The sequence below is a fragment of the Lissotriton vulgaris genome, chromosome 1_1, assembly GCF_964263255.1.
Source record: "Lissotriton vulgaris chromosome 1_1, aLisVul1.2, whole genome shotgun sequence".
Taxonomy (NCBI): Eukaryota; Metazoa; Chordata; class Amphibia; order Caudata; family Salamandridae; genus Lissotriton; species Lissotriton vulgaris.
In genome coordinates this window covers 798,653,503-798,941,860 of record NC_141685.1, presented here as the reverse complement: position 1 = coordinate 798,941,860, position 288,358 = coordinate 798,653,503, and positions in this window count along the sequence as shown.

The window sequence follows — 288,358 nt, the reverse complement described above, 5'->3', positions numbered from 1 at the left end:
CTTCCTGTGGAATTTTACGCGGCCTATGCCGACCTCCTGGCTCCGAGACTGGTGATTGTTTATAGAGAGGCGAAGAGGCTTGGCCGACTGCCTGGCTCGATGTGCGAGGCACTGGTGGTTCCCCTCCTCAAGCCGGGGCGGGACCCAACCGATCCGGCGTCCTACCGTCCCTTATCGATGCTGACGGTCGATTATAAGATTCTGAGCAGCATTTTGGCCTCGAGACTGCTGGGCCACATGGCCTCCCTGGTGCATGAGGACCAGGCTGGGTTCATCCCCAAGCGCAACACGACAATGAACATCCGTAGGTTGTTCCGCTTGCTGGGTGAACCGCTAATGGATGCTCCGTGCCCGGTGGTCCTGTCGGTGGACTTAGAGAAGGCGTTTGATAGCCTGGAATGGGACTACCTACACACGGTGTTGCGGCGGTTCGTCCTCGGAGAGGGCTTCATCAGGTGGACCGCGGTCTTATATACCTCCGTGTCGGCCAGGGTTCGGGCGGGTCCGTTAATTTCCTCGCAGTACCCGGTAGAAAGAGGCACGAGACAGGGCTGTTCGTTATCCCCACTTCTCTTCGCGCTGGCGGTGGAGCCCCTCGCATTGCTACTCCGATCGGGGGCGCATTACAATGGTTTCTGGACACCTTCGGGCCCGCACCACGTTTCGTTATATGCCGACGACCTGTTGCTCTTCCTTGAGGACCCAGTCGAGGCCCTACATGGAGCTGAGACGGCGCTCACGGCGTTTGGGGAGGTCTCGGGCCTACGAGTGAATTGGGCCAAGACATGCCTTTTCCCGGTTCGCAGAGGCACCCCTAGTCCAGTCCTCAATAGAGAGCTTAGATGGGAACCTGACTGCTTCAGGTACCTGGGAGTGTACATCTATCATGATCCATCTGACCTCCTGGACGGGAACATTACCAGATGCAGTCGAGCTCTACGGGGGAATATGGACTTCTGGGCTACGCTACCGCTTTCGTTGGCGGGGCGGGTCGCTCTCCTCAAAATGGTGGCTCTTCCCCGGCTGCTGTACTATTTCCGGGTGCTACCAGTTTGGATCCCACCAGCCACATTTAGGCTCCTACGGTCGATGATAGTCGGATTCCTCTGGGGCTCGGGCCGCCGTAGAGTGGCCCTTAAGACCCTGATGAGGCCGAAAGCCGAGGGTGGACTCGCGGTGCCGGATTTTGAGAAATACTATCTGGCAGCGCAGCTCCAGACCCTCACCCAGGAGGTTGCCAGGGAATTCCGAGGCCCGGAGGACAGGAGAGGTATGGGGATGGCCAGGCATGTCCTATCCTTCATAGCTCTACGCCAACGTTTGACCTTGCAGGACCTGACGCTGGAGGAAAAGACCATTCGCCTGTGTTGGAACCGGGCTCACGCCCGGGGCCAATTGCGGATACCATATGCGCCTGAAATACCATTGGGGATGTTGACGGCCTTGCCCCATGGCGGTGATTGGTCACGATTGGCGGACTGGGAGGACGCGGGGTTGCAGTTGGTGGGGGATCTTTATGAGGCTGGGGTACTCTTGCCCTTTCAGGAGCTCATTGACCGCTTCGGGATTCCCCGCGGAGACTTCCTGTTGCACTCGGCCCTGGTCCGTGCGATCCAGGCGCATTGGAAAGGCGGACAGGAGGAACCTCCTACGTCTCCGGTGTGCCAATACGTCATGATGTCTGCGGGCACGGTGAAGGCGGTCACCTGCCTCTACGGTAGATTGATCAATGAAGGGCTGACCCCCCTTACGACCCTGAAGGCCCGTTGGGAGGCAGACATAGGCAAGGAAATCCCGGAAGCGACCTGGTCTCAGCTCGTGCGGCGAGCTTGGAAGGGGACGCGCCACGCCCGTTTTCAGTTGGTCCACTATTATGTACTCCATCGGGCATACCTGACCCCGGCGAAAATCCAACAGTACTTCGCCACGGGCTCGGCAACCTGCCCCAGGTGCCCGGCGCCGGAGGCGGACCTCCTCCATATGTTGTGGGCCTGCCCGGGTTTGTCCTCCTACTGGGTGGAAGTGGAGAAGACCCTGACGGAGGTGACGGGGAGACCCCTATCGGTCGATGCAGCGGTGGGTCTTTTGCATTGGTTTCCACATACCCCCAAAAACAAAATTTCCAGTAAATTTATTGATTTAGGGCTTCTCTTGGCCAAACGAGAGGTGACCAGGAACTGGAAGGCACGAGCTGGTCCGACTGGGAGCAGGTGGCATAGCGAACTCTTGAAGTGGGCGGCGGGGGAAAGTACGCTGAGATACCAACTGGCTGGGAGACAGCGTAACGAAAAAGCACAGGAGGCAGCGCTAGAATGGGAGACACTAGTGCAGGCCCTCAGAGACTATTGCGCCCCCAGCGACTCTGATAGTGAGATTGCAGCGCGCCCTGAGTCCCGATAGGCGATTGCGTTTTCTGTTTCTGATACGCTCATCTTGGGTCCTCTCACGAATCCTTTTGCGGCTGCTACCATACACTGATGGCGGGGTTGGGTTGGGGAGGGATTTCTTTGTAAGTTAGTGTTTTGTGGGTGGGACTTTCTATTGGGTTTTGGGGCTTGTTTAGAAAAGCAGATGACGGACAGTGGATTATCCGGACCAGCCTTGCGCTCCTGCTGAGCCCCCACTGGATTTTGTCGCCCGACCTTTGAACTGTGGGCTGAATGATTATGTATGAAAACGTGCTGCGGGGGGTGGACGGGATGCAGTTAATTGATTTCAGTGGATTTCCGATGCTGGTCATATATGTAACAGTTTGCTGATTCCTGCAATAAAAATATATTTAAAAAAAAAGAAAGTCTGGTGTGTGATTCAGTTACTTCATAATCTACTAATCAATTTGAAATTTGAGTTATTAATTTGTGAGGTGTTGTATGTGGTGCCTTTGTTTTTAATTAGAGCACTGTGTTTCTCCTACTAAAGTCCAGGGAATAGTCTTGGTTGTCTAGAATCACACTGTGAGTCTGTGTGTACTTGTGCAACCATTGTGGCAGAAGCATGTGGTTACTTCATGTCTTTGCTGAGACATGAGTCCTTAAAAAGCTATCCTGTTGTCAAATTTCAGTACTATTAGAACTGAGTGATTACTTACTCATTCGCAGAATGAATAAGGCATTCACACTATCAGTGCAGTAGTGAAATGCATAGAATGTATGCAGTCACCTGACCCATTTCAGAGTAGTGAGTTTCTCCTACTAAAGTCCAGGGAATAGTCTTGCTTGTCTAGAATCACACTGTGAGTTTGTGTGTACTTGAGCAACCATTGTGGCAGAAGCATGTGGTTCCTTCATTTCTTTGCAGACACATAAGTGCTTAAAAAGTTGTCCTGTTGTCAAATTTCAGTAGTATGAGAACCCAGTCATTGCTTATGCATTCGCAGAATGAGTCAGGCATTCACACTAGAGTGCAGTAGTGAAATGTGTAGAATGTATACAGTCACCTTATCCCTTCCAGACTGCACAGGGGAGGGCGTTCCTGCGCAGGAACGCCTCCTAAAAGTGGCTGAGTGAAATCTACAAGATTTCACTCAGTCACTTTTAGGCCAATGCTGTGTCAAAACCCTGCGCCTGCTTGAAGCAGGCACAAGGCTTGACGCAGCATTGGGGAGATAGGGCCCCCAAGAGCATTGCTAGAGCTGCGTCGCGCTTGCGACGCAGCTCCACAATGCGCTGCTTTTACAGCACAGATGTGTGATGCATCTGTGCCATTTTTGCCACATGGTGCGCCGCATTGTAAATGCGGCGGACCATGGGTGGCGGAGCTGTGGCGCACAATAACTGGCGCATCCCTGGGGATGCGCCAGTTATTATAAATCTGCCCCTATACATTTAGCCAATGAGGGAGCACTTACTGATTAGACAGTAGAAAGTGCTCCAGTTGAGTAGAGGTATTGCACAAAACGGTGGCATCTTCGTGGACATTCATTCTGCCATCCTGTTAGACTCATTTTCTGTGCCCTTCTGCCCTTTGTTAGAATCGTTTTTCCCTTGTTTTTCTGCCCTTCTGCCCTCTGTTAGACTCGTTTTCCCTTGTTTGTTTGCCCTTCTGCCCCCTGTTAGACTCGTTTTTTATGCGCTTCTGCCCTCTGTTAGACTCATTTTTCCCTTGTTTTTCTGCCCTCTGTTAGACTCGTTTTTTGTGCCCTTCTGCCCTCTGTTATTCCCTTGTTTTTCAACCCTTCTGCCCTCTGTTAGTCTCGTTTTTTGTGCCCTTCTGCCCTCTGTTAGACTTGTTTTCCCCTTGTTTTTCTATCCCTTCTGTCCTCTGTTAGACTCGTTTTTGTGCCATTCTGTCCCCTGTTAGACTCGTTTTTTGTGCCCTTCTGCCCTCTGTTAGACTCGTTTTTCCCTTGTTTTTCTGCCATTCTGCCCTTTGTTAGACTGCTTTGTGTGCCTTTCTGCCCTCTGCATCACCACATCATCACTCTGCGCTACCCCAGCATCACTCAGCACCACCACATTATCACTCAGCACCACCACACCACCACTCAGCACTACCACAGCATCACTCTGCTCCACCACATTATCACTCAGCACCACAACAGCACCACTCAGCACCACCACAGCATCTCTCAGCACCACCACAGCATCACTCAGCACCACCACAGCACTACTCAGCACCACCACAGCATCACTCAGCATCACCACAGCACCACTCAGCGCCACCACAGCATCACTCAGCACCACCACATTATCACTCAGCACCACCACAGCACCACTCAGCACCACCACAGCATCACTCAGCACCACCACAGCATCACTCAGCACCACCACAGCACCACTCAGCACCACCACAGCGCCACTCAACGCCACCACAGCATCACTCAGCACCACCACATTATCACTCAGCACCACCACAGCACCACTCAGCACCCCCACAGCATCACTCAGCACCCCCACAGCACCACTCAGCACCACCCCAGCATCACTCAGCACCATCCCAGTATCACTCAGCACCACCACAGCCCCACTCAGCATTACCACAGCACCACTCAGCACCACCACAGCACCACTCAGAGCCACCCCGGCATCAATCTGCGCAACCATTCAACCACAACTGGTTCAAATATGTTCTCTTAATGTTTCAAGCTTTATTACAAATGTCACAAAAAGATGTTAATATCTCACTTCTGTTCTTGGATTTTCATCACAATAAAATACACTGAACATAATCTTCACAAAAGTTATTTACAAAAGTTTAAGCTATTGCCATTATAAATTAAAATCACTTTTATTTAAGTATTAATTATTTTAAAAAAGTAAAAGCCATTGTAATTTGTAATATCAATACATCTAAGTCTCGTAAATACAAAACATGTTGCATTACAAATGCTATAGGTGTCACATTTGCACAAGGTATAACTATTGGCATTGTAAATGACAAAGCTAGTAATTTAGCTATTTTCAAAACCAACACATAAATTAAAAAAATTGTCATTTACAAGACCAATAGCTCAAACTTTCCTAATGCGAGACCTATTGCATTGCAAATGCTTGTTTTTATATCTGTCAGTGCTTCCTGTTGAGGTTTAATTTTCGTGGCAGGCGCCTCATTGCCTACTTGTAACTATTCTCTGACCCTGCTTCAAGGGTCAAAGCAGGGTCAGAGAATACTTGCAAGAAGGCAACGAGGTGCCAGGAAGCACTTACAGGCTTACAGCAGCAGGTGCCCAAGTTGAAGTTAATTTCTTTGTAACCCTTTTGTAAAAGGTTACAAAAATTAGCTTCAACTTTTGCACCTGTTGCTGTAACCCTGTAAGTGCTTGGCTGAAAATTCGTCCCACTGATTCATGGATTTTACCGCAATTTCGTGAGATTCGCGGATCGCGAAATCGCGGAAAATCCGCAAATTTCGCGAGCGGAACGAATTTTCAGCCCATGCTTAATTGTGACAGAAGCATGTGGTTACTTCATGTCTTTGCAGACATCTAAGTGCTTAAAAAGCTGGTTTTGCAGAGTTCCCTGAGCACAAAAGTATATGAGTGTATCTGTTAGATTTACAGATGATATCAATTTAAACAATGAAAGTCCATATCCATGTATCCAAGTTTGAAAAAAAGTCCTTATTTTATTTCTCTTCCAGATGATCACGAAGACTTGTGGATAAAGCATATCACTTGCAACACGCCGTCCAAACGATACAGACCGTACGCGGGAGCATGAGATATACTTGATGTTCTCAAGATATACAGGCTTATTTTGCCTATCGTTTTTACAATGAGATTGGTAGACTCTTGAAGACACTAGTGAGGAATAAAATTACGATACCACTCAAAGGTGGATTGCTCTATATAATTTCCTGATACTCAGCCGCTCTTACATCTGCAAGTGATATCATTCTTTTGCCCTGAGGAAGTCATTGGGTGATGCCCCTTGACGAAACACGTGTTGGCGTTTGGCTGTTGTAAATTATATCAGGACTGTACTGCTGTATCCACAAGTCTTCGTGATCATCTGGAAGAGAAATAAAATATGGACTTTTTTCACACTTGGATACATGGATATGGACTTTCATTGTTTGAATTGATATCATCTGTAAATCTAACAGATACACTCATATACTTTTGTGCTCAGGGAACTCTGCAAAACTTGTTATTGTGACAATAATTATGATTGTAATTTACTGTCTCTTGACAGCGGTGGGTGGTAGCTGTCTGTGGTTCCCTTGATGCCCCATTTTGAGATAGTAAGCTGTAAACGTATTGCTACATAGGCTATGCGCTGTTAAAACCTCACTACCCATCGTTCGAAGTGTGCTTAAAAAGCTGTCCTGTTGTGAAATGTCAGTAGTATTAGAACCCAGTGATTGCTTATACATTGGCAGAATGAGTCAGGCATTCACACTAGAATGCAGTAGTGAAATGTGTAGAATGTATGCAGTCACCTTACCCCTTCCAGACTAGTGAGTTTCTTTTGGTAAAGTCCAGGGAATAGTCTTGCTTGTCTAGAATCACACTGTGAAACTGTGTCCACTTCTGCAACCATTGTGACAGAAGCATGTGGTTACTTCATGTCTTTGCAGACACATACGTGCTTAAAAAGCTGTCCTGTTGTGACATTTTAGTAGTATTAGAACCCAGTGATTGCTTATGCATTCGCAGAATGAGTCAGGAATTCATACTAGCAGTGCAGTAGTGAAATGTATAAAATGTGTGCAGTTACCTTACCCCTTCCAGATTAGTTAGTTTCTCCTGCTAAAGTCCAGGGAATAGTCTTGCTTGTCTAGAATCACACTGTGAGTTTGTTTCCACTTCTGCAACCATTGTGACAGAAGCATGTGGTTACTTCATGTCTTTGCAGACACATAAGTGCTTAAAAAGCTTTCCTGTTGTGACATTTTAGTACAATTAGAACCCAGTGATTGCTTATGCATTCGCAGAATGAATCAGGCATTCACAGTAGAGGGCAGTAGTGAAATGTATAGAATGTATGCAGTCACCTTACTCCTTCCAGACTAGTGTGTTTCTCCTGCTAAAGTCCAGCGAAAAGTTTTGTTTGTCTAGAATCACACTGTGTGTCTGTGTGCACTTGTGCAACCATTGTGGCAGAAGAATGTGATTACTTCATGTCTTTGGAAACACATAAGTGCTTACAAAGCTGTCCTGTTGTCAAATGTCAGTAGTATTTGAACCCAGTCATTGCTTATGTATTCGCAGAATGAGTCAGGCATTCACAGTAGAGTGCAGTAGTAAAATGTGAAGAATGCATGCAGTCACCTTACCCCCTCCAGACTAGTGTGTTTCTCCTGCTAAAGTCCAGGAAATTTTTTTGGTTGTTTAGAATTACACTGTGAGTCTGTGTCCACTTCTACAACCATTGTGCCAGAGGAATGTGGTTACTTCATGTCTTTGCAGACACATAAGTGCTTAAAAAAACTGTCCTTTTCTCAATTCTCAGTAGTATTTGAACCCAGTTATTGCTTATGCATTCGCAGAATTAGTCAGGCATTCACACTATAGTGCAGTAGTGAAATGTGTAGAATTTATGCAGTCACCTTACCCCTTCCCGACTAGTGAATTTCTCCTGCTAAAGTCCAGGGAATAGTCTTGCTTGACAAGAATCACACTGTGAGTAGGTGTCCACTTCTGCAACCATTGTGACAGAAGCATGTGGTTACTTCATGTCTTTGCAGACACATATGTGCTTAAAAAGCTGTCCTGTTGTGACATTTTAGTAGTATTAGAACCCAGTGATTGTTTATGCATTTTCAGAATGAGTCAGGCATTCACACTAGCAGTGCAGTAGAGAAATGTATAGAATGTATGCAGTCACCTTACGCCTTCCAGAGTAGTGAGTTTCTACTGCTAAAGTGCAGGGAATAGTCTTGCTTTTGTAGAATCACACTGTCAGTCTGTGTGAACTTCTGCAACCATTGTGACAGAAGCATGTGGTTACTTCATGTCTTTGCAGACACATAAGTGCTTAAAACCCTGCCCTGTTGTCACATTTTAGTATTATTAGAACCCAGTGATTGTTTATGCATTTGCACAATGAGTCAGGCATTCACACTAGCAGTGCAGTAGTGAAATGTATAGAATGTATGCAGTCACGTTACCCCTTCCAGAGTAGTGAGTTTTTCCTGCTAAAGTCCAGGGAATAGTCTTGCTTGTGTAAAATCGCACTGTCAGTCTGTGTGCATTTGTGCAACCATTGTGGCAAAAGCATGTGGTTACTTCATGTCTTTGCAGACACATAAGTGCTTAGAAAGCTTTCCTTTTGTCAAATTGCAATAGTTTTTTAACCCAGTCAGTGATTATGCATGTGCAGAATGAGTCAGGCATTCACACTATAGTGCAGTAGTGAAATGTGTACAATGCATGCAGTCATCTTACCCCTTCCAGACTAGTGTGTTTCTCTTGCTAAAGTCCAGGGAATAGTTTTGCTTGTCTAGAATCACAATGTGAGTCTGTGTCCACTTCTGCAACCATTGTGACAGAATCATGTGGTTACTTCATGTCTTTGCAGACACATAAGTGCCTAAAAGGCTTTTCTGTTGTGAAATTTTAGTAGTATTAGAACCCAGTGATTGCTTATGAATTCACAGAATGAGACAGGCATTCACAGTAGAGTGCAGTAGTGAAATGTGTACAATGTATGCAGTCACCTTAATCCTTCCAGACTTGTGAGTTTATCCTGCTAAAGCCCAGGGAATAGTCTTGCTTGTCTAGAATCACACCGGGAGTCTGTGTGCACTTGTGCAACCATTGTGGCTGACACGTGTGGTTACTTCATGTCTTTGTAAACACATAAGTGCTTACAAAGCTGTCCTGTTGTCAAATTTCAGTAATATTTGAACGCAGTGATTGTTTATGCATTTGCAGAATGAGTCAAGCATTCACACTAGCAGTGCAGTACTGAAATGTGTAGGATGTATGCAGTCACCTTACCCCTTCTAGACTAGCGAGTTTCTCTAGCTAAAGTCCAGGGAATAGTCCTGCTTGTCCAGAATCACACTGTGATTCTGCAACCATTGTGACAGAAGCATGTGGTTATTTAATCTCTTTCCTGACACATAACTGCTTTCAAATCTACTGCCCTTGTGCTCCCCTAGTGAGCCATTCAGCACCATGTACTAATCCATTGACTGCGCCAAAAGCCAACCACTTATAAATTCACCTAGGCACTCTCCTTGCAGTATTTTATTCATTCAGTCAGTACTCAAGTACTCATGCAGTGACTCAGGCCTTAGCACATAGGCTGCTTCAAACACCTATCCACTATGCATGCAGTCCTTTAACCACCTACACATTTGTCTTTCACACCTTCAATTTGCCAGTCAGTGTCCAAAGACTCCAGGAGCACCCTACCACTTCATTTGCACTCCACTAGTGATCCATTCAGGACCATGTACTTATCCATTCACTGCGCCAAAATCCAAACACTTATAAATTCACCCTTTGCAGTATTCTAATCATTCAGTCAGTACCCAAGTACTCATGCAGTGACTCAGGCCTTAGCACATAGACTGCTTCAAACATCTATCCACTATGCATGCAGTAATTTAACCAGGTACACATTTGTCTTTCACACCTTCAATTCCCCAGTATCCACAGACTCCAGCAAACACCCTACCACTCCCTTTTCACTCCTATAGTGATCCATTCAGAACCATGAACTAATCCATTCACTGCGCCAAAACCCAACCACTTATAAATTCAAGGAACAAAACCCCCCAGAACTCCAACCATTCCGTGTACAATTTATATATAAGTATCTAAAGCAATGGAAACACCATACTAATGAGAGAAACTTTCCGTCACAGGAATTATATAAGAAAACCGAATTTGATGATTAGTTACAGTGGTTTATTTTCCAATAAATCTCAAAACACATTTATTTCACAACCATAGTCTTAACATTCACAAAGGACAGATTCTGTGATGTGCTTAAAATTCCAGCCAACGCGCGTTTCGTCACCACCGTGACTTCCTCAAGGCTTGAATTGCAATAACACAGAAGCCTGAAAAACATTTTCTTTTTGGCTCTGATATCCCGAAATATGGACAATCCTTAGTCCTCACTCTAAACTTTGTATAGACGGACTAAAGAAGCTCACTCGTAATAGATGCTTTGGATCCCCTTCGTCTCTTCGCACCCTAGTACAGCGCCTCAGCAACGTCGGAATCCAGGACAAGGCGCTGGAATGGATCATCTCCTTCCTCGACGGAAGACCACAGAGAGTCCACCTACCACCGTACAAGTCAGAGGCCACCGAAGTCATCTGCGGCGTCCCTCAAGGATCCTCACTGAGCCCCACCCTCTTCAACGTCTACATGAGCCCCCTCGCGGCCATCGCACGCCAACACAACCTCAGCATAATCTCCTACGCCGACGACACCCAGCTGATCCTCTCCCTGACCAACGACCCCGCCGCCGCCAGAGCCAACCTGCACAAAGGGATGAAAGAGGTAGCCGAGTGGATGACGACCAGCCGCCTGAAACTGAACTCAGACAAGACGGAGGTCCTCATCCTGGGCTCTTCACCCTCCGCCTGGGACGACTCCTGGTGGCCTCCCGCCCTGGGCACCGCACCCAAACCGACAGACCATGCACGCAACCTGGGCTTCATCCTGGACTCCTCCCTCTCCATGACCAGGCAAGTCAACAACGTCTCCTCGGCGTGCTTCAACATCCTACGCATGCTACGGAAGATCTTCTGGTGGATCCCCACCGAGACCAGGAAGACCGTCACCCAGGCCCTCGTCACTAGCCAACTGGACTACGGCAATGCCCTCTACGCCGGTACCACCGCCAAGCTCCAGAAGAGACTCCAGCGGATCCAGAACGCCTCAGCCAGACTCATCCTCGACATCCCACGAACCAGCCACATCTCCGGACATCTGAGAGACCTTCACTGGCTCCCCGTCAACAAAAGAATCACCTTCCGCCTCCTCACCCACGCACACAAAGCCCTACACGACCAAGGCCCGAGCTACCTCAACAGCCGAATCCACTTCTACGCTCCCAAACGCCACCTCCGATCAGCCAACCACGCCCTCGCCGCTGTCCCCCGCATCCGAAGAGCGACTACAGGAGGAAGGTCCTTCTCCTACCTGGCCGCCAAGACCTGGAACTCCCTCCCGACCGACCTGCGCCTGACCCAAGACCACCTCTCCTTCAGGAAGAAGCTGAAGACCTGGCTGTTCGAGCAGTAGCGGCACCCCCCCCCCCCACCCCCAGCGCCTTGAGACCCTACGGGTATGTAGTGCGCTCTATAAATGTCATTGATTGATTGATTGATTGATTGATTGATTGATTGTTGTATCCTAGGCACCGAAGTTTGGCTTCCCATATGTTTAATAGGCCGCAAATACTTGAACTACAGTAAAATATTTATCTCCTTGACTGATCTTTCATTAAACATAACTGGCAGTAAACCACAAATTCTAATCGTTTCGGGAAGTTAATATTGGAGAATTCAATAAACACAATTTAAAGTCCACATTGTGATTGTCATCCGACAGTTAGATGTTCAAATCGCTAAAATACCATAGTAAGACCATTAAAAAAATAAGGTTTATCTTTGTCTTATTCTGGAGACAAGTGAGTCGCAGTATTCAGGGTGCTGTGATAAGAACCAGTAGAGGTTTCCGAAGCGACCCCAGCAACCAGCGTCTGTCTATTTTGCTCAGGCATTCTCCTTGCAGTACTCTAATCATTCAGTCAGTATCCAAGTACTCATACAGTGAGCCAGGTCCTAGCACATGGACTGCTTCAAACCCCTATCCACTATGCATGCAGTCCTCTAACCACCTACACATTTATCTTGCAAACCTTCAATTCCCCAGTCAGTGTCCATACACTCCAGTAAATACGCTGTCACTTCCCTTGCATTCCTCTAGTGACCAATTCAGCACCATGTACTAATCCATTTACTGTGCCAACACCCAAAAACGTATAAATTCACCCACACAGTTTCCTTGCAGTATTCTAATCATTCAGTCAGTACCCAAGTACTCATGCAGTGACTCAGGACTTAGCACATAGACTGCTTCAAACACCTATCCACTATGCATGCAGTCCTTTAATAACCTACACATGGGTCGTTCATGCCTTCAATTCCCCAGTCAGTGTCCATAGACTCCAGCAAACACCCTACCACTCCCTTTGCACTCCACTAGTGATCCATTTAGCACCATGTACTGATCCATTCACTGCGCCAAAACCCAACCATTGATACATTCACCCAGGGATTCAAATTGCAGTACCCTAATCATTCAGTCAGTACCAAAATACTCATGCAGTGATACAGGCCTTAGCACATGGACTGCTTCAAATCCTTATCCACTATGCATGCAGTCCTCTAACCACCTACTCATTTGTCTTTCACACCTTCAATTCCCCAGTCAGTGTGAGTGTCCATACACCCCAGAAAATACCCTGTCACTCCCCTTGCATTCCTATAGTGACCCATTCAACACCATGTACTAATCCATTCACTGCACCAAAATACCAAACACTTATAAATTCAACCAGGCAGTTTCCTTGCAGTATTCTAATCATTCAGTCAGTACCCAAGTACTCATGCAGTGACTCAGGCCTTAGCACATAGACCCCTATCCACTATGCATGCAGTACTCTAACCACGTACACATTTGTCTTTCCTACCTTCAATTCCATAGTCAGTGTACATACACTCCAGCAAATATCCTGTCACTCCCCTTGCATTCCTCTAGTGAACCATCCAGCACCATGTACTAATCCATTCAATGCGACAAAACCCAAACACCTATAAATTCACCCAGGCACTTTACTTGAAGTACTCTTATCATTCAGTCAGTACCCAAGTACTCATGCAGTGACTCAGGCCTTAGCACATAGACTGCTTCAAAAACCTATCCACTATGCAAGCAGTCCTCTATCCACCTTACATTTGTCTTTCACATCTTCAATTCCCCAGTCAGATTCAACAGACTCCAGGAAACACCCTGCCACTCCCTTTGCATTCTTCTAGTGACCCATTTATCACCATGTACTAATACATTCACCGCGCCAAAACACAAAACCCTTATAAATTGACACAGGCAATTTCCTTGCAGTATTCTAATCATTAAGTCAGTACAAAAAAAACTCATGCAGTGACTTAGGACTTAGCACATGGATGGCTTCAAACAACTATCCACTATGCATGCAGTCTTTAACCACCCACACATTTGTCTTTCACACCTCCTTCAATTCCCCAGTCAGTGTCCATACACTCCAGGAAATACCCCGCCACTCACTATACATTCTTCTAGTGACCCTTTCAGCACCATGTTCAAATCCATTCACTGTGCATCAACCCAAACACTTATAAATTCACCCAGGCAAGTTTCTTGCAGTAGTCTAATCATTCAGTCAGTACAAAAAGTACTCATGCAGTGACTCAGGATTTAGCACATAGACTGTTTCGAAACCTATCCACTATTCATGCAGTCCTTTAACCACCTACACATTTGTCTTTCACACCTTCAATTCCCCTGTCAGTGTCCGTAGACACCAGCAAACACCCTACCACTCCCTTCCCACTCCTCTAGTGATCCATTCAGCACCATTTACTAATACATTCACTGTGCCAAAACCCTACCACTTATAAATTCACCCAGGCATTCTACTTGCAGTACTCTAATCATTCAGTCAGTACCCAAGTACTCATGCAGTGATACAGGCCTGATGCAAACCCCTATCCACAATGCATGCAGTCCTATAACCACCTACACATTTGTCTTTCACACCTTCAATTCCCGTCAGTGTCCATAGACTCCAGCAAACACCCTACCACTCCCTTTGCACTCATCTAGTGATCCATTCAGCACCATGTACTAATCCATTCACTACCCAAAACTCAACCACTTATAAATTCACCCAGGAATTCTCCCTGCAGTACTCAAATCATTCAGTCAGAACGCAAGTACTCATGCAGTAAACCAGGCCTTAGTACATGGAATGCTTCAAACTCAATTCCATAGTCAGTGTACATACACCCCAGCAAATACCCTGTCACTCCCCTTGCATTCCTCTATGGAACCATGCAGCACCATGTACTAATCCATTAGAGGCACCAAAACCCAAACACCTATAAATTCACCCAGGCACTTTACTTGCAGTACTCTTATCATTCAGTCAGTACCCAAGTACTCATGCAGTGACTCAGGCCTTAGTACATAGACTGCTTCATACACCTATCCACTATTCAAGCAGTCCTCTATCCACCTACACATTTGTCTTTCATATCGTCAATTCCCCAGTCAGCTTCAATAGACTCCAGGAAACACCCTGCCACTCCCTTTGCATTCCTCTAGTGACCCATTCAGCACCATTTACTAATCCATTCACCGTGCCAAAACCCAAACACTTATAAATTCACACAGGCAATTTCCTTGCAGTATTCTAATCATTCAGTCAGTACAAAAAGTACTCATGCAGTGACTCAGGATTTAGCACATAGACTGCTTTGAACACCTATCCACTATGCATGCAGTCCTCAATCCACTTACACATTTGTCTTTCACATCTTCAATTCCCCAGTCAGATTCAATAGACTCCAGGAAACACCCTGCCACTCCCTTTGCATTTCTCTAGTGACCCATTCAGCACCATGTACTAATCTATTTACTGTGCATAACCCCAAACACTTATAAATTCACCCAGGCATTCTCCTTGCAGTACTCTAATCATTCAGTCAGTACTTAAGTACTCATGCAGTGAGCCTGGCCTTAGCACATGGACTGTTTCAAACTCTTATCCACTATGCATGCAAGATCGGCGTCTTGTTATTACCAGCAGTGCCGCGATGGAGGATTACATGTGTTACTAATAGTTTTGGGTACGTACCTGACTCAACGTAACATAATTTGATATTTTGGAGCTCCGGTTGAGGGCCCTGTAACTTAAATTATAACGCTTTTTTTTAGGTTTCTCGAAGCTTACGCTCCGAGGACTGATGGGTGGAAGCACTTTACAGATTTAGGTGAGAGCCGATTTTCGGCTTTTCATTCATCAAGAACCCACAGTTTGTGCTTACAAACATTGACAGTCTTCTCGTTTATGTTACATAGAGTACTTACCTTCTGTGAAACCTGTCGGAACCAATAAGCTTTTATATCTGTTGTTTGAGCAAACGATCTACTGTGATTTTGGGAATATCACAAGGCAAGCTTACATTTTATGCCCCTTTACCACCTATTAGTTTACGTTAGATCTTTGGTGAGGCGTCCTTGACACATTGTATTTAAAACGCATGATACACACAAAGGGGTGACTTCTTAATGTCTGGATCTATGAACCTACGTTCTATATTTTTCCACCTCATGAATAGTATGACCACAACTATTTTCCTACTTTTACTTTTAACTTTCACGAAACCTTCTCATGAGCACCCATACAGTTCTTAGAGTGCAAATCCTATGTTACTGGATGCAGTAGGCTTACTGCGTTTGTTATGTTGTAGATTACTGTGGATTGGATCGACATTTGGAAGACATCACTTTTGACAGAATTGATTCCCCCCTGAAGAAGGGTTCTGATTTCGAACCCGAAATGCATTGGGATTTTTAAAGTCAAGGATGTTTTTGCTTATTTATATATTTATGTATAATGTCATGCTATTCATTGAACAAAATAATGAAATATTTGTAACAGTGACATATGACTACTAGTATGTATACAATATTGGTAGACATGGGTTCATGTTTCATTGTTAAATGATGACTCTGATTTGATAAAACTTTTTTTGCCTTTGAGCATTTGGATTACTTTTCGTGAAAAATAATTTTAAATTTCACTTGAGACATTCTTGTCTAATAGCTGTGCACTCCTTTTACTGTGGGCATTCCACAGTCTACTCTAGTATCTGATCCAGGCCTTAGCACATGGACTGCTTCAAACCCCTATACACTATGCATGCAGTCCTCTAACTACTTCCACATTTATCTTTCACACCTTCAATTCCCCAGTCAGTGTCCATACACTCCAGCAAATACCCTGTCACTCCCCTTGCATTCCTCTAGTGACCCATTCTGCACCATGTACTAATCAATTCACTGAGCCAAAACCAAAACACTTATGAATTCACCCATGGAGTTTCCTTGCAGTATTATAATCATGCAGTCAGTACCCAAGTACTCATACAGTGAGCCAGGCCTTAGCACATGGACTGCATTTGTCTTTCACACCTTCAATTCCCCTGTTAGTGTCCATTCACTCCAGCAAATACCCTGTCACTCCCCTTGCTTTCATCTAATGACATATTCAGCACCATCTACTAATCCATTCACCGTGCCAAAACCCAAACGCTTATAAATTTACACAGGCATTCTCATTGCAGTACTCTAATCAATCAGTCAGTACCGAAGTATTCAAGCAATAATTCAGGCTTTACAACATGGAGTGCTACAAACCTCTGCCCAATGTGCATGCAGTCCTTTAAGCACCGATACACTCATCTTACACACCTTCATTTCCCCAGGCAGGATCCATACACCCCAGAAAACACCCTGTCACTCCCCTTGCTTTCCTCTAGGGACCCATTCAGCACCATGAACTAATCCCTACGCTGCGACAAAACCCAAATACTTATAAATTCACCCAGGCAGTTTCCTTGCAGTATTCTAATCATTCAGTGAGTACCCAAGTACACATGCAGTGACTCAGGCCTTAGCACATGGACTGCTCCAAACCCCTATCCTCTATGCATGCAGTCCTCTAACCACCTATTCATTTGTCTTTGACACCTTCAATTCCCCAGTCAGTGTCGATAGACTCCAGCAAACACCCTTCCACCCAGGCAATTTCCTTGCTGTAGTCTAATCATTCAGTCAGTACCCAAGTACTCATGCAATGACTCAGGCCTTAGCCATAGACTGCTTCAAACACCTATCCACTATGCATGCAGTCCTTTACCCACCTACACATTTGTCTTTCAGACCTTCACTTCCCCAGTCAGCCTCCATAGACTCCAGCAAACACCCTGCCTCTCCCTTTGTACTCCTCTAGTGATCTATTCAGCACCGTGTACTAATCCATTCACTGCACAAAAACTGAACCACTTATACAGTCACCCAGGCCATCTCCTTGCAGTACTCTAATCATTCAGCCAGTAATCAAGTACTCATGCAGTGAGCTATGCCTTAGCACATGTACTGCTTCAAACCACTATCCACTATGCATGCAGTCCTCTAACCATGTACACATTTGTCTTTCACACCTTCAATTCCCCAGTCAGTGTCCATACACTCCAGTAAATACCCTGTCAATCCCCTTGCATTCCTCTAGTGACCCATTCAGCACCATGTACTAATCCATTCACTGTGCCAAAACCCAACCGCTTATAAATTTATCCAGGCATTCCCCTTGCAGTACTCTAATCATTCAGTCAGTACCCACGTATTCATGCAGTTATCCAGGCTTTACAACATGGAGTGCCTCAAATCTCTGTCCAATGTGCATGCAGTCCTGTAATCACCTGTACACTTATCTTACAAACCTTCATTTCCCCAGGTTGTATCCATCCACTCCAGCAAATACCCTGTCACTCCCCTTGCGCTCCTGTAGTGACCCATTCAGCACCATGTACTAATCCATTCACTGTGCCAAAACAAAACCACTTATAAATTCACCCAGGCACTCTCCTTGTAGTACTCTAATCATTGTTTTGGTACCCTACTACTCAAACAGTGAGCTAGGCCTTAACATGCACTTCTACAAACTCCTGTCCACTACGCATGTAGTCATCGAACCACCTACACACTTGTGTTTCACATCTTCAATTATGCAGGCAGTACCTATACACTGCAGCAAACACTCTTTCACTTCCTTTTTTTTATTTTTTTTATAAATTTTTATTGAGCAGGTTCGAGAAATGCATAATTAAATACATAATCAAAAAAGATAATATTGTACTATACATAACAAAAGGCAAAAAGATAACACAATTCATAATAACGGTTAATGATCAGTGTAAGGTACCTTCGTTTTTCGAATCTTGAAAACCATAACACATTATAAAAATAATAACATTTACATGCATTATACTAATGTAAACTGAATTTTGATTTTAATCCCTCAGTTGTTCATACCAGCTGGCTATTGATGACCAAATTAGTTCCCCAGTTGATCGAGATTTTTTCCCTCTGGTTCTGTAGATGGCCACTTCTTGTTTATATATAGCTAGAAGTCTATTAAGCCATCCTTGAAATGCTGGGGTTTCAGAGTCCTTCCATCTGGCTGCTAGGATGAGCCTATAGATAGCGGTACCTATGTAAGTGGTGAAAATTTCTGGGTTGCTTAAATCTAAAGAGCTATCATATCCTAGCAGAAATAAAGTTGATGAAGTTCTAATTTCATGACCAAAAATATCAGCCCAATATTTTGTAATGCTTTTCTTAATTTTGTCTAATTTGGGACAGTCAGAGAACATGTATATCAAATTTGCAGGTCCATGTGTACATCTAGGGCATTTGTCTTGAGTGACTTTACCCCATTTAAACAGTTTGGAGGGTGTATAATATAAATTGCATATAGTTTTATAAATTTGGGCCTTTAAATTGCTTGCTAATATGACTTTAGAGGATAATTGTAAGGACATATCTATGTCGACATTAGGATTATTTAATTTATTGGCCCAGCTAGTTTCTATAGTTTCTAGGTTGTCAGGGTGATTACTCAAGAGAATATCATATAAATCACTTATCCTGGTTGTTTGTTTCTGTAGGAGATCCATAAGTGATATGGATTTTAAATCTATATTTAAGATGTTTTGTCTCAGTGATGTGTAGACTTGAATAAACTTTAGGTAGTCTGTAGAGTAAATATGATATTTAACATGTAGTTCGTCAAATGTTATTCTGCCATCTAGATTTAAGAAGTCGCTGATAGTAATTAGGCCTAAGTTCTCCCAACGCTTAGTTATGTTGTCGTTAAGATATTGGGGTATTACTGAGCTGTGCCAAAGTGGTGTATATTTGGTGTATTTAGGAATTGTCATTGATTTAGTGATTCTAGTCCAGGTTTTAAAGGCATCTGTAATAATTTTGAATTTTATCTTTTTGAAATAGTACGGTTCAATTTGTCTTAGTGGTAGACCTCTAGCTGTACTTCCCAGTGTTAATTCATAGATGGATGGTATGTGTTGTGGTAATTCATTACGGTCGTTGCGACTAGATGTAAGCAGAAATGTCATTTGCTGTAAGATGGTTGCCCATAAATAGTATGCTAAATTTGGGACCGCAAGTTCACCTCTGGAAGCTGGTAATGTTAACTTAGGTAGGGCTCTTCTTATCTTCCCGTAATTCCAGATAAACGAGGATATTGCTTGGTTTAACGTCTTCATGGAAGTATTATCGATTAAAAGAGGAATTGCTCGAAATAAATATAATATCTTTGGGAATATTGTCATTTTGACGTAATTGCTCCTACCAATTATGGACAGGTGAAGGTTGTTTACTCTAAGTAGATCAGTTTTTATTTTTTTAATTAGTGGATCGTAATTTAGAGTATTAATATCATTAGTATTTGAAGAGATATTTACTCCCAGGTATTTTTCATTTGTTACTCTGTATGGACTTATAAATGGTGTATTCTCGGTGCATATAACCATAGTTTTATCTTGGTTTAAAGAGTATCCTGAATAGTGCCCGAAAGATCTGGTGGTTTCTTCTATTTCGAGCAGGGCCTCTGTAGGGTTAGCTGTTACAACCGCTACGTCATCAGCATATGCAAGTACTTTAGTGTTATAGCTGCCAATTTTAATTGGTACGATCACTGACGAAGTTAGTAGTTTAATGATTAAGGGATTGATATAAAGCGCGAATAACAGTGGAGAGCACGGACATCCCTGTCGCATGCCTCTCTGAATGTTTATATTCTCGGATTCACAACCACCAGTCAGAACTCTTGCCTTTGGATCGATGTAAAGGGCTTTTATTGATTTTATAAATACCGGGCCGATGTTATTAATGGCTAATATTTCCCAAAGATACTGCCAGGAAACCCGGTCAAAAGCCTTTTTGGCATCCAATAAAATCATCGACATCTGACCCCTCTCCACTTTCATGATATCAAAAAGAGAAATTACTCTGCGCGTATGATCTGTGGTGCTTTTGCCTGGTATAAACCCGTGTTGCCAGGGAGACACTAGACGTTCAATAATCTTCCCTAGGCGATTGGCGAAATTTTTGGCATATGTTTTTGAATCTGAGTTAATCAGTGAGATTGGTCGATATGATGTTGTTAATTCAGGTGGTTTATCCTTTTTCCTAAAAATAGCTATATTGGTTTGTTTCCACGATTCAGGGGGTTTTCCGTGCCACTGAATCCCTAAAAAAAGGTCATACAGGAATGGGATAATTACTTTGCCCAATATTTTATATAGATCTAGGGGTATCTTGTCTGGTCCTGCTGCTTTCCCTGCAGCTAATTCAGCTATTGCCAGCTCTACCTCTATTCTGCTTATTTCCTTATCTAGCTCTTTCTTTGTGTCTTCATCTAGGGTTTCTATCATATCTGTCTCTCTTAGCCAATTACCTAGGAATTCTTTAGTTTCATCAATCATTCGTTTATCTTCATTCTGATATAGTTTTTGTTAGTAATCCTGAAAACATATAGCTATATCTTTCTGGGTGGTGTATCTCTGGTTACCATAATCAATGCCTTGTATGAAGTTGCGAGATTGATTTTGTCGAGTTCTTAAAGCAAGGTGTCTCCCTACATTTCCCCTGTCTCATAGATTTTATCTCGATTGGCTTGGAGAGTTTCCGCAGCTTTTTGAGTTAGATCATTATTTATCTCGGCTTTGAGTATTAAGATCTTTCTCAAAGTATCATCAGCCTGTATCCATTGATGTAATTGGTTAGCATGTATGTGTTCTAAATTTATTAGTTTGTTAGTTAGCTGCGTATATATCTGTTTTCGTTGTTTTTTATAGCTGGCAACAAAAGTGGCTGTCTCCCCCCTTGATGCAGCCTTGAAGGAGTCCCAAACAATCATGCGTGAAGCACTGTATTGATTTATATCGAAAAACTCTTTGGTCCATTGTGTGATATGTGCTATGTATTCTTGATTAACCAGTAGTTTCCGGTCGAATGTCCATTGTGGATAAACTCGGTTATATCCAGGAGCCTCGAATGTAATATGGAGAGAATTATGATCTGATATTGTCTTGGGGGCTTTAAAAATAAGAGCATTCAGGGCAATATCCATGGTTGTAAATATATAATCTATGCGCACATATTTCCTATGAGGATACGAAAAGTAAGTGTATCCCGGATCGCTTATATTTTTTAAAGTCCATATATCTCGAAGATTATGACTACGAATCAAATTTAGTAATGCCCTGAATACTCTCGGCTTCCAACCTGTGTAGTTATGATGACTCTGGTGGTGTTGTGGTTGATTGAATGTTAAATTAAAATCTCCACAGAAAATTAAAGAACCTGACCATGATGCTAATTCTAATTCTAGCTCGGTATATAGTGCAGGGTCATCAAGATTATTCATTTCCCCAGGCAGGATCCATACACCCCAGAAAACACCCTGTCATTCCCCTTGCTTTCCTCTAGTGACCCATTCAGCACCATGAACTAATCCCTACGCTGCGCCAAAACCCAAATACTTATAAATTCACCCAGGCAGTTTCCTTGCAGTATTCTAATCATTCAGTGAGTACCCAAGTACACATGCAGTGACTCAGGCCTTAGCACATGGACTGCTCCAAACCCCTATCCACTATGCATGCAGTCCTCTAACCACCTATTCATTTGTCTTTGACACCTTCAATTTCCCAGTCAGTGTCGATAGACTCCAGCAAACACCCTTCCACCCAGGCAATTTCCTTGCTGTAGTCTAATCATTCAGTCAGTACCCAAGTACTCATGCAATGACTCAGGCCTTAGCATATAGACTGCTTCAAACACCTATCCACTATGCATGCAGTCCTTTACCCACCTACACATTTGTCTTTCACACCTTCACTTCCCCAGTCAGCCTCCATAGACTCCAGCAAACACCCTACCTCTCCCTTTGTACTCTTCTAGTGATCTATTCAGCACCATGTACTAATCCATTCACTGCACAAAAACTGAACCACTTATACAGTCACCCAGGCCCTCTCCTTGCAGTACTCTAATCATTCAGCCAGTAATCAAGTACTCATGCAGTGAGCCATGCCTTAGCACATGTACTGCTTCAAACCACTATCCACTATGCATGCAGTCCTCTAACCATGTACACATTTGTCTTTCACACCTTCAATTCCCCAGTCAGTGTCCATACACTCCAGTCAATACCCTGTCAATCCCCTTGCATTCCTCTAGTGACCCATTCAGCACCATGTACTAATCCATTCACTGTGCCAAAACCCAACCGCTTATAAATTTATCCAGGCATTCCCCTTGCAGTACTCTAATCATTCAGTCAGTACCCACGTATTCATGCAGTTATCCAGGCTTTACATCATGGAGTGCCTCAAATCTCTGTCCAATGTGCATGCAGTCCTGTAATCACCTGTACACTTATCTTACAAACCTTCATTTCCCCAGGTTGTATCCATCCACTCCAGGAAATACCCTGTCACTCCCCTTGCACTCCTGTAGTGACCCATTCAGCACCATGTACTAATCCATTCACTGTGCCAAAACTAAACCACTTATAAATTCACCCAGGCACTCTCCTTGTAGTACTCTAATCATTGTTTTGGTACCCTACTACTCAAACAGTGAGCTAGGCCTTAACATGCACTTCTACAAACTCCTGTCCACTACGCATGTAGTCATCGAACCACCTACACACTTGTGTTTCACATCTTCAATTATGCAGGCAGTACCTATACACTGCAGCAAACACTCTTTCACTTCCTATGCACTCCTCCAGTCAGCCATGCAGCACCATGTACTAATCCAAACACTTCACCAAAACCCTATCACTTATACATTCACCCAGGCACTCTCCTTGCAGTACTCTAATCATTCAGTCAGTTCCTAAGTACTCATACAATGTCCCAGGGCTTAACACAAACACTGGTAAAAACACTTGTCCATTACACATGCAGACCTCTAACCACCTACACACTTATCTTTACATCTTCAATTACAACTTCAATTAGTGATTATAAAAGAAAGTGGTTATTTTTTTTTATATACAATGTGTTTGTATAGTAATAGAAAAGTATAATTTATGAATGTATTACAATAAGTTCATTTATATTTATTTTTTACAGATATTGTTTATCATCAATAAAATAAACTTATCATGCCTGAAAAATCAAGAAAGAGAAAATGACAGAAAAAAGACAATTATTTGAAGAAAATTCAACAACAAGTATTGGATGATCAACATAATTTGAGGAAAAACAATAACTGCTCCGGTAAGAGGACCAAAGATTTTATCAAAAAACTTTCTAAGCCTACAAACAATGTGCACATTGATGAAAGTACAAAGAATGCTTCAACAACTAAAAAGTATAATAAGGAAAGAAATGTAAATAAAACAAAATCATATTCAAAAGACACAATGTATTGTAAAAGGAGGAAAAGTCAGTATGCAGAAATTACAAAGAAAATGTTTTACAATAGAGTTGTTTCTAATTTGTTAACTAATGTTTGTGATTTTTATTGGGTGAATAGAAAGACAGTTCAAGTTCAGAACCTTTCTTTAATGAAGAGAGTTATTTTCAGACCAAGAATTTATTGCATGCAGTTGATACCAGTGGTCGAGCTTACAAGGTTAGAAATGGTTGTCCAATTGACAAAGAGAAGATGGTTCCCAGAAATGCAGAAGAGGTGATAGCTGATGAAGTTTTTAGGCAATTTCTTATGAAAATATAGTTTAAAAAAGTGTTCAACAAAAGATTAAGGTGTTGCAAGGAATAGATCCTTGCAGAGTGAGAAAAAATACTGGTTTGCAAGGTCATTCTCTGGCTTGTCTTTCTAGAAAAGTATGTCAAATTGTTTTTCATCATTTAAGGATGTCAGCAGTACATCATTCTCAAATGCGGAAGTTAGTCAGAAGATTGTATCACGCAAAAAGTGCAGCATTAATGTTAAATGAGTTGAACAGTGCTGCTCTTTTGCGTAGGTCAGTATCTGATGTGAAGAAGGTTTGTGAGGAAATTGAGTTTTGTTACTTTGCTCCTGGACACGAGAATGTAGAAACTGACACATTAATAGAGGAAAATGTTGAGAAGAATGTGCAACATACTACTACAAAACTTTTTGAAGAACAAATTACAAAGTTTAAGGTGATTTCAGGTGAAAGGCCAAATTATTCTTGTATTTGTTGCCGGCGAACTCACAATAAAAATCAGACTAGGACTGTTGATCTGTATTTAAAAAGTGAAAGAGAAAATAAATTATAAGTGGAAGGAGTTTGCAACTTATTTGTTGGTAGAGAATTGTTTTGATTTGGGTTCTGACCAGCGTATTTGCAAATATTGTTATAATAAATTAGATGAGAATAAAATGCCGGCTAGAGCTATCCATAATAATCTAGAGTTGGTAACTATTCCTCCAGAACTGATAGATTTAAACAACTATGAGTCTATTCTGATTCAAGGTGTGCACCCATTTCAAGCTATTGTTCGTATGGAGCCTAAAACAGGTAAATTGCCTCCTTCAGATTTACAGAGAGGATTAAAAGGAAGAGTTGTATATTTACACCTAGATTTAAAGAAAAATATTGAAACTATTGGTGTAGAGAATGTAGAATGGAATCACTAGTTATTCTAGTTAATGGTGTTCCCACTAAGAGTAAGAAAATCTGGCAAGAAATAGTGGATGTTAGGAAAGTGCAAAAGGCAACATTATATCTCATGAAAAACAATGAGTACTACGAAAAAGTATATGTGGAAGAAGAAGAAATACTGTTAGAGATGAAAATGAAACGTCAAGTGGTCAAATTGTAAAAGTGGACATTTCCAAAAGTGAAGAAATCTATGAACATTATAGTTAAGGCTCCCGGTATTCCGTTTATATGGATTTATACATATAAATACAGACGGAAAATATTTTTTCCCGTCTGTATTTATAAATAGAAGCCGAAAAATACAACCAAATTAGATTCTCTGAGCCCGAGAATTGTTTGGCAATCCCTGCTCCAGCCAGGGTTGCCTGCCACAACCCTCTTCCTGATTGCCGTTTATGACTGCCTCATTAGCACCTGCTGGGCCATTAATCACTCTCTGCTAGGCACGGGAATTTCCTTCTGCTCTTCCTTTGACATCTCCAGCGCTGAGCCTGCACCCCAGTGAGTTTTAGGACACAGGTTAAGCAAAGGGTGGGGGGTGGACCTGTATTTCACTGTTGGAACTACTACAGGTGTTAACATTTGAGGAGGTGTGGGCGTTGTTAGCAGCGCGAATACTTGGAGCTAACACTGGCAGAAATGTGTGACCCAAAGAGGTCAGATAGACCAGCAGAATAAACACATTAAGAAAATTAGGTTGCATTCACTTTCAGGCCTTAAATTGAAACTTTCCTCCGTGACTTGGTGCAGCATGAAGAAACATTCCTGAGAGACAGAGACAGCTGGGGCATATCTGTAAGCCCCTTTTCAAGTTAAATTGTTTTTTTTCGCCACTGTGTGAGGAAGAACTGTGGCTGCAGCTACACTGTGTGGGATTACAGCTTTAAAGTAAATTGTTCAAATGCTACGGGGCAGTATAAAGTAAAATAAGGGAAGTGATACAAGCCCAATGTCTTCAAAGCAGAGACTAGTTAACTTATGGAATAAGGGTTTTGCATTAGCAAAGGACTTACTTTTACAAAAATGTGAATCAAAAGCTGCCCACTCACGTGGCTGTTGTTGGATATTTTAGGCTTCATGCTTCAGGATTGTGAGTGAAATAGAGCCTGCAGGACTAATGCAAGGGCCTTTATTTTTTTCTGAATTGAGAGCTTGCTGCTGTCTTTGGCCAGGTCACTGAAAGTACCCAGGTACACTTGTCTAAATTCTAAATGTTTTTACATTTAATAAAAATGGCAAGTTGACAGTGTTTTCAATATTGCAACACAGCATCAGATCATTAATATTATCACAGGTAATCTCTGTGACACCACTCCCATTTCTCATATGTGAGTTCCTGTTTTGATCTAACAGAAAAGTTTTTGGTGGATGTTGCATGAAACATATTTGGCACATATATACATATATACATATAGCTAAACCTATAACAACCATTTGCACTGTCTATTTAAATAAATGTGGAAAAATACTAGCGGCAACGTCTTTTTTTGCTTGCGACAACAATAAATACAGATATATACAGATAAAATGACATAAAAAAAATATGGATAAATACAGACGGAAATGTTAAAAAAATAAATACCATAAAACAGGGAGCCCTAATTATAGTGTACATCCACTTCATTCAAAAGAAGTATTGGGGAATACTACTGAATTATTCCAAATGAAAAAAGCGTAGGGAAGTCCCATGAGTGTATGGGAAACAAGTTTGGAAGCTCGTTTTCCGCAGCTGTTCCCAACAGGAAAAGGTGGACGATATGATCAACGACGTGTGCAGATTCCTGCATCTGAATATCGAACAACAAGATTGTATGCAGAAGATCCAAGATTTCGACAATGTATCCCATATATATTTCATCTTTTGTTTGAGAGTGACATGTCTGTACTTTCATATGCAGTCAACCACATTTTGAAAACAGGAGTACATCTTCAAAATGTTTCTGCAAAGGAATTTATGGATAAAGTACATCAGAGAGATCAGCATTTAGAATCTCAACTGATTAAATTGATGGCATGTCAGCGTGGTACTAATGAGTATTGGTACCGTCGTCATGGAGAACTTAAATATATGCTAAGGAACTTAGGAACTCCTACGTGGATTCTTACCCTAAGCTGTGCTGAATACGCTTGGGATGATTTACTTAAATTTCTTTGAGAGGCAAATTCTAAAAAAAAAATATTGAATACAAGACACCTGGTGAATTGTGCTTTTTGGTTCCTGTTAATGTATGCAGATATTTCAATCATAGGTTTGAAGCTATGATTTCTTTTATCTGCAATAAAAAGAATCCTCCTCTTGGAGAAGGACTATCAAGCTCGAAGTGCTCCTCATATACCTATGCTGTTATGGATTAAGAATGCACCTACATTTGGAACTGATTCGGATGACACTGTTTTGTCTTATATTGAAGAATATGCGACAAAAAGAACAGATGAAAACACTTTAAGGCAACAAGTGTTACGATCCAAAGTCATCGACGTGGAAAATACTGTCGACGAAAGTAAAAGTCTAAGGAAAATTTTTATAGCAAATGTCATTTTGGATTTCCACGTCCTGTAATATCCAAAGGAAGAGTTTTATGTCAGCAATGAGACTGGAACATCTCCCAAAAATATGTACAATTTGAGAAGAATTGAAGAATCAAAGTATATAAATGATTATAATGCAGTTATTCTCTCAATGTGGAATGCTAATATGGATATTCAGTATGTTGCGGATAATTTCATTGCTGTTGCCCAGTATGTCACATCCTACATTACAAAATCTGAAAAGACGGAATTAAAAGAAATGTGGGAAGAAATTTCTCAGGAGAAGAGTCTTAGTAAGAAATTATACTGTTTCAGTTTGAAGATGTTACCCCATCGAGAAATTGGAGCGTATGAATGCTCAGATCAGTTATCATCTGCAAGTTTATACTCAAAATCTAGAAAAATCATTTGGGTGAGTATAGGTCTTGCTGCAACGCGAAATTGAGTACTTAGCTCTGTACAAGAAATCGAATATTTAGCAGAAAAAGATCCTGAAAGTATAGATATTGTCAAAACATACATGTTGGACACATATTATCCAAATAGAAGTCATCATCTTGAGAACATATGTCTCTATGAAGTGCTGCAAAACTACACTTTTAAACGGAATACTACAGAAAGAATAAATGATGGAAAAAATGCAGTGATTGGTTCCAAAGGATGTTTGGTAAAACAAAGGAAAGGAAGTTTGATTAATCACAAAATGCTGAGTTGTGATACTCCTGATAAAATGGAATTTTACTATTTAGCACTTTTGCAACTGTTTAAACCGTTGCGTACAGAATTGGAATTACTTGGAGATTTTCAGAGCTATGAAGATTCCTTCAATGCTTGTAAAGATGCCATACAATGTACAGTTTTTGCAAATGATCTGAAAATGTTAAAAGGTGAAATTGACCAAGAAGCTATTATAGCAGCGGAGATTGCTAGAGACAGTTCTCAAGACAGTCAAAGTTCTGCTCCAGTGAGTCAAGATCCACTAGGACAACCAATTCTTGAAATGAAGCGGCAATCGCGATTAATGAAGAGTAAACAGTAATGCATCAAGCTCAAGAAGATATTATGGACTTAGGAAACTTGGAATAACAACTAAATATTGAACATAAAGAAATATATCAGCAAGTGAGACAACAGATTGACCATGGATTTCTTCATGAAAAGAAAGAATGCACATGCTCATCATTTCAACCTATCCGAATGTATGTCAGTGGTCAAGCTGGAACAGGAAAAAGTTTCTTAATTAAAGTTTAGACCAGTTATCTACAGAAAACAACTGATTCACATTTAACTTGTGCTGTAACTGTTGCAACAAGGTTGGCAGCACACAACATTAAATGAATCACATTACATTGTTTACTAATGCTACCTGTACAGCATGATAACAAATTGGAATATCACAAGCTATCTGGAAAAGCGTGTTATGAAGTTTCAAGAGTGCTGACGAAAATAAAACTTCTGATTATTGATGAAGTAAGCATGGTCTCAAACTTAATGCTTGCTTTTGTGCATTTAAGAATGAAGCAAATTCTTAAAACAGAATAGGATGTCTTATTTGGAGGAAAACTTGTCATAGTTTTTGCAGATCTACTGCAACTTACTCCCGTAAAAGGACAACCAGTATTTAAAAAACTTATGCATGAAGACCCCAGAAAGTTTTTGGGAAGTGTTGGAAACGTTAATATTTGGTCATATTTTGAATACAAAGAACTCATTACAAATATGCGACAGGCAAATGATGTTGATTATGGAGCTATTCTTCAAGATATAAGAATTGGAGTACTGACAGAACATGGCAAACAAGCTTTGTAAAGTTGAGTACTTACAAATTTGTTTCCAAATGAAAATATAGTTCCTGAAAAAATATATATGAAAATTGCAGAAAGTAAATCTATAGTCTGATTAGTACTAACACTGCTCGAGTGTTCTATATTCAATGAACAACTTTTGAAGCTACAAAATGAAGAAATAATAAAAATGGTAGCCATTGATAAAATATAGCATGAAGGAATCACTATTATTTAGACGGAAACATTGAAAACAAAATTGGATTGTTTAGAAAAATAGATATCTAAAACTGCTGGTTTAGAAAAGAATCTATATGTATGTATAAACTGTCGGGTAATATTAAGGCATAATTTGGATGTAGAAAAAGTTTTAGTAAATGGAGCAATGGATAAAGTTGTTTATTTTGTTAATTATCAAAATAGAGATGGAATTAAATTTTTTAAAATCAAATTTGATCAAATTGAAGAAGTAAAGCAAATTGGTCGTTGTTCAGTTCGTTTTTTGCATGTTAAAGATTTAAATGTCTGTAGAAAACAGTTTCCACTTTCTCTGGCATATACAGTGACTATTCATAAATCTCAAGGATTAAGTGTAGACAGTGCTTTGGTGAACATTGGAAGTACCCTGTTTAAAGAGGGTATGGCATATGTTGCTTTGTCCTGAGTCATCACTTTATCTAGATTGTTTTTGATTGCTTTTGATGAGAGAAAGATTATTGCAGATGAAAACTGTAAATATACAATAGGTTAAGAAGAGTGTATGCTCCTAATTTAGGTGAATATCCTGTGCTTGAAAAGCGTGTAGTAGGTCGAAAAAGAAGATATTAGAATATCTGTAGTGAAGTTGTAGAGAAGGAAAAAAATCGAGATAATATTGAGATTGTAAACAAAAAGAAAAAGAACACTATTGAGGAGATTGTTGGTTATCAGTTAGAAAATAGTTCAGGTATCAACTGCTATGCTAATGTAGTGGTCAATGTTGGCTTTTTTCTTGAAAGTTTGCGACAGCAAATTATGGAGGATTGTGAAAAAAGATTTTGTTCCTTGTTGCATTGTATTTATAAAAAATTGAGAACTGATAAAAGTAAAATGCAAAGTGTTTCTGATATTCGTAATCTTTAGGATGTATGTTCTGGTTCTACACAATTTACGCTGAATATTCAACAAGATGCTCAGGAATTTTTTATGTATATGCTTTCCGTATTGGAAAATGAAGGAATAGAAATTGAAAATCTTTTTGGCCTTTGTTTTGAATGGGAACATCAATGTGAAAATTGTATTTTTCCATATAGCACTAACATAGATACTGAAAGATTTAGTTATTTGACTTTACCAGACTGTAAAACAGTGTCTAACAAACTAGTTAAAGTAGCAAATCAAAACATGGAGTGTAGCCAATGCAAATCAGAAATATTATCAACAATATTTACACAAAGATATGGACAATATATAATGTTAATGATACAACGTTGTACAGCTGAAGGAAGAACATTGGAAACTTTAATTAAATATTTTGTAGCAAGTAAAGTATCAATATCAGAAAGAACTTTTGTAGCAGTAGCAATTATTTTCCATGATGGTCCTTCAACAACATCTGGAAGTTACACTGTCTATTTAAAATGAAGTAAAGGATGGACATATTGTAATGATGCTCAAATGGCTTTTAAACAACGTTTGTCTAGCGAATTGCCCAATTCGTATCCAATATTTTTAAAACCAAAGTTTTAAGAACATAATTTAGCTTATGAGGAATATGTCAATAACACCGGCATCCGTGGGATCGCCCTTGAGTGGGTTCGCTCCTTCTTACACGGCCGCTCCCAGGCTGTCCACCTCTCCACTTTCTCTGCCCCTTTCTCTCCCCTCACTTGTGGTGTTCCCCAAGGTTCAGCCCTCTCCCCGCTCCTTTTCAACTTATATATGCAACCACTTCTGGCATCCCTTTGTCACTCCCCAGCCACTATTTACAACTATGCTGATGATTTGCAATTGATTTTTCCCCTGGACACTTCCCCTACCTCCTGTCTTAACATCCAAACCACAATGTTACGTATTTCTGACTGGATGGCTCATAGCCAACTTAAGCTGAACCCGTCCAAAACGGAACTCGTTCTGGTGGGCGGTTCCACTAACCCCTGGAACGACAACTTTTGGCCATCTTCCCTTGGTGCCCCCCCCCCCCGTCCAGTTAGTACTGTGAAAAGTCTAGGAGTGATCATCTCAGAGGATCTATCCATGAAATCTCAGATCTCTGCCGTCACATCGTCCTGCTTCTTCCAGCTGCGCAGGATTCGCAAGATCTGTAGATTCTTAACCAGAGAGGCACTCATTCTTACCATCTTAGCCTTGGTCATTTCCAGGGTTGACTTTTCTAACATCTTGTATGCGGGGATTCCCGCCTACCAGCTTCAAAAACTCCAGCTCATCCAGAACCAGGCGGCTCGCCTGGTGTTTCGTCAACCCAAACATCAGCACGTCTCCCCTCTCCTGAAGAGCCTTCATTGGCTCCCTGTGGCCAAACGGTGCTCCTTCAAACTTGGCTGCACCGTATTCAAGTCCCTTCACAACCACGCCCCCGAGTTCATTTCCTCCAAATTCAGGCGATACCTCCCATCCCGCAACCTTCGATCCTCTGCCGACAATCTCCTTTGCATTCCTTCGATTCGCCGAAAAAAACACGGTGGCCTCCGGTTCTCCTTTCTGGGCCCTACTTTCTGGAATTCCCTTCCTGTGCCCTTCCGTCACTGCCCTACTTATGATTTGTTCCGTAAAACCCTGAAAACCCACCTTTTTAAGCAGGCCGTTGAGTAATGCTCCCTGCCTCAGTTTGTTATGTCTGTTATGAGCGCCAAGAAACCGTATCGGTGTACGTGCGCGGTACAATTTTTTTAACATAACATAACATAACATGTTAAAAAGTAATAATACAAGTTTAAGTTCAGAAAGCTTTATTCGGTTTGTTTCACACAACCATGTAAGCTGAACATTTTTAAAAACATAAAAATAAAATACCAATACATATTTGCCAAATAAGCATCACAAGAACAGGTATATTACGCTCTACTTACAAAACAGTTTATAAGGGGTTATTCCCCGAGCCGACTCTCATAGTGACTTTAGTACCGAAACGGAGAACACTATTATATAAATACTTAAAAACAATTACAATAAATACTCCATTTTAAAGTGTGTAATGCTAATCTTACCCTAGAGTAAAGTGACTTGTGCATAAATACAAATTTAACCCTAAAGCAAGATTTTCGCTTAAGGTGCATTTCTTAATAGCAGCTCTGACATGTTCCTTCGCACTATTAGCAGTACAATATAAAGTGATATATGCGTAAGTGCAAAAATGCAAAAGTGCAATTATAACCAGACAGTAAGTGCAATATCACAATATTGATTTTCTAGCTGCCCTACATTTCAACAAATAAAGTGCGACATGAAAACAAATGTCTGGACTCTCAAGAGAGCATATTAAGTTCATAGCATCTACTGTCAAACGAGTATTATATTTTAAAAGGATAGGCTTCAAATAACATTTCCTCAAAGATACATAAAATTTACAGAATAGTAGGAAATAGCAACAACTCTGCTTGGATATATCATCACAGAGGCATTTCATGGTAGAGCCTTCCCCTATTACAGGGAAGGATACAAGATGGTGGACAATGTCTAACCTTAAACGTATTAAAAGAAATCGGTGTGAAGGTCTGGACACATCCGCCAAATATGATTGAAACCCACTTTTCAGTTCGAGTTGCCGATAAAAAACAGAAGTCTTTTGAGTCCTAGTCAATTTGGTTCGTTCTTCCCTCTAGTATAACAAAAACGAATCTTTTATTTTCTTCTTAGACAAAGGTATTACAAATTCAGACTCCTTAAGAATATTAAAATCAAATAATGTGCCATACCAATGAATTATGTAGCTTAACCATGAGATGCGTGAACAATGATCTAATTTAAGACAATCTCTAATATTGGACTGTGTGAACTCAGTTTCGCTCTTATGCCAGATGGATCGCCATAGGAGTAAGGGGCGTAAGGCTGCCAAATCTCATAAATAATTGAGACCAGTTTCCTGATGGATTAAATCAGCGGAAGCTGAGGCCGGGGCACACAGCAACCGTTTAAGAAAGCTGTTTTCATCCCTTTGAAGTTGAGCTGTAGATGAATAGCCCCATAGTCCAGCTCCATACAGAGCTGAGGAAAACCATCTTGCATTATATATATGGCAACCATGTCCCTTATTCTGCGGTCTCCCAATTTATACATTGTTCAACAGTACCTAAACCTCTCCTAAATCCATATTGGACTGGGGTTAGGACTTTGAAATCGGAAGCCCAGGTTTCCAATCTTTTTAAAAGGACCCTGCTCAGCACCCTTATAGAGGAGTCCAGTAGAGATATCGGGCGGTAATTACAAGCTTCGGAACGCGAGCCCTTTTTCTATAATGGGACGATTAGTGATTGGGCCCATGTTGTTGGGAAATTCCCCATAGCTGCAGCGCTAAAAATCCTTGTAAGAATGGGTGCCCATAAATCCATTACATTTTTATATAGATCCATCTTGACACCGTATGGGCCCCGTGCCTTTCCCCCTTTACTGTTTAGCAACCCTTCCTCCACCTCTTCGACATTAATCAACAGTGGTAAAATAGGCCATGTAAAATCATCAGTTAGAAAAGAAGTTAAACGCAACCTATCCGGGTTAAAAATATTAGAAAAGTGTTCAATCCATTCGGTGCAGTTCACATGAGACTTCAGTTTGGGTATACAATTATCCGTTAGAAAGGGACTATTAACAGTTTCCCAAAGGAGTTTACTATTGTTTGTATCAGCGGCCATACTTAGTTTATCCCAGGCATCTGATCTCAACTCTTTTTTATGTAGCAACATAGCTTGCTTGTATTCAACTGGAAGCTCATGAACTAGCAATTGGTTACAAGGCTACCAGCCTGATTCATGAAAACCGGAATCTGCGATTTTCAAATTGCGATTAACTGCAAATCGCAATTTAGAAATCGCAGATCGGTATTCATGATTTATGATTTGCGAGAAAAAAATGCGATTCGCACGCGGCCGCATAAAGCGTTTGCGATTATCGAAAATCGCAGAATAATCGCTATTTTCGGCAACATCCGTGTAGGATGTGCGATATCGCAAATAGCGATATCGCTAATTGCGAGATCGCAAAAAGCGAGATCACAAAATCGCGAGATCGGGAAAACGGGAAGTCGCATTTCGAGCACAGTGATGACATCACAACCAGGAAGCAGCCAGTTCCCACCCCCATTCACCACAGTGAGGCAGACCTCGAGGCAGCAACTGAGTCAGCTCCTGCAAGGACACCTGCAAACTTGGATTACCACCCCCTATCTCACTGCAGCAATGGCAGAGGAGGCTGTACCTGGGCCCAGCAACACCGAACAGGAGTTGGAGCACCTCATCGAAGGGGTGGTGGAGAACCACTCTAAACTGTTTGGGAGAGAGTCAAGGAGGGTGCCTGAGCAGGAGAAGCGGAGAATCCGGGTCGGGATAGCGGCTACAGTGAACTCCGTGGGTGTGGCAGACAGGTCACTTGAAGAACTAAAGAAGAGGTGGTACGACCTCCGAGGTCGTGCCAAAGAGAAGGTTGCCGAGAGGCTGAGAGAGTCCCTGGCCACTGGAGGGGGAGGACCTACAGTCCCTCCAAACACCCCCATGGAGGACCGCGTCGAGGACACGTTGGAGCCCGAGGTGTGCATTGGAGTCACCAGACTGGACTCAACCCGCCTCACCCAAGAGAGCCAAGGTAAGTGGCATGCGACTGCGACCCTGTCCCCTATGAATGAATGGCCATGACCCTATAGCCTCCCATAATGTTCCAAAGTCATGCCATCGTTGCACATTAGGTAATGCCCTAAAGCATTGTGGGACATGTAGATTGGCCACAATGTACAAGTACCCCAATGCAGTCAGACAGGTTCCAAAGTACGCAATGCCACAGTCAGTCAGGGAATGTCATCCAGCATGCACGTAGCAACTGCACGTGTGCCAGATACATGCAACTAATGAACGTCCATTTCCCCTCACAGGTGGCGCAGACAGCAGCGGCAGTGACAGGCTGCTCATCGATGAGCAAGCACTGGATGCCGAGGAGGTGCCGTTACGAACACAGCCTGCACCAACAGGCGCAGCACCTACCCCTGCAGCCAGGCCCACAACATCAGTGCCTCCACCGTCTGGCGCAGCACCTACCCCTGCAGGCAGGCCCACAACATCTGTGCCTCCACCGTCTGGCGCACCATCTACCCCTGCAGCCAGGCCCACAACTTCTGTGCCTCCACCATCTGGCACACAATCTACGCCTAGCTCAACTCCACCAGCAGCTGGAGCATCCACATCTGGTCCAGTGACACAGCGGCAACCCACTGTGGCCAGCCAGCTCGCCTGCAGAACAATGCACCCAGCGCCAGGAGGGGGATGGAAGTGCGCTTGCCGAGCATGAGTATAGAGCGTAGAATGCTACGCATTCACCAGCTGCAGGCACGCCGGCAAGGGGCCATACAGATGCAGCTGTATAATATTGGCCGCAATGTGGCAGGTGTGGGGGAGAGGCCAACACAGCTGCTCTGATATCCCAGCGCAACACCGCCCGCCGCCGCCACCGGCAGCTACTGACGCGGCTGTCGGCTTACACTCGATCGAACTACATGATCGGGAATGCCACATCGCAGCTATCGCGACGGTCCCTGGCGCAGCAGCAGCAGCAGCAGATAATTCAATGCTGTGAGGATGTGGCCAGAGTATTAGAGCACCTCACCACTGCCGTTATGGCACTTCATCCCGCTCTACCTGGCAATGTCGGGGGGGACGTTGCCAGCGAGGGCACCTCAAGTGTGAGCAGCCAGTCTGCCTCACAGGTAGCGGTGTTGAGACGTAGCACCAGGCCCACTGCAGGGTCACGTGCGGTGGCAGAGGAGGAGCCGGAGAGGCGTTTGGGTGCTTCGCGCCGGAGGCGCACCTGACTAACATGTACTTTTACATGCACAGGCTGACACGATAAGCCTGCCCTGTGTTTTGGACGCAGCAGTATGGGGCAATACTGATTGCATAGGAAGGATGGCAACTTGCACTATTATTGTGAATCAAACAATAATATTTATTATAGCATCACACATTGGCATTCTGTCATTATTTCAATTTGCATGAAATTGTGATTTGTTGGGTGAGGGGAGAGGGTGCACTAGAAACTGTTCATTGAGATGTGGTTGCGGCGTCTGTGGCCTTCAGCTGGGTTCTCCCCGCGTGCATGGCGCACATGTGCAGGTGGCAGGTCGTCCCCTTCCGATTCACTGCCAGCGATGTCTACAGGTATCTGGCGCTTGGTAGCATGTTGTGTAGTATTGCACACACAGCCACAATTCGGCAGCACACATCAGGACTGTAGTACATGGCCCCACCTGTCTTATGAAGTATGCGGAATCTGCTCTTCAGTAGCCCAAAAGTCCTCTCAATGCAATTCCTTGTGCGTATGTGTGATATGTTGTAACGCCGTTGCTGTGGTGTAGCAGGGTTGAGGTATGGGGTGAGGAGGTATTCACGCAGGGCGTAGCCACTGTCACCTGAATGAGAGGAGCAGAGGGTGAGTGCCTGTGCAGCGCAGCTACTTTATCGCAGTGTGACATTGTGGGCAAAGTGTACTTACCAAGTAGGTGTCCTTCCCTGAAGTCTCCCCTGGCCAGTCGTGTGTGGAGGCCGCTGTGCCGGAATATGAATGAGTCATGTGTACTCCCCGGGTACTGTGCCACTATGTCCGTGATGTATGTCTTAGCATTGCAGACCATCTGGATGTTGAGGGAGTAGTAGGACTTGCGATTGCGGTACATGTACTCCATTGCAGCTGGTGGGCAGATGTGGATGTGGGTACAGTCAATGCATCCTATCACGTGTGGGAAATGGGCGACATTGTAGAATTGAAGCTTGGTCTCATCCAAATCCTGATGGCTTGTTGGAAATGTGATGTGGTGGTGTAGCTGGGTCAGCATTGCATCAAGGAAACTCCCTAGGCAGGGGGACATGGTGGGCTTAGATATCCCCCCAGCAGCCGCAACGATCCCCTGGAAGCTCCCGGAGGCCAGGAGGTGCAGGCTACACAATACCTGGACATGTGTTGGCACGGTATTAGTACGCCTTGTTGGGTGCTGCATCAGGGGGTCAAGGTCCTGAATTAGCTTGATGATCATTGCCCCATTCAGGCGGTACTTTGCGTATATTTGCTCTCTGGTTTGGCCCAGCAGGGTGACCCGCTGGCGGAATATCCTGGCCTGGATTCTGCGTCTCCTCCGTGCTGCTCGCTGTAGCCTTCGCCGCCTGACCACCATGTACATTCCTGGCATTGTGACACTCCATATGCTGATGCTGCTTCTCCTTAAATGTGTTTGGTCAGGCCAGCACCAGTTGCTGATTGGCCAACGGTTTTTCAATTTTTTTTTACTATGGGTTTGATGGTTACCACCTGCTTTGGGTTGTCCTTAAATTGCGCCTCGCAAACTGCGATTTTGTTTTTTTTTCGCTAATTGCGATATTTCATGAATCCCGATTGCGAGGATATTGAGATTTCGCTATTTTTTTCGCAGAATCCATGATTTCTCGCTATTTCCGAATCGCAAATGGTCTACTGCCGTGATTCTGCGAATCTTTTAGCGGATTCACAATTCTGTGTTAGCGAATTCGCTATTTTCGTGGTGAATACCGATTAGGGAAATTGCGCCCGCGATAGCATTTTCGCAGCTATTGCGAGCGCAATTTAGCTTCATGAATCAGGCCTTTAGTCTCCAGTGCCAATTTCAATTTATGTAATGTCTGGGTACATTTAGAGTCAAACCTCCTCGTGCCAGCCTGTTTCATACCTTTGGTATTCCTAGTTAAGACATTTTTAATTATATTATTTATATCAGAAAATGTAGTCAGTAACATTTCAGGGGTAACCTCTTCACTTAGACAGTAATCGATAGCTTTCCTGCCTCTAGTGACCACTTTGTTGTGAATGTATCTAGGACCCTAATTAGATATTCCCGATTTATGCCCTTATGTGATTATAACAAATCATATCCTTATAAAGGCATGAGAATCATATCCATATTAAGTCATAGCCAATGCAGTCCAAATACGGCAAGGCTACTCCCATAGACTCCTAGAAAGTACAACGCGTTCTTAAACAAACCAAGCCTCCAGCAGCCCGGGAATTCCCCCTGCTTCTGTTTTGATTTGTCCTAGAACTCCTGAGAGTCTTGAAAGACCTGCCAGTGCTTAGTGACGTCTTATGTCCAACCTTACGTCAAACTCGGCACATTCCAGGTATAAATATACCAACATCTGCCTTAAGCAATACACAGTGGTTTGAAGCAGATCGGCTATCTACTCGCCCGACGCCTGCTGATGCGAGTGCCGAAGAAAGCCGACCCTCCCTGCTGACGCACTGAGAGAGACGCTGTCTTTTTTCCTGCCGAGAAATCCAGCTCCAGTGTTTCCCTCATACCCTCGCGGGTTACTGGGAGACTGAGTCCTGAAAGAGAGATACAAGACCTCCTTCATTCTATACCCAAGGTACGGAGCTGATTAGACCCATAGAGAATTCTTGATTCAGATTCTTGGCAAAAACTGTAACTCATCTTCTCCTTCCCTGTACTAGGCTTATACATTGGGGTAGGTGTATCTTAGAAACACCAGTTGAGTATGTTTAGTCATTATTTTATCATTGTATGTATTTTATCCATTTTAAGTATCTTATGGCTTAGAAACCATATAAATGCTTTTTCATAATACTCCTTTTACTGTACGCACTTTACTTTATGACAAGTATTGCAATTGTGGCAATTCATTTCTCTTACATGAGAAAGAAGACTGCTCAATAAATAAACCTTTTATTTAAAACGCCCGTCTCTCTATTTCTCTGCATCTCTGGTGAAACGAAGCATGCATGGTTGACTGAGTAAAATAGCTATCTATTGTTTCCGCGACTCAGGAGATATATTCCTTATTGCAGGGGGAACAAAGTTGTCATGTAATATGGTTGTCAGAAGCTAATCCCTTCTTGTCTATTCAGGAAAGCTAAACACCTTCCTGTTTACTCGAGAACGTTTTTAGTGACCTCTGAGCTAGCTGGCACACACCATTAAGTTTAACATATTCAATAAAGACCTAGTCGACCTCAGTCCTACGTCTAAACTATCGTTTATGTTATTCAATGCGCAGAGCCTATTGGGAATATAGGAACTACATTACATGGCGCCCAACGTTTGGTAAGGCGATAATTTAACGCTAGATACTAGAGTAACTCAGTCGTGCTTTTCACACAGATCCCTTTTTCCCGTAAAAACTCCAATAGACGTCTGGAGTGGGTAAAAGGTTAATATCCGCCACAACTTAGTAGGAAGAGATTCCTATGTATTAGTTTTTAGTTTAGTCAACGTTGAAGGATACAGTGTTCCAAAATATTGGGCACCTAATCTTTTTTTCCTTGAAACTTGATCTACAAATTTTCAGTCAGTAAAATGTCAGAAGGTGACGACGAAAGGGAGAGAGCTAGACTAGCAGCTCAACTTTTGACGGAAGACACAAGTCTCCAACAAGATCAACCTGATGAAATACTCATCTCGGTAAATGTAAGGAAAACCTTAACTATAAAACTTTTGGAAAATGGAGTATCATCAAGAGGTGGATAGTCATATTTGTTGTCGAGGCACATGAATATCGGCAGACAGAGGTATTCTATTCATGGATAATTTTTCCAGCAGCAAATGCTGTAACACACGAGTTCCACTACTACGAAGCAGGGGAACCTCCAGCGGAATACGTTCCTTTTGAGGAAATTGAAATTCCAATAACTTACCAGGAGCATGAGCTCTGGTTTAATGGCGCCCTAAAACATCAAAATCTCATTACCAGGCTTGGTCCACTAGGTAGACCAGGAGCCACATGGCTGGTTCTAGCCAGCTATACACCACATCCTGACATTAAAGAAATGTCAGACAAAGAACTCTTAGTAAAACTAAAACAATTAATTAAAATACATAGACAATTGGTACAATATGTCATGCAACCAGCAATAAAAATTCCACAGCACACCCCTCACCAGGGGAACACAAATAAAATTACACCACAGACTATTCAATCAGTCATTGGTAAAATACCCGCAAAACTGGAACAAATTCCGTTCAGCTCAAAAAATTACTCAGATAGAGGCAGTATTTCCTGATACTACCCCTCACGAAAAACACAGAATTCTGACAATCTGCCTGCCAATGGGGATTGCACCACATGTGGAGGACTGCGACACTTGGGGAACAGTCTTTGCTTTAATCTACACAAAAACACATGGTGTTCCGTATATGGCGGTTATACCAGATGCACTAAGACAGATTCAAAATGAATATGGTCCAGAACCTGCTTTAACTATAGGTATGAAATTACTGGAAGACTTTAAGCAAGTCTCGGCTATACTACTAGCCAACATAAAAGGAGAAGCAGCATCCGTGGCAATCCGCCAGAAATGAAAAGAAACAGATATAGCAGAACAACCTTTTGAACTTGCCAGAATAATTGAAAAATCCTATGAAGAATTAGGTAGAGACAGTTTAGGTGGTAAACCACTAAAACCACAACTAACTGAAAATCCTGAAAAGACTTTCATTAAAAAAAATCTCAATTCTCAAAAGAAGAAATGGGAGGGTAATAAGCAAACCTCTCCCAGAGAAAAACATTTTCAAACCAAAGGAAGGTCTCCCCAACGAAGAGAAAGATCTCTGGAAGGGGGGGACAAGTCTCCACAATGGGAGCCCTCTGAAACAAGATATAACCTTAGAAATAGGGAAAATTTGAGAAAACCTGACAGATTTTAAGATATTGATACACGTCCCTCTCGATCTTTTCAGACTTCCTCACAGAAATTGGAAAGAAGAGGACGGTCAGAACATAAAGAAGAGCGCGTCAAGTCCAAAGACAAAGGACCTGCTCATCAAAGTAAAAAATTACAATTTCCCAAAAAGAAGGTAGCCAGTATTAAAATAAAACATGCCGAGGATCCTGAGGACACAACTCAAGAACGGAGAGTGGGCCCAAACAATGCTAGACAGCGCAGCAGAAGTTACCATAGCTCGCAAGATCCTGATGCATCTTCTGGAGACAGTGGACACGAATGAATACATTCAGGTGGAAACTGCAGACACCAGAGTTAGCGTGCCCCATAAACTATATGAAATAACATTACGTATAGAGGGAGATAAAACTAGGAAAATAAAAGGACTCTTCTGGGAAAAACTAAAGGTTATGATATCCTTCTAGCAGAAAAGGACTGGCCACCAGAGTTTGTCAGGGAGTGCCCACATGGCAAATAATGATTATGCCTGCCTTCTCAAATCACATTCCAATTCATAAAAAATACACATATGCAAGAAAATGGGCAGTGGCCCAAGCTACTGCATTATATAAAAATCACGTAGGATGGGATGAGAATTCTCCTCACCATAGAATCCAGTTAAAAAAATCAACCAACTGCACAAACTCAGTATCCTGTTAAGCAAGAAGCTAAAAAACAAGTCAGAGAGATCTTAGATCAACTAGACTATCAAGGGGTGATTGAAACATGCACCTCACAAATGAACAATCCTTTGTTTCCTGTCTCCAAGCCAGATGATTCATATCGTCTAGTTTTGGACTACAGACACCTAAACTCTTGTAAAACATTTGCAGTACAAAACTCACACAGTGCAGCACTAATGAATAATATTGTGCGCAAAAAATATAAAACAACATTAGATATTTCAAATGTTTTTTTCTGTCAAAACATTGCACCAGAAAGCAGGTATTTGACCGCTTTCTCCAACATTGGAGCCCAAAAGCAATTTTGTCGTCTCCCACAGGGATTCAAGAACAGCCCAGGATTATTTTCAGCCAAGGTAACAGAGTTACTACAAATGTATGATGATGAGGCATTATCCTATGTCGATGATATCTATCTCACAGACATTGAGCTGGAGACACACTTGAAAAGAGTGAACACTATCATACTTGGGTTCGCATCTGAAGGGTACAAATTTAACTCTAAAAAGTCACGAATTGCCCACCAGACAGTCCTATTTTTAGGATACGAATTATCAAGTGGAGGCAAAAGCCTAGCAGACAACTTCTTAGAGAAGTGTGCAGTACTCCAAGCTCCGAAAACGCTGAAAAACTTACAATCAATTCTAGGTTTCCTAAACTTCAGAAGAACTTACATTCTAAATTATGCAGAGAGGGTTAAACCACTTTACGAATTAATAAACCTGATTTCAAACCAATTAATTGGACTCAAAAACACACAGAAATTTTACGATCATTACAAACAGACATGTTAACTAAAACAAAACTGCAAACACGCGCAAACGAACACAACCTTATAATCCAAGTCATCCCAGGAAGATGCGGATTTACATACCTGACCTCTAATGAGGGAGAAACGGTACCAATAGCTTACAAATCACACTTGTACACACAAGCTGAAATGAAATTCAGTTCTACTGAAAAAGTTCTAACTGCGATACAAACTGCTGTAGCAAAAGAAAGAGCCCTCGCACAAGGTAAACGTATAATAATCGTTACACCAGTACCTGCTTTAGAAGCAGTAACAAGAGCAAGCATTCCAAATGCTAAAGCGTTACATCCGAGTGGCAGGAATCTTATTTTTGTTCCTTCTGCTCCGATATGGCAAGTCAAGTCACAGACAAAACTCAGGCTACAATGGAAGACACGATCCTAGCAATTCAATACCGAGAGCGAATCACTTAAGTCCTCGGCTTGGCTCGGCTAAGAGATCTGAATACTACCTGGTTTCCTTCATTCAGACCAATCTGGCAAGATTGCATCCTACCTGTTCTACGATGCTTGCTTTGCGGAGAAGAATGCATGTTAGACGTCTGTCTCACACTCCCATCAGCAGTACCTATGGATGTCGATACTTTGCTTGGTTCGGTAACAGCTCATGGAAAGTGTTGTCCCCAGCGGCTACCAATTCTGATGACGGCATTCGTTGAGACCTCACCATTACGAGTAGGTGGCGGTGAGGTACGAGATGAAAGCAGCACACAGGTACAACCTTCTGTGACCATTGCTGATCTAAACACTGATGATGACAATGCATCGCACATATGCACTATTTCCACTTTTTCAAATCTTGCCCAACTTTCTCCTACTGTTGTAGACAAATTTTTTGCCAGCCTATCTAAGTTAATGTTCTCTCCTAACAACAGGATTAATATTTGAAACAGCAAGGACACAGCGTTCCCTGAACTTTGAATTCGGCCTTCAGTTTTGATAAACAGAACTTCTAAAAAACATTGGAACTATTTTTCTTCCCGTAAGCAAAATTATTTTTCTCCAGTTCCCAAAATAGTTACCCTTTTTTTTGGCACATGATACTCTGCTTAAAGTAGAACTATTCTTAGAGAACAAGATTTCTATTTTTAAAATACCTACAGACAATATTTTGATTTAGCCTCTAGCACATGTACAATCTTGTATAAATATGTGATGAAATGGTCTCGACCTTCTCTTCTGTATTAAGAGTAAGGGTGGGCGTAAAATCAGTTTCACAGGCGAATTTGCGAATTTTCCGCGATTTCGCGATCCGCGAATCTCGCGAAATTGCGGTAAAATCCGCGAATCAGCGGGGACGAATTTTCAGCCAAGCAAGGGTTACTGCAGCAGGTGCAAAAGTTGAACCTAATTTCTTTGTAACCTTTTACAAAAGGGTTACAAACAAATTAACTTCAACATGGACAACTGCTGCTAATTACTTCCTGGCGCCTCGTTACCTACTTGCAACTATTCTCTGACCCTGCTCTGACCCTTGAAGCAGGGTCAGAGAATAGTTACAAGTAGGCAACAAGGCACCTGTCCAAGGAATTAAACCTCATCAGGAAGCACTTACAGATATAAAAAACAGGAAGAAGGGAGAGGATGGCAAATACACCCATTTTGAGTTGTCAGGAGGGGTTAAACTAAAAGAGACCTTTACAGCACAATTTTTATATGCATTTTGCTAAAAATAAAAAGCTGTATGTTCTGTAGGGGCAACTCAGGAATCTGGCCCTTCAGAGATCCGGCCTCTCTTTCTTTCTCTCGTTCTCTCTCTCCCTCTCTCTTTCCCTCTCTTTCTCTCTCTTTCTATCTATCTATCTATCTATCTATCTATCTATCTATCTATCTATCTATCTATCTATCTATCTATCTATCTATCTATCTATCTCTCTCTCCCTCTCCCATAAACGACTGCATGGGTAACTTCGCTATGCAAGCGGCTCGCGAAGACGCAAAAATCCCTGCGAACATGCAAAAAACCCCGCGAACACGCAAAAAACCCCGCGAACACGCAAAAAAACAAAAATCTGCAAATTCGCCTAAATTCGCGAATTTTGCGGATCGCTAATTCGCAAATCTGCAAATTCGCGGATCGCGAATTCGCAAAATTCGCCCATGCTTAATTAAGAGCTATTTCATAAATGTAAATTTCGTGATTCATTCAGTCAACATTCTAAATGAACAAAATATGCATTATCTGAATGATACCACTGCTTGAAAATGTACAGTATTATACTCATTTTTCGTGTATACACCATTTCAAATGCAAACTATGTATTTTGGGGTGGGCTGGAAAACACATGCATTGTTATATGTTTAGTATTGCTTAGTATTTAGTAATGATGGACATTATAAGTGGAGTGGGTGTTGTGAATGTATCTAGGACCCTAATTAGATATTCCCGATGTATGCCCTTATGTGGTTATAACAAATCATATCCTTATAAAGGCATGAGAATCATATCCATATTAAGTCATAGCCAATGCAGTCCAAATACGGCAAGGCTACTCCCATAGACTCCTAGAAAGTACAACGCGTTCTTAAACAAACCAAGCCTCCAGCAGCCCGGTAATTCCCCCTGCTTCTGTTTTGATTTGTCCTAGAACTCCTAGAGTCCTAAAAGAACTGCCAGTTCTTAGTGACGTCTTATGTCCAACCTTACGTCAAACTCGGCACCTTCCAGGTATAAATATACCAAAATCTGCCTTAAGCAACACACGGTGGTTTGGAGCAGATCGGCTATGTACTTGCCTGACGCCCTGCTGATGCGAGTGCCGAAGGAAGCCGACCCTCCTTGCTGACGCACTGAGAGATACGCTGTCTTTTCTCCTGCCGAGAAATCCAGCTCGAGTGTTTCCCTGATACCCTCGCGGGTTACTGGGAGATCGAGTCCTGAGAGAGAGATACAAGACCTCCTTCATTCTATACCCAAGGTACGGAGCTGATTTGACCCATAGATAATTCTTGATTCAGATTCTTGGCAAAAACTGCAACTCATCTACTTCTTCCCTGTACTAGGCTTAGGTTAGGTACATTGGGGTAGGCGTATCTTAGAAACACCAGTTGAGTACGTTTAGTCATTATTTTATCATTGTATGTATTTTATTCATTTTAAGTATCTTATGGCTTAGAAACCATAAAAATGCTTTTACAGTATTATTTCATAATACTCCTTTTACTGTACGCACTTTACTTTATGACAAGAATTGCAATTGTGGCAATTCATTTCTCTTGCATGAGAAAGAAGACTGCTCAATAAATAATCCTTTTATTGAAAACGCCCATCTCTCTATTTCTCTGCATCTCTGGTGAAACGAAGCATGCACGATTGACTGAGTAAAATAGCTATCTATTGTTTCTGCGACTCTGGAGATATATTCCTTATTGCAGGGGGACCAAAGTTGTCATGTAATATGGTTGTCAGAAGCTAATCCCTTCTTGTCTATTCAGGAAAGCTAAACACCTTCCTGTTTACTCGAGAAAGTTTCTAGTGACCTCTGAGCTAGCTGGCACACACAATTAAGTCTAATATATTCAATAGAGACCTAGTCGACCTCAGTCCTACGTCTAAGCTATCGTTTATGTTATTCCAATGTGCAGAGCCTATTGGGAATATAGGAACTACACTACAACTTCTGTTTGTATCTTAGGGGGGTCCATGCCATCCCACTTTATTCTCATCCCGTTAGGCCTAACAGGGATAATATCTGAAAGTTAACCCACAGTAAGCATGGGCGAATTTTGCGAATCTCGCGTTCGCGAATTTTGCGGATTTGCGAACTCGCAATTCGCAAAATCCGCGAATTCTGGCGAATTTGCGGATTTTTTTTTTTTGTGTGTTCGCGCGGGTTTCTGCCAGTTCGCGAGGGTTTTGTACAATTTCGCAAACGCGAACTTACCTGTCGGGTCGCAAGTTTTGCGAACTTGTTGTTTCTACGTGTCCAGCCTGTTTGGGACACTCTTCTTCATCACTGCCACTCTCTGTCACCACTGCCACTCTCTGACTACTCACGCCACCCTCTGGCCCACCCATGCCACCCTCTGTTTCATCACAGCACCCTCTGGTTGTCCAGTCAGTGTACATTATTGTGGCAAAGAAAGCACACCTTCCCTGCCTCAAGTGACCCGAATTAATTTGGGGCTGATTAATGTGTCACAGAATATTTTTTTAGCTGGCACCTGCTTCCTTAGTGCTTCCTGATTAGTGATCTTTTGCACTTGCTAAGTGCTTTCATTGTTGCATAATTAGTTACAACACCTGCCCTGCCCCAACTGAAAATAATGAATTAGGGGCTGATTAATGGATTTGAACTTCCAGCCTGGCTCCTGCTTGTCTCCCTTAGCTGTAATTCAGGACCTTTGTGGCATATGTGTAACTATTCTGAGGTTCAGAGCAGGGTCACATAATAGTTGCAACTGGCAACTGAACTCTGGAGGGGCCCCTCAGGAAGAACTACAGGAAATGGCTACTAATGATGAGCCTGAACTTTTGAACCTGGTAAGTAGTTTCAGTTTTGCTCAGATCGTATTTCTGCAATTTTGCGCTTATTCGCGGGGCGCGAAGTTGTACTGGGAAGCCGCGAACTTACGCGAACAGTGCGAGCAAGCCATAAAATCCGCTGCTCGCGGATTTGCGGATTTTGCGGGAGATTCGCGAATCTCGCGGATTGCGAATTTACCGAAAATCCGCAAAATCCGCGAGCGAAACGGATTTTCCGCCCATGCTTAACCCACAGTATTAGTTATTTTATTACCCCAATCTAGTAATACCATGGAAATACTGTTGTGGTCACTAACCACCTGCTCTGATATCCAAAGGTCAGAATAGGAACTATCCTACGAGATTAAAATATGGTCTATGTTTCTGTTCGCATTTCTCCCAGTGAAAGTTGGACATTTAATGTGGCCCTGTTTCATGGAACAACATAACAAATCAAGGTCAAATTTTGCCATTATTATATTTAGGGCCATGCCATATCCGCAATGTGGGAAATGTAAAAAATCATCATCAGACCCATTGGTAGTAATGTGGGCCATCATGTATCCGCATTAATTGGTTAGGGTCGCTGGGCAGACCCAGATATTGAAATCCCTAGCCCACAGGATAACTGCAAGTTTATTAGATAATTTCAATACCCTATCTATCTCCTTTTCTAATAAATCTAGCGGTGCATCCCTGTCCTTGTTAAAATTATTATTATAATAATTGATTAAAACCAAATCCTTACCCTTTGGGAGCGTTAACCTCAGAATTTGGCTATGCTCGCCTAAAGATGAATAGCTTGTGATTTTACACCCATTTAATTTAGTGGATATAAGCAACAATAATCCACCCTTTGCTCTACCTGATGAAGAATGTACAGCATTTAAGCAATGGGATGTATAACCTTCCACTGCAACCACATCAGTACTCCAAGTTTCCTGGATACAGATAATGTTGCTTCCATGAGTGAAAAAATCCTGCCAAAAAGGCGAATCTAATTTTTTCCCAAGTCCTGCTACATTCCAGGTAGTTAATGTATACCCTTCCTGCATTATAATTTCTGTTCCTTGGTTATCATTTGGATTTAAATTTGGTGGGTCTACTAAATCCAGTAAAAGCCCGGGTTTTATTATAATTAGATTATCCATCTCATCATTTCCAGCACTCGCATACACCATATTGGGTTCTATATTTTGGGGTTGGGTATTACTTAGATTGTCTCCCCTACTAGTTGGTCTATGTATTACCATCTGTTCTAACTCATGTATAGAGGGTACCCCTTCTGGTTTGATATGTCAATCGTTGTCCTCCAACCTAGACAAGCACTGGAATCTATTATACAAAGGGATGGGAAACCGCATTGGGTGTGCTGCTGATGGTATGGGCATCCAGTTAATATTAGGATGGAAGGTCGTATGATCTGGGGCTAAATTATTTGTCAATAAATGTTTATAGAAAAACCTCAGTGGTAATAAAGTTGTATTAAATTCCCAACTTGAGGGTGGGGGGGCTCTAAGTAAAGTTTTGCGTGCAAAATTCGGTGACCTAAAATTATTTATCTTCTAATCAAAAATGGGGGAGATGGAATGTTGATCCATTCATTTTCCAAATTGCATACGCTAATCAAATGAGAAAGGATCACTTGTCCTACACAACCTTAGGTATGAAGGAAGAGCGGAGGATGTCCCAGTATAAAAGACCCTCATGCACGTGATGGGTATGATGGTATCTGAAGCGGTATATCTTGGTTCTCCGCTTTTGGATCACGTGTGTGCATAATCATTAGGTCTATCAGGTTATGCAGCCTCCACCAGGAGGTTCTTACCCAAGGTTGATGCAGTAGTGAGCCAGTGATAAGGAATATAAAAAGACCACAAAGCCAGAAAAGTAAATTTATTTGGTCTGAGTTTGGGTCTGGTAAACTCTATGGTAGTGCATCTTGTGAACTGAATTATGAGTAATAGATGCACTCTTCTCTAGTGCGCTCACCCTAACCAATCACACGCGAGTTCATTAAACACACCACCGGCGTATCCGCTCGTCACCTAACCTCCCAGGGGAAATACTTTCAACCGACTCGGCCCCCGGATTCTAGTGAACAGCGTCTTCTACTTTATGTAAGTGAAGCCCCCGTTTATCATTCACGGCAATACGAGGGAGCTCAGCTCCACTAGTGCATATTGTAAGACTCGATCTCCATCCTGTTTTTTTAGAACTACGTTAATTCTGACCCGTTTCAAGTCCACATCGTGAGTGTTCATCTAGCAGCTTCTAAATTATGTACCGCCACTATTAACCCACCGGTTTGTTTTTACGCATGGTAGCCTTGTTTTTTTGCATGGTAGCTTTATTTCCTTATGCTTTACCCACGTTTCGATTGATGTCTCTGAGCACTTTACATACCGCCTACTAATTCGGATACCACACTGTACTCGTTATTTACTATCCTGTGTTTTTCACCACCATTCCTCAGCGCAAATCACCCGTTTGATTTATCCACCTCCTTCCAGCATGACTCAGATCCTCACATTTGTTTTTTGTTCAGGCACCTCACCGTTAGTAAACCTTGAATTCACATACCCTCCATTTACATTATGGTAATTGATTACCCATTCTTCTTCATCCCTTGTAGATACCCCTTGACAAAGGGCTCCGCCCGAAATGCATAGGGAGTGGAATTAATTAACCCATATGCAATTACAATTGACCAGTGTTTGAATCTTCACATGCTGGTCAGCAAGTACACCATGGCAAAGGAGGGCCATTTATACTCGGCCTTTATGGACCTCTCTTCGGCCTTTGACTTGGTCAACAGGGCCAAGTTATGGGCTATATTGGCTGACATTGGTTTCGATCCTCCTCTTGTAGACTTCTTGGCCGCACTCCATGAAGATCTATCAGCCAGTAAAGTCAAGTCAAAAAGGCTTTATTTCGATAAAAGAATTATCATAAAAGCAGCACGTAAATCACAGTACAACAATTTGTAAAATCAGAAAAGCATATGTAAAACGTTCTCACAGATTTACAAAGCAGTTCATTAAGGAAACAACTATATTTTAAAAAGGAATTAAACAGTCAATTTAAGCCTTTTGGTGCGAATGGACCAAGCCCAGGATAAAAATTTGGCTAAGACACAAGCATAGGTGGCACAGCTATCAGACATTAAAATCCTGATTGCAGTCACATGACTCCTGGTACCCAACTGCCGACATACATTTTTGAGCCAGACCCTTCTTGGATTTGTATACTCACTACACTCGAACATAAAATGCGCCAATGTCTCTGGTTTGATTAGGCACGCTGGGCAAAGGTCAGAGGTTTGTTCGCGTGATTTCCAACTCGATGTAAAAGAATGAAGGGGAAGGGTTCCTGCTCTGAATTTAAAATATAAAGCCCTATCAAAGGGTTTTTCAATAATGTCAAGATACACTTCCCGCTTGGGTTCGTCTTTAAACTTCAAGAAATCCTCCGTAAGTCTGCCCATAGTAGTACTAGTGTTTCTTTTCGTGGAGATCCAGTCCCAATATAGTTTCTTGAGCGTTAGCTTCGGGGGTGAAGTTCTATTTGACCACGCTTCATTGAGGCCCAGATTGAATAGTAGCAACTTCATGTCTCTTAACCATTTAATTTTGTGCCACCCTGGTAGTGACATGATTTCTGCAAGGCCTTGAGCATATTTGCTGAGTTCCTCCACACGCCAAAGCCGCGCCCAGAGCAAGAGTGGACGAAATTTTGCGAGGTCATCAATTGGGCGACATCCCAGGTCCAACATTAGCGGGACCGTGGGAGTTCCCTGCGGTAAGGACATAATCGCTCTACAAAATTTCATCTCTGATCTTGGTAGAGCATCGGAAATGGATGACCCCCAAAGTTCGGCCCCATAGAGAGCAGAGCTGACACCCTTAGCCGAGTATATTTCTAGGACTGTAGCTATAGGTCTTATTTTGCAGGAGCGTTGTTCTTTCAAGAGAGCTCCTGTTATTCTCTTGTGGGTTAGAAGCATTTTGTCCAAGTGTGGTGTCCAATCCATTTTATGTAAAAGGCGTATCCCAAGATAGTAAAAAACTTCTACCCTCTCCAGTGGTTCAGCATTCAAGATAGGAGAGCGAACTGGTTTTTTGGGAGGGTTCAGAACAAGATATTTTGTCTTGCTTGTGTTGATTACCAGGCCGCGATTAGCACAGAAAGATTGAAAGTTATTTAAGAGTCTTTGGAGGCCTATTGGGGTCTAGATATTAAGAGCGTATCATCCGCGAAGAGGAGGGTTGGTATGCGTTCGCCAGCCAGGGATGGTTCATCTGAGGGGTGTTTCCGAAGATGCTCAACCACCCCATTGATGTAGAGGGAGAAAAGGGTGGGAGCTAACACACATCCCTGGTGGACACCTCTCTCTACCGGGATACTATTAGTTTTTTCCCCCCCTGGGCCCCACCTAATCTGGGCAAAACTATTTTCGTGCAGCCTAACAAGCAACACAAGCAGGTAATGCGGTAACCCATATCGGCCAGTACGCTCCATAGGGTCTCTCTAGGTACAAGGTCAAAGGCAGTCTTTAAGTCGATAAACGCGAGATAAAGACTGCCCTTGCCTATAACCACAACTTTCCAGTAGACCATCATAAGCCTAAAAGCTTGCTCGATTGTCCCAGTTCCCACTCTAAAGCCCGCCTGGTAGTCAGTAAGGATTTTATTTTCGTCTACCCAATTAAGAATTCTTAGCAGTAGAACCTTGCCAACTACTTTTTGGCTGATGTCTAACAGGCTAATGGGCCTATAATTTGACGGATCATCCCTGGGGCCTTTTTTGTAAATAGGGACCACCTCCGCCCCTTTCCACGAGGAGGGGACAGGGGCGCCCCTACAGATAGCGACGAGTAGGGAATGGATCAATTTTCCCCACTTTGAAGTATCTGATCTTAAAAAGTCGCCGGGGATACCATCCGGGCCAGCCGCTTTTTGGGGAATAATAGTGCCTATTGCGTATTCGACCTCCTTGATGGTAAAATCAAAGTCGCTAGGCTGGATGTTCCAAATTGGAAGTAGCATGGATGAGCCCCCGACCCCCCCTTGAGAGTCGCTCGTTTGCAATTGATCAGCTTGGCGGGTGTAGAGCTTGGAAAAGTGTTTGACCCACGCCTGACTAGGGATATTACAAGTTATTAAATCACTATCAGGCCTGTTCCGAGCTCTAATAGTATCCCAAAATCTTTTTGGATCCCTCTTGGAGCTAGCTTCTTTAAGAGTGGACCAGTAAGCCTCCTCCCACTCCTTTTTTGCTAGACCTAATATTCTCTTATGTTCTTTCCTGGCTAACTGTATTTGGGGTTGAGATTTGCCTTTAACAGCTTCAATTAGCCAGGACTTTCCTGCAAGCTGCTGTATACCAGTCGTGCTTACCCTTGGTTTTATTTTGGGACGTGAACCTCCCTGCATTGCCATTTACCCAAAAGACTTCCCCTTCCCCTTAACAGCAGCTTCAAAAATGGGTGTTGCCCTATCCACTGCCGTGGCTAAGTCAATAGTATCAAGTTCTATTTGTGAGGCCGCAAGAACCACCTCTACGTTAGCAAGTTTGTCAGGATTACTGGCAACTTTGTCCCACTTTAGACGCCTTCCGCAGGAGGAGACAGTGACCTTTTGTGAGCATTTAGAAGGTGCTGACAGTGCCTCGTTAGACCAGGGATTCATGATAGTTAGGGAGAGCGAGTTATGGTCGCTCTCGACGGTCGGTATGACCGTCATGTCTTCGACTCTGCTCCAAAGCCCCAGGTCCAACAGGATATAGTCAATCCTTGAGGTATGACCAACCCTGTTGAACGTCGGGGCGCCCATCCGGTCGGAAGGTGTACGGCCATTAGCGGCTCTTAGCCCAAACTCAAGAGTCAGTGCATTTAGCTGTACTGCACTGCTGGTCCAGCGCCTAATCGGAGGGATGGAAAGTGAAGGGATGCCCCACCTACTGTCATCTTCACCCAAATCAGGGATGCCATCTAGGGGGAGTGGCTCATAGGTGCAATTGAAATCACCTGCTACTAGGGTATGGTCAGCTTCTTTGCAATCCCTGAGCTGCACCTCCAGATCTGATATTACGGGTGAGGTGTGCCCATTTTTTGTGCCTCTAGCATAAACATTGTAAAGAGCTAGAGTCAAACCTCTACATGGAGTACCTAGTAGGATACCTAAAATGTCTGGATTATTTATCTGCTTGGATGTTATTCTACAGTTCAGGGAGATGCTTACCCAAGTAATAAGACCCCCCGAAGGGCGCCCTTTCCCATTCATAGGTTTCTCTGCTGGGATAAAAAAGGTGACAAACCCAACCCGGTGGAGTGGTTCTGTACTCCAGGTCTCTTGAAACATACAGATCTTATGTGCTTCAACCAGATCACTCCACTCAGGCAGATCCAGTTTCCTATGGATGCCCGCAAGGTTCCAGCTAAGGATTTTTATTTTATCCTTGGTGGTTTTCCCTCTAGTACCATCGATGTCTCTAAAACTAGGGGATTCTGCACATTCCCACTCTAGGGCAGGGGATGGTGACTTAATCAGGCTAGCGGCTGTCTTAGTTGGGGAATTAGAACATAGTGGGTAAGACATGACTGGTGAGCCCTTCTCCTCACCCCTATTAATGAAAAAATGCATGGGGAGAGCATTAGCAGAATTAAGTCAGTCCACCTCTTCTAGCGCGCTGAATCTATTCCAGTGGGCAAACTGAGATACAAAGGGGTCAAAAGGAGGAGGTGGACCTTGCCATGGTTGCTGCCACTGATGGATAGTATGATGTGGAGCAGGTATATACCCTCTATTTATTGGAAAGCTGAATTGGGGCTGATATTGTCTGGGGGGCATGGGTAGAAAGTAGGACAAGGGAAGTGGGTGGATTTGAGTAGCCGGACCACTATTAGGTGAATTACAAATATAATTCACTACCCCTACATCCCTAAAGTTGATAGTTATAACATCACCTGCTATGGTCTTGGTGTTTCTACCCACCCAATCACCTCTTCTAACTGCGTGTATTTCGCCACACACGTTATTGGGCAGTGGTTTATGCAGGTGGAGCCACTGAGCACATTTATTCTTTAATTCGACAAGGGTTTCTCTGCTACCCTCCTTCAGTGGTGGCACCCCCGTCAGTACGACCACAAAGGGTGAGACTTCCGGCGGCAAGTTGATTGACTTAAAGCGAGCCGGCCTTGTTTTAGAATCATAGGGCTTGTTAAGGGAGGTAGTTGCTGACGAAGTGGTGGCTGAGTTTTTGGGACCCTTTGCAGATTGATTAGATACCTTTTTGGAGCCAGAGGGTGTTTGAGGCTTTGCAATAGGGTCTACACCGCTAGGAGTTGGTAAGGGCGCAGGAACTTTTTCCCCCCTTTGAGCCTGATGGTGCGGTACTGCTCCTGGTTTGTCAGATATAATTTTGGCTTTTACGGTGGGGTCTTTAGGTAGGTTGCTATTGATGTTATTCACCAAGGTCACTTCTTTGGTTTTCCCTTGTAACTGAGTGGTCACATTTCCACTTGACTTATTAGTCCATTTAGTGTTGATTAAAGATGTTAGTCTATCAATTTTTGACATTAAGGGCTTGATTTGAGCCGATATTGTAGCTTCAAGATCTGATTTTAAGTCTGCTACCATATTTTCGACCCAACAAGGAATGCCTAGAGTTGAAGTTGGGGCTGGTGACACAAGATTATGATTTCTGATGTTGGTTTTAGGTTTTTTCTTGGTCTTAGGCATATTCCTTGGTCCTGACGATACAGGAATGCCTCCTTCCCCTGATACTTGAGGACAATTTTCTTTGGTGGGCTCTGGCCTTTCAAGTGATTGGCAAGCTTCAAGGTCTGGAGTGGCCTCTAGGTCAACAAATGATGAATCAGACTCTAATTGAGAGACTGATAAGTCAACTAAATTTGGTACTGTAAGTGGACCAACAGCAGGTTGAGGTAATGGAAGAGAGCGATTGGATACAGTTTGCTGGGGAGGTGAGCTTGCAGTTGATAAAGGGCCCAAGGACGAGCGTTTAGCGTTCATAAGGTCCAAGGATACTCTTCGTTCCAGTAAAGAGATACTGTGATCGATTGTCTCGTTAACCCGGGATATGAATTGGTCTATAGGCCCAGTGATTTGGGCTACGGCCATCGCTGTTTTAGTTTTACTTCTTGTTCTTCCGGGCATAACAGACATATATAGAGGCTTGCGAGGTGAATATTAGGACGGTGTGAGGTGCCAAGAGAGATGGCCCGGTCCGGTCTCTACCGGGCACTAACGGGCAACAACGGGCCCGCCCTTGGCCCGGGCTTCACCCCGGGCTGGGACCCGCGCGCGTCCCGCGGTGCGCGTCACAGATCTGGCTAAAGTACTCCTGGGTGGAGAGGGGGCGTGGCTCACCCGGGAAGAGGACACAGCTGAGGATGTTGTAGGCTGGTCCTCGCAGTCCCGGGGCCGCGCCTCTCGCCTCCTCTGCGGCCTCGCGGCTGGAAACTCCTCTCACCGGCAAAATTCACAATCAGGAACAGATGTCAGCTACTCCAGTAGCATGAACAGGGTTGTGGCAAGAAGACTCCTCAGAGCGAGCGGCACCCCGATCTATCAGCCTCCATTAGAATCACTCGAGAAGGAAACACCACCAGACCTTTTACCTCCAGAAGAGGTGTGAGGCAGGGCTGTATTTTAGCCCCGCTTTTGTTTACTCTTTACATCAACTCCCTGGATAAACCCTTGGAGGGGTGCACACCTGACATTCTGCATGTGGGGGGTTCCGCAGTGCCTGTTCTGCTATATGCGGACGACGCGGTCCTCCTAGCTCGCACGGGCGTGGGGCTACAAAGGCTTCTGGACGCGTTTGGCGACTTTAGGGCAAAGTTAGATCTCTTAATCAATAATAAAAAATCACATGTGATGGTGGCTGGGAGGCGGCTAAGGCCGAAAAAATTAAAATCTTTTACCTGCTGTGGAGAGGGGGTTTCAAGGGTGCAAGTCTTTACCTACCTGGGTGTGATCTTTGAGGAGAAGGGCTTGTGGAAACCACAGGTGTCGGCAAAGTCACTAGCTGTAACAAGATCAACCTCAGCCTTGTTGAGTTTCGCTAAGGGACTTGGCTCACGCCCAATGGAGGCATTACTGAAAATCTATAAAACTAAATGCCTATCCATAGCCACTTACGGTGCACCGCTGTGGGGCTACTCCTCAACTGGTGATTTGCAGACCGTGGAAAACCAGTTTCTCAGATCTTTATTAAGTGTTCCACAATCCACACCAGTTTTCTCATTACACTCTGAGCTAGGTTTAGGTTACATTACTGACCTGCTTCTTCTGGCACCACTGGTATGTTGGGCCAAAACCTGGCTGAACAATGACATTACACTTAACCACACTATCCTTAGGGACTGCATGGCTCTGGATAACGCTTCAAAGATCCCGTGGCTGGCTTACGTAAAAGGTGCTTTGGGAAGCCTTGGTAGGCCCAACCTCTTTAGCCACCCAAACACAATTTGTAGGGGGGACGTGAAATGGATTAAGGATAACTTCTTGAGGAGGGCATCTCAAACGCGGGAGAGTGAGGAACTGACTAAACCGAGAGCGAGAGCAAACTTCCTCCTCCTGACTACGCCCTCAATTGAACCATATCTAAAATTTGTAAGCCGCCCATACCATCGACACTTGCTTATTAGATTTAGGTTCAACTTTATACAATACTCCGTAGGCGACTTTCCCGTTTGGGGGGTCCCAGACGAGTCAATCCCATGCAGCTGTGACAACTTTTCAGAGCAGTCCCTTATGCATTTTGTAATGTTTTGTGATTACTATAAGAAGAGCAGAAAGCAGTTCTTGGTCCCTATTTTAAGGGAAGCAGGTTTTGTACAAGTACGCCCAGCACTATTTTACTTACAGCTTCTAGGTAGCTCTAGGATAGCCTTCGGGGTTGCTAGCTTTCTGGTCGCAGCCATGCGTACGAAGTCCAGGAAGCTATCCCCGAGGTTCCAGGAGGGGTGACCTCTCCATTTTGCAGCTTTTATTAATATTTTTAAGTTAATTATTCTCTTTTTTATTACATTGCGAGTGTAACTGTCTTCGTATCAATTTTTAACTATTTGAATGCACTAGACATTATTACCGGGTTCGACTCATTAATGATTTTAACCACATGAATTAGATGATCTGCCATATTTTTAACATGTATTTTTATTTTGAATTTGTATTGTCTTGTTGCTTTTATGATTTTAAGTAATCGAATAAAGCTTGCTTTTGACTTTGACTTTGAACCCATATGCAAGACGCTTGTAAACATTACATGAACTTGATATGATGTGAATATCAAAAAAACTTTTCCTTCATGAAATAAATTGCAAAGAAGCTATCATAAACTTGATTGGAGTCTAACTCATTTTGGAACCCCATGGTGTGCCTCCATCCAGGGATGCACTCACATTAATGCGTGCACATAACTTCATTGTACTTTTCAGCGTCATTGGACGGTGACGCCACCTGGGAGAGCACCCTACCAATCTACCAAGCTCAAGCCTAAACCATTGATCAACATTGTAGTGCACCTCCCAATTCTTGATTGATAGTGAGAGTAGAGCCACAACTGTTTGGTAGCCAGGTCCAACAGACACCATTAGCCACGAGGACACAAATGGGGGAAAGAATAGTCCAAATGATCAATGCTGTAGGGACCACCCTAAGATCCAAGAAGGAGATCCTGAAGCAGTGGCATGATCTCAAGAGGGTGGTCAAAGAGAAGAGGAGCAAGAACTGGCATCTGGCGAACGTGACTGGCAGTGGCCCTCACATCCCACCGAAAACATTCACACCATGGGAGGAGAAGGTGCTTGCCATACTGCATCCTGAGAGTCTCACAGAAGTAGCTGGAAGAACAGAGGCTGGTAAGTACAAACAAATGGCAACCAACACACTGAGAACTACTCCCTTGCACAACCCAATGCCCATTACACTGTCCACCCACACCCAACAGGTAGCTAACCATCTTGCATAGGAGGCCTGTATGGGGGAGGGAGGTCTGTACAACAACTCACACCATTTCCCCTCTACCACAGCCTACCAAGATGTATAACCCCCCAACACCACCCAGAAGCATGTGTCAGCCATTGCACTGTTCAATAAAAAGACTTACAGGTAGGTAGCCATCTTGTATTGGAGCACTGTTTGGGGGTGGGAGGCCTGTTTCACTACTCCCAGCATGCCCCCTGTCCCACACTCCAGCAGTATTGAGGCCTCCCCCACCCAGGAGCATGTGTCAGCCACTGCACTGTTCAACAAACAGACTTACAGGTAGGTATCCATCTTATATTGGAGCACTGTTTGGGGGTGGGAGGCATGTATCACTACTCCCAGCATGCCCCCTGTCCCACACTCCAGCAGCACGGAGGCCTCCCCCACCCAGGAGCATGTGTCAGCCATCGCACTGTTCAACAAACAGACTTACAGGTAGGTATCCATCTTGTATTGGAGCACTGTTTGGGGGTGCGAGGCCTGTATCACTACTCCCAGCATGCCCCCTGTCCCACACTCCAGCAGCATGGAGGCCTCCCCCACCCAGGAGCATGTGTCAGCCATCTCACTGTTCAACAAACAGACTTACAGGTAGGTATCCATCTTGTATTGGAGCACTGTTTGGGGATGGGAGGCCTGTATCACTACTCCCAGCATGCCCCCTGTCCCACACTCCAGCAGCATGGAGGCCCCCCCCACCCAGGAGCCTGTGTCAGCCATCGCACTGTTCAACAAAAACAGACTTACAGGTAGGTAGCCATCTTGTATTGGAGTACTGTTTGGGGGTGGGAGGCCTATATCACTGCTCCCAGCATGCCCCCTGTCCCACACTCCAGCAGCATGGAGGCTACCCCACCCAGGAGCATGTGTCGCCATCGCACTGTGCAACAAACAGACTTACAGGTAGGTATCCATCTTGTATTGGAGCACTGTTTGGGGGTGGGAGGCCTGTATCACTACTCCCAGCATGCTCCCTGTCCCACACTCCAGCAGCATGGAGGCCTCCCCCACCCAGGAGCATGTGTCAGCCATCGCACTGTTCAACAAACAGACTGACAGGTAGGTATCTATCTTGTATTGGAGCACTGTTTGGGGTGGGAGGCCTGTATCACTACTCCCAGCATGCCCCCTGTCCCACACTCCAGCAGCATGGAGGCCTCCCCCACCCAGGAGCATGTGTCAGCCATTGCACTATTCTCCCTCAGCTAACAGGTAGGTATCCATCTTAACTCTTTGTAGCGACCTGGGACAGTCACAACAGCAGGGGTGGATACAAAGTTCGCTTAACCAAAGGTCCGATACCACCTCTCATTCATTATACCCCCCACAGAACGTCAACAGTGATTTTGGTATACAAGAAAAGGAGACGGATCACTGGCCCTTTAATGCAGACTGGAACCAAAAGTGGGAGGAGTCAGGACAAGAGGGAGAGACGTCATATACCCGGAACGACGAATCACAGGTGTGCTTGTTCACCCGGAGGGAGCAGAGCGGAGAGGAGAGTGAGAGCGGAGAGGAGAGGAGTTTGGCGGAGTTCGAGACAGCGGAGACGAGAAGCGGAGAGGACGAAGCGAAGGGAGAGAAGCCAAGAGGCCACCGACACAGCGGATCGCCCAGCCATACACCCGCGGGAGGTGTATGGCTTACACAGGTACGCGACAAAATCAAGGGCTGGGTCAGTCGTAAAGGAGGGATCTTCGAATACCCCAGTATCCCCACCTCCCTGGTATCGTGTCCCTATCCTGAGCACTGATCCTTCACATCGGCACTTTTACTAGACGTGTGGCAAGGGTGGTTATTCCCTCACTCCCTTCCCCTTAGAATAGTAACTCGCCTGGACATCCGACTCATACATTGTATTTCTCCTTCTATTTGGGTCGAGAGACAAAACGGAGCCAGACGAGACATCACCTCGACGGACACCCGAGAGAAGCGGTCGAACAGCAACCGCCGAGTCCTGTGTTAAAAGAACCGCGAGAAGCCGGTCACCACGAGGAATTGTAACCAGAGGAAAGAAAAGCTCTGATATACTGTTTGGTAAAATAAAACCTAGGAAGACTAAAATTAATGTATTGCCTATTCATCCCGAACCTGTAACAGTGGTGGAGAATGCGGGCATAGGCACCATCTCTGGAAAAAAGATGGAAACGGTAGTTGAACAACTCGTAAAAGGTCAAGGAAGACTCGAATGGGCATTAGAGCAACATCTGGTATCCGCCCAGGCAGATAGAGTGGTAATAAAAAAAGTATTTGAGGACAAAAGCGAACAACCCTGGGTTGACCCCGTGGTTAGGGGTGGATCAACGGAAAGAACCATGTCACATGGAACACCAGCCATCTCTCTACAAAAATATAGAAGCGGAGAAGATCCTGATGCTTTTTTATTAAATTTTGAAAGAGCAGCCCGAGCTTGTGGCTGGCCAGTAGCTAAATGGCCTTTCTTTTTAGCACCGCTATTGGGAAGAGAGGCTCAGGCCGCTTGTCAAGTGGCAAATCCAAACGGAAATACTGCTTACGTCGAAATAAAAAGAATTATACTGGACCATTTAGGTTTAGATCCAGAAGCATATCGTCTGCGCTTTCGCAAAGAGAGAGGCGCAGTGGGAGAAAACCCCAAAACCTTGTTTGTAAGGTTAAAAATGGCCACCGATAAGTGGCTTACACCTTCTACTAGCAGTAAAGAAGAAATACTCGACCGAATATCTTTAGAGCAATTTCTAGAGGCACTCCCCTACGCCACACAAAAGTGGCTTCGACAACATTATAGTCTAACCACTGCTCAAGCAGTTGAGATGGCCTCTTCATTTTCCAGAGCACAACCGAAAAATTTTCCGTTTGATTTGGAGAAAGAGAAAAAAATGGTAATCCGACCGGAAAGAAATTTTCCTAAAGGAAGAGAACCTACACGACCTCGTACACGGAGAACAGAGAACCCAGGAACATCAGGACCGCAATGTTTTGATTGTGGACATTGGGGACACATTGCTAGATTGTGTTCGAAAAAGAGACTGGAAGAGGAACCTATGGAAGTTGGGTATTTCCCTAAATCTGTGCTTTACTCGGCAGAGCTGGGCGGATCATTCCGAGTAAGTGTGAAAGTTAATGGGCAATCTCTGCTAGCATTGTTAGACTCCGGCTGCCGCCAGTCTGTTATACAATCTCAATATGTAACCACAAAGCAATACATTCCTAAGGGGACTGTTAATATTAAGTGTGTCCACGGGGATGTCAAACTATACCCTATAGCCAACATCGCTATAGAACCCACAGCAGGGACTCCACACACAGTGAGGGTGGGAGTAATGTCAAAGCTGCCTGAAGATTTAATCATTGGGACCGATAATCCCGATTTCTTGCATATGTTTAAAAAAACCTTAGAACCTGGTCATAAAGATAGACTTAAGGAACTACACACCACAAGGGAGGAAGGCAGGGACCCATCTGTACAACCCCGGAAGGTCACTCTTAAGTTTGTAAAATTGTCTAAAAATGCAACTTCCCCCACCAAGGGTTTGGCTAAAGCAGCCGGATATGATTTATGTAGCGCATAGGACTATGAAATACCAGCCAAAGCAAAAGCATTAATTGAAACCGACCTGCAAATCGCAGTACCAACGGGCTGCTATGGCAGGATAGCTCCCCGTTCCGGACTGCCCGCGAAACACTTCATAGACATAGGAGCTGGCGTCATTGACGAAGATTACAGGGGTAATGTAATGGTTCTCCTATTTAACCTTGGAACAGAAACGTTTCTAGTACACAAAGGAGACCGAGTGGCACAATTGAAATGCGAGAGCATAGCTTCCCCTACTCTGCAAGAGTTAGATGAATTGGACATTACAGATCGGGGCTCCAAGGGGTTTGGGTCCACTGGGAAACAAGGTGAAACAATACAAGCAGTTCTTTCACCCGACCCTTGGGTTCTCAATAAGAGTTTAAATTTGCACAAATAAGTGACACCACTCTTTTCAATGCGTGGGAACAGGCCCACCAAAGAACCGCTGAGTCTAATGCATATCCAGCATTCGTAATTCAAGAGGGGTTACTGTATAGGATAGGAAAGGAGGGAGACTCTCCTCAACTCCTGGTGCCCGGGTCTTTCAGAGAGCAGGTCCTTTTTTTTGGGCATAGCCATCTAGTTGCCGGACATAGCGGCGCAGAAAAAACTACCCAAAATATCCTCAGAATTTTTTTTGGGCCCGGGATATATAAGGACACTGAAAAATATTGTAGAACGTGCGACATATGTCAGAGATTAAACATGAGCAGACCCCCGGCTGTCCCTCTTCAACCGTTGCCAGTCATTGGGAAACCCTTCGAACGTGTCGGAATGGACCTTATTGGGCCATTGCCTAAAACTCAAAAAGGTTTCCAGCACATATTGGTCGTGGTCGATTATGCCACGAGGTTCCCTGAGGCATTTCCCTTATCTATGGCTAATTCCAAACAGGTGGGTGATAAGATGGTCGAACTGTTTAGTCGGGTGGGATTTCCAAAAGAAATTCTGACAGACCAGGGCACTCCGTTCGTTTCTAAGTTAATGAAGGAGATATGCCACAAGTTGCACATCCACCAGATCCGTACCTCTGTTTACCATCCTCAGACGGACGGACTGGTGGAACGTTACAATCGTACCCTGAAAGCCACCCTCCGTAAAATGATGGAAGTCAGCGGGGCTGATTGGGACAGGATGTTGCCACTAGCGTTGTACGCTATACGGGCTCAGAGACAATCCAGCCTGGGTGTATCGCCCTTTGAGCTCCTCTACGGGCGTCAACCCCGCTCCCTTTTGGAGATGACTAAGGATGCTTGGGTTAATGAAGCCTCGGAGGAAACATCATCAACTCTTGACTATGCTCAGAGTCTGAAGTCAAAAATTGGTAAATTGAGAGCACTAGCGGTGGCCACCTTGAGAATAGCCAACATAGACAGAAGGTTGCGTATAAGCATGGGCGGAAAATCCGTTACGCTCGCGGATTTTCGGTAAATTTGCAATCCGCGAGATTCGCGAATTTCCCGCAAAATCCGCAAATCCGCGAGCAGCGGATTTTATGGCTTGCTCGCACTGTTCGCGTGAGTTCGCGGCTTCCCAGTTCAACTTTGCGCCCCGCGAATAAGCGCTAAATTGCAGAAATACGACCTTAGCAAAACTGAAACTACTTACCAGGTTCAAAAGTTCAAGCTCATCATTAGTAGCCATTTCCTGTAGTGCTTCCTGAGGGGCCCCTCCAGAGTTCAGTTGCCTACTTGCAACTATTATGTGACCCTGCTCTGACCCTCAGAATAGTTACACAAAGGTCCTGAATTACAGCTAAGGCAGACAAGCAGAAGCCAGGCTGGAAGTTCAAATCCAGTGACACATTAATCAGCCCCTAATTCATTATTGTCAGTTGGGGCAGGGCAGGTGTTGTAACTAATTTTGCAACAATGAAAGCACTTAGCAAGTGCAAAATATCACTAATCAGGAAGCACTAAGGAAGCAGGTGCCAGCTAAAAAAATATTCTGTGACACATTAATCAGCCCCAAATTAATTCAGGTCACTTGAGGCAGGGAAGGTGTGCTTTGCTTTGCCACAATAATGTACACTGGACAACCAGAGGGTGCTGTGATGAAACAGAGGGTGGCATGGGTGGGCCAGAGGGTGGCATGAGTAGTCAGAGAGTGGCAGTGGTGACAGAGAGTGGCAGTGATGAAGAAGAGTGTCCCAAACAGGCTGGACACGTAGAAACAACAAGTTCGCAAAACTTGCGACCCGACAGGTAAGTTCGCGTTCGCGAAATTGTACAAAACCCTCGCGAACTGGCAGAAACCTGCGCGAACACACAAAAAAAAATCCGCAAATTCGCGAGAATTCGCGGATTTTGCGGATTGCGAGTTCGCAAATCCGCAAAATTCGCGAATGCGAGATTCGCAAAATTCGCCCATGTTTAGAACTTGCGTATGACCGGGGGAAGAAGTGGAGACAGCTCCAGATCAATGACTGGGCATTGGTTCTCCTACCCTCCTCATCTCAGAAATTCAAAGCCGCATGGACAGGTCCATATAAAGTAGTTGGGGTGATTGGTCACACTAGTTATAAATTGCAAGTCACTCACAACAAACAACAGTCTTATCACATCAACCTTTTGAAAAAGTGGTTGGGTCCCCCGCCAGCCCAAGTAAACTTGACTGATACCGCCTCGCCTCTGGGGTCTACGTGCGAACAGCTTGTCCATAATGAGGAACTGACTATGGGGCAACAAAAAGAACTGAAACAGACTCTAGAGCGTTACGCTGGTGTCTTTTCTAATCGACCAGGGCGTACTTCCCTGGCTGAACATTGTATTGTGACCCCCCCTGACAAAAAGATTAGAATTAGACTATACCGAGTCCCGGAGGCTAGGAGGGCCGCTATTAAGGCTGAAATTGACGAGATGCTTCGCCTTGGGGTTATCCGACCTTCTAAGAGTGATTGGTCTAGCCCCATCGTCATGGTCCCTAAGCCTGATGGTAGCAGGAGGTTTTGTATGGACTTTCGTGCCCTTAATGATATCTCACTCTTTGACGCCTATCCCATCCCTAGAGTGGATGAATTAATTGAGAAACTGGGCAACTCAAAATACATCACTACCCTGGATTTAACTAAGGGATATTGGCAAGTTCCCCTAAGACCAGAAGATGCCAAAAAAACTGCGTTTTCGACAGATGAAGGACATTTTGAGTTCACTGAACTCCCCTTTGGGCTCCATGGGGCGCCTGCGACGTTCCAACGCCTAATGAACACTTATTTAGCGGGATTGTCCGAGTTCACATCCGCCTATCTGGACGACATTTTAATCTGCAGTCCGGATTGGCAGACTCACCTAGAGCACTTGAGCGAGGTACTGATGGCTCTCCAGAAAGCAGGACTCACTGTTAACGCGAAAAAATGCAAAATGGCTTTTCAAAAGGTGAAATATCTTGGCTATGTTCTGGGCCACGGGTTGATTGAACCGCAAATTGAGAAGGTTCGTGCAATTGCAGACACTCCTTTTCCCTCGACTAGAAAAGAACTGAGGTCTTTCCTAGGACTTGTCGGTTATTACCGGCGGTTTATTCCACAATTTGCGGACATAGCCACCCCCCTTACAGATGCTCTGAGAGACACCGGGAAATCATCCACGCCGGTACATCCTTCAATAAGATACTGAAGTCGATTATAACATCTACTCCGGTACTCTCCTCCCCGGACTTTTCTCGCCCTTTTTCATTACATACGGATGCATCTGATTACGGTATCGGGCTGTGCTATCCCAAGTAGGTAGCGAAGGTCACGACCATCCGATACTGTATGTCAGCAGGAAACTGTTTCCTCAGGAGTTAAAATATGCTACAATTGAGAAGGAATGTCTCGCAATAAAATGGGCTATTGACAAACTGGCTTACTATCTAGAAGGACGACGGTTTGACCTTTTTACGGATCATGCCCCGCTACTATGGATGGCACGCAACAAGGCTAATAATGCTAGGGTCCTGCGCTGGTTCCTATCCCTACAGCCTTACATATTTTCGATTCATCACCAAAAAGGCATTGATAACGGGGGTGCTGACTTTCTATCTCGTCACCCACTCACCGATCGTGAGTGTCCTGGGGGGGGAGGTGTGTAGCGACCTGGGACAGTCACAACAGCAGGGGTGGATACAGAGTTCGCTTAACCAAAGGTCCGATACCACCTCTCATTCATTATACCCCCACAGAACGTCAACAGTGATTTTGGTATACAAGAAAAGGATACGGATCACTGGCCCTTTAATGCAGACTGGAACCAAGAGTGGGAGGAGTCACGACAAGAGGGAGAGACGTCATATACCCGGAACGACGAATCACAGATGTGCTTGTTCACCCGGAGGGAGCGGAGCGGAGAGGAGAGTGAGAGCGGAGAGGAGAGGAGTTTGGCGGAGTTCGAGACAGCGGAGACGAGAAGCGGAGAGGACGAAGCGAAGGGAGAGAAGCCAGGAGGCCACCGACACAGCGGATCGCCCAGCCATACACCCGCGGGAGGTGTATGGCTTACATAGGTACGCGACAAAATCAAGGGCTGGGTCAGTCGTAAAGGAGGGATCTTCGAATAACCCCAGTATCCCCACCTCCCTGGTATCGTGTCCCTATCCTGAGCACTGATCCTTCACATCGGCACTTTTACTAGACGTGTGGCACGGTGGTAAATCCCTCACTCCCTTCCCCTTAGAATAGTAACTCGCCTGGACATCCGACTCATACATTGTATTTCTCCTTCTATTTGGGTCGAGAGACAAGACGGAGCCAGACGAGACATCACCTCGACGGACACCCGAAAGAGGCCGTCGAACAGCAACCGCCGAGTCTTGTGTTAAAAGAACCGCGAGAAGCCGGTCACCACGAGGAATTGTAACCAGAGGAAAGAAAAGCTCTGATATACTGTTTGGTAAAATAAAACCTAAGAAGACTAAAATTCACGTATTGCCTATTCATCCCGAACCCGTAACACTCTTCCTGATGTGTGTGTGTGAGACCTACATCCCTACACAAAGCAACATTTTCACGCAATGCATCGACACCTGACATGTATGAGTAAATGATGTTCCTCTGCACTATGAAATTACACACAGTTTAGCCATCAATAATACTAGTGGAGACTTCATAATTGTGTAGTGTACAGGTAGTCAATGAAACAAAGATGATACAATACTTGCACAGTGCACAACACTGACCATTCCCCATCTAATCCACAGGTGATGAAGAACTCACTGCTGAGGACTAGAACATCGACCAGCAGAGCCAGTCTCCACCCCCGGTACATGGACTCTCAGACGTTGACTCCCAGGACAGTTTGGACGATGAGCTCCGGCCCGGCCCATCTGGTGTGCCACAGACCCAGAGGTCCCAGGACCCCATCCTCCCCACCACCACGTCTGCTGCACTACCAACAGCTCAGCAGACCCCTGCAGTCACGGCCTCTGCCTCCACCACCACCACCACCACCACCACTACCACCACCACCACCAGTACCACCTGCAGCACCTCCCCTGTCCCAGGGGATGACCAGGCCAGACCAGCAACTGTGGAGGGCAGGGAGAATGTGCGTGGACCCAGAGTGGCTAGGCAACAGGACCGTGGCAGCAGGGCAGGTGGGAGGGCAGGGTCACCACCAGACCTCGGGAGGAGCGGACACCATCCCTGGATCACTTCACCAGAGTTGTGGAGGCATACCAAGAGGTACAGGGACAAAGTGGCCGGTCCGATGAACTATTAAGGGAGCTCATCCTGCTGATGAGGTCCATCGTCAACTGCCTTGGACAGATGGTGGACCTCATGGGCCAGCAAGTGGCGTTGCAGAGGGACAGGCCTGTGTCCCAAACAACACCACAGTCCCCTCCTGTTGTGCCGCAGGATGACAGTGCACCATCCTCACCAGCGCCAACAGAGAGGGACGAGTGCCCTGATGCCGCTGGCCAGTCAGCAGACCCCCCACCACCAAAAAGATCAAGGGGGCGTCCAAAGAAGAGCCTGGGAGTCTCCGGGGTCAAAGCACCTGACACATGCCAGTCACGGAGCCAGCACTGATTGCAACCCTCTTCCCCACTGCATTGACTGTTTGGACTGTCTTTCCCCATATTTCCTTGGCAATGGTACTTGTTTGTTTGACTGGGTCACCACATCCATGTGGTGTCTACTCTTGCATATCATCGACCATGACTGTCAACTCACTGCTCATTCCCCACCTTCATGTAAATATTCACGCACAAATCACATGTCCACTTTACCAATAAAATACCTGACACACCAGATTTTGTGCAGTATCTTTTTTAGTACAACATTTTCAGTGCTGCCAATGTCCATGATGTGTCCAAATGATGTTCTGTATGTAGGGCAGGATTATTCTGAAGCACCTAGGGAGACACAACAGAACCACAGTCACGGTGTAATTTTGGCATCACAGACAGAACACTACACAAAACATACACAAGACACTACTGGCATACAAGACAATGGGCTGCAGGTGTGAACAAATAGAGGCTGTCACGACCGTCGCCTCCTCACTATCAGGGTGATGCTCAAAAGGGGTCCACCTCCAGATTACCCTACAGTCTGACTGATAAACAAGACACAGAGCATAAAGGGAATACGGTGAGGGAATGATACGGAAGGGTCTGGAACGGGAACGATAGCTGAAACGAGAAGAAAACACCAGGGTAAGTACATATAACTCTTACTACTCTCATAAAGTCTCGCTAGAAATTCAAGTACCAAAAGCGAATGTATGTAGACTGTCCTTTCCCTTGGAGGTAGGTAGCAGATACGTCTCTCTATACCTATCACTTCTTTTCTACAATACAAAACCACAGATTAATGATCATACATACTTTCTCCACACAGTGGTTATGATATCACGCGAAAAAAGGAAATATATGAAGGAGGGTCTAGGGAATAGTATTTATAGACAAACTAAACTCCACACCCCTAATCACAGACACTTATAACTACGGGGAGAATGTCAGTCTATAGAGTGACAAAAAAACCTCAAATGCTCAAAATAAACTTCTCACCTGGTCAACTTAGTTTGCCCAAACATTAGCATGAGAAAAGTCTCCATCAGCCCACCCATTTGGCCGAGCATCGTCATCTGGAAGACTAAGAGAGGAGGGTCAGATGTAGCCAATGTTGCTCTAACTCTAACATGAATGGATACTTGACCTAATACTCTCAGAAGTTCTCAGCCACAGTTGTTGTTCAAAATATGGGACCCCTGATGGAGTGCAGTGCAGGTGATAAGTGTGTGCGGGATAGAAATGACTAAAAGGACAAAAAATATGTTTATTAAGTATTGTCCTAATGCCATAAATAAAAACCGCCTGATAGTTTTGGAAAAATTAACTATCTCCTGGCAAAGAGTGAGGTCGACATGTTTCAGCCATACGGCCAAATTGCCCGGCTTTCTTCACGACCTAAATGATGTTAATTGCTAATTCAGGAAAATATTGATAAGTGAAGTATATTATACATCTGATTTTTCATAAAGAAGAAAACAGATCAGTGGTGTATTACTACCCTGCCAGGTACAAATCCAATGTATACGAGGATGAGATCTATCTCTCCATTCCTAGAATAAAGAAGGGGGTTTAGTACAGTACAAAAACCAGGTCATCCCAGTAGTGGCGAATAGAAATACTCGGAGCATAGAGGTAAAGAAGTTAAAAAAAACGATTACACTTTGTGATCGACTGTGCCCCTTCATAATGTAATTCTAATAAGGCAATAATAATTTCAAAAAAACTAGTGAGAACTCACCCCACTTTTTGTGGGAGTAGGCCTCCCCTCACCCGGCAACTGCTCGGTGGTTGAGGCCCGCTCTATTTGTAGGTAAAGTAAGGGAACAAATGGTAATGGCATCATCCATCTTATGTCCCCTTATTATACTCAGAAATCAAATTTAAAAACCGAAATTCAAAAGACTAAGACCGTAACATTCGACACCATGTGAGAAAAAAGGATGGCGCTCAGCATCAAGAATTGAAGTAAATCAGTTTCTTAATGTAGTATTTTTCTTTATATATTAATTGTGATTCAACATATAAAGTTTTTAAAATGAGAGATGATGTACAAGGTGTATACAAAACACTCTCTCACTGAAGTACCCCAAATTTCTGAAGACTTGGCTGAATAGGGGCAAAAAAGCCCATGAAAAAAGATGTTCTTTCATAAGTATTGTCAGCCAAGAACCTAAATCAATGTGTAAAACTATGGTTTAACTTATGGCTTAAATTACAATGTTCCCCATGTTCTCATTTGGCTAAAGGTCTAAAGGAGCAAAACCAGAATTAGAAGTTTAGCAAAAGTGAAGGTGTGAAAGTCCAAAATAGCAGAGCCATCGAGGGTCATCTTACTTGTCCGTCGGTACCTCTTAGCAATCCGGAAGCAGTGTGGGAGGTACCGAGGAAGGTTCGATGTCCTCTGTTATAGTGGCGCTAATTGGCTAATTGGTTTCAATTGGTTCTTTAACCAATGAGTGTCTGCGTTATAACGGTGTGTTTAAGGTGTATTCAACGCATATAATGGCTCGCCTTGCGTCATGCTCAGACGCTAACTTTGTCTATTCGACTGTCGTGCTCATGCGTCAACAGCTGGCCGCTCTTTGCGCATGCTCAGTCCTTCCATGCAAGTGACACACCATCGAGAACGTCTCTTTCCCGCACATGCGCGTCGCTGTCCAGCTGGCGATGAAGTGCCCACATGCGCACAGCTTCAAAACCCAAGAGGCAGCGTCAGCACAAGTCGCAGCATTTTTGTATAAAGATTTGAAAGGGAAGAATTAGGACTCATCGAATCCGACTGCTCTCCCCCTACATCAAGTCATAGTGGAAATAGCTATATTGATAACCCGATGTGCATCTCAAGGTACACTGTCAATCATTGGATAGGGTTTTGTCATTGTAAATGGGCAGATTTATAAAATGGCAAGCATGTACCATTACACGCAGTGAGTGTTGCAAACACGTTCAAAGGTGCCATGTCTGGAGTCTTATAATTGGCTGTCAAGAAAACTACCACCATAAATCAAACAACTAGGATCACAAGAAAAGACCCGGATACTGATCATTAATTGCATGCGATCTATCTGCTAGTTGTGATGTAGTGTTACTCATGAGTTACAGTAGAATGACCATGGACTGAAAGATGTAGTTATCACTATATATTAAAAGTGATTTGGAATTGTCAGCAGGAAACACGACAGCTGCAGGATGTGTTACAAGTAGATCAAGCCTGATCTACCAACTAGCGCTGGCGCAATATATACTGATGGCCAAATGTCACTTTACAACACTGATTTAGATTGAGACCCATGGAATATTATCATTCAGGCTTTCTGTATCGGTTTTGTTGAGCAGTTTCTGTGCACCCTCAGGCACTAGCCTACAGGAAGGTTTTCGCACAGGGCCTGAGGGTGGTGACTATCAAAAGTCAGCAAGGAATTTCTTGACATGGGTTTTTTAAACAATTCACATTGTACCTGTCCATTCTCAAGGAAGATGAAGATATCCAAGAATGCTAAACGAGATTCACTGTACTCAACTGTAAACCTCAAAAACTGGGTTTGTGGATTAAGCCAAGCATGAAAGGCATTATTATCATGAGTGGTGCCTCGCCAAATCACCAGCACGTCATCTATGTACCTCTTCCACAGCAACACCTGATGGAAAAATGGGTTGCTGTGGTTGAGGACATGATGCTGTTCAAAAAGATGAACGTACAAGTTGGCAAGGCTTGGCGCAAATACTCTGCCCATAGAGGTGCCCGAGATTTGAAGAAAAATCTGATCTTCAAATCGGAAGTAATTTTCCATCATGGCTATCCTGGCACACTCCATAATAAAGCTGACCGGAGTGATGCTTTGAAGATCCCGAGCCTCAAGTAAACTCCTGATGGAATCTAGAGTCTCTTTTTGAGGGATACAAGTGTATAACTACTCTACGTCGAAGCTAGCTATCAAGTCAGTGGAGGCATCAAACTCAATGTCAGGCAGAATTCGAAGCAGATCTGCAGTATCTTTGAGATAAGTAAGCATTTCTGCTATCAACGGTCGTAGAAAGAAGTCAACAAAAGTGGATAATGGCTCTAACAATGAGCCAATCCCAGAGATGATGGGACGTCCCGGTGGTGGTCGTTGGGTTTTATGTATTTTCGGCAAGCAGTAAAAATACGGCATCACAGGATGGATCGTGATCAAGTACCTGGCCTCTAGTGGTGTAATCCAGCCTTCAGCTTCTGACTCCTCAACCAGTTGTTTAATCTCTAAGACTAACCTGGGAGTGGGATCTGTGTCTAGTAATCGGTAGGACTTCACATCTTCCAACTGCCTACGGCATTCTGCACGGTATATCTCCATATCCAGCAAAACTGTAGCACCCCCCTTATCTGCTGGCTTAATGATGATTGAGTCACCTTTCATTAGGCTCTGGAGAGCCAGTCTGTCCTGGTTGGAAAAATTATGATAGTCCTTTCTTTCTGAGTTACATAATGTCATCATATCATGGGTCACTGCCTTCTCAAAGGTGGTTACTTGTGAAGGGACTTTATGTGCTAGCGAGGTGAAAGCCGATTTAGGACGCAATCCTGTATTGCCCGCATTCAGTTCTTGTGTATCGTTGTCATTTTCTTTATTCTTGAAAAAGAAGTGTAGTCGAATTTTCCTGAAGAACTTTTCGAGCTAACACCTAAGTTTGAAGGGGTCTCCTGTATGTGTTGGAACATACCCTAGTCCTTTATTCAGAACTCTCTGTTCATCTGTTGTCAGAATGCGGGAGCTAAGATTAACCACTAAGTCCATCACTCCGCAGTTTGATCGGTCGTTTGCTGTTGGCCTCTCCTGCTCCTCGTGTTCGGGAAGGATGGGTCCGCTTCCCAATGAACTGTGGGTGTTCTTCTTCTTTTCCCTCGACTGCAGGCACTGCCCTGGCCTAAAAAAGGCTGGGCTGGGAAAAATTGTTGGGGAGGATATGCTTGCATATGTGGTGCAAATGGAGGTGGTTGATAACCCCATGGACCCGGTGACCACCATTGGCCCTGGTTCTGGTAGAAACCCTGCATCCCTCGTCTCTTGTTAGATCTACGTGTCATTCCTCTACCTCTCATGTGGGGTATCCCAGTGTTAGATGAATCTGAATCACTAGATCCTGGGTCTGATCCTGATGTAGAGTAATTGGACCCTTGGCGTCTCCCTCTGTTGTTATACTCTGGGGCCACATAGGTGTCACTTGTGTAGGGACCAGGGAAAACATAGCCAAGTCTTTCTTGAATTTTTCTATCTTATTCAGTAGGATGTTCTCTCTGTACTCTTTGTTGGTTTTATTGGTTTCATCCATTTGTTTTTTATAAGCAGTACCCTTAATTGTTGTGTTAATTTGTCCCTCAGGGATCTGAATTTCTATCAGGATAGCATCTGCCTGACGTTTGGCGGTACTTATTAGGAGAATTAACCCATCACGAGTACATCGCCATGCTATTTGTGACCAGTCTCTCAGAAAGATCTTGTCAGTGAGAAAAAGTCGTGGTGTATTGGTTACGATCAAGCCAGTAGGGGCACACTTGTCCCGCAAATACTCAGCCATAATGACACCATGAACCGAAGTGCGTGAATGAGATTTTTTCAGATTTAGTAAGGTGAGCCAATCATCTTTGGCACCTATTGTTGTTTCCGGTAAGGAGTCTAAAATACTTGGATTATTAGACAAAATGGTGTTAAGAACTTCATCGTCGAACGCCAAGCCTGCAAAATCAGCCATGGTGGAACGGCTCGATCTCAGATAATGATAACGGTGAGTGTACAATATAGGCTTCTAATAATCTTTTAAGCCTTCAATGTGACCCGCAGCTGTAGCTGCTCTAAGACAAAAAAAGGAAGATATATGAAGGAGGGTCTAGGGGATAGTATTTATAGACCAACTAAACTCCACACCCCTAATCACAGACACATATAACTACGGGGAGAAAGTCAGCCTAATGAGTGACAAAAAAAACTCAAATGCTCAAAATAAACTTCTCACCAGGTCGACATAGTTTGCCCAAACATTGGCATGAGAAAATTCTCCATCAGCCCACTCATTTTGCGGAGCGTCGTCATCTGGAAGACTAAGAGAGGAGGGTCAGATGTAGCCAATGTTGCTCTAAGGCTAACTTGAATGGATACTTGACCTAATACTCTCAGAAGTTCTCAGCCACAGTTGTTGTTCAAAATATCAAATGGAAGATGTGAAGTCCTACCGATTACTAGACACAGATCCCACTCCGAGGCTAGTCTTAGAGATTAAATAACTGGTTGAGGAGTCAGAAGCTGAAGGCTGGATTACACCACTAGAGGCCAGGTACTTGATCACGATCCATCCTGTGATGCCATATTTTTACTGCTTGCCGAAAATACATAAAACCCAACGACCACTACCGGGATGTCCCATCATCTCTGGGATTGGCTCATTGTTAGAGCCATTATCAACTTTTGTTGGCTTCTTTCTATGACCGTTGGTAGCAGAAATGCCTACTTATCTCAAAGATACTGCAGATCTGCTTCGAATTCTGCCTGACATTGAGTTTGATGCCTCCACTAACTTGATAGCTAGCTTCGACGTAGAGTGTTATACACTTGTATCCCTCAAAAAGAGACTCTAGATTCCATCAGGAGTTTACTTGAGGCTCGGGATCTTCAAAGCATCAATCCGGTCAGCTTCATTATGGAGTGTGCCAGGATAGCCATGATGGAAAATTACTTCCGGTTTGAAGATCAGATTTTTCTTCAAATCTCAGGCACCTCGGGGCGTGGCTAGCAGCCGATCATGTCGGCAGCATAAGGGACGAGCTCCGCAGCTGAAACTGCCTCTTCGTCAATCCGACATATCATCCGACGCAATTCTCAAGCCCTATAGGAGGGTACCAGAGCCCAGGACCGGGTGGTGTAAGCAGCGACAAGCGGCGATACGATCCAACGTCTGGAGACCGAGATACGTCGAGGCTGCGGTTCGGCCTACTCCGACCTCCTAGGCCGGGGCCTCCCCTGGTCGAGTGGCCCAGCAGGAAGTGCAGGCAGACCTGGGATTCTGGACCGGAAGTGCCCGCGGGGCGCGGGGGAAGGCAGATCGAGTGCTTCCCGGACAGTCAGAAGTAGCGACACACGGGCCACGGGAGTGTGGTGGACAATAGCACTGTCGCCGGTGCTCCGGCCGTCCCAACTGTCGAAACGGGCGGCTCTTAGTGTAAAGGAACCGGTGAAGACGGGGACACCCGCCATTTTCTAGATCGAGGAAGGTGCTGCGCACTTGGCAAATACTGGCGCTCTTCACCCTACGGCACACCCTGCTGAGGCTTGGACATACTATAATTGGACTGGGTGGTGCGTTCACACCGCTCCGGACATCCTGGAGCGTAGGGGCACGAGGAGCACGACATCCAGCGGTATGGCGGGGAAAGGTCCCAAGGGCGGCGCCACACAGACCCGCATCGAACGGTATACCTCCGACAAGCCAACCGCCTTCCCGGCGGGAAAAGATCTGGGAGGCAAGACGGCTGACACCCCAGGTGGTAAGAAGGCGACGCTCGACGATGTAATGCATGCTCTGGCTCAGTTACAAATGACCGTGGGCACGATTTCCACGGACGTCACCTTGCTCAAAGCGGACCTCCACAAAATGTCGAAGAAGGTTAAGAACATGGAGGTGGTCACGAAATCTCTAGTGGAGGACGTCTCCGAACTCCAACGGGAGATGGGGAAGATGGCGCAGGATAATAAAATGCTCCGGGAGAAACTGGATGAACAGGAAGGGCGTTCGAGGCGGAACAACATCCGTATTATTGGGGTACCGGAGTCAGAAGGAATTAAAGCCATGGATCTCTTTGTGGAGAGCCTGATCACGGATGAACTCAAGCCGAAAGGGCTATCAAACATTTTCTCCGTTTAAAGGGCCCATCGGGTACCAGGAGGCCAACCAAAGCCAGGGGCAGCTCCGCGGCCCATAGTAGCCCGTTTGTTTAATTTCCGTGACCGGGACGCCATTTTGCAGGCGGCCAGAACTTCTCCTCCTCTTAAGATTCAGAACGCTACCATCGCCATTTTCCCCGACTACACAGCGGAGGTCGCACGTCGGCGACGAACGTTCTTTGATGTAAAAAAGGAACTGAGGTCCAGAGAACTACCGTACTCCATGCTCTTTCCTGCAAGACTTAGGGTGGTAGCTGAGAATAGAAGAACGTGGTTCTTCGACAACCCGGAGAACGTGCAGGAATGGTTGGAGGGTTGGAGGCCGGGTCAGAATCCACGACGGACAAATTGACCCAAGAAGGATCGAAATGGGGGTCACCGCCAGGACTCCCAGGCTTCGGGAGGTGGGCCAGAAAGTAGCGACTCTTTAGGGGCAGAAGGCGGCCAAGAAGAGAACGAGGAACAATGAACATCAGACTTTGTTTTTGTTACAGACATTTAATGCCGCGTAAGCGCTTCCCGCCATTGGACACTGGGTGAAGGGCCTCCGAGGGTGTGAATGAGAGGCCGCCGGCAGCGGAGAGTCCCTCACCCAAACGCGCAAGTACACTGTTTTGGGGATGGGGTATGCACTCTGCTCAGTTGGGGGGGCGGGCAGTTTTGAGTCCGTGCAGCAGGGGGGCAGGGAGGGGGGTTACGAGGGGTTTGGGAAGGTTTGCAATACAGGACCCCTTGGTCCTGCGAGTTCTTGTTTTCTGCACACATATGTTTACTGGTATGTTTCAATCTACTGAGAGCATCTGGTCTATTTGGGACGATGAGGAAATGGAATGTTGGAAAGACCCACATCTACCCTACCCCTGTCTCCGCACGCCACCTCGCCTCCGGCGAGGGGGCCTCATGATGGTTCACCGTCTTTCTCATGGCTGGAACAGTTAACCACACCACGCCGAACCCATTGCTTGTCATGTCATGGAACGTTCGAGGTCTGGGGGACAAGATTAAGAGGGGTCTGGTGCTACAGGGAATTAGACGACAGGGGCCTGCTCTTGTTCTCTTACAGGAAACACACCTGACGGGAGCGGCCACGAAGGCCCTAGATAGGCGAGGTTATCAAATGATAGTGCATGCGGAATTTACTTCAGGATGCCGTGGTACGGGTATTTTGCAGAAGAAATCCTCTCAATTTATTGTGAAGTCAACAGCAGTCGATGCCCATGGCCGCTTTGCGGCAGTTCATGGTCAGTGGGAGGGGAAATTGTTAAATGTAGTTTCCGTATATATACCACCGGCACTGCACTCCGTAGCCCTGCCGGACCTTGGCAGATTCTTGTTGGACCTCCCTGATGGGGACTTACTCATAGGTGGGGACTTCAATATGACACTAACGGACACCCTCGACCGATTTCCTTCCCGAGCACACACAGACGGTCCCAGCAGGCTCCAGACCTTTCTAGACGCACAGGGATTGGTGGACATATGACGCACACTACACCCTAGCCAGCAACAATATTCATACTACTCGGCCACCCACAATAGTCTCTCCAGGATCGACTACTTTCTTGAATTGGGCAATGGGCATCTTACTGTGGCCGAGACAAGTATACAGCCGAGGGGCATCTCGGACCACTCTCCACTCACTCTGACAATCACTACCACAGACACTAAACGACAGCGGTTATTCCCGATCTTCCCTGGATATCTTAAAGTCCCACAGATAAGTAAGGACCTAAAGAAAGCTACCCGGCTTTGCTTTGAGGAGAATCGGTCCTCGGTAGACTCCCCCTCCACGTTATGGGAAGCGTATAAGACCGTGTTTAGGGGCCAAGCCATTGCCATTGTTGCGAATCACAAAAAAGCACACAGGAGGGAGGCACTAGACTTAGAATTGGGCCTCGAGAGGGCCAACACGGCCCATATGGCACATCCTTCGGACGATACACTCCACAATCTACAGGTCCACCAATGTCGCCTCACCGACCACTTAAGGAGGGTCACTGGGGCGGATATTGCCGCGACTCAACACAGGGTCTACGACATTGGGGACAAAGCTAGCAAACTCTTGGCGTGGCTAGATAAGAAGCAGGGGGGAGGGAGGAATATCTTACAGCTCACTGACTCATGTGGCGTCGTCCACACCCGCCCTGGCGAAATAGTGGAGGTCCTAGCTGATCATTTTAGTGAGGTATACACCCCTACGACAGTGGTGACGGAAGATGAGGCTCGAGATGCCCTCGAACATGTGCCTCTGCCAAAATTGACGGACGAGGCGTCGAAGGACATCGACGCACCCTTGACTGTGGATGAGGTCCAGCTAGCCATTGGTTCCCTTCATTCGGGTACAGCCCTGGGCCCCAATGGAATACCCATTGAGTGGTTTAAAATCATGTCAGAATCCTTAGGTAGGCCCCTTATTCAGATGTACGAGGAATGCAGGTTGAAGGGGATGTTGCCGCCGGACCAACGGATGGCGACTATTGTAGCCATCCCGAAACCGGGTAAACCCCCTAGTAACTGCTCGTCATATAGACCCATCTCCCTTCTGAACCCAGAGGCCAAAATTATAGCCAAAGTGTTAGCAAATAGGCTTTTGCCGTGCTTAACTCAATTGATTCACCCTGACCAATCCGGCTTCATGCCGCATTGAAGTATGGCCCTAAACCTTCGCAGGGTGCATGGGGTTGTGGCGAGGCTCTCACTACTGCGGGAGCCAGCTGCGATCCTCTCACTGGACGCCAAGATGGCGTTCGACATGGTGGAGTGGAACTACCTCTTTGCAGTGCTCGCACGTATGGGCTTTGGTCCGGTGTTTATCTCCTGGATACGTATGCTCTACAAAGACCCCATCGCCAGAGTGGTAGCTAATGGCCATATTTCTAGAACCATACATCTGGGACGTGGCACGCGGCAGGGATGTCCGCTTTCGCCCCTCCTGTTTGCTCTGGTTCTGGAACCGCTGGCGGTTACTATTCGCACCACGCAGCTCCTGAAGGGGATCCAATGGGCTCCGCAATGGGAGGATAGAGTGTCCCTATACGTGGACGATATGTTGATCTACCTCACTGACCTGGAGGACAGCCTTCCTAACCTCCTGGCTCTCTGTAATGCACATGGGCGAGTCTCGGGCTACACCATTAACTGGGCGAAGTCGATAATTTTCGAGCTCAAAGGGCCACTTCCGCCACTCCCGGACTCCTGTCCGCTAGAGATAGCGCCCACCTCCTTTAAATCTTTGGGGGTCCATATTACCCGCGACGAGGCAGAGTTCGCACGGCTTAACTTACAGCCTCCCTTGCTCCGACTCCGTAATGATGTGCTACATTGGAAGGAACTCCCATTGACACTACTGGGAAGGGCAGCGCTCTTTAAAATGATGGCCCTGCCGCGCTTTTTGTATATTCTGGAAAATGCTCCACGTTTGATACCGGATAGCTTCCTCCAAAAGATAACAGCACAGATCACGGGCCTGCTCTGGGGGAACCGGCCAGCCCGGATCTCGCACATAAAGTTGAATAGGAGTTGGTACGATGGGGGCATCGCGTTGCCCAACGTACGGCTGTATTACTGGGCGGCCCAGCTTAAGATCCTTAATCAATGGATCCACGCCCCGCAAGAGGATCCAGCGTTCAAAGCAGATAGGGCACAACTGGGTACGAACAGTCTGTTAGCCCCACTGTACCACCGCGGTATTGCAGCGAAGCTCATTGGGCCCACGAACCACACTGTTCGCCTATGGTACAAGGCGCAAGCAAAACTGAAATGGGGTGGGACCATCACAAAACTCACACCTTTATGGGACACGAAAGCATTGGGACATTTACGACGCACTAAGGGCTTCACCCAGTGGGATAACATCGGGATCTCAACTGTGGGGGACCTATGGATGAGGGAGGGGGTGATTCCTTTTGCAACTCTACAGGAGCAGTATGAACTGGGGGATAACGAGCTATACAGATATATACAGGTTAGACACGCCCTACAAGCAGCAATTCCACCGGACACATCCCCACCAGAATCCTCTCCGCTAGAGGACCGCCTGCTCACGGACTTCCTACAGGAAGGGGCGACCTCGATGACCTACAGCAAATTGATTAACAACATGCCTGACCCACTAGAGAAGCTGAAAGACAGATGGACGACGGATGTCGGAGACTTAGATGAATCCGACTGGAACGCAGCCATGGCGTCCCCTCGTGAGGCAGGCATTTCCTCCAAATTCCGCTTAGTACAGTTAAAGATCCTGCATAGGATTTACTACACTCGCACGACATTACATAGACTACACAGAGCAGATCATCCCTATTGTCTCAGGGGTTGCGGGGCAGAGGGCACGTTTATACACACGTTATGGGAATGCCCGTTGATTGTTAGCTATTGGCAACGGGTTCTACGTACCATAGCCCAGACACTACACACCTCACTCACCTTGGACCCACGGATGTGTCTGCTGAATGTATGGGGGCCTACTGACCTTACCTTTTATGCAAGGGCGTGGACCACGATAGGGCTGGTCACGGCCAAACGAGACATAGCACAGAAATGGGGGTCGGCTGATCTCTCCACACTGCCTCAATGGATCCGAAACATGGACATGCTCATGCTGACTGAAAGAGCAGTATACAAATTAAGGGATAATCCTCGTAAATGGAACGGGGTCTGGCAGCCTTGGAATTCCTATAGGGGGGACATATGTGAGCCGCTGGATGAGGAAGATCTTGAGGGTTCCGATGACGAAAAAGAACACTGATTGGGAATGGGGCTGGTTGATGGGCAACGTATATGGGAGTGGGATGGTTTTGTGCTGGGAGTTTACTGAGGGGGGATGGGGTGGGGCTTAGGGTGTGGGAATGTATGATTGGTCCCTCCTATGACGACTATGATGCTAGATGCTATCGAAGCTACCTCAATGACATGCCGATGCATGTATGCAGTTTTTCTAGGTTATGTTCACTGTTATATAAAAAATACAAAACGCAAATTGTAATTTCTACGATGTAATTATACGTCCCGTTCATCGGATCACCTTGAATACTGTCATCGCTCACGATCAGTAAGGACTGTCAAAATACGTACTGTTTCACATATACCTTATGTCATAGACAGGCCTTAAGAATGTAAGCTTTTATGTGACTGATGATGACGATACTATTTGTATTTTGCAACAAAATTTTTTTTTTTTTTAAATAACCTCAGGCACCTCTATGGGCAGCGTATTTGCGCCAAGCCTTGCCAACTTGTAAGTTCATCTTTTTGAACAGCATCATGTCCTAAACCACAGCAACCCATTTTTCCATCAGGTGTTGCTGTGGAAGAGGTACATAGATGACGTGCTGGTGATTTGGCAAGGCACCACTCATGAGATTAATGCCTTTCATGCTTGGCTTAATCAACAAAACCCGTTTTTGAGGTTTACGGTTGAGTACAGGTACAATGTGAATTGTTTAAAAAACCCATGTCAAGAAATTCCTTGCTGACTTTTGATAGTCACCACCCTCAGGCCCTGCGCGAAAACCTTCCGGTAGGCCAGTTCCTGAGGGTGCGCAGAAACTGCTCAACACCAGCACTTTTTGATAAACATGCTAGAGAACTTTCCCTACAACTCCAGGCCCGAGATTATCCCACACATCTTGTACGTAGAGCCTGGAAGAGAGCTTGTTACACTAGCCGAGATGCCTTACTTGATTATAGTATTATCAAACCTGCAACCAACAGATTGACGTTTATTAATACTTTTTGTACACTATCTAATAAAGTCCAGAAGACAGTACGCAGACATTGGCGCATTTTGAATGTTGCCACCTAAAACATCCCTCTACCACTCTTTGCATTTAGAAGAGGTCCTAGTCCGCGTGACAGCCTAGTACATACTCGACCCCGTTTGCAATCCAAACAAGAGTCTAACACCCTCTGGGGGCTTCCCCCTGTAGGTGGCCACCATCCATGTGGGTCATGCAGTGTGTGCCCACAGACCATCAAAACAGATTCTGTGGATATTGGAACTGGTTGACCGTGGATCCTGGAAAATTACACAAATTGTAACACAGATCGTGTGATCTACATGATCACATGTCCTTGCTCACTCAGGTACATTGGTCGCACCACCCGCAAAATCAAGCTGCTCATTAGTGAGCATAAAAGTACTATACGCTGTAATAAGCAATCCACGTGCCTTATCAACCATTTCTTATGCTTCAAACACCAAGCAGACGACATGAGATGGCTGATCCTTGAACATCCCATGATCCCCCAACATGTGACTGGCATATCCAGGTTTCTGTCCATTAAGGAGCAGAAATTGATTTTTAGGCTCAAAACCGATACAGAAGGACTGAATGATAATATTCCATGGGTCTCAATCTAAATCAGTGTTGTAAAGTGACATTTGACCATCAGTATATATTACGCCAGCGCTAGTTGGTAGATCAGGCTTGATCTACTTGTAACACATCCTGCAGCTGTTGCGTTTCCTGTTGACAATTCAAAATCACTCTTCTATATAGTGAGAACTACATCTTTCAGTCCATGGTCATTCTACTGTAACTCATGAGTATCACTACACAACAACTAGCAGATAGATCGCATGCAATTAATGATCAGTATCCGGGTCTTTTCTTGTGATCCTAGTTGCTTGATTTATGGTGGTAGTTTTCTTGACGGCCAATTATAAGACTCCACACATGGCACCTTTGAACGTGTTTGCAACACTCACTGAGTGTAATGATACATGCTTGCCATTTTATAAATCTGCACATTTACATTGACAACACCCCATCCACTGATTGACAGTGTACCTTGAGATGCACATCGGGTTATCAATACAGCTATTTCCACTATGACTTGACGTAGGGGGAGAGCAGTCGGATTCGACGAGTCCTAATTCTTCCCTTTCAAATCTTTATACAAAATGCTGCGACTTGTGCTGACGCTGCCTCTTGGGTTTTGAAGCTGTGCGCATGTGCGCACTTCATCACCTGATGGACAGCGACACGCATGTGCGGGAGAGAGACGTTGTCGACGGTGTGTCACTAGCATGGAAGGACTGAGCATGCGCAAAGAGCGGCCAGCAGTTGACGCATGAGCACGACAGTCGAATAGACAAAGTTAGCGTCTGAGCATGATGCAAGGCAAGCCATTATATGCGTCAAATACACCTTAACCACACCGTAATAACGCAGACACTCATTGGTTAAAGAACCAATTGAAACCAATTAGCCAATTAGCGCTACTATAAAAAAGGACATCGAACCTTCCTCGGTACCTCCCACACTGCTTCCGGATTGCTAAGAGGTACCGACGGACAAGTAAGATGACCCTCGATGGCTCTGCTATTTTGGACTTTCACTCCTTCACTTTTGCTAAACTTCTAATTCTGGTTTTGCTCCTTTAGACCTTTAGCCAAATGAGAACATGGGGAACATTGTAATTTAAGCCATAGGTTAAACCATAGTTTCACACATTGATTTAGGTTCTTGGCTGACAATACTTATGAAAGAACATCTTTTTTCATGGGCTGTTTTGCTCCTATTTAGCCAAGTCTTCAGAAATTTGGGGTACTTCAGTGAGAGAGTGTTTTGTATACACCTTGTACATCATCTCTCATTTTAAAAACGTTATATGTTGAATCACAATTAATATATAAAGCAAAATACTACATTAAGAAACTGATTTATTTGAATTCTTGACGCTGAGCGCCAGCCTGTTTTCTCACATGGTGTCGAATGTTACGGTCTTAGTCTTTTGAATTTCGGTTTTTAAATTTGATTTCTGAGTGTAATAAGGGGACATAATATGGATGATGCCATTACCATTTGTTCCTTTACTTTACCTACAAATAGAGCGGGCCTCAACCACTGAGCAGTTGCAGGGTGAGGGGAGGCCTACTCCCGCAGAAAGCTGGGTGAGTACTCACTAGTATTTTTAAAATTATTATTGCCTTATTAGAATTACATTATGAATGGGCACAGTCGATCACAAAGTGTAATCATTTTTTTTACTTCTTTACCTCTATGCTCCGAGCATTTCTATTCGCCACTTCTGGTCTGACCTGGTTTTTGTACTAAACCCCCTTCTATATTCTAGGAATGAAGAGATAGATCTCATCCTTGTATACATTGGATTTGTACCTGGTAGGGTGGTAATACACCACTGATCTGTTTACTTCTTTATGAAAAATCAGATGTATAATATACTTCACTTTTCTTTATTTTTCCTGCAGTAGCAATTAACATCATTTAGGTCCTGAAGAAAGCCGGGCAATTTGGCCGTACGGCTGAAACATGTCGACCTCACTCTTTGCCAGGAGATAGTTAATTTTTCCAAAACTATCAGGCGGTTTTTATTTATGGCATCAGGACAATACTTAATAAACATATTTTTTGTGCTTTTAGTCATTTTTATCCCACACACACTTATCACCTGCACTGCACTCCATCAGTGGTCCCATATTTTGAACAACAACTGTGGCTGAGAACTTCTGAGAGTATTAGGTCAAGTATCCATTCATATTAGCCTTAGAGCAACATTGGCTACATCTGACCCTCCTCTCTTAGTCTTCCAGATGACGATGCTCCGCAAAATGGGTGGGCTGATGGAGACTTTTCTCATGCCAATGTTTGGGCAAATTATGTCGACCTGGTGAGAAGTTTATTTTGAGCTTTTGAGGTTTTTTTTGTCACTCTTTAGACTGACTTTCTCCCCGTAGTTATATGTATCTATGATATCATGCACCCTTGTTCCAAACATACCTTCCAGTCTTCCCAAACAATTATACAGATTAAGCAACCCTTCTCCAATATCCACTGTAAAACATTGCCAAATAGCAAAGAATGAAGTATCAGTAACTGCAGTAAGTCTTGCAATAAAGAAAATGAAATATCCAAGAGGATCCAGGAAAACAATGTAAGAGTCTCGGGTCTACTCAAGGCTATCCTCAATGGCAAATGTCACGATCGCTAATGTTCATGACAGGAGGTGCATTCAACATTTCTCATCCAGGAATAACTGCACCACGATATTCCTCTATTGAAAAGTACAATCCTGAAAAATCCATGAAGCACATTAGGCAAGTCATTAGCAGCCGCAGACTTACAGGATCCAAATTTGCCGATAGAATGACACCCGGCAGCCGCCGACCTTTCTGCACCAAAACCTCCGGAGCTTGGTGTTTTGCTTCTCCTCTGAGAAGGCCAAATAGGTCAAACAGCTGACCATTGTGTCTCAGCCGAGAACACAAAAAGGAACTCCACCACTTCAGCCGCCGATGGTGAAACACAGGAAACGGGAGCGTGAACAGCAAGATCACAATGTCTCAGCCGAGAGTGCTGTCGTTACACAGTACCAGGATTCAAACAACAACAGATCCGATCAAGATACAACAAAGAATCACGTACAGCTTGCGTTGTGATAAGTCCTTCCTATATGTTCTTATTAGCCCCTTCCAAGCGCTGAGCCGTCTGGGTTTCGTAGTTTGGCAGGCGAGACTTACAGATCATGACAGTATGCCCTCCTCCCAAGTGCCTCCTAGCACCAGGCTTCTCCAGATGGCGAGCATAGAACCTCCGCACCGCACTGGGGGCATGGACCCCTGAGCAAGGTTCCCACGAATCATCCTCCGCAGTGTAACCTTTCCATGGTACCAAGAACCAGAGCCTGCCTTGACGGTACTGAGAATCCAAAATCCGACGCTCCTCATACTCCAGTTGCCCATCCTTCAATACAGGAGGCAACTCCTTGCGATGAGCAGACCGGGCAGGTTTCAGCAAACTACAGTGAAACACGGGATGGATCCTCAAAGATGCAGGAAGCTTCAATTTGTACGCCTCCGGATTCACACGACGAACAACAGTATAAGGCCCGATGAAACGAGGATGGAATATACTGTGGAAACGGAAGCGTATGTTCCTAGTGGAGAGCCACACCCTGTCCCCCACCTGATACGATGGTCCTTCCATACGATGTCTGTCCTCCCATTTTTTGTAGGATATCTTTGCCTTATCCAAGTGTGCCTGCACTCTCCGATTAATTCTCAAAAGGGCCTTCACCTGACATGCCACCGTGGGATGGTTCAACACCTCACTTGGAATCGTCACAGGCAGTGTATCGGCATGGAAACCAGAGTTTGCCCTAAAAGGCGTCTCACCAGTGGAACTGTGCCAGGCGTTATTGTAGGATAGTTCAGCTAACCACAACAAAGATACCCACGAGTCCGCTGCTTCATCAGCATAACAGCGCAAATACTTCTTGAGAGTCTGGTTCAACCTCTCTGTTTGTCCAACGGACTGAGGATGGAAGCTTGCATCCTGCTGAAGTCTCAGGGACAACAGACTTCAAACCCCAGCTCCCCAGAGTTCTTTGGAAGTGCCTGCTGCTGTTTGGGGCCTTTTGAGGGACTGCGTGTCGCAAGGAGCTGGAAGCGCAACTCAAGAGGAATAAGCGTGTCGCAGTCGCTGCTGCTGCCATCGCAACTCCGAAGGAGGGTTTCGCCGCTGTAGCTGTTGTATTGCACCGTATCGAGAGAAGCGTCTCACAATGAAGAGGAAGCATGTCGCCATTGCTACCGGCGCACCTCCGAAGGAGGGTGTCGCCCCTGTAGCTGTCATATTGCACCACATCGAGAGAAGTGTCTCGCAACGAAGAGGAAGCATGTCGCCGTCACTGTTGCTGCCGTCATGAATGTCGGCGCTGTATCTGTCGTATTGCACCACATCGAGAAAAGTGCCTTGCATCGCCGGAAAAGCGCACCACCGTCGAAGCTGCTGCCGTCGCATCGTGGATGTCGGCACTGTAGTTGTCGCATTGTGCGGAAGCTTCTTGCAAATGTCGGAGAAGAGTGCTGCCACCAAGGCTGTTGCCGTCGCATCGCTGAACAAGGGTGTTGCCACTGCTGCTGACGCATCAAACCGAGACTTCTCGCATCCCTGGGGAAGCACCCCGCCGTCGGAGCTGCTGCTGTCACATCTTGAATGTCAGCACTGTAGTTGTTGCATTGTGCGTAAGCTTCTCACATCCACGGAGAAGCGTGCTGCATCTGGAAGATCTTCACATCTTTATTTCTTTGCACCAGAACTTGGCAGCATTTCCATCGCTGCAACATTACTTGTTGTCGAAGCGCAACGCATCGTAAGGTACATTGAAGCAAAGTGTTACATCTTAAGAACTGAACTGAATTAAGCTAAAACTACCATCTTCAGTATAGTATTGTGGATTTTTGTTGTTTAATGGTCTTGTGTTAAGTCTATATAAAGAGTACTTATTTTTGATATAAACCTTGTGTGGAGTCCATTTTTAGTGTTGTCACTGGGTTACTGTATGTGGTCACAAATGCTTTACACACTGCCTCTGAGATAAGCCTGTCTGCTCATGCCAAACTACAATGTGGGTGAGCAGGGGTTATTTTATGGAATGGGATCAGATGCTGAAAACGCTAAAGGCCATTGATCCGCTGGTGCCCCCTCATAATAAACGACCCCCCCCCCTCTACTGAGGTTTGAAAAACTGAGTCCATACAGTACCATACAGTACCACACTCTGCAAAATGCCATCCAATAGGGAAATTGTTGATATACACAATAGCTAGAAAACAGCAATCACATATAGATAATGTGTAACATGTAACGTGTAACTCTCACCCGGGATTTAAATTACATGGGTGAGCCAGGAAGAAGGGGGGAAGGGGGGAAGAGCAAATTCGAAAGTCAGGGTATGTTAGATTATTTTTGTTTAGATTCTTTTATAGTAGTAACACCAAGAATTATAGAAACCTATAATTACCAAGGTGGACTGAACACTGCACAAATAAATTGTCAGATGTTAGAGGGTGCAAAAGTAAAATACTCCTACAATTAGGAATACGTTGTTGAGATACAAATTATAAAACGCTCTAATGTTTTCTGCCAACAAATTATTGCAATAATATGTTGTAAGGTAACTAATAAAAATTAATAAAATTGTGTGTAAAAATAAAAATACGGGGGTACGGAGCACCTGCCACTGTTGAGCACGATTGGGGTGGATGTTGCCAGTAAAGACCAAATTGTCAAGACCAACTTTCACCGTAACGGAAGGCCAAAAGGGCACGCTGATTAGTTGTCACACCGCCGAAGATCTAGAGCTCGTGTTCTTTGCAAAGGAAATACATGACTCATTTGCAGAAGACCTTCTCAACGATTTCCCTCAACTATTCCAAGTGCAGGGAACACTGAAGAACTACCAAGTCACTCTACACCATGGGTACTTACAAACTTTCCCTCGGGGCCAAATTTACAGTTTGGTTTGTGTCCGAGGGCGGCATCGGTGGGGGGCGGGGCTAGAGCAACAACATAAAACTGACCATGAGGTTGAACACAGGTCCCTGCAGCGGACGCCTTCGTCCACTGAGCCGTCCCGGCATACACACGTCTCTATCTCTCTTTCTCTCTCGGTCTCCCTCCCTCTCTATAGCTCTCTCTCCCTCTCTCAAGCTCTCTCTCCCTCTCTCTCTCCTATCTTCCTCTGTCTCACTCTGACTGTCTCACTCCCTCTCTCTCACTCCCACTCTCTCTCTCTCTCTCTCTCTCTGTCTCTCTCTCTCCCCCTCTCTCTCTCTCCCTACCTCTCTCTCCCTACCTCTCTCTCACTCTCCCTCTCACTCCCTTTCACTCCCTTTCCCCTCCCTCTCCCTCCATTTCCCTTCCTTTCCCTCCCTCTCCCTCCCTCTCACTCCCTCTCCATCTCCCTCTCCCTCCCTCTCACTCCCTCTCCCTCCCTTTCACTCCCTCTCCGTCTCCCTCCCTTTCCCTCCCTCTCACTCCCTCTCCGTCTCCCTCTCTTTCCCTCCCTCTCCCTCCATTTCCCTCCCTTTCCCTCCATCTCACTCCCATCAGTCTCCGTCCCTTTCCCTCCATCTCACTCCCCATCAGTCTTCCTCCCGTTCCCTCTATGTCATTCCCCATCATTGTCCCTCCCTTTCCCTCCCTCTCACTCCCTATCAGTCTCCCTCCCTTTCCCTTCCTCTCACTCCCTCTCTGTCTCCCTCCCTTTCGTCTCCCTCCCTTTCCCTCCCTTTCCCTCCCTCTCCCTCCCTTTCCCTCCCTCTCTATCTCCACTTCACTCCCTCTCCCTCCCTGTCCGTCTCACTCCCTCTCCCTCTCCCTCCCTCTCACTCACTCCCTCTCTCTCACTCTCTCCATCTCACTCCCTCCCTCTCACTCCCTCCCTCTCACTCCCTCCCTCTCACTCCCTCTCCATCTCCCTCCCTTTCCCCACTTCTCCCTCTCCCTCCCTCCCACTCCCTCTCCCTCCCTTTCCCTCCCTCTCACTCCCTCTCCGTCTCCCTCACTTTCCCTCCCTCTCCCTCCATTTCCCTCCCTCTCCCTCTATTTCCCTCCATCTCACTCCCCATCAGTCTCCCTCCCTTTCCCTCCATCTCACTCCCCATCAGTCTCCCTCCCTTTCCCTCCATCTCACTCCCCATCCCTCTCACTCACTCCATCCCTCTCACTCACTCCATCCCTCTCACTCACTCACTCACTCCCACTCACTCACTCCCTCTCACTCCCTCCCTCCCTCTGACTCCCTCTCACTCACTCCATTCCTCTCACTCACTCCATCCCTCTCACTCACTCCCTCCCTCTCACTCCCTCCCTCCCTCTCACTCACTCACTCCCTCTCACTCACTCCATCCCTCTCACTCACTCAATCCCTCTCACTCACTCAATCCCTATCACTCACTACATCCCTCTCACTCCCTCGCACTCCTTCCCTCTCACTCCTTACCTCTCACTCCCTCCCTCTCACTCCCTCCCTCCCACTCCCTCCCTCTCACTCCCTCCCTCCCTCTCACTCACTCACTCCCTCCCTCTCACTCACTCCATCCATCTCACTCACTCCATCCCTCTCACTCACTCCATCCCTCTCACTCACTCACTCCATCCCTCTCACTCATTCCCACTCCTTCTCCCTCACTCACTCCCTCCCTCTCACTCCCTCCCTCCCTCTCACTCCCTCCCTCTCACTCCATCCCTCTCACTCACTCACTCCATCCCTCTCACTCTCTCCCTCCCTCTCACTCACTCCCTCCCTCTCACTCACTCACTCTCACTCACTCACTCCCTCTCACTCACTCCATCCCTCTCACTCACTCTATCCCTCTCACTCCATACCTCTCACTCACTCCATCCCTCTCACTTTCTCCCACTCCTTCCCTCTCCCTCTCACTCCCTCCCTCTCACTCCCTCCCTCTCACTCACTCCATCCCTCTCACTCACTCCATCCCTCTCACACACTCCATCCCTCTCTCTCCCTCCCACTCCTTCCCTCAATCACTCACTCCCTCCCACTCACTCCCTCCCTCCCTAACTTCCTCCCTCCCTGCCTCCCTCCCTCTCACTCTCTCCCTCTCACTCACTCCCTCTCACTCCATCCCTCTCACTCACTCCATCCCTCTCACTCACTCCATCCCTCTCACTCACTCCCACTCCTTTCTTCTCACTCACTCACTCCTTCCCTCTCACTCACTCACTCACTCCCTCCCACTCACTCACTCCGCCAGGAAAGGCTTGCCGGGCCGCCCCAGGCCCGCGGGCTGTACTATGAGTACCCCTGCTCTACACATTGACAGAATTATCAAACCCACAGCACTCAGGCATAGGTGCGTCCTGTTCCATCTCCGCCCCCTGGTTGAGAAGGAGTTGCAAGAACTGGAACGCCAAGGGGTCATCGAGAAGGTGTCGACACCCACCCTGGTCATTGTGCCGAAACCAAAACAGCCTTCGCCATCAGGCGCTGTGTGGACATGATGCTTCCCAACGTGGCTATCCGGAGGGAAAGACATGTGACCCCCACGATCTATTTAGGGCACAGTGGTTTTCTATGTTAGATCTAAAATACGGGTACCACCAGCTGGAGCTGGCACAAGAAAGTACCTACATCATGAATTTTCCACACACATGGGACTTCGGTGGTACACCAAACTCAGTTTTGGTGTCTCTTCAGGAGTGGAGGTGTTCAGAATGCCATCAGAGAAATCCTTTCAGGGCTGGTGGGAATAATTAACTTGAGTGAGGACATCCTCATATATTCACAGAGCTTGGAGGAACACCATGAGCGGCTGCGTGCCACACTACAGCGTCTCACGGATTGTGGCCTCACCCTCCATCAGAAAAAGTGTTCATTTTATCAGAATTCCATTGATTTCTTTGGATACATTTTCTCCCGTGAGGGTATCCAAGTCTATCCCAAGAAAGCGAAAGCCATCCGGAGTGCAACTGTGCCACAAACCCGACAGAAGTGCGTAGTTTCATCGACATGGCCACATTCTGCGGAAGATTCATACCCAGCCAGGCCACATTATTGGAACCACTGCACCAACTCGTGAAAACGAGCGTGCCATGGGGGTGGCGTTCCAAGGAGGAGGTCGCATTTCATAACATAAGGAAAGGACTATTAGACCCGACCACAATGGCCTACTTCCACCCACGGAAGAGAACCAAATTGGTTGTCGACACCAGCTTCGTGGGGCTTGGAGCAGTTTGCTTGCAGGAAAATGCTCAAGGGGAGTGTGTCCCCGTGGCATACATGAGCCGAGCTTTGTCGTTGAAGGAAACCAGGTATCCACAGATAAAATGAGAAGTGCTGGTCATCAAATGGGCATGCCAACACTTCCACCTCCATCTATGCAGTCACCCATTCATGGTAGTAACGGATCACAAGCCACTCCTGCCGCTGTTCAGTGGATCATCCTGCTTGGCTCCCCCACTGATAGATCGCTGGGCCATACAAATCCAAGTATATTCTTTCCAGTTATTGTGCAGGCCCGGAAACAACAACCAAGCTGACTTCCTGTTGCATCACCCCTCACCACACACCCAAGGAGAAAAAATCCTTGTTGAGAAACGCACAGCATGCTTTGTGAACATGGTGGAGACTCATGCTTGCCCAGTTGCTGTCACCTGGGAAGAAATAATGGAAGCCCTGACATTGACTAAACCCTCCGGAAGATGAAAGAAGTCTTGGAAAAGGGACAATGGCACAAGTTCATTGAAGGATCCAAGCTGATGGTAGCGGACAAAGAAAACGCGCATCACCAGCTCTGGAGGGTATGGCATGTATTAAGCATGAGTGGATCCGGCCTGGCTCTGCGAGGGCAGAGGATCGCCGTCCACAAGAGCCACCAGGGTCGAATGATCACGCTCACCAATTAAGGCCACCAAGAAGCAGCCAAGACCAAGGCTAGGCTCAGAGCAAAGGTGTGGTTTCCTGGCGTGAAGGAAGAACAGGCACTGTCACCCATGCACCATCACTGGGAAGGACCTGGCTCCAGCATCCGTACTGACTGAAGTACCGTGTCTCACTCCATGGAAAAGGGTCAGCATCGACTTTGGGAGTTTTCCCGATGGGCGGAACACTCTGTTGATCATAGACTCATTCTCCAAGTTTCCAGTAGTTGAGTTAGTACCCTTCACTGCTTTCGCCCAAGTGCGGTCTGCGCTAGAGAAGACCTTCTTGATGTTTCGCCTACCCGGGAAAAGTGAAGAATGACAAGGGCATTTGTTTCAGGAATTTCTGGCACAAAAGGCAGTCCACCACCCGAGAGTCACACCCCAATGGCCGAAGGTGAACAGGGAGCTGGAGAGATTCATGAGGACACTGAATAGGGGCCTCAGGATTGGAGTCGACCAGAACCAAGACATTGAAGTGTGCCTTCATCAGTTTCACCTGGCCTACTGGCAGACCCCATCCTCCACCACAGTTGTTCTCCAGCAACCCTCCTGTTCTGACACCCGCCCAGGGATGTCATTCCACAGGATTCCGAGTGGGTACCACAGAGCATGGATGAGGAAAAGGTGCAGGGAAAGCGACAACTAACCAATGAGAAGGCCTCCCAAGATCGCCATGTGAAGCTTCAATGGAGTTGGCCTAACGGCTAGGGCAGTCACCCTCGAATCTGGGGAACTGGGCTCCCGATACCTTCTGGTCAAGGTTGCGCTATATAAAACTCCGTAAAATAAAAAAAATTAAAAAAATACAAGTGGGGACACAAGCGGTAATCAAGGACTGCCACCCAGGGTGGAAGTTCCACACACTTTGTGAACCTTAGGTATGGACATTGGTACAGGTCAACGAAGCCATGGTAACCGCCAAACGAGGCCGACACTCGGTCGTGAGGAATGTGGCCTGTTTCAAGGAGATTCCCTCAAACACCTAGCCCACCGTCATGGGGAGGTGAGTAGAAAGCAGCTCAGAAGGCGAAGAATACTCGCCCAGTGTGTGGCCGATGAAGCTAGAGCACCGCTCACTCCCCAGATGGCGACGCGAGGGCCATTGAAAGACTAGGGACTTAGCAGTCAGCCATGAGAGAGTCAGATGACATGTCCCAGGAGTGCTTCTAACGAAGATCCCACTGGTTAGCAAGAGCGAAGTTTGGCGCCTAGAAGTCAGCATTATCAACTGTGCCTGAACCCGGCACCCAGCTAGAAGCTAAGAGGCTTTTGTGTTTAAATGAGTGTAATAGTTTGTTTATATATATATATATATGCTTTGATTAAAAAATTAGGGGAATGTAGAGAGCCACCCGGCCTCCCCCCGATAATGTATCTTTTCACACCCTTCGTGACTGGGCTTGGTCCAAGGGAATAAATAAATAAAAGAGCAGTGATCGAACGTGATCACTTGACGAGCGAGACACTACGGGGCATATTATCAACGGCATGCGTGGAATATCGCAAATCGGGCTTAGTGCGAATTTGATTATCACCATCTATCGATGGATTACATCACCTTGTTAGCGGCGTATTAGCAATGCTTAGCTCACAGGCGATGTACAAACCAGAGATAGACGGCGATAATCATCATTAGCGTGTGAAATCAAGCGAAGATTTCACAGCGCTAATAAAAAGCTTGTTAATATAGGACTATGGACTTAACCTGTCAATCCACCTCCCATACTAAATATTCTTAAATGAGGTTTTGACCAGACGTTAGGATCCAGCAATGACTTTTAATATCGCTTCGCAAGACTGTGGCCGCCTTGTAATACAGCGCTGTTGTGTTAGCGCCCTCTTTCATGTAGTATTTTTGAAGGAACGCCTACTTGGCATCTCATCAGCGATGTTTATCGCTGGCATGAGATGCGTTAAAAAATCGGCTGCTAACATGCGCTAATGCATGTTAGCCACGCCTTGTAAATAAGGCGATAAAAATATCGCCGCTTTAGCGGCAAAAAGTGCAGCTAAAGCGGGCAACTGCCCTTGATAATATGTGTGTGTCGTCTGTGGAGAGTGGGCAGAACAGGTGTAATATGTGGGAGAGGTCCCACAAAGGGTAAGGCAATGCAGTGTCCTCCATCTGGCCACCCACTGCAGGTGGAAGGCCAGGTAGTATTGCTTGAACTGCGGTACGCCCAGGCCACCTCGATCAGTGGAGCTTAGAGAGTGCCACTCGGCGAGCACGCTGATTCCTCATGAGACACCCCCCAGTCGCGAGGCAGGTGGTGTAACAGAAATATGATAGGTTAGAGAAGGAAATAAGCTTTAAAGAAACTGGCCATGGGTATTAATGACCAGGTAGACTGAGCACTGAAACTGATATACCGGGGTTGTTATAACAGATTGAGCTGTTTCTCATTTCCCTCATTTTCTTTTTTATTCATAAACTGGCAGTCACTTCTGTTCACTTTTTTTCAAGCTGCCCTCACTGGCTGACCATTTCCTTCGTCCACCACTCCTGTTTTTATGACCCGGGCTACCGCGATAAATTCGACTTCAAACAGTAAGCCAATCACTTGCTACATATAATCATAACAGCGGCCTGATCAGGCGGCCAAAAATGTGCATCCAAAGCCATCCAACAATTGCAAAGATGATCTTTATCAAACATAAATACAAGTCCAAAGCTGGAACGCTGCAATCAACCAAATAGGTAGACGATGACGTACATATACAAAGTACATACAAAGAGAGCAAAATGCAATAAAGCTCAGGAGAGGTCGGCACCAGGGAACATCTACAATCTAACGCCTAAAAACATATTACTGAACAGCAGGCAAGCCACTCTACTCCAGGGCGTAACTGCTGCACCAATGCGGCCAGTTTCAGCCAGAACCTACAACATAAAATAAACGACACCAGACAATACAAAATGTGAGGGCACACAATGCTCGCCCAGGACTGATCCTAATGATTTCAAAATGTTCCCCTCAAAGAAATGCAAAAGAAATGCGGATGTGCCCCAAAACTAACTTAAGTGTCAGTCCACAGAATGCCCCCCACCCCCCACACACACACACGTGTCTGAGAAGTCTAAAGCATTATGAAATTAAGACTATGAAACACTCACATTATCACAACATGAAAAATCAGACAGCAAAAAAATATAAGAAAAGGTATCCCACTCATTCCTATATACATCAGTACTGACATGGAAGGCACATGACATTATCATCAAAACAATTGACATGAAATGCCTGAAAACATAGGGAACAGGTCTGCCATCACCATCCACATTCATTGGTAGTGCAGGATACAGCATTACTGAAGGGCATGTCCCATTAAATGTACCTTAAAATGTAGCAACCACAGACCTCGACCACTTCAACCCCAGCTGCTTGACCAGGATGAAACACCATGACAGCGGAAAGAGCTAACAACCACAAGTACTAAGGTGACACCCAGAACCTCTAGACACCCCACAGAAGAGTATCACTGACAGCAAGGCCTGCAGCCCAGTCCAGACCACATCTGACATGAATCCGCATTTCCTCAAAACCTTTACTTTAAAAAATGATGGTTCCAAACACAAAGGACATGCCTCGAAAAACAGGAAATTCAGCTGCAGCCGTTCCACACTCATCTCAGGAGAAACGACATTAAAATGCAGCAGCTGACCTTTGAAGCAGACAGTGACTCCAGCAGCTGCAACAAACATCCTGAAACTGATACTTTCAACTCTTCCTCTAAGCACTGCCACACTCAGCTCAGGCCAGCCACGACCTGATAAATAAGTCGCAAGAGATTGAGAAGCAGCGCAGGCTGCCACGCTAACTCCGCTCCCAGAAAGCTGATATTTTAAAACTGTATACTGTGTTTTTACTTTGAAATCTGATTAATAGATTATCTTGTCTGTGCTCTTTATCCCGCTCGGACTCGATCCGCCTCGGCTTTTGTGCCGTTAGAGCGGCGAGTTCCTGGAAGCGGCACTTCCGCCCTTAGCACTACGGGGCAGGTGATTGGGCTAGCCGCCCTCGCCTCTTGGCTTCCCATTGGCTATTTAAGTCACGTGATCGTGACCGGGCACATCTAGAGATTGAAAAGCAGCGCAGGCTGCCACGCTATCTTCGCTCCCAGAAAGCTGATATTTTAAAACTGTATACTGTGTTTTTACTTTGAAATCTGATTAATAGATTACCTTGTCTGTGCTCTTTATCCCGCTCGGACTCGATCCGCCTCGGCTTTTGTGCCTTTAGAGCGGCGAGTTCCTGGATGCGGCACTTCCGCCCTTAGCACTACGGGGCAGGTGATTGGCCTAGCCGTCCTCGCCTCTTGGCTTCCCATTGGCTATTTAAGTCACGTGATCGTGACCGGGCACATCTAGAGATTGAGAAGCAGCGCAGGTTGCCACGCTAACTTCTCTCCCAGAAAGCTGATATTTTAAAACTGTATACTGTGTTTTTACTTTGAAATCTGATTAATAGATTACCTTGTCTGTGCTCTTTATCCCGCTCGGACTCGATCCGCCTCGGCTTTTGTGCCGTTAGAGCGCCGAGTTCCTGGAAGCGGCACTTCCGCCCTTAGCACTACGGGGCAGGTGATTGGACTAGCCACCCTCTACAGAGGACTATTTAACATGGGGGAGTGGCGGAGGCGCAGCGGACGGGCGCAGCGGCGGCGCCGACTTCGCGCCGAAGTTGCGCCTAAGTTAAGCCCGTCTGCGCCCGTCCGCGACCAGACGGGACCAGGGGCCACCCCCCCTGCTCCGCACCCCACTAACCCCAGGCTCTACTATTCTAGCCATGCCTGGCGATCTCTCCGTCCCCCTATTAACATCACATGCCCCTGTCTACGGGCCATGGACGCCCCTACATCATGCCAGGTCTGCACCCTGGCTTTAACCTCAGTACCCTCACTTACCCATATCCCCAGCTCTATGTTTTGGAACCCCCCCCCCGTCAAGTCATCCCGTCCCCCACACACCATTCCACCGATTTTACTTTTCTGAGTTTGAACTGCAGGTCCCTGCCTAAGCATAAGAGGGACATCTTCGATCTCTTGGTTTCCGACAGTCCGGCGGCCCTGTTCTTGACAGAAACCTGGCTGAACGACTGCACGGGACCTGACATTGCCACAGCCCTCCCTAACAACTACACCTATGTTAGCCGTAATAGACCGGGCAAGGAGGGTGGTGGCATTGCCATCATATACAAACGGACTTACTCATGTAAGTGGGAGGACTTAGCCATACCTAATTGCGAAGCTGGTTGCTTCGAACTATTACTGAACCCTAACTACACCTTGTCAGGCGTTCTATTCTATCGTCCCCCGGGCGCTGCTGGCGCATGGGCTTCTTCTCTATCGGAAAACTTAGCTCCTTTACTGATGGAAACCTCGAATTTTCTTCTCCTTGGCGATCTTAACATCCACTTTAACAACACACTCTGCCCCATCTGTATACACCTTCTTCAAGACTTGGCCGCTCTTAATCTACATCTTCACAACACTGGCCCTACACACAAGGCAGGTAATCTACTTGACCCCATCTTTTCGAACCTTGACGTCATCACCTGCCTCCCTCCCAAACCTATTATCTGGTCCGACCACTACATTGTCAAATTTAACATCATGACTAGTGCCATTGTCGGTCCACCAGTTCACATTCAGACCCTCAGACCGAATAGAAACTGGAAAAAACTTAATCTGCCACAATTGAATCACCAGCTTGTCACAACTCTACCCTCTCTACCCAACAATATCACTACCAAAGATGAAAGTTTAATTAACACATGGCTTTCCTCAGCCATTGACATCTGTCTCCCTGCTCGAAAAGGAAAACACAACTTTACCCATCCCCCTGCCCCCTGGTTTAATGACCAACTCAAATGCGCCAAATCTAAGTGCAAAAAACTCGAACGCATATGGAGATCTGAGTATTCCCTCAACGATAAAGAAATTTATAAAACAGAGCTTCGATACTACCACTCCCTGTGCAAATCTGCCAGGGCAAACTATGTAAACACCTCACTTCTATCAGCCCAAAACCGCCCAGAAGCTCTTTTTAGAGCAGTCCAAGAACTTTCTAGACAATCAAGTTCGCCAAAAGCCCCCTGTTTGGACACAGTCCAATGCAATACACTTGCTAAATTTTTTACGGAGAAAATAGACCGCATTTACGCCGGTATTGAGGCCTCCCCACGAGCCTTGGACAACTCCCCCAGTACAGATTCGGACACTATCTTCCCCCAGGATACTACTATTCTTGCCCCTCACACTTCCATTGACAAATGGGACCCGATCTCTATAGAACTTTTCTTTAAACTCATGGCCAAAATTAAATCTGGCTCCCCACTTGATGCCATGCCCCCTCAAATTCTAAACACCCTTGACACTCCCGCTCTTTTACCTATCCTAGCCCTCTTGAATGCATCTCTGTCGGAAGCCATTGTTCCGGCAGCTTGGAAACACAGCATGGTGGTTCCCCTTCTCAAAAAAACTAATGCAGATCCCAATAACCCCTCTAATTTCCGTCCCATATCCCTACTCCCTTGCCTATCCAAGGTATTAGAAAAACACATTAACCTCTGTCTCTCCTCTCACATCGAGGCCACGAAATTTTTACATCCTTCCCAGTCGGGCTTCAGGGCTGGATTCTCCACCAAATCCACCCTCTTGGCTGTCACAGAGACTATCAAACGGCAGGTGGATAGAGGGGAGACGGTGGCGCTTATCCTGTTGGACTTAAGCGCCGCTTTCGATACCGTCTCCCATGACATCCTCCTATCCACCCTAAAGGCCGCCGGTATCCATGGCACTGCCCTGGCCTGGATCGCCAGTTTTCTGTCCGCACGCACTTCTCAGGTCTTTTCCTCCACTTCTTCCTCCACTGCCCTCCCCTCCCCCCACGGTGTACCCCAAGGTTCTATCTTAAGTCCTCTTTTTTTCAATATCTATGTTAGTCCTCTCGCCTCTCTGGCAGAACAATCTGGTCTTTCTATTTTTTCATATGCGGACGACACCCAAATCATTTTTCCCTCTCTTCCAATAAACACGCCCCCATTTCATCTCTCCGATCTGGGCTCACCAATATTGCCAACTGGATGCAGACCAATAAACTAAAACTAAACGGCGATAAAACCGAACTCCTTCTATTCGGTCCTGACACCACTCTCTGGGGCCCTAAGCACTGGCCTCAGCAAATGGGTCCCCTGCCGGTTCCATCCACCAAGGCTCGTAACCTGGGAGTTACATTTGACGACCAACTGTCCATGAAGCAGCACGTTGTGAAAGTCTCAGCCACCTGTACAAACATCATGCGGTGGCTGAGAAAAATAGCATGGATGCTTCCGCCAGACACTCAAAGAACTGTGGTCCAGGCCTTAGTAACCTCCAGGTTAGACTACGGTAACGTACTCCTCCTTGGGGCAAGCAAGGAGGTAACACGTAAATTGCAGGTGGTGCAAAATATGGCAGCCCGCCTGCTCTGCAACCTGCCCAGAACTGCCTCTGCCATCGTTTCCCTGCGCAGCCTTCATTGGCTGCGCATCGAATCAAGAGCGAAATTCAAAGCCCTCTGCTATATGCACCGGATAAAAACAGGCAACCCCCCCCCTATCTTTCCACTTTAGTTCAACCGTACTGTCCAGCACGCACCCTCAGATCCTCCTCTCTTGGCACCTTCTCCGTGCCCCGTTTCAAACGCACCAGAGTTGGTGGTCGCTCCTTTTCCTATCTGGCGCCATCACTCTGGAACACACTCCCCATCTCTTTGCGCTTTGAAACCTGCTACCTGAAATTCAGGAAAGGCCTGAAAACCTGGCTGTTCTCTGCTTAATCCTCTCCCATTTTACTGTCTCCCTGCTTCTTTTCCTCTGTCAGCGCCGGGAAACCCCTGGGTATCTGCGCGCTTTACAAACCCAAATATAATATAATAATAATAAGGTCGCACAGTGGCCACGATTAGCACAGAAGACAACTACCAACACATGCTCAATAACAAAGGACCTCTATGCGACAGCAACCACAATGGCCATGAAAACGAGACAGCTGCACAGGAGATATGCTTCTATATGAAGTTGCTCTACTCTTCTGGTAAAAACAGGTCCCCAGTAAACACATAGGAATGCTATGCAGACAATTGTGCCCGGGTCCCCCACAATCAAATGAGTCTCTCTGACATGGATAACAGCCAGTAACACTTCACCACAAATGTGCACTAACTGTGGGAAGAAGTCAGGAAGTCCACTTTCACAATGAAATAAATAGCCTGAACCCCAATGGCTGACATGTTTACAGTACTAGTTTTAGAACAGAAGTAAGGGTCAGGATGTTACTGATAATTAGGATTCTTGTCACTTGATCTATTCAATAAGAGTTGAACAAAGAGACAGAGGGCATTTCATCAGGGGGGAAGTTCCCATGCAGGCCTGGATTTTGGACATTGCACCAAGTTGCAACCAGAAAAATAAGGTTGGCTAGGCATAGGTTATGAGTTGGGATGCACCTGCTCAGGACTAAAGAGAGGTGTACAGGGTGTAGCCATTTATCTTTTTGATGACAAAGGTCTGTAACTTTTAGACAGCTCTAATCTTAGCCATCTTGGTAACAGAAGTTAGAGGTAGTAATGTTGTTTTGGAAGAAATAATCACTCCGTTGACAGATATCACTACCTTTATATAACATATACTGCATGAGAAAAATATCAGTTTTTTAAAGTGATGAACATTCCTCACATTTGTCAGCAGGTATTCAAAATATTATGAGTTTATACACCTTTAGGGCTAGCTTTGAAACAGTACTGTAGCAACAGAGTTCATTGGCAACAAATACAATTAGGTTCTGAAGGATACTTTTTTATGTAGTTCAGACTTCAGTGGATTTCAAAAGAAGTTCAAGACAATCTCCAAGTTTTCCATGAGCTTTGTAAATGAGGTCCTGGCTGCAGTAACAATAGATCCTGATTGCCTAGCAAGGAACAAGAGAAACTTACAATCGGTAACTTCAAAGTGCCCACTGCCAATCACAATACTCATGACATTACTATGGATTAATGCAAACTTTATTTTCTCTCATAATCTCATGTAGTGCTTCCTTTGAAGTTGCAAAGGAGGCAGCCAACATTCCATGATCAGCCTTTCCTTCCTTGGAATGCATGCACTGCTTAACAGTTTAAGATTATGGGGAACTAGATTTTATTTTACCAATCCTTAGAATCTGCGGTCGACTGAATCTTTTTGTCTGCTAAGAAGTGTAAAGGGAAGATCACTAATTTCATACTTATGACAAATTTTACACAACCAAATCCATACCAATTCGAAGAACCACTGACTACGAAGTAAAATTGAAAAGATTTATTACAAAGCCAAAAATAACTGGACATACAAACACCTCAGCAAGAGGTTCAGAAAATAAACCGGCACTAAAATTAACATGATCCACCACAAGAGTCATATACGACTCAAGATAAAAATCAGCGTAAGCTCAAGAAGCATTAGACATACAATTACAGTTCCTGCTTGACGTCTCGACTGCATTTAACAAAAAGAAAGAAAAGGTTAGTCTGTCCCTACACTAACTCTAAGGTGACATCCCTACTTAACACCCCTCCCAAGCAAGAGAAAAAGGTGTCAGCAGTGAAGACTTCCTAAGAAGTACACTCACTTTCCATAGGTAAGTAGCCTAAGCTACAGAGCTCATTCTAAGATGCTCCTTCCTACCTGTCTCCTGCCTGGTTTTCCCCAAATCTGCTCCAAGTCTACATACTGCCTCAAGATCTGCTCTAAAGTCTACCCTCCATCATCTGCTCATCTGCTCTCCTCTACACCTCTGCTCTCCACCCTCGGTGCTGTCCCTAATACAAAACCCCAAAGACAGTAAACACACCCAAAACACACCCCTCTGAGCAGGTGCTTCATCCTGGGTTTTTCCAGCAAGACTTCATCTTCATCCTAAAACCGTTGCTGTGTCCTTGGGTCCCGAGCACCTTCTCTGCCAAATATAGCATCTCCGCAGTCCGATCTACTCCCTTTGTTCTCACTCCTACCAACCTAACTCCTAAACAATGGATTATTCTACCTAACAAGATTCGTGTCCTTGCACTTGCAACAGAAATGCATGAGAAACAACCTTGCATACACTCCAAGTTGCAATCTGAAATTCAACTGCGAACAGGAGCCTTTTCCCAAGGAAAAATACAATTTAGCCCATAACGTTTTAGCTAAGGTAAGAAAATATAATTAGGCCTCTGCTAGCTTTTTCATGTCTCAGGCCTTTACACGTTTAAATGCGTTTCTAATACTACAACATAAGCATTACATTAATCATGCCAAAGCATTACATTTCATTATATTTCAAAGGCATGTTCCTTCTCATGTTAGAGCATCACATGTTTTCATTAATAAGCAACTTACACATGCAACTTCTAATATGGCAATATTTTAAACACAAACCAATTATTCCTGCATTACTTAAAGAATATTCTCGGTTAAAGCACTACATTAGCCTCCAAATAATATGAGCACGCTACTACATGTTCCAACATTCTCGGCCTAATACTACATTTCTAATAATCACACATTAACATGGCCCTCTAAATATGTGGGTGCTAGCTACTGATGATTATAATGCACCCCTTCAATTTTCAGAATAACATGGCGCTCTATCATGTAATTCAGACTTCAGAGGAGCTAACATGCACTACACTATTGCTTGACATTCATTGCTCTGTTCTGTGCGGCTGCTCGCTGATCCCTGCTCTCGAGGAACCTCCCACTGCTCTCCATTCTGTGTACGGACTTCCGGATTCCTTAACGCCAGAGGAGGCGATCGTCTAACAGGAAGAACGAGGTGAATGAGGTGAAAACGCAGACGCAAACGCTGAACCTCGGAGCCTGAAGGAACCGCACCGGGAATTGAAAACGGCAAGAAGTGCGGATGCAATAGCGGGAGCGGAACGGGCGGGTGAGCCGCACATGGTGAACTTGGTGGCCGGCACTCCCCCCACGAGCTGTATATTATGAGGCTGGGGGCAGGTGGATTTAGCATTCTTAAGCCGGCCGGCAGCCCGCAGCTGAAGCGGCCCTGGGCCGCGGGCCCTTTAAAAGTCTAACCAAGTGAAGGCATCGAGGATAGCCACTTCTACGGCACGGCCAAAGCGGTATACCCTTGTGTATCCTTGTGTGGCCGTGTTTATAGGCTAAGAGACAGTACCTATAGGAAATTGCGGTGCAGTGGTGCAGTGGTGGAGGTGAGAGCGTGGGCCCACAGAACAGAGGTAAGTGAAATCTTCCCCACCCTAAGAAACGTTAAGAGGAGTTACACTGAGGGTATTAGGAAAGGGGGTGGCTGTGCACCAGAAGCCCTGGGGAATAGAAAAGGAAGTTAAAGAAGGACAACTCCCGAAAAGTCGTTGCACCCCGGAAAAAAAGGAGTAAAGGAGGCTGAAAGGGATGGCTTTGGGAAAAAATAAGCCACGCAAGATTCCAAAAAACCCCAAGAAAACAGGAAATAAAAGCTCTGGGGCAGAGGACCTGACTGAAATATCAAGAAGTGTGGAAAAGACTAGTAGGGACGAGGCAATTTCCGTCGTCAGTAAAACGCCAGCGAGAGGGTCTACCCCCCTGCCAGGACAAAGCTCAAAGAAGGTGGGGGAGTCCCCAAAGAAAGTAGGCGTATTAGGCGGATCGGCAGTCTCAAAATCTATCAAGGACTTCCTAGGTAAACACTTTAAAGCGAAGGAAACGCCAGAAAAGGAGCCAAATGTGGTTGACTCGCTGCTTCCTACTGAGGACCAGGCAGCTAAAAGGGTGGAATCCCTAGATCAGACTGATTTCGACATTGCTGAAATACCGCTGGAACCCCGCTTGTCATCTTCCCCGCGGTTATTTCAGTCGTTAATAATTCAGGAAAAAGAACTAGATGTGGAGGGAGAAGGAAAGGAGAGACAGAGCACTACCTCGGGTGAGGGGGGTTCGGCCCAGAAGAATTACAGCCCACACGTTGATATAATAGGAGAAAACCTCTATGCTGCTCGCACTGACTTGCTAGGCATTACCGCACATAGTCTGGAGGTGACAGGATCATCCAGTTTATCTATGCTCGAGGTGATGCTAATGCTCCAGAAAACCTTACAGGGCATTCTAGAGGTTTCAGTGTTAAATAATGAAATTCTAAAAACGCATAGTAATCATTTCAAGAATATAGAAGGGGAACTAACCCAGATTAAAGCCTTAATGCCCACTTTAGTAAGAGCAGTGGAAAGTCAGGAGGATTTGGAAGAGGATGGGGAGGATGATGGGGTAGGAGAGGAGGAAGTGGTAAAGGAGGATGAAGCGGGAAGGGAGGAGGAAGTGATAAGGGGGAGCAGACCCAAAGAAGAGGAACCAACAGTATATATCTCCCGTTGCCCGATGATTATAAAGAGATATGGGAAAAGGAGGTCTATAAAACAAAAAACACTGAAACGGCAAAAGGGTAAAAAGGCTCCATGTACTTACCACCTGGAAGAGGTTCAGGAGGCTGGGAAGGGGACATCCCCAGACCCAAGGATTCGAGAGAAGTTAGTGCGACTAGAAACGAAAAAGTTATCCTTTGCAGACAACAGAGAAAGAGCCCATAGCTCTGAGGGCTCTAAAAAGGATCCAGGAAAAAGTAAGGTAAAGAATACCAAGGCCCCTTGGAGGAACCACCCCAGAGGAATGGTGAATGGAAAATCAGAAAGTGGGATTGAGACGCCTATATGTGTAGGATACAGCAACCAATCACCTGACTTTAGCTGCAGGGCTATCGATAGAGAAGAAGTAAATAGGAAAGGAAGGGCTGATGAAAGATCCCAATCCCTACAGCAATCTAGGATGTTGGACACATGGTTATTTGTAGAACCCATAGGGCAGGAAAAGGGGGGGAAAAGAGCAAAGAAACTAAAGCCCCTAAATCGGTCCCAGCTGCTTGTATTATTTGCAAAATGCCCTAGTTTAAAATATGTTAGCACAGATGATCTCAAAGAAGTAGGGTTCCTGAGTAACATCAGAGGGGATGAAGTAACAAAGGTCCTCCTTCACTCAGCACTAATAAAAGTTGCTATGGAAAAAGCAGAGGCTGAGATGATAAAGGAAGGGATTAGAATATTGAAAAGAGAAGAGGTGATGTTGGGGAATCAAGGGAAAACATTCCTCAGGAACCATGCGGGGCTAGGAGAACGACAAATAAAAATGATTACATCTGGTCGGGGTACTAAGGATGCCCTTGAAATTACGATAATCCCAAAAAATTTAGACTGGGAGGATGAGGATCTTCTGATGGGAAATAGATACAGAGAACTGGCATATATGGGCCATGAGGAAGAGGGGTATCTGAGCAGCAATGACTAGGAAACTGGGTCGTCGCACAACCTATCTATTGTGTCCTGGAACGTAAATGGATACAAAAGAATAGTGTTAGAAGAAGGTTTTAAAAATATCCTTGGGAAGTCTGACATTGCATGTTTCCAGGAGACTTGGCTGTGCGACGAAACCCCAGCTACCGAAGGCTTTGCACATCATGTAAGGCCTGCAAAAAAGAATCATGTAGGTAGGCCATCAGGCGGCCTGATGACCCTTGTGTGAACAAGGATAGCAAAAGACATACAATCACTCCAACTTAAATGTAATTGGGCATTAGGCAGCAGGGTATTGATATCAAACAGTTTTGCAGGTGGGGGAGGGCTATGCATAATCAATGTGTACATACAGAAAGGGAAATTAAAAGAATATAACGTGGAGCTGGATTGCCTAAAGAAGGATTTGGAAGGATTGTATGACATATATCCTAAAGATGTGCTCGTAATATTGGGCGATTTCAATCATAGATTAAACCCCCATAAAATTGACTCATGGCAGAGTGACGTGCTAAGAGCCTATAACATAGAATTTGCAAATTTCTCTTACAGTGATAGCTCTACCCAAGATGTAAAGCTTGGGCAGCTGTTGGGAGCTATGGGCCTGATCTGTGCTAACGGAAGGAAAGAAACGGATCGACCCGCTAAACGTACTTTTAAGATAGGGAAGCAGTTGTGCCCCATAGATTATGTATTTATTCAGGCTTGGTGCTTCTACTTAATAAACCACTTTGAAGTACTTGGGGTGGAGGGTAGTGACCATTTCCCACTGCTGATGGAATTACGGATAAACAGGGACCCGCCGAGACAGAGGGTGCTACAAATTGACGTGGATTACCCAAAGCGGCTTACAACCCGGATTAGTGAGGAATTTCTAAAGAAACTGAGAGCTCTCCAATTATTAGTTGGGTTAGAAAACCCCCTACCAGGGGAGGCTTTATCCTGGTATGAGGATACAATAAGTCAAATGGTGGAATGCCTTAGGATAAAAATCAAACAGGGAAAGTATGAGAAAAAAAGCAGAGTTAGGGCTCCCCCAACTAATAACCCTTGGTTTGATGATGAATGTCGGTATTTAAAGGCTGCTATCAGGAAACACGAAAGAGGCCTTAAGGGTAATAATTATGATATTTCATCATCAGAACTAAAAAACCTAAGATTAAAATATAAGACGACCATTAGAGATAAAAAAAGGTTATTTAAGGAAAAATGTTGGATGAGCTTACTCGAGACTATTGAAGAAAAAAATGTTAAAGGATTCTGGAAGCTGATTAAGGAATGCACGGGTGAGGTGGCGGGATCCATGCTGTGCTCCGTCCCAGAGGTCAAGTGGGTAGCCTACCTAGGGGAAATATATGGTATGTGGCCGAGCAAAGGGGAAATAATCTCATCAAGCTGGCCAGAAGTGAGGGATGACATACTAGTGCATTTCACCTCAGGAAATATTAGAAATGTAATAGCTGGCTTAAACCTAACCCGAGCGGCCGGACCAGACAATTTACCAGCAATTATCATAAAAACTAACTCAGAATGGTGGGCTGAGTTTTTTTCAAATATGTTTCAGGGGATATTAAAGACTGGTATCATGCCAGAAAGTTGGAAAGGGGCAATCATTAGACGGGTTCATAAAAAAGGTGATGTAAATTCCCCAAAAAATTACCGCCTAATAAATCTCCTCGATATTGGGGAAAAGGTATTCTCCAAGGTAATCCTAGGCCTGCTAAAGGATTGGGCAGAGGATAACCAGTTAGTACCCCCAGAACAGGGTGGGTTCAAAGAAGGGCATTCGACGGTGGACCACTGCTTTGCTCTCTGGGCCATCGCGCGGAAGTCGATAGAACAGAGGGGTAATTTATTCTGCTGTTTTGTGGACTTCCGCGCGGCTTTCGATCTTGTGGGTAGGGAGCAGTTATGGGCAACCTTGGAAGGATATAATCTACACGGAGACCTTTTGGCCATTATAAAAGCCTTACACACAGAAAACTGGGCCCAGATAATCTTGGACGAGGAGGGTGGATTGTCTGGGAAGATCCAGATTGGAAATGGCTTGAGGCAGGGTTGCGTACTCGCCCCACTGCTTTTTTCTCTGTTTTTGGCCGACCTACCAGCAAAACTAAGTGAGGTTAAAGGGGCGAGTCCAAAATTGGGAGGAAATCATGTTTCGTGCCTACTATACGCGGACGATTTAGTGATTATGGACCTGACACAGATAGGCCTCCAGAGGAAATTAAACATGTTCAATGAATACTGCCGGAATAAAAAGTTAACAGTGAACATGGATAAAACTAAAATTTTATGCTTCGGTAGGAATAAAACTAGCTTCCGGTGGTACCTGGATACAAAGCCACTCGAAAGGGTGAACGAATACAGATACCTGGGAATCTGGTTTAAGAGTGACCTTAAATGGTATACCCATCTGGAGGCTCTCAAAATGAGGGCATCTGCCTCTGTGAAGGGGCTAAAAAGATTTAATAGTGTGTACGGGGAAAATTCAGATAGGCCGGTCATAAAAGCCTACCTAGCAATGGTCCCCCCCCAATTCCTGTACGGGGCAGAAGTGCTCTATTTAAGTGGGAAAAAAGGGTGGGATAAAGAGGAGGGAAATATTTTTAAAAACCTGTTCTCTTTGCCTAAATCTTCTATGGTACATGCTGCAAGACTGGAGCTGGGAATTACCTCATGGGCAGTAACTGCCTGTATGGCACTAATCCGCTTTTGGCAGCGCCTAGGGTCTGGAGAGCACCTAAAAATTTCACAGTGGTGTAAAAGTGAAATCGTCGCTAGCGAACTGACCTGGGCGAAAGAAACAAGAGCCGCACTAAGGGAAGCCTATGGTGTGTTGGGTTTAAAACTATGCCCGGAACTGAGTCATCCACATATAGCTAGGAAGGAATTGAGGTCATTGGGAGCCGAGACGTCCCGCACATATGATAGAGAGTATCTCTCGCAGAAAGTTTCGGTGTCATATATGACCCTGGCCTGGGAACTTAACCAACAGTACCCCTATTTAGACAGATTGCCCAGCTACCGCCTAAGACGTGAGGTCCTAAAAGTGCGAATGGGGATAAACCCCTGCTATGGGAACAAGGAAGCCAAAAATTTTATGTTGAATAATAATGGAACCTGTACTTGCAGGTTGGGTACCCACTGCGATATTGTACACATTTTACTAGATTGTATGATGTTTTTAGATTTACGAAAAGAAATTTTATGTCCGATTTTTAAAAAATACAGGATCAGAAATAGGATGCAAGCTGCTAGCCTTATAGCTGAAATGAGGTATCTAGATATTGCTTGTGCTATGGGGAAATTTTTGTGTAAAGTCAAGTTGTTTCTAAAGTGTTCAGAGTAAATACCTTAGGCGGCGCTCATGGGGGGAGGATGAGCCTGTACATGTAAAGGTTAACGCTGTGATTTGGATCCTTTGGAATTGATTTGAAGCTGATGGAAATTACCTGACTTAATTACCCCTAGGGGTATTTTTGTATTTAGTACGAAGGAATGTACTATTTTACGGGAAGTACAAATGCCATGTTTTTAATATGATCTTGTTCAAGTTTTAACAGTAATTTTATGTATAGGGTATACTTTTAAGGTTGTAATTAACCAAATAAAGTTTTCTTACTGACTGACTGACTGACTTCAGAGGATTTCAAAAGAAGTTCACGAACAATCTCCAAGTTTTTCATGAGCTTTGTAAATGAGGTCCTGGCTGCAGTAACAATGTATCTTAATTGCCTAGCAAGGAACAAGAGGAACTTACAATCGGTAACTTCAAAGTGCCCGTTGCCAATCACAATACTCATGAAATTACTATGGATTATTGCAAACTTTAGTTTTTCTCATAATCTCATGTAGTGCTTCCTTTGAAGTTGCAAAGGATGCAGCGCCAACATTCCATGATCAGCCTTTCCTTCCTCTGAATGCATCCACTGCTTAACAGTTTAAGATTTTGGGCCTGATTCACAAAGGTAAACTTAGACCAAAAGTCTAAGTTTAGATCTGAAGTCTAAGTTTAGACCTAAAGTCTAACTTTACTACTAGTAAAGTTAGACATTTGGTCTACGTTCAGACCAAAAGTCTAACTTAGACTAAAAGTCTTACTTTATTATCACTAAAGTTAGACATTTGGTTCAAGTTTAGCCCAAAAGAATAACTGAGACTAAAAGTTTAACTTTGCTTCTACTAAAGTTAGACTTTTGGTCTAAACTTAGACTTTTGGTCTAAGTTTACCTTTGTGAATCAGGCCCTAAGTGTTCAATCACCTGCCAAGACAGAAGAAGTGAGTATAGGCTACAGATCATGGCAAAACATCTTGCACGATAATGGTAAAAGATTATTTCTAGAAGAAAATGTCTCTCAAAAAGAAATTTTATGTAAGAGCCAGATTTCACTGGCATCTCGCAAGATGTTTTATGCGTGATCTGTGTGCGCTTAAAAAAGTTAGGCAAAATTGCATAATGTAAAATGTTGACAAATTTCCCAAATCTCATTTGATGCAAAATTTGAGAATTTTGTGGAATCCACTGGCATAATTAAGTTTTCATTCAAACCTAAGCCATCCAGTGATGAGTTGATGTCAGGTAGTTTGAGATCAATGTAGTTGGGGAGTGAATTGTGGGAAATGATATACAAATTTTGGATGAAACAATATACGTGGTCAACCCAGTAACCCTAAGAACCAGGGTGAAATATTGTATGAAAAAACTGTGGTTCACTTGGGGGAGGTACAAAATAAAGAATAGACAGAACCCAAGGTAAGCCTAACAGAAAACAACAAATGCCAACAATATTAATAATAAACCCTTATAAATTACCTACATGTACACAATAGATTATTAATACAATTTATTGTTACAATTATTCAAAACAAAAGAAACAAGACATTTCTGTAACCAATCAAGGAATTCAGGTGTGATAAAGACAAACTGATATATAAATCATAATAATAGGCTGCAAAAACTGACTCAAACAAATACTTTTTTCAAAAAAGGAGATATCACATATTCATCTTAAATCATACATTGTACAGCTTAAATCAATTTAGCCAGTCCTAAAAGAAAGTCGACGTTTCATCCCAAAGGTGAACTTGGCCAGGGTCTTCATCAGGACAAGTTGATGTTTGGAAAAAAGATGGCGTCACTGCACTAGTGTTGTGCCAGAGCTCCCCCCAGAGACTACTGACCAAGGATGAGGTGTAGCCTGATGCAGGTCTAAGTTTTTCCTGAGACTGCCCTGTCTTGCTCATTGTGGATCTGCGCTGGGGCATTTATCGGTGTTGCCGATGTGTTGGGCGGTGGCTGCTGCCTCGAGATGGAGGGGTCCGGACCTCAGGAGGCAGTGACGGGTTTGTCTCTCACTCCCCTCTTAGCGCACATGTTTGGGGAATCTCCTGTGAGCACTGGAGAAGGTACCCATCTCGCCTTGCCTACGGGGTGGGTCCATCCAGCACGGCCACTGAGAGCACTGTTGATTGCTAGTTCTGGGGCTGCCTAGAGGTTATTGTAGCACCTTCTGAACTTTTAGCCTTGGGAAAGCAGTGTCAGGATGTTCCAAGTACCAGTCACCACTCCTTACCTCCTTCAGACGCCGGGCTTAACTGACATTACCAACAAAGGCTTATAAATGGTATGGTGGCTAATTGAGGGGCAACCTGTCAGCTTCATTGGTTGTGGCTTGGGCTGCGTATTTCAGTGCCATCAGGGAACACTGCGCTCAATCCCTTTAACAGCCTGTTGTCTTCACAAAACTCACTGCAGCTACTTCTTTGGTTGCTGGCCTTCATTAAACAACAGCAGTCCTGTTTCCATATTTTTTCACCAATGCCTCCTAAGTCATATGTTCGAGGGGTGGGCCCCACCAAAACACAGGCACTTTGCTAAAATCTGATTCAACTCAGGGTGAGGTGAGGACAAAAAACCAGCATGGAAACAGAGATCCGGGCTCAGACCTGGGGAACGGCTGGATCTATCTGGGGGACAACCTGATACTAATACCTGACTGCACCTCTAAGGGGGTTGCGCATCCAGGGTGGGAACGGGCATTTGTCCTTCCATGGGTTTTTCCTTCTACATCTCAGAGGACCCTGGATAAGTTTATTGCCACTCTGCAACCTGGTATTTCTACCAATGTAGACAGATGGGAAGTCACCTCCATGAAGAATTTGCTACAATCGTAGATGCTAGTGAAAAGGGGTCTCTGACTGCATTTGTGGGTGTGGTGGATGTGGTGGGCTCTGTACGCCCCCAGTCTGACTCGGATAGTCCAAAAGGCTAGCAGCAACGGCCTGAGGTGCTTGCATCTGTAATCGCTCCGACAGAGCCACCCAAGACCTTCGTCTCGCTCTCCAACTCTGGGAGTCTGTTGGAGTCAGGCTCTGACACAGAAAATGTTAATGACGGAGGAGCTTTGGCATCCAAGATTAAGATCCAGCCTTTAATTAATTGTTTAGATGCAAGAGCAATTTCAAACAGAAATAAGCACGACTCAGCAGACCCCAGTTCCACGGCCTCTGCATTTAAGCCCTGATAACTAAAGTCTTTGTGCAAGGTATACTGGATCTGGTGACTGCATCAGAGGAGGAATTGCTTTGGGACATGGACGGCATCAAACTTACTTCAAAAAATTCACTCCCACCAGCCTCTGATTCCAGCAATGCTCTTGTTTCAGCCCCAACACCAACAGCAGTGGAATCTTGGGGTCCCCCCTCTTTTGTCCACTTTATCTACTATCTCACTCACCAGTGGTGCTACGTTTGATCCCTAACCTGGCGGCTAGTTATATTCTTTTGCTCCAACACAGGGAATAGTATCAAAAGTACTCTCTGGCTTTAAAAACCGCTCACTTAAAGACAAAAGTACTCCTAAGGAAGCTTTCGAGAACTATGGACACTATCAATTCTCGGCTTGGGAAGTTGAGAAAACACAGGAACATTTTCAAACTAATGTCAGTGCTGTCAAGACACAGGTCTCACACCAGGAATCTCAGATGACCATTCTCTCATCAAGAGTCGAAGACCTGGAGAATTGATCTATCCAGAACAACCTCAGGGTCCTGGGGGTTCCTGAAGAACTGGGATTTAAACCCAGAGGCGCCAGGGGTACACCCAAAGTCTTCGGGTTCACCTGTCTTAGAATACAGAGACACGCGATACTTCTTGGTGGCGTCAAAGATCAAATTTATTAGCTGCAGCCAGTAACAGAGGTCCTAGAAGTAAAACACGATGTAAGTTCTCAGGAGACTGCTCAACTTTACAAAGCAAGCCATCCCTTTTTATACAAAAAATTGTGCTTCAGGAAACATTCCTTATTTACAGTTTGACCACTCACATGTTGCCACGACAAAAGCATTGCATGATGACAAACCCATTTTTCAGTTTGTCCAGCCCATAATTAATCATTAAACAAACCCAAGATAAACATTCTTCTTTAGACAAGCCAGACAAACCCATAATAAAAAGGACCACAACCCACATCATAAATAGAGTATAAAGAAGGAAACAGAAACAGATAGAAGTAGGATAAGGCATGTTTGTGTGTGGTAAAACCTTAGGATGATCCTTAATCTTGATCAGCTAAAGGGCAAGAACTGGTTTGGCAAGGTCAGCTTCAGGCAACAGGGTCAGTTCACTCAGGTCAAACAGAAGTCAGCACAAACTCAAACTAAGGTGTATGTGTCCAAAAGACTCGTTTGGCCACAGTCATCAGCCTATGTGAGGGCAACCACAAAATTGCTGCCATGCACAAAATGGAACCCGAGGGTACAGAACGAAATCTTCAAATACACAGGGAATCCATCGGTGTAACATGACGAAAACACTCATACTTGCTAAACTCACTGTTTACAGTTCGCTGTTACCAAATTCGTAACAGAACCTCGACCTTTATGACCCAGGTTCAGAATTCATGGAACCTCAGACCGGAGGGGGTGGAGGGGATGACCCCAGAGGCTTTGTAGCTTGTTCAGGGAGGCCTTTCCTGCTTTTAGTGACTAGGATATGGAAAACGTGATACAAAGAGCCCATCACTACCCATTCTGTCCTCCTCACGAGGGATCACATCTTTGTTACCCACGGGCTATCCTGATATATGAAGCTTCCTGCTCCGAAGGGTTGCTAGTCCTAAATCACCAGCTGGAGTAAATGTCTCCATCCGATCAGTGTTTTATCGTGAAACTTTGGTTTGCGGTTGGCAACTAAGAGAACATATCCCAACTCTTCAAAAGCTTGGGGTCTCAGTCTCACTACTGGAGCCTGCAATCCTGCACATTTGTTTTGAGGGGCAAACATATTCATGTTTTGAAGCCCCAAAGATCAAGGAGCCTCAGACCAAGTGGCAAGGTGGAGTAAAAGAGAATGATGAACTTGGTTGCTTGTGTTTTGTTCTTTCCCTACTTCTTGTCCTGGATGAAAGCTATTGTGAGCCTCCTTGTTATGCCATTTCCCAGACTTATTGAGTTCTATCTAGCTAATCTTTGCACCACCCTTTCCCTTTCTCTCTCCATCTATTGTTCTTCTCTTCCTCTTTTTTTCCTAGTATCTTGGTTAGGGGTCAGCGCTTAGTCAAGAGAGTAGTCAGCCTGATATGTTAGTCTGCTCAGGCTCGACCCTAACATTGGAGGGCATTTATTGGTCTCTCGGGCTGTCTCTGTTTTGTGTTTCATTTGCAAGACTATCCTTTTGTATGTCTCTATCCTTGGTTTGCGATGCTTAGTGGGGCGGGGCAGCACTCATGTCTCCTGTGGTGCCTAAAGCTCTTTTTCGGTTGGGGGTTGCCCTTTTCATGGGCTTTGTTTTGGGGGCTGGGCTCCTGGGTTGGTTGTGATTCGGGAACTGGTGAGTAGGTTGAGGGAAGATAGAGGTATTTTTCTCTTCTTTTGGATTCTTTTTTGAGGAGAGTTGGGAGGGAATTTGTAAGAAAATGAGGTTCAATCAGGCCAAGTTTGATTCTGTTTTGCTATTTTTTCAAAGGGTGTGCTGGATTTCTGCTCTGGCATGTCATCTGCTAGCTAGGGGGTGGTCCTGACCAGTGGATTAATTTTCTCTTATGGACTATCAACTGTTTTAATGCTTCTGACACGCGTAAATTAATCAGAGAGGAGATACATTATCTTCATCCACATATTGTGAGTCTTCAGGAAGCTCATCTCTTGAAAACACAGGTCTCTCTCTTGCACGACCTGGGCTACCAGGTCTTGGCTTTGGCCTGTTTCTCCTCTTCACAGAGAGGGATTTCCCTACTGGCTAGGGATAAGAGTTCAGAACTTATCAACCACAGTTTCGATGCCGCTGGGCGATGGCTTCTCGCTATGGTTGAGAGGACAAATGCTCTTTACAACATTCATACTTTATGGGACAAACACTGATGATCCTGTGGTATTTAACAATTTATAGTCTGAGCTACACCAATGGCCGTAACCTTTCATTATCTGTGGGGACTTAAATTTAAGGGGGACAATTACCTCTGGGTGGATACACATGAATGACTTATAAAGCGTGCAGCTACTCAAACAGAGTGTCCCAGCACTCAAGGTCCCCATCTATCCTACCTAACGCCCCAAGCTGCAGAGAAAACCGGGTTTAGGTAGTATCATAAAACTTCAGTGTCAGTTGGGAAATAACCAGGTTTTAAGCAGCTTCTTGAAAACGGTGAGGCCTGTAACAGTTCTGAGGGATAGCGGAAGAAGATTTGAGGATTGGGCTCACATAAACCTAAAAGAACTACCTCCAGACCTGGCACGGTGTATTCTAGGGACGGAGGCACAGCCCACTGAGGCTTACCTCAAGGTTCTCAATGGTGTGTATTTGGAAACTCTACTTCTGAGATACACCCTGTCACTCCCATGCAGAGCCTTAAAGAAAAGCACTCGCGTCTTAAACTTGATCCTCTTTTTTACTGGAAGCCAGTGTGGCGCCTTGAGGTGCGGGGATATATGAGTCCTGGGCTTAAAGCTAAGTACCAATCTAGCAGCTGCATTTTGGGCCACCTGCAAGCGATTGATTAGGCAATCGGGGAAGCTCAGGTACAGTACATTAGCATAATCAAGTCTAGAAGTGACCAGCGCCTGGACCACAGTTTTTCTGTAGTCCACTGGTAGAAGGGGAAGAAATTTCCTCAGCATGCGCAGGAGGCGGAAGCAGGTGCCTACAACTGACTGGACTTGTGATCTTATCAAGAGAGTGCCATCCATCATAATGCCCAGATTTTGTACAGTATTTTGAACAGAGAGGGGAAGTGACATATTCGCCACCCACCAGCATCTCCACTCTACATTTCAGTTGATTCCTCCTTAGCCATGTAAACACCTTGGTGAGGCAAGTTCTAATCTTGTAACAGGTCAAGAGAAGCTGTGCATCATAGGTATATGAAATTATTTTTGCCCCATACTCTTCCGCCAGAGGGGCCAAAGGGGACAAATATAAGTTGAAAAGAGTGAGGCTCAATACAGAGCCCTGAGGAACCCCCACTTTCAGGGTAGGGATGGGGCCACAAAGGAAGGAATCAAAACGTCCTGACTTTTGGTATAAAGACAGGAGGTAAGCCATTCTAACACAGAGCATCCTATTCCAAGTTCTCGGAGCCTCTCCAGGAGCCTGTCATGCGGGATAGTATCAAAGGCCGCCAATAGATCTAGTAGAATTAGTACGCCTTTGCCCCGCTGATCGAGCTTCTCCTTGACATGTTCTGAGACCTCCAGCAGAGCAATTTCAGTACTATAGTTCGCTCTGAAGCTAGACTGACTGATGTGAAGAAGGTTATTTTTTTCAACATTATACGCAACAACTGAATTCACAAAGTTCTCCAGAAGCTTAGAGAGAAAGGGCAGAAGCAAAATAGGCCTGTAGTTTGCTAGTACTTTAGGATCAGCAGAGGGTGTCTTGAGCAGCGGCAACATTTTAGCATGTTTCCAAATGGAAGGCATATGACCAGCAGCTAGAGAGGAATTGAGTTCCTTATTGACCAGTGGATTTAAGACCCTGGCCACCGAATCCAGCAATTTAGCTGGACAAGGGTCAGCAGGGGAAACTGACTGTAGACCCTTGATGATATCAGGGATATTTTCGTCAGCAGCCGAGGGAGCTGCAGGAGAGCAGGAATATCTCTTAAGTGGAGCTCTGCACCAGGGGCTACTCTGTCAGGATCATCCTCAGGAAAGCCCCTTACGAAGGAGTGCTAAATAGTCATAATTTTCCCTTGAAAGAAAGTCGCTAAATGGTGAGTCCATTCTGTGGAATGAGGGCGATCCCTAGCTAGGGATGATGAGGCAGAGAAGGTTTTTACGATTTTAAAGATCTCCTTGCCTTTGTTAGTACAAGACTCAATTTTATCTTTCAGATAGCTTTTGTTTAGCATTATGGACTTTAGTGTAATAGGACTTCAAGGCCAGCTTATATTTGAGTTTATCGTCAGGTTCTTAGTATTTTCGCCATTTCCTTTCTAGATGTTTGCAGGCACTATTGCTTGTTTTCAAAAGATAATTAAACCAGGGGGCGGAGGATTTAACTTTCTTAGTAGTAATTATAGTCAGCGGAGATAACTCATTGGCACTATGATGTACCCAAGCATTTAGTTGAAGTGTATCCTTCTATGGATTCCCTGAGAGGTGGGGGGGTAGAGGTTTCAATAGCCTCCCCTCAAGCTGACGGTAGAACTCTGCGATCAGCTCTGAATCTGCTGTCCCTTACCTTAGCAGGATTTTGACAGCGCCTCCCCTTACTAAACACCCCAAAATTTATGAGACAATGGTCTGAACTTACTATAAGAAAAGGCACATCAACCTCCAGTCCTACATTAGAAAACATCTGTTCGATGGTGTGGCCAGCACTATGCGTTGGATGAGAGATACAGGGAATCAGGTTAAAGACTTAGAGAGACTCAGTCAAGGAAATGACTTCAGACTCCAGGGGATTATCCATATGGATGTTGAGATCACGTAACACAAGAAAGTGACTGTATCTGAGAGCCTGGAGTGCAATCACCTCATTAATGGATCTCAGAAATGCACCAACAGGGCTAGGGGGCATACATATAAGTGCACCTGCCAAGGATTGATGCGCTGAGAAGGAACAGTGGAAACCAAGGCATTTCTCATCGTCCAAAACTCCTAATGGAATGTGGGTGCAGACTTATTATTCTTTGAAAATAATGGCTACTCCCCCTCATTTTCCAGCCAAACTGTCGTTTCTCAGAATCTTATAACCTTGAGGAATAGCCGTGGTGAGGGTAGGATTCGAAACTTGTGACAGTAAAGTTTCTGTTATTAACATTAAATCTGGGTCATGCAGAAGGTCACTGACCTTCGTTTCATTTTCTGCAGCGAGCACGTGTTCAGCAGTAGTGCCTTAAACTTCCCCTTACCCCTGACCTTAACTTAACCCCTTCCCTGTGTTGCGAATTTCGCCGCGGTTCGGGGAATGAATTTAGGGGGCGTAACCCCTTGAATGCTAAGGCATGTGTGCAGGACGGCCAGGGGCGGTCCGAACTCCGCCCACTAATTAATTCTCCAGCGCAGATGTGGAATTCGTGCCACACTGGGGAATCATCGGCGTTCAGACATCCTGAGCACATGCCCAGTTTGACTAGGACAGTCGCCCGTCCTGAACACGCAAGTGGTTAACGCAGTCCCTAACACTGTTTACTACCCCTGTGTGTGACTCTTTATCCGGCCAGAAAATACCCTGTTGCATTACCCACATTTGAAAACTTCCCGCTCCTCCCACTCTGGAACACTACATTGGCAATGTCGGGCCATAGCTAATTTGAGAAGCATGGCTCCATCATACTGTCTTCTCTGCTCAGAGCCCCTGCACAAACAGGCAGAATTGCAGGCAGCATGGCCGGCACCGAATGCCTACGGAACAGGACATGGCTCAAATAAATTGGCCAGGGCTGCCTTGCTACAATTAATTAATCTTAAACTTTAGTGGACGTCTGGTGCTTCACTTGGAGGAGAGACCACAGGTTTACTTATTTCCCTGTCCCTCATAAACCATTTTCCCGGATAAATATGTTCTTAGCTAGCCATTCTCCTATTTCCTATCTTGGTATTTCCCTGAATCCTAGAGTTTTTCAGACCATAATTCATTGTCTCTTTTTATTTGGGCTGAGAGTGTTTTATTTAACTCACAGCCACGTCCATGGATGTTCGAGTGGCAACTCCTCTTAAAGGAAGCTTTTATTCATTTTTTGAATAAGGAGGCAAGGTTTTTTATGGAGTGCAATATGGGTTGGCCTTCCATTCTCTTTGTCTGGGGTGTCTTCAAAGTCTTTTGTAGGGTCACACCAGAATGTATTCCTCTTTTCACAGGAAACAGTTCACCCAGATTGAGGCCGACACACAGGGTACTCATACCCATTTAGATTCTGATATGGCTAGCTCTGCAATTGCCCAAGATTGGGAATTATTCGCTTCTCTGATGGATCAGTTTGTGACAGCCCAAGCTTCTTTTTGGGAGCATATGCTTGGTAATATTATTAAGAAGGCTAGGGCTAAGCAAAAATAACAAGGAAATAGTCTGTGTCCTTTCCTTTTGGGTCCATGATCGAGCTAGCGCATCCGTTATCGCTGGAATTAAGAACTCTCATGAGGAAATAGAGACCAATCCAGCTCTAATCCAAGAAGAATTTTGTTGCTTTTATCAAAAGCTTTATGATGAGGAAGTTGGTCCCTCCGTTGAGCAAATTGCCCAGTTTTTACGAGTTCACTATCATAGGAAGTTGTCCTCCTCACAGCAAGATAGGTTAGATGGTACTATATTGGCTTTGGAAATAGAAGCCTGTATTAGACAGTTGGCACGAGGTAAGGCTTGTGACCCTGACCAACTCCCTCTAGAAGTTTATGTTAGATTATCACATCTATTAGCCCCTGTTCTCTGTGAACTATTTAACTCTTTTGTACTACGTGACAGGTTCCCGGGTCCTGGATGGAAATTAACATTGTCATCTTTCCAAACAAAGGGAAATACACTTATCTTTGTGGATCATATCAGCCTATTTCTTTGATTAATGCCTATTATAAAATGTATGCTCGTATTTTGGCTAATACTCTTACTACTGTCATTTCAGACCTTGTTGATGAGAACCAACATGGCTTTGTTCCAAGGCGCAACACCAACGCTCACGTTACCACCCGTCATCACTGAATTAGAGGTAGGTTGTTCCTAAGGAAACACAGTCGGTATGATAATGTTAGATGCTGAAACAGCATTTGACCGGCTTTCCTGTTTAAGCTCCTTGACTGAAATAATCCAGATTAACTGTGGTACTTGTCAGGGATGTCCACTATCACCACTGCTCTTTGCACTTTATATTGAACCGTACATTCAAGCCTTGAAGAGTTTCTCAGACATCGCTCTGCTTCAGATTAACCACCTCAAGCTTAAAGTACTCACCTACACAGACGATCTCACTATCTTGACCTCGGCCCCAGAAGCTTCCTTAGAAGCTATTGAAAGTATACCAAGCAAGTTCAGCTATCTCTTAGTACAGACTCTATCTTGACAAGAAAGACCTTGGTCCTAGCTAATATTGCTCCTTCTTGAGAGGCCAGATGGTGGGTTAAATCTGCAACCTACTTGGGGGTCGAAGTGTCCCTGAATATGAATGAGGTAATCAAGCTCAATTTTGGCGCACTCTCCAGCAGAATCATGGATATATTTAGCAATTGGCATCACTTACATATCGGATTTATTGGCCGATGTCATTGAAGCAAAATGATTATCCTTCCCAATTATTTATATTTGTTTAATTGTATACCCTTGTATTAAGCGAAAGGCTTTTTTGCACAGATGGAGGGCAAATGGCAAAAATTCATCTGGGGATATAAAACGCCTAGGGTCAATATTCGAAAGTTGCATGGACTGTATCTGGAAGGTAGATTGTCTTTACCCCATCTGCATATTTTCTAGTAGCTTTCATGACTCGACTAGTTAAGGTGTTGGGGTTTGAACCATGGGGGCGTGGACGACTGTTTCCTGAATATGTCCCTTGGGGGGCAAACATTACTCCACATACTGGTTTTATCGACATGGTCTATTTTAATAGGACTCATTTTAAGACACTTAAAGTCTTCTATTCTATCTGGGCCCTGCTGAAAACACAGATCCCGGGTATTACTCTTTTCAATGTATACTCTTATTTAGGTTACAATCCCAGGTCCACAAAAGCTTCATTGATTGTTTTCAGGTATCTTACATATTTACACTAGGCTCCCTTTAAGAGGGCGGTAGTATTCTTTCCTTTAAGACATTGACCTAGCAATAATCCTTTTCCCACTCTGGCTTTTTTCTTTATTTGCAGATTCGTCACTTTATAAGGGGTCTAAAGGAGAGTGATGTAGACTGTTCTACTAATGCTTTTCTGGAATATCTATGACGGGGTTCACCCAAGTAGCGCATTAGGCGGGTCTCTAAAATTATCCTAGGTCAAAGGTTCAACAACTGCCGGACATTTTCCAGACTTTGACTGACAAATGGAGCCAACATCTCGAAGTATTTGTTACCCCGATGAAATAAGTCGTACTACTGTTTTCTCTCAACAGGGCCGTTTCTACCATTAGGCAAGACTAGGCTGCTGCCTAGGGCGACAAAAGGGCTAAAACAGCAAAAGGAAGTTGGGATATTTGCCCTTGGGTGCGAATAATTCATGGTTTCCGTGGCGCCCACAGATGTCTGTAACAATCACAGCTGTCAATCATACATAGCACGATCGTGCTACTTATGACAGCCTTGTTTCTGGCCTACCCCCAGAGAGAATGGACCAATGATCTAATGAGGGGCAGGCCTGTCATTTTTTTCCACTTTTGAAACCCTGCATTTGCCTTGGCGCGGGCAGTAGACCCTGAGTTCTGTTATCTGGAGCTCGAGAGAGGTGGAGTCAGAAACGTCAAGGCAAGGACTGGTTGGCCTACCCTGCAGCCTGTTTCTGTTGTGCGTGGGAGTCCATAGGTGCCCAGCAGGTGTATTAAGGTAAGATCAGTGGTTGAAGTGTCCACTTTTCCTGCTCTGCTGCTGTCAGGTAGGTGCCCCCTCTCTTTCTTCCTCTTATTCCCTTCCTTTCTGTCTCTCTCTCGCAGCTCCTCACTTGCTGAAAACCATGCTTCAACCTGTTCCTGCCACACTTGCTTCTCAAAAGGGGCCGCTTCATGGACCACAGCCTCTAGCTGTCAGCACGAGCCCAGGAGGACGGCGCCAATGACTGACCGGCAAGCACAGTATAGTGCGCCAGGCTCCGCAGGCACGCAACGTGCACACGACGGGCCCAGGCAAGTGCCTGGGTTAAAACTGGGACAAAAGTGGGCCCTTCTGCGGCTGGGCAAGTTTGGGCTGGGCCCCCCTCGCGGCCCCTAGATTCTCCCTCAAGAATCACAATAGGGAAGCGCTAGTTACCGACACCTAAGGCACAAGGTAAGCCCAGATCTTCAATATCGAACTATCCAATAAATACTATGGGTGCCCTTGACAAAGAAATACCCTGAGTAGAACAGAGTCTAGGTTCCTGTAACCGCATGCCATGACATCAAAAGTTTCCTCCACATTGACACCCTTTCCTCCACTGGCTCTGGGGACATTTCTGGTTGTGCGGTTAATGTAGCTAACAGGTGTGTTCACCACCCTTCAGATGCAGTTCATTACATTTCTCTCTCCGAATCTTTCACAGACCCGCCTCTTAAACGCATATAACACCCGATCCCAGCTTCAATAAACATCTCTTACCCTCTGTTTGCTATACTTTCTTCATTCGTTCCCCTGTGAAATGGATCCAAAGATGGAAGAAACACTTTTGCTGGAAATATCCTAATTTTCTTAAATTTTTCTGTTCCAAAGGGCAGCCTCGGGACCAAGTGAAAAATAGGTGCAAAATGCAAAAAATAAATAAAAAAATAAAGCATTACAGAGTGGTCGCAAAGTGGCCAGATTGGTTTTATTCTCACCCAAACACATTAGTACCACTTTACAGAGTTTGCCAGCTATGCGCTACTTTCTTTTTCTCATCATTCTTTGAACAGCATTGTATTTCCCAGGTGTGGAAGTTCACCATTCCTGGAAGTTCTGCAATACCTGGTTGATGACTGGAGTGGAACACTTTTAATGTGATCCTTATCAGCCCTTTTCCTTATTTTAGTTTATAAAATGTGTACTGCTGCTCTTTGTTCAGGGATGTTGTCATTTTAAACTATACTGCTTATGTTTTGTAAGGATTTAAGCAATGGACTTTGAAACTGTTAAAAGGAAGGAGGCAGCATTTTTCAGTTTTCGCCTAGGGTGGCAACACACGTAGAAATGGCCCTGTCTCTCAAACAACGTTGAGCGTTTTCCGGGTCAAATCTCATCAGTTTAAATTTATCAATGATTTCTATTTTACTCCGCATCGTCTATTTATCATGAGGCAGTATTCCAAGTATTTCCCGCGTTCTAGCGATCTGGCTGACTCAGTTCACATCTTTGCCACTTTTCCTTCTATTTTTCACTATTGGCAGACAAGTTTTTGTAAGCCTAACTTGCTCTGTTCAAAAACTTTGAGGTGGGATTCTAAATTAATTATATTAGCCCTCTCGCCTTCCATACCTGGCCACTTAAGCAATATTTACTTTTTTGCTATTGCCATAGCTCATTTAATTCTGGCCCGACACTTGTTACTTGCTCAGGCTCAGTACGCTATGATATGGTCGCATGGATTATTAACATAAGTCTTCTTGAGTGCCTGATCATAGATAATGATGAGCGACGCATTCAGCTCTTAGACCTGGGAGCCATTTAGGAGATATCTCTCGCTATAACAGGCTGGTCACGACCACCTGTGCCCATATTCTGTATTTCTTTTGTTTTTGTTTTTGTTTTTCAGTTTCATATTTTTTTTTACTTGATACAATGCATCCAGGGGCACCCTCAGTGATGTTATATTTCTCAATCTCTGCCTTCTAATTGGTAAATTTTTGCTATAATATTGTATTACTGTGTCTTATTCATGAACTCAATAAAATACTAAATTAAAAAGGACAAGATGTCAAAGGACATTAAGTAGACAGCTACCTAAGGACTTCCATGATGAGTACGAAAAATAAAGAAAAGCAAAAAAACGCAAGCCAAGGAATGGCTTACTACTTGAAAGAGCAAAGACCAGCCAAGCAATGAAAATAGTGCTTTCAAAGGACATGCCACTATGTAATTACACTTATGGTTGGGGACAGTTGTAGAGGCAGTCAACGAAAAACGAGCCCTACTTAATAGAAGGGACCCCAAGAGAGTTGTTAAACCTGGAATCCTTGGCATATTTCCCATAACTTTTTGCCTTCTGACCTCCCGTTTTTGACTTTTTTGCTGACTTATTTTTTGCTGATTTTAGGACTCTCTTACTTTACCACTGCTAACCAGTACTAAGTGCATGTTCTCTTTATCTAAAACATGGTAACAGTGGTTGATCCAAAGTTGGTATATTCAGTTTACTTATTCATCCCTAGAAAAGTGTGCTATCTGTGACCAAGGTCTGTAAATTAAATGCTACTAATGGGCCTGCAGCACAGATTGTGCAACCAACTTAAAACGTGTCTCAGGCCTGCCACTACAGAACCAATGTGTGCATTTTCAAACTGCAATGTTGACCTAAAAGTTAACCTACTTACCAGGACCAAAACTACCTTTTTACAAAATGAAGGTCACCCCTAAGTTAGGCCCTGGACAGCCCATGGGCAAGGTGCAGTGTATGTAAAAAGAGGGACATGTACCTTTAAGCTTTAAATGTCCTGGTAGTGAAATACTCTTAAATTAATTTTCCACTCCCATAGGATGACATTTGAACTGATATATTACAGTTTATAAGTGCAGTTTACAATTGGGAAAAGACAGTAAAACAAAATTTTGGGTCTCTGGAATCACAATTTAAAAATATAACTTATGGTGAAGTTGGTTTTTAAATTGTAGTTCTGAAAATGCCACTTTTAGAAAGTTGACATTTTCTTACTTTAACCATTTGATGCTTTCCTGCCTGTCTCTGGAATACATGTCTGGGGTAGGTGACAACTGGCTTTCTGCATTCCCTCTAGACAGTCACACACAAAGGAAGGGTAGAGGTGACTGCCTTGTCATCTACATGTTGATGGGTCATCCTAAGCAGGAGGGGAGGGAGGAGCTGACACTCTGCACCTGAAAAAGCTGCCCCCCCCCACACAAAGGATTGCATACCTTCCTGAAGTGAGGCTTGGGCCAGGGCAGGAAAGGTAGGGGCTTGTGCACTTCAAAGTCTCCCTACTTTAAAGGTCAAATGGGGTATAAGTACTGGGCTTCGGATCCCACAAACTCAGAACACTGCTGGAACTGAGGATATTCTGCCAGTGAGAAGAGCTGCTGTGCTATAGGAGGGACTGCCACTCTGCCAAACTGCTTTGCTGTTTTGGCCTGCTTCACGCTGATTGCTGTGCTGTAGGATGGACTGCCACTTTGCTAAACCTCTTTGCTGTGTTGGCTTGCTGCCTCTTGCCTGGAAGTGAGAAGTACTGGAGCTGCTCTCTACATCCTTGATCATAGGTTTCTCCAAGGGCGTGTTGGCTTTCCTCCTATTGCTCAAGTATCAGGGATATCAAAGACTTCACCTTTCATCTTCAACCCAGCACCTAGAATTCACATGCTGTAAGTCTTGCTCTGCCAATTGGTGCCAATTCAGTCCAGGGCTCTTGGAACTGAGTTTGAAGTGCTACATCTGCCAAGAACCTGCCCATCGATACTGCTGCAGGGACTTGGTTTACCATATATATTTCAGAACTGCTTTATCACCATCAGAACCAATGCATTGCCACCACTGTATGGAGAAGATTGACAGATCGCCCCTTCAGCATGGATTACCCCAGCGTAGCACCTTCGGAACCGTCACACTCAAGAGTCGATGTTTCACCAACGGAACCAACGAATGTCCACTACTACATTCTGCGTTGTGACCAGAATTAAGGTACTTTGCTCAGCGGGCCATGCGTCAGTCCTGTTGGCGGCCTGCCCTCCATTACAGGCGGTCTGAACTCTTGACTTTGTCCCAGTTCAGCGCAACCACTTTGCCCCCTTTAAGCGCTATTTGCTTCTAAGCGCTATTTTGACATGTATTCCTTAAAAATTCACATCTTGACTTCTACCTATTGGATTTTTATTGTTTTGGTCTTGTTTTGCTTAGAGTCAGACTATAATATTCTATTTTTCTAAACAGGCATGGAGTCTTTTTGTGGTATTTTTACCGTGGGTCATGTTCACAAATACTTTACACATTAGCCTCTTAAGCTAAGCCTGACTGCTCTGTGCCAAGCTACCAGAGAGTGAGCATAGGTTAATTTTTGCTGTGTATCTGACTGACCTTGTCTAGAATTGTGGTTCCTGCTTGGACAGGGAGTATCCTCTGCCAACCAGTAACCCGATTTCTAGCAAAGGTGTATACCTTAATCTGCCTGGCGTGGAAAGAGCATGAGAAGGAAAAATCGTCAAAGCAGCCGCCCAATCACTTCGAGTCAGCAAGCACCAAACCAGGAAGTAGCTACTTCTCTCCCAAGTGAAAAATAGTTTTTTGATACAATAAAGATTTGGGTGCCATCTGCATATTGATGATAGGGAAAGACAAAAGAAGACATTATTTGGTTGAATGATGATGTATAGAAGGAGAAGAGAGGAAGGTGCTGGGCCAAGCCTTGAGAGATGTGAGAGATTGGAGGATGGAGAGCAAAGAGCACCACGAGACTATAAAAAAAACAATCAAAACTAAAGGATGAAACCAGTTTAATAGTAAGGTCCTTATTTAAATCTTGGTGGATGGGTTACTCCATCACAACGATGATGGCTATCCCTTCCGCCGAAATATAAATCTCATTATAACCTACAGGATTTATATTTCAGTGGACGGGAAATCCACCACCATTGTGACGGAGTGACCCAGGGGCCAAGATCTAAATCAGGCCCTAAGGCTATGATGCAAAGCTTGAATGCCATGTGAAGCAGGTTGGAATGATCAAAAATATCAAACATTAGCATAGAGATGAAAATGTATGATAATAGAAGAGAGGCGATTGTGAGGAGCAGAAATTATGAAGTTGGACGTAAGAAAAAGGGCAGTCTGTAAAATCGAGAATAAAAACAACTAGATTGAAAAGGGTCATGAGGATATGAGTTGTGAAGGAGGTGGATAAAAAAGAGAGATGACAGGCAACATGGGACATTAGCGGAAAGAATCAGGGATGTGAAGACTTGAGCTCTGAAGTGGTCAGATGGGGAGCACGATTAGTTGGCATCTTTGAGTTAGGATATTATTTCATTGTGAAGTGAAGAGAAGTCAGTGGGCCTAAAAACCTCTGGACTAAGTGAGCTGACTTACACCATTTAAATGGAGAATGGCAAGATATGGCGGGTCTCATTTATGAGGCTGTGCGTTACTTTTATGCCGCCGGTGCGTAAAAAATGTGCCTTGTTGCACCATATTTACAAAGTGACACATCTAGGTAGATGCGTCACTTTGTAAACCCCTGCGCTACATTATACCTACGCCAGGTATAATGTATGCAGGGGGGGGGGCATTCTGATGCAAAAAAGGGTCATAGAAGTGACGCAGTGAAATCTATAAGATTTCACTGCACCACTTCTAGGACACAAATGTGTCAAATTCTTACACCTGCCTCACAGCAGGCATAAGACTGACGCAGGCCCTTTCACATGGGGCTTGCCCCATGTGAAAGGACACATTGCTGGAGTTGCGTCACTTTTGTGACACACTCCAGCAATGCGAAATTTTTGCGCCATACAGATACGTCAGAAATACTGACGTATCTGTAACTCCTTGCGCCATGATGCGTCATACTGTAAATATGACGCATCATTGGTGTCCCAAGGAGGGCGCAGTGAAAAGTGGCGCATCGCTGTTTTCACGCAGAGATGCGTCACTTTTCATAAATGAGGCCTGGCATATTTGTAAGATTGTATGACTTCTTACACAGACAAATTAAAGCCATTTAATTCCTTGTGCATATTATTTAAAATATATTGTTTTAATTTTCAGAGTAACATCAACCTTCGCCATGCTTAATCATGTACAGTCGAAATAAAGCATGGATTACAGTCGTGTTGCATTTCAGTTCAGGACAAGATAATTGAAAACCGTTCTAAGGTGTTCACATGTCATTTGCATTTTTGCCTATTCTTTCTGCTTAGTGATCTATGTGCTAGTGTATATTCCGATATTGTGCATATTGGTAGTTGTACTGGACACACTATAGGTGTGTGGATAGAACTGTGAGCCATTGGGGAGCACTTTTTTACCCCACATTTTCGTCCATTCACAAGTTTTTCTCACCTTTTACTATAAGCAGGGACACTGGAATTATGCGTCCGGGAAGGACGAAATTGTGCAGCAAGGTTAAGTAAATTAGATGGCAAGAAAATCCAAATTATACGGCTTAATAGGACACATTTTCTGATAGTATCATTTAATTAGTTTTCATTATTCATGAGTTTAACCACTAAATACAGCAATAAGCAATTGAAAGATAACCATTCAACTTTTGCAAAGAGCCTTCCACTGCTCTGGAACATATGTTGCAACATTTTTTGGAGATTTTGGATCTATTTGAGCAAGAAACTCATTTTTACTTTAAATGTGCAGATTATGCAACAAATGGTGGATTATGTGGCAAATGCTGGTGATCTAAAAGTATGTGAAAAGCACTGCGGTCGCAGTATCACAGAATTCCAATGGCCCTGCCAATAAATCAGTTAGCAGACCCCATGTACCTTGTTTGTGCTTAGGTCTTTAGTATTGCCAGTTCACAACCTATGTGGTACTTGCTTGCATGCCCCAGTACATGGTCTTTCAAGATGTTTTGTGTCATTCCTGCATACCATTTTCAGGAATATTCTATCCCAAGGAGGGTCTGGGCAGGTTTTCTGCCCCCTGTGTTGAACAAGATTAAGGTTTTTGTAAGGAAATACCTATTTTTGCATCTTCACTCCCACATTTTTGGACGGATCCTGCAGTATTTTTTACTCTGAGAGTGCACTGAGGCTTGCCATCCAGACCTCAGTGGCAGTGTTCTAACCCTACACCAAAGTATGTTACAATGGCTACCCCCAAATAGTAAGACTGACTTACTTATAAGTCCATTGTATCTGATTCTTAGGGTACCAAGGGCATGTAAGGCAGAGTGTTCACACAGGGCTGCAGCACTGTTTCTGCCACTCTGCGTGTGACGGAGGCAAAATGAACCCCAGCCTGCCACTGCAGACTGACAGGGCAGTGTTTTACACTGTTAGTTCTATTTTGCCAGTACACCCAATGACAAAGTAACCACTTCCCTTAAGGATATATGTAGGTCTCCCTTAAGGAAGGCATTTGGAGCCCTATGTCAGGGAGCTGTATATTATTAAGTAAGAATTATGATTTACAATAACTCTTGGCAGCAACACTTCCAGATTGTCATTTTGCTGTGGAAAGATTAGTAGCCCCATTGGCTAATGAAGGGTTATCGGCGGGCACTCCAGCCGTGATCACTTTTGAATGGGACTACCTATCAAGGTCTAATAAGGTAGCAAATGAATTGTAACATCAAATCCGACCTGATGCTCGGGCCAGATTTAAAGTCACTAGTAAATTTGAGTAACTTTTAGAAAGTTGCCACTTTGCACTCCAACTAGTCCAGTGGCCTCACAAAGGCACTGCCACTTAGAAAGGTTTCTGACCACATGGGGAGACGTGTGAATGACTTCCTGGTCCGGCAACAAAGGCAGTTGACACAGAGCAAGGTGTCACCTCCTCTCCCAGGATTGCCTTTGAAGGGCCAGTTGTGACAACATCCCTGAGCAAGATGCCTTTCCTTTCCGCAGACAATTAGGAGACAGAGCTAAGGGAAGGAAAGCTGTGTCTAAACCGGTTTTCCCGTGGGCATGTAGCAACCTGGGGCCTCATTTATGAAAAGTGACGCATCGCTGCGTGAAAACAGCGATGCGTCACTTTTCACTGCGCACTCCTTGCGACATTCCTGATGCGTCATATTTAATGTATGACGCATCATGTCGCAAGGAGTTACAGATACGTCAGTATTTCTGACGTATCTGTAAGCGCAAAAGTGACGCATTGCTGGAGTGTGTCACAAAAGTGACGCAACTCCAGCAATGCGTCCTTTCACATGGGGCAAGCCCCATGTGAAAGGGCCTGCGTCAGTCTTACGCCTGCTGTGAGGCAGGCGCAAGATTTTGACGCAACAGCGTCCTAAAAGTGACGCAGTGAAATCTCATAGATTTCACTGCGTCACTATTAGGAGGCTTTTTGCGGGGGAACGCCCCATCTGCATACATTATACCTGACGCAGGTATAATGTGGCGCAGGGTTTAAAAAGTGACGCATCTACCTAGATGCGTCACTTTTTAAATATGGCGCAACAGGGCGCATTTTTTACACCGCTGGTGCGTCACAAAAAGTGACGCACCGGCGGCGCAAAACTGACGCAAAGCCTTCATAAATAAGGCCCCAGGTATCCACACCCCTAGGGTGGGCTCCCCTGCTTCTGGTGACTGATGAAGGGTTGTGCTACCTTGAAGGGGGCAAGAATAGAGCACTCTGGGATAGCCAGATGCCACACAGCACAGGAAATTCATCACTACAGAGGAGGAGACCCAGTAACCCATTGGCTACTGACCATGTGGTCCCCTCAGGGTACTTTCCTGGGATAAGTAGGGCACCCCTGGCACTCTGCCCCTCAGTTCACACTTCAGAAGAATTTAGGACCAAAGATGGACTGCCCTGCTACCCTTGAATCGCTCAAAGGGAGGCTGCGTCACTGAGAGGACTGCACATGCTGCACTTTTGGGGGTAGTTGGACAGGGACTGTGCCTGCGACTCCTGATCTGGGGAAAAAGTGATTTCCTGCCCTCCCCAACAGCAGTGACTCTGAGGATAAGTCTCCCAGAATCATTTCCAGGACACCGAGAACTGAAAGAGCCCAATCAGACAAAGTAGTAGTCACCATATAAGTTTTGCCGCTACCAGTCGCTGGGCACGACTAGAGACTAATCCTAGATAGCCAAAATCTGCACCCTTGTCTTCCATGCTATTAGAGTCTGGATTAGTCGCATCTAAAGGACACCAGACCCCACCAAAGAGTCTGCACCCAACCACGATGCTACAAGATCAAGAGTTCATCATTGGCTGCTCGAATGATGTAACAGGGAACTTAGCATGCATTTCCCATGCATGCCTTTATTTCGCAGCCAGTACCTTGACTGCATCATTACCATATGTTCCTTTACCATGCAAAACGTTACAAACAACTTGCCTTATGGGGGCGCTGGACTTTGGAATAGTATCAATTGCTATTCCAGCTCCAGTCAGTGTAACAGTAGGGAAGGTGTTAGCCTTCAAATCCAACACCAGTCCAACAATGCGCCCCCTATAGCAAGTCATTATAACGACTTGCGTGGTAAATGAAAGCGTGGTAACGTCACTGTCGGGTAGTGACTGCAGAGTAGTTGAGGACTTTGAGGGACCCGATCTCCATGGCCAAAGTTGCACCATAACACCCTTTGTCCGAGGTACCACCACTGAGACATCCCAGTCGACCCCACCACAATCAGAGTATCATTAAGAACATCTGTGCCTGCATTCCCGAGCATCAGGACCACTCCATTGCCTTCTACGGCGGTCATGTTGCAGAGTTTGGAACTTGCTCTAAAAACACTCTGGTGGCCAGGTAACTGTCCAAAGCATCCATACTGGCCCCCTAGATATCGTTCCTTTTCAATTTGGTCACCCACACTAACTTTTCCAAACTTTTGAAAAGTTTACAAACTTTTTGTGGACCAATGCTTGTTTCCGGTTGCATTTAAAAGTGATAAAAACCTCTAAAATCTGTATCTCCAGAACATTCTGTTGGATTTTAATGATCAAGGTCTCTAAAATGTCATACAAATATGCTCTGTTTGTATAAATTGTTGTTGTGTTATTTTATTGGTGTGTGATTTTCTTATTTCATTATTTGGTACTGTTAAATGCTTTACACAAAGTTATTTTTCCAATCCATACTGCTCGCAGCCAAAGCTACCCAGGATTGAGCTGAGGTTAAGTAAATGATACAATCTGGACCCAAGATGGTGTCTGTGAGGTACTTCACGTTAAAGCCCCACAGCCATATCATATAGTGCACCCATCACATGAACAGCCATTAGATAAGGACGAGTTGCAACTTTTATATGTGCTGCATTCTGCAGCACACATAGAAATTACATTTGGAATTAGTGATTGTTCATGTCCAGGAAGGGACACCTGCACATGAACAATAATTCCCTGCAACGCAGGCACCCTTGCACTATGGTGCCAGGGTGCCTGCATTGGCACAAGGCAGCTAAATTTAGAGCTACTGAAAATGCAGGCGTGCGCCTTATTATTTTAAATACGGTGCATCCCTGTGCTTTCAGAATGTCGGAGCACGGTGTTACCAACTATGGCGTAAAACCGTGCTCTGCCATTCTGTTTTAAATACGCCCCTACATGTTTTCTGTGAACTTGTACATATTGCTAAACGCTTCCCTCTGAGGACAGTCTGCAAAGCAACATACGTATTGTGTCATTAACATACCAGCAGACTCTCTGAAACTGAACTGCATGATTAAAATGTTCCATCCATTAAGGAAAGAACAGTTTGTGATAGTAAGAAATAGCAGGATGTGGCTCTATCAATGCTTCCTCAAGATAACGCGATAAAGTCTGTGGACAATGAGCATTTTGAGGTTTCAGCACCTCTTTCCTGTGGTTCTTTACACTGAGTATCCTGGGGAGGTGTTGGTGGGGGCTATGTGGAGAAACTTACTTTCTAAATCAATCAATCAAGCAGGATTTATATATTGCTGCCATTCACCTGCATGGGTATCCAGGCGCTGGAAGTCCAGCTGCTCGGGTGAAATCAGTTGAAAAGCCAGGTGTTCAGTCCCTTCCTGAACTCTTGAAGAGAGAGTGAGGTCCGGAGGTGAAGCAGGAGGCTGTTCCGGGACTTTGTGGCAGAGTGGGAGAAGAAGCTTCTTCCACTGTTGCTTCGGCAGATGCAGGGGGGTTGAGCAAGGGAGAGGGAGGTGGCGCGCAGGTGTCTGGTTGGTTGGTGGAGTCTCAGATGGTGGTTGATGTACACTGGCCATTGATTGTGCAAGGCTTTGTAGGAGTGGGTCAGCAACTTGAATTGACATCTCTTGTGGATAGGGAGACAGTGGAGTTTCTTGAGGTGTGGGGTGATGTGGGTTTGTTTGGGGAGGTCGAGGATGAGCTTTGTTGCTAAGTTCTGTATCTTCTGTAGTGTCTTCAGGATGTGTCTGATGATTCCTACATAGAGTGTGTTGCCATAGTCCAGGTGGCTGGCGAAGAGGGCTTGAGTGACGGTGCTAACTAGGAGCCATTTGAAGATCTTTCGGAACATGCAAAGAGTGAGGAAGCGAGCAAAGGAGACTGCATAGATTTCATTTTTTGCTGTAAGTTTGCTGTCCAGGATGATGCAGTGCTTCTGGGCGTGCTCTGTGGGAGTGGGTGAGGGTGTTAGTTCAGCAGGCCACTAGGAAGCTTTCCATGGGGATCTATTATTCCTGAAGATCTGTACTTCTGTCTTGTCTGTGTTGAGTTTGAGGGTGTTGCTTTGCATCCATTCGGCGATGATGGTCATGCACAAACGGAAGTTGACCCTCATGTTTCATAGGTCTTCAGACAGAAAGAGGATGAGCTGGGTGTCATCTTCATAGGATAGATGTTAAAGCCCTGGGTTCTGATGATGTTGGCCAGGGGGTCATGTAGGAGTTGAACACAGTAGGGCTGAAGGATGAACCTTGAGGAATGCCGCAGATGATGTTCTTTGGTTCCGAAGTGAAAGGAGGAGGTGGATTCTCTGATTTCTTCCACTGAGGAAGGATACAATCCATTTGAGGGTGTCCTCTTGTATTCCGATGTGATGAAGCCTCTTCATCAGGGTGCGGTGGGACACAGTGTTGAAGACTGTTGAGAAGTCAAGTAGGACCAGGGTGGCTGTTTCTTCCGATCGAAGAGGGTTCTGGTGTCATCAGTGGCTGTGATCAGGGTGGTTTCGGTGCTGTTATTCGTATTAATTTCTGATTTGGATGAATCCAGAAGATCATAGTTCTCTAGGTATTCCGAGTTGGCAGTTGACAGCCTTTTCGAGGACTTTGGTGGGAAAGGGGAGCAGAGAGATGGGCCAGTAATTCTTGGGATAGTTGTGGTCGGCAGATGGTTTCTTGAGGAGGGGTTTGACTTCAGCATGTTTCCATTCTTCTGGGAATTTGGTTGAGGTGATGGATTGGTTGATGATGGTGGTGAGCTCGTTGCTGATGGTCCTGTTTCTGAGGTTGAACATGTGGTGGGGACAGAGGTCCGTGGGTGCTCCTGAGTGGATGGAGTGCATGATGGCTGTGGTGCTCTGCGTGGTGAGCTGGTCCCAACCAGTGATCCGTTGGTTGGAGTTTGCATCTGTGGGAGCCAATGGGCTAAGGATTTCAGAGGTGGCGTGTTGGGGTCCGAGGTGCTATAAGGTGGAGATATTATTGTGGAAGAAGTCCGCCAAGCATGTCGCAGAGTTCTTAGGATCGAGTGATGTTGTTTTCGGTTGCTGAAGTGTTCGAAAACTCCTTGACAATGCTGAAGAGTTGTTTGCTGTGAATGGACCTGGCTTTGATGCGTTTGAGTAGGATGTACATTTTGACTTTCTGAGGGTGGCTTTGCCATTCCTGACTGTTCTATATACCCGCCTCTCTCCCAGTGATCCACAAGGATCTCAGTTGGAATCTGGGTATGCCACACTCTGCCAGCTGTGCGAAAGGAAAGTCTGCGAGCTCTAAACAGGCAAGAGGGGTGTTTGAAATCGGATTTCAGATTGGCTAAGGCTTGCGCCAAAGCCAGGAAGAAGCCACCACTCTAGTCAGAGCAAGGGAGTTACACGCTGAAGATAACCTCTGCTCACGCCCCTGGCAGCTTGACACAAGCAGTCAGGCTTATCCCAGAGGCAATGTGTAAAGCGTTTGCGCAACACACACCCACAGCAGCAACACACTAGGCACACTACAAAAGGAACTCCACACAAGGTTATGTAAAGAAATAGCCTTTGTATTGTCATAAACAAATTAGAAACATAATCACATAATATACACTGCCAACTGGCACTACGCAATATTCACAGGGGATTATATACAGGACCGGGCCAATCGGGCCACGGTCAGAACCATCAGATCAGGTAAGTAAATGCAAACCACAAGCAGTGACTACTAATACCATAATGATCTAAGCATTATCACATTAGACATAAAACACATTAGGCCCAAACCCCGTACACATAAATACATTACACAATAGGCCTCATAACTATATGATACCTTCCTAAGCATAAACCCCTTACACACTAGGACACCCGCAGCCCAAACACATTAGGCAATAAACATGGAGCATTTATCACATTAGGCCTAAACATCACACTATGGCATTAGGCATCATAAGCATAAATCACATTACACAATAGGCCTCACTAGCCCGGATAAAGTGCACACAGCACCTTACCAACTGCCCCAGGCCAACTGGCTTTTTCTCTGGGTTCAAATGCCCTATGTCCACTTTGGGCTGCCAATGCAGCAATGTGTTTGTATTTATATAGCGCACTTCTACCCTGAGGTCTCGTAGCGCTGTATTCATACCACTGTGAAACCCTTCCTGGCTTTCCAGTGAGGTGTCCACTCCTGGGCACCCCCAAGGTTAAGCCAGGCATCCAAGCACTGCTGGGGCCGTTGTGGAGATTAAGCAAGCTATTGCCCAGAGTCACAGAGTGGAACCCATGATTAGACTAGGCACTGAGGCGAAAATTATCAGGCCCAGGGAGATTGAGTCCAAGAGCCGCCGAGGCGGGAATTGAACCCTGGTCCCGGGCCAGACCTCTGCATCAGGGTCTGCCGCTCTAACGATTGAGCCACGCTTCTCCGCGCAATCTCCCCAAATGGTGCACAAATGAACAAGCCTAAACGTAGCAGCTGCCCACTAATTGCTGGGCAGCTGTGATCACCAAATGGCACCACTGTGCCCTCCTGTCCCACTCAGGGACTCTCATCATCAATTCTGGCCAAATGGCACAGGCCCTGCAGGGCACTCGGGACTCCCCACTGGGGCCCTAAAACAACTGTGCCCTCATTGGAGCCATACGGGCTCTGAACACCAAAACAGTCCCAACAACGTGGGAGCAGCCCACTCGCTCTCTGGCGGGGTCGCTCAGGCACCAACTCGGTACCTTGGGGAAACAACAATGGGGCAGACAGTGATAGTGTGCTTCAATATGCCCCAAAACACTAAATGCCTCGTTGGAGCAGCCTGCTGACAGACGGGGCCGCTCAGAATCTGAGGCCAAGCCTGTGCCTCGACCGGCACCACCAAATGGAGAAGCTCCTACTCACCGGGCTCTTCTAGGCACCTCTCTGCTCCGCCTCCTGGTTGGGCAAGCTCCCTCTTCGTGGCGCCTCTCACTGTTAATGACTCCTCTGATCCAGGCGGGTCTCAGGACTTCATTGCGGCTGATACCGCGGGGCTCTCCCTTGCACAAGGCAGCCCCGCTTTAGAGCTGCCACACACAGGAGAGTCCCCGCTCCTCTGGGACTCTCTGTCTAGCCTCCCTTGACCCAGGATTTCTATGTGGAACTCACAAGGCTCCAGCCGGCACTTCTGTGGGCGTGGGGCTTCTCTCGAGGAAGCGGAAGTCCGGCCCCATGTCAGGCATCATGCTGCCTGACTTCCTGTGAGGCCGATCGGCCTCAGCGGTGAAACACGGGGTGGGCTCCCGCAGTGGTAAAAAATGCTGGTGGGGCGGGCACCCGCCAGAACAGGCAGAAATGTGGGGTGGGCACCTACATTAAAAGCAGACAGGAAGCGGCCAATAAAATATCATAATAAGTGGGGTGGGCACCTGCCGCTCTAGGCATCACGGGGGAATACCTCTCGCTGGGATTCCCTCTCTGAAAGGAGCTGCAGGGCCGTGCTGCGAAGCCCCTACTCTCTTCCTATGGGAAAGATAAAAATGCAGCACTCCCAGGGCGCAAGAGGTCCCAGCAAAGAGGTCCTCAGGGGTGAAGGGGCAGTGCAGGTCCCAGGGAGGCAAGCCCTCATGGCAGGCCCCCCAGGGTCCCAGCAGCCGCAGGCCCCCGGCAGGATTCTGGATCAGAACTGAACATTTTTCTATGGTCACAGCCCCTATATTTATATTAGCAAATCCTTTGTCTCAAGTGCAGGGCATGAGAGAAACAGACACAACTTGCTCAGGGGGGATTAGGAGCACTTGTTTTGCCAGCTCCTATTTCCCTTTGTCAGGTGGGGGCTTAGTGATCAGACACGCCACAGGGGGCGGAGCCGGCATTGTACTGCCTGGGTACAGTCCTATTCAGAGTCAGGGGATTACCCCTACCACCACTCTTCCTCCAGGTGTTCCATTCAGCTCAGCACTGACTCACCCTGCCCCTCCTGGAGCCACCCACACCTCTCAGCCCCTGTCACTCACAAGCCAGACATGCAATGCACATTAGGCAGGCAGATACATAGCACACAGAAATGCCAACTTCTAAAAGTCGCATTTCTCCAACAGTCACCATAAATCTGCGCACATCATTGTGCAGCATTTATCCTCACGAGTTCATACATACTAAACTCGACCCTGCACTCCTCTCATACCAGGATTTACCATGGACACACTTATCCCCCATGCATTCCTATCGGAGGGCAGGCCCATCTCACCACACGTACACAGAGAGTGCACAAACTTTACACTGTGCCACAGTGCTAAAGTGCTCAGAGGCCTAAAATCACCAACACAAGGTTACAGAAAAAGGATAGGAGAATGCAAAGAGTTTTGGGGTGAACCTGCCAAAAGGGCCAAGTCCAACACAATCCCCTTCCAACCAAAACACAAGGCAGACCAATCACTCCCTTGATGGGCTTCCCTGCTTTGGGCGATAGAACACGGACGCGGGCCCGCGACTGCAGGGACACCATCCGGTACTATGCCACTCTGACACATGTGGTTCCCTCTAAAACAAACTCTCAGGCCTAACTTGGCTACCCCCTAGTTTTCCACGGCCAGGACCAGGCCCTAGACCATCCAGATGTCACGGGTCCTTGCCAATCCACAGTGTGGGGGTAGTAACCCCTGGCACACAATAGCCATTCTCCACTCTCCCTCTCAGTGTAGTTCCAAACTACCACTGATCCTTAAACCTTGGGTCCGCACCCTCAGGCTGACCCGATGTCATGGGCAAAGCGTCTCCTCACCCTACCTCTACTTCTGGGGTTCCGCACTCTCCCAGGAAAAGCACCCTCCAGAACACAACTCTCCCACCAGTTCAGGACCTCTCTCCATCAACTGGTCTACCACCTGGGATCTGGAGACTCTTGTCTTCATAAAAGCAAAGCACACAGCACAGTTCCTCTTCAGGCAGGAGGGACACAGCACACAGCAAAGTTCCTTAGACTTCTTCCTCAGCAGAAACATAAAACTATAGGTCAGTCCCCAGACACACAGCAAATGCAGCACTTTTCCTAAGTCTATTCAGCTGTTCTCTTTGGCAGGGATTCCCCCGCGATCACGAAGTTTCCAAGTCTCCCAACCTAGGGTCTAAACCCTCAGGTTACACCGGGGTCAGAGGCGAGGTCCCCCTCCCTCTGCACTGTAGTGTAGTTCCTATATTCCCAATAGGCTCTGCAATAATATATCCTATAGAATTGACGTAGGACTAAGGTCAACTAGGTCTCTATCGAATATACTAAACTTAATTGTGCGTGTGCCAGCTAACTGAGAGGTCACTAGAAACTTTCTCGAATACACAAGAAGGGATTAGTTTCTGACAACCGCATAAACATGACAACTTTGTTTCCCAAGAATAAGAATAAATCACTCAGAGTCGCGGAAACAATAGATAAGTATTTCACTCAGTCAATCGTGCATGCTTCGTGTCTACACAGTTGCAGAGAAATAGTGAGACAGGTGTTTTCAATCAAAAGGGTTTATTGAACAGTCTTCTTTCTCATGCAAGAGAAGTGAACTGCTACAATGGTTATGCAGACTGCAAAGTATAATGTGTACAGCGGAAATAGTAATATGGAATAATACTGTAAGAGCATTGTATGGTTTCTAAGCCATATAAAAATACATACATAAATAACATTGACTAAAATACTCAACTGGTGTTTCTAAAATACTCCTACCCAATGTACCTAACCTAAGTCTAGTACGAGGGAAGAAGTAAGTATTGTGTAGCATAGGTTTCGTTTTTGCCAAGAATCTACCAAAGGTTTCTCTAGGTTCTAATCAGCTCCATACCTTGGTTAGAAGGAAGGAGGTCTGGTATCTCTTTCTCGGGACTCGATTTCCCAACACCTCGCAAGGGGAGCCGGAAACACTGGAGCTGGTTTTTCGGCAGGAAAAAGGCAGCTTCCTGGTCAGTGCGTCAGCTGGATTGTCGGCTTCCTTCTGCACTTGCTGTAGCGAGCTGCGTCGGGCAAGTAGGTCTTCGAACTGCTCCGAACCACCGTACCTTGCTAGAGCAAGTGAAAGTATATTTATACCTTGAAGGTGTTTAGGAATGCCATAGTTTGATGTAAAGTCGGGCATATGAACGTCAGGAAAGAACCCCTAGGGAATAGTTGTTCTTTGTAAAGTAACTGAGTTCTTGGACAAATCAATATTCAAGCAAGGGGAAGTTCCCTGACTGCTTAAGCTGGTTTTCCAAGAAATCGTTGTGACGTTTGGTACGGGTAGAAGAAGCCATGCCTATATTTGGGTAGCATTGGCTATGCCTAAATAAGTGCTTGATATCTATGCCTATATAAGGGCAATGTGAACTGTACCTATATAAGAAGATGAATCGGGAAAATTCACTGGGAGCTTAAAACCACACTCAACACCCACTTCACTTAACTTTCTATGTATAACATTACAAGTTCTAAACACATAAAACATATCTAAACATGATGTGTTAAAACCCACCCAAAATACATAAAAATGCATTGGTACTGGTTGCACACAAAAAGAGCATTTGTGCTGTACGCATTTAAAGCAATGTTTCATTCAAAGCATATAGGTGACATTTGAAAATGCTATCCGAATGAATCATGAAAATACATTTATGAAATGGCTCTTAAGTACAGAAGAAAAAGTTGAGACCATTCCATGGCAGATTATATAAACTGGTTGATTGTGGACAAGGTCAAATACTGTCTCTTGGAAGTTTTCAAAGAATTCTAGTTCTCTATGAATAGTTCTACTTTAAGCAGATTACTTTGTGCCAAAAAATGAAAAAAATACAAATGTGGTAAAACAAGTTCGATCACAGAAAAAATAGTTCCAAAGTTAGAAGCTTTGTTTTAAAAAATGAAGGTCGAATTCAGAGTCTCTCAGAACACTGGGTGCCAAATTCAAAAGTCAGTGTTATTGTTTGGAGAAAACATCAAAAATCTTCTAAGTCTTTAAAGAATGTGTCTACCATTGTAGGTGAAAGTTGGATTACCTTGTTAAGAAGATTAACCGCACATAGATGTGAAGCATCGCCGTCAGCGTTGGTTGCATTAACAATGTTCGAATGGGATGGTACCTGTTTGCCGCTTTCCTCTCGTACCTCTCCATCAGCATTTTGCGTCTGTGAGATCTCAATGACTGCCGTCATTCTAAGTCTTTAAAGAATTTGTCTACCATTGTAGGTGAATGTTGGATTACCTCGTTAAGAAGATTAACCGCACATAGATGTGCAGCATCGCCGTCAGCGTTGGTTGCATTAGCAATCTTCGAATTGGATGGTACCTGTGTGCCGCTTTCCTCTCGTACCTCTCCATCAGCATTTTGCGTCTGTGAGATCTCAACGAATGCCGTCATCAGAATTTGTAGCCGCTGGGGACAACACAGTGCATGAGCTGTCACTGGTCCAAGCAAAGTATCAACATCCGTTGGCATGATTGATGGGAGGGTCAGACAGATGTCTAGCACGCATTCCTCTCCACATAGCAGGCATCGTAGAACAGGTAAGATGCAATCTTGCCAGATTGGTCTGAATGACATAAACCATGTGGTATTCAATTCTCTTAAACAAGTTAATCCCAAAACTTGGACTATGCACTCACGACACTTCATCGCCAGTAGAGTATTCTCCACGGTGAACTGGGTATCGCTGGTGACTTGGCTTGCCATATCGAATCAGTAGGAGCAAAATTAGTATCCCTGCAGCGAGTTCCAAAATGAGCGGCAGTCCGCCAAACACAGAGTGCACGAAGTTTGGAAATATGCCTAGGACTACTTCAAAAGGTGCTAACAGTCCTGAAAAAACTGTCTTAAATACATGTACAATACCACTCGTATCAGACATGTTTAAGATACGACTTAACATTTCTGAGAAATGTACAGGGAAATTTGTAGTTAATAGGGTGTGTATCTCTGCAGGAGTCCATGTAGCTAGCAGATCATAGGTCTCTTTGGCCGAGGTCAGTGGTACAGTTTTCTGTAAAAGATGGCAGGATACATTGTTAGAGGAACCATCGCAGGCCCCATGTAAATTAATGCCCTGACAAAGGAGAGAACCGCTTAGTGCTTTTTCAAATTTTTTTCCATTTAGAAACACTTCTTTCCCCCCACTCCACCATTTGTGTGTGTATGGTAATTCCCAGGACGTCTTGATGTATTCTTTACCCAACCTTTCATATATGCCTGCTGGTATATGTTTTAAGCATTTCTGAAAATGGAAAATGTTAAAAGGCAGAGTGATTGTACTGTGTATTATCCATTCAATGGCTGGTTTTTCAGCGACAGTAAATGGCAATCTTTCCAGTTTTTCAATGCTCAGCACTGTATAGTCTGCTCCCCTCTGTGCCAGTTTGTTCTGTTTATCAGTGACATTTAATTCTGAAACCAGTGATCTAGTGTTGATTAAACGCCAAGGCATATAGCCTGAACAAAGCTTTTGTAACGTTCAGCCTAATAGCATTATAGAAAGTAATTGTGACGGACCATGTTGCAACATGACCAAGTCCTGTTCCATTATGTCTATGGCAGAGGATACTATGCTGTCCAAAGAATATATCCTGGACGACAGAGTTGTTAACCCATTGTCAACTACAGAGAGAGATTCCTCTAAATTAATATGATCAATTTCTCGTATTCGTTCTGCAGTCTCTGCTTGCGTAATCTTCCATGCTTCAATATACAGAGCATAGATACCGGCGTATATATAACGTTTATGACGCGGTTTAGTAGGTCCTTGTAAGACGTCCCTCAGATCAGCGCCATCTTTCAGTAAAGATAAGTGTTGTTTTACTTCCTTTAGCGTAGACTTGTGTAGCCATTAAAGGTAGAGTTTCCCTACAATGTATGTTGCTACTTTTCCTGGATGCTGTCTCTGAACATATCTTGGATCTGGCCTAGTGAATGTGAACCCTTGTGTCTTATTCAGGAATCTATCTTGACAGTTGTTTGTGTCTGTGGGCCTGATTAACCATTTTTCCAATCTGGATCTGTTCTGTTGTGTTGCAAAATAGTATGTACATCGACCTCCCCCTCTGAAGTGTTCTTGATATCAGGTGTAGGTATGAATGGTTTGTTTAACTCCTTGATCTTGGATAACTCAAGACAAGATGTCTGTTGGACAGTGTCATTCAAAAACATTATTTGCTCTGGGATGATGCAGGCTCTAAATAAGGCTTCCAATCCCTGCACCCACCAGTCTTTTGTGCCCCAGACATTTTTTGTCTCAATATTATCTTTCCAAAAGTCGAAACCTAATGAAGACAGCTGAGCATAAAAGGCAGCAGAATAAATTTGCTGGGTATTTGTCAACATACTTTTCATCCCTGTCCTATTAACATTTTTAAAGTAAAATGATTCTGGATTTGAAACATTAAAACCAGAATAGTATGGGAATTTGCCATAAAATGTTTTTGAGATACCCTTTGGTGGCATTGGACAAAGTTCCCATTGGTTATATTTCAATACATTTCTAGGATTTGCAGATTTGTGCAAGAAATGATGACCATAGTGATTATAACAATACATTTGTTCATAATCTGATGAACCTTCTAAGTATTCATGATTTGTAAATACAGCAGTCATTTCTAAGTCTGACATCATATTTTTAACGCCTTAACCGCGGCGGTTCTATTGAGTGGGCGGGGCTCCGTCGGCCATTGGCCGACGGCAGCACCCACGAGGTAATGCTCCCATCGGCCAACGGCCGACGGGAGCACGGAACGGGTTAACAGTCTCGAAGTCCCAATCATCAGAAAAGGTACTAGATGAAACAAAGTCATTCAAGGGAATCTTGAACTGGTGTGGAATCTTCAACAGCTCTGCCGGACCGAAAATGTCATATTCAGTTCTGTCCCAAGCTACAGCACCAGGTATAGGAACGGCTGTGATGTTCACTGATAACAAGTCTCTTTGTTCATGATGAGATGATTTGTGTGGCTTGAGGAGTAAGTGGATGTTCTTACTTGCTGTGTCCTTTTTAACATACCTTCCATTTATTAGCATTCCCAAACTTATCGTTCGATAACTTTATTTCCGTCACAACGGACCATAAAAGTGCATAGTAGAATACATACATTACAAAATATTAAGATAATAAATATAGGCTCCACTTAAAATACAATGGTAAAATACAAATATTTACAAATGTAGGGCAATAGCTCAATACAGAAAAATAAAACCTGATTAAACATTGAATTCATTAGCGAACAGATAGGTTATAGTTAAAACAGAATATTACTACTGGTCAGTGGCTACATTAATCAATTTCCTACGTCTATGCCACATTCCATTCAAGAAACGGGAGACGGCAAAAATAATGGGGGGGTGCGTATCATACTTCAGCACTCTAAACGCTTGGGTACACTGACGAAAACCAAGATTTCTACAAATTGGTAACAGCCAGTGTTTTCGTGCGGCCTGATATGGTGGGCAGAAAAAGAAAACATGAATTTCATTTTCTAGATGGTGTTCACAAAGTGGGCAGTCCGTACTCTTGTTACTGTCCCATTTACAAGTGAACACTCTAAGCGGTAGAGTACCCAATCTGAATTACATATATAGTTTTCTAGCTGATGCAGGGTATATCAGATCTAAAAATTCTTCCCTGCTTTGACCTGAAGGAACCTCTGAACTTGCATGGGTAGATGCTAAGTTATGATTCCTGTAGTGGCGAACCAGGTCAACTTTAGTTAACTCTGGGCAGGCCACATCAGGAATTTCCCAGAGCTCAGATAGACCAATCCTGGTACAAGTTGCCTTTATGTGTGGGTCAACCACAGGATCTTCTTGCCTTTCAATGCGTCCCAGATTTCCCTAAATTCATTTTTATAGCAAACAAGTTCAGGCACGGACCATAGTCTTTTCCAATATGTTAAAGGGCGTAGTGTCATAACCTCCTCAATAGGGAGTAGCCCTAGGTCCATGCGTAAGGGTACAAGCGGAGTGCTCACTGGCAGGCCCAATATATTCCTCATAAATGTGTGTTCTACCTTAGCTAAGTTAGGAGATTTTTGGTGACCCCAAAGTTCGGCCGCATATAATGCGGCCGATCTAGCCTGTACACTATAAATTTCAATGACTGGACCTGCAGGCTTAAACTCAGACTCTCTATGCAATTTCTGGATCCCCCTGACACTTTTGTTAACTTAAGTGCCACCTTTGTCATCTGGGGGTCCCATTCCAGGTGTTCTCCCAGAGTGATGCCCAGGTACTCAGAGGTTTTAACTCGCTCCAATGTGGTTCCACCCAGAATGGGGTTCAGACGTGTCTGCCTCGGGGGATTAAAAATTATAACCTTGGTTTTAGCTTAGTTGATCTCCAAACCCCTTACTGCACAGAAGTCAGCAAAGCCATCCCAGGTGCGTTGGATGCCCGTTGATGTACTGGACAACAACAAAGTGCTGTCCGCGAATATCAATGCGGGCACCCGGCCTGTGACTAACCTCGGGCATCTATATCCTTGACTCCAAAGAGGTGGTTAACCAGTCCATTAATGTAGAGGCAGAACAAAATGGGGGCCAAAACACATCCCTGGCGCACCCCTTGGTTCACCGGGAAGCGAGCTGACAATTCACTGTACTTCCCAGAGTCAACCAAAGTAGAAGGAAAAGTACACCCAACACAATCCAAAGTTCAATCCATGGTGAAACCAGATAAGTCTTTTCCAGGTGATGAAAAAGTTCTGTTGCTTGTTCTTTCAAAGTTCTTTTTACTGGCGTTGTTTCAGGTTCGCTAGGATCCTCTGAACATTTATCAATGTTAATGAAATAGCCAGAGGCAGTTCTAATATTTGTAGGGATTGCTTCAGGATTCGTTGAAGTCGCTGGTACCACTTGATCACTTGTTACATTTGTATAATCAGATGCTATTTCATTGTAGACAGGCGTTTCTTGATGAACTGTTATTTGGGTCTCAAGAGGTACAGGTTCCATGGTTTTGTTGCATAGTCCTTCTTTTCGCACTGCAGATTCTTCAAAGGTGATGATTCTCTCAGTTTGAACCTCTTGGATAGTAGCCAGATTAGGGCGTCTGCTACATCTTTGAAGTCCACTTGGCCTACTGCTTATGATCGGCCACATGGTGTGGTTTTTCTAGGTCGATGGCATGAACCTGTTCTCCTTCCTTCCAGCAAGGGGCGGCAGTAATACTGTTCTTGATCCATGGATTGATAGGACAGGTGCTGGTTGTCTGTAAGAAGGCCCAAATTCCTTCTTGTCAGTGATCTTTTCTCTGACTAGATCCCCAATCTTTGGAATCCAGACAGGCCTAGCTGGGACGGATGTTTTTTCTTCAGTGATCGTTGGCTTCAGGAACGCGTTACTTTGGCTTTTTCTTATTTCATTTAAGTCCTGCAAAACAGCCAAACGATCTTTGATATCAAAGGGTTTTTGTTCTACCACTGAAGTCTGACAATCGAGATCCGAAATAATCATTCTTGTTCCAAAAACGATTTCATATGGAGTGATTCCCCCTAGAGAACTTCTTGGCAGAATATTAAAACTACGTTGGACACTTATTAGATGTTTGACCCACCCATCACCCGAGCCTAATACCCTAGCTGTTATAGATTGCTTTATGTCCCGTTTTTTTTCTCTCGACTACCGAATTTCTTTCAGGATGGAATGGACAAAAGTACCGCAATGCAACGCCCAATTTGGCCATGGCCTCCTTGTAAGCTCGAGAGCTAAACACAGGACCCTGGTCAGAATGTAGCGTGCTGACTGCGTATGTGCCGATAAAGACTCGCAATTCTTTCATAACAGTTCAAGCGTCAGCCGAGCACTGAGGCCACATCCAAATGAATCTTGAACATGAATCCACCGCGAGCATGATATATTTATAGTTACCATCCCTCTGTAAGGGACCGAAGTGATCCAGGTAAATACAAGCTAATGGTTTGTCTGAAATTAACAGGGGCGTCTGTGCAGGACGATTCACTGTGGACACTTTCATCTTTTGGCAGATTTCACATTCCAAAACATAGTTTCTGGTCTGTTTCCTCATGCACGGCCACCAGTATCTTTGTTTTAATAATGATACTGTAGTGGAAACACCTGCGTGTGCAGAGGCAAGCCCTTCCTGTGCTGCTAAAATTAGTCCTAATCTGTGTTCCATGTTTGGAATTACTCTATCCCCCACTCCAGGAATTCGAGCAAACTGAGCATTATTTGCATCAGTTATGTATTAGTATTTGAGTGGAAAGCCTTTTGTTAATGTTTTACCACTGTCTTTGCTTGAAGAATTGACAGATTGCATTATTTCGCTGTCTATTTTCGTTTTTGAACTAGTGATTGCAGCTACGGAAGCCATTTGCACAGCTGCCTTTGCGGCTTCATCAGCCAATGAATTCCCTGCAACGTGAACGCCATCACGTTGATGACTCAGTGTAGGAATCAGGTGAGCCTTTTGTAGTTCTTGTCCTAACTGAACTACTTGTAACCAAAGCAATTTATGCTTAATTATGCCACCTTTTGCATCTTTGTAACCGTTTTGAATCCAATTTTGCAAGTATTCATTGTAAGATTGAACACAATAATACGAATCGCACACTATGAGTATGGGGAATTCGTGATCAGTATTTTCAAGCGCCATCTTGAATGCTTGTAGTTCAGCTTGCTGAGCTGTACAATCTCCTAGAGATTGAGTTTTAGTGACCATAGGTCTGGATTTACCAATGCACCAGCGACCTTTAACAATCGTGCATGCAGTACTATAAGCTTGTTTACCTACCGTAGCGAGTTGGGCTGATCCGTCAGTATAAATTATACATTCATACTGCTCTAGCGGCAGAATCTCAGTAGGCAGAGGACATTCTTGTTCGTATTGTAGAAATGCTTGTGTTTTCAAACAAGGGTCAAAAACATATTTAACGTCTGTTGCAGCAAGAGAATTAACCCATTGTATCCATCTCGGATGTAATGCTTTAGCATTCGGAATGCTCGCTTTTGTCACTGCCTCTAAGGCAGATACAGGAGTAATGACCATTATGCGCTTACCCTGTGCAAAGGCTCTCTCTTTTGCTACTGCAGTTTGAACCGCTGTCAGAATTTTTTCTGTTGAAGTGAATTTCATTTCTGCTTGTGTGTACAAATGTGATTTGTAAGCTATTGGTACTTTTTCCCCTTCATTAAAGGTTAAGTATGTGAATCCGCATTGTCCTGGAATGATTCGGATCACCAAGTTGCGTACGTTTACGCGTGTTTGTAAATGTTTTGCTGGTAACATGTCTGTTTCCAATGAACGCAAAATTTCTGTGTGTTTTTGAGTACAATTAACTGTTTTTAAATCAGGTTTTATTAATTTGTAGAGAGGTTTAACCCTTCCTGCGTAGTTTAGAATGTAAGTTCTTCCGAAATTCAGGAAACCTAGAATCGACTGTAAGTTTTGTGAGCTATGCTGACTTCTGCTGCGCTGTCCAACATCATTGGAGGCCTGTCCCCGTTCTTGAGTTGTGTCCTCAAGATCCTTGGCATGTCTGATTTTTAGACCTGTTTCTTTATTTTTTGGTGAATTGAGTTTTCTTATTTTTTTTAACGTGTTGATCGTCTTTGGACTTCAGGCGTTCTATCCTTGTGTTCTGACCATCCTCTTCTTTTGGATTTCTGTCACGAAGTCTGAAAGGTAAGAGAGGAACGTGTATCAGTATCATAATATCTATCAGGTTTTCTCAAATTATTCCTATTCCTGAGGTTATACTTCCTTTCAGAGGGCTCCTTTTGAGGAGACCTACCTCTGGATTGAGAACGCTTCTCTTTAGAAGTTTGTTTAGTGTTCTCCCACTTCTTTTTAGGAGGAGCAGTAGTGTTTTTAATAAAAACTTTTAACTATATGATTCAATAAAATGTTGAATATTACCAAGTAATTCATCATCTGACATTGCTTCAAGGTCAGGGTCAGGTCTGTAGTTGGCTAAAGCTAGCCATGTTGCTCCTGGTCTACCTAGTGGACCGAGTCTGGTAATGTGATGTATATGTTTTAAGAAGCCTTTAAACCAGAGCGCATGCTCTTGGTATGTCAGTGGAATTTCAATATCCTCGAAAGGAATGTATTCCTCTGGTGGTTCATCTTCTTTGTAGAAGTGAAATGCTTTTGTTCCTGGATTTGCTTCAGGGAAGACTATCCATGAATAGAATACCTCTGACTGATGATATTGATGTGCCTCTATCACAAAAACTACCCTACCACCTCTTGCTGATAGGCCATTTCTTATAAGTTTTATAATGATGGCTTTCCTTAAAGTTTCTGGAATGCTTATAGCATTATCGTCGATCTCCTGGAAACCTGTAGAGTTTAAAATTAGTGCTGCTGCATCTGCTAACGTTCTACCGGTTGCAGTGTTGTCGCTGTTATTCAACATTGTTTAATGAAAGTTGCAGAGCAAGTTTCAAGGAAACAAAGATAAGGTGCACAATATTTTGGAACACTGTATCCTTCCACGTTGAAAAACCCAAAACTAATACATAGGATTTTTCGTCCAACTCAGCTATGGCGGATATTACCCTTTACCCACTCCAGACGTCTATTGGAGTATTTACGGAAAAAGAGGTCTCTGAAAAAAGCACAACTGAGTTACTTTAGTATCTAGCGTTAAACTAGTGCCTTATCAAACGTTGGGCGCCATGTAGTGTAGTTCCTATATTCCCAATAGGCTCTGCGCATAATATATCCTATAGATTTGACGAAGGACTGAGGTCAACTAGGTCTCTATCAAATATACTAAACTTAATTGTGTGTGTGCCAGCTAACTCAGAGGTCACTAGAAACTTTCTCGACTACACAAGAAGGGATTCATTTTTGACAACCGCATAAACATGACAACTTTGTTTCCCAAGAATAAGAATATATCTCTCAGAGTCGCTGAAACAATAGATAAGTATTTCACTCAGTCAATCGCGCATGCTTCGTTTCTACAGAGTTGCAGAGAAATAGTGAGACAGGCGTTTTCAATAAAAAGGGTTTATTGAACAGTCTTCTTTCTCATGCAAGAGAAGTGAACTGCTACAATTGTTATGCAGACTGCAAAGTATAATGTGTAAAGCGTAAACAGTAATATGAAATAATACTGCAGGAGCATTGTATGGTTTCGAAACCATATAAAAATACATGAATGAAGGAGGTCTGGTATCTCTGTCTCGGGACTCGATTTCCCAACACTCCACAAGGGGAGCTGGAAACACTGGAGCTGGATTCTTAGCAGGAGAAAGGCAGCTTCCTGATCAGTGCGTCAGCTGTAGAGTCGGCTTCCTTGTGTACTTGCTGTAGCGAGCTGCGTCGGGCAATTAGGTCTTCGAACTGCTCCGAACCACCGTATCTTGCTAGAGCAAGTGAAGGTATATTTATACCTTGAAGGCGTTTGGGAATGCCATAGCTTGACGTAAAGTCGGGCATATGAACGTCAGGAAAGAACCCCTAGGGAATAGTTGTTCCTTGTAAAGTAACTGAGTTCTTGGAAAAATCAATATTCAAGCAAGGGGAAGTTCCCTAACTGCTTAAGCTGGTTTTCCAAGAAATCGTTGTGACGTTTGATTCGGGTGGAAGTAACCATGCCTGCATTTGAGTAGCTAGGTCTATGCCTAAATAAGGGCTTGATTTCTATGCCTATATAACGGCAATATGAATTGTACCTATATAAGGGCATGAATCAGAAAAATTCACTCGGAGCTTAAAACGCCACACAACATCACCCCCTTCCTGAGTTCTGCACGTTCCCACCTTGGAGCGGTAGCGCTGGAAGCAAAAACCGGCCAGGACACTGATTACAGATGCCCTTCCCTCTAGGTCAGGCTGAACCTGAACCTGGCCTCCCCAACCTCGGGCTTAACCCTTTGATCAGACAATTGCCCAGCGAACCAGGACTTCCGGGTGAGCACGCATGTCCCCCCTTGAGGGTGACACATAACTAATGGGTCGTGTGATAGTCTGCCTAGCTCTAATCTTGTGACCTCCTGCCCACCTGACAGGGTGCAGAGATCCCCCAGGATAGAAGTGGAGTCACCATGGTCACTCATTGGTGGCTCAGCCCTTCTGGCTGGCCCCTGACCCAATGGTTCTTCCCCAGGAGACTCTTTTCCCCTCTCAGCCCTCAATCAGGACTTCTGCACCCCCTACGTAAGAGCAGTACTGCCCAACACTAAGACCGCTGGAGCTCTTGTTACAGACACTTCATGTCCTCTAGACATTGGAAGATCCTCCTCAAATGACCTACAAGTACAGCCTAGACCCCCGACCTGGCGCTCCCTTAGGGAACCCTCCAGGCCCTGATATGGGGTTTCGGGCCACCTTGGGACACACCATCCCACACTCACTCCATCTCCACTGAGACAGGACGTGAGTCCCTACACCCCTTCCATTCCATTGGGACCTAGCTGGGCTACACTGAACCTCCTCCACCACACAGGACAGTAATATACCCAAGCCACTACTTTTGGAATCACTCCCCAATGCCTCTGTAGGACCTCTAGCACACAGCCAGAGGTCCACCTCCCATGATAGCTCCTTATCACACAAAGAACTCGCACCCACTCATCCAGTGCAACACACCACTCATCCACACATGCCCCCAAAGACTGGTGAGACAGTTCCTTACTGCCCCTGAATCTCAACCTGTACCCCTCTTACTGAGTACCAGGTACCATACTCTGAGAACGGTAATGGAGATTCCTGCACTGGACTCACTTCTGCTGCCACCACTGGATCCCATCCTACTGGTGAAGCCAGACAACTCACACTACACTCAGGGGAAAACCACCCTCCCGAGCTAGCTGTTTCTCCTTCACACTCCCTCTCTTCCCTCCTATCTACCCACACCTCTGGGGACAGGAAAAGGGATGGGGCACTGGAACCAGCGAGGGACGGCTGAAAATTCGTTCTGCTCGCGGAATTTGCGGATTTTCCACGATTTCGCGATCCGCGAATCTCGCGAAATCGCGGTAAAATCTGCGAATCAGCGGGGACGAATTTTCAGCCAAGCACTTACAGGGTTACAGCAGAAGGTGCAAAAGTTGAAGCAAATTTTTTGTAACCTTTTACAAAAGGGTTACAAAGAAATTAACTTCAACTTGGGCACCTGCTACTGTAAACCTGTAAGTGCTTCCTGGCGCCTCGTTGCCTACTTGCAACTATTCTCTGACCCTGCTCTGACCCTTGAAGCAGGGTCAGAGAATAGTTACAAGTAGGCAATGAGGCACCTGTCACGAAAATTAAACCTCAACAGGAAGCACTGACAGATATAAAAACAAGCATTTGCAATGCAATAGGTCTCCCATTAGGAAAGTTTGAGCTATTGGTCTTGTAAATGACAATTTTTTTTATGTATGTGTTGGTTTTGAAAATAGCTAAATTAATAGCTTTGTCATTTACAATGCCAATAGTTATAACTTTCGCAAATGTGACACCTATAGCACTTGTAATGCAACATGTTTTGTATTTACGTGACTTAGCTGTATTGATATTACAAATTACAATGGCTTTTAATTTTTTAAAATAATTAATTCTTAAATAAAAGTGATTTTAATTTATAATGGCAGTAGCTTAAACTTTTGTAAATAACTTTTGTGAAGATTATGTTCAGTGTATTTTATTGTGACGAAAATCCAAGAACAGAAGTGAAATATTAACATCTTTTTGTGACATTTGTAATAAAGTTTGAAATATTGAGAGAACATATTTGAACCAGTTGTCGTTGAATGGTTGCGCAGATTGATGCTGGGGTGGCGCTGATTGGTGCTGTGGTGGTGCTTAGTGGTGCTGTGGTGATGCTGAGTGATACTGGGATGGTGCTGAGTGATGCTGGGGTGGTGCTGAGTGGTGCTGTGGTGGTGCTGAGTGATAATGTGGTGGTGCTGAGTGATAATGTGGTGGTGCTGAGTGATGCTGGGGTAGCGCTGAGTGATGATTTGGTGATGCAGAGGGCAGAAAGGCACAAAAAGCAGTGTAACAAAGGACAGAAGGGCAGAAAAACAAGGGAAAAAATAGTCTAACAGAGGGCAGAAGGGCACAAAAAAACAGTCTAACAGAGGGCAGAAGGGCACAAAAAACGAGTCTAACAGGGGGCAGAATGAATCCCGCCCTGCGTGTTTGTCCACGAAGATGCCACCTTTTTGTGCAATACCTCTACTCAACTGGAGTACTTTCTACTGTCTAATCAGTAAGTGCTCCCTCATTGGCTAAATGTATAGGGGCAGATTTACAATAACTGGCGCATCCCCAGGGATGCACCAGTTATTGTGCGCCGCAGCTCCGCCACCCATGGTGCGCCGCATTTATAATAGCGCATTGCTGGAGCTGCGTCGCACTTGCGACGCACCTCCAGCAATGCTCTGGGAGGCCCTATCTCCCTAATGCTGCATCAAGCCTTGCGCCTGCTTCAAGCAGGCGCAGAGTTTTGACGTAGCATTGGCCTAAAAGTGACTGAGTGAATTCTTGTAGATTTCACTCAGCCACTTTTAGGAGGCGTTCCTGCGCAGGAACGTCCTCTCCTGCGCCGGAGCCCCTCCTGATGGCGCAGGGCTTTACAATGTGACGCATCTCTAAGATGTGTCATGTTGTTAATACCCAGCACCATGGCTCATCTTTTGTGCTGCCGCTGTGTCACAAAAGGTCTCGGGCAGAGGGTGGGAGTGGTGAACCAGAGGGTGGCAGTGATGAACCAGAGGGTGACAGTGATGAACCAGAGGGTGGCAGGGGTGAACCAGAGGGTGACAGTGCTGAACCAGAGGGTGGCAGTGCTGAACCAGAGGGTGGCAGGGGTGAACCAGAGGGTGGCAGTGATGAACCAGAGGGTGACAGGTGTGAACCAGAGGGTGGCAGTGGTGAACCAGAGAGTCGCAGTGGTGAACCAGAGGGTGACAGTGGTTAACCAGAGGGTGGCAGTGGTGAACCAGAGGTGCTGTGATGAACCAGAGGGTGGCAGTCGTGAACCAGAGGGTGACAGTGCTGTACCAGAGGGTGGCAGGGGCGAACCAGAGGGTGCTGTGATGAACCAGAGGGTGGCAGTGGTGAACCAGAGGGTGGCAGTGGTGAACCAGAGGGTGGCAGTGGTGAACCAGAGGGTGGCAGTGCTGAACCAGAGAGTGACAGTGGTTAACCAGAGGGTGACAGTAGTTAACCAGAGGGCGACAGTGGTTAACCAGAGGGTGGCAGTGGTGAACCTGAGGTGCTGTGATGAACCAGAGGGTGGCAGTCGTGAACCAGAGGGTGGCAGTGGTGAACCAGAGGGTGGCAGTGGTGAACCAGAGGGTGGCAGTGCTGAACCAGAGAGTGACAGTGGTTAACCAGAGGGTGACAGTAGTTAACCAGAGGGCGACAGTGGTTAACCAGAGGGTGGCAGTGGTGAACCTGAGGTGCTGTGATGAACCAGAGGGTGGCAGTCGTGAACCAGAGGGTGACAGTGGTGAACCAGAGGGTGACAGTGCTGTATCAGAGGGTGGCAGGGGTGAACGAGAGGTGCTGTGATGAACCAGAGGGTGGCAGTCGTGAACCAGAGGGTGGCAGTGCTGAACCAGAGGGTGGCAGTGCTGAACCAGAGGGTGGCAGTGGTGAACCAGAGGTGCTGTGATGAACCAGAGGGTGGCAGTTGTGAACCAGAGGGTGACAGTGGTGAACCAGAGGGTGACAGTGCTGAACCAGAAGGTGGCAGGGGTGAACCAGAGAGTGGCAGTGGTGAACCAGAGGGTGGCAGTGGTGAACCAGAGGGTGGCAGGGGTGAACCAGAGGGTGGTAGTGCTGAACCAGAGGGTGGCAGTGATGAACCAGAGGGTGAACCAGAGGGTGGCAGTGGTGAACCAGAGGGTGCTGTGCCCATACACGACCGCATGCGTAACTTCGCCATGCAAGCGGCCTGAAAACACACAAAAAGCCCTGCGAACACGCCAAAAAACCCACAAACACGCAAAAAACCCCGCAAACAAGCAAAAAAACTAAAAACTGCAAATTCGCACAAATTCGCAGATTTTGCGGATTGCGAATTAGATTTCGTGCAAATTCGCGGAACGCTAATACGCAAATTTCGCCCATACTTACTCCCTATCTGTGGGAACCCCCCCACCTACTGGCACCCCCACCCTGTCATTTTCTCTCTTCTGCCACTAAACATAAAAGCACAGAAAACCCCATTTAAAAATGACACTCTCGAGGAGAAAAGTAAGTGCTTCCTGGCGCCTCGTTGCCTACTTGCAACTATTCTCTGACCCTGCTCTGACCCTTGAAGCAGGGTCAGAGAATAGTTACAAGTAGGCAATGAGGTGTCTGTCACGAAAATTAAACCTCAACAGGAAGCACTGACAGATATAAAAACAAGCATTTGCAATGCAATAGGTCTCCCATTTGGAAAGTTTGAGCTATTGGTCTTGTAAATGACAATTTTTTTAATGTATGTGTTGGTTTTGAAAATAGCTAAATTAATAGCTTTGTCATTTACAATGCCAATAGTTATAACTTTCGCAAATGTGACACCTATAGCATTTGTAATGCAACATGTTTTGTATTTACGTGACTTAGCTGTATTGATATTACAAATTACAATGGCTTTTAATTTTTTTAAATAATTAATTCTTAAATAAAAGTGATTTTAATTTATAATGGCAGTAGCTTAAACTTTTGTAAATAACTTTTGTGATTATGTTCAGTGTATTTTATTGTGACGAAAATCCAAGAACAGAAGTGAAATATTAACATCTTTTTGTGACATTTGTAATAAAGTTTGAAACATTGAGAGAACATATTTGAACCAGTTGTCGTTGAATGGTTGCGCAGATTGATGCTGGGGTGGCGCTGATTGGTGCTGTGGTGGTGCTTAGTGGTGCTGTGGTGATGCTGAGTTATACTGGGATGGTGCTGAGTGATACTGGGATGGTGCTGAGTGATGCTGGGGTGGTGCTGAGTGGTGCTGTGGTGGTCCTGAGTGATAATGTGGTGGTGCTGAGTGATAATGTGGTGGTGCTGAGTGATGCTGGGGTAGCGCTGAGTGATGATTTGGTGATGCAGAGGGCAGAAAGGCACAAAAAGCAGTGTAACAAAGGACAGAAGGGCAGAAAAACAAGGGAAAAAAGTAGTCTAACAGAGGGCAGAAGGGCACAAAAAACCAGTCTAACAGAGGGCAGAAGGGCACAAAAAACGAGTCTAACAGGGGGCAGAATGAATCCCGCCCTGCGTGTTTGTCCACGAAGATGCCACCTTTTTGTGCAATACCTCTACTCAACTGGAGTACTTTCTACTGTCTAATCAGTAAGTGCTCCCTCATTGGCTAAATGTATAGGGGCAGATTTACAATAACTGGCGCATCCCCAGGGATGCACCAGTTATTGTGCGCCGCAGCTCCGCCACCCATGGTGCGCCGCATTTATAATAGCGCATTGCTGGAGCTGCGTCGCACTTGCGACGCACCTCCAGCAATGCTCTGGGAGGCCCTATCTCCCTAATGCTGCATCAAGCCTTGCGCCTGCTTCAAGCAGGCGCAGAGTTTTGACGCAGCATTGGCCTAAAAGTGACTGAGTGAATTCTTGTAGATTTCACTCAGCCACTTTTAGGAGGCGTTCCTGCGCAGGAACGTCCTCCCCTGAACCGGAGCCCCTCCTGATGGCGCAGGGCTTTACAACGTGAAGCATCTCTAAGATGCGTCATGTTGTTAATACCCAGCACCATGGCTCATCTTTTGTACTGCCGCTGCGTCACAAAAGGTCTCGGGCAGAGGGTGGGAGTGGTGAACCAGAGGGTGGCAGTGATGAACCAGAGGGTGACAGTGATGAACCAGAGGGTGGCAGGGGTGAACCAGAGGGTGACAGTGCTGAACCAGAGGGTGGCAGGGGTGAACCAGAGGGTGGCAGTGATGAACCAGAGGGTGGCAGTGATGAACCAGATGGTGACAGGGGTGAACCAGAGGGTGGCAGTGGTGAACCAGAGGGTGGCATGGGTGAACCAGAGGGTGGCAGTGGTGAACCAGAGAGTCGCAGTGGTGAACCAGAGGGTGACAGTGGTTAACCAGAGGGTGGCAGTGGTGAACCAGAGGTGCTGTGATGAACCAGAGGGTGGCAGTCGTGAACCAGAGGGTGGCAGTGGTGAACCAGAGGGTGGCAGTGCTGAACCAGAGAGTGACAGTGGTTAACCAGAGGGTGACAGTAGTTAACCAGAGGGTGACAGTGGTTAACCAGAGGGTGGCAGTGGTGAACCTGAGGTGCTGTGATGAACCAGAGGGTGGCAGTCGTGAACCAGAGGGTGACAGTGGTGAACCAGAGGGTGACAGTGCTGTATCAGAGGGTGGCAGGGGTGAACGAGAGGTGCTGTGATGAACCAGAGGGTGGCAGTCGTGAACCAGAGGGTGGCAGTGCTGAACCAGAGGGTGGCAGTGGTGAACCAGAGGTGCTGTGATGAACCAGAGGGTGGCAGTCGTGAACCAGAGGGTGACAGTGGTGAACCAGAGGGTGACAGTGCTGAACCAGAAGGTGGCAGGGGTGAACCAGAGAGTGGCAGTGGTGAACCAGAGGGTGGCAGTGGTGAACCAGAGGGTGGCAGGGGTGAACCAGAGGGTGGTAGTGGTGAACCAGAGGGTGGCAGTGATGAACCAGAGGGTGGCAGTGGTGAACCAGAGGGTGGCAGTGGTGAACCAGAGGGTGCTGTGCCCATACACGACCGCATGCGTATCTTCGCCATGCAAGCGGCCTGCAAACACACAAAAAGCCCTGCGAACACGCCAAAAAACCCACAAACACGCAAAAAACCCCGCAAACAAGCAAAAAAACTAAAATCTGCAAATTCGCACAAATTCGCAGATTTTGCGTATTGCGAATTAGATTTCGTGCAAATTCGCGGAACGCGAATTCACAAATTTCGCCCATACTTACTCCCTATCTGTGGGAACCCCCCCACCTACTGGCACCCCCACCCTGTCATTTTCTCTCTCCTGCCACTAAACATAAAAGCACAGAAAACCCCATTTAAAAATGACACTCTCGAGGAGAAAACAAAATAAAAAACAATAATTCCCAAACATGTGATTATCTAAGCTCAGAGTTTTGTGGGGAAACCAGTTGTCGCTTTGGTATTGCACAAATGCAAGTCCTATCCTCACCGCGGACAACCAATGTTAGAAATGGGATTTCTGGTTGTCTAAGGCTTGCACCAAAGTCAGGCAGAAACCACCACTTTAGTCAGGGCAAGGGAGTTACACGCTGAAGATAACCCCTGCTCACCCCCTTGGTAACTTGTCACGAGCAGTCAGGCTTATCCCAGAGGCAATGTGTAAAGCATTTGCGCAACACACAACCACAGCAGCAACATACTAGGCACACTAAAAAAGGAACTCCACACAAGGTTATATAAAAAAATAGCACAGGGGTTTATATACAAGACCGGGCCAATTGGGCCACGGTCAGAGCCATCTGATCAGGTAAGTAAATGCAAACCACAACCAGTGACTACTGGTACCATAATGACCTAAACATTATGATATTAGACATAAAACACATTAGGCCCAAACCACCCTCGCATAAACACATTATGCATTAGGCCTCATAACCATAAGATACCCTCCTTAGCATGAACACCTTACGTACTAGGACACCCGCAGCCCAAACACATCAAGCACTAAACAGAAGCCTAAATCACTTTAGGTCTAAACATCACACTATGGCATTAGGCATCACAAGCATAAATCACATTACACAATAGGCCTCACAAGCCCAGATAAAGTGCACATCGCACCTTACCAACTGCCCCAGGCCCACGCCTTTTCTCTGGGCTCAAATGCCCTCCGTCCTGCAATGTCAATGCTTTGGGCTGCCAATGCAGCAATCTCCCCAAAAAGTGCGCAAATGGTCAGGCCTAAACGTAGCAGCTGCCCACTAATTGCTTGGCAACTGGGATCACCAAATGGCACCACTGTGCCCTCCTGTCCCACTCAGGGACTCTCATCATCAATTGTGGAGAAATGGCACGGGCCCTGCAGGGCCCTCAGGATCCCCCACTGCGGCCCTAAAACAACTGTGCCCTCTTTGGAGCCACACGGACTCTGAACACCAAAACAGGCCCAAAAATGTGGGAGCAGCCCACTCGCTCTCTGGCGGGCCGCTCAGGCACCACCTTGGTGCCTTGGGGAAACAACAATAGGGCAGGCACCAATAGCATGCCTCGATATGCCCCCAAACACTAAATGTCTCATTGGAGCTGCCTGCTGACAGAGTGGGCCGCTCAGAATCTGAGGACAAGCCTGTGCCTCCACGGGCACCACGGAGAAGCTCCTACTCACCGGGCTCTTGTAGGCACCTCTCCGCTCCACCTCCTGGTGGGGCAAGCTCCTCTTCGTGGTACCTCTCACCGGGAATGACTCCTCTGATCCAGGTGGGTCTCAGGACTTCATTGCGGCTGTCACTGCGGAGCTCTCCCTTGCACAAGGGAGCCCTGCTTTAGCGCTGGCACACACAGGAGAGTCCTCGCTCCTCGGGGACTCTCTTTCTAGCCTCCCTTCACCTGGGTACCCTCCAGGGACTCGGAACTTCTCTGTGGAACTCACAAGGCTCCAGCCGGCACTTCTGTGGGCGTTGGGCTTCTCTTGAGGAAGCGGAAGTCCGGCCCCACGTCAGGCATCATGCTGCCTGACTTCCTGTGAGTCCAATCGGCCTCAGCGGTGAAAAACGGGGTGGGCTTCCGCTGTGGTAAAAAATGCTGGTGGGGCGGGCAACCGCAAGGACAGGCAGAAATGTGGGGTGGGCACCTGCATTAAAAGCGGACAGAAAGCGGCCATGTGGGGTGGGCACCCACCAATTAAATATCGTAACAAGCGGGGTGGGTACCCGCTGCTCTAGGCATCACGGGGGAATCCCTCTCACTGGGATTCCCTCTCAGAAAGGAGCTGCAGCGCCACGCTGCAAAGCCCACGCTCTCTTCCTGTGAGAAAGATAAAAATGCAGCTCTCCCAGGCACAACTTGCTCAGGGGGGACTTGGAGCACTTTGTTTTGCCAGCTCCTCTTCCCCTTTGTCAGGTGGGGGCTTAGTGATCAGACACACCACAGGGGGTGGAGCCATCATTGTACTGCCTGGGCACAGTCCTATTCAGAGCCAGGGGATTACCCCTCCCACCACTCTTCCTCCAGGTGTCCTATTCAGCTCAGTGCTGACTCTCCCTGCCCCTCCTGGAGCTACCCACACCTCTCAGCTCCTGTCACTCACAAGCCAGACATGAAAGTCACATCAGGTAGGCAGACACTTAGCACACAGAAATGCCAACTTCTAAAAGTGGCATTATTTCCACCAGTCACCATAAATCTGCGCACACCATTGTGCAGCATTCATCCTCACAAGTTCATACATACTAAACTCGACCCTGCACTCCTCTCATACCAGGAATTACCATGGACACACTTATCTCCCATGCATTCCTATGGGAGGGCAAGCCTATCTCACCACACATACACAGAGAACGCACACACTTTACACTGGGCCACAGTGCTAAAGTGCTCAGAGGCCTATAATCACCAACACCAGGTTACAGAAAAACGCTAGGAGAATGCAAAAAGTTTTGGGGTGAACCTGCCAAAAGGGACAAGTCCAACAATGGGTTAACCAAATTCTCCTCCTGCACATGGTAACAACAATTAGGGCACAGAAGTTACCCTGATACACCTATTGAGAGACAGCTTGTGCTCCATTCAGCTCTGATTGCCATCCACATAACTGACAAGGCCTAATTAGGCTGAAACCAGTCTGGGGTTGCTTGTGTTCCCTTCTGGCGGGATCCTTGCAAGGCAGTTTGGGATGGACTGTTCTCATGAAGAGCATGATCAGTACTGATTTGGATACGGCAAGCCTCTGTCATGAGTGGCGGAGTGGGTAAAAAAAATGGGATGGAATGCTATCCAGAGCGATTGTTAGTGTTTTAGACTATATGCAGGCATTCCTCTAATCTTCATTTGTATGTTTGATGTCATCCACAGAGGACAGAATCCTGTCACTTGCCACGGTCATAGCCTGTGTGGGATCGGCCACCACACAAGGCCCTGTTCCCGGAGAAGCACAGAAACAGGGCAAACTGCACTGAGATGAACAATTGAAATGGGAAGGAGAAGCAGTTGGCCCTCATTGACTCCTTATGTCAAGTGGCTTTCTGATATCACATGAACAATCCAGGACACTTCCCCCAGGCAAGGGACCACGCTGAGTTGGACACCAACACTATTGGATGCAGAAGGCTACCTTTTCTTGTGATGGACTATTATCACTAGTAAGCAACCTGAGTAGAAGGTATACAGAGCCCTGCAGTGAGGGGGTCTCACTTTCTCTTTTTCTGTGGATCCTGGAAACTGTCCAGACTGAAAACACAGGATTTCCAAGTCGTTTCTCTTTCAGAATGCTGCCTTGCAGGTAAATGAGGATATTGTGTGGGTGTGGATCATTGGCTAAAGGTAATTTAGGTGGCTGTAAAACAGTTGTTGGACTCACCACTACAGTACTGACTCCATTGACCGGTGGGTCAGAGATACATGTGTTTATTCCCATCCTTCAAATGGGCTTGATTGTGACATCTGTGCATTGTAATCTTCCCTTAAGAACTAGTTAGAGAACCTTTATAATAATATGCACACTACGGGCAGGTGTTTAATGTCCTGGTCAATATCAATGAAAAGAATAAACTTCTAAGGATGAGGCAATTTTAAAGGCCTTCAGACAGCACCGGAAGCAATGGTGTTCCGGGTCAAAGATTTGAGGTGCACAAACATTGGCCCGTAAAGTTCGAGTATCTTCAACAGGGAAGTGATGTGTTTGCATAAAAGGTGATGGTTCAAGCAAAAAATAATCAATTGGGATCAGGCAATTGCTTCCCCTTATAGAATCGTCTTAGTAATAGAGGAATTTTTACCAATCACCCCACCTAACATCATAGGTTACCACGAATGGTGTATGCCCAACTTCCATCCACAAAAGTCCCTCAGCCCTCCTCATTGCCACCAGCTGCACCACACTTGGACTTCTCCTCAGTGTCACCTGAACCTCTGCACCACAATAATTGTACCTCAGTATGTTGCCTCCCTGTTCCAGTTGCAACATTTTGAATACAATTCGAGATATACGTATTCCAGGATGCCATTGTATAACACAATGCAAAAACTCATGTAGTCTATGCGACTGTAGCTCTATATAAAACACAATAGTCCCAATTCTCAAAATAACTTTTGGCCATAAACATATGTTTGTGGCTGAAAATACCTAAATTTTTGCCTTCTGTGAATTAAAGTGTAGAGCAAACAACAGAAAATCCCAGTCAGGGGGTGGTAAGGGGGCGTTCCAAACCATGTCTTACCCTGGAAGATTGGAAACTCCCATAAACACGTACATTTGTGGTGATTCTCAAATGCTGATTCTACACTTTCGCACCTTCAAAATGGAAAAACGTTTCTCCAGAAGATGAAAGAAGATGAACAAAGTGTGCATTTGCACAGGGGTCTCAATTCTCCTGGTATAGAATTCTATACTATGCAGAATTCTGCACAGGGTGAATAGGACCCCAAGGGAAACGTCCCATGACATTCTCAGAAGTACAAAGAGGCAGATTTACTAGCCCCTTGCACACTTTTATGCAGCTGTTGTGTCACTTTTGTGATGCAGTGGCATTGTAAACAATGCGCCACATTGCAACACATTCACAATGTGATGCATCTAGGGAGATGCGTCACATTGTAAAACCATGCCTCACATTATACCTGCGTCAGGTACAATGTTTGCAGGGTGGGTGTTCCGACGCAAGAAAGCCACATAAAAGTGATACAGTGAAATCTATAAGATTTCACTGCGTCACTTCTACGACGCCACTGCGTCAAAGCGTCAAAACCTTACCCCTGCTTGATGCAAGCATAAGGAGAGACTCAACACATTAGGAATAGGCATCTCTGAGCATTGCTGAAGTTGCGTCCTCCTTGCGATACGACTCCATGCGTTACCGGTACACCAAAAGATGCATGACGCATCTGTCAATCCTTGCACCACGGTGTGCCGCATTGTAAATGCAACGCATCCATGGTGGCGCAAGGGTTTTTTGCGTGACGCAATTCCATTGACGCATCTCAGCTAAAATGCAGAGAAGCGTCAGTTCTTGTGAATCTGCCCCAAAATAATTATTGACAGACCGCTCAGTCTTAATAAAAATTACTTCTTATTTTTTTTTAAAAAAACTTTGTTGGCCAGAGCATGACAAAATCAGGTTGAGACAATGCCCTTTTTCAAAGTTCTCGCCGCACACTCCAAATTATGCCCAAAGACATATATTTTATGTTACATGTCACCGTTTCAATTAATTTTTGTTCTTATAATCCTTTTCTGAACACTCCATATCATTGTTTGATTATGGGACAACATTTATTGATGTACTGTTCAATGCGTTTTGGGAGGCATAGCTTTCCAGAAGTACTTGTAATTTATGAGTTTGTTTACAAGTAGGGCGTAATATTTGAGATAAAGGACATCCAACTGTACAATCTAAGGATGATGCACGACAACGGCACCAAGCCTCAGCTAAAGTGTCTTTACTGGTCAAAGAAATTAAAGGTGACTTGCAAAAGAGCATTTTATTCCATTTAATTTTGTAGACCTTGCGCGTTGTATCCCCTCCTTCTCTAATTATATTTTAAGAAAAGCTGCCCAGGTGGTCCCATGTCACAAGTGACACTTTCCAAGTCTTGGATTTTGAGACCGTACATAGGTGTTGAAATCAAAACTATGGGGCATATTTACTAGGAAGTGGAGGAGCGGGACGTTAGCCTCCTTTGCTTTACGCCACACTCCACCACTTCCAAAATGCTGGGCTGCACTGTATTTACAAGGATATGTGCAGCCCTGCGTTTCCCTCTGTGCTGGTGCTAATTTTAGCTATCTAGCGCCAAAGCAGAGACCCTTGCACCATAGTGCGAGGGTGCCTGCGCTGTAGGGAAAGATTGTTTATGTGCAGGAAGTTTTCCCTTCCTGCACATAAACAATCTTAAATGGCATTTTGAAACGTCTATGTGTGCTGCTTAGTAAAACGTCATTTTTCTATTGATTGTTTATGTGCAGTAAGGGTCACCTTCCTGCACATAATCAATCAATGACCTTTTGCTATTTCTATGTGTGCTGCACAATGCAACACACATAGAAACAGCAAAAACTAGGAGAAATGAAACGTTTCTTCTCATTGCGCCTGTTTAAGACCAGGTTTTCCCTGGTCTTAATGTTGGTGCTGCCCCATATTTACACCTCCCTTGTAGATATGGGCCAGCATCAAAATCAATGGCTGTTGCGGTGGAACGCTCATGCAACACCCATTGCCTACCCCTTTCACGCTAAGTATAGCGTAAAAGGAGGGCTTATTTACAAATACGGCCTTGTAAATATGGCAAAGCTCCTATCGCCACCACAATGTCACAAAAAGGGACATTGTGGTGGCGATAGGGCCTTGTAAATATTCCACTACATGTCCTAGAATTTACCATGCTGTAGGCTAAAAATGCAAGACTGGTAGGAGATGTCGCACATGACATGGAACCGCTTGGCAGCCATGTTATTAAACGTCATAGTCTCCTCCGTTGCTGGCATTCTCGTTTACTGGCAACTCTTCAAGATCACATAGGTTAACTTGCTTTTCATCTGCGAAAAACATGCTTATTTGTTTTTGGAGGGTTAGTTGGACTGCTGATTTGAATCTTAAAGATAATGATAGAACATAGAGCACTCTCTCTGCACACTGGAAAAAGTTAGGGGCATATTTACAAGCCCCTAATGCTACCGGATCATCACTTTTTCTAACACTCCGGTGTCCTTGCATTATGCCCCATATATACAAGGTCGTGCTAAGCCACTTAACGTGGCTTATTTTTGTTTTGGATATTTATATTGCACGAACTTGACCCAAAGGTCTCGGGTATCCGAGCACTTTACATGAGTACTAGTTGCTTACACAAGGAGACATTCATTTTTGTTTGCCACTGGGAGATTGAGTAATTTGCCCAGAATCACAAAATGTTGAGCATTATTGTCGAACCTCGAACACGGTTCCCCAGATTTCAGATTGACCGCCCTAGCCATTAAGCTACATCCTCTCCCCAACTTGTACATATGCTTGTTTCCGCCATAGTCTGGTGGGGCAAAGGGGCGAGCAATGGGTGTTGCAGTGGGCGTTCCACCGCAACATCTATTACTTTTGGTGTAGCCCTAGATTTACAACGCTGGGGCAGCGCCAAAAACTAAGGTCAGATGTAACTGCATGATTTCCAATATGGCCTTGCGTCACGTTGTGTCACACCCAAGACAATTTGAGAAAAGTTGGAGTAACAGGGAGGGATCAGGGAAAGCATCCATAAGCGTGTAACCACATACCCAGAAAACCCCACAAAATAGAACAACCCATTGTAGCATACAATACTACTGCCAAATGAAAACTAGAGTACAGTGCAAAATTTGTGCTGGATGCCATTGCCTTATAATTCAATGTGTAATGCATATTACAATATTGAAAGCATGCATACTTACACTGTGCCCTTATGCAGTCAAATGTGGTAAGAAAATTGTAATCAAGTACAAAAGTCACTCAAGATACTGCTCAATATCCTTTGTGGCATTGCGCAATGCGAGGTCACGTTGGGACCCATATTTATCAAATTCTGACTCAGTGCAAGGTAATGCGACAAGACATCTTGCTGCGCCAAATGGAGAGGGCAGGAATGTGCAGTATCTATCAAGATATGGTGCATTCTTACTCTCTCCTTGCCCTGGCACACTAGTGACAGCATAGCTCCTACACAAGCACCTTTCCGCCAATTGTTTTTGCACCGGAAGGGACACCTTCCTACACGAAAGCAATCCAAGCGGTGGTTTCCTTATTCTACATTTGCTGCAGAATGCAGTACACATAGAAAGTGGAAATAAGGAAGAGAAATGAAGATATTTTTCCTTTTTACACTTCTGTTGGGAAGGCGCATGATTTTGATGGCTTCACCCATTGAACATCATCCAAATGCAGAGATTCTCAAGGCAGCGATTTGTTCTACCTTGCAATACTCTGGGTTTACCAAGCTACGCAGAGCAGCGTAAGGTGGTTTTGCGTGCATATTCAATTTCACTTAAGCAATTGTGTTTCCTTGCAGCACCTTGCGTGATATAACAGCAATACTAGGCCTTATAAAATATGAACCTTAGTGTTGTGCAAAAATGAAATTATTTGAATTTGCATCAGCAATGCTGTCATCGTTACGCACTGCAAGGCAAATATGATGTTGCACAATTTTTGTCTGGTTACACAAGGCAAACAATGTAATTTTTATGCAGCATTGAACACATCTTCGTAAATTTACCCCCAGTGTGCCATTTTCATATTACTGGCACATTTTTAAATTAGGGACCATTGGTAATAGTAAACTAATGAATAGGAGTTTAGACGCATATTATCCTCTTCCACGTTATATATGGATTTAAAAAGCCGCTGCTGCAAATTATAAGGATAATGTCATGATGTACTATGACCTTATAAGGAATTCGACCTAGAAACTTGTTCCTTTATATGGTAATTGAAGTCATAATCATCATCAATTCAACTTTATTTGGCTAGTTTAAAGCCATAAAAGTACATACATTTGATTAAACATCAAGATAAGACATAAAAGGAGATAAAATGCATAATTCCAGATAATACACAAGTTCCACAATAAAGCATTATTATATTGTTTAATAGATCCACAGCTAATACAATCTAATACATAATACTGTTCCTTAAATTAATTGCCTTCAAAATAAAAGTAGTAACTTTTAAGCACACTCAAGGGTCATTTAAAAATAGCAGAAAGTGTAAGGCCACATTATAGTTCCTAATACTCTGTGCAACAAAGATGGGCTTAAGATAGTACAGCCGATATTCTGAGTAAAAACTACAGAATAGCATAAAGTGCTTTGTGCTCTGCTTGCTCACTCTATTGCATGGTCAAGGAGTCAGTTCTGAAGGACATACCTTCATAGAAGGGAAGGCTATCAGATCGTGCACAATACCAAGCTGAAACCTAGTCAGCACATATCGATATTGATTAATATTAACAGAAGACAAATAGAATTAACCCCTCCCATGCTGATGACGAGCTCAGCTCATCATCAGCTACGGTGCTTGTGTGCTGATGACGAGCTGAGCTCGTCATGGCCGTTAGAGCGCTCACACACGGGGATAATTCCCCTGCTGTGCGAGCGTTCTAAAGGAACGAGCATGGCTGTGATGAGGTCAGCTTGTCATCAGCACATGAGCACCGTGGCTCATGACGAGCTCGTCATCAGCACTGGGGCGCTGTGCGCGCCCCCCTTCCCCCAGGACAGCGAGGGAATTACCCCCGCTGCGAAGGGGTTAATAACCTTCCTCCAACGAAACGGACATATACATACAGACTGTAGATTTCATCCTTTCCGAATCCATCCTCAGATCTATCATATGCCTAAAAAAGGTAACTTTAATCCAATTCTTAGTGAGTTTCAGACCATTAAGGGGTCACTGCGCACTGACAATTTAAAAAGGGTAGTAAAAACAATGTATTAATATACAACAACAATGGAATGCGAAGAGCATTATACAGGTTTAGACAGTCTATGATGATTGATACAGTAAAACTACTCTCCACGTTTGACCAAATAGAAAACCAAATGAGTAAAGGTTTGACCAAGAGTAAGTCTTCTAAATATCGTAAATCAAGTTCTTGGAGAGCAATAAAATTAGAAGCAGAGGAGGGAAGACAGAGTAAATGTTTCATAAAACAGTTTTGTTCACATTGCAATGGCTTACTAGGGGAATGTGCCCAAAGTCCAGTCCCATAAGTAGCAGTGACCAACACCTTAGCCTTATATATCTTTTCCATGTCTTTGATTGGTCGGCTAACCAACTTGGATGTAAACTAAAAGATTCCATTCGAGTTTCTAGACATTTTTAATTTAGCACTGATAACCTGTTGGGGTCAACAGCCATTTCTCGTAAAGAGGACTCCGAGATAACTGAAAGAATGTACCCCAGCAATAGGACTATTATCAATAAAAAAGGATCTGCAATTTTTTAGTTTGTGCCCGCAGATCATTGCGACCATTGTGGATATATTAATCTTCATACTCTTATCATCCATGAACTCAGCAAAGGCATTCATCAATTTCTGGAGGCCAACCGGAGTCCTGGATATCAACACAACATCATTGACATATAATAACACTGGTTTTGGATGCCTGGCAGCATTGGGGGTCTCAAAATGTATGGCCTGTAGGAAGCAATCTACCCGATTAATAAATGGAGAAAATAACAACCGGCCTGAACACATCCTTGCCAAATGCCTTGTTCTACTTTAAAAGTGGGTGAGCATTCACCCTGAGGTCCATAGCACACTCTACTTGATAATTTCAAGTAAAGACGTGCAAGGAAATTAACAATAGCTGCAAGAACACCATGGGAAATCACCATTGACCATAATAAGAAATGATTGACTAAATCAAATGCACTACTTAGATCCGCAAAACAAACATATAGGGACTCTTTTTTGGCTCATGGATATTTCCCCATCAGCAGATCTAAGTTTACGCATTGCTCAGTCGTCCCTAAACCTTTTCTGAAACTGAACTGCACTGGGGATATGACAGAATTATCCTCTGCCCATTCCTCAAGCCTCATCAGTAGAATTCTGCTCATCACTTTCGAATCCAATAGTAAAATAGGGTGAATTCTTTTTGAGTTAGACCTATCACCCTTCTTAAAAATTGGCACCACAGTTGAGGTACCTCATGACGATGGAATCATACAAGTATCAGCAGCATTGAACACCCTGGCTAGGAAGGGTGCCCATAGATTTATACAATTCTAAAGACATCTACAGGTACCCCATCAGGGCCTGGAATCCTACCCCGCACTTGCCTGCAGGGTTAAGGCCACCTCTTTAACTTGAATATCTAGTAGGAGGGTATTCTAATTATAAATCGTCAAATGATTCTCTACTCCACCCTCCTTATGTCTACATTGGAAGATGCTGGAAAAATGCTCCACCTAAAAGTAGGGATAAAATCCCCATTCTCTTCCCTTTTGCATGTCAATACCGGCAAGTCATATTTCGTCATAAGTAAGTTTAAAGCATTCCCATAGTCAGTATAACAGAAGTGTGTGGAATCCGTCCCATCTTGATTACGCCATAAAAAGGCAATCCTGAAGGTTAAAATCACTTGCCCAGAAAATCACATAACTAGATAATAGAGTGGAGGAATATTTCCAGTCCAGTATCAAGAGCATGGACCACCTTGCTGCATATTGAAGCAAACACATTACTATAAACGTTTTTCAGCACCAAATCACGCCCTCCCTTAATTGTAAGCCACATCACTTGGGAATGAGGGCTGACCAATTAGCTATTTTTTACAATGACAGGGAGCCTATTAGAAATTAGAAATTGTAAACCTCCTTTGGTCCCCCTGGCGCAGGAGGATACACATCTCGGAAATATGAGGAAAACCCCTCAACATGTATCGGGTTCACACTCCATGTTTCCTGTATGCAAAGGACATCAAATGCAGATGTAATACATACCCACTCAGGAATTCCTCTATTATTCGATAACCCTTCCACATTCCATGATGCAAAATAATAACAGTCTTCCATGCCCTTGTTGGTGTCCATAATAGTTATGGTAGTAGAGGACAAGCATTTAGGGCCAAGATTAACAACACATTTAATATTAGTAGCAGTGTCAATACTATCAGTGGACACTGGTATATGGGTATCTCTTCTCAAACAGCCATAGGTTCATAAGCTTCACTATCAGTACAATAGCATCTCCCGGGCAGATATATTGTGAACTCATCAATCACAGCATTAGCCACCTTTCCTCCCTCTGGAACCACCCAGCCTGACCTCACAGTAAAACTACTTTACATAAATCAATCGTTATCATGGAAAGAGCTCAACACCTGGAACCTATTGGACGTAGTCAAAGGGGAAAACAGACAAACATCAATCAATCAATCAATCAGAGCACTTGTAAAGCGCGCTACTTACCCGTGAGGGTCCCAAGGCGCTGAGGGGAGGGGGGGTGCTGCTACTGCTCGAAGAGCCAGGTCTTGAGGAGTCTTCTGAAGGCGAGTAGGTCTTGGGTCTGCCGTATGTAGGTAGGGAGGGTGTTCCAGGTCTTGGTGGCGAGGTAGGAGATGGATCTGCTGCCGGAGGTCGTTCGTTGGATGCCAGGGACAGCGGCGAGGGAGAGGTTTGCGGAGCGGAGCTGGCGGGTGGGGGTGTGGAAGCTTAGTCTGCTGTTCAGGTAGGCTGGCCCGGCATTGTGGAGTGCTTTGTGTACATGGGTGAGGAGCTTGAAGGTGATCCTCTTGTTGACGGGGAGTCAGTGTAGGTCTCTCAAGTGGGGGGTGATGTGGCTGCGGCGGGGAACGTTGACGATCAGTCGGGCGGAGGCATTTTGGATGCGTTGTAGTCGTCGTAGGTGTTTGGCTGGGATTCCTGCGTAGAGTGCGTTGCCGTAGTGCAGTCTGCTGCTGACGAGGGCTTTTGTCACCATTATTCTTGTTTCAGTCGGGATCCACTTGTAGATCCTGCGGAGCATGCAGAGGGTGTTGTAGCAGGAGGAGGAGACGGCATTGACCTGCTTAGACATGGAGAGGGAGGAGTCGAGGATGAATCCTAGATTGCGTGCATGGTCAGTGGGAGTTGGTGCTGTTCCCAGTGTGTTGGCCACCAGGAGTCGTCCCAGGCTGAGGCGGTGGGTCTGAGGATGAGGACCTCGGTCTTGTCCGAGTCGAGCTTCAGATGGCTGCTCCTCATCCAATCGGCGACGGCCTTCATTCCCTCGTGGAGGTTGGTTTTGGCGGTGTGTGGGTCCTTGTTGATGGAGAGGATGAGCTGGGTGTCGTCAGCATAGGAGATGATGTTGAGGTCGTGATGGCGGGCCACTTGTGTGAGGGGGGCCATGTTAACGTTGAACAGAGTTGGGCTGAGGGATGAGCCCTGGGGGACCCCGCAGAAGATGTCGGTGGCTTCTGATCCGAAGGGTGGGAGGCGGACGCTCTGAGTTCTGCCGGAGAGGAAGGATGTGGTCCAGTCAAGAGCCTTCTCTTGGATTCCGGCTTCTAGGAGGCGTGTCTTGAGAGTGCGATGGCAGACCGTGTCGAAGGCGGCTGACAGGTCCAGGAGGATGAGGGCTGATGTTTCGCCGTTGTCTAGTTGGCGCTTGATGACGTCTGTGGCAGCGATGAGGGCTGTCTCTGTGCTGTGGTTTCATCAGAATCCGGACTGGGATGGGTCCAAGATGTTGTTGTCTTCGAGGTGGTGTGCCAGTTGCATGTAGATGATTTTCTCGATGACCTTTACCGGGAACGGGAGCAGGAAGATGGGCCGGTAGTTCTTGAGGTCCTTGGGGTCCTCTTTGGGCTTCTTGAGGAGGGCATTGCTTTCGGCGTGCTTCCAGCTTTCTGGGAATTTCGCTGTTTCGAAGGAGATGTTGATGACCTTCCGTAGTTGGGGTGCAATGGCTGCGTATGCTTTGTTGAATATGTGGTGTGGGCACGGGTCAGACGGAGATCCTGAGTGGATGGAGAACATGACCCTGCGTGTCTCGTCGTCGTTGACGTTGGACCAGGAGGTCAGGCGGTTGGCGCTGGTGGTGTTCACAGGAGAGGTGGAGTCTGGCATAGTCGGGGTGGTCTTGGTGTTAAAGCTGTTGTGGATGTCAGCGATCTTGCGGTGGAAGAAGATGGCTAGTGAGTCGCACAGTTCTTGTGAGGGCTTAATGTCGTTGGCATTTGCCGCTGGGGTTGGAGAGTTCCTTTACGATGCTGAAGAGCTATTTGCTGTCGTGTGCATTGTTATCCAAGCGGTCTTTGAAGGAGGATCTCTTGGCTAATCTGATGAGGTGGTGGTGTCTGTGGGTTGCGTCCTTGTGGGCTGCGTGGTTCGTGGAGCCACGTCTTCTTCAGTTTCCGGCATGCGCGTTTAGAGGTCTGGAGCTCGTCGTGAACCAGGTGGCATTCTTGTTGGTGTGGCTGTTGGAGGGTTTCTTGAGCGGGGCGAGGGTGTTGGCACAGTCGTTGATCCACTGTCTGAGGTTTCGGGCTGCGGTGTCTGAGTTGGTGGGGTCGGTGGGTGGGTTCTTGGCAAGGGAGGTGATCAGCTGGTCTTCGTGACTTTGCTCCAGCAGCGGCAAGGCAGCTGTTGGGTGCAGTGGTGCATGGTTGGTTTCTTGAAGGTGAAATGGATGCATCGGTGGTCAGTCCAGTGGAGTTTGGTGGTGTGGTCAAAGGTGACGTGGGAGCCTGTAGAGAAGACGGGATCCAGCGTGTGGCAGGTGGCGTGGGTGGGTGCGGTGACGATTTGTCTGAGGCCCAGGTTGGCGAGGTTGGCGATTAGGGTGGCAGAATTGGCGTTGTTGTTGTTCTCGAGGTGGAAGTTCAGGTCCCCGAGGAGGATGTAGTCCGTGGAGTGCTGGTGAGGTGGGCGATGGAGTCGCTGAACTGAGCCGGGGATACGGGGGGTCTGTAGATGAGTGTTCCTCTGAGGGTGGTGTTGGGGTCGGTGTGGATCCGGAAGTGCAGGTGTTCGGCGGTGTTGAGGGTGTCGTCTGAGTGGGTGACGATCTTGAGGGTGGGCTTGTGGACGATGGCTATTCCTCCTCCAATTTCGTTGGCGCAATCCCTGCGGGTGATCTTGTAGCCGTCGGGGATGGCTATGGTGATGCCGGGTGCCGAGGAGTCGTTCCACTAGGTCTCGGTCAGGAAGGCCACGTCTGGAGCGGAGGTGTCGAGCAGACCCCAGAGCATCTGAACCATTGGCTCCCTAGGACTTATAGATTACTGTGTGTATTCTATCGGAAGAACATAAATGGTGATAAAGCCCAGTGGGTATCGAGCCATAGTTCTAGCAAACAAGGAGGGCAAAGCTGATTTGGCCAAAAGCTGATTTGGCCAAAATATCTCTGGCATAATTAAGATGACAAACATTTATGATAATACAGTCCCTTTCAAGACTTTTCCTCAGTGGCCCAACCCACCCCATTCTCCTAACTAACAAAATGTGATATTCACGCTCAGTAGCGGCTCCTGGAGGGAGTGCTGCAGGGCAGTGGGGTGGGGTGGGGGATAGTAAACTCCAGCATATGGCCGATCGGAGTTAGGTAAAGAAATAAATGAATAAAACAAATTAAATGGCACGCGCTGCAACGCCAAATTGCAGCGGCCAGTCATACCCAAGGATAAACCGCGTTCAGCCAAGTCAATTTCCTTGGAAATAACTCCCCCAGCTCGGCCTAAGAATAAGACAATAGTGGTACTTTTTGTATCCACTGCCTCCTTGGATCCTTCAGCCTTGTGCTTCCCCATGTTGTCATTGGAAAATACAGTTAAGTTCACTTGATTCCTTTAGCACCCTTAATTAAAGGCTGTTAAAATTACACTCATTAAAACTCTTTAAAATTAGAACTGGTCAGTGATCACGAGTCCACTTACTTCCTATGGTAAATGAAAAAGATGAAGGGTCTCGCCATTGTAACGTTGGAATACCACTACATTACAGCCAGGGGGGAGCAAAACCTGAGGACATGAAGGTAGGCCCAGACTGGCCTCATCCAGGCGCATCCCGCGCTGTGGGACTCCCCTAGATGATTTATGGCGCTCCGGTGCCTCCTGTCACCCCTGGTCTCTTGGCCAGAAATGCTTGGAATGCTGGGGGGTGTAATTCTTTACCCCCCCAACAGGCTGCATTGGTCGGTTGCTGTAGGCAAATTTTCCCTGGTAGTGGAAGTCCTTGAGGACTTTCAATATCAGTGCTTAATTTGTGCCGGTGCTTTCCGGTGCTTAGCACCGGCACTGCAGCAATATCCTTTTAATGTATAGCAGAGGTTATTTTATTATTTATAATACACAGTGAAATCGTCTTCCTTCCACAAATTACTTAAATCCTTGGTATCTTGTTCCTTCATGTTTATTGCAGTCATGAAAAATAACAGTGGAATCTGTAGTGCAAAATAAAACACAACATAAAACACAACATAATGTTAGTCATTTTTACAAAAATATATTAGAATGATTCGGATCAGATTGTGTAGAAAAACGCAGATGTTCATTCTATTTATACCATTGCCATAAGCATCTCTTTTCTACTGATTTTTACAAAAACATAGTAGAAGCAGAAAAACCCAATTCACCTTTTCCTAGTTTAAACTGCGACTGTAGTTATGCTCTGTGACCTGCCTTTCACCTTGGCTGCCAGCAGCAGTCATTATGAAGTAAGAACTCAACAGTGGCAACTTATTACAGTTGAGTAGCTAAACCATTTCTTTTATTACAGGTGACTAGAGACATTGAGAACGCTACTGTAATAAGGAAATTAGATACAGGCTTTTATACACAGATTGCGGGCGCCCATATATAATATGATGAATTAATAGCATAAATGAGGGCCTACGTCAGAAAACGCATATGCCGGCAGGCTTCGATGTACTTCCATCTCATCAGACCTCATCAAAGGGGTGGCCGAATGTCTCTGGATTTTGATGAAGGGCGGCTTTTTCCATTTTAGCGTACAACTTGTATTGACCCAGACGAGTGCGTACTGCATTGGCGCGCAGGCCCTGCTCGCTAATGTTGTTGCCGTAAATCGTTCTGTCGTCAAGCCACCTGATACCAAATAGGGCCATGTCATCCCTGACAGATTTAAAGTTTAGAAACAAATGCCCTTCACAAGAAAAAGTCCTTGATGTAACTTTACTCTGAAAATGTCAGACGTGTTTGGAACTTTAGGCAGCAATGACAGTAAAAGACAAATTTCTTTTGAGAATAAACACATCCATCTCTAGTAACTTAATACCATCAAAATAAATCTCTTTAAATGACCTTGAAGGTTTTAAACTCTATTTCAAATAGCATTTAAGCTTTATTGTTTCTATTAATGTTTTATTATAAATGCTGTGGCGCCCTCTTGGCCAGGTAATCAACAAATAGTTAAACACATGCTACTGATCAGTGCGCCCACTGTCGGTGGAGAAGGCCCAGTAAGGCATGTTTACATAAAATCCGACAAGGTAACTGTAGCTGCCATCACTCTAAATAGAATTCAGATTCAGTCAGTAGTTATGTTGATAATTTGACATGGCCTCAGCCCTCCTGGACTGACATCAGGGGAAGTGTTGGAAAGATGGTTGGGCATTACACAACCCCAAAAGCATCACAAGATCCGCAAAAACGCCATACATCAAGGTGAAGGCAGGTGATGGCAGAAGTCTGAGGTAGGAAAGCTGAGCATCACTCCCAAACGACTAGACAGCCTGTAGTGTGGATTTAGAAGATCAATACTGTGCCTAAAGGATGGGTTGAGTAGAAGGAAAGGACCAGGCAGGAACATCAATGAAACAATCATTAGCAAAGCCAATTGGTTTCGCCTTCCAATCTGTGATGCTGTGGAGCATGGCAAAAGTTTTTTTAAAGGTCTGTTTAAAAAAAAAAGCCTTTTACCTGGTCATCCTTGTCATTTTGAAGGCACGCACACCACATATGCACATGTCTACAGAATGGTGTAGGAACTCTTTTGTTTTTAGTTTTTAGTTACTGATTGGAGTTGGAATAGTAACTAAAAACAAAAGAAAATGTGCCAACGTTTTTTTTTATTAAAGCAGATGGAGGTGGGGGCAGAGGACCTCAGGACTGTGTGGTGGGAATGGCGCAGCAAAATGGGGGAGGGTGGAGGGAATAGCAAACGTAGTTCAAGGAATGTGTGGGGCAAAAGGCGAAGCAGCATGGGGAAGAATGAAGGGAAGTGACAAAGCAACATGGAAGGCGAAGCAAAAGCAAAAGGGGAATGGCTGGATATGGCACAAAAGCAACAGAGGGAGGGCGGGAGCGGAGGCACACAAGGGTTGGGAAAGCAATATTGTGAGCACGTGTGTGGGTAAGCAATGGGGAGCAGTCCATGGGTGAGCGCAAGAGGGGGGTGTGTGGGGAGAAGCAGTCAGGCAGAAGAGAGCAACATGGAGTGCAGTGGAGAGACGTCTCAAAAAGCATGCACTGTAATGGAGTGTTTCACACAAAAGAGAAAAGTATTCTAAAAACCAAGCAGCAGAAGCAGCGATACCAGCCAATCAAAGGGATTGTAAATAATCAGTGCTCCTCGGTAGTGGCCAGCGCAAGATTGAAAAGCAGGGAACAAATAAGAAGCAGGCAAATGACTGATAAGGAAAGCCACCCAATGGTAAGAAATGGTCGGGCTCCAACCCCCATCTATGTTCTTGGTAAGCCACAATATGCCGCTCAACAGACAGTGCATGTGCTGTCTAGTCAGCTCGACCTACAAAGAAACAGAAAAGTTGCCAGAGGCCTAGAACTTCAGACAATCCCATGTCCAATAGGGTTATTAATCATATTTGATGTTTCTATTTATTTCTTAAATATTATAATGCTTTTCATAGTAATGCTTTGCATAGGAGTGGTAGGGGTTACATGATCGGTATATTTAAGATGATTACTGACTATATTGAGGACTATATTGAAAATAGCAAAACACACCAGATGACGGACGGAATGTTGCACATTGGCAAAACATTCACCCCCAGTCACAATTCTGGGTTTAATCCATCGTTATTTTGCTCACCACGCCACCCCAGTTCGGACATGGTCATATGCAAATCAGCCTTGACCCTGTGCCTCATAGGAACAGGCCAGCCCGAACGGCCAAGCCATGTCTTCCCTGGACCGGAATCAAGCATCCTGAGACCGGTTGCTGGCTATCAGCCGTCATCAGCCAGGATAGCTTGACTCCAGTGGCGTAGTGAGCACGGGACCCATGTCTGGGCATACCCTTCCCATATAGGGCGAACAGCAAAACACACAAGATGATGGAGGGAATGTGGTACATTGGCAAAACATTCCTCCCCAGTCACAGCTCTGGGTTTAATCCATCGTTATTTTGCTTATCACGCCACTCCAGTTCAGACATGGCCATATGCAAATCAGCCTTGACCCTGTGCCTCGCGGGAACAGTCCAGCCCGAACTGCCAAGCCATGTCTTCCCAGGACCGGAATCAAGCATACTAGGACCTGTTTCTGGCTATCAGCGGTCATCAGCCAAAATAGCTTGACTCCAGTGGCGTAGTGAGCACCTGACCCACATCTGGGCATACCCTTCCCACATAGGGTGAACAGCAAAATACATAAGATGATGGACGGAATGTTGCACATTGGCAAAATATTCACCCCCAGTGACAGATCTGGGTTTAATCCATTGTTATTTTGCTTATCACGCCACCCCAGTTCAGACATGGCCATATGCAAATCAGCCTTGACCCTGTGCCTCATAGGAACAGTCCAGCCGGAACTGCCAAGCCATGTCTTCCCTGGACCGGAATCAAGCATCCTAGGACCTGTTTCTGGCTATCGAAAATAGGACATGAACAATCAGTAATGAATTTGGATTAGTGACATGATACATGACACCATTCAATTCTCCTTAGAGTTTGTGGTAGCGACTTGGACTTTAGATCTAAGGCTCTCTACTGACACGTGGTGTTGCAAGGATACCCTTCAAGCAGTACAAGGTGCTATTGCAGGCGCTGATTTTCAGATGGAGGACATTCCATTGAAGAAGAGTTGGAAGGGTCAGAGGTGAACATGGAAATGACATCAAGGCTTTTTTTGCAGGGGGAGATTTTACAATCTAATGGGCATATGAGCAACACCAGGTAATTGTCTATGTTAGGTATATAGGCCAAAATCAGGCCCACCAGAGGATTACACCCCGCAGGTCGACCAAAACTCTGAAGCAGAGCGTAGTGGGACCCGATCAGTAGGTGGTAGTAGCCCGGACAACGCCCAGTGGATCAGCCCGCCAAGTGTCAGGACACAACGAAGTAGGGTCTCTGATGTCTCACCTTTATTTGCTCTGATGGGTATTAACCGAGAAGGAGAACCTGGCGAGACACCAGATAGTCTACCCGGAGCCTATACTGGTGATCTTCCGTGCCACCGCCTGTGAGGCACCGAGTGGGACAAGAGAACAGGGTGGCAGTTTGCAGATACTGTCCTGGAACCTGGCAGGACTCAAAAACAAACCACCCTGCCAAGATGGAGTGCTTGTGGATAACCATGATATTTGTATATTTCGAGAGACATGGGAGAGGGAAGAATTCCAGAGGGTGGGCTTTGCGTCTTTTAACATCATGGCCCCTACAAGGGCAGGGGGAGACCCTCCGGTGGATTAACTATCTGGGTGGGAACACACCTCGGCTGTAAAGCCGAGCAGATGACATCTCCCACTATTGATATCCAATGTGCCCTGCTGACACTTCACACAAAGACAAAAATCGCCTTAATTAAGGTGTACTCTAGACCCGTGAACAACATACAGGAATCCGGCATCATAGACCACTTGGGGCGCTTTATACTAACCCTGGATCCAGCGATTTTGTTGATTGTAGGAGGCGACTTCAATTGCCAATTCGAGCCACTTACTGATCCAAATCTCTTTGCGCCCACAGAAGAAGACCAGCATTGGTCGATACCTGACCCACAGATTACACTGATTAAAGTTTGGTCACCACTGGCACTGCAACTCCACTCACTTTATTTGGCCCTCTCATTGAGCATGTGATGGGAGGACTAAATCCGACCAGTCGGACCAGTTTACATTAAACAGAGAAGGGCAGGCCTCTTTGCCTGACTACACCCTGGTGGAAGCCAGATCCTGGGAAAATGTCTCTGACTTCTATGTCCATCAGAGACAGTACAGTGACCACGATGCCCTGATAGTAATTCTGAAAACAGGGAACATGGGCATGTCCAACCCGTCACCCCCTTCTACTACTGAGACAAACGCATTAATGGTATCTAATAATAGAAGGAGAGTTAGATGGAGTCACATCCAGCATTCTCCATTAAAATTAGCTAAAGTTTACCAGCTAGCATTACCTATGTTAACTGAGATGTTAGAGGTAGGACAGGCGGAGGTTCAAACATGGGGTCGAGACAGGGAATGCAAAGTACATGAGCAGTTAATGGCAAAATTGATTGATGTATTCTACCCTGTGACACAACTGAGGGAAAACAAATGTCCCAAATGCTCCTGGTTCAACTCAAGTTGTCGTAATGCCAAACAGGATCTACTGGATGCAGTGAAGGCGAAGGACAGGCCACTAATTAAACTTCTTAGGGCCAAAAGGGATCATCTGACAGGAAAAGAAAAACTGGGAATTAGATACGTGGGAAGCCCTTAAGACAGCGCTGAACGTCAAAGACCTGAAATCATTCTGGTCAATAGTAAGTTCAGGGGACATGGAAGGACGACCTGCCTTAGAGCCTAATATAGCGCCTGAAGTCTGGTAGAAGCACTTCGGGTCACACCATGACAGTAAGGATGGCATAGGTGTTACCATTGGCTTTCAGAGCTCATTCTTGGAGTCCCAACAAGAGGGGATGTGGGAGATTACCATGACTGAAGTGGGGAGTGCCATTAACAAACTGCATTGTAATAAAGCATCAGGTTTAGATAAACTTCCAGGGGATCTTTTCTGGAAGGAACCCAAAATATGGGTCCCTTATCTGCGTGCCCTATTTAATGCTATCATGAAGGGCATGGATCCCCCGACATCTGGCATGGGGCAGATAGTTCCCATATTTAAAAAAGGTTGCCCTCTCCTACCCTCAAATTATAGACCCATCAGTTTAATTGACATCACCCAAAAACTGATGGGACGGGTCCTTTTGGAACGCGTACAGGGTTGGATAGAGGAGGAGCAGATCCTAAGTTCCTATCAGGCTGGCTTCAGAACAAATACATCAACCGTACACCAAATTTTCAGATTACAACTACTATTCTGGGAAATGGTGACCATAGAGGGTGGCAGCCTCTATCTTATATTTGTTGATCTGAAGTCGGGCCTTCGGTCTTGTTCCCAGGGAGAAACTCTGGAAAGTAGTAAATGACCTTAGGATTCCACCGTACCTCCTCAATGTGCTAGTGAGGCTGCACTCAGGGAACTGGGATGGTGCAGTGAGCTAAAAAACGGTGATGGATCAAGCCCTGATCTTTGGACTGGGTAAGAGTGGTTTGCTTAATTCAGACACTCTGTTCATCACCACCCCCTTTTCTAAATCATTTTGTCCACCATAAGCGTGGAAGGGTATACTCAGATGTGAGTCCCTTGCTCATTGCACCATCAGGATTCAAGCAAGCCGGGCCGAAGACGGCTGAAATGCCAGAAACCGGTCCCCGGAAGCTTGTTTCTTTCCCAGTATAAGAATTGGCTTGGTAGTTTGGTTTTCCCTGTTCCCATCATGCACTGAGAAAGGAACAGACTAATTTGCATGTAGCCAGGTTCTGAGCTGGGATGGTGCAGTGAGCTAAAAAACGGTGATGGATCAAGCCCTGATCTTTGGACTGGGTAAGAGTGGTCTGCTTAATTCGGACACTCTGTTCATCACCACCCCCTTTTCTGAATCATTTTGTCCACCATAAGCGTGGAAGGGTATACTCAGATGTGAGCCCCTTGCTCATTGCACCATCAGGATTCAAGCAAGCCGGGCCGACGACGGCTGAAATGCCAGAAACCGGTCCCCGGAAGCTTGTTTCCTTCCCAGTATAAGAATTGGCTTGGTAGTTTGGTTTGCCCTGTTCCCATCATGCACTGGGACAGGAACAGACTCATTTGCATGTAGCCAGGTTCTGAGCTGGGATGGTGCAGTGAGCTAAAAAACGGTGATGGATCAAGCCCTGATCTTTGGACTGGGTAAGAGTGGTCTGCCTAATTCAGACACTCTGTTCATCACCACCCCCTTTTCTGAATCATTTTGTCCACCATAAGCGTGGAAGGGTATACTTAGATGTGAGTCCCTTGCTCACTGCACCATCAGGATTCAAGCAAGCTGGGCCGACGACGGCTGAAATGCCAGAAACCGGTCCCCGGAAGCTTGTTTCCTTCCCAGTATAAGAATTGGCTTGGTAGTTTGGTTTGCCCTGTTCCCATCATGCACTGGGACAGGGACAGACTAATTTGCATGTAGCCAGGTTCTGAGCTGGGATAGTGCAGTGAGCTAAAAAATGGTGATGGATCAAGCCCTGATCTTTGGACTGGGTAAGAGTGGTCTGCTTAATTCAGACACTCTGTTCATCACCACCCCCTTTTCTGAATCATTTTGTCCACCATAAGCGTGGAAGGGTATACTCAGATGTGAGTCCCTTGCTCATTGCACCATCAGGATTCAAGCAAGCTGGGCCGACGACGGCTGAAATGCCAGAAACCGGTCCCCGGAAGCTTGTTTCCTTCCCAGTGTAAGAATTGGCTTGGTAGTTTGCAAAAACAGCTAGGAGGTCTTTAAGTATTCCAGAATTACTAGGCGCACTGCCTGGGTGGCCGTAAGGTGATGAAATCAAAAGGGTAATGAGTGTAGGCAATGAGGCGAGCGGTAATACCTCAAAACTCCTCCAAGTGGACCAGCAAGCTAATCCACACAATCAAAAAAATCAACAATGCCCCTGCACTAAACACATACAGTAACAGACGGGTATGAATGTAAGTATCTGTAGAACTACAGTAAATACATGTGATAATTAGGGCAGATCTAAACAAATCTTGGTTCTCCGAGAATGGGTAACTAGAGGTGAAAACACATGGATGGATAAACAGTCTGTTCTTGGTGTAGACACTTCTGTTTATTGTTCCAAATCAAAAGCCAACACGTGTTTCATTGCAGGGAACATACTGCGAATCTTCAGGGCTTAATTGAGTATTTCTGGGATAAAGGACGTTATGTCCCGACGTCTAATCCTATATCATTTTATGCTAGTGATTTGGGGGGAAGAACGAAGGAATGGTCAGTGTGTAGAATCTGTTCCGTATCCTCGTTGTAAACAAAACCGGGTTAAAGGTTCGTATTGATGGAAAGCCCAGTCGGGCATAGCGTGGAATCCTATATTCGGATTACCAGGTTTGTATGGTCGGACAGTGCCGGATCTCGATTAATCACGTGTGTTGTGACAACCGGGAGGGGAAAGAAAACACTTCACAGTAGGCTGGTGTGCCGATCGGAGCGAGAAGGCTGTTCACCTAAACTCTGGATATTCCCCTCTTTTGGTCTCCCGGCGCCGCGTATCTGTGACGGATACGCGGCGCCGGGAGACCAAAAGAGGGGAAATCCAGAGTTTAGGTGAACAGCCTTCTCGCTCCGATCGGCACACCAGCCTACCGTGAAGTGTTTTCTTTCCCCTCCCGGTTGTCCGACCATACAAACCTGGTAATCCGAATATAGGATTCCACGCTTCGCCCGGACTGGGCTTTCCATCAATACGAACCTTTAACCCGGTTTCGTTTTCAACGAGGATACGGAACAGATTCTACACACTGACCATTCCTTCGTTCTTCCCCCCAAATCACTAGCATAAAACGATATAGGATTAGACGTCGGGACATAACGTCCTTAATCCCAGAAATACTCAATTAAGCCCTGAAGATTCGCAGTATGTTCCCTGCGACGAAACACGTGTTGGCTTTTGATTTGGAACAATAAACAGAAGTGTCTACACCAAGAACAGACTGTTTATCCACCCATGTGTTTTCACCTCTAGTTACCCATTCTCGGAGAACCAAGATTTGTTTAGATCTGCCCTATTTATCACATGTGTTTACTGTAGTTCTACAGATACTTACATTCATTCATACCAGTCTGTTACTATATGTGTTTAGTGCGGGGGCATTGTTGATTTTTTTGGCTTGGTAGTTTGGTTTGCCCTGTTCCCATCATGCACTGGGACAGGAACAGACTAATTTGCATGTAGCCAGGTTCTGAGCTTGGATATTGCAGTGAGCTAAAAACGGTGAAGGATCAAGCCCTGATCTTTGGACTGGGTAATAGTGGTCTGCTTAATTCAGACACTCTGTTCATCACCACCCCCTTTTCTGAATCATTTTGTCCACCATAAGCGTGGAAGGGTATACTCAGATGTGAGTCTCTTGCTCATTGCACCATCAGGATTCAAGCAAGCCGGGCCGACGACGGCTGAAATGCCAGAAACCGGTCCCCGGAACCTTGTTTCCTTCCCAGTATAAGAATTGGCTTGGTAGTTTGGTTTGCCCTGTTCCCATCATGCACTGGGACAGGAACAGACTAATTTGCATGTAGCCAGGTTCTGAGCTGGGATGGTGCAGTGAGCTAAAAAACGGTGATGGATCAAGCCCTGATCTTTGGACTGGCTAAGAGTGGTCTGCTTAATTCAGACACTCTGTTCATCACCACCCCCTTTTCTGAATCATTTTGTCCACCATAAGCGTGGAAGGGTATGCTCAGATGTGAGTCCCTTGCTCATTGCACCATCAGGATTCAAGCAAGCCGGGCCGACGACGGCTGAAATGCCAGAAACCGGTCCCCGGAAGCTTGATTCCTTCCCAGTATAAGAATTGGCTTGGTAGTTTGGTTTGCCCTGTTCCCATCATGCACTGGGACAGGAACAGACTAATTTGCATGTAGCCAGGTTCTGAGCTGGGATGGTGCAGTGAGCTAAAAAACGGTGATGGATCAAGCCCTGATCTTTGGACTGGGTAAGACTGGTCTGCCTAATTCAGACACTCTGTTCATCACCACCCCCTTTTCTGAATCATTTTGTCCACCATAAGCGTGGAAGGGTATACTCAGATATGAGTCCTTTGCTCATTGCACCATCAGGATTCAAGCAAGCCCGGCCGACGACGGCTGAAATGCCAGAAACCGGTCCCCGGAAGCTTGTTTCCTTCCCAGTATAAGAATTGGCTTGGTAGTTTGGTTTGCCCTGTTCCCATCATGCACTGGGACAGGAACAGACTAATTTGCATGTAGCCAGGTTCTGAGCTGGGATGGTGCAGTGAGCTAAAAAACGGTGATGGATCAAGCCCTGATCTTTGGACTGGGTAAGAGTGGTCTGCTTAATTCAGACACTCTGTTCATCACCACCCCCTTTTCTGAATCATTTTGTCCACCATAAGCGTGGAAGGGTATACTCAGATGTGAGTCCCTTGCTCATTGCACCATCAGGATTCAAGCAAGCCGGGCCGACGACGGCTGAAATGCCAGAAACCGGTCCCCAGAAGCTTGTTTCCTTCCCAGTATAAGAATTGGCTTGGTAGTTTGGTTTGCCCTGTTCCCATCATGCACTGGGACAGGAACAGACTAATTTGCATGTAGCCAGGTTCTGAGCTGGGATGGTGCAGTGAGCTAAAAAATGGTGATGGATCAAGCCCTTATCTTTGGACTGGGTAAGAGTGGTCTGCTTAATTCAGACACTCTGTTCATCACCACCCCCTTTTCTGAATCATTTTGTCCACCATAAGCGTGGAAGGGTATACTTAGATGTGAGTCCCTTGCTCATTGCACCATCAGGATTCAAGCAAGCCGGGCCGACGACGGCTGAAATGCCTGAAACCGGTCCCCGGAAGCTTGTTTCCTTCCCAGTATAAGAATTGGCTTGGTAGTTTGGTTTGCCCTGTTCCCATCATGCACTGGGACAGGAACAGACTCATTTGCATGTAGCCAGGTTCTGAGCTGGGATGGTGCAGTGAGCTAAAAAACGGTGATGGATCAAGCCCTGATTTTTGGACTGGGTAAGAGTGGTCTGCTTAATTCAGACACTCTGTTCATCACCACCCCCTTTTCTGAATCATTTTGTCCACCATAAGCGTGGAAGGGTATACTCAGATGTGAGTCCCTTGCTCATTGCACCATCAGGATTCAAGCAAGCCGGGCCGACGATGGCTGAAATGCCAGTAACCGGTCCCCGGAAGCTTGTTTCCTTCCCAGTATAAGAATTGGCTTGGTAGTTTGGTTTGCCCTGTACCCATCATGCGCTGGGACAGGAACAGACTAATTTGCATTTAGCCAGGTTCTGAGCTGGGATGGTGCAGTGAGCTAAAAAACGGTGATGGATCAAGCCCTGATCTTTGGACTGGGTAAGAGTGGTCTGCTTAATTCAGACACTCTGTTCATCACCACCCCCTTTTCTGAATCATTTTGTCCACCATAAGCGTGGAAGGGTATACTCAGATGTGAGTCCCTTGCTCATTGCACCATCAGGATTCAAGCAAGCCGGGCCGACGACGGCTGAAATACCAGAAACCGGTCCCCAGAAGCTTGTTTCCTTCCCAGTATAAGAATTGGCTTGGTAGTTTGGTTTGCCCTGTTCCCATCATGCACTGGGACAGGAACAGACTAATTTGCATGTAGCCAGGTTCTGAGCTGGGATGGTGCAGTGAGCTAAAAAACGGTGATGGATCAAGCCTTGATCTTTGGACTGGGTAAGAGTGGTCTGCTTAATTCAGACACTCTGTTCATCACCACCCCCTTTTCTGAATCATTTTGTCCACCATAAGCGTGGAAGGGTATACTTAGATGTGAGTCCCTTGCTCATTGCACCATCAGGATTCAAGCAAGCCGGGCCGACGACGGCTGAAATGCCTGAAACCGGTCCCCGGAAGCTTGTTTCCTTCCCAGTATAAGAATTGGCTTGGTAGTTTGGTTTGCCCTGTTCCCATCATGCACTGGGACAGGAACAGATTAATTTGCATGTAGCCAGGTTCTGAGCTGGGATGGTGCAGTGAGCTAAAAAACGGTGATGGATCAAGCCCTGATTTTTGGACTGGGTAAGAGTGGTCTGCTTAATTCAGACACTCTGTTCATCACCACCCCCTTTTCTGAATCATTTTGTCCACCATAAGCGTGGAAGGGTATATTCAGATGTGAGTCCCTTGCTCATTGCACCATCAGGATTCAAGCAAGCCGGGCCGACGATGGCTGAAATGCCAGTAACCGGTCCCTGGAAGCTTGTTTCCTTCCCAGTATAAGAATTGGCTTGGTAGTTTGGTTTGCCCTGTTCCCATCATGCACTGGGACAGGAACAGACTAATTTGCATGTAGCCAGGTTCTGAGCTGGGATGGTGCAGTGAGCTAAAAAACGGTGATGGATCAAGCCCTGATCTTTGGACTGGGTAAGAGTGGTCTGCCTAATTCAGACACTCTGTTCATCACCACCCCCTTTTCTGAATCATTTTGTTCACCATAAGCGTGGAAGGGTATACTCAGATGTGAGTCCCTTGCTCATTGCACCATCAGATTTCAAGCAAGCCGGGCCGACAACGGCTGAAATGCCAGAAACCGGTCCCCGGAAGCTTGTTTCCTTCCCAGTATAAGAATTGGCTTGGTAGTTTGGTTTGCCCTGTTCCCATCATGCACTGGGACAGGAACAGACTAATTTGCATGTAGCCAGGTTCTGAGCTGGGATGGTGCAGTGAGCTAAAAAACGGTGATGGATCAAGCCCTGATCTTTGGACTGGGTAAGAGTGGTCTGCTTAATTCAGACACTCTGTTCATCACCACCCCCTTTTCTGAATCATTTTGTCCACCATAAGCGTGGAAGGGTATACTCAGATGTGAGTCCCTTGCTCATTGCACCATCAGGATTCAAGCAAGCCGGGCCGACGGCTGAAATGCCAGAAACCGGTCCCCGGAAGCTTGTTTCCTTCCCAGTATAAGAATTGGCTTGGTAGTTTGGTTTGCCCTGTTCCCATCATGCACTGGGACAGGAACAGACTAATTTGCATGTAGCCAGGTTCTGAGCTGGGATGGTGCAGCGAGCTAAAAAACAGTGATGGATCAAGCCCTGATCTTTGGACTGGGTAAGAGTGGTCTGCTTAATTCAGACACTCTGTTCATCACCACCCCCTTTTCTGAATCATTTTGTCCACCATAAGCGTGGAAGGGTATACTCAGATGTGAGTCCCTTGCTCATTGCACCATCAGGATTCAAGCAAGCTGGGCCGACGACGGCTGAAATGCCAGAAACCGGTCCCCGGAAGCTTGTTTCCTTCCCAGTATAAGAATTGGCTTGGTAGTTTGGTTTGCCCTGTTCCCATCATGCACTGGGACAGGAACAGACTAATTTGCATGTAGCCAGGTTCTGAGCTGGGATGGTGCAGTGAGCTATAAAACGGCGATGGATCAAGCCCTGATCTTTGGACTGGGTAAGAGTGGTCTGCTTAATTCAGACACTCTGTTCATCACCACCCCCTTTTCTGAATCAGCACTCAGGGAACTATGCACAAGTAAGATTAGAAAAATACGGGGACCTCTTTGCACGCTTTCCTGTCAAAAAGGGGGTATGCCAGGGATGAGTGCTCGCCCCTTCTCTATTCTGTCTCTACATTGATGGGATCATAGACCACCTTAACAACATCAAGGATAATGACGCCTCAAAACTTGTCTCAGGGAAGGTTCCCGCGTTGATGTTTGCGGATGATACTCTGTTATTGTCCAAATCACCAACGGGTATACAGCGCCCCCTTAATGGCTTTGCGGACTTCTGTAACATGAGGGGCTTCGAGATCGATCTAACCAAGACCAAATATATGGTCTTCAATCTCCCCAAAGCCATCAGTCCAAACCCCTCCCTAAATGGTACACCCCTGGAAAGGGTGAGGATATTCAAGTATATAGGTATCACTCTAACAGAGCACTTTGAGTGGGAGTCCCAATTGACCAAGGCAAGACTTAGGTTTACACAGACTGTGGATGGGGTTATGAAATTGCACAGAACCTCCACTTTTAAGCCAGCGGCGCCTGTTGTCAAAATATATAAAGCCCAAGCAAGGGGGGTCACCTTATATGGGGCGGAACTGTGGGGGCATTAGTCTTCTTCTAATTTCATGAAAGTAGAGAGCAAATTCATGAGGCTGTTACTGGGCCTTCCTCATAGCACCCCCCTAGTTCCCCTCCGTATGGACCTGGGCAGGAGGCCCATTGATGAAGAGATTGCCCTTAGGCCTATTACATTCTGGCGCAGGGTGTGGGTGACTCCGGAGTTGACTTTCTATGAAACCGAGCTTAAGGAGATCCTGTCTATTCCAACTACCAAGAAAATACTGTGGCTTTGCCACATAAGGGATCTCTTTGCTAGGCTAGGTAGGAAGGACCTTTGGAAAACCCCTGAGACATCATGCCCACTAATATCTAGGCTAGATCTAGTGCAACACTATAGGCAATCCAACCTAATGTCCCGTTTTTTAAACACTATGTGGCACATGTAGCGGCGTTTCCTAAAGTAACATTCTGGGATGTACCATGTAATGTAACTGCAAAAGGTTATATCAGGTTTCAGCTAATAGGGAACCTTGTCTCAGTTTTCCGTTTTACTCATTGTTGTGAACTGTGAAAATTTTAGCTTGACATTAACCTAATCGTTGTTTTAAATGATTTTAAGATAACTGAAGGATGCCACTTTATAATCTCAGTGACTGTAGATATATGATTGTTAGTGTAAACACTTTTTATCTTTTTTAATTAATTTATGTTGTGATTCTTGTAACAATGTACTTTTATGGTCCTAGTGGCCGAAATAAAGTTATTGACTGGCTGACTTAATAAAGTAAACTCTAGGAATGGGTTAGACCAGAATTTCCCAAACTGTGGTCTGTAGACCCCCAGGCGTCCCTGACACATTCCCAGGGGGTCCGCAGGCAGCAGTTTTAAAAGCACTGCAAAGTATCTTGTTTAATTAGCAGTTTTCAAAGAACAATAAAAGTGTCAAGATAACAACAGTGATTAATTTCCCTGCTGGAGAGACATGAGAGTTTTGTCCAGTGGCAGCTGTGACTGAACTAATGTAGCACAGAGGGTTAAAATGCCGACTGCAAAGAACGTGTACCATGCATTTTAAAAAACAGTATTTGATATGCATAGGTCAGTGGGTTACTGCTTTTGTCAGAGAGATTCTTTTGTTACAGGGCAGTTCATAAGTGACAATCGTAATCTAGGACAGTGACCAAAAAACTGTCATCTAACAGCTGCTTGCAAACTGCAAGATACAAGTTAGTGACTTATGTTTTTTCTCAGTCTTTCAGTATCCTGATGCTTCTAAAAAGGTTTATTTGGGTGGAAATAAATTTTTTTGTTAAAGTCAATGCTAACCACTGTGTTATGTTCTGAATCCTGAGTTTGTGCTTCTCCCGACCATCCTCCTTGGCTTAACAACACACTCCACTACTTCAGAAACGCAGGACTGCGCCATATTTACAAGAATATGGTGCAGCCCTGCGTTTCCCCTGCGCTGGCGCTACACTTAACAGGGGAAGATTGTTTATGTACAGGAAGGTCCCCCTTCCTGCACATAAACAATCTTGAAATGTAATTTTGTCACGTCTATGTGTGCTGCTTAATGCATCACACATGGAAGTTACCAAACGTCATTTTTTTTTAAAGATTGTTGATGTGCAGGAAGGGTCGCCTTCCTGAACATAAACAATCCAAGGCGTTTTGCAAAAACGAGGAGAAATGTAGCATTTCTCCTTGTTTCGCGAAATTAAGACCAGGTTTTCCCTAGTCTTAATTTTGGCGCTGCTCCCCATTTACGCTGCTCTTGTAAATAGTGGGCAGCATCAAAACCAATGGGTGTTGCAGGGGAAACACCCACCGCAACACCCACTGCCCACCCCTTTCACGCTAAGCATTGTGTGAAAGGGGGTCTTATTTACAAGGAACCATTAAGCCACCTTAAGTGGCTTAACGTTGCCTTGTAAATAAGGCAAACACCCTATCGCCACGGGAACGTCTCAATAAAGTGATGTTCCCATGGTGATAGGGGCTTTTAAATATGCCCCTAAAATCATTAGTCATTTGAGTATTTGTTTTGTGTGCACATGTGTGTTCATTTTTTTCCGAATTACTGTTTTAATGTTTGAAATTGAAATCCTACAAATTGCTTGGGGGTCCCCGGCTTCCAGTGGTGACTCAATGGGGGTCCTCAGGAGTCAAATGTTTGGGAACCACTGGGTTAGACTATTTGCGCATTTTGTCAAGGGTCTCAAAATGATTCCAATCTATTTTGAGTAGGACAGAAGACAGTCACATTTCAGTGTCTAAATGCAAACCAAAGATTTACGTCTGGAGGGGCAGGGCAATTGAGTCTCGTGGAATGGGGAAGGGGTGGGTTAGTCGTGGAGTAGATCAGAGAGGGGCAAGAAGATTGCAATTACTCATAGGTTCAGAATGATTCATTGGGTGTTTCCAGTGTATGACTGTGGGCTTTTTCTCTGTCGCTCTTTTGTGGACTTTATGGAGCATTTGTAATGTTTGCAGCATCTAGTGCATAGGCGTGGAATGTTCTTCTCTTGATCTTGGGTGGATTCTATGTAGCATTATATAATGACTTCCTGCATCCAGTGGATGGTTATTGGTTGCTCATCTATCGCTCCAAGGTGAACTCTATAGATAATTTAATATGGCTGCCTTAATAGGGCATTTATTTGGGTATCATCTCTGCCAATCCGTGATGGACCAGGTACACTGTTAACCTTTGTACATCCCATCCCTCCATTTGTTAAATCTAGACTGCATGCTTCTTAGTTCCTCTTCTTTCACTCCTGGGTATACTCTATAAAGCATTTTGCTTGGTTCAAGTTTTCCACAGGCTTTTGTGGTGCCTGGGTCACAAACTTCATGCAGGGCTCTGTGTGCAAAATAGAAACAATTTCTGGGGAAAGATTTAGATATAGCTCTGGTGGGTGGTGCCACAATGTGGCAACAGCTTTTACCTGCCTCTTAGTGACTATGGTGCTCATTAAGATGACAGAACGATCGCCACCGCCGGGCAGGCGGTGGTGATCGTTCCACTATTGTCATGAGATTTACCCCCGCCACATTATGATGGCGGTAGGTATCACGGCAGACGGAAAGTCCGTCCGTGGCTTTTCCGCCGGTGGCAATTGTCATGATTGCCTGCCGGACAGAGTTGGGCACTAATATGGTGGCGGTGCCTAGCAGGCACTGCCCACCATATTAGTATTTGGGTGTTGCCGGTGCCTTTCATGGTGGTGATGACACCATGGAAATGCTGGTGGTGCTTTGCTTTCGGGGCCTGTTGTGGGCCCCCTCTGTGGAAGTGGCTGGGGGTGCACTGGGGTTACCCATGGTGCCCACCTCCATTTCCATGCACAAGGTGGCAGGCACCACACTGTGCCTGCCACGTTGTGCATGGAAATGCACAACATGGCCATTTGACATTGCCGCGGGTGCTGCAGCCAGCAGCACCCGCCGCAGTGTTAAATTTCCAGATGCGACTGCCGCGGTGGCGTTCGCATCATTATCAGGGGTGCAGGACTGCGGCATGGCAGGCGGGCAGTCCCAGTACTGCTAGTATGGACATCTTAATGACCCCCTATATCACAAAAGTAATTCTTTCCTGCTACTGTAATTTATAAATACATTTATCAGTAGTGCCGAGGTATCCTAAAAATGCAGGACCATGGGCAAACAGCCCCAGAAGACACTCTGCCCACTTGTACAGGACATCAACACATTTCCCACTTACACCATTCTGCAGTTCAACACTCTTCCAACCAAACACTCTCCTACAGTGTAGCGTTCAACCTATTCAGTATTGCACTTTTGCTCCTCATGCAGGTCATAAAGAGCTGCATAAATTCAACTTCAATACCATACAGTATAGGATGATTTAGGTAGTCTGTCATGCGAACATCTAATCCTGGTGGATGTGGTCACCAGGGTCCAATAAAGCTCGTAGAGGATCTGGGAAGAAGCTACATTTTGGATTTCCTCCTGAACAGGCAATGGCGTCCAATGAGAAGACATTTATTTATTTTGCTTAGTTGAGTTTTTATGTAGAGTAGTCCACTCCTTCATGGCTCTCAGACAGCTGAAAAAGAAACACAGAGTGAAGAGTATAGAAAAGCAAAAAAACAGTTGGAAAGTTCCATTCAAGACTTCTAAAAGGGCTGTAATGCCATACTAATGTCAGATTGTGTGCTACAAAATTATGAATTAACAATAAGGATAAGCAAAGGTTAAAATCCTATGTCTAAAAAAAATCTAAAAGGAACATGTGGCAAGTCTTGGATAGTAGTGGATCTTACGTTGGTGGCAACTTAACACATTGTGCAACCAGTTGTCAAGATGGACAAATAATAGGTATAATATACCACACTGAAAATACCTAGATCCCGAGGCCCAGATTAAAAGGACGGTCCATGAGGGTGTTCTACTACAATATCAACGCTTTAATATGGACCTGCATTTATATCAACTCCACAAGAACGGTTGACACAATGTTATCAAGATAAATAGATGTGGTGGTACAAATAATAAATCTATACTTGCCAATATATGTGGAGAGTTGACATTGTGGAGTCGACTGTAGAGTTGATATATGTACAGCTCAATATTGTTGACCTTCATATTGTGACATACAACTCGCTCTTTTGGGGTATGATGTGCTAAGTCAGGTTGGGTATTAGGATATGAGGTCATGTAAAATTTAGAACATGGATGAGACTGAGAGTCTGAGGTGGCAATGCTTGCTGACATTTTTCACAATCCTACAGCCTATATCTTTCATGGAAGATGGCCTAAATAAGTAGATTCTTGAGGCACAGCTTGGGAAAGATTGGTGGAGAACTTGCTGTGTCCTGTAGGTTGGCATTTTCATGCATAGAATTTTCTTGATGTGCGGTGACCAGGATCCTTCCAAGGTAGACTTTTTATCAGCCAGATGGTGGAATGTATTGTGTTCTCCTTTGGAACTTATTCATGCCATTGTAGTTATGCTCTGAGGTTCGATGGGAAGCAAGTGCATGGAAATGAACAACGTGGTAATATGGTCGATTCAACAAGCCCGTGAGATCAGATGGGTTGCCTTCCCCAACGATATGGGATGCCAGAGAGGATGCATTTTGCTACTCTAAACTCAACATTACAAGATTCTGGACGACCATCCAGGGCCGTTTCTACGTATGTTGCCACCCTGAGAATTGAAAAATGACGCCCCCTTCCTTTTAACAGTTTCAATGTCCATTGCTTAAATCCTTACAAAACATAAGTAGTATAGTTTAAAACAACAACATCCTTGAACAAAGAGCAGCAGTACACATTTTATAAACCAAAATAAGGAAAAGAGCTGATAAGGATCACATTAAAAGTTTTACATTAAAAGTTTCACATTAAAAGGATCACATTAAAAGTCATCAATCAGGTATTGCAGAACCTCCAGGAATGGTGAACTTCCACACCTGGGAAAAACAATGCTGTTCAAAGAATGATGAGAAAAAGAAAGTAGCGCGTAGCTGGCACACTCTGTAAAGGGGTACTAATGTGTTTGGTTGAGAATAAAACCAATCTGGCCACTTAGTGACCACTCTGTAATGCTTTATTTTGTTATTTATTTTTTGCATTTTGCACCTATTTCTCTCTTGGTCCCGAGGCTGCCCTATGGAACAGAAAAATTTAAGAAAATGAAGATATTTCCAACAAAAGTGTTTCTTCCATCTTTGGATCCATTTCACAGGGGAACGAATGAAGGAAAGTATAGAAAACAGAGGGTAAGAGATGTTTACTGAAGCTAGGATCGGGTGTTATATGCGTTTAAGAGGCGGGTCTGTGGAAGATTTGGAGAGAGAAATGTAATGAACTGCATCTGAAGGGTGGTGAACACACCTGTTAGCTACATTAACCGCACAACCAGAGATGTCCCCAGGGCCAGTGGGGTAAAGGGCGTCAATGTGGAGGAAACTTTCGATGTCATGGCATGCGGTTACAGGAACCTAGACTCTGTTCTACTCAGGGTATTTCTTTGTCAAGGGCACCCATAGTATTTATTGGATAGTTCGATATTGAAGAACTGGGCTTACCTTGTGCCTTAGGTGTCGGTAACTAGCGCTTCCCTATTGTGAGTCTTGAGGGAGAATCTAGGGGCCAAGAGGGGGGCCCAGCCCAACCTTGTCCAGCCGCAGAAGGGCCCACTTTTGTCCCAGTTTTAACCCAGGCACTTGCCTGGGCCAGTTGTGTGCAAGTTGCACGCCTGCGGAGCCTGGCGCACTAAACTGTGCTTGCCGGTCGGCCATTGGCGCCTTCCTCCTGGGCTCGTGCTGACAGCTAGAGGCTGTAGTCCCTGAAGCGTCCCCTTTTGAGAAGCAAGTGTGGTTGGAACAGGTTGAAGCATGGTTTTCAGCAAGTGAGGAGCAGCGAGAGAGAGACAGAAAGGAAGGGAATAGGAGGAAGAAAGAGAGGGGGCACCTGACAGCAGCCGAGCAGGAAAAGTGGACACTTCAACCACTGATCTTACCTTAATACGCCTGCTGGGCACCTATGGACTCCCACGCACAACAGAAACAGGCTGCAGGGTAGGCCAACCAGTCCTTGACTAGACGTTTCTGACTCCACCTCTCTCGAGCTCCAGATGACAGAACTCAGGGTCTACTGCCCGCGCCCGCGCCAAGGCAAATGCAGGGATTCAAAAGTGAAAAAAAAATGACAGGCATGCCCCTCATTAGATCATTGGTCCATTCTCTCTGGGGGTAGGCCAGAAACAAGAAACAAGGCTGTCATAAGTAGCACGTTCGTGCTATGTATGATTGACGGCCGTGATTGTTACAGACATCTGTGGGCGCCACGGAACCCATGAATTATGCGCACACAAAGGCAAATATCCCAACTTCCTTTTCCTGTTTTAGCCCTTTTGTCGACCTAGGCAGCAGCCTAGTCTTGCCTAATGGTAGAAACGGCACTGCGACCATCCTAAAGTCTCTTTGTTTGTCTCCTACAGAAGCGCCTTGAGATTTAATGTAGGGATTCAGAGATAGGGCTGAGCCCAGTACAGCACCACATGGAAAGGCTACAGGAAGGGAGAGAATAAGTCTGTTGCAACTAATTTGTTGGCTACTGGTGATAGGAGAAGATCCACAACAACAATGGGAGAGGTAGGGAGATTCAAGGACACTCTCTCAGTCCCCGGTTAGATACAAGTAAACAAAAACAGAGAGGTCAAATCGGTCTCAGAACAGCCACAGAGACGGAGCGAGAAAGATAGGAATCACACACTCACTTTGAGTGGGAAGGAAAGCCCTCACACACCGACCTAGTCAGTGTCATGCTTCATCACTGGGCCCCACCAAAGAGGCTGAGTGCCTCTTTGGTGTGCTACGACGCCAGAAAGACTGCGGAGCTGGTTGTGTGAAAAGGGCGTGCTGTGAGGGTAACTAAAATTAAAATTAAAAATGCCTAAAAGGGTATCAAGAAAAAGTTTAATGAGTGATCCCTAAGACACAAGTGAAGAGTATTATGTGTCTGAATTTAGCTGCCAAGGTATTGGGATTGGTTAAATTCAGAAAGAATACTTAAGTCAGTCAACATGTTTCTGCCATATGGGTCGTTTCAATTTACCAAGGCATTCATCAGGACTAAACCCCGGCGGTATGGACTCTCTAATCGCCCACCCTAACCTGGGGACGTGAAAGTGAAAATATTAAAAAGGTGAAAAAAGTGCTTAGAAAAGGTGGAAGAGCGGGTCGCTCATTCCGAAAAAGCTCCAAATTGTGGAGTATCTCAGCACCTGTAAAGTGAAGTACACATACAATCAGAAAAAGACATACATACAATTAATATAAGCCATTGCGTTTGCTCATAGTGCTCCATAGTATGTGGCATAAATAGTGTTCCCAAAGTAGACACTAATATTAACACCATCCAAGTAGCCCTGTAGGGATGATATCAATAACTCTGGGAAGTGCAGTGATAAGGGTGTCTTTAAAAACTAAAGCAGTGGATAGAAAGGTTAAAAACACGAGGTATGTACTCCTTATGAAGGGATCAATGGACCAAAGGTCTGTGACCCCCTAAGATGGTAACTTACACTTATATCTCACTTTAAAACAGGGCGCTACTTGCACCATGGGTCTCGGGAGGGGGGTTGGAGCGTGCCTGGCACATCCTGTAAAAGAAGGGTTTGCTTTCAATCCCCGTAAAACGGGTTACACTTAGCTTGTTTTTTGTAGAATGCCAGTGATCCTGTAGCTGGAGTGCACTCACGTCCTCAACGCTCTCAACCCGCAGTGAACCTGGGTTTCGCCTCAAAACCGGACCCCGATGATGGGGAGCGAGGCCGGTGATTGAGTATAAAAGCGTTCATACTGCAAGTCGCGTGTCTTCCGGGTGGGCGTGTCTGGCCAAACCGTTGGAACGCACCCGCCCCGTGTGGAGAGGCGTGGCTGGGATCCAAGAGGAGGCTTGGAAACATGGGCCAATAGAGAGCCTGACCGGCGTCTATGCCGGTGTCAGGCTTATTGAATGTTCTTGTACTGATGGCATTAGATTCATGCAAAGTGCTCGAGTGTTCACTTGGTGGCAAAGCCAGTGGGGGCATCTGTGGTTGTTATCAGGTAGTGCAGGGTTTGTTAAGTGCACACTATTGGTAAAGATGGTATGAGAGAGCACTAGTGTAGTAACGGTGAGGGATTGCAGAGGCATGCTAATGCTAATTAGTCAGGAGAAAACAAATCAGCCAATTGCCGTAAAAATACGTATCGAGGGCAACTTAGCACCTAGAATGGGGTATTATTGCAGAGGGGCAGAGATGCACATGTACATGTGCCACATATACAGGTAACTTAGACCATACACAAATCAGTTATTCATGTCATAATGGGTTCAAAGATATTCTGCTCAAGATAGCACAGTGTTCCACGGGATGTCATTGTTAAGGTCGTTGGTATTAGTTCCTAGGCGATACACCCAGCGCTGCTCTTTTTCAAATAGTCTGCTTTTTATATTTGTTGTGCCGTTGATTACTTCGATTACAGTCCACCTCATATCATTGGGTGTATGGTTACTGTCCAAAAAGTGACGGCTTAGCTTGGTTGTTACTTTTTTACACCTAACGTTGCTCCGATGTTCGCAAATTCGATGTTTGACTTTGCGTGTAGTCATGCCAACATAGCGAAGCTGGCAGGGGCAGGTGATCAGATAAACCACATTCATTGAGTTACAGTTTGTGTGTTCTCTCTGTGTCCATACCTTGCCTATTTCCAGCGACAGTGTTTTTGTTGCTTCTGTTAGATGGCAGACACTGCAGTCAGAGCAGGGGTAGTGTCCGGTGATTCTTGGCAGACCCCATGCTGCAGTTACTGTGGGCATAACGTAAGGTGGCTTTTCTTTTGGGCGAGTGTGGACCAAGGCATCTCTCAGACTCAGTCCTTTTATAAAAGAGAAGAGAGGTTTCTCCCAATTTTCTTTGCAGGATGTTAGAATATTCCAATGTTTATTGATAGTTTTTTTCATCAGATTGGAAAGACTGTTATATGTGGTTACACATGTAAGGGGTGTTGAGTCAGGGATATTGATTTTTTCTTCCAAGAGTGCCTCTCTTGGCTGATTTCTTGCTCTTTTGAAACCCTTGTTTAGGATAGGTGCTGGGTAGCCTCTATCTCTAAGTTTTTCTGTAAGGCTAGAAGACTGTTCTTTGAAATCTGAAAGAGTGCTGCAATTTCTCCTTAGTCTGAGATATTGCCCATAAGGAAGATTCTCTTTTAGGGGGCGGGGGTGGAAGCTGCTAAATTCAAGAAGATTGTTTTTAGCTGTAGGTTTATGGTGGGTTTTGGTTGTGAGTCCAGTTCCGTTCAAAGAGATCACCACATCGAGGAAGACAATATCTGTTTTACTTGTGGTATTGGTGAACCTGAGGTTATGGTCTAAGGTATTGATTCATACCAAAAAAGTTTTGAGGTCACTGTCACTACCTGTCCAAAGGAGCAGGATGTCGTCTATGTAGCGCTTCCATAAAAGCATTGACGACGAAAAAACTGCGGTTGGTGGCAGAATGTATTTGGCCTCGAAATCAGCTACGTAGAGCCCGGCCACACTAGGGGCAAAAGTACTGCCCATAGATGTCCCTGAGCACTGGAGGAATAGCTTGTCTTTGAAGGAAAAAAAGTTCTCTTTTAGGGCTATGGTGGCACACTCAATGATAAAGGACTTCGGTGTCTGGTAATCCCATTCGATGGAGTCTAGTGATTTACCCAGGACTTCAATGGTATCGTCCTGTGGGATGCTCGTGTAGAGGCTTTCTACATCAAGAGTTACTAGGGTGACTGAGTTCTCTGTGAACGTAACCTCTGCTAATAGTCGCAGAAGGCTCTTGGTATCTTTGAGGTAAGTAGGGGTTGCTTGTACTAGTGGTTTTAGGAAGTAGTCACAGAACTGTGACAGGGGCTCCAAGAGAGAGCCAATCCCTGACACGATGGGGCGTCCGGGAGGTGGCAACCGGTTTTTGTGCATCTTTGGCAATGTGTAGAAGTATGGTATGACATTGCTTGTGTTATTCAAAAAGTCTGCTTCGTTTTTAGACAGGTGACCTCTTTCCTCCGCCTGTCTAACCAAGGTCGTGATCTTGTTGGTAAGGTCTGCAGTAGGATCTGTTGTGAGTGGGGTATAGTTTCTGATATCCCCAAGCAGGTCGTTGCAAGTTTTCTTGTAGTCTCTAGTATTTTGAATGACAATCCCGCCACCTTTGTCTGCCGGCTTTATGATTATTGAGGTGTCATTCTGCAATTGTTGTAGCGCTTGGTATTCAGCAGTGCTGAAATTCCCAAATGACTTAGGGTTCTGGCAAGCTTCCAGGTCTTTGAATACAGCCTGCTCAAAGGCGGTAATGGCCGCAGGCACGGTGTGTGGGGGAGGGGTTAAAGTGGAACTCGGTCTTAATCCCGTATCACCTTTCCTGGTTGCTTCAGTTGGGTCTGCTTTGCCTTCAAAGAATGCTTTTAGTTTTAATTTTCGAAAGAAGCCAGCAAGTTCGCAGTGCAGCTTAAATTTGTCAGGTCTTGCTGTTGGGACAAAGCCTAAGCCTTTTTTGAGTACTAGAATTTCGGTAGGGGTTAGTACCCTTTCAGACAGGTTAGTCACTAGGTTCATACTCCGCTCGTTCCCAGCTGTTGGTTGCCCTGGGTGTGATTCGCTACAGAGTCGTCCTCTTCCCAGGATACTCTGTTGTTGCCTCTCCTTTTGCCTCGGCCCCTCCGGCCGCTCTCTAAAAAAGGCTGTCTGTACTGATTCTGGAAGTTTGCGGGGGCATGAAGCCCGGGTTCCAGCCCATGAAGGGATATTGTGGCTGTTGATAAGCATAAGGGTGCGGGCCCATCCCCATTTGTGGTGGATACCATTGTTGATGGTTGCCCTGATTGCCTTGCCTGCCCCTGTTATTCCTGTTGCCACGGTTCCCTCTTTTCTTAGTTTGTCTGAATGAGTTATTGCTTGACCCACTACTGTTAGAAGAGTCATCATCTGAATAATCAGATTTGCTAGCATTACGTGCTGGCGGAGTGAAGGTTGCAGCAGAGTAGGAGTACACCTTTTCAAAGTCAAATTTCTGTTGATCTTTTTGGAGTTTGGTTGCTTTCGGCTGCATCAGGTTGTCTTTATACTCATTAAGTTCCTTATTGAGTTCGTCCAGCCGTTTCTTAAACCCAGTGATTGTTGTCTTAAAGTGGGACTCAGTCTCTCTAATTTCCACCATTAGTGCTTCAGAGAGTCTGAGTGCTGTTTTTATTATCAAGACCAACCAGTCGCGCGTGCAATGCCACGCGATCATGGCCCAGTCTTTTCTAAAAGTAGCATCGTTGAGAAAGATGCGGGGGGCATTCGTGACCAGCAACCCTCTTGGTGCTGTGTTGGAAACGAGATACTGCTTGAGGATAGTACCGTGGAGAATGGTACGTATGTGCTCTCTTTTTGTCTCTGTAAGGTTTTCCCATTCGGTGGTATTGGCTATTGCTTGCGATATGTGTGGATCTGCGAATAGTGTGGGATCCGACATTAGTGCCTCAATTTCGGATTCAGAATATGTCAAGCCCAAGTTCGCCATGGTGAGGTGTCAGAGTAAGGAGATAGGAGTACGACTATAAAACAGGCAACGATAAATAGAGTATTATCTTGCTTGAAGTAAAAGACAGGCTCTCACAGCTGTGCGCTGCTAAGATACACAACAACAATGGGAGAGGTAGGGAGATTCAAGGACACTCTCTCAGTCCCCGGTTAGATACAAGTAAACAAAAACAGAGAGGTCAAATCGGTCTCAGAACAGCCACAGAGACGTAGCGAGAAAGATAGGAGTCACACACTCACTTTGAGTGGGAAGGAAAGCCCTCACACACCGACCTAGTCAGTGTCATGCTTCATCACTGGGCCCCACCAAAGAGGCTGAGTGCCTCTTTGGTGTGCTACGACGCCAGAAAGACTGCGGAGCTGGTTGTGTGAAAAGGGCGTGCTGTGAGGGTAACTAAAATTAAAATTAAAAGTGCCTAAAAGGGTATCAAGAAAAAGTTTAATGAGTGATCCCTAAGACACAAGTGAAGAGTATTATGTGTCTGAATTTAGCTGCCAAGGTATTAGGATTGGTTAAATTCAGAAAGAATACTTAAGTCAGTCAACATGTTTCTGCCATATGGGTGGTTTCAATTTACCAATCTACACGAGCATCCCACAGGACGATACCATCGAAGTCCTGGGTAAATCACTAGACTCCATCGAATGGGATTACCAGACACCGAAGTCCTTTATCATTGAGTGTGCCACCATAGCCCTAAAAGAGAACTTTTTTTCCTTCAAAGACAAGCTATTCCTCCAGTGCTCAGGGACATCTATGGGCAGTACTTTTGCCCCTAGTGTGGCCGGGCTCTACGTAGCTGATTTCGAGGCCAAATACATTCTGCCACCAACCGCAGTTTTTTCGTCGTCAATGCTTTTATGGAAGCGCTACATAGACGACATCCTGCTCCTTTGGACAGGTAGTGACAGTGACCTCAAAACTTTTTTGGTATGAATCAATACCTTAGACCATAACCTCAGGTTCACCAATACCACAAGTAAAACAGATATTGTCTTCCTCGATGTGGTGATCTCTTTGAACGGAACTGGACTCACAACCAAAACCCACCATAAACCTACAGCTAAAAACAATCTTCTTGAATTTAGCAGCTTCCACCCCCGCCCCCTAAAAGAGAATCTTCCTTATGGGCAATATCTCAGACTAAGGAGAAATTGCAGCACTCTTTCAGATTTCAAAGAACAGTCTTCTAGCCTTACAGAAAAACTTAGAGATAGAGGCTACCCAGCACCTATCCTAAACAAGGGTTTCAAAAGAGCAAGAAATCAGCCAAGAGAGGCACTCTTGGAAGAAAAGATCAATAACCCTGACTCAACACCCCTTACATGTGTAACCACATATAACAGTCTTTCCAATCTGATGAAAAAAACTATCAATAAACATTGGAATATTCTAACATCCTGCAAAGAAAATTGGGAGAAACCTCTCTTCTCTTTTAAAAAAGGACGGAGTCTGAGAGATGCCTTGGTCCACACTCGCCCAAAAGAAAAGCCACCTTACGTTATGCCCACAGTAACTGCAGCATGGGGTCTGCCAAGAATCACCGGACACTACCCCTGCTCTGACTGCAGTGTCTGCCATCTAAAAGAAGCAACAAAAACACTGTCGCTGGAAATAGGCAAGGTATGGACACAGAGAGAACACACAAACTGTAACTCAATGAATGTGGTTTATCTGATCACCTGCCCCTGCCAGCTTCGCTATGTTGGCATGACTACACGCAAAGTCAAACAGCGAATTTGCAAACATCGGAGCAACGTTAGGTGTAAAAAAGTAACAACCAAGCTAAGCCGTCACTTTTTGGACAGTAACCATACACCCAATGATATGAGGTGGACTGTAATCGAAGTAATCAACGGCACAACAAATATAACAAGCAGACTATTTGAAAAAGAGCAGCGCTGGGTGTATCGCCTAGGAACTAATACCAACGGCCTTAACGATGACATCCCGTGGAACACTGTGCTATCTTGAGCAGAATATCTTTGAACCCATTATGACATGAATAACTGATTTGTGTATGGTCTAAGTTACCTGTATATGTGGCACATGTACATGTGCATCTCTGCCCCTCTGCAATAATACCCCATTCTAGGTGCTAAGTTGCCCTCGATACGTATTTTTACGGCAATTGGCTGATTTGTTTTCTCCTGACTAATTAGCATTAACATGCCTCTGCAATCCCTCACCGTTACTACACTAGTGCTCTCTCATACCCTCTTTACCAATAGTGTGCACTTAACAAACCCTGCACTACCTGATAACAACCACAGATGCCTCCACTGGCTTTGCCACAGAGTGAACACTCGAGTACTTTGCATGAATCTAATGCCATCAGTACAAGAACATTCAATAAGCCTCACACCGGCATAGACGCCGGTCAGGCTCTCTATTGGCCCATGTTTCCAAGCCTCCTCTTGGATCCCAGCCTCACCTCTCCACACAGGGCGGGTGTGTTCCAAGCCTCGGTTTGGCCAGACAGGCCCACCCGGAAGACACGCGACTTGCAGTATGAACGCTTTTATACTCAATCACCGGCCCCGCTCCCCATCATCGGGGTCCGGTTTTGAGGCGAAACCCAGGTTCACTAAGGGTTGAGAGTGTTGAGGGCGTGAGTGCACCCCAGCTGCAGGATCACTGGCATTCTACAAAAAACGAGCTAAGTGTAACCCGTTTTACGGGGATTTAAAGCAAACCCTTTCTTTTACAGGATGTGCCAGGCACGCTCCAACCCCCCTCCCGAGACCCATGGTGCAAGTAGCGCCCTGTTTTAAAGTGAGATATAAGTCTAAGTTACCATCTTAGGGGGTCACAGACCTTTGGTCCATTGATCCCTTCATAAGGAGTACATACCTCGTGTTTTTAACCTTTCTATCCACTGCTTTAGTTTTTAATGACACCCTTATCACTGCACTTCCCAGAGTTATTGATATCATCCCTACAGGGCTACTTGGAAGGTGTTAATATTAGTGTCTACTTTGGGAACACTATTTATGCCACATACTATGGAGCACTATGAGCAAACGCAATGGCTTATATTAATTGTATGTATGTCTTTTTGTGTTTGTATGTGTACCTCACTTTACAGGTGCTGAGATACTCCACAATTTGGAGCTTTTTCGGAATGAGCGACCCGCTCTTCCACCTTTTCTAAGCACTTTTTTCACCTTTTTAATATTTTCACTTTCACGTCCCCAGGTTAGGGTGGGCGATTAGAGAGTCCATACCGCCGGGGTTTAGTCCTGATGAATGCCTTGGTAAATTGAAACCACCCATATGGCAGAAACATGTTGACTGACTTAAGTATTCTTTCTGAATTTAACCAATCCTAATACCTTGGCAGCTAAATTCAGACACATAATACACTTCACTTGTGTCTTAGGGATCACTCATTAAACTTTTTCTTGATACCCTTTTAGGCACTTTTAATTTTAATTTTAGTTACCCTCACAGCACGCCCTTTTCACACAACCAGCTTCGCAGTCTTTCTGGCGTCGTAGCACACCAAAGAGGCACTCGGCCTCTTTGGTGGGGCCCAGTGATGAAGCATGACACTGACTAGGTCGGTGTGTGAGGGCTTTCCTTCCCACTCAAAGTGAGTGTGTGATTCCTATCTTTCTCGCTCCGTCTCTGTGGCTGTTCTGAGACCGATTTGACCTCTCTGTTTTTGTTTACTTGATAGGAGAAGATCTACAGGCATTTTAATCAATGCCTAGGCTAGGTTTAAAATCTTGAGGTACCAAGAAGTGTGAAACAATCCACCATAAGACGTTCAACGAGAAGTTGAGAAAGGCTAGTTTTTTAGTTCAGGTTGAGAAATCTTCATCAGTTATCAGCTTGTTGCCACCAATAATCAGGTGTTTCAATTCCGAATTAAAAGAGGCAGATCCCCTGTTTGTGTTTTTCTCTGCAAACACTTGTTTACCCTTTGTATAGTGTTCCCACACCCCAGCTGTCTAGAAGCTGGGTTGATTTTCCACATCTAGCTTGTGTGAGCTTGCTGCAGATAGTGTAGGGACAGCTCTTCCTGGAGTTTAACCCTCTCACCCGCCCGTGCTTGTGTTTTATTGGACATAATAGTGCTCTTTGGGTACACAAAACAGTGTACTGTGGCTGAGGGCTCACAAGAAAACAAATGCTGTTTAAGGGGCTGTGCTTCATTGTTAATATGTTAGTTTGTAATGGCAACCAGTAGGAGGTTTTCAGAGATGTGCAGATAATTCCTGGACTACCAAATGCACAATAATTACAATATTCGCAAATCAGTTTATGAAGTATCTCTGATGTCATTCTTTTCTTTCTCATTTCTTCTTCTGTGTGTCAATCCATTCTTTCATGTTGTGTCTCATTCTTTATTCCTTTTTTTACTTTAGTTTATTTCCTGCCTTGCCTCCATCTTTCCCTACCTAAGTCTTTCTTCCTTTCCTCCTAGGGTGGTCTCTTCGGAGGTGACTTTAGGGATCACAAGACAACTGCCATATCGATGACATCTATGGGCTGAATCTCTGTCCCCAATACTAGTCACCATAAATCTGGTTTTCGAAAGGCTGGAAACTGTTGACTCAACATTGACTCTAGATCTCTTTACACCCAGTCAAGGCAAGATGAAAAGGTTTAGGCGTCTAGACACTTTTATGGAGTAGCATCTATGCTTTTCAGTGATTGTTGGATACAGAAATGCAGTCTAATATTAAAATTGTGTCCTACATATTAATTTAAAAAGGTATTTCTCTATATGTGTAGTTCATTTCTTGACTCCAATTGGGCAATATGTTGTAGACGATATTTAGGACATGATATTTATGTCAGACATTGTTCTCACTGCATCATGCTGGTACCATATTATTTCAGTACTGTTCCAGTCCCCGTCACAGACACTGAAGCACAGTCGTCTGGAAGACAGCTCCCTGAAGGGTCTACAGCGCTCAGGAAATCAGGTAGGGAGGACTGATGGCACAAGCGCAACCCAACCCCCACCGGACTCTCTCCTACAACAAAAGGGAGCAACCAAGGTGGTCCCTCCACCATCATTTACCGCCTGCTAGAAGGAGTTGGTAAATAAGAGTGCAAAAGTGTCTATTATTCCACAGGACTAGGAATCTGCTTTCAGATTTTTACCCAGTAAAACATGGCCTTGGGTTATCCCCCATTCTGGGCAGAGTAGCTCATATTTGGATGGTGCAGTGGAGGAATAACTAATTGGAAACATGAGTTCTAGCTATGGTAACTCTAGCCCTCCGCACTACACGACTGATAAACATGCCATGTAATGTAATGTAATGTAAAAATTACTTCTAAAGCGCGACTAACACCTAGCGGTTTCTTGGCGCTCGAGCAACAGGGGGTAAACAGTCGGCAAGACAAAGGCATTAGTGATAAGCATTACAGATCAAGTGAGTTTTGAGAAGAGACCTGAAACGTGCGTAGGGAGAGGCAGCTCTAATGCTTAGGGGGAGTGAATTCCAAAAGGGAGGGGCTAGAAATGAGAATCTTGATCCTCCATGTTTCTTACGTTTAAAAACCGGGACCTTGAGTAGGGCCAGGTGGGAGGAACGAAGATTGCGGGAGGGATCATAAGGGTGTAATAGTGAGGAAATAAAGAAAGGACTCATGCCGGCGAGGGACTTAAAGATGGTACAGCCTAGCTTAAATTTGCACTGCTTGGACACAGGGAGCCAATGAAGGGACTTTAACAGAGGACTAACATGTTGGTGCCTAGGTTGATGGTGAATGAGGCGTGCAGCCTGGTTCTGAACGAGCTGCAGCCTCTTCAGTAAATAGGACGGGATACCCACATAGAGTGAATTGGCGTAGTCAATCCTCGAAATGACTAAAGCTAACAGAACTAGGGTGAGAGCCTCAGTGGTCAAAAAACGAGTAATCTTCCGGATTTTCCGGAGCTGAAAAAAGCTAGAGGAGACTGCAGCATTGATCTGGGGCTTCATCGTGAGATCATTACTGATGATGACTCCCAGACTTTTTGCTGAGTCGACAGGGCTAGGGGGAAGACCTAAGCTCACAGGCCAAAAGGTGGAATTCCATGGGTTGGCGGCTCCCCCGACAAGAACCAGTTCTGTCTTGTCGGTTAAGCTTAAGGTAGTTAGCCCCCATCCAGTCGCTGATATGGCAAAGGGTGGACTGGAAATTAAGGATGGACTCCCCCGAGCCATCAATATTGAAGATCAACTGGATGTCATCCGCGTAATTAAAAGCTGTGACATGATTGCCTCGTAAGGACCGGATAAGGGGGGTCAGGTATAAATTAAAAAGAAGAGGGTATAGGGAGGAGCCCTGCGGGACGCCACATTTAAGGCCTACCCTGTCAGCGGTAAACTGAGAGAGCCGGACCGCCTGATGGCAGTTGGACAGAAAGGAGGGGGCCCAATCCAGAGCAGTGCCCCGGATGCCAGCCTCCCCGACACGGTCGACCAAAATATCATGGTCGACTGTATCAAAGGCGGCCGACAGATCCAGGAGGACCAGAACCTGGCTGATGTTAGAGTCCGCCCCTCTCCGCAGTTCCTCCATAACTGAAAGTATGACTGACTCCGTAGAGTTGGCGGGTCTAAAACCGGCCTGTTGGGAGTCAAGGTATTGGGAATGTTCACTGAAAGAGCTCAGAGTGTTGGTAACATGAGACTCAAGCACTTTACTGAGGTAGGGGAGGAGGGAGATGGGGCGAAAATTGTTCATAACCGTATGGTCCGCCGTGTGTTTTTTTAAGATGGGCACGACCTTGGCAACCTTGAAAGAGCTGGGGACCAAGCCAGAGGACAGGGACAGGTTCAAAAGTCCCAAGGGGGGGAGCGGACAGGCTGTAAAAGCCTCACGGAGGATCAAAGGGGGACAACAGTCAGTGGGGGACCCAGAAGTGACCTTACTTAAAAAGGCTAAAAATTCATCCTCCAAGATTGGGTGGATCTGAGTGAGTTGCTGCGGATTAGGGGAAGGCAAGGAAAGATCGGGCCTAGGGGGGGAAGGGAGGCCAGCGAGAGAAATGCTCTTTTTGATGTTTACAATCTTGTCCACAAAGAACTGATTAAGGGAGTCGCAGAGCGCTTGGGAAGGAAGAGGTTTAATGGTGACCCTGTCAGGATGTGATAGCTCCTCCACAATGGAGAAGATGTCTTTCGTTTTAGTGGCTGAGTTGACAATTTTTTGTGAGAAATAGGAGGTCTTAGCAGATAGAATCGCTGTTTAATATTCTTTAAGCAGAGACATATACCGCAACTTTATGTCCGCGGCATAGCCTCGCCGCCAACGGCGCTCAGCGTCCTGAGCTCGAGCGTTAAGACTTTCAGGTCTTCGGTGAACCACTTTTGTGCGTCATGGAGACGCTTAAGCTTGATGTGTTTAAGCGGGGCAACAGCATTACTGGCTGTTTCAAGCCAATGCGTAACAGCGGAGGCTTGGGTGTCGATAGAATTAGCTGCGGGGGTAGAAGAAGTTTTAAGTAAATCAACAAATTTACCAAGGTCAGCCCTATTCCAATTCCGGGCTCGAAAATTACTCTCCAAAGCTCTGCTAGGATAAGAAGTAGCTATAAGGGAGAAAGAGATCATGAAATGATCTGACCATAGGCAGGGGGAAATAAGGGGAGCAGAGATGTCCACATTGGATGTCCAGACCTGGTCCAAAACGTGACCTTTAATGTTGGTCCGAACATTAATGTGTTGACGACAGTTCATGCCGGATAAAAGATCCGAGAAAATAGTGGAACAAACACTCTCCTTTTCATCAAAAGGCCAATAGTTAAAATCTCCTAAGATTAAGGTGTTGGAATTATTAATGATTAATTCAGAAAGCATATCGCCAAACAGCATCAATAAAATTAGGCATAGATTGAGGGGGCGGTATGCTAACACACAGATGAGGGGTATGGCTGAAGATTCCAGTCTTAGCACAAGGTAATCAACCAAAGGAATACAGACCGTAGTTAAAGAAGAAAATCTGATGGAGGATGTGATAATGGCTGCTACTCTTCCACCTGGCCTGCCAGAGGCTCGATCTGCTTGTAGGATATAGTAGCCAGGAGGAATAGCGGCAAGGATATCTGGAGTAGATTCGGTGTTGAGCCAGGTCTCGGTCAACAACAATATGTCGGGTTTCACAAAGTCTAAATAATTAAAAATTTCCAGCTGATGTCTTACCAGTGAGCGAGGTTAAGATAGCTCACTGTAAGCTTCGGTAAAGGGGGCCCTTTAGTGGAGGAGGTGTTAGTACCTGCAAGGAGGGGTGAGGGGGGGGGAAGCAGCAGAGACTTGTACCGGAGGCAATGGAATCTCAGGGAACTAATCCATGGCGCAAAATAACCCCAGTGACTCAAGATACGACTGAGTGATATCCGTGAGAGGCCAGTTAGCATGTAGGTGAGTTAGGTAAGAGGAAGAATATCCAGAGGAACGAACAGGGGGACTTGCCCCTTGCCCCGGCCGGCCCAGGACAGGCGTAGACGGGCTTACCTTAGGCGCGCCATTGTTGCGCCCGCTGCGCTCGTCCGCTGTGCTTCCGGGGTGCCATTGCAATTTGAAGCTAAACCCCACCCCCAGCTAGAGCGCAGCGCGTGTCACCGCCGGGAGCCAGGTCCTCACCTAAGATGGCGCCTGCCCTCCACAGCAATTGGCACGTCAGCCATGATGGACCGGGGCAGGGAGGCACACCCTATCGAGGAAACGAGTATCAAATCACCCGCTGTCTGGCCCAAATAAAATCAGGTAGGAAGATGAGAAAAATAGGCAATTTCAAAAGGTCGCGCTGCAAGGCTGTTTAAAAAGTAAGAACCATATAACCAGAGTCACTGGAATTACGCGATTCTGCATCTGCAACTTTTTTTGCTTAATATGGAGTTGCCGCATTTTGCCACATAATCCATCATCTGCTGAGTAAATGCAGATTTTAACTAAAAAAACATTCTTTCCAGCTCAAACGTATCAAAAATTACTAGAACCGTGGTGACACGTGTTTCTGTGCAGCAGAAGGTCATTCACAAAGGTTAACTGGGCATCATTCCTTTGCTTATTTCTATATTTGGTTGTTAAAGTCAGGGCACAAGTCCTAAAAAAAGAAGTGGGGGGACGCTGTCACCGGAAGTGACGTCACAATAGAAAGTGACGTCACAAAAGGTGCAAGAGGCGGGAGCCGGGGGTGATTGGCACATGTGCCCTGGGCGGGGATACAGTGAGGGAGCTTGTAGAGGCGAGCGAAGGGGTCTATGCAGGAGGCGACGAGGAGCTCCAACGAGGAGAGGGTGCTGTTCTGGGATACAGTGAGGGGGCTTGTACAAGCGAGTGATCGAATGGGGTGACGGGCACAGGGAGAAGCAGGTGGGGGTCACGGGTTCCTTGCAGGGAGGCATGTACCAAAGACATAGTGCAGCGTCAGACTGAGCTGCCCCTGTCTGACACCTCCTCCCTGCTCAAAAGCGAAGGTGAGCAGCATGCTGTGAGCTCCACTCTCGTCCTAGAGAGGCCAAAGAGTGAAGTCCAACTGTTTAGCAGGAGGGGATGGCGTCCACCCAGTAAAAAAAGTGGGGGGACGCTGTCCACCCGCGTGGTACCCCGAATTGAGCCCTTGTTAAAGTGGTACTAATGAGGTGAAATCTTTGCCCACACAGTATTACAATGTGTAAAAATGACAAGATAATGAAACAATACTATCAAAAATGTGCTGCATTATACCGCATAGTGTGCATTTTGTTGCCGCATAATTTAGTAAACCCTGCCACATAATTTGGTGCTCACCTGCCGTATAATTCCAGTGGCCGTGCCTATAACCCTCCAAAGTACAGTACTCCATTGCTTTATACCTAGTTTTGCGCTTTATGAATCTCCCTAACACACACAGGAGGTGCGCGCTGTTACAGATAGTGCCCACACCGCCAGCGCTCGCTCCACCTTGAGCCCTATACCACTTTCATACCAAGGAGACTCATGAGACAGAATTATGGGAAACGGTGGTGCAGGTTTATTTTGCATAACAAGTAGCAGATAAGGTGGGTCATCTTACAGGCGATCCAATGCGGCAGCCCCTCGCTGACCCGCATGCCTAATTAGCCATCTTGCACGGTAAGTCGATGCTCTTGACGGTGCAATACGTTAACACTTTATTTCATTCTACTTCCGCCCCCCCTGTCAGGGCGGAGCGATGAGGCACACCCCCGGTCGGTTCAGGCCCCCCGACCGCCCGAAGGACTAACGGGGCGCCGACGCTGTTTCCTGGAACCCCCTCGGCTCCAGGTTCTTGGCTCAGGCACCCCTACTGTGCCAGGCAGAGGTATTGACTGTATCCTTCTGCCGCAGAGGTACCCTTACTGTCCATCTGCTTCCAGATCGCCCTGTGACTCCGTCTGCAACACAAAACAGACCATTAGTTGTTCACAACTCGCCTGCCGCTCTGCTGCTGGGTCAGGGCCAGGGTGGGAACAGCGCAGAGCAGCCCAGGAAACGCGGCAGGAAAAGACCGAGCCATGTTAGCTGCGCTAGTTATAGGTCCCGTGAGTCCGCCTCCCGCTTGCCCAGTGTCGCCACCCATTGGTCGTTTGGAAAAGGGGGTGGCTCCAGGGCCGGCGCTCTATCGTTCTGCTCGCGCGGCATGTGGTACTAAGACGCTGTCTCGCTTTAGCTCCCCTTCGCGTCGCGCGGCCAGCGGCATAGTGCCCACACCGTCAGCGCTCGCTCCACCTTGAGCCCCATACCACTTTCATACCAAGGAGACTCATGAGACAGAATTATGGGAAACGGTGGTGCAGGTTTATTTTGCATAACAAGTAGCAGATAAGGTGGGTCATCTTACAGGCGATCCAATGCGGCAGCCCCTCGCTGACCTGCATGCCTAATTAGCCATCTTGCACGGTAAGTCGATGCTCTTGACGGTGCAATACGTTAACACTTTATTTCGTTCTACTCCCTCCCCCCTGTCAGGGCGGAGCGATGAGGCACACCCCCGGTCGGTTCAGGCCCCCCGACCGCCCGAAGGACTAACGGGGCGCCGACGCTGTTTCCTGGAACCCCCTCGGCTCCAGGTTCTTGGCTCAGGCACCCCTACTGTGCCAGGCAGAGGTATTGACTGTATCCTTCTGCCGCAGAGGTACCCTTACTGTCCATCTGCTTCCAGATCGCCCTGTACTCCGCCACAGCTCTGGACGAGGCCCCCGTCGATGACAGAGCCCCCCCACCCACCTAGCTACTTTGCCTCGCTGTTTCGTACCACCTGTACATCCAGGAGGGATATGTTCACCCCCAGTCCAAATAAGCATTCCACCTATCCCCCTTGCGTGTTAGGGTGGCTCATAACCCGAGCTCCCTTCGCCTGCCTAACTTCATAGGGGCACTGTCAACTCCAGGGTTCTAAGCATTTATGATTACCCCAGTTCGAAATTTAACACTCAGGAATACACTTTCTGGTTCTTCGCAGACATTGTCCCTGTACGGTATGCCGCCTCCAATTGAGCTTGGTTTCTCTTGTAACCTGCCCCTTGTCACTTCCCCCTTCTGTAATGCAGTTGCTAACCCCCGCACGTCACATACGGGATTACAGGCATCATTCACCTTGAACCCATCATTTCCGTCGTGACCCCTTGCTTTAGCCTTAAATACTAATCCTCCTGGAGAAGTAGATCATCGTGCGCACCCAAGATACCACAAAATACCACTTCGAAACTTACATATAAAAAACAACCATACTGTCGCTCATTGGAGTATGAAACAAAACAGGACAAACCTGGGGTACTGAAAAGACCTAATCCTCAAACTATAACCCACCATATTTGTCTGTAATTTCACCCTGTTTCAATTCGACTTGTCCAACCTCTTCAATTTAATATCTCAGCCCCAAACCTACCCTATTTATAGGGAGATGCTTGCAGTTGACAATTCCTTTCATGCTAATGTTTCAGCATATAGCTAATAGGGGCATCAACTGCTGGGTATTGCTGTAGGTATTTTTAATGTCAACATTTGTGTTGAAGGCATTTTGTGCGTGAATTTACAACCAGATACCAGCAATGGTCTTCAACAAAATATATCATATCTATTCTGTAAATATACACATCACAACAGCAGACTGTTGAAGGACAACATCAAGCTAAGGTGCTTGTATCAGTTCCAAAAGTGCTATTTTGTATTCCCCTAGGTTTAAAATTACAACTCTGCGGTAGAATTGCAGTACTGCTCCCTTCCTCCACTTGTATCAGTTCCATAAGTGCTATTTTGTATTCCACTAGGTCTTAAAATACACTCTGCGGTAGAATTACAGTACTGCTCCTTTCCTCCACTCGCTTAGGTACTTACAATCAGGCACTCTCTGCTCTAAAAAGTGGTGTTCTGAAAGCAACCTGGAAAGAAATGTTCTGCCTGATAGGTCACCCCCATTTGTCTCTGTGGTACACTGGTGCGGGGGATGGTTCTGGAAGCTCCAAACACCCACATCTCACTTTCTTGTGCTTTTCTTACCCACAGCTTTACCACTGCCCAAGAACTGTTATGTTCTGGGATTACACCGGGTTTGTCGTAACAATGATATTGGGAAAAGTAGGTAGTTGTTTTCTTCAAAAGTTTTTAAGTTAAGATTAGGAGATCTGAAAATATGGATGATTCCCTAACCCAATGTATCTATTATCTAGATCACATTCTGGCACTTAAAAGACATTTGCACTAAGGGCTCATGAGGGAGATTTCCGTTTTAACATATTTCGTGATTATGATGTGCTTCGATTGTTTAAGCAACTAAGGTATAATTTCCCCACTTTCATACAAATTTAGTTTATTCGGGGGTTCAATCTAAGTTGAAAGTGATCAGAATCAGCAGGCAAGCCAGCTAGGCGCCTGCTGTTGCTATCTTTATTACCTTGATGCCATAAGTTTTACTCTCCGCAAAGCCACTCAGCCCTTCATCATTCTGAGAACTCCTTTGAGCCCCTTTTACTTAAGCAATGGTCAATACCCTTGTTATGTCCCACACACGTAGACGGCATAACAGTTGTATAGTGATGTATAAAGCATCGTTGGGAAGAAGTAAAATCGCGCGCCGTGAACGCATAAGCCAGCACTGATAAATATTCAGGCTTGTGAGTGATACGACTGTGTCAAGCCACGCCAGAGTTAATAAAGCCTGGGCACGGGGGATGCCCCGAGGCGGGACGGAGCGAAGTCAGAGGCGACTGTTAGAATGCCGACAAACCCCCTTTTAATTGTCTTGCTCTGGTCCCAGCGGAACGGTCTAATTGTGTATTAATTATAGGCTGCCAACACCCGTGAATTACCTTTGTGGATTGAATGGAGCAGTCAAAACTCTTGCCCCCACTACCTGAGCCCCTTCGTAGCGTGCCATTGGAATTCATTACCAACCCCTCTAACAGGCGATGCCCTTTGTTACTCAGGCTCTCTAACCGGGCCCTGGCCACCCTAGGGGGCAAATTCATTTGCTGATATTGCATGCTGGTACCCAGTTTGCCCTCTCCGAGCCCCGCGCAAATAACCTCTCGTATCTCGCGCAGTCTTCTACAATGTTCGTTAGCGCCGTCTTAAAAAGTGCATTAGAGCAGTCTCACTAAATGCTCATTCATGCTAGTATTGCCTGACTCTGGGGTAATTACAACAGACATATACTGTTGAGGCAACTGGGCCGTAGATGTAAGTATGTGGAATATTAAACGAGTTGTCAAAAACTTATGGACAGCATTTTGGGTTAACCTTAACTGAATGCGCCCGGAGGATCCCCACTAAGTATTGGGACTGTGCGTGATGTAAACAGGGCCCATAACCTGCGGAATTGTTTTTGTCATAATACACTTCAATAGTCGTAGACATGCGGACTAAATACTTGGGCTAAGTCATTGTAAATTTAGACTGCTTCCTGCGAGCGAAGGGGTCTATGCAGGAGGCGACGAGGAGCTCCAACGAGGAGAGGGCGCTGTTCTGGGATACAGTGAGGGGGCTTTTACAAGCGAGTGATCGAATGGGGTGACGGGCACAGGGAGAAGCAGGTGGGGGTCACGGGTTCCTTGCAGGGAGGCATCTACCAAAGACATAGTGCAGCGTCAGACTGAGCTGCCCCTGTCTGACACCTCCTCCCCGCTCAAAAGCGAAGGTGAGCAGCGTGCTGTAAGCTCCCCTCTCGTCCTAGAGAGGCCAAAGAGTGAAGTCCAACTGTTTAGCAGGAGGGGATGGCGTCCACCCGGTAAAATAAGTGGGGGGACGCTGTCCACCCGCGTGGTACCCCGAATTGAGCCCTTGTTAAAGTGGTACTAATGAGGTGAAATCTTTGCCCACACAGTATTACAATGTGTAAAAATGACAAGATAATGAAACAATACTATCAAAAATGCGCTGCATTATAACGCATAGTGTGCATTTTGTTGCCGCATAATTTAGTAAACCCTGCCACATAATTTGGTGCTCACCTGCCGTATAATTCCAGTGGCCGTGCCTATAACCCTCCAAAGTACAGTACTCCATTGCTTTATACCTAGTTTTGCGCTTTATGAATCTCCCTAACACACACAGGAGGTGCGCGCTGTTACAGAAAGTTTTGATAAACCCAACCGTGACCCAACTATCCCGTCCAAGCTCTCTCTTTTCCCACACTGCAAAGAAAATATAGGAAAGCAGCTCTGAGCTGTGGCGTGGCCTCACACCCACTCCTCTGTCTGCCTTCACTGCTTACAAGCCAACAGTACCCTGCAAGCGGCCTCCGGTGCTTGAATGCGAAACCCTCCTGCTGCTGCTGGGATCGCGGCAGAGAGGGCGGAGAGGGAACAAGAGAAGAGGGGGGCTATCAAGAGGGAAGAAAAGGGGATGAAACGGGCGAACATTAAAGAAGCAGAGGATGAGTGTAAGAATGCAAGAAAGAGATGGATATTAATGGAGGAACGACTCGAAAGGCAGGAAAATCGATTCAGAAAGATGTAAATGCGCACTTCCATGTGCACGCTGAATACTAGGGTTAGGGTGTTTCTAAGCGCCTCGGAATTTTGCCAGCTAGAAGAACCTGGTCAAATAACTCCATGTGCCCAGTATCACACAAGTTCCTCATGTGTGGAAGTCTGTAGCAGAACATGGGTATTCAAGCCCCACTCAACATCATTTTTGTTACAGAAAGAAAGACGTGAAAATAAGAATGAAAGATGAGAGGTCACGAGGAAAAATGGAGGGAGATATTAAAGGGGAAAACAAGAGACCAGAAGAAAGAGGTGAAAGGGAGAGCTAAGAGAGAATACGAGAGGCTTAAAGATAGGGGAAAACAGAAGGCACGGTAAAAGCAAGAAAGAAAAGGAATACAAAAGGAGAGGTGCATATGAGAACGTGAGAGAGTTAAGGGGTATTTATTTAAAGTTAATGGTCAGAAAGGTCAAAGGAACGAATAGTTGAGATTAAAAGAAAGAAAGGGAAATGGATTAACAGGAGATTTGACAAAGAGTGAAAATACAGAAACTGTTATAAAGAAATCAATTATGAAGAAAATAGAATGAAGACAAATGTGAATAATTGTATTTTTTATCTTGGTTAATATTGAAGGAAATAAAATAACGGTGGAAACATATTTTTATTCACTAGTCATGACACAATTGCATGGTTACATATGAGTTACTGTTAGGGAGGCTTGCGATTTTTGAAAGGAATAGGGTGATGTTAAGCTTTACAATTAATGTTAGGCATGAGGCTTAGTTTAGGGATAGGGTTATAGTTAAGATAAGAGTTAAGATTCATTTTAGGAGAATGGTTAATGTTATATTCACGATTATGGTTAGGGTTACAGATAGGGCTGGGAGCCTGTTTAAAGTTATGTTTAAGGGTATGGTTAGGTTTAAAGTTAGGGCTGGGCTTTTGGTTATGATTAAAGTTATGATTAAGGTGAGGTTTAGAATGTGGGCTAAGTTAATGGTTTAGCTTAGAATTATGTTAGAGCTAATGTTATTGTGAGGGGTAGGGTTGTGTTTACGGTTAGGGTCCTGGATAAGCTTTATGGTTAGGGTTAAGGTTAGGTTTTAAGTCAACGTTAGAGTTAGAGTTAGGGCTTTCAATAGCCAGAGGGTTAGGGCTGTTGTTAAGGTTAGGGTCTGGGGTAACCTTTAGGGTTACGGGTAAGGTTAAGTTTTGAGTCAGAGTTAGAGTTAGAGTAGGGCTTTCATTATCCTGAGGGCTAGGGCTGTGGTTAAGTTACCGTCTAGGATAAAGTTTAGGTAGCGGTTAAAGTGAGACTTGCAGTTAGACATTTTATTCCTTCTAATACATTTCAAAACCAATTCTTCTTGTCGATATAATGTAAAATGCACATTTCTTTGTAAATTATTCTTTATAGCCATTTTTTCTTCAATACATGTCTTCATTGTTGTGCTAATCCGGCACCGTCTGAGAGCTGGATCTACTCCTTCATTTGATGCTTAGTAAAAGAATATACTTACTCTGAGCAACTCCCTCCATCTACCCTTTCCTAAGAATCTCAAGATGTGTCATGTGAAAGCACGTGCACTGTACCAATAACATGCTGCCTATCACAGTACGATGTATGCAACGTGATCACATCTGGAGGCTGCTTACCCTACTGTGCTCATGTTGGAGATGCATCTGCTCTGTTAAATACGGTAAACATATAAAAATTAGTGAAGCATAAAAATATGTTCTATTTGTGCAGGAAGTTGTGTTCCGGGCAACGTGTCCTACAGCTCAATATGATACATTCCACTGGAGACTGAAAACATCGGGCCATACTTACAAAGAAGTAACGCAGTGCGGTGCCGCAAGCCATTTTGCTTAGCCGCACAGTTTTACTTTTGAAGCAAAGGATGCGTGCCGCCGGTGCATCAAAAAAAGTGACGCACCAGCAGTGCAAGGGCCTTGTAAATAAGCCACATCATTTTTAATTAGTCAAATACAACTCATCAGGACATTGAGGTTTCAAATTTGTGAGCTGGACAAACAGAGCAGAACACCTGCATTGCTCTCTTATAATGCTCTGCTCCATTGGGACAGTTTGACAAACGGCATTTTGTATTGTTTGTAGTAGTAGTCCTACAGCAGTACTTTTACAAAATGATGTTAACTATTCTACGTGCAGAGACCTCTGCTTCTGCCACTCCATTCATTTCTGTCCAGTGACCTCTGCCGTGTGTGAATAAATCTTTGTACACAGAGGTCTACATTTTAGTAGTAAATCTGGGAAGGATGGAGGGGTGGTTAGATAATGGGAAATACTTACAACTAAATGGGAGAGGAATAGGGAGGGGTTACAAGAGGTTTAGGGACGGACATGCAAATACAAACACTCACCCACAAAAGGGTATTCATGAACTACACTTCTAAAGTTACCACAGCCGAAGAAGGTCTAAAAAATGTAGGCAATATACTCCAGCCCAGCATCGGAGGAGGTCCAGCACCACACAAGTCCCTTCACATGAACTGCACACACTCCCATGAAACAATGTAGACAAGGACTTAAAATAACACCCCTCAGGCAATGGTAGGACCTTGTTACCATATGAAGTGCATGTTTTGGTTTCCTAATAACTTTGGCTCTGTTTGATGAAACTTCACAAAGATTTCTTGAAAAGGTTCATCTACCTCAGCTACTTCCATGAAAGTTTCAAGGTGAACACTCATTGAGAAAAAGGGGGTGGGGTCCCAAAATGCGGTTTATCCTTGCAATTTCTGTGGGGATTTATGAACAGCGCTACTGCCCAAACAGTTGACAGACAGCTGGATCTTTAACCCGAAAATGTGCAGAATTCAGCACACATAGAAAGTAAAAATAACGAGGAGATATAAGAATATTTTTCCATGTTGCGCCTCTCTAACGCCACCCCTAGGCTGGTATTAGAATCTGACGCATTTCCGGGTTTACGATTCCTCGTGAATCTGGGAATGCTTCAGATTCCATGGGTGTTGCATGGGAACACCCACAGCAACACCCAAGGAAAACCCTTTAACACAGTGTTCTGCATTAATGGCACACATATTTACCATGAAAGTCACGTAAAAATGGCCTTGTAAATATGCAGCACATTTTGCCAACGGTGCGTCAAAAAAGTGACGCTCTGGTGGCGCAAAAGTGCCACAAAGGGGCTCGTAAATGCAGGCCACTATTTTTACCACATCCTTTGTCCTCTCTATATCCTGTACACTCCCATTCTGAGATGCACTGACTCCTAAATCTAATGAAGTTTTATGGTGTTGTTTGTAGATGCAATTATTGAGCCTGTCAAGGTCATAGGGAGGGAAGCTGTGACAGTTATTGTACAGTATTTCAGAGGCTAATCTGAAATAAATTGCACTGAACTGAGCAGTAAATTTCATTAGAGAGTATCTCTCATTTAAGCAAATCATGGAAGAGGTAAATAGACAGCATGTTCAGATTTAAAGCTTAATAGTATTTGTTTGCCCCTGTTGAGTGTGCTGCTGCCTATGAAGGGATAGTAAACATTAAAATTGGATGTGCATTTGTTGATTTGAATACGGGCCAGAATGACATTGATAGTCAAAGGATGCAAGCAAAGTCATTTGACAATGACTTTGGAATGCCCTTGTTTATGTTGTCTCTGTCTAAGGCCGGGTCTATGGGATGATTCAGAGGATGGGTTAAGTCTTACAGTCCTCCAACCTAACCTGAAGGAGCCATGGTAGTGCTTATAAGATGGCTTTATGACAGTGGTGGACTTCCGGATGAGTGATATAACTACTGGGACTTCTAGCTGTATTTAATTTGCAAATAACAATAAATGCAGAAGACCAAAATGTTTCCTAATAGCCTGCCAGAGGAGCTGCCAAACGCCAGGGTCACTGAATGCCAGGGATTCCTGGTCTTGGTTCCATTTAATGCCTCTTTCTTCCACCACCTTCCACTTCCTGACTCTTAATCTCAATTTTATGAGTGATTGTCATCCATGCTTTCTTCCTGCTTGTATGATGGTACAACGCATGCTTGAACAATGCATGCCTGTACCACGTAGTCTCTACCACAACTATGTCTTTACCACGCATGCCTTTACCATACCACACAATTTCATGGTACAGACATGATGGTTAAAGGAACATGCATGATGAAGATCATACCACTGCCCCGTAAATTGTCCCTTTTTCTTTGCCCTGAGCCCTAAAAAATAACCCTACGCTGCAAAAACTACCCCAACCACAACACCCCGCCCTGAGCCCTAAAAACTTCCCCCTACATCGATAAAGTACCCCATCCCAGCCCCCTTTGCCCTGACGTCTAAAACAGAGCCCTGCCTGTAAATTCTCCCTTTTCCCCCTGCCCTGTGCCCTACAAATGAACCCCAAGGCCCCAAAACGACCCTCTCCCCAGCCTCCCTGGCCTGAGTCCTAAAAACGATCCCCCTACATCCCTAAAGCACCCTGACTCAGCCATACCCGCCCTGAGGCCTAAAACTGCCCCTGCCATGTAAACTATACCTTTTGCACTGGCCGCCCTTAGCCCTAAAACTGCCTCCACCCAAAAAACGAACCCGACCCCAGCCCACCACTGTAAAACCTAAAAACAGTAGCCTACACTGGCTAAGTACCCCGACCCCCCCCCCCCCCCCTGCCCTGAGCCCTAAAAGTTCTCCCTGTCCTGCCCTGCAAACAACCACAACCCCATCTTGAGTCCTAAAACCTACCCCCAATTGGAAAAACTACCCCACCACCCATAAGTCAGCCCCAGCCTCTCTTACCTCACCACGTCCTCTCCCTAACCCCGATTGTTCTTCCTCTTCCTGTCTACCTCTCCCACCCATCCACTTGGCATCTAGACAGCGCATTGCCTTAACCACGCATATGCGTTAAGGTATATACGTGGTTAAGGCAAGCGTGGTTTGGGTTCAGAGGAAGTAGCACGCGTGGCTGAGCCTGCATTGTTAAGGCACTTTACCTTTCTACCTTTGTAACAGTTTTCCTACCATTCTCTCTAATGCTCTTTTTCCTTTTTCTCGCCTACTCTCTTTTGCTTTGTATCAAACTGTGATGAGGAAATATAAGTATTTCAAGCCAATAAGGTGTGTTGTTCCATAACACAATGAGATTCCAGCCCCCACACTAAGGATCTGGACCCATCTGGTCATTAGAGGCAGCTCCTATCAGGAGCGCAAGCCCTCACTCACCAATGGTGGCATGCTTTGTCATGGGGCTGTGCTCCTCGCTGGGCTGGCACTGCAATGCCCAATGGGCCACATGCGGGGCCACTTTGTTGGAAATCTTTATATGTCACCAGACGTGTCCAGATCCATAGTGTGGGGGCTGGAATCCTATTGTATTACCGAAAAGCACATCTCTTTGTCTTGACATAGTTTACGAAGGGAGGATGTGTGATAGACCAGAACCTCTCTCTGCCCCTCTTAGTTCTACTGACAAAATGTAAGCCCCAGTATTAGAGCATGTGATGTCCACACAAGTTCACTGGATGTGCAGATATTGTAAGGTGTGCATAGAGGGTGAGTAGGGTGTGCAGAGAGCACATGAGGTGTGCAGAGCCTGAGCGACAAGCAGAGTTTTTCTGGGTGTGTTTGGGTGTGCAAAGAGCCCACATGTGCAGAGAGTGTGTGGGGTGTGCAGGGACTAAAAGGGTGAGCATAGAATATGTGGGGTGTATGCAATGTGCATAGAATACATCGAGTGAAGAGAGAGTATGTAATATGCAAAAACGAGATAGGGTGTGCAGAGTCCAGACGTATGCAGAGAGTCAGTAGGTGTGCATACAGAGTGTGTGGGGTATGCAGGGAGTGCAGGGTTAAGAAGAGAGTCTTTAAGGTGTACATACTGAGTGCATTCCGTATGTATAGAGCATATGGGTGTGCAGAGAGTGCAGGGGTGAGCAAAAGACTTGTAGGGTGAGCGTAGAGTTCATGTGGTGAGAAGAAAGATTGTGGGGCTTGGATGTAGTATGTGCGTAGGGGGCAGAGGTTACATTCTGTGAGTAGAGAATGCAGGGGTGAGATGACAGTCTCTGGTATTTTGTATGTGGTCTGTGCATGTGGTGTGCGCAGGGATGAACAGGGTTTACGGGTTGTACATATTGAACGTGTATGGTGTGTAGAGAGGCACATTAGTGTGACAAGAGTGTAGGAGTGAGGGTGGCGTGTGAGGTGTGCATAGCACTTATGTGTTTTGAAGAAAGTGTATTGGGGTTCATAGAATTCAGGAGTGAGCAGAGAGTTTGTTAGCAGTGTCCACAGAGTGGTGTGAAGAGAATGTGTGGTGTCCAGGGAACATAAGGAGTGTGCAGAGTTTGCTAGGACGAAAAGATAGATTGCCCAGTTTGCATGCGCTGCGCATAAAGCACAGGAGGAACAAGTGGGGGTGTGGACAGAGCACATGGGGTGTGTGTGGGTGGGCAGAGTGTGGGTGGAAAGTGCTTACAGAGTGGTATGTGCAGAGAGCACATATGGAGAGCAAAGGGTTCTGGAATAATCATCTAGCTAGTGGGGTGTTTGTGCAGTGGTCAGTGCTTTAAATGGAAAAATATTATTGCAGATATTCACCAAAAGGAGCCATGAACTGGTGGTGGAGTTTTGAGACAGCATAAGGGTGGTGCTAAGGGCAGGACAAAGAGCGGGCTAGGTTTTTGACCTTTCTAAGCTTCGTATGCAAGAAATCTGCATGCATTGTAAGATCATGTGTCTGTCCTTGAATCATTACACCAATAACCATTTATGTAGCACTAACTAATGTGTATATTATTGACCAAAATAACGCTTTTTTAGCAACCTTGGAATAGCAAAATATTGAGGAAAAACAACAAGGTTCCAAACGTCGGCGTGTGGCTGCATGCAGTGGGATGTATGACGTTACAACGCATACCATTACAACTACCTACCATTACAACGCGACCATTACAACGCATACCATTACAACGCATAGCGCTTAGAGGTGCTGGATAGTGGTAAGTATAATTTACTATTCCAACTCCAGTCCCCGTGGACACTAGGGAAGGTGTTGGATAGTAAATTAAACTTATTCCCTATCCTAGAGCGCCCCCCAGCGCAATGCGTTGTAATGGTATGCGTTGTAAAAGTTGCGTTGTAATGGTAGGTAGTTGTAAAAGTTGCGTTGTAACAGGTGTATACCCATGCAGTGCCATGATGCGGGATCATAAGTCACTAATGATAAGGATTTTATCTTGTGACCTGCAGGTAGCAGAACGATCTTAGCAACAACAACAGTAACCAACTGGGGTTTCTACATTAAAAAAAAATCTGTGATCTGCATGTTTTATGCTGTGGTTTACAGCACGAACATTGACCCTCTATAGAATGTTATGCTGTGTCATGCCTTTGATGAGAATGCACACAGATCTTTCCAGCAAGTGCATTAACCACCAGCGTTAATAAAGTGCCATTGTACCTGGAACTTGCTGTTACACAAGGATCTATGTAGCAGGTGATATTTTGAAATGCAGACATTTGTCTTGTCAAATATTTTGGGGCACAGTTAAACAAAAAAAATGTTCAGACTTTCCTCTTTGTGACTCCGTCCACTTCGGCTGCCAACCCTTGGCCCATGACAAATTAATAAAACTATTGCTGGCCTCATATTAGCTATTATTAAAATACACTTGTCTCCACTAGCGTTAATCTGCTCCATGATGGGTTCACAAAGCTGATATTTTCTTAAATAAATTAACATCATAAACTTTCAACAATTCCCCATCACTCAATTAAAGGTCCTCAGCCCTGAAATGAAAAAGCACTTCCTTGCCCAGGCTCTGAAGTGTCTGGAGTCTGAGGAGCTGCTGCAAATATTTGTTTTTGACCTCTGCAGCCAAGGCAGCAGGTGTAATTACTTCTGCTGAATACATAAAGACTGTAACTTGCTACTCTGGAAAAGATGGAAATGGACTGCTTATATGCATGATGTGTGTGGACTCCCACAAAATATGTGAGCAGGGGCTTGGTAGTTCCCAAGTGGCAGTCAACACAAAAATAGGACCAGAGGAAATTTATGGAGCATGAGAAGGAAACGATTACATTAAATTAAACGAACAGTGAGAAGGAGAGGACGAGGCAGATGGTGAGGTAATACTGCATTCAATCCTAAGCAACAATGGTGGCCACCCGGTCCTTGGAAGTATTCGATGCCACCACAACTGTTGATGACCCTCTTTCAACCACCACCTCCACCTTTTTATAACCCGTTCTTTTTAGAACAAGGACGAGGATGGTCCAGGGGAAGAAGGAGACAACAATCTCTGGTACATTGGAACCTTCCGCCGTCTCCACGAGCCACGCAGAGTATGAGCAACACAACTGCATTACCAGGAAAGTGCAGGGAGTCAACTTGATAGTTAACCTGAGCCAAAGAACTCTCAGTAATTGTGAATACAAACTGCGTAACAAAGACCTAGGCTTTGTACCAACGTACCAGGGAGACCCCTTCTAGATTAATCAGGAGCTAACACAATTCTTTTGCAAGATCTGTCTTAAATTATTCTTCTCTGAAAAAGAAAATATTATGCCTACACAACAAACATCTAATAATACTTTGTGTAAGAAATCTACGTTTATACCACTTCCATATTCCATAACCCGTAGGTCACTACTTTTGAGAAGTTTGTCATGAAAGATATCAACACCTGTCTCACCCACAACCAATCTATATATTGGAATCTTTCGAAAAAAGAACAGGAGTCACTTTTCTGTCTGAGCACTGATAAATCCATCACGATCAAACCAGCGGATAAAGATGGTTCTATCGTTATTTTAGATACAGTCACCAATAGAGATGAGTATTTCAGACAACTTTCAATGAGGAGTGCATATCGCCCATTGAAGCAGGACACCACCAAAAGACAACTTAAGACCATCATTACAGCATTCACAGAAGCCAAGGAACAAGGATGTTCCACTACAAAGGAAGCAGAGTTCTTGGTCAATAGGGAGTCTGTTACTGTTCTATATGTTCCCAAAAATTCATAAAGATCAGAGACCGCCCCCTGGCCGTCCAATCAGCTCTGGAATAGGATAGCTTTTAGAACCTTTATCTCAGTTCGTTGATTTCTTCCTATGACCATTATTCCTGGATATGCCTACATATTTACAGTACACTAAAGCACTTCTGAATTTTCTCCAGGATGTTGATTTTGACAAAGATATGGACCACCTGATATCCTTTGATGTGGAATCATTGTATACATGTATTCCTCAGGACCAGACACTCATCCCAATAGAATCCTTGCTAAGAGCGAAATGGATTGAGACAATAACACCTATCTCTTTCATCATGTACTGCACCAATCTTGCGATTAAGGAAGATTTATTGAAAATGACCTGTTCCTCCAGATATCAGGAACTTCCATGGTTAGTACATTCGCCAAAGTCTGCCGAATTTGTATGTCCATTCTATCGAACCAGAATTTATACTGACGCATATTAATCGATTCCTGATCCATATTCGGCATTATATAGATGATGTCCTAGTAATATGGAATGGTACAACAAATTAGATAATGGGTTTTCATCAGTGGCTCAATAATGGTAATGACTTTCTGAAGTTTATGTGCACACACAGTAAGGACGAACTACCTTTTCTTGATCTACGGATCTGTCCTTCACAGGGAGGACTAACATTAGAGCTCTACAAAAAACTATGGCAAAAAACTCCCTTTTATCATACACCGGTTAACACCCCAAATCTTTTGAGGGATAACTTGCCATATGGGCAGTTTTTACTTCTTAAACCTAATTGTACAGATCCGGATAAATTCAAGAACCGCACTAGTTTAGAATTACAATTACTGGATCGCCACTATCCTCGTAATCTGATTAAGAGGTCGGTGAAAAGAGCTAAGAACAACAATCAAGAAGCTCTTTTAGAAGCCCGACCACATAAAGAACAAACAGATCGGTTGATCTGTGTGAGTACCTTAAGCAACAGGTCTAATCTCACCCAAAGGTCTTTCAAAAAGAATTGGTAGATTTTGAACAAAGGAACATGCTCCCTGTTGAAACCTATGTTCACTTTCAGATTGAGCGAAAATTTGAGAGACAAACTTGTCCAAATGATGAAACATCAGAAAACCTTATGGGATCTTCAACCTGTTAGAGGACATTTTCTGTGTAGTTCTTTTAGTTTCTGCACTCAGACTACACACAAAACACACATTGACATAGGTACAGAGAGATCCTGGGTGTTACAACAACACACTAATTGCAACTCTGATAATTTGATTTATTTAATCATTTTTCCCTGTGGTCTGAGATACGTAGGTATGACTACCAGAAAAAGAAAGATACTTATTTCAGAACATAAGTGCCCCATTCATTGCAATAAAACTTCCACTAAACTGATAACCCACTTTCATGACATGAGACATAAGGCGGATGAACTGACATGGACTGTTTTAGACAAACCAGATATTCCTCAATCAATTGCAAACATCACACAGTTCCTGTTTAACAAGGAACAGTGCCGGGTGCATGGACTTAAGTGCGATAGTACAGGTTTCAATTATGGTATTCCTTGGTTTTCTCTATCTCGCCCATAAATTGCTCTTAGTTGTTTGGAGTCTCTTCTAGTTGTTGTGAGGCTCTCTTTTTCTGATTACTTATTGCCTCGACATTAAGATTCTGAATGTTAGCACCAACTGTTATAATACACCCTAGTGGATGATCTTTCATTTTTAGGTGGTTATAAGAAGCATAGGAGTTACCTCACATACAATGGACAGGCTGGCATACCATTCTATTTGACCCACCTATTCTCTTTGTAGATAGTCCAGCCTACTATGACTCTTGTAGCTGAATTCCACTCATGTATGGGCGCACAGGAACTCTTGATAATGCTTGCACATTTATCCATTGCTTTGTTTGCTTGAGGGTCTTTTTGCTTCTATTTGGGCTTTTATCTTTGACACGCACATTACAATACACATATGCCCAACTATTTACTACACAAGAGCTGTTTGAAATCGGTATGCAGGCAATAAGAGGTTTGCCACAGATAACAGTCTTGTACTACATTTCCCAGTGATAGCTTGCGGTCGCTCAGCATCTGCTGGGTTGGCCCTCAAAAATGCAGCATGTACCACGTCGGCGAGAGCCTGTCGGGCAGACCTAGCAACTCTGTAGTGAAGCATTTAAGCAAGAGATACCGTAGCGTCCTTCTGTTATGGGGACCCAGACAGATCGTGGTCACCTGATATAAGATATGTGCAATTACTATGAAGGAGTGGAATCAGAGACTAGTCCTTTGTGTTTCAAACTTGCTTTACATGATGGCCCTCTGGCCATTTTTGGGCTTTTTGTGTTTATGCCTGCAACAGGTTACCATAGTAGGCTATAACAATTTCAGTTCCCTTTCCCCTTCCCCTTTCCGCCCCCCGCCCCCCACCCTTCTGGTGGGTGCCTTGACTAGCAGGGTGGCCTCAGTAGGGAGACCCAGTCGGTCCCGTTGTTTGCCATGTTTACTACAGTATGGATAGGATCTGATGTTTGCACCGACACTGGGGTGCCCGACAGCCTTTATCAGTGGATTTACTGATGACTATGGGTACCTCTCTTCCCGGGTGGGTGTCATATCCTGGAGGGGACGTTACCAGAAAATAACTAACTTTCTCACTGTCTGTCACAGGCTGTGCTGATTACTAGCACTTTCATGACCTTTATGACTGTCAGGCACACTAATCAGGCTATTTATGTCCCCTATGATTCTATGTTCGTGGCAGCATCAGGCTGCCCGATTACGTATACAATCAGGTCTTGACAAGGGGTAGATGCCTTTCAGGTAGCGGTCATGCCCTGGGTTTTTCACCTGCGAAGCACCAACATGCTGGCCCTGCTGTCATATCTGCGACGGTCAGAGCGAGTTTAGCTGTAATTGAGAACTATCTTTGCGACTGGGTTCTGGCATTTTTTGACTACGAGGTACACCTTTGTGCATTTACTGCTACACTCTACAGGAGATGTTTTGTACCTGCCACTTAACGGTCTATTCTTTTAATGCAGCACTGTCAACTGTATATTCTTTGTGTGACCACGCTTTATGGACATATATCATGTCACTGCTTTTACGCTTTTAAACAGGAATTGGATACGGCATTGAGTTTGAAATGCCAAGGTTCTAAGTTTTCTGTTCGCTCACCCGACGATTCTGGTAGGTGTCTTTCTGCATTATCATGTGATTTGATATTATAATATGTACTCTGTTTAGAGTCACGTTTTTGTTTCTCTTTCTAGGGAGTTTTCCTGACCAGTATACTTCATGGCTGAGTGAATTTTCACACCAACTACTGGTTGTATATTTTTATCAATATACACTTTTTTCACTTCACTGAATTAGTATTAGTGGATACTGCACCTCACTTTTCTTTTTACTCACTCTGGTCCTGATGAAAGCCACTACATCCCCTAGGGGAGTCTTAGGCAGAAACATGTTGACCATTCCATTGCTTTGACAGATTGAATTACTCTCTGTCTCAGCTTCATGTTTTAATCCTGACCTGTGGATGCCAGAAAAAAGTCGATTAGCATACCACTGAATCAGTTTTAATCACTCTTCACCTTTATCTCACTCCCGTTTCACCACACCCTGCTCATCTAGAGGTTTAGTATACCTCAATATCTCCACCAAAATATCTCTGAGCTCCTCCTTCTCAGTGAGGGGGTTGTAGCCCACACTACAACTAGGTTCGTAGTGCGAGGAGAATCCTTTGGGTGGGTGAGGGGAATCGTCCTAAGAAAGGGATACACCATCATCCCACCAATATATCTCTAGACCTAGTGGCCGATATTGTGTTTTTAGTTCCCAAGTGGCACCATGCTATGTGACATGTTCAATCTGTCCTTGATTTTTGCAGTAAATACTTTGCACACTGGGATCTTTCAAATCTCTTACTTAGAATGAGCAAAGGAAACTACAAACCCGAGAATGCAAAGGTTTGCCAGCTACTATCCAAACCGCATGAAAGTGTCACACATTTCATAGGGACTATCGTCACATTTGGTTATATCTGGTTTTCCATGAGAAGCAAGAAGTTGCCATGTATAATATCATTAAAAAAATATTAATTTTGTCTTTTAAGTAATTTTTAGGTCGAGGGACTGTAGGCTTGGCCATAGGCCAAGACCTGAAGTCCAGAGAATTATTGATTCTTAGAGTGGCTGCTTTATCCCGCCTCTCTTTTCGTCTCTCCTCCATTGGCTGGCTTCCTAAACGGAGGTCAGCCATTGGAGGAGAGAGCCGTCCCTCCAAATAAGCTCCGTCTTTTTCGGATTTGGGGGTGTGTTCGTGTTCTTCTTTCCACTTTTTAGCCACGCCTATTTTTAGAACAACTAACACGCCCCAAATCCAAAAAATTTCGGAGCTTTGAGCCGCCATTTTGTTTTCTTTGTGAAGGTGAGCCGTTCCTCGCTGTCCTCTTGCCTTCTTCCCCCTGATTGCACTCGTGTTTTTCTTGTCTTGTCTTGCCTTCTGCCCCGCTCTCCGTGTCTTTTTCCCGCCCCCTCCCGCTGATGAGGTCGTCGCTCCCCACTTGCAGGCCCTTTGATGTGGATTAAGCTCTCAGGTCACATCATCAGAGTCTTCCCGATCATCCCTTGCGTTGCTGATTTCGTGTGTCTCCCTCGGCGATGTATCCCAGGCCGGGCGGCTGCACCTTTGTTTGCTGCTCCCAGAAGCAGGCGTGTTTCTCTGCTGCTCTCAGCCCCCCAGCCCTGGCAACACTGCCACTTCGGACTTTCCCGACACCTCGTGCCCCACAGCCCTGGTGGTCGCCATCATCCCCCCTCCTCCGGACATTCAGCCTGTGATCGACAAGCTGGCACAGTACGTCTCTCGCAATGGGATCAAGTTTGAGACCAGTGTCCATGCCAAGAATGACCCCAGGTGAGGGGGAGGCTGTCTCTTCATCCATCACGTGATGTACTGTGTGTGTGTGAGAGAGAGCTATCTCTGGTGCAGGTTAGTGCAGCTATCCGTCACTTGATGCACTCGTGTGTGAGAGAGCTGTCTCTGGCCAGTATGTGTCTCTCAATAGGATCAGGTTTGAGACCAAGGTCCATGCCAGGTGAGGGGGCAGCTGTCTCTTGATCCCTCACGTGATGTACTGTTTGCATGAAAGAGCTGTCTCTGGCGCAGTCTAGAGTACAGCTATCTGTCACGTGATGTACTGTGTGTGTGAGAGTGTGGTCTCTGGCCCAGTCTAGAGTACAGCAGTCCGTCACGTGATGTACTCTGTGCGTGTGTGTGTGTGTGCGCGCGCAGTCTATGGCCCAGTTTAGAGTACAGCTGTCCATCACGTGATATAGTGTGTGTGAGAGAGAGTGCGATCTCTTGCCCAGTTTAGTATACAGCTGTCTGTCACGTGATGTACTGTGTGTGTGTGAGAGCTGTCTCTGGTGCAGTCTAGAGTACAGCTTTCTGTCACGTGATGTCCTGTGAGGGAGAGAGAGGGCAGGGTCTCTGGTGCAGTCTAGTGTGTGTGTGTGTGCTGTCTCTGGTGCGGTCTAGAGTCCAGCTGTCGGTCACATGATGTACTGTGCGTGTGTGTATGTGTGTGAGAGAGCTGTCTTTGGCACATTCTAGAGTACAGCTGTCCGTGAATACTGTGAGAGAGAGCTGTATTTGGCGCAGACTAGAGTACAGCTGACCGTCATCTACTGTGAGAGAGAGAGCTGCCTCTGGTGCACTCTAGAGTACAGCTGTCTGTCACATGATCTACTGTGTGTGTGAGAGCGCAGTCTCTAGCCCAGTCTAGAGTACAGCTGTCCGTCACGTGATGTAGTGTGTGTGAGAGTGTGTTCTCTTGCCCAGTCTAGTATACAGTTGTCTGTCACCTGATGTACTGTGTGTGTGTGTGTGAGAGCTGTCTTGATGTCTCGTCTCTTGATGAGTCTCGTCATCCAGCGCGGGTCTCCGTGCAGCTCTCCCCGCTCAGTCCAGCAGACCCACGCTCAGCCCAGATTGCATTTCCTCTGCACTGCTACTCTGGAGACATCACTACCATCTTGTGTCTCTTGCTTCCCGGGGTCACAGGCCTCCAGCACTGTTCCACCGCTCGATCTGGTAGGTCTATGGATGGATTTCGATACCGGTTACCTTGGGGCTGTGGTCATGTGTTTCGAGGGGTTTGGAACAACGTTCAGTAGCGGATTGGTGACGGATATCAGGCAGGGGCTTCGGAGCCACGCTAGTGTACGGCCTTTCCCGTCGGCTGCTGGCTACCCCCTGGGAACATACCATTTTTGAAGAGGATGCATGCTTGAGATTTATATGATAAACAGAATGGATGGTATGTTTTAGAAGAAGCATAAAGTACAACTTGTAAATAGATTGATATGAATATATTTATTATTATTTTGTATACCATAAATGTACTGTATTTGACTATACTCTGGGTTCTGTTGGGCACAAGTTAGTATGCACCAAGTACAATAGAGTATTATGTCAGTAGTGTTGATATGTATAGTTGCCTAAGAATTGTTTTAGTACAATTGGGATTAAGTGATGGCCAATCCACTGATAGCGAGCTCCACAACAGGAGAAAAGTATTAATAGATTAAGGGCATGCGAAATTTGAAATTCAACAGAGGAAAAGTTAAATTTGCTCATGGGCACTTCAAGGAAGGGATATGCTGCAGGATATCCCTAAAGTAGGATATGCTGTGGCAAGAAATCATGTGGCTTAACTATGGTAAGCAAAGCTCCTGGCACCACACATTCAGAGGTAAATGCATGGCAGTAAATCCAGAACCAAGAAGGAGGAGCTGTTAAGAGTCATCTCACTCTGGGAACATTAGGTCACCTGATCCGTTGTTAAGCAAGTTATCTGAACAGCACCATCTGCTGCTGCACTTCGTTATCAGAACATATAGGAAGAGTCGCTATCTAATGCAGAAAAGAGTACCTTTTTGATCCCTGACCACATGTGTGCTTTAGGAACACCCGTGTATACTTTCGAGTTACCATTCAAAGTCTTGCGGACTGCAGAATGACCGCAGTGTGTGAGTGTGCATGGTAAACAGTGTGAGTGTGCAGGGTGAACAGTGTGTAAGTGTGCAGTGTGTAAGTGTGCAGGGTGCACAGTGTATGCGTGTGCAGGATGAACAGTGTGTGACTATGCAGGGTGAACACTGAACAGTGTGAGTGTGCAGGGTGAGCAGTGTGTGAATGTGTAGGGACAGTGTGTGAGTGTGCAGCAAACGAACACTCAAACTAAGTCCACCACACACACCATACACACACCACACACTAAGCATGGGCGAATTTTGCGAATCTGGCGTTCGCGAATTTTGCGAATTTGCGAACTCGCAATCCGCAAAATCCACAAATTCTCGCGAATTTGCAGATTTTTTTTTTGTGTTCGCAAGGATTTCTGCCAGTTCGCAAGGATTTCTGCCAGTTCGCAAGGATTTCTGCCAGTTCGCGAGCATTTTGTAACAGTTCGCAATTGCGAACTTATATGTCGGCTCGCAACGGTCACGATTATGTTGTTTCTACGTCTGGTTCATCATCACAGGTTCCCAGCACCCTCTGTTTCACCCCTGCCACCCTCTGTTTCACCCATGCCACCCTCTGGTACATCAATGCCTTATGCCACCCTCTGGTTCATCATCACTGTAGATTATGGGGGGAAAAAGCAAGCACACCTGCCTGCTTCAACTGACATGAATTAATTTGGGGTTGATTTATTAATGTGTCATTGTTTTAAAATTCCAGTCTGGCACCTGCTTCCTTATCTGTAATTTGCTTTCTGTTGCAGTGCAATTCTTTTTTCCAGGACCTTTGTAGCCTACTTGTAGCTATTCTATGAGCCTGCTGTGAGGGTCAGAGCAGGGTCATACAATTGTTGTAACTAGCAACTGAACTCTGGAGGGGCCCTTGTCAGGAAGCACTACAGGGAACGGTTACTAATGATGAGTTTGAACTTTTGAACCTGCTTTCACTTTTGCAAAACTCGGTTTTCTGCAGAACAGCATTACAGCAACTGTAATGCCCCACCAAGCTTATATGAGAAAGTTGATTTCTAATCCAAAAGTTATCCAAAGAAAATCAAAAGGCCTCAAATCCAAAAAAGTGCAGGCAAATGTCAACCTGAGGAGTTATTCTGATAAAAATCATCATTTTCAGAAGGTCTATGCTGCTTGCTAGTAGATTTCTTGTGCAGAATTGCAATTTTTGTAATTTCGCGAGTGCGAGATTGTTGCTGCCCGCCGCACCTACATGTTCGCAATTGCGAACTTACACCGCAAAGAAAAAAAATCCGCTGCGTGCGAATTTGCGGATTTTGTGGGAAATTCGCGAATCTCGCGGATTGCGAATTTACCCAAAATCCGCGAGCGTAACGGATTTTCCGCCCATGCTTACCACACACACATACACCAAACACACATACCACACACACCACACACACACTGTAGAGTGCTGTGTGCTGTAGAGTGCTGTGTGCTTTTGAGTGCTGTGCTGTTGAGGGCAGAGTGTTGTTGAGTGCAGAGTGATGGGTGATGTTGAGTGCAGAGGGCTGTGTGCTTTAGAGTGCTGTGTGCTGTAGAGTGCTGTGTGCTGCAGAGTGCTGAGTGCTGTGTGCTGCAGAGTGCTGTGTGCTGTCGAGCGCAGAGTGCTGTGTGCTGTCGAGCGCAGAGTGCTGTGTGCTGTCAAGCGCTGTGTGCTGTGTGCTGTAGAGTGCTGTCGAGTGCTGTGTGCTGTAGAGTGCTGTGTGCTGTAGAGTGCTGTGTGCTGTAGAGTACTGTGTGCTGTATGCTGTAGAGTGCTGTGTGCTGTAGAGTGCTGTGTGCTGTAGAGTGCTGTGTGCTGTAGAGTGCTGTGTGCTTTTGAGTGCAGAGTGCTGTTGAGTGTGTCTGTGTGAGGGTGGCTCTGTGTAGGGTGTTGCTATTGGCATTGTAAATGACAATGCCATTTATTTAGCTATTAAGCTATTGGCAATGTAAATGACAATGCCATTGATGATTTAAAAAAAAGAAATGTTGTGAGCAATGCCAATAGCTCTACCTTTAATGATGCCGAGACCATTGCATTGTAAATGCTTGTTTTTGTTTGTTTCAAATTAATCAGCAACTTGGTAGAGAAGGCGGGGATTTTCTTACATGCAAATACCTTTAATTTAAATTGCTGATGGGCGAAGATTTGCAGGCATTTAAAACAAATGGCATCCTAAAAAGCTATATTGCCCTGAACAAGGCACTCCTCTTCCCACCTATTAGGTTTTACAGTCACTTTTCTACCTCCACTGGGTAAGTTAAAGAAAACACCCTGTAGCAATAACTTCCACAGCAGCACATGTAGATTGCTGTGTCCTGGAGACAAGAGCTGCTGCTCTGGTGCTCTTTTTCCAGCTCATCCCAGGCTTTAACCCTATTTAAAAGGTGCACTTTGAGCAGTGCAGAACATGCTGAAGGTGTTGCTGCGGTAGGGGTTCATGAGCGCAGCACCACCTGCGTCGGAACTGGGCCCCTATAAGAACCAGTACTCTCCTTGGCTGGTACTCTAGGGTAGACAATGAAAAGGTGCTGGTACTCTGTACTTGTGAGTACCGGCACATTTGAAGCACTGGTGGTGGTGTATATGATGTGCATTGATCAAGAGGTTTGAAGAGTGTGTGGGGCATACACACAGGACATAGTGAAATTGAAGATGAACATGTGCAGTGTACAAAGACTGCATGAGTAATGGAGGGTACAAGGGTTGGAGTCAGAAAGAATCGAAGTGAGCTAGGGCATGTGCTGTTCTGTAGAGGTGGGTGACCCACTAACAGATTTAGCCAGGCTTTGCCAGGCTAGAGCCTATAGCCAGGCTCTGGCTCAGTTCGAGGTTCTTTTGGAACCTTGAGCACATATCAAGTCGGGCTTTAAAGTGGTGTTTGCCTGCCTCCTTACCTCTACCCAGAATAAGGTATGGCCAGAGCTGCCAACTTTAGATCTGGGATCCAGATTAGAGTCTTGGTGTTAGCTCAGCTTACTGTGATTCTGGGCAAATCCATTAGAGCCTTATTACTAGTTTGGTTGTCCCGTGGACCGCCGTTTCGGCGCTAGCGGTCCGAGTGCATTGAGCTCAGCGGTCCGACCGCCGTGTTCTATGTTGGACAGATCGGCTTTGTGAAGACCGCCACTGGACCGCCAAAACCGACAGCAGACCGGTGACTACCAGGTTGGCGTTCGGGGAAAGGCACCCCCCATGGGGTGGTACAGGGAAGCGGCACCGTCATCCATATTATGAGTTGCCTAATCCACAAAATGAGCGCGGCGGTCTGACTGCCTGCTTCAAGGTGGCGGAGACAAAGGATTTAGGGTGCGTACTCACCCCTTTCTTCTTCTTCCAGGCAGATTCCGACATGGATACCTTTCTCCAGGTCCCACCTTCACAGCATAATCTTCCTCTCAAGAATTATGATCATGTGAGCGGTGATATTCTGGTGAGCCTTTTTTGTTTCATATACCCAGGGCCAGGACTGCCCGCATATGGGCTGAACCTCAGTAATGGGTATATGGTATTTTTCAACATATATCATGCATATGTGTGCATCAGACACATATGAAATCGAAATGCACACACAGCCATTAATATATTTGTGAAAAATCCTCACCACCGCTGCAAGATTCCTGCCTCCACACCGCTGGCCCCATGGTCATCTCATAATACGGCGGTCTTTGGACCGCCAGAGTGGTGGGCTGCTGACTGGGGCAGACACGGTCCTACGGTGGTCAGATCACCAAACTCCTAATATGGCCCCAAATCTCTCATTGAAATGAATTTGATCTGGTGTATTGTAACTGGTGCTCACAAAAACATCCAAGAAGTAAAAGCAAAGTGTTTATATATAAATGGAAATACAAATAAATACCCATTTAGTGGCAGATTTGTGTAAAGTGAAACTAGAAATTCTGGATAAATCGATATTTGCCACGTAAATTGTGTGATCTTATGGAAATATTTTATATCAGAAAAACTCCTTTTTTTCATTATCACTCATCACTTAATAAAGCACTTTCAAATATGCAAGTTCCGAATACCAGTTGTACAAAACCTATTGTGTTTCATTTAATAGATTGTAATGTTGCTCTATAATAATTTGGGCCATGTGCAGGATTTACATGACAAAACTGTCTTGTCTCTTCGGTTACCAATGGTTCATATTTAGAAATATCACTTTTAATAAGTATTTCTCAGTGCAGTGCTATAATGTGACATATTAATGTCAAAGCTTCCCCATGTCAAAACTCTTTTGATAACTTTGAAGAGATATTGTCATATTCTACGTGTATATATAATTTACAAAGAAAACATTTTAGGGCTCGTCTCGTGTGCAGGCTATAAGTTCAGAGCCAGACCCTTCGTTCAGCTCTGGCTCAGCTCTCGCCTACCTCTTCTGCTCTGGCTGCTCAAGAAGAAGAGCACATCAGTGGGCGAGGGAGGTAAGTAGGAGAGAGTGAGGGACACAGCGGTGTTTGGAAAAAATATCGGAAAAATAATATCTTGTTGCAAAAATATTGTGTCAAGATATCACGACATCAAAAATATCAAGGCAGGAATATCAAAGGTAAAATATAATTTTTCGCGTTGTTTCAAATATTGTTGTAAAATATTATTGTGAAAGATATAGTTGTATGTAATATCGTTTTTAAATGTTAATTAGTATGTAATGAATTGTAGTGTTTGTATGTTATTATAATTTTTCTAATTTGTGTTTTTAGTAAGATGGTATTTTATTTATGAAGTTTTTAAAGTTTGCATTTTTAGTTGTAATACTGTATATAATTAATTGCTGAATATTGTTTTTTAGTAGAAGGATATTGGGTTTTTAGGGGCTAAGGGTGGGGGATTTAAAAAATAAATGTGAATAAAAAATGTAAATTGTGTGGTAATTATTTAAAGGTATGCAAGTTAATTATTTCAAAATTCATTTATCATGAACATATGTTAATGTATTTTAATTTGATGTTACTTTAGGTATATGTTAATGATCAAATATTAAAAACATAGACATGTTTTTAATTAAGTAGAATATTTATAAATATTTGTATTTTTAAAAATAATATATATGTAATTACGGTTGTGTAAATGCTGTTTTTAAAATGTATTTTTAATTTGAAGTTATATTTAAAAAAAGGTTTAAATATGAAATGTATGTACATTTCTGTAATGTTTATGATTGATAATGTGTTATGTTTTTTAATGTTCACAGTTTATCAAAGGTGGTAAATATTTTGAACAATGTATTACTTTTTAATAGTCATTAAAAAGTAATTTATAATATAAAACATATTTAAAGGCTTGTAGTGTTGATTAGTGTTAGTCATTTTTATATTAAAAAATATTTGAGAATATGTAGTATTGATTGTCTTTGCAATATTTGTATTTTGTAATATGTTATGTAATATTACTTTTTATAGTAGATATTATAAATCTCAACTCTTCAGTATCAAACATCTTCTTCCAATATGATTAGGTTTGAGTAGGAATAGTAAATGTCCCACCTTTAGTGCCCAACACCTTCCTCAATATTGTTAGATTAGAGTGGGAATAGTGAATGTCATTCTTTAGTGTCCAACACCTTCCCCAATGTGGTTAGATTGGAGTGATAATAGTAAATGTCACCCCATAGGTGTCCAACATCTTTCCCAATATTGTTAGATTGGAGTCTGTATAGTGAATGCCCCCCTTAAGGGCTCAATTGTGAGTCTGGTGGTCCACGGACCGCCAGACGCACGGGGTGCGGCGATGGTAGTCTTCCAACCGCCCTATTACAATTAGGGTGGTCGGACCACCATTATCCTGCTGCAGCTGTCAGGCAACTACCGTTCCCTGTTAGTGGTGCAGTAGAGGCCACAATATGCTTGGTGGGATACCCACGTTCCCACCAAGCATATTGCAAGTTTCCACTCCGCCACGGTTTTCATGGCCATTCCTCCTCCTTAAAAACAGTGGTGGAGAAGAAATAAAGGGGGGCCCTAAAGGGCTCCCTTGTGCCTCTGCACCATGGGGTATATGCAGGGGAGATTAACGTGTACCCACCTGTGTGCACCCCAGTTCCTGCAAGGCATGGACCTTTCAGTCCATGTGGCACAAGAACTCTTTTGGCGTTCCCATTGTGGTGCCCATTTTCAGGACACCTCCATGGGAATCTAAACAAAAAAAGCCCGCCAGACATGAGAAACTCTCGTAATCTGGTGGGTGGCCCGATCAAGGGTTTGGTGGTGAGTCGGCAGAGCGGACACGGCGCTGCACCGCTAGAATCGTAATCAGGCCCTAAGTGTCCAACACCATCCTCCAATATGGTTAGATTGGAGTGTGAATAGTAAATGTTATCCCTTTAGTGTCCAACACCTTCCCTGAATTGGTTTCGATTGAACTGTGAATAGTAAATGGCACCCCTTTAGTGTCCAACACCTTCCTCCAATATGGTTAGATTGGAGTGTGAATAGTAAATGTTATCCTTTTAGTGTCCATCACCTTTCCTAAATTGGTTTTGATTGGACTGGAAATAGTAAATGTCACCCTTTCAGTGTCCAACACTTTCCCCAAATTAGTTAGTTTGGAATGGGGATAGTAAATGCCAGCCCTTTAGTGCCTAACACCTTCCCCGATATGGTCAGATTAGAGGGGGGCAGTAAATATTATCCCTTTAGTGTCCAACATCTTCCCCAAATTGGTGTACATTAGTGTGGGAATAAGATGTCACCTTTTAAGCGTTCAACACTTTCCCCAAATTGGTTTATATTGGAGTAGGAATAGCAAATGTCCCCCCTTTAGTGTTCAACACATTCCCCCAATGTGGCTAGATTGGAGTGGGAATATTAAATGTCACCCCTTTAGTGTACAACACCTTCCCCAATATGGTTTGATTGGAGTAACAATAATAAATATTACCCCTTTAGTGTCCAACATCTTCCCCTAATATTGTGAGATTGGAGTGGGAATAGTAAATGGCCCCCTTAAAGGCTCAATTGTGAGTCTGGCGACGGGGCGTGGCAAAGGTGGTCTTTCAACCTTCCTATTACAATTAGGTTGGTCTGACCACCATTGTCCCGCCGCAACCACCAGGCAGCAACCGTTTCCTGATGGTGGTGCAGTAATGTAGAGGCCACAATATTCTTAGTGGGACCCCCACAGTCTCGCCAACCATATTGCAAGTGTCCTCTCTGCCACAGTTTTCATGGCCGTTCCTTCGCCATGAAAACCATGGTGGAGAAGAAACAAACTTGTGCCTCTGCTTCATGAGGTACATGCAGAGTGACACAACATGTTCCCCCCTGTGTGCACCCAAGTTCCTGCAAGGCATGGACTTTTCAGTCCATGGTGCACAAGAACTGTTTTGGCGTTCCCATTGTGGTGCCTATTTTCAGGGCACCACCATGGGGATGTAAAACAAAAAAGCCCGCCAGACACAAGAAACACTCGTAAAATAGTGGGCGTCTAGATCAAGGGTTTGGCGGTGCGGTGGCAGAGCAGACCCGGCGTTGCACCGCCAAACTCGTAATCAGGCCCTAAGTGTCCAACACATTCCCCAATATGGTTAGATTGGAGTGAGAATAGTAAATGGTGCAATAAAAAATCTGGTTATGTTATGTTATGCTATGTTACACATTTTCAACTCTTAGGGGCACATTAGTATGTGCCATACCAGTGGGGAATGGGACCGCCCGCAATGCGAGCGGCGGTCCCGTACACACCCCATTATGATGCGCCCGCCACACTGGCGGGCACATCCCGTACTTTTACCATTGCGGCGGGCAGTGCTGAAAGCTAAAAATGCATGTTGTGCTTTTCAAAGCACAACGTGACGGGCACCGTGCGGTGCCTGCCAAGTTGTACTTTAAAAGGCACCCCCAAACTCCTTGCAACGGGCCCACCAAGCAGACTCTGCATGCCTTTCCGTGGCGGCAAATGCAAATTCTAATATGGCTGGCGGTGTCTGAAAGACACCGCAACCATATTGAACCCTTTTCCGCCCGGTTGGTCGATATGTCGACCGGGCAGAAAAGCGGCGGACGGTCTTTCTGTCCGCAGCGGACTCCCCAGCCATTGTAATATTGCGGGCCGGCGGGGGCAATCCATCTGCCATCCTAATGGGGCCCTTATTTTTCATAGTTACCAGCTTTGCAACCTTTATTAACTTTTTTTTACATATATATTTTCCATAATATTTTAACATGTTTTATTATTAAATATGAAATAGTTGTATATATTTGATACTATTATTTAATTTATATTTTACAATTTTTTCCTAATTTTTTATAACATTATTTGATATGTTTTACATGTTTAGTATTTTTTTCAAATTTTTAAACATTTATTCAACTGTTTTACAATATTTACAATATTTCCCATTCATTTCTATTCATTCCCACCTTTTCCCCTTAGATTAGATCTGTGGGAGTCTTTCTTGAACTAGACTCATTCCTCCCGGACAACAATGATGATGTAGGCCTACTTCCGCAGTGTGGGGACACACTAGCCTAGTGCAACAGGCGCTTTACAAATTGGCTTATTATTATTATTATTATTATTATTATTATTATTATTATTATTATTATTATTATAAGATGTCAGTTTACTAGTTTAATTTGGCAGCCATTTTTATTTACCACTAACTTCTATTTTGCAATCTATTTATGTTACTTTTAGTTTATTTTCCTGGAATCAGGGTGCGGTAAGATGCTGCCGTTCATCGGAACAGGTAAGTCCCTTTTTAAAGATTTATTTAAGGATTTTGATGGTAAGGTGGATTAAGGAGGGAGGTTTAAAAATTTGTTACAGTGTTGTTCGTGGGTTTTTGGTATATTTAGATGTATTGCTGTTAGTATTTTACACTAGTTTGTCGTTTTGCATTTTCTACACTGTTTTAATAATGTATTACTATGCTATGTTAAATTGTGATGTTAGTTATATTTTGATGATTAACTGTTATGTATATGAATTTTGGAAATGAAATGTGTTTTGCGGGTGCGTTTTTCAAATTTCTTTTACATATTTTAGTCAACAAATGTGTTCTTTGGGCATTTGGAGTTTGCGTTTCTTTTTTAAAGGAAAACAGTGTTGGTTTATAAGAAACCAATGTTTTTTTTCGTTGATTTCCTTTTTTCGGGTTATCTGGATTGGTTCTACATTTAAAACACGTTTTTAGGATTTTTATGGAACATTGATACTTTGAATTGCTTTGAGGGATTTCAATTGGAATCGTTATATTTTTGCATCTTTGGGGGGAATTTTTAAAGTTCATTTATCTAATTTTTGGTGAATGACTCATTTCTGTTACATGGAGAAAGATCTGCAACTACAGAACAGTAACTTTTAATTTTTTTATTTACTTTGGGTGGACATGTGACATTATACTTTTAGGTTACATTTATGTGATTGTTTTGTGGAATTGTTTGCATAATGTTTTGTAATTATTTTATGTGATGGACTGAGTTTTATTTTGTCTATTTTGGTTGTTGATAATTTTTTTTTTTAAATCATTTATTTTTTTATTATATCAGTGTTTATTTATGTTGTGATTTTAAATAGTTGTTTGACTAATGTAATAAAATATTATATTAAATATGTTAAAAAATATATATTTTGTATGGTGGTTTAGAGGTTGTTGTACTTTTTGAGGACCTTGGTAGATAAATATTTATTTTATAATATGCTGTTAGCTAGAATTTCTAAGTAACTTTATCCTTTGTTTTTTATGAAGAGTTTACGTTTAAATTCTAGCATGCTGTGCATTCTTTTGGTATGTTTGATAAGTTTAGGGGCAATTTGGCTAACAGACTGTTGCATTCATAGTTCTTTGGAAGCGTTGCTTTTTCTGTAATGCTTCTGTACATTTGTATATCGTAGGTTGAGTTCTGCCTAGTGTGGAATGGAAGGCATAGTGCCATCTTTCCACTGTGTTGTTTGTTTTTGCTTCTTGTGCCAAGGCGCTGTCATAGACATTCCGCCATGGATTTTAGAATTTGGGTTTGTGTCTGAGTCCACACTCCAGAGCGATGTAGTCTACCAACCCAAGTGCCTTCGTAATAGTCCATTAGAGGACTAAGTGTGTCTTCATTTTGTGGGTAGAAAGGGTTTTCTATTAGTAAATTGTAGGGGTTGGCTACCTCTGTGATTGGGACATAGTCCAATGCTAGCATTTTTTGATTTCAAAAGACAAATTGGCTGTTTGTGGAATATTTTACCCCAAGTGTAGATTTTTTGAGGAGTCTCCATATACTTTAATTGATATTTTAGTAACAGTCTTGTATAGCTGTGTTGGGGTATATTTCTAGAATGGGTTGAATCATGGCTTTTTTAAAGCCTATGATTATATTTTTGGGATAGTAGTTATTTGCTTAATGTTTTATATGGGTTAAGAGCTCGTAGTAAGTGCTGCTTGGATTATTTGGTAGTAGAGCATATATAAAAGGTATATTTGTGTTTTGATATTCACCATGTATGGTGTAGATCTGATGTGAATGGTTTTGGACACATTTTGAATGCCCCATTCATCAAACAGGTTTGACGCTGGCTACATTTCAGTAAGTTGTTTGCTGTAGAGAATATTAGAATTAATTTCTCATTATTTAGGTTGTCATGTAAAAAAGGAAGGTTCGTCACTATGGCCCTCGTTACGATGTTGGGGGGACCGCCACCGATGGGCCATCGCTGTCGGTCCACCCCTGCACCCAGGACAGCGGACCCCCAGTGGTTGGAGCACAGATGGTGGGGTGAAGACCGCTGCCTCTGACAGGCTCAAGCAGCCTGTCAGGGCGGTGGTTGCACTGTAATCACTATAATGGAGGCGGTGCCTGCGCACGAATTACATAGGGATTCCAATGTCCTTTTCCCTCAGTCTTTACATGGTGGTCCCACCTCTTTGTAACCCTGGGCATTAAACTCCACTCCAGTTGCAGAATTTGCAGATTTTTTGCAACTCCACGTTCCGCGTAGAACACTCGCCTTTTCGCATGCACAAAAGCAACTTACCGGGTGCCTGCGATCGCCAACAAAATTTCCCACCTGTTCGCGAGCGCCTTGAAATTTGCTAGGTGGCTGCATGGTCCCGCAAGAGTTTGCGATCGTGAACTCATCATTTGGGCACGCCATTGGACTTCCGGCGAAAGTTTTGTGAAGATCGCGATCCCAAACACTCAGAGTTTGCAATCTGGAGAAGAATCTCTCTTGAGCAGCATCAAAACCTTCTCGAAATGACAATTTGGATTTTAAAAACTCCTCAGATTGACATTTGGCAGTACTCTTTTGTGCAAGGAGTCATTTTTCTTTTTTTAACTTTTTTTTGTAAGAGAAAGGAAGTGCTCCAGAGTCTCAAAATTCCTGCTCCTGTTCAGCAGGCTCCTCCCAGTGCTTTGTACATCTCCTGTTCACTTTTTATTTGGATTTGGAGCTGGAAGGATCCCTCTTTGTGTCTGCTGCGTCATATATAATTGTATTTGAGGACCTTTGAATTTGAGATTTCACAAGTAAGTTTGAAAATTGGGTAAACAAACAAAATATCGACTACAAAACATCAACTGGACATAATATCGAGTACAAAATATAGGCTGGACAGAATATCGAATGGACAGAATATAGACATCGAAAATATCGTTTTGAAGGTAAGTAATGTAATATCGAATTTTAAAATATAGATAGTCAAAATATATAAGTACATAATATAGGTTAAGAAAAATATCGAACTTTTAATAATATCGAATTTTTTATAGTGTATTTTATGTGTTAAAAATGTTTATTTATGTTATAATGTAATTTATTAATGAATTTAATGTTATTTAAATTTTGCGTAATTTCATTCTGTAGCGAGTTGTGGGTTTATAGGGGAATAGGGTGGGAAGTAATTTAATTATAATTATTAAATATGTACATTTATTTATTGGTATTTGTTTATAATTAATTGTTAATTAATTTTTATTTTGTAATTAATTACATTTTAATTGCCAATTCATTTTATTTAATTGATTAATTGATAATTATGTTAATTTAACTTATTTAATTTCTGTAGCGGGTTGTGGGTTTATAGGGGAGTAGGGTGGGAAGTAATTTAATTATAATTAATTAAATATGTTAATTTATTTAGTGTAATTTAAATTTAATTAATTAAATATGTAAATTTATTTATTGGTATTTGTTTATAATTAATTGTTACATTATTTTTATTTGGTAAATAATTAAATTTTAATTGCCAATTAATTTTATTTAATTGATTAATTGATAACTAGGTTAATTTAAGTAATTTAATTTCTGTAGCGGGTTGTGGGTTCATAGAGGAATTGGGTGGGAAGTAATTTAATTATAACTAATTACATATGGTAATTTTTTTGTGTATTTATTAGATTTTAATTGTTAAGTAACTCTTTAATTACTAATTATTTAATTGTTAATTTGTAATTAATTAGTATTAATAGATAACTAATTGTAATGATTAAATTAAATTAGTATTTGTAATTAATTAATTATTATATTATTTTAAAGTGGTAATTACTTTTAATTAATTTTTTTATAGATATTAATGTATATATATTTTTAAATAATATATGAAGTATCTACTTTCCCTACTGTTTCACTCACTGGAGTAAGAATAGTCATTTTTACCCCCACGCTACCCAACGCTTTCCCTACTGTTGCACTTTCTGGAGTGGGAATAGTAATTTTAACCCATACGCTATCTAACGCTTTCCCTACTGTTGCACTCTTTGGAGTGGGAATAGTAATTGTTACCCCTACGCTATACAATGCTTTCCCTACTGTTGCACTCTCTGGAGTGGGAATAGTAATTTTTACCCCTACGGTATCCAACGCTTTCCCTACTGTTGCACTCTCTGGAGTGGGAATAGTAAGTTTTACCCCTACGCTATCCAACCCTTTCCCTACTGTTGCACTCTCTGGAGTGGGAATAGTTATTTTTACCCCTACGCTATCCAACGCTTTCCCTACTGTTGCACTCTCTGGAGTGGGAATAGTAATTTTTACCCCTACGCTGTCCAACGCTTTCCCTACTGTTGCACTCTCTGGAGTGGGAATAGTAATTTTTACCCCTATGCTATCCAACACCTTCCCTACTGTTGCACTCTCGGGGGTGGGAATAGTAATTTTTACCCCTACGCTATCCAACCCTTTCCCTACTGTTGCACTCTCTGGAGTGGGAAGTTATTTTTACCCCTACGCTATCCAACGCTTTCCTTACTGTTGCACTCTCTGGAGTGGGAATAGTAATTTTTACCCCTACGCTATCCAACGCTTTCCATACTGTTGCACTCTCTGGAATGGGAATAGTAAGTTTTACCCCTACGCTTTCCAACACTTTCCCTACTGTTGCACTCTCTGGAGTGGGAATAGTAATTTTTACCCCTACGCTATCCTACGCTTTCCCTACTGTTGCACTCTCTGGAGTGGGAATAGTAAGTTTTACACCTACGCTATCCAACCCTTTCCCTATTGTTGCACTCTCTGGAGTGGGAATAGTTATTTTTACCCCTACGCTATCCTACGCTTTACCTACTGTTGCACTCTCTGGAGTGGGAATAGTAATTTTTACCCCTATGCTATCCAACGCTTTCCCTACTGTTGCACTCTCTGGAGTGGGAATAGTAATTTTTACCCCTACGCTATCCAACGCTTTCCCTACTTATGCACTCCCTGGAGTGGGAATAGTAATTTTTACCACTACGCTATCCAACGCTTTCCCTACTGTTGCACTCTCTGGAGTGGGAATAGTAAGTTTCCCCCTACGCTATCCAACCCTTTCCCTACTGTTGCACTCTCTGGAGTGGGAATAGTAATTTTTACCCCTACACAATCCAACGCTTTCCCTACTGTTGCACTCTCTGGAGTGGGAATAGTAATTTTTACTTCTACGCTATCCAACGCCTTATCTACTGTTGCACTCTCTGGAGTGGGAATAGTAATTTTACACTTCCGCTATCCTACGGTAATATTGGATATTTTTTAATTATATTATGTTACTATATATATATAAGTTTTAACAAATATGATTGTAAAAAATTTTTTTATAACTTTAATTCATTATTTAATTATTAAAAGGTAATTTAAGTATTTTTAAGTATATTTTAGTAAATAATTTTTAATATTAATTTAATTTAACATTGTTTTTAATAAAGTCGATATTTTTGCAAACTATTTTTGTAAACAATATTTTTTACTCGATATTCTAGTACTTACCTGTTTGTAGATACAAAGTCTATATTCAGTCTGTCGATATTTTGTCGCCGATATTTTTGGTAGTCGACATTATGTCCCTCGATATTATGTCAGTGATCCTGAAAATTGGTGTTGTTTGTTTGATTGAGGCATTGCACCTACATTTTTTGTACTTTTCATCGTTTATTTTCAATTCATTGTGGTGGGTGGCCTGTAGTTTCACTAGGGGCCTAGTTTGTTGTTTGTAAGTAATTGTTCTTCTCTTATAAAGGAAACATGTTGCACAGTTCACTATATTTTCTCCAACTTTTGCAATATTTATTTAATTCAATGGCTGACCAGTAGTCTGCCAATAGGCTTTTCAGCCAGTAGGCCCAGAGCTGCTCATGGGGTGCATAAAACAACTGTTTCTGTGGTGTATGTTGAATTAAAACATCATTTAGGACATTAATGGCATTGGATTGAAATGCAAAATGTATGGAAGTCAGGGAAGGAAGAACATGGTGGCCGGCACACAGCAGGTCGCGGAGCACCTGTAGGACGGGTACGAAAATATTAATAATGAGCATCTAGCTGCCGATTTTCTTCCTCTGGATTATGTGCGGTAGTTAGTTTGACTATCGGAATGCTCTACAAGTGAAGCTTGCTACGGCTTTCTACTCTGCTACGTGCTTTGTTTTCTTGCTGTTTCGGCTGTTGGTTGTTTGACGCTTTTGGCGTCTGGCAAGTTTGGCGGAGTCCCAAGCCGCTTGAAGGAACTGTGGGAAGGGCCGGGTGCCTCATTCGATTGCTAACGCGGTGGTGACCACGTCTGTGGTGGCTCCGGCTCTGGTTTCAGCTTCGGCTTTTTCGGAGGCTGGGGTGTCCAATGTTTCTGCCTTGAGGGGAGCTTTGGGGGGCCCGAACCTCTGTGCTGCCTGGAGGCCGGTGTGGGAGCGCACTGCCTTGGAGCTGGACCGTGGGAGGAGAGTGGTAGCAGTGGTCCCCTTCCAAGGAGGGAGAGGGCGGGGAAATATTGCCCCCAGTAAACCAAAGGTACGGTCAGCAAACATTTGTGGGGGACAAGTGAGGAAAACGGCAGGTGGGTTCTATAGAGAGGTGGAGGAGGAATGGTCTAACGCTTCTGTGGCTGATAGGGTTCAGTGGGTTGAAGGTAGAAGCAAGTTTAGGCAGAGAGAAAGCTATATGTCAGCAAACCCAGCCTGTGAGCAGCCCAGATACTCATTAGGGAGTACAAAGTACCAAGACAAGTTTGGGGGCTGAGAAATCGCAAAGCAGCACAGGTAAACAGACACATAAGGGCAAAAAAACAGCTGTAAAGAACAACAACATAAAGAGTTCAAAAACTGCTGATACTGAAGTCAGTAAAAAGAGACAGGCCTTAGGAGATAGAGATCCTGGTAAATTAACTCCCTCTCTAAGGGACTACTTTAAGGTTACCCCAAGTACATTAGTATTAACCTCCTTCGAACAGCCACTTAGTTCGGCTCAGGACGACCCACTCACTAAATTCCCTACCTGCAATAGACCTCTTTCTCTTATGGCTACACCTGGTGTACTAGATATGGTAATCGAGCCTGAAATCACTATGACAGACGCAGTGGGTAATGAGGCAGAACAGGCTATTACCAGTAAGGAACAGTCTAACCCAAATCCGAAACAGCATGATAGTATCTGTGTTTAGATTTCTTTAGAGGCTTCTTTACAGGGTGACCTGGGAGGCTCCGAGTCTGGAACTCAGCACAAAACAATGTGCAATATATTACAGTCCCTTGCAAGAAAGATGAAGGAGAGATTTTCCACTTCAGAAAGTAACCAACTTGATATTAAAAATTTGTGTGAAAAATTAGAAAGTAAATTTGACTCGCTTGCATTAAGGACAACGGCTTTGAAACTTTCGGTAACAGATTTAACTAACCAAGTGGAAGAAAATAAACGAACCATAGTGGTGTTGAAAGGAAGGGATTTAGAAACACAAGACAAGTTGGAGTCGTTAGAGAACTCCCAGCAGAGGAACAATATACGCCTGTTGAAAGTTCCTGAAGGAGTCGAAGGGTCCAAGATGAAGGAGTTTGTGGCAAAATTGATAAAGCGTGCTACCCTTGTTGAGTGTTCCGAGGAGGCACTAATAGCAGATATCAATAAACAAAAAAAGAGAGGTTCATGTCTCTCAAAAAACCACTTGGATGGAGCCACCAGATTCAAGATATTCGCACCCTATTTGGGTTTGAAGGAAAGCCCTCACACACCGACCTAGTCAGTGTCATGCTTCATCATCGGGCCCCACCGAAGAGACCTAGTGCCTCTTCGGTGTGCTGCGACGCCAGAAGACTGCGGAGCTGGTATTGTGTAACGGGAGTGTTGTGAGGATGAATAAACTTAAACTTAAGAAGTGTCTAAAGGGTATCTAAAAAAATTTTTATTAGTGATCCCTAGGACACAGATATAAAGGTGCTATGTGTCTGAATTGTAAAAGCCAAGGTAATGGTTGGTTTAATTCAGATATAGCATTAAATTAATATGTCAACATGTTTCAGCCTTAGTGTTGGTTTGATTTTACCTAGGCATTCGTCAGGACAATGATAAACCCCGGCGGCACTAGGTCTCTTCGGTGGGGCCCGATGATGAAGCATGACACTGACTAGGTCGGTGTGTGAGGGCTTTCCTTCAAACCCAAATAGGGTGCGAATATCTTGAATCTGGTGGCTCCATCCAAGTGGTTTTTTGAGAGACATGAACCTCTCTTTTTTTGTTTATTGATATATAACTGGGGATTAAGAGAGTGTTCCTACACTTCCCTACCTCTCCCATTGTTTTTGACTAATAGCAGATATGCAGAGAGTCCACAGGGATCCATTTAGGCTCAACCCTAACAAAAGTACGCCTAGAAAAATACTAGTGCACTTCTTAACATACCCACTGAAAGAAGAGATTCTCAATAAGGCACTTAAGCAAAACTCTCTGATAGTAGATGACATCACATTTCAGATTAGATCAGACGTTTCGACGATTACCGCTTCAAGGCAATGGGAGCTGGGAAAATTACTGGAACCATTTAAAAAACTGGGGGCCACTTCGCAATTAAAATTCCCAGTGTCTCTGAAAATAATGCATAATATTAGTATGAAAGTGTTTAGGAGAGTAGAAGAGGCCGAGTTTTTTCTGCAGTCTATCTCAGAGGGAGAATAAATATGGAATTAATGAAAATATTCAGGGTATAGATGTTCTTAATAGTAGAAACTTAAGTGAATAGAAATGTGTTCCCGTCCTAGGAATAGATATCCCATAGGCTAAGGTAGTGGCTATGAAGAAGGAAGAGGGGGAGTTCTTCTAGGGGGGTTTCACAAGGGGGAGGAGGGGTGGTGGTGGGGGAGAGCACATGGTGGGGAGCAGAGGGAGAAAATAAAAATAAAAAAGTTTGGTCCGAATAGCTAATTAGTTGTGTTTGAAAGTTTCAGTTGGAGCAGGATTCAAAGAAGCAGTTTATCTTATGTCTGAGCAGAATTTTAAGTTGAAGGTGCTCTCCTGGAATCTTAATGGTTTAAGGACAAAATACAGAATGGAAAAAATATTCCAATATTTAAAATACACGCCAGAGCAGATTCTTGTCCAACAGGAGACGCACTTAATGGAGGATGAGTTGAAAACAATTTGCAAAACGAGGAGCTGGGTTCAAAATGTAGTCTGTACAACACAGTAGCACACAACTAAGGGTGTTGCTATAATTGTAAAGAAAAACTCAGCCATCTCTCTTGAATCCTCGGTAGTGGATAAGATGGGGAGATGGGCGATTGCAAAAATCAAGTGCTACACAGTTAAGTTCACAGTGGTAGGTTACTATGGTCCGAATATTTAAATTTCTTTGATCATGGCTGGGGATTTCAATGTGGTCCTGGATCAGACTCTTGATAAATCACAGAATAGCAAGGCGATTTGTAACTACAAAATGGCGGCCCTGGTTAAGAACACAATGAAGTAACTTGCCTGGTATGATGTCTAGAGGAATAAAATGGGTAGGAAAAGAGGTTATACCTTCCATAATAAGAAATACAATCATAAATTGAGAATAGATTATTTTCTCCTCAGAATGAATTTAAAATAATGGGTTCAGTATATTCAGCATATAGGGGAGCATCTCTCAGATCACTCTGCTGTTTCTTTAAAAATCACTCTTCCGGTTGCACCGTCCATCAGAAGGTGGTCGGTGGAAGGGGCGATCTTGCTGGAAGAAGAAATAATCGACAAGTTAAAAACAGAAACGGAGGCTTTCTTCCAGATCAATCTGGGCAGCGCCCCAATCCACATAGTATGGGATTCATACAAGTGTTTTCTGAGGGGCCAAATCACTGCTATCCAATTAGTAAGACAGAAAAAATATAAGAAGGAAGTTGAGGGAATAGAGAGAGAGATTCAAACGATTGAGAATACAATTAATATCCAACAGGATACATCCTTAAACCCTGGCAGGTTAGAGAAGTTAAAATCTTTAAGATCAGATTTGGCAGCAGTCCTGGAGTTAAGATTAAAAAAGAAGTGGCAGGCTAGTAAATTAGCGCATTTTTTAATACGGTGAGAACTGTGGGAAGCTCCTGGCATGGAAGACCAAGCAAGATCTAGCCCCAGGGACTATTACTGAACTAAACTCTTCCATTCCAGGAGTTACACTTGAGACTCCAGATGAAATTATGAAGGCCTTCCAGCTGCACTTTGAGGAGGTATATCGGGAGGATTTGAACATTCTGTCCAGAAAGGTTGAGGACTGGCTAGGCCAAATTCCCTTTAGTAAAATCTCAGACGTTAAAACCCAGAATATGGACCTGCCAATATTTAATTCGGAAGTTGTGGAAGCTATAGATCAAGGCAAAAAAGTTTATAAAGCCCTGAAAGACGTTCTCTCCCCGGTTTTGGTTGTTCTCTTTGCTCATATCTTTGAGAACGCTGGAAATATTCCTCCTTCTTGGAATGAAGCTACGGTCTCCCTGATCCTTAAACCCTCTAAACCATCAAGATCCTGTGACTCATATCGACCCATCTCTCTGCTCAATATTGATTGTTAGATCTATGCAAGAATATTGGCAGAGAGGTTAAATGGGGTTACAGGGGATCTTTTGCTTAAGGATCAAAAAGGATTTATTAAAGGTAGAGGCATAGCTGAACTAACTTACAATTTGATAGGGGCAATAGATCTAGCGACGGTTTATAAATGTCCATTAGCCATAATAACAATAGACGCAACAAAAGCTGGGTCTATCTGAAACATATGTTGAAGGAGTATAATTTAGGGGAGAACTTTTGTAGGTCTATTTTCTTATTATATAAATTGCCCACAGCAAGAATCTTAGTAAATGGGAATCTGTCTGCACCAGTTAATATCCAGAGAGGTACCAGGCAGGGGTGTCCCTTATCGCAGATGCTTTTTAATCTATATATCGAGCCCTTTGCCGAAATAATTTGATCGAATCAAAACATAAAATCATTTCAATATTTGGGTTGGGAAAAGAAGGTGGCGTTATACGCTGATGATTTAATGGTTTTTACTTCAGACCCAAACATCTTCATCCCTTTGGTTTATGAGGAGGCAATCAGGTTCGGTAAGATTTCAGGGTATGAAATTAACTCCACGAAAACAGAGGGCATGACATGGAATCTAACAGTACGTTCCCATCCAATAAAGAACAGGATCAGGTACTTGGGAATTCAGATTATCCAGAATATTGATGAGATCCCAGAATTAAATCTGCAAAGGGTGGCCAAGGAGATTAAATCCTCTCTGACAGCATGGCCATATTTGCCTCTAACGTTAGTGGGCAGAGTTAACTTCATAAAAATTATGCTGCTCCCAAAGTTAATTTTCATCTTGCAGAATATTCCATTGGCATTTAAGGAAAAAAGCCTAAAATCTCTCCAGTCTGTATTTAATTCATTTATCTGGGCCTCTAAAGCGGTTAGAATATCGTGGAAAAAGCTGCGCAGAAAAAGAACAAGGGGAGGTTATGCTTACCAGACTTAGTTCTATATGCAAGAGCCTTGTCCTTGACTGGAGGGAAACTTCTTCTAGGCACCCCAGATACGTAAAATGTAGGAATGATGTTTAAGGAAATGCTTGCAGATGTTGAGAATGGGAATTAAGCGCCCTTTTTACATAAATATGGAGATCCAAGATTCCTAAAAAAAGTACCATTAAAGACTTTACGAGAATTTGCTGGTACATGGGCAAAGGTCAGAAAAACTTGAAGATCAGTTACTTTAGTGCTCTCGCCCCAATCTGGAATGCTCCAGGATCACCTGAATGGACTAGAGATTCCTTGGTTACTCCATTGATAGATGGTGGTGTTCAATGCTGGGGACAATTAGTTACCGGGAATCCTTATTATCGTGGGATGAGTTATCTTCCCTTATGGACAACAGGCTCTCCAAATTAAAATACTGGCAATTAAGGAGCTGGCATCAGAATACCGGACAATGCGTGGGCAAAAGTATGAATTGGAAAATATTCTTTGGAAAGAAACCAGGAAGAAATTGAAGGTATCGGTTGTCTACTGGTTAATGATGGACCTGGACGATGGAAAATTCAATCTACCAATGGAAGTGTGGGGAGAGAGCTTGCCTGGCGTCCATCCTAAAGAATTATGGCAAGTATCTCTTGACACTTTGTATGCTACAGTCCAGCCTGCATATTTGAAAAGGAACCATATCTTCTGTATCCATAGGGTTTATTGGTCTCCGCACAAACTTGCGAAGTTCTCGAATGGTCCATTACCCAAATGTCCGAAGTGCCTTGTCCCGGAAGTGGACGATATCCATATGTTCTTGTAGTGTCCCATGCTCCAAAACGTTTGGGAAAAGGTAATAAAAGGTATTGGAGATATGATGGGTATCAACATTCAGGTAAGCCATCTTTTAGTGTTTTTTGGCTTATTACCAGAATGTGAGGCGCTCCCTGATGGGATGAATAAGTCATCTCTATAATTGATTTTGTTAGCAAGAAGAGAAGTGTGTAAAAAATGGATACAGGATACCCCCCTTCCTTTGCAGAGTGGACTATCTCTGTTAGTTATACCATGACAATAGATAAGTTAAACTGGAGAAGAATAATGTTATAAATGACAGGGAGAATAGGCTAGATTTTTGGAGTCGGTGTGAGGTATGGCTTATCTTGTAACATCTCGGTCCAATGATTAAGCCTTACACCTAAAGTACTTTGCCTCTCTGGTTCTGAAGGGCACCCACCAATCAGAACATCCACTCAGTGAGGTTTTGTGTAAAGCTTCTACAATTAGCTAACAGAGCACTCCAGCAGGTGCCTTCGAGAAGAAAGGCTATGGGAGTAATCCAGTAGCTCTGTTTTTACTATTGGCGAATGAGGACAAAAAAAAAAATGTATTTTTTAGGGTATTTCACTTTTGTTTATGTGTGTTAAATAAATGCCTTTGTTGGATGTGTATGGTTGTTGTGTAACTTGCAAACCTTTTTTAGCCCTGTGAATTTTTTCGTTTTATGCGTTGTAGTATTAAAGCTGTGTTGATTAGCATGCCTCCTTTGTCTGACCAATGTGTGAGTGTGTTTGTAATAGTGGGTCAGTATTTGTGTTGGCTGAGCCTTGCTGTGTAGCCAGTGGCCATTTTGTAAAGTCTGTGTCTGTTAAGGTCTGCTTGAGTTCATTGTTTTCGCAGCCTCCTGCTTTTTGTGGTGAGTGACCATGTGGCTGGTGGCCAATTAGTGGTAGTGGTATTGTTTTTGCCATAGACCTGCATGTCTTCTTTTCTTTGTTCCTCTTGGCTTATTGCCTCTTGTTGTGGCTTGCATGGCCATGTGGCTTACAGCCATTTTGTGAAGGCAGGCAGTGTGCTTTTGCCTTAGGCCTGCATTATGTCTTCCCTTTATTGTTGTTGTGGCCTGCCTGGCCATGTGGCTGGTGGGCATTTTGTGAAGGCAACAAGTGTGCTTTTGCCATAGGCCTGCATTCTCTGTCTTCCCTTTCTTGTTGTTGTGGCCTGGCCATGTGGCTGGCAGCCATTTTGTTACGGCAGCCAGGGTCCTTTTGCCATAGGCCTGCATTGTCAGTTTTCCCTTTCTTGTTGTTGTGGCATGGCCATGTGGCTGGGAGCCATTTTGTGAAGGGGCTGCCAGTGTGCTTCTGCATTAGCTCTGCAAGTCTTCTTTGTGGTCACCATGCCTTCTTGCTGGTTGTTATTTTGCATGCAATATTTTCTTCTTTTATCCAGCTACAAATGTAGCACAGTTCACTACATTTTCCAAATAAATGTGCAATATTATTGATTTGAATTGTTTCACTATGTGGCCTAGTCTGCTAATGGGTTTTTCAACCAATAGGCCCAGAGCTACTCATGGGTGAATGAAACAACTGTTTATGTGGTGTCTGTTGAATTAAAACATCATTTAGGGCATGGATGGCATTGCATTGAAATGCAAAATGATTTTTTAGGGTATTTCACTTTTTTCGTGTGTTAAATAAATACCTTTGTTGGATGTGTGTGGTTGTTGTGTAACTTGCAAACCTTTTTTAGCCCTGTGGATTTTTGTTTTTGGCACTGTTGTATTAAGGCTGGGTTTTCTCTCCTTTGTCTGACCAGTGTGTATGTAATAGTGGGCCAGCATTTGCCTTAGCTGAGCCTCCTCGTGTGGCATGGGGCCATTCTGTAAAGTATGTGTCCTTATAGGCCTGCTTGAGTTCATTTGTTTCCAGGCCTCCTGCTTGTTGTTGTTGTTGCGACAGACCATGTGGCTCTTTGCCACTTTGTGGTGGTGCTTTTGCCATAGGAATAATAATATTAATATTATTATATGCAATATTTTCTTCTTTTATCCAGCTAAAAATGAAGCACAGTTCACAACATTTTCTAATACATTTGCAATATTATTGATTTGAATTGAATCGCTATGTAGCCCAGTCTGCCAATATGCTTTCCAACCAAGAGGCCCAGTGCTACTCATGGGTGCATGAAACAACTGTTTCTGTGTGTCTGTTGAATTAACCCTTTCGATGCTGATGACGAGCTCAGCTCATCATGAGGCACGGTTGAGCTGTGCTGATGACGAGCTGAGCTCGTCATGAACAATGGGAAAGTGGGGGCCTGCAGCACAGGAGGGGAAAACACCTAGCAGCCAAGGTGTTAAAACATAATTTAGGGCATGGATGGCATTGGTTTGAAGTGCAAAATGTTTTTTTAGTATTTCACTATTTTTCATATGTGTTAAATAATTGCCTTTGTTGGATGTGTTTGGTTGTTGTGCAATTTGTAAACCTTTTTTTAACACTGTGGCTATGTTGTATTAAAGTATCGTTGTTTAGCATGCCTCCTTTGTCTGGCCAGTGTGTGAGTGTGTATGTAATAGTGGGCCAGCATTTGCCTTGGCTGACCCTCCCCGTGTGGAGTTCATTGTTTTCCTGGCCTCCTGCTTGTTGTTGTTGTGAGTGCCCATGTGGCTGGTGCCCATTTTGTGATGGTAGTAATGCTTTTGCCATAGACCTGCATGTCTTCTTTCCTGTGTTCCTCTTGGTTTATTGGTTCTCGTTGTGGCCTGCTTGGCCATGTGGCTGGCAGCCCTTTTGTGAAGGCAGCCAGCGTGCTTCTGCCATAGGCCTGCAATTTCTGTCTTCCTTTTCTTGTTGTTGTGGCCTGGCTATGCGCCTGGTGGCCATTTTATGAAGGCAGGCAGTATGCTTGTGCTTTAGGCCTGCATGTCTTTCCTTTGTTCTTCTTGGCTTATTGCTTCTATCCACTGTCAGCTGCAGCTCCCTAAATGCTGAATCCCACGTGATGCACAATGCCAAACCGTGCCCGTTACATTTGTATTTTTGTTGTTCTTCTTTCCTATCCTTCCTGAGTGTACTGTACACTAGTACACCAACCATGAAAGCCCTTGTTTTTGTCAAAGTCTCACAAATGTCTACACTGTATTGTTATGTTTTCTTAATAACTGAGTTAATACATTTAATAATATTAATACCACTAACAAATGTGACCACACACTAAGTTATATATTATATTTGTTTGTTTGTACTAGTAGTAATTGAACCACAACATTAAATGCCATGTTTCACTGATGTTTTTCTTGCTTCTTTGCTTTTAGGTGCACAAAAGAGAAGGAAAAGTCATCACCCATTGTACTGCCAGAAAGATGTCCTGCTGCACACGACTTCACGTGACATGACGGGTGACCACAGACATCTCTTCAACTTGTGCCACTGCGTGCTGATGACATCTTCAAGATAGCCCCAAAGAAAGGTACAAGGGCCAGTATTAAGAAAGTTGCCAGTGAGAAGAAGGCCCTGCCACTTACCAAGACTGGTATGTCTCCCAAGACCTTTTTTGGGACACCAAACATTGCACCTGCAGAAGCGGTGTCCGGGGAGCAAGCTGGGAGCAGCAAAATCGCATCAGTGTACCCACCCCACCAACCAAGGCCCAAACCCATGTCTGTTGAGAGGCAACTAGTCTAATCACGAGTCCAACCTCAATGAGCAATGATGTTGAAATTGACTTATCGAAAAGTAGTAACCAATCAATGCAAGAAACTCAGATAAGTGGGCAACAACAGCCGCAACCCCTAATAGTATTTGTTCCTCCCGAAGTAGGGGCAGTTCAGGAAATAGAGCTTCCTGCAGAGGAAGAAGAAGAGCAAGCCACTCTTTCAGAACATCCATTCTCTTCCAGAGCCCCAGCAAGGAAAAGGAGAGTTAGTCCATCAACTTCTTCTCCAAGCCCACCTTCTGATGATCAAGACACCACTTGGATCCCGCCTTTGTCTGTGTTGGAGACACGCCACACCCACAAGGCTAGGAAAAGGAAGGTTCCAGAAAGCCTTAGAGTTATGGAGACAGATGTAGAAGAGAAGGATGATGATGAGCCAATCATCAGGGATATTAGTCCCTCCCCAGTGGAGACCGACATTACCCCATCCCAAATTGCTGTTTGGGATGTAACACGGATAAAAACTATTAATTATAAAAATAGAGACAGGTACATCAGGAATCAAATGTGGGAGCGTACAATATAGTACAACTCTTACTGTGTACCATTGTTACAGGGTAGTTAATTTGAAAGTGCATAGGTGTAGCATAATACGTCACTTCATGTAAGCAAATTTAAACATTAGCAGCTATTAGGAACAGTAAACATCAATATTATTGGATCAGAAGATACATTATAGATATACAATCGAATTAAAAACAGATAAAAAAAGATAGAAACAAGCACAACCCCAGTATGAAAGGCCACCAATTTTGCTGTGATGTAATTACATAATAAAAATTCAGTAATATATACAATATAAAGTGCATGGTGCGTGAATCATCCTGTCCACCACTGGCCTTCTAATAATTTAAAAACACCATACTTTTTCTGGCCTTAATTGAGCTGAGGATAAATGTAGCTGCAAAGAAGCAAATCCTCGGTTCTTCCATGGTGAGTAGTAGTATCAGAGCAGCTTTAATAGTTTTAACCCCATTTAAAAAAAATAAGTGGTTTGACGAACGTAATTCTAAAAGGCAAAAACAAATCACATAAGAGTAGAAAGTGCGTAGTGCTCTGCTTTGAAGTCCCATCATAGGGACATGGGGAGGACGGATACTGTTTCATTATTGGAAACGCAACCAAGTGATGCACTGAACCTAGCCTCATTCTGATCAGGAAAAAAAAGATGGGATGGTCAAGTGACAAAGGAAAGATAGCCTTGGAAACCAGACGTATCAGTGTACATGTGGTGAAACTGATACGTAGTCTGTTTCCTGACTATTGCCTTTCTCTTTTCGATCCTATGTGAAAGATAGATACTTTTCTGTTACTGTTTGGACAGTGATGGTAAATCGTTAGGATTTCCCAAAATCGGTCTGTCGAATATATCACCATAGGATTTGATTAAATAACTAAGCCAGGGTAACTTAAAACCATTCTCCAATCTCAAGCAGTCATTGATAATGGCTTTTGTAAAAGAAGTTTGTAAAAGAAGTTTCATCTTTTGACCATATTTGTCTCCAAAGCTGTAGTGGTCTCATGGCTATTAGATCCGACAAATAATTAAGACCAACTTCTCAATGCACAAGTTGCGTGGATGCTGAAGCTGGGAGGCATAGGAGCTTCTTTAAAAAAAATATTCTCTTCAGATTGGAGATTTGCACATGGCTGATGGCCCCATATGCCCGCCCCATATAATGTGACAGAAGTGTATCTAGCTTTATAAATATCGATCATATCTTTGATCCGCCGATCCCCTAAATTAATTGCAAATTTAGAAACTCCATTTATACTATTTCTAAGTATAACCTTAATGTTTGACCTCTCATAGTTCCATTCCCCATCTGCCGAGAAAGAAATACCTAGGTAACAAAAGGTCTCCACATTCTGTATCTTGTTACCCTCAATGGAGAATGGTTTCAGACTTTTGAATTTAGGTCCGCACACCATTGTAAAGGTTTTAGTCTTGTTTATCAACAACAACCTCTTGCTGATAAGGGCTGCGAACCCGTTGATTAGCTTCTGGATGCCCACCGGGGTTCTTGATAGATGGACAAGGAGTTAGTCGGGGTAAGCTTGGTAAAAACTATGGTACTGGAGGCCAAACAACCCATCTGAGAAAACACCACTTGATCCAGTGGGAGGCGAACCTTAGCGACTAAAAAACTGCATGTGTTGTTGGTGGAGGGGATGAAGAAGAAGATCTGATCACTGTGGAAGGTGAACAAGATGGAGACATTTTCTCTGTTACACAAATCAGCCCTGTCCACATCACTGCAGTGGTACCGCCCACATCCTCATCAGTAACATCGCAATGGCAAAAGAGTCAGACTGAGACACCAAGTGGTCCCAGGCAAGAGAATACTGCAACGGAGAAACGTGCGTTGAGCCTAACATCTGGCGTCAAGAAGTTACCTGCATCAGTGGCACCAGAAAAGAAAAATATCCAGGCTACCATTCTCAGCATGCTTAGGTAGAAGGGGCAGTACAAACACAACCACCCAACAGCACGTTTGTACAACGCGAAGCTGGCTAAAATGTTAGCGCTGGACCTCTACCCTTCTTCTTTTGTGGAATGGGTGGGTTTTCTTGAGTTTGTGACAGGCAAAATGGAAGGTTCCCAACCAGTCCAATTTTGCCAGAGTTGCTGTTCCAGCACTGCATCATGAAGTACTGAAATTGCTTGGACATGCTTTGCAGCATAGTGCTGTTCACACTATCCACCTAACAACAGACATGTGGACCAGTTGCCAAGCCACTGATTACAGTTGCATCACTGCACACTGGATCTCTTATGTGGGGGTTAGAGAAAAGATATCTGCTGCAGGTGTTGTTGACACTGCTGAGATTTTTAATGCCACTCGGAAACATGCAACTGTAGCTATGTTTGCCATGGAAAAATCTCATACTGCTGCAAACATTTTGGAAGACTTTTATAGCAAGGTCTATGAATGGCTGCGGCCAAGAGGGCTTAACATTGGTTTTGTTGCCATGGACAATGGTGGTAATATAGTTAAGGCCATGGCCGATGGTGACTATTTCAGTGTCCTGTGTTTGGCGCACAACATTAACATCATTGTTCAAGACTTTCTGAAAAAGAAGACAGAGTCAGAAAATTACTGACCACCTGAAGAAGATTCTGCACACATTTCAGCCATTATTTTAAAGCCCGAAAGCAGCTGAGGATCATTTAACGTGATAATAGAATGCCAGTTAAAGCACTCATCCAGGAGGTACTAACACGTTGGAACTGAACTTATTACATACTTGAACGTCTGTTTGAGCAGTAAAGAACAATCAATAGATATATCATGCAAAGAGGGAATGTTACTGTGAAAGGCATGATCTTTGAGATGGACCAATGGGGCCTAGATAAATGCCTGTCAGAGATGCTACTTTCTTTTGAGCTCTTCACACGTGAAATCATCAAGGAGGACTGTACTATGGGCCAAGCTATCCATTGTTCCGGCATGCTACAGGAACAGCTGAAGGGGGTGTCTGCAATGTACGCAGGTGTGGAGGAAAAAAAAGAAGCATATGAGTTGCTGGAGAGCTTAACCCTTCACTTATCTGAAAATACCAGGCTGCAAAAAGGCATTGTATCATCCAACCATTACATCTGTGCCACAATTCTTGATCCACTGTACAAGCCATTACTGCACACTTTCATTCCTTTTTCAGACAGGGATGTTGCCAACAACAAAATGTAGATAGCTGTGGAAGCCAGACACTTAGAAAGAGAACGGTCGAGAATTAGAGGCCTGCTACCCCAGAACACAACAAGTACTGCAGGGCAGACAGCTTCAAGTTCAGCCTTGGAGCCTGAGGGTAGTGCGGTTGGCTCGCAGCAGCCAAAACCACAAACAACAACATCAACAGCAACAAGAACAGGAGCATCAGCCGCAAAATCGGCACAGGACTGGTTTCTACAGCAAGGACTTGGTAAGTCCAGTGCTGATGCAAAGAAAAAAGAGGCCGAGCAAAGCGGAGCACCTATGAGCATTGATCGGATGGTCCAGGCCTAGCTGGATGATCCAACAGAGGCCTACATTGATAAAAATCAATTGCTGTATTGGTATCGGAAAAAGTGCCAACAGCCCTGCCCTGTCTTGCCCTGTCACAAGTGTCTCTACTGAGCGTGTTTTCAGTGCTGCTGGTGCCGTTCTGACAGTGAGAAGGACCAGCCCCTAAATGAAAAGAGGTTAACCATGATCAAAATGAATCAGCACTTTATACCACCGGATTACACCATACCTGTAGTAGTACAGCAGGAAGATGATGACAGTGACACTATTAATAGAAGTAGTGTGTTAGGTGACCCACTTCTGGGCAAACCACCAGAGTTTGAGGACGAGCTCTATTTCCCTGACAAGTAGGATCTTTCAATTTCCAGTTACTTTCTTTCTTTCTTTGACGCCCCTCCAAAAAAAGATATGGCTTAGGAACATTATTTACTTAATTATTTTTTTGTGTGTGTGACTGTATTTCTGGTTAACAAATCCATCCCTACCGTCTTACTTTTATTATTGCCGGATCAGAGTTGCAACTGTGTGCAGTCAATGACTCGCCCAAAAGCCATTTCTCTCAAGCCAGACATTAGATAGAGAATTCAAACAAATCTGTGACTGCCTCCAACACTGGGCCCTGACTATCTATCTATCCTTACCTAACCTAGAGGTACTGCCACAGATGAACAGGTAAATGATGTCATGCATTGCACAATGAGTGATTGTTGTTTATTGTGAATGTCTATTCTACAAACTAACACAAGTCAATCTTTCCCTTCTTGTTGTTCAATAACAAAACTGTACTACTACAGGCCGATCCCTTGCATTTTTAGTTGGGAGTAGACAGGTGTGGAGCACTCACTCAGGAATCGGACACTCTTGGTACAGACTTGGAGTTTGACACCATGACCACCATACTCGCAGTCAGAGTCAGGTCAGGAGGATCAGAGATGATTGATGGAATAACTCAGGGCGTGCCACCAGAAAGAGACAGATTTTTTCACATTCACTGAAGCCAACCAAATTGGATGATTGATGATGACTTTGAAGAGGCCTAAAGTTAAACAACAACAGAGACCAGAACTACATGTCTGTGTGGTGGTGGTGGGCGGTGAGTGTGGTGTGACTGAAGGCGGTGCATTGATTTTATACTTCATTTGGAAAATGCCATGTTGCTGTGTGTATACTATGTATGTGTGCTCAGTGCTGTCTGGCTCAAATTTATAGCTAAGTGGAGTTTGGGTGGGGATGGTCTGTTGTTGGAGGTAACTGCTGTAAACAGAGTCTGATTTAGCCATGCTGCCTCTGAAAGTCTTCTTGTTGCACTCATCCTTATGCAGTTTAACCTTTTGTTTTCTCCTTGATTTTTAAATTTACTTTTTGTTTTTTCATCTACAGAACATTTCATCTGCGCCATACTGGAAAAATAACTAATACTGACCATACCAAACAGCATCCACCAGGCACCCAAGATTCATGGGCTGACAGTCCAATAGGAATGCGCAGATGCAACTACCATTTTAAACAGTATCTTATTTTTTTCTCTTCAATCATTACGACTGTGTGTGCTTTGTTTATGTTTGCTTTTTACTCCTACAAATCATTTAATTGTATTTGCTATCTTTCTAAGAACAGTGCAACAGAACATAAATATAATATATGTAATTTGAGTCTCGCTGGGGGCAGACAGACATTTGCGTAATTAATATACTTCCCTGTACTTGTCTAGTACCACTCATCATCATGCATGCATTACCTTCTCCTCCCATAACAGATTTATGATGGTCGGCTACCAAGATGAGTGTTGTCAATGTGTAATGTTTGTCTTTGTCAAACCTTTCCCTCAATCCCCCTTCCCAAACATTCATCAAACCCCTAACCCTCTTCCCCCAGACTGTGTGATTTATTGAGGTGTGATTTAACAATGTTTACACCATTAATTGATCTCACAGTTGGTGGGGAGGATGAGGGGAAAGCAACACAACAACTCAGTTCAGGGTGAGGAGGATCTTATTCCTAACTAAGCTCACAAAGCCCACAGTGGCAGTGTATATATTATGCAATTTCTACTCCAGCCAGCACAGTGTATGAATTATTTTTCCAGAGGAACATCTCATTACCAGCATCATCATTTAGGCACTGTATTAATTTGCGTTTAAGCTTGTTCACTTCGTACAGTTCATAGTAGCTAAACATTATTCTGATTAATTCAATTTTTTATTGCATATCATACTCTCTTCTTGTGTCTGAGACTGAGTCTGTTCTAGTTGTCTAGTCTCTGGTGACTGTCATCAAGCTTGCATATGATAGTAGTAGTAGTAGTAGTAGTAGTAGTAGTAGTAAGGCTTTATTTCGATATAAAAAATATCTTAAAAGCACCAACATTAAAATTTTATAATTAAAACACATTGAAAACACAGCTTGGAACTCTTGAACTCCACTAAATTACAACAAGCTTTCGCAATTTACTCTAAGAGACAAATTTACACATTGCGGTACATTAATAGCTCCCAAGAACGGTTATACATTAAAAACTTTAAAATAAGGATTAAACATTTTCTTTCAGCCTTTTTGCTCGAATCGTCCAAGCCCAGCTTAAGTATTTGGCCAGGCCAGTGACACACAAAGGACTAGAGTTCGATGAAAGGATACGTAGTGCTACAACATAGTCTCTAGTACCCAGTGCTTTGCACAACGGTTTGAGCCAGTAACCCCTTGGGACTCTGTAGGCTGGACAAGCAAAAAAGAAGAGCGCCATAGACTCTACTCCTAGTGTACAACAAGGGCAGGCAGATGACATTTGGAATTGGGTTTTCCAGCGTGCAGTAAATTCCCTTATAGGTAGGGTACCGATCCTAAATTTAAAATATAGTGCCCTGTCTAGGGGTTTATAGATGATATCTAAGTATGGCTCGGTAGACATAACGTTCTTCATCATTAAGAACCTATTCGTTACGCTTCCCATCTTAGAGTCACAATTACACTTCCTTGAAACCCAATTCCAATAATGGTTCTTTATTACTGATTTTGGTGGGGCTGATCTATTCTCCCATGACTAACTGAGACCTAGGTCAAATAGTAGGGACTTAACGTCTTGGAGCCATTTAATTTTTTGCCAGCCCATAGTAGACATCACCTCTGCCAAGCCTTCTGCATATTTGGCCAGCTCTGGGACCCGCCACAGCCACGCCCACAATAGAAGTGGGCGAAGTTTTGCCAGGTCACTAAGGGCATGGCACCCATGGTCCAGCAATAGAGGCACCATGGGCGTGCTCTGTGGGAATGCCATTAATTCCCTTAAGAATCTATTTTCAGATTTGGCCAGATGCTCCGTATTGCTGGAACCCCAGAGTTCTGCTCCATAAAGGGCCGCGCTTACCCCCCTGGCCCTGTATATGTCAACTACTGGACCAATAGGTTTAATGGATGTAGAGCGCTGTTCCTTTAACAAGGCCCGCGTAACCCTCTTGTGGCCCAATAGCATCTTCTGTACATGAGGGTTCCACTTCATGGAATCCGAAAGTCGAATACCGAGATAGTCGAATTCCATGACCCCCTTGAGAGGCTCAAGATTTAAAACAGGGGGCCTACCCAGCTTTCTTGGCGGGTTCAGTACCAGATATTTAGTCTTGCTGGTGTTTATCACAAGCCCCCTCGATGCACAAAAGATCTGGAAGCTATCAAGGAGATTCTGGAGCCCGACCGGCGACTGGGGATTTAGAGCGGAGAAGAGTATCATCGGTGAACAGGAGGGTTGGAATACGCTCGCCCGCCAGGGATGGTGCGTCAGACTATAATAATAACAACATAAACCTAGTTTTTTTATTTCAGTTTGTTAACTTCCCATTCAATGAATTGTCCCCACTCTCCGAGTCCTTATCCCACAGTGCTAGTTTGCCTAGGAGAAAGTGGAACCTCGCTTCAGTTCTGATGAGTTTGCCTTCAATTTTAAAAGAAACAATAGCAATGCATGCTGCTGATACTACTACCACCACCATGGTGTCACCTTGGGAAACCATGGAGCCCTTGCTTCATCTAATCAGGTAAGAGAATTGAACTGTGGTTGCTTGATCATTGTTGAGAGCCCATCACTCTATACAATGGTAAATCACCTCCCACCCCCTCCGATTCCTTAGGGGTTTATATTATTATGTTATGTTATGTTATAGTGATTTGTATAGCGCGCGGCTGCCCCAGCCAAGGGGCGTCCCGGCGCTGCAAGCAGACAGAATGCAGAGAGTTGGAGGTGCGGAGAGAAGAAAAAATTATTGGAAGAGATGAGTTTTGACAGCCTTTCTGAAGGCAAAAAGGTCCTGTATACCGCGGATAGCTTCGGGAAGGCTATTCCATAGCTTGGCAGCTAGGAAGCTAAAGGATCGGCCGCCTACTCTGGCCAGTCTGGTGCGGGGGATAATCGCGAGGTGTTGTCCCTCTGAGCAGAGCGACCTCCTCGGAATGTATTCTGACAGGAGGGGGCACAGCATTGGGGAGGAAGCGGTTTTAAGGATTTTAAAGGCTAGACACAGTGCCTTAAACTGGATCCTTTTACCCACTGGGAGCCAATGCAATTTTTTCAAGGCTCCGGATACCGAGGAATGGCGGGGGAGACCTACCAGGGCCCTGGCTGCCGCATTCTGGACTCTCTGCAGTCTGGTGGTTTCGGCGAGATTTGCCCCCAGTAAGAGAGAGCTGGCATAATCCAGTCTAGAAAGAATGGTCGCCTGAACAATTAGCTGGCGAGTGCGGCAGTCAAAGAACTTCAGAATAGGTCTGATGTTACGTAAAATGCAGAAGCAAGTGGCAGCCACTTTTTTAGTATGATGAGTGAACTTCAGTGCAGAGTCCACCCAGACTCCCAGATTTTTGACGCAGTCTTTTGGCTCGGGAGGTTGGCCTAGTACTTCAGGCCACCAGTTGTCTCCCCAGGACAAGGTGTTTTTTCCCAGGAGCAGTATCTCTGTTTTCCCGGCGTTCAGTTGAAGGAAATTCGCCGTCATCCAGTTGGTGATGTCCGTAAGTGTCTGTTTAAAGTGATGGGCCTCCAGACCACTGTTGTTCTTAAGAGCCACCACCAACTGGGTATCATCGGCATAGGATACCAGTGCTAGTCCGTTCTTTCTAGCCACCTCTGCCAGAGGGCGGACATAGACATTGAACAGGGTAGGGCTCAGGGAAGAACCCTGCGGCACTCCCTGTCCAATGTTATGCTCCTTAGAGATGTTAGGGGGGGTGGAGACTCTGAAGGACTTGTTGGAGAGAAAGTCTCTAAAACATCCCAAAGCTGTCACTGTAATTCCAATTTCCTCCAGTCTCGTCAGAAGGACCTCATGTGACACCGTATCGAAGGCAGCACTGAGGTCCAACAGGACCAGTGCTGCCGTTCCGCCGGTGTCAAGAATGGTACGAAGGTCCTCTGTAACACTGAGCAAGGCTGTCTCGGTGCTATGACCAGCTCTAAACCCGTGTTGGGAGTCATCCAGAATGTTGTTGGTGAGAAGGAAATTGGTCAGAATGTTGTTGACATGTGCCTCGATGATTTTGGCAGGCCAGGGAAGCAGGGAAATGGGCCTGAAATTCTCCGGAAGCGTAGAGTCTAAGGTGGGTTTTTTTAAGATGGGGGAATCCCAAGCCTGCTTCCATTTTGAAGGAATTCTGGCGGTAGAAAGAGACAAGTTGATAATGTCCCGAATATGTTCTGTGATAAGTTCGTGAGCTTCACAGAATGTATCCGGTTTTAGGGGATCCGCCGGGGAGCCCGATTTAATTTTTCTGCCGATTTTTTGAAAACTCTCTCTCTCAAGTGTAGGAAGGGAGGAGAGAGAGGGCCTGGTGGGATCCAAAGTGGCCGGTGACTGTGGGAGTTTTGGGAAAATGTCATAGATTTTCTTAATCTTATTAGTGAAAAAATTAGCCATATTATTGCAGAGGTCAGGGGAAGTAGTGGTAGTGATGACAGTTTTTTTTTGCAGTAAGGTCTTTCAGGATTTTAAAGACAGATTTCGAGGTGTTAGAGCTATTGCTGATTTCATTTGCATAGTATGCCGCTCTCGTTCTGCAAACCTTACGGTGGTAAGTTTTTTGGAGTAGGACATACTCCTGTTTGAGGTTGGCATCGTAATTTTTTCTCCAACCCCTCTCCGCTTTTTTGCATTCCTTTTTCAGAGTTGCTAATTCAGAATTGTACCAAGGACTAGCCGTATGGGTACGGACCTTGGTCCATCTGGCAGGGATCAGGGTGTCAAGTGCCTGGGTGATCCAGAGGCAAAACTGGTCATACCCTACGTCCAGGTCTTCACTTGGGGAGGGGGATTTAACACCAGGAGGTTGTGTAAGTCTTCAAGGCGAAGTTTTCTCCATGGCCGTTTTTTAACTGACGGAGTCGGCACCGCTGCGGGGCTCGAGTTACAGGAGATAGACAGTATTACTAGATGGTGATCTGTCCAGGTCATAGGAATAGGCGAGCCTGCGGATCCACTCGTAATGTTAGAGAAGATGGGATCAAGAAGGTGTCCCGCTCTGTGGGTGGGACACTTACGAGTTGATTGAGTTGGAAGGCAGCGAGATCCGCAAGAAAAGTGGCAACTTTGGGCTTGGTGTCTCTATCAAGATGTAAATTGAGATCACCTAGGATCGTAAAGTTAGACGTTTTGGTAATGTTAGTACCCATATACTGTAAAAGTGAGTTGATAAAAGGGGCATCTGCGCCAGGAGGTCTGTAAATCAGAAGGCCGGTTGCGCAGAACTGTGGGTTGGCTTTGATGGAAAAGCAAGCCCCTATATAGTATTAGCTGAGTAGACTGCAGAGATGGGGAGGAGAGAGTAGTAGGACAAGGGAGGGTACAGCATAACTATTTTGTTCACACTATCAGCAGACTTTTAAAACTGTCTGCAGCAAAGGAAGCACTGACAAGTAAAACAAACAATCAATAACCCCACCACGTTTGTTTGAAATCATTCATAATCATAACATTTTAAAGTATGAAAAGTTTATTATTCCCTGAACAAAATATCAAACCCACAACTGGCCCACCCCTCTCCCCGACCCTAACCCCAACCAATGTCCAAGTATGTCCAACAAATATCCATAAATAAAGAAAAAGCCAACAATCCCCTAACTCCCACCCAAAAACAGATTAGAAAATAGCGGAAGAGAGCTACTAACGGTGGATTAGGAGCTTCTGGAGGTGCCTCTCCACTCGTTCCTGCCTGGCTTCAATATCTGCCAGTCTTCGCATGATGTGGCGCTCATAATGGCAGAAATAAGGGGGAGCAGCAGTGGTGGTGTGGTGGTAATCTGCAGCAGCTTCTGCCTCCTCCTCCTCAGCCACCACCCACTGGTACTCGGCCCTGATGGCCTCCATTTTCCTTATCCGGGTTCAGGCTGCAATCTCCTGCCTGGTCGGTAGAGCAGCAGGAGTAGCTACATATCAAGAAAAAAAAGTCAAATTGTAAACAATGGTCTTAGCAAAATACATAGGCAATTATGCCATAGTATGGACGGAGGTGATTGATGATGGGTGGGTAGGAAGGTTACATAATGTTGCGCATGAAAACTACTGTGAGTCCAGGGAGGTTTCTGAAATACCACCTCTTCAACCATTTAAAGAAAAAAAACTTGAAAAAAACATTGCAGGCAAGTAAAGGTGAGATGAACATTACTACAGAGGAGCACCATATTTCCTTTTTCTCCTTCCCAAGGATTTTTACAATCATCATTGCATTGTTCTTCGAGTATTTTATTTTTTATTCTTCACCCTTGGCTTTGCTGCTCACTACCATTTACGTTTTTATACATTCTCTCAATCCACTCTTCACCATTGAAATTACCCATCCATCCAAAGTTCCAAACATGGCTCACTGTCTTACTCTAGTCTCATGATCTCAAGTGCAAACCTTTCAGCAACATACATTTGCCATTTGACATTTACCCACCCATGTGTCCTTAAATTAATTTCATTCAAAAGAAACCACCAAGTATTCTAATCACCCACCCAGGCAGGCATCCTTCCACAAACCCAGGCAGGCTTCGTTCCTACCCATACACCAACATTTCATCCATCCTTCACCCACCCATGGATCCTAGCTAACAGCCACCTATAGTACTATTTATGTATCTGGCGCTTCACCTTTGGCAGCAGGGGGCAGTTTGAATCCGGACCACACGCCCCAGGAACCAGCGGGGCTTAGCGTGCAGGAGGAGCCCCTCCCTCCACCATCAGCCAATTTAAAAACAGTTCGCGCCTTCCGCTTCGTGGGAGACGCTTCGCGGGAGACGCTTCGCGGGAGACGCTTCGCGGGAGATGCTTCGCGGGAGACGCTTCACCTTTGGCAGCAGGGGGCAATTTGAATCCGGACCACACACCCCAGGAACCAGCGGGGCTTGCGTGCAGTGGCAGCCCCTCCTTCTACCATTAGGCGGTTTAAAAACTGTTCGTGCCTCCCGCTTCGCGGGAGACGCTTTACCTTTGGCAGCAGGGGGCAGTTTGAATCCTGACCACACGCCCCAGGAACCAGCAGGGCTTAGCTTGCAGTGGCAGCCCCTCCCTCCACCATCAGGTGATTTAAAAACTGTTTGCGACTCCCGCTTTGAAGGAGACGCTTCACCTTTGGCAGCAGGGGGCAGTTTGAATCCAGACCACACGCCCCAGGAACCAGCGGGGATTAGTGTGCAGTGGCAGCCCCTCCCTCCACGTCACCGGGAGGATTTAAAAAAGCAGCTTCTCCCACATGCGGGACGCGCGTGGGCATGCGCCGGGCGAAGCCCGGGCCAAGTGCGGGCCTGTCTAAGTCCATGACAGCCAGGAAGAGCCAGGGCAGGACCACCCCCTTACATCCGGCATTGGCCATTTGACGGAATGAACTGCATTGACCTGTGACTGCCTCTGAAGGTACTTTTTCCATCTCAAGGCCATACATTTTTTTTTTAAACCTTGGAATCGATACACTGACTATTTAGGGCTAACCCCATGGGTAAAAGAAAAGTTATGGAGGGGGCGGGTGGGGGGCGTTCAGGATCGAACATAACACAGGGCTCTAGGAAAGCAAAGAAAGTAAAGAAAAGCAACAAGAAGATGTCTAAAACTGATGTCATGGCCAACATAGAAGCGCTTGTTGATGAGTGTGGAAGTATATTAGTAGGAGACCCTGTTGTAAATTTAGACACTACTAAAACACGGACTGACAAACCTGGTAAATGCCCTCAGTTAACCCATATCCACATACCCCAGATGTTTTGTAAATCACCTTGCTCGAACAACTCTATTGGTAACAAGGATTTGTCCTTGAGACAGTCTAGCCTTGATCCTGATATTCCCTCGCCCTCCCAAATACCATCCCTGCCCATGATAGAGCACAGGTCGAGTCATTTGGAGCCTACTGTCATAGTCTGCTCCAACCGTTTTTCTGCTTTGGTTGATGAATCAGCTTCTCCTGATGATCTATCCACTCAGGGCCTAATGGAAGTCCCAATTGAGGCACAAGTGGAGGCTCGAGTGGATGTAAGCGCTAGGACCTCGACTCTAATATCAATTATAAACTCCTTAACAACAGAGGTGAGGGACCTAAAATCTTTAGTCTCAGATCTAAGAGCTTCTGTGAAACCATTAGCATAAATCACAAGCTGCCTTCCAGCCTCCAATCCATTGGCAAGAAGTCCCAATCAAGTAGGCAGAACAGGTCCCGCAATAAATTACCCTACACATACCATTCCAACTTATCAACCAGTACCATCTAGCGAGACCGCTGTATTGCCGCAGTGTACAAAATAAACTAGTGTTCCATCTGGGTTTAATTACATCGAACTAACCCCTTCTACATCTCAGGCCCCTCCACATAAAGCAGTAGTGCCCAGCTCACATTTTTCCGGACGCCCTTCCCGTCCCTTGTCCTCAAAGCAGACAGTTTTTAAGGTAAATGTTCCTAAGTCCATGGGTCGCGAATATGGGGATTCACTGATCAACAAAGTTACACATTGGATTCGACACGTCAGAGGGTGCCGATCGATAATAAGAGAGGACATCATCAAGGCAACAAGGTACTCTTCTCTAGCTCAATGATTAGATACTATTGAGCTCATGCTAACTTCCCCCCATTTGGCTGAGGGCTTACTGGCTCTTGAGTATAGAACTTGCCCTCCTGGTACTTCGGGTATTCAATTTAGATATTCCCCACTGGTTTCTAGTACAATCATGAGGGATGGGGTTCCTGAGCTATCCAGAGGGTCGCAACTAAACGACAACGATTGACTGATAACAATCCCTCAAATATTAACTGAGCACACATATGACTCTGAACTAGCTCTAATAGATACTGCCCCCATTGCCTCCATTGCCTTAACCAGACAAGGCCATCCCAACAAGAACCTTTTTACTCATCCCGAACAATTTCTGACTTTCTGACCCCAGGCATATAGCTGCAAGCCCTTTTTTGATAAATCATTCTCTAGAACCAAATTGTACCCAGACCGACTTAGCTAATGAATTGGTGCACTCTAAAGTGAATAGTCCAAATTTAAAGATCCTTTGCTGGAATATAGCTAGCCTCTCTAAGAAATTATCCTTGCCAGATTGGAACAACTTTTTTGAAGGCTACACTATTTGTATCTTTCAAGAGACATGGAGTATGGTGCCCCATCATAAAGTAGGTTTCGCGTCCTACTGCGTCCCAGCAGTATCATCACCAACAGGGAAGGGGCGCCCCTCCGGTGGCCTGCTAATATGGATCAGATTTTACATTGAATCAGATCGAATGTAATTCTCCTGACCTCTTAAGACTAACCATTAGGGATAACAAAGGAGGTAGAACTCTGGAAATTTTAAACATCTATGTCCGAGGAACAAAAGGCGGAGCACAACCACCTATAGTCGCATCCTTGGAGGCCGAACTTTCCAACTGTCCCCATGACTCGTACATCCTGGTAGCGGGAGACTTCAATTGCACTTATGAACCCCTCACTGCCGAGGATGTGCTAGACATGGAAGAGGACGAGGCGAAGCGGGGAATCCCCCCGCTGAGCATTCCCCCGATAAAAAGGTGGACACAATTGGCTGTTCAGCTGAACTCTCTATCCGTAGAACATGGGCTAAAGGCAACCAATGGCAGGTCACTGTCTGATTCAACAGGGGCACATACCTACAGCAGGGTAGGTTGTTCCTCGCGAATCGACTACATCTTATTAAATTACAAACTGTGGTGGCACCTAATAGACATGGTGATAACATTGACTGTTGACAGTGATCACAATCCACTATGTCTAACCTTAAAATCTTTATGGCTGCCCAATCCTGGACTTAGAGACACAGGAAATTCAATGTCAACAAGGGAAGTAATTCCCTCAAATTGCGGTAGATACTTGAAATGGCATAGAGTTGCTCTAGATGAAAAGAAAGTACATGGCATTAGGGAGACCTTGGTAAAGCCTTAAGTGAAATGGGAGAGGCCCTCACAGATCCAGACGTCACCGTTAAGATACCCACAATTTATGAAAAAACTATTAGTACCCTGGGAACTTTTTTCCGTACAACTGCTGGAATTGGGCTCCGCACATCGCGGAAGAAGCCCAATGGTAATGATATGTGGTATACGAACACTTGTAGACGCAAAAAAATCTCCCCTGGTTCTGGTTGTTAAATGTAACTCTCTCCCCATGATTCGGTCACCAAGAAGGGAGTACAAGGTGGCAGTGTCCAAAGCTAAGAAAGAGTGGGAAGAGCAGCACTGGCAAGTCCTGAAAATAGCCAGTATGGAGAATGATGCTAGCCACTCTTGGAATTTGATCAGAAGTAAGACGCGACCTGACTGTGAATCAATCACCAATGATATCCTAAGCCAAACCTGGTATGCCTGAAACTCTATTCTAATGCAGAGGAAGTCTTGTGTGAAGGCCCAGCCATCGATTTTAGAATAGGCTTTGAGGAACCCAATAGACATCCTTTCTCTGAACTGGAAGTGGAAACCGCCATTCGGCATATCATTCCAGCAAAAGCAGCGGGCCCGATGCCCTTCGTGCAGACCCCGTAAAATGGGCAAAATGTAATACCATCTTAATTAACGCCATCGATAACGGCTCCCCTATTCCCGATTCCTGGAAGGGAGCCGAGGTCGTCCCCATTTTTAAAAAGGAGGCCAGGGACGATTGCCAATTATCGCCCAATAAGCTTGATCGATTCAGTCCAAAAGGTCGTTGGGAGGGTGGTGCTGGAGAGGATCTTGCCATGGGCAGATGAAAACAGGGTCCTCTCCGATTACCAAGCAGGCTTTAGGGCTGGCACCGGGACAATTGAACAGGTGTTCAGGCTACTCCTCCTCCACTAGAAGGTGGTCCAGATAGGCATGGGCAGTCTTTATCTCACATTCATCGACCTAAAGACTGCCTTTGACCTGGTCCCTCGGGGCGCCTGTGGCAGGTGCAAGCTGAGCAGGGGGTCCCTAGGAACATATTAAATATGCTAGTTCGCCTCTATGAAGGCAACTATGCTCAAGTGAGATGGGACTCCCAAGGGCAGAAAACTGCTCAAATGCCAGTGAACAGGGGTGTCCTCCAGGGCTGTGTATTAGCTTCCACCCTATTCTCCTTGTATGTGAATGGGGTGGTCGAATATTTACAGCGAATACCATCTGACGCTCCAGCCCTGGCGGACGAAAAAATCCCCACCCTCCTGTTCGACCAACCTCATCTCAAAGACCCCGAAGGGCCTGCAGTCTCTTGGATAGCTTCCAATCATTTTGTATCAACAGAGGGCTGGTTATCAACTCAGAGAAAACAAAGTAATTAGTGCTAAACCCCCCAAAAACACTTAGGACCCCACCTGTACTAAATTCTGTCCCACTAGAGAGGGTTTAGACAGGGTTACTACATTTGATTACCTGGGCATTCGCATTTCCGAATCCATGCTCTGGAGTACCCATATGCAAAAAATGCTCCTGAACCATAAAAGGGTAGTGGGGGCGATATTCAAAGAGCATCGCTCTTCAACAAGCAGACCTATTGCCCCCGCTATTGCTATTTATAAGGCTAGGGGAGTGAGTTTGGCCCTTTATGGCGCCGAACTCTGGGGTTTTACCAACTCGGACCAAATTGTGAGATCAGAAAATACATTTTTAAAAGAGCTAATGATGCTCCCCCAGAGGACCCCCACCAAGCCTTTACTGCAAGACCTAGGGTGCCACTCATTCAGAGATTTAGCAAGACTTTGCCCCCTCCTGTTGTGGGCCCACTTGTGGCAGACACCAGAATTGTCAAAATATGCAGCGGGGCTAAGCGAAGTAATGAGTATGGATGGGTGGCATAAGATTAAATGGTTAAAGGATCTAAAAATACTTCTGCATGATCTTGATCTTAAAAAGGCATGGATAAATAGAACCGCTCCTCCAAAGGCAGAACTTAAGAAGGCGTACTGGTCTTGGGTCAGTAAGAAGGGTCTCCTTAATCCCAAAATAGGTAGGCTGACAGAGGAGTTTATGCAACACAAGCTTCTTACTCGCTATGAACCATACCTAGATGTCATACAAAAACCATATGATAGAGCTCTGTATTTTGAGTTCAGGGTAGGTTCACTCCTCACATGAGAGCTGACTGCACAATGGAAGCCTCCCTACCAAACACCAGCTTCCTGCCCGAACTGTGAGGCTACCCTTGAGTCAATCGCGCACGTCATGTTCGCTTGTCCAGCCTACAAAGTGCCAAGGGAATGCTGGCTCAAACCACTCTGTAGAGAGCTGGGCACTCGCAGCCACTTTGTTGTGCTGTGCATCTTAAGATCTGATGGACGGGACCTCTATGCTTGTGGTCTGGCTAAACTTCTGAGAGGGGCATGGAGCATTAGATCAAGAACCCTGCATGCTAATCTTTGAATACTTCTGCTGCTATGTGTTTCCCACATTTTTCACGTTGAAAATTGTATTTTTAGTATTTATTACTTGGCCTTTGATGAATTTTGCTAGTCAAATGATTTGGGTACATCTATTGCCTGCCAGAATGTATTTTGATTTTAATTGTATGGCTTTCTTATTCTTGTTTTACAGCTTTTAAGATATGTTTTTATCTAAATAAAGCTATCATGACTGACTGACTGGCATCCGGCGCTTTCTTTCATCCATGCAACCTTCATATATAATACAGTTCATCCAACCTTTCCCCTTTCATCCTTCCCTTTCCCAACAACCCCTAGTTCAAGGTCTTGTTCATGAAACGTTTTCTGCTGAGTTGAAGATAGAAGTGACCAGTAGTTACTCAGATCAACTTCAATCCTGCTGTGTTCAGCTGTTGTTCAGAAGGCAGCAAAACTGTACATTTACAGTGAGCTTATAATTATAATTAATTGTCAAAAATAAGCAATCAATATGACTTACCACCACCCGCCACTGGCTCATCCCCTTTTGCTGCTGCTTCTGCAAACTGGCTGGCATCATCTGTGCTGACCCCAGCACTGGTGGTCGGTGCAGCTGGAAAAAAAAGATTACACATTTCTTAGATGCCAGATACACCTCCCCCTATTAATTGTTTTTTAGCAAAATAAAAAAACACCTCACACATCATTCACTACAATTTGGATACATTACAGACAGTATCTTCCATAAAAAAAATACCAGGATGGGCATTTTGTTTTTGGAAAGTTTTAAAAAAGCCTGAAGTCAAGGCAAGAGACAAGCTGTTAAGAAATCGCTGGAGCTATTGATTGATGAATCTGATGTTTTGAGAAAAAAATTACAAATGACCTTGGTTGGCTAATGTAATAGGGCTGTCCTCCTCGTACATCTTCCCACACATGGTGAACAGTCATCAGTTCATTAACTGATGCTAATAATATTAAGAATACACAGCTTTGGGGTATCCACTGTGACCATTGGCACTCTCTTGTTTTAGTGATTGTAAGCCTTCTCATCTATTACATGTGTAGAATACCTTACTTGGGCAATGGGCATGCAATCTGTACAGATGAGGAGTAGTAGTACTATGTGACCAATGGGTTCTCTGAGTCTTAGAGTACCACACCAGGCAGTCCACAAAAGGGTAGAGGGAAAGCTGACTGAAAAAGCATAAGAAAGGAAGCTACAGACAGACTAGTAAATAACAAGAGACTGTTTGACGTAGAGAAATATAGAAAATAGGTAAATAGGATAATGCTGGATTACCAGGAATTTAAAAATGAATTAATTGAAGAGGATTTGGGAAAATAATATACACACGGGTAGACACATTATTCAAACAGGAGCAGAAAAATTAGGGGAATGAATATATTAATGTTAACACCAGGAGGACTTACTGGGGTCAGCAGAGCCATTGGCCACAGAACTCTGGGAGGCACCTCCAGGGCCAGCTCCCGGGCCCTCACCCGCCTCAGCCCTCTTCTTGCCCCTAGATGCTGATGTAAAACATAAAGATAAAAAAATATTAGTGGTAATAAATAATATCTCCCCAAAATATATTTGACAGGCAAAGGCAATCGCAATACCATTGAACTTTTCTAAAGCAGATCAACTAGTAGTAGTATATCGCGGGCCATCATATCCTTTTCAAAATTTCCAAAACCTACCTACCTACCTAATCACTCCTATTCAAAATTTAGTCAACTGCCTTTTGGAATTACTAATAATAAATTGCAACAAATCATGATGTGTGCTTCTTCTCAAATCTCATTCGCAATCTCTCAGTCTCAAGTCAACCCCCTTTGAGAGGCCAATGTACTAATCAGTAAGGGTTACAATGATGTTGGGCAGACGTCATTATGGTTCCGGAACCGCCTGGCCTTAGGTCGGTGTCACGGTCACGACGACCGCGCTAGTCTACTATAAATTTATGTGATCCCCCATAGGCCATAGGGCAGTCGCAAACCTTCATTTGTCAATGAAAGCTTGTGTGCCAGGCGAAAAAGGCCTGCAGCACAAGCTTCCATTGAAAAATGGATGTTGTTGTTCACAAACATCCTGCACAATTCGTGTGGCAGTGGCATGCACCATACAGTTACAAAATTACAATAACTAATTGCAGAATGTCTTACATAATCATAACTAATCACATCTTCCCAAGCGAGTAGCAACAAGTACGAATCAATAGCTAGGTTAGGTGGGTAGCGCCAAGTAAGCTAAGCACATGTCAAGATTAACAGATTATTGCAATATATCTGAAAACTCAAATTCCCTGCATGTACGCAGCATGCTTGCTATTATTTGGAAAATAAATATTAGCTATAGCATAGAAAACAGGTAATAATAAAAATGTATAATTTTAATAATTACTCACCTAGCCCTGCAATCTCAACTCCTAGCAGGTGCAGCAGGTCTTGTTCTCGGTCCAGAATGTTGGGCCAGCAGTGCCCTAACTGCTGATGGGTGCGCTGGACCGGAGGGCAGCGCTAAACTGCCCAGAACACCCTATGAAGGTGGCCATGCCTTGGTGCGTCCTTATCTGTTATGGGGCTGGGCAGAAAGAGAGAAAAAAAAGAAACAGGGAAAAAGAAGCAAGGACTGGGTAATAAGGAAGTAGGAAAGCTAAAAAATAAAATACACAACTCACCAAAAACACAAAGCAAAGTAGAAAAAAATCACAAATACACACTTAGAAAGACAAAGGGTAATATAATAAATAAAAAAGATGGGGGGGAAAGTTTTAAAGGCCAAGGATTACAGAGATTAAGGAATGATAAAAAAAGTTGGCCCCAGCACCACAAACAGAGTAAGAAACTAGATAGCTGCACCTATGTGCCACGCGTGGTCAAGTTCGCAGAATACGTCCACACGAACACGCAATCCGCGTTGACATATGGCGGAAAATGTCATGCAAACAGGCAGGACAAGCAACTCTGCATGCTTGCGGAACTCCATGTACTGCAGCAGAGTTTTTTGCAACTTCAGGGGGTTCCGCGTAGCGCTGCTACGCGAACTCCGTCCAGGCTTACTTCCATGTAAAGGCAGATGGAAAGAGACTTTGGGGGTCTCAAGCAGGGCCCCTGTACCCTCTGGGCCACTGGAATGTGGCCAGAGGGCTACATGTGTTGTCCCCCCAAACATCCATGCACCGTGTGCCTGGCACCACGTGATGTTGGGCACACTGAGCATGGAAGTTTAAAAACATCCCTTTTACTACTGCGGCTTGTGCTGTGGCCCTTCTCCGGGCCGCAGTAAGCTGCGATAGAAATATGCATGATTCTCACTGCCTACACAGTGGTCGTATCATATTATGGTGGTTGGGACCACTGATTACTTGCCGGACGGTCCCAATCAAACACGCAATGGCGGTCGAATGCTCGTCCGACTGCCATTTTAATAAGTCTCTTTGTGTAATTTTTAAATGTTCAGGAATGTCTTTGTCTTGGTATCTTCTGGAGGCAGGTGGGGTATCACTGGTGGCTTTTTTAGTTCATGCAATTAATCATTTTAAGGTGGGGATAGGTGGCAGTTGCCCTTTTATGTGTCCTCTAGGTAGGATATCTTTAAGGATTTTGTCCTTGGGTTCCTGGGAGCTTGTGCTTTTCGTCTTTTGTGGTTACCCACCCATGATGTAAGGGAATAGGCTTTTGTGCAGCCACCCCCAACTTTTTGCCCCATTTGAACAATTAACTGCAGTTTTTTTTTTACTTTGAGGGTGAAGTGAGGCCCAGTTTCCAGACCTCAGTGACAGTGTTTTGACCCCATGGAAAAACCACATTTAATTGGATACAACCAATTGGCAAATACTAACTTACTTCTAAGTCCCTAGTATATGGTGCCATGGGTACCAAGCACATGTAAGGCAGAATTTTCACCCAGGAGTGCAGCACTGGTTTGGCCACCATACAAATGCCAGAGACAAAATTGACCCCAGCTTGCCACTGCAGACTGGCAGGGCAGTGTTATTCACTGCTATTTTGACTTCGCCATTTAACCTAATGTCAAAGCTACCACTTCCCTTAAAGATATATGTAAGTCTACCCTAAGGAAGGCATATCAAGCCCTGTGGCAGGGAGCTGATTATTATTTAATAAGACATAATATTTTCAATATGTCTTAGAAGCAACCCTTCTAAATAGTCGGTTTGCTGTGGAAAGGCTAGGAGCCCCATTAGCTAATGCTGGGTTACTGGCTGGCACCCAAGGCTGACTAACTTCTGAATGGGAATGTCTAAAAGGGTCAAGTAAGGAATCAAATTAATTGTGACATTACATCCGACCTGATGCCCAGGCCAGAATTAAAGTCACTATTAACGTTAAGCAACTTTTAGAAAGTTGCCATTCTTCACTCCAGCTAGTCCTGTGGCATCACAAAGTCCCTGACACAGTCAGATTTTTAACCGCCTGGGGAGATGTGTCAACTACTCCCAGGCCCGGGAAAAAAGGCAGTTGCCGGAGAACGAGGTGTGACCTCCTCTGCCAGTATGGCATCTCAGGGTGTTAGCCCAGAGGAACGCTTCAATGGTGAAGCCACCTTTCAAGTGCCACTTGGGACAACATACCTTAGCAGGTTGCTTTTTCTTCCTGCAGGCAATTAGGGGAGAGAACCAAGGAAGGGAAACCTGTGCCCAAACCAGTTTTCCCGTGGAATGTTGTCCACTAGTAGCCACAGTTCTGGGGTGTGCTACCTTGCACCTGGCAACTAAGGCAGGGTCGTACCATATTGAAGTGGGCAAGAATGGGGCACTCTGGGAAAGCCCGATGCCACACATCACAGGAACTTCACAACTAGAGAGGTGGGAACCCAGCAGCCCATTGACTAGTGACCACGTGGTGTCCTTAAGGCTCATTCCGGTGATAAATAATACGGCACCCCTGTCACTCTTCCCTTCAGTTCACTCCAGAGAAGAACTGCTCTGCTTCCTTTAGTTTCCACAAAGAGAGGCTGCACTGTTGAGAGGACTGCACTTGCTGCCCTTTTGGGAAAGTGAGACTGGGACTATGTAGCCCATGTGATTTAGTAATTGTTTTCCTCACTGTCAAATGATAGATTTGGTGGCCTCTATCACTATGTAGTGTAATAGTATAAATGTGTAATATCTTTTAACATTTGCAAGTTTATTATTAATATTTTAGAAAATGCAATTGTTTCTGTTTTGTATACTTACATGTCTGTACTGTTGAGATGTTTCACACAGTTTTTCTGTTGAATAAAAAAGTATGTTACAATTTAAATGGGATTTTGTTGATAGTTTGCAGAGGGTGATTTTTTTTTTGCTTGCTATTTGGGTGAATTTATAATTGTTTATTTATTTATGTATACTTACTTTCTTATTCTTTTTTCTAGTTTCTGATAGTTGATGTTTTCTGGCAGTTTATCAGTTTTCAAGTTGTAGATTTTTCTTTTAGGAGTACTATGTTAAAAAGCTAAAAGTTGGAGAGTGTGTTAAGATTTATTTTCTATTTTCTATTTTTAAGTTTTATTTTAGTTTTAGTTTAAATGTAAGTATTACTTACTTAGGGGCTGATTATGATGGCGGTGGACCCGCTACTGGCAGGCTGCCGGTGGCGGGTTCAACGCCATCGTGCAGCCATTTTCCGCCCGCCAGATGGTGACGGCGAGAGGAATGTCGGACAGCCATGGGTCCAACGTTTGCCTGTCGGACCGCCTGCATCCCTAGAATGGTGGCAGTGCCTAGCATGCACCACCCGCTTGATAAGGATGCAGGATCCCCGACAGCCTCTCCAAGGAGGTTCAACTGCCATGGAAAGGCTGGCGAGATGGACTTTGGCGGCCTGTAGCAGGCCCCCCTTGCCCTTGGGCACCTTGAACTTCCACTTCCCTGCACCATGTGGCAGAAAATGCATGGTGCCTGCCATGTAGCATCACCCGCCACAATGTTAAATGTTGCAGATGCGACTGCCGTGGTGGCAGTCCATCGTGATTTTATGTGTTGGACTGCCTTATAGGCGGACGGTCCCCATCCCCGGGAAGATGGCAGACTGACTGAAGTCGGTCCACGATTCTAATGAGCCCATTGGTTATGTAGTTGTCCAGCTCTATATTTTTCTTCTTTAAAGGTATGTTAAGAGATTCTGTCAGAGTTGCCTCGTATTGAAGCGTTTGTTATTGTTGAAGAGTTTAGTTGTTTAAATTAGTGTGCCTTTTTTATTCATTTAATTATTTGTTTGACTTTATTGGGAAAAGTTGTTTATAGTAAAATGTTATTGGTTGATTTAGTATAGTGAACTGAGGCAGCGAAGTGAGCTAAAGAATGATGATGGATTCAACCCAGATCTGTGACTGGGGGTGAGTGTCTGAAAAGTTTCAGCGCTCCGCCCATCATCTCCTTGTATTTGCTTTGATTTAGTATAGTTGTCATTTTTTTTTAGCAGTTGAGGTCGGTGAGCAATAAAGAATAAACCTGCTAAAAAACTATTCCGTGGTCCGTGGTCCATTCTTTGGAAAATAATCCAGTTTGTTGGCTTTACACTAAATGCGGAACCAGGTTGGACTACAGTACCCAGCATGCAATTAGTCCTGAGCCACAAGCGCACCTGCACGAAGGAGGAGGGGCTGAGAGACTACTTTAAGAGAGTGGTCTCTGAGTCTAATCTAGGATCTAACCACCAGCCTGTGAGACCGGCACTGATGACGGCCGAACTCGGCTAGAAACGCGTCTGCCAAAAGCGTTTCACGGACTGCGAGGACTGAGCTGTGTGGCACTTAATAAATCCCCTGTTGTTACCCGGAGCTGTGTCCTGATTGTTTTCCAGTGGAGAGGAGCAGTGGTATGGATATATAATGCCGGCTTGCTGATACCGGCTTAGGACACACCCTTTCGTTCAGGTGCTCCACGCTCTTCAGCAAAATCTTTGGTAGGAGTACGGACAGTGCTAAGCGCGGCGCCCCCGAACAAAAAGCCATTGCCATTTGGCGGTCATTTCAGTGAGGGGAGAGAGTAGGCAGCACAAAGTTGCCTGATAAGGATAACAACAGAGGTTAAGTGGGACTATTCATTCAGGACTTTGTATGCGAGTGCTGAGTCAAGCACCCTGAATTTGGGATGTCACTTGTTGTTTGGCTCCGCTTTACACTAAATGCGGAACCAGGTTGGACTACAATCCCCAGCATGCAATTTGTCCTGAGCCACAAGCGCACCTGCATGAAGGAGGAGGGGCCGAGAGACTACCTTTAAGGAGTGCTCTCTGAGTCTAATCCAGGATCTAACCACCAGCCTGTGAGACCGGCACTGATGACGGCCGAACTCGGCTAGAAACACGTCTGCCAAAAGCATTTCATGGACTGCGAGGACTGAGCTGTGTGGCACTTAATAAATCCCCTGTTGTTCCCCGGAGCTGTGTCCTGCTTGTTTTCCAGTGGAGAGGAGCAGTGGTATGGATATATAACGCCGGCTTGCTGATACCGGCTTAAGGACACACCCTCTCGTTCAGGTGCTCCGCGCTCTTCGGCAAAATCTTTGGTAGGAGTACGGACAGTGCTAAGCGCGGCGCCCCCGAACAAAAAGCCATTGCCATTTGGCGGTCATTTCAGTGAGGGGAGAGAGTAGGCAGCACAAAGTTGCCTGATAAGGATAACAACAGAGGTTAAGTGGGACTATTCATTCAGGACTTTGTATGCGAGTGCTGAGTCAAGCACCCTGAATTTGGGATGTCACTTGTTGTTTGGCTCCGCTTTACACTAAATGCGGAACCAGGTTGGACTACAATCCCCAGCATGCAATTTGTCCTGAGCCACAAGCGCACCTGCATGAAGGAGGAGGGGCCGAGAGACTACCTTTAAGGAGTGCTCTCTGAGTCTAATCCAGGATCTAACCACCAGCCTGTGAGACCGGCACTGATGACGGCCGAACTCGGCTAGAAACACGTCTGCCAAAAGCATTTCATGGACTGCGAGGACTGAGCTGTGTGGCACTTAATAAATCCCCTGTTGTTCCCCGGAGCTGTGTCCTGCTTGTTTTCCAGTGGAGAGGAGCAGTGGTATGGATATATAACGCCGGCTTGCTGATACCGGCTTAAGGACACACCCTCTCGTTCAGGTGCTCCGCACTCTTCGGCAAAATCTTTGGTAGGAGTACGGACAGTGCTAAGCGCGGCGCACCCCCGAAGAAAAAGTCATTGCCATTTGGCGGTCATTTCAATGAGGGGAGAGAATAGGCAGCACGAAGTTGCCTGATAAGGATAACAACGGAGGTTAAGTGGGACTATTCATTCAGGACTTTGTATGCGAGTGCTGAGTCAAGCGCCCTGAATTTGGGATTTCACTTGTTGTTTGGCTCCGCTTTACATTAAATGCGGAACCAGGTTGGACTAAAGTACCCAGCATGCAATTTGAACTGAGCCACAAGCGCACCTGCACGAAGGAGCAAAAACAACAACATACAGATGAAACTGTTTCCTTTATGTGCGGCACGTGATGTCTTGTCACTCACGTGTGATGTGGCACTGAGGGAGGTGCGTCTGACAAACGTTGACAATGGATGGAATAATCCCTAGACAATGAATGCTGTTGTGCATCGATAGCAGACATGGGGTTGATTGATGCAAGATGTAGTGGGAAATGGTATAAACATCAACAACAACAAAAATGTAAATATACACAACAACATTTCTTATTAAAAATAATTTAACAATTAGTATTACTTATAAAAATGAAAACATTTAAATAAATAATTAAACATAGGTGAAGTTATCTTCAAAGATATATATATATATATACCAATATAATATTATTGGATACCAATGTGCATGCGCGGGCGGCCGCGCATGCGCATTGGTATCCAAGATGGCGGTGACAGTTGCGCGAACGAGCAGAGGGAGCCCCGGGCCACAGCAGACATGGTAAGTGCCTTTTATTTACTTTTATTTCTTGAATTTACAAAAATTAGGTATGTAGGGGAGGGGGGCAGGCAGCGCGTAGTGGGGCTACGCGAAGTGCGTAGGTGGGTGTAGTTTCTCGCCCACTTTGCGTAGCTTCGCGTAGCCCCACTACGCATACTACGCCCAGGGTACTAATTAACAATACAGTGTTCATTTGTAAAAAACGGAAAACTACACCAACATAAACTTTCATGGTGTACACTCAGGAACGATAAGAAAGAGCAACAAAACCTACAGCTGTAATTGTTTGCTTTATGTGCATCACATGGGATGTGGCACTCAGGGAGGTGCAGCTGACAAATGACAATCGAATAATGCTTCCATAATTAATGCTGTTGTGCACCTAAAGTAGACATGCGGTTGATTTATTGATGCCAGAAGTTATGAAAATGGTTAAAAAAATCTAAAAAGAACACAAATAAACAAAAACAAAAAGATTAACAATTAAAATTGAAAAACAAATGCCTAAATAAGTGACATTATCCTCAAGCATATCATTTTAATTTATTATACTGCTATCTCATTGCTCAACCATCCATGCAAGCATATGGCCAAAGTGCCACACTAGCTGGACACACAAAATGTCCAGCCAATGGTCAGAACAACAACAACCAGCAAGGAGGCATGGTCACTCACAAACAGAGAAGACATGCAGGGCTATGGCAAAAGCGCACTGGCAGGCTACACAAAATGACCACCAGCCACATGGTCAGAACAATAACAACGAGCAAGGAGGCATGACCACAAACATAGAAGACATGCAGGCCTATGGGGAAAGCACACTGGCTGGCTACACAAAATGCTGCCCGCCACATGGTCAGAACAAAAGAAGCAGGAGACCCAGGAAACAAAGAGCACATGCAGGCCTAGTGTGAAAACTGACTATACAAAATGGCCACTGGCCACATGGCATAATGGACAACAAAGGTAGATTGTGGCCTATGCCAATCACACATACATACACACACTAGCTAGACAAAAGAGGCATGGTAACACAGAGAAGACAGCATTAATTCAGAAATGCCAAAAACAAAAATAAAAAGGGCTAAAAATGTTCACAACAACACACATCCTCAATAGGCATTACCCCACCTAAACACTGTTTGCAGGGGAAATAAACGTGAAATACAACGAAAACACATTTTGTATTTTAATCCAATGCCATCCATGGCCTAAATAATGTTTCAGTTCTAGAGACACAAAGGAAACAGTTGTTTCATGCACCCATTAGTAGTACAGGGCCTACTGGCTGGAGGGTCCATTGACAGAATAGACACATAGTTAATTAAATCAATCAATATTGCGAACTTATTGAAAAACTTGGAGAAGAAATTGTACTGAACTGTGTAACATTTTTCCTTTACAGAAGAAGTTCATGCAAAAAAAATAATTAGGCCTGTACTAAAACTGCAGACCACCCACCACAATACATTTTACAAATCAAATAAAAATACAGATAAATCCAGGTGCATGTCCCCAGTCAAACAAACTTCACAATTATACACCAGTTTTTCTTCTTACTTGTGATATCTGAAAAACAAAGTCCTTATATTCAATGGCATATAAGCAGCAGACACGGAGAGTGATCCTTCCAGCTTCAAATCCCAATGAAAAGTGACCAGGAGAGGGCCAATGCACTGGGAGGAGCCTGCTGGACAGGAACATTAAGTAGGAGTCTCTGGGGCACTTCCTTCTGGTTTGAAAAAAAAAAGTTTTAAAAAATGGCTTCTCGCACAAAAAAAACAACTCCAACGCCCAGTTTGAGAAGAAAATCTGCTTCAAATACCTCTCAGCTGCATTCTCAAGCAGAAAAACTACTTGACCACTCTGTGTGCAATCAACACTAAGAATGCTAGATTGGTGCCATCGCGGCTAGAATCCATGTTATAGAGATCGAAGTCTTAATGGAGCTCGTTAGCAGTGTGAGAAGTCAGGCATGGGCTCGCAAGTGGCCTGAGAGTCTGAGCATTCGCGGTTGAGCGCCAAAAGAAAACCTGAGCACGCAAACAGAAAAAAAACCTCCATTTCACACCTGAATTGTGGAATGCAGGAATTCCGCTTTTGTCTGCAGAGTGCCTGAATTATGGAAACTCTGTGAGTGGAGCGGAGTTTACCGCCCTGGCTTAGTTTATTGTACATAATTTAGATACGTAATTTTTGGGGGGTGAATGGCAAATATTTGTTGTTTTTTTTTAATTCCATTGGTGTTTTCTGTGACTTTTTGCTGTAAATATTTCCCCTTATTTCTTCTTTCCTTCTTTTTCCACCCCACCCAGCGCCATGGCAGAGGGTCTTCTTCCTTGTGAGTGGCGGTGCCATCCAGATGTGCAGGCCTGGGTGATCTTTAGTGAGGTGGAGGTGGTAGGACTATCTTTTTTTGTGCAGTGCCACCTCCTATCCATACTGGCAGCAGACAGAAGGCCTGGCTGCGTATACCCTTTGTGGGAGCGTCGGCTGCACTGAGAGAGTGTGCACCAGTGCGTGTGGCCACCCAGCTAGGTTCAGCGTATTGTCCAGCAGCTGATGCACTGCTGGGAGGAAGTTAGCCTGTGACTTAGACCTGCTTGACCTGGTAGGCGGCAAGATTCCAGGGCTCAGTGAGTATCAATTATTTATTGTGTTTGTGTTCTAGAATGCTAAAAAGAAATCCGAACAGCATGCTTCTCACACTAAAGTTACTTTTATTTCACGTTGGAATAATATTATTCTGTGGTCCATTTTCTAGTTTCTGCTAGGCAGGTGCTCAACACTACCTAATTATTCTCATCATTGATGCTCGCATTGGCTTATTAATGAAAAAGTCATTGCAAACTGTCCTCCTGTCACTATAGTGAATCAATGATATTAGCGAGTAGAGAATTCTCTCTGTGACTTTGTTCCAAGCTATTTCACAGCAATGAGTAGTATGCATCAATGCATTACAAAAAAAGGAGACTGAGTTGGTCCATCATGGAGGGCTTGAGAAAGGATAATAGAATCAAAGGTAATTCACTGCAATGCATTAGTTCCAAATGTAGTTTTTATTAAGGAAATTTGTAATAGGGATTTTAGGATTAGTATGGTCAACACAATGATAGTCGTTAGACTTGAAACTAGAACTGTAGGTGATCTGTTTTAGAGAAGTACATGATATGTCTGCATTTGGCTGTCATAATAATTTCCTGTCCTCATCGACTGGTGAAGGAAGACAGCAAGTAAGAGTATCAGAGAAATGTTATTTCTCACCAGCAACACCAGTCTCAATGCAGCAACTCCCATCCTGGATCCTAGCGCCAACATGCCCCTACCCCAAGATTCTACCCTAAACACACATCAATCATAAAACCCTACATTAGGCAAATAATATAATAAATGATAGGACTTACTAGGGTCAGCAGAGCCCTCGGCAGCAGCGCTGGTGATCCGCACCTCTTGACCAGCTTTTCCCAGACCCTCAACAACATCCTTCTTCTTGCCCTTGGGTGCTGATGTAAGAAATGAATGGGAAAATCAACGATAGTTGATTCACTCGCAACTAGTACTATAGGTGATCTGGTTTAGAGAAGTACAATATGACTGCGTTTGCTTGTCATCAAAATTTTGTGGAGATTAACTGAATCACTAAACTTTTTTTTTACCTTCTTCATTTCTTACATCATCCCCCAAAGGAAAGAAGAGGGACGTCCTTTAGGGTAATTGTCAACTGCAGCTGCAGACATTAGCAAAATACCCAATGCGTTGGCTAGAAATGAGCATTGCTTCATTATTTAGCACAACATTCAACTTGTACTCCATAGTGCATAATGCCATACTCATTAATGAGACGTAATTTATTTTTCCACTCAAATTGTCTGTTTATAGTTACTTGAAAGACCTTCAGATGAGAAAAAAAATCAAACCACTGTTTTTGAAATCCAGTGTTATTCTGCCTTAATACCTTTTTGCCACAGTCAATGCTTTTCATTGACTGTGGCAATGGCCCTAGGGGACCAGAAATATACTGCTACTATGTCACCCACTAATTTAAAACAATGTTTGCACGGAGCATTATTTACAATTTGTCTTTTTTCTTTTTCTTTTTCTCACTGTAGCTACTCCTGCTGGCCTTCCTGTAGGACCCAATAGGCAGGAGATAGCGGCCGGTCTGTGGCGGCAGAGGCTGGAGCGTATCCAGCAGTAATACTGGCAGCTGGTGACCCTGGAAGAGAAGGAAGAGGAAATGAATGCCTCTCTGCAGGACCCCAGTGCAGACGGTCCCCCTCAGCCTCCAGCCTCCTGCCATCCCATTGCAGGTACCACTGTCAGCTGACATCAACTACTGCCACCCCCTCTCACACTGACAACAGCAAGCCATTGCTGTGGCGCATCCTGCGGCAGCTTGACTCCAGAGAGAGCTGGCTCACCATGATGGAGCAGAGCCTGGACCAGCTCTGCACCAAATCCAGAATGCCCTCTTTAAAAAAACATGTTTTGGTGGGAGGGACATGTGTCTGGGTGGGGAGGGTGGGAAGGGAGTTAGGACTGGTATTCTTCGGGCATTTCATATTTTGGAACATTAGGGCTTGGGTCAGTCAGTTTAAGGAGGGGGTGGGCATGTTGTGTGGTTGGAGAGGGTGGGTTTCTTCGTAAAACAATAAAGGGGAAACTATATTTTATTGATATTTATGCCTGAAGCAGTTTGTTTTATTCTTGCTTTACACTGCTGCCTTCAGTTTTTACACATTCTGTTTATGTGCTTTAAGAGAGAGTGCACCGCTTACGTATAGAGTTATACCTCTCTAACTATCATGACCATTAGGGGGGATGCTGCCATGGCCTATATTATCTTCAACAACCTGCATAAACTATAACTTTTAGTAGCAGTTAGTTAGTTGGTTACTTACCAACTAACTTTACTAGTTCACTTCACTCCACAATTGTCTTACTTGAATATAGATGAAGCATTAACAGGGAAGGTATCACAACTTCACAAGCGATGTCCCACTTCCACCAAAGTGAGCTCCAACCATAGGATTAATTGGAAGGGTTATCCATTGTAGCCAACTAAATGAAAATAAAAACACTGAGTCAGTGGGTTACATTAATGCTTTTTAAAGAATTGACACCATACTACTACATGATAACACAACCGGAATTCCTGATAGTGATAAAATAACAAAAAATAGCGATAGCAGTAATTTAGCAAATGGGGAGCTACTAGTAAGGTACAAAATAAATCCTAGAGTCATAAAATATGGACTCAAAGTCTGGAGTGGACAAGGTCAGGGGTTTATGGTTATGCAACATTAGGCCTGAACGATGGTGCTGACAACTGATGTTCTTTGTTCTATATCTAAAATATGTATAATTTTTAATGGGCAGGTGGGTAAATGGGGCCAGAGTGGGCCATTGCTTAGAAGATCCTACAATGAGTTGGTGTTGCATTCACCACACTCACTGCACTAAGTGTGTGATCCATTGATGGTGTAAATTAAGCCACACCTCAATAAATCACACAGCTCGGGGGAAAGAGGGTTAGGGGTTTGATGAATGGATGGAAAGGGGATTTGGGAAAGGTTTTTCAAAGACAAACAGTACACAAGGACAATGTTTATCTGGGAAAAGAGCAGCACATAATTTGTCACCATTTGCTGGGGAAGTTAAGGAAGGAATGAGTATCACAGAGTATAGTTAAATGAATTACAAACAGTCCTCCTGCCACCGGACCCAAGTTAGCAGATATCTAAATGTTCTGTGTTATAGGTTAGGAGTAAACTCACCCACTCAGTTCTCCAAATATGATTGTTAAAAGGAAAATGACACTGTAGTGCACAATTAGGTGGTGCATCTGCATTCTTCTAGTCAATCACTCTTGGGTGCCTGTCAGGACTGGTCCGGTAGGTAAGCAGGAGTGTTGAGCTCAGCTTTCACCTTCCATTTGTGCATAAAACTAGAAGGCCTGCGGAATGTAAAGCAGAAACTGTATTTTAGAATCAAGGAAAAGGACAGAAGGAAGTTAAGCTTGATGAAAAGTGTAGCAAGAAGGCTCAGAGGCAGAGCAAAAACAAAACAAGAGGGGGACTCGTGGTTTCACTTTTGCCATGAGTGCAACACACACACATACACACACACACAGAACAGCATTTCACAATTAAACAACCTCTCTTTATTCCACATAGCTGAGGACTAGGCTTCAAACTCTCTGTTTACCTTTGAACAGAAGTCAATAACTTCTTGCTTCTAGCTGTTGATGAGGTAGTCCTGCATCTCCCGCTCTGAGTTCTTCTATCCTCCTACTGACTCAGAGTAACTCTGTCCCAGACCAGTCATCACAACTCGAGCAAGATAGACGTGTAGTGCACTGCTGTTAAAGAACAAGTAGAGAAACAGAATTACAGTATTTGCATAGGTTTTTGTTTGTTAACTAAAGCGATTGTTCTGGTCTCTGAAGAACCAGAAAAGGAAGAGAACCTTGCAAGTAAATCTGGCTAAGTGTGAAAGGGCCAATGAACATCAAGTAAAAAATGATCGCCCATCACTCAACATTGCAATCAATCACCTCAAGCAAATTTCAGTTCAACACCCTCCTTCATTGTCTGCCACCACATGAATCATCAATCATTATCACAGTCACTCGATAATCAGATCACTCATTGGTGCAATGGTTATCTGTTCCAGTCGAAGCACGGTGGTAAGTACACTATCTCCCCATTGATGCAAGCAATTGGAATTCGGAAGTCTTTTAAATCAAATGATTATTTGGGTCAGCCATCCTAGATGATGAAAAAAAATGTAAGATCATAGGAGTTGACCGTACAGGTTAATTCATTTTCAGTAAGTTTGCAAAGGCCAATCACATCCAGGGACAAAATGATCGCCCATCACTCAGGCCCCAAACATTGCAAATCAATGATCTCAAGAAAGTTGCCACATTACAGGTGAACACCCTCCCTGACTGTCTGCCACCAAATGAATCATCAATCATTATCACTCACACAATCATTCTCTCACCATCCAATCCAAGCACGGGTAGTTTAGGTATAGGTATTCATCTTTGTTGCAGGCAATACATTGGAATTTGGTATTGGCACTCTTGTAAATCAACGATCTTCTGGCAGACCTGCTAGTGCTAAGAGATGCAAAAAGGGATAGGCAATAGGCATGCGAGGGCGCCAGGCATTGTCTCCAATGTCATGAAGGAGGCGTCTTCAATGCACACTGGCCCCCCTGCAATCGGGCAATATATGTGACTAAAAATAGTGGGACAGCATAAACCTGAAACAAAAATAATAATGTTCCACTAGCTACTTTTTTGTTGTTGTTGTTGCAAAGATTGAAGTTCAATAGGAAATACTTAAAGATTTCTATGGGGGCACTGGCATATTTAGTCCAGGAGGTAGACTTTTCCTCAAACTCAGGTTGTTCACTCAGAAGTTTGTCAGGTAACACACTTGATTCTGATCAATCCTC